A 232,555-nucleotide genomic window follows, 5' to 3' on the forward strand; every position below is an offset into this window, starting at 1 on the left:
TGTAAAGCAAAATTGATGGAGATAAAACAAGCTAGCCAAAAATCACTGAATATATGTGCAATTAAAAAAACAGAATGAACTTGATCTATTTAAGAAACAGAGGATATCAAACTTGACAATTTCAAGATACATATTATATTCAAGTACACTGGAGCATTTAAAAAAATTGACCATATATGTGCAGGTTCATAAACAAGTCTCAAAAATTTCATAAGATTAAATCATACAGAAAATATTTTTTAACCAAGACAAATTAAGATAGAAATAAATAACAAAAATTAACTGAAAAATCCCCATACGTTTGAAAATGAAGAAACATATTTTTACATAACTCACAGGTCAAAAAAACCCTAACAAAATGGAGACTAGAAACTATTTTTGACTTGAATAATGGTTTAAAATGACATAAAATGTCTGGGACACAGCTAATGGCATACTTAGAGGAAACTATATAGTCTACAAGGCATAGATCATTTAAAAGAAAGGCTATGCTTCCACCTCATGATTTTGGAAAAATAAACACCACATTAAGCTCAAAGAATGTAAAAGGAAGAAAATAATGTAAGAGGAAGTAAATAAGTGAAGACATTAGTGGAATAGAAAAGTATATACCTATATTTGAAAACAAAAATTCTAAGCCCCTAATAAGACTAATAAAGAAAAAATAAAGGAGCAAATACCTAATGTCAAGAATGAAAAAGGGCACATCGCTGCAATGCTACAGTAATTACAAATATATTAATATTCCAGTGAGAGTCTGAGCCACTTTTTTGTTGTTGCAAGCTTTAACCAAAAAGAAGTGCAAGGCATTTAGGGTAAATATGTTTTCCTTAATAACTACATTTCCCTAATTTGTCTTTTAAAGAATGCCACACACACCAAATAATTATCAACATTTTAATTCTCAAATATTTCAATAGCATTTTACTAAACAATTTACAAATGTTAACCCATTCCATTCTTGCACACATCCTAAAAGGTATATATGTTATCCTTATTTTCCTTATGATAAATGTAAGACACGTAGAATTTAAGTAATGGTCCAGTCTCACAGTTAGTAAGTGGAAAGACAGGATTTCAGCCTAAGCAGTCTGGTTCAAGAATCATGATCTTAAGATCATTATGATGGGCAGCCTTTCTTAAGAGAAGAGATTAAAAAAGTACTGCTTTTTTTTTTTTTTCTTTTACTCTTGGGTTTAACAAGGAACATGAGTTTCCAGAAGAGGATTTCTACAAACTAGTTACACATTGTGACAATTCTGTGAATTTTATGCTAGTATATCTTTATTTGTTTATAGTTCAGATAGTCCACACTCTACAGAGCACTTTCAAATTCAGCAAATAGATTTTTAGTCAAAGAAGCCAACATAACTGTACTTAGAAATCTCAGCATATTACATAGTAAAAGGAAAGGTGAAAAGCAAAATGCAATAAGAACAAAACAGGGAAAGAGAATAGGAACAAAGCACAAATGTGCTCAGGTCCCATAGTCAGCCTTCCACCTCTGTGGTTCTACATCTGCAGATACAACCAACCAACCAACCAACATAGTTTAGTATTGTATGTATTTACTGAAAAAAAATCTGTGTATAAGTGGACCCGTGCAGTTCAAACCTGTGTTGTTCACAGGAAAAGAAAACTACAGGACAATATTCTTGATTGAATATAGGTGCAGAAATCCTCAACAAAATACAAGCAAATCAAATTCAACAGCACATTAAAAATATTATAAACCATGACCAAGTGGGATTTATCCCAGGGATGCAAGGATGGTTTAATATATGAAATAAGCTAACATGATACACCACATTAAGAGAATGAAGAACAAAAATCGAATGATCAACTGAACTGATGCAGAAAAATAATCTGAGAAACTTCAACACGTATTTCATTATAAAAAGACACAGCAAATTAGGAATTTCAGGAAATTATCTCAACAAAATAAAGGCATTGGTGAAAAGCTCACTGATGACATTATAGTCAATGGTATAAAACTGAAAGTACTTCCTCTAAGATCAAGAGCAAGGCAAAGTTGCCCACACTTGCCCCTGCTATTCAGCATAGTACCAGAAGTCTAAGCCAGAGCAACTAGTTAAGAAAAAGATAAAAGGCATCCAAATAAGATATAAGGAAGCAAAATTATTTTTGCTCACAGATGACATGATCTTATACATAGAAAACCCTACAGATTACACACACACAAACACACACACACAAATCTGTCAGAAATAATAAATGAATTGACCAAAGTTTCACAATATGAAATCAATATACAAAAATCAGCTGAACTTCTATATATTCATAGAGAACAATCTAAAAAGGAAATTAAGAAAATAGTTTCATTTTTAATACAGCAAAGAGAATAAAATACATAGAAATGAACTTAACTAGGGAGGTGAAAGTCTTATACATTGAAAATTACAAACATTGCTGTAGAGATTTTTAAAAGACACTAATGGAAAGATGTCCTGTTTTCATGATTGGAAGACTTAATATTACTAAAATGTCTATAATACCCAAGCAATCTACAGATCCAGTGCAATCTCTACAAAAATTTCAATAGCAGTTTTTACAGAAACAGAAAAAAACCCAACCCTAACATTTGTATGCAACCACAAAGGAATAGCCAAGAATGTTCTTGAAAAAGAAAAACAATTCTGGAGGCCTCACATTTCCTGATTTCAAAACATATTACAAAGCTACAGTAATTAAAACAGTATGGTCCTGACATAAAGATAGACTTGTAGAGCAATAGAATGGAAGAAATAGCCTAGAAATAAATCCACACATATCACCTGATCTTGATAAGGATGCCAAAAATACAGAATGAGGAAAGGAAAACCTCTTCAACAAATGGTGTTTTGAAAACTGGATATCCACATGCAAAAGAATGAAATCCGGTGCTTATTTTACATTTTCTGTATCTATTCATCCACTGATGGACATTTAGTTTGTTTCTGCCTCTAGTTATTGTGAATAATGCTGCAAAGAACATGGGTGTGCATGTTCATGGGACACCCTGATTTCCATTCTTTTGGCTAAATGCGTGGAAGTGGGATTGCTAGATCATATAGTATTTTTTTAATTTTTTGAGCCACCTCCATACTATTTTCCATAGTAGTGGCTGCCCCATTTTACATTCCCACCAACAGTTTTCAAGCAGCTAATTAGCAGCTAATTCTCCAATGTTGAACCTCTAAAGACACAAGACATAGGTACAAACCTCTCCTGGCTGATCCACAAGTTTACAGACTGAATTAAACCCATTCCAGGCAATCTACAGTCACAGGAACTAGAAACGAAATATTGTTTCTGTGTTTTGTGTCTGTTTCGTGATATTATTGTAACAGCTCACTGATACATACACTATGACCCATCAAGTTAATTTCTTTGTACTTTCCCAAGAGAAATGCATGTAAATATCCAGCAAAAGGCATGAATTAGAATGTCTACAGTGTCACTAGTTTCCATAGGAAACTACCCAAAAGTCCATAAATAGATAAATGGACAAATAAATGTTGAGCAAAAGATGCCAGATACAAAATGATAGATACATCATCGTCACATTACAAATGTAGCAACATAAGAAAAACTAATATATAGTGATAGAAGTGAAATAATGCTTACTTCTGAGGATAATGAATAGAAGTGAGCATTATAGTGGGATTCTAGGGGTGATGGTAATGTTCTATTTCTTTCTCTGAGCTCTTTTTTACAGCTAAGCTTTGTGAATAAAAACTGATTGATAGTGATGTCAGCATAATGGCAGAGTGAGTCACTCATTTTTTCTCTCCCCTTTGATTTACAGCTAAGTAAACATCCATAACCAAACCTAAGTACCTCTGTACATTACACCAGGAGGCCAAGGAAGTGTCAACTCATCTGTGCATCTGAAAGAGGGAAGACAGGACTTCAGTGGTGGCTGCAGAACCAAGGGAGCTGGTGAGCCTGCCCCACCCCCACTTGCCACGATCAGAGGAAAAAGGAAACCTATAGAGAGCAAAACTGGGCAGATACCCACAGCCAACAGAGAATTTAGAGAATTTGTGGAGGTCCAGGTTGCCTGGACAGTGGGACCTGGCACACCATCAGAGTGGGATAGAAATGAGATTTTTTTTTTTTTTTTTTTTTTTTAACCGTACGCCGGCCTCTCGCTGTTGTGGCCTCTCCGGCTGCGGAGCACAGGCTTCCAGACGCGCAGGCTCAGCGGCCATGGCTCACGGGCCCAGCCGCTCCGCGGCATGTGGGATCTTCCCGGACCGGGGCACGAACCCGTGTCCCCTGAATCGGCAGGCGGACTCTCAACCACTGCACCACCAGAGAAGCCCTAGAAATGAATTTTGAGGCCGAAGAGGTGGAGGAGCCCTCCAAGTGTGTCCCTGCTCCAGAGTGCCACTGCAAGGAGTGGGTTTGGGGGAGCATCAGAGGTGACCACTCCTGACTGAGGAGTACGGTGAAAGTAGTGCTGCCCAGTAGTGTGAGTTGCAGCTGCAGGGGCCTGTTTCTCTCCAGCAGCACCCAGGTTTCTGATGAGGGGCCTCTGTGACTGGTGGGGGGGAGAAGAGAGAGGAGGGGGCACACAGGAATATCAATGGGCATTGATATTCCTGAACAGATTTCCTGCTGTCCACTTTGAGATTTCAGCAGGGGGCACACCCACAAATTGCCCCAATTGAAGTTCAAGCATCTGCAGAGCCTGAGGTGCTAGCCCAAACCTTCTCCCACTCTGATGACAGCTCCTTTTGCACAATCCCCAGTGCATCCCAAAGAGACAGCTCCTGTAGGAGAAACCACAAACTTGAGCTGTAGTGCCACCTCCTGGAATAAATAAATAGAGTTCTAATTGCCAGTTTGTTGAATCTTGAGAAGCAAAGTAAACATAAATTCTTAATTAAGGAAGGTGTCAGGCTACATCAAATGAGAAAGTACAAGCTCATATCACCACACGCTATGAAAAATGAAGGAAATACGGTGTTACAAAAACAAACTTAATTCTCCAGCAACTGAACTCAAAGACAACGGGCTACTGTGATCTAACTGATAAAGAATTGAAAATAGCCATCAAGAAGAAATTCAATGAGTTGCAAGAAAATTCAGAAAAACAACTTATTGAACTTAGGAATAAAATTAATGAAGAGAAGGAGTTATTTACTAAAAATTAAAATTATGAAAGAGGACCAAATGGAAATTCTCAAGCTGAAGAATTCAATAAATGACATGAAGAATGTAATAGAGAGCATAGGTAACAGGGCAGATGACATGGAAGACGGAATAAGTAACTGGAAGAATAGAAATATAGAAATAATTCAGTTAGAAGAGGGTAGAGAACTTAGATTTTTTAAAAAGTGAAGAAACCCTATGAGAGCTGTTGGATCCAGTCAGAAAGGCAGATATAAAAATAACTGGTGTACCAGAAGGAAAAAAAAGGGAGAAGGGGGCAAATAGTTTATTTAAAGAAAGAAGAGCTGAAAACTCCCCAAATTTGAAATAGGAATTAGACATACAAGTCCATGAAGCTAATAAACCACCCTACTATATCAATGCAAAAAGCCCTTCTCTAAGACTTATTGTATGAAACTGTCAAAAATCAATGATAAAGAATCATTAATGCAGAAAAAAGTAAGCAACTTACAAAGAAACCCCAGTCAGGCTGTAAGCAGATTTCTCAGCGGAAACTACAGACCAGGAGAGAGTGGAATGACATATTCAAAGGGTTGAAATATAAAAATTGCCAGTCAATGTATTCAGCAAATTTGTCCTTCAGATATGAAGAAGAAATAAAGGCTTTCCCAGACAAATAAAAGCTGAGAAAGTTCATCACCATTAGGCTGGCCTTGCAAGAAGTGCTACAAGTAGTTCAAGCTTAAATAAAAAGATGCTGCTCAGTGGGCTTCTCTGGTGGCGCAGTGGTTGGGAGTCCGCCTGCCGATGCAGGGGACGCAGGTTCGTGCCCCGGTCTAGGAAGATCCCACATGCCGCGGAGCGGCTGGGCCCGTGATCCATGGCTGCTGAGCCTGCGCGTCCGGAGCCTGTGCTCTGCAACAGGAGAGGCCACAGCAGTGAGAAGCCCGCGTACCGCAAAAAAAAAAAAAAAAAAAAAAAATGCTACTCAGTAACAAAATGCATGTGAAAGTACACAACACTCATTCATCTATTTTTCACCTTTTGAGACTCTAAATCTCAAAAATAAAGAGACTTAGAAAATGTAACTCTGTATTAAAATGGTGTGTCAACCACTTAACTATAGTATAAGGGTTAAAGGAAAAAAGTATTTAAAATAGGTATAGCTACTATAATTTGTTAAATAAAAAATAAATTGTGACATCAAAATATAAAAGGAAAGGAGTAAAAGGGTGGAGCCTTTATGGGTGAACAAAGATATGTTGCTATCAGCATAAAATGGACTGTCTTATCTATGAGGTGTTTTATGTAAGCCTCCTGGTAACCACAAAGCAAAAATCTAGAGTGGATTCACGGAACATTAAAAAAAAGGGGAGACTGATCATATCACCAGATGCAATACTTTCTCTGTTTCTTTGAAGACCTTATGGATAATTTCTTTCTCTCCTTTCTTCCTTCAGCTCTGCAGATTGTCTTTCTTTCACTTAAGCTTCTTTTTTGTCTTGGTCTCTTTTTGTCATAATCAATGCTTTCCTCAGATGTCTTGTCATTCCTAAATGTCTGCTTGTGATCAAAAATAAGTCATTACAAATCTGATTGGAAGCTCTGTTCACATAGTTGAAGCTTGCTAATTTGACACCTCACCATGGAGTAATTTTTCTGGATACTTTCACTGGATAACCTCAGAAGTCTCTGTCGTAACATCTTTTCTCTCGGACTGTAAGGTTAACAAAAGAACATTCTTTTCCTATCTCACTTGAAAAGTAGATCTGGATGTAGTGTAGGGGAATAAGACATTTTTAAACTTAATTTCTGTGTTTTCGATATGATACTCTAGTCTTCAAGGGTCCTTGAGTCCTAAGAATCCTCATTTTCCCTTCCCAGAGAATGGTTCTCCAAGTGTTCATTTAGACCAAACAAGGGGCGTGTGTGTGTGTGTGTGTGTGTGTGTGTGTGTGTGTTTGTGTGTGTGTTGGTTGGAGGAGAGGGTATAACTACTTTTAAAACAGGTTCTCAAACAATCTTCTATTTTTAGTTCCACGTTTACTTCTACTTCCAATGTAATAAATGTTATCAAATCCCTGAACATTTCATGGTTCTCCAAGTTGTTTGACTGCTTCTACAGGCTCCTGATGCAAATTTTTGTATTTACTAAATCATTCATCTAGTTTTCACCTTTCAAATTTTGCTGCTTTTGTCTTCATCTTGGTGTTTTGTCCTTGTGAGGTTTTTGCTTTTATATAAATACCTTTGTCATCAAGAACATGAAAACACATCTACAGAATGGCAGAAAAAAAATATATACATATACAGTATTTATATAGTATACAGAATATACAAAAAACTTGCAATTAACAACAAAAACTCTACTAAAAATGTGTAAAGGACTTGAATAGACAACTTTCCAAAGAAGATATAAAAATGCCTAAATATGCACATGAAAAGATGCTCAGCATCTTACTCATTAGGGAAATGCTACTCAGAACCATATGAGGTACCAATTCACATCCACCAGAACAGCTATAATAAAAGAATAAAAGAAGCACGTGTTGGCCAGATTGGAACCCTCATACATTGCCACTGAGGATGTAAAATGGTTTGGCCACTGTGGAAAAGAGTTTGGGTGTTCCTGAAAAAGGTAAACATGGAATTACCATATGACCCAGCAATTCCACTCCTAGGTATATACCCCAAAGAATTAAAAACAGGTCCTCAAACATATACATATAAACACATATTCATAGCAGCATTATTCTCAATAGCCAGAAGGTAGAAACAGTTCAAATGCCTTTCAACGGACAAATGGATCAACAAATTATGGCATATATATGTGGTATAAGTGGAGCATTAATCAGTCACAAAAAATAAATGAAATTCTGATACATGCTATAAAGTGGGTGAACCTCTAAAACATTATGCTAAGTGAAAGAAACCAGACACAAAAGGTATTCTTAATCCTATTTTTATTACTTATCTAGAATAATTTTCTTTATAGAAACAGAATGCAGATTAGTGGTTGCCAGGTGCTGGTGGGAGGATGAAATGGGATGAGATTGTTTAATGGACATGGGGTTTTGTTTCTGGAGTGATGGAAAGGTTTTGGAACTTCATAGAAGTAGTGCTTGCACAACATTGTGAATGTCCTAGATGCCACAGAATTGTTCACTTAGAAATGATTTTATGTTATGTGAATTCCACCTTCATAAATAAAAAACAACAATTGAGTGTACAATTAGCCTCACATCTGTCCAGCAGTCAGAACACTACTCTGAACTGGAACTGTAAGTAACAGATAGACCACACTTCATTGGTGTGATTTAATGATTGGTACATGTTTTCAAGTGTCTATTCCTTTTTATCAGTAGCTACATTATTCTTATGTTGCAACAGTATGACATCAACAATGAATCCTTTTAATCAGGAAAATTATAATTTGGAAATAAGTTGGTATAACTGTGTCACGGAAGTGTGCTGCATTTTGTCAAATGCTGTTTTTGCATCTCTGACAGGCTCATGTGGTTCTTTTCTTTCATTCTGTTAATGTGGTGTACTACACTGATTGCTTTTGTATGCTGAACTTCATGATGGAATTCATATTTGCTACAAACTCTATAGGAAACAAACCAATAGAATATTTCTTTTAGTATCTGTCGTGGTCCAAGCGCAGGTTGGAAGAAGAATTTCCGGACACGAAGTATTTTAGAAAAAAGTGAGTTTATTGAGTACAAAGAGCAGAGTTAGTGAGGGGCACACTAACGAGAGGTGAATGCAGCAGGCCCACTTCCTGATAGACCAGGGAGAGCTGACCCCCTTTGTGGGCTAGTAGCCAATTTTTATAGCCTCAAGACAAAGAAAATTCCTGCTGGCAGGATGGCATTAGGTGATTGGTCAGGATGCTTCAAGGTTACTGCATGGTGATTATTTTGCCTAATATGGAGTCGGGGGGCTGTCCGGTTTAGGTCAGGAGAGCCCATGGCAACAGTTGCTATGGGGGCTCCGTTAATTCCGGGATTTTTGTCCTGTGTCCTTGATGTAGGGTGTCCTTGATGTAGGGCTCCACATTCCCCCCTCTTTTTATTTATGGGCCAAATCTTTGTCCACTTAACACCCTGCTCATGACTATCTGCCTATCCCCATCTCGGGTCATAGGGACCCAGGTCACTGCGGAAAGGGGCGATGACCGTTCCTAGCTTCTTCCTGCTGGACGGGGCATCGTGGAGCCCTGGGTCCCTATGCCCGCTCTCTGTCAGGGTGTATTTACAGAGGGAGATGAGAGCCCGTGGAATGGTAAGGCAGCTTGTTCCAACGTAGTCCCTGTGCCAACTGGCTGGTATCCTTGTTGTAGCACCATCTGGAATTGAATCTTTTGAACCTGCCGGGAGACGAACTTAGATAATGTGTTAATAATGCAGGAGCCAAGCAACACAACAAAGGCTATCAGGATTAATGGTCCCAACAAGGGTGATAGCCACGTCCGTATCTGGATCCCCAGAGAGGCGAGGAGGCTGGAAAGCCAGCTGGGGCCCCGTCCTGCTCTCTCTTTTAAATCTTCTATTAATTTGATGTTTTTCTTTAGAATCTGAACGTCTTCTTCAATGTGGGCGGAGGTATTAATATAGAAGCAGCATGTCTCATTTAGTAGGGCACAGACACACCCCGCCTCAGCTGTTATAACATTAAGGGCCGTCCTATTTTGTAAAACCCCCTCGGCCAGAGAGCCTAGGGCTGACTGCTGTTCCTCGGTGGCTGCTACCGCTGCCTTCCAAGGTTCCTGGACCATGATGGTGAGATGGAGAACGCTCTTCTCTAAGGGGTATGCCTGCAAACCAAAAGAGCCTCTAAAGACACTGTGTATTATTTCGGGGCCGATCAAGAACTGGGTTATCGTAAGCATGTCCCCGCCAATCAGCAGTTCGTTTTTGTCTCTCCTGGACAGGTCTTAAGGCCTCCTCGAGGAAGGACCTAAGGTTGGGAATGCCTCCTGAGGAAGCTAAATCCTTTGTAGTCTTAATGGTAGCCTCTGGGGCCACAGCAATAATTGTGCAGGAGCCCCTCCAAACTGTGGGAAGATCCAGATAGACCCCGTTACCCCGCATAGAGATGAAAATCCGGTGCCCCTCAAGGATACCCCCGTGTGGGTCCCCAGATCCAGGCCCTGACCTTTTGGGAGTTTTCCTCTGGAAATAGACTGGGGTCCCATGACCTAGGATTATATTAGGAAGGCCGAGCTTCGAGGAAGTAATCATCTACACGTAAAGGGGAGAATCCGGGCTCTGACTGATGATGGGTGTGACGGGGGAATTGGCATAACAAATTTCTGAATATTAGTTGAATTATGTTGTATTTTGGAGGAGAGTCTTGTCGGAGGTTAAACTAAGTAAGTGTCCGGTGGTCACACCAATTCCCACATATTTAGTTCCCAGGGCCGAGCTGTTTATGGGGATGTGGTCCTCATTAACATATTTCTTAGTCGCAGCATTTTTCCTCGAATTTCCCCAACGCAAAGTGAAATTATCTTCATGTACATCATATTCACCTTCCTTTGACCAGGGACCCCACTCCAGGCTAGTCTGATTAAAATTGAGGGCATAGTTACAAAGAGAGTCATTTAGCCAGCCCAAAATGGATTCCCATCCATCCAGGTTGGAGACAGTCCTTTAAATTATGTCTTTTCCAGTATGCATAATCCCCATTGTAGGTCGTGGGTATCTGATCTTCATCTGAAAATAGATTACTGAGATTAGCTTTAGAAAAGAGTATCCTTTAATAATTGAATTCAACTTTTTAGCGACATAACATAACAGCAAGGAACTATCTGGGAAGTGAGTCTTGGTAACACAGACCTTAAATAACAAAACCAGAATTTAATATTCAGTGAAACGTAATTTTTTTTTTTTTCATTGTGAGGGCATTAACCCTGTAGCCAGGGAAGCCTTATCCCATCACATACAAAAAATGAGCTTTGTCAGGGAGCCAGAAAAAGCCAAGTGGCCGTCTTGGATTTCCCGTAGCCCCAACTCTTAGATTTACAGCTATTGTTTACCCATTTTTAATTCCCTGATTTAGGAGTAGACTGTTGTCATGTTTTAAGGACATCAGGATGGCAAAAGTCTGGCAATGAGGGGTTAATTTTTGTAAAAGCAGAATGAACTTATCTACATGCGCCACAATCTTCATAGATCATTGTGAAATACTACTTATTTACTCAACCAAAGTAACAAAAGGATTTTAAAAGCAAATATAAATCACTTAAATGCAAGGTAATTCACACAGTCTGTTATCCAAAGCAGCATTCCAAGAAAAGTTTGTTCTTTTACCAGAGAGACAAAACCAAATTCCCGTCTGGAACCAGCTTACTGTTAATAACAAAATTTATTTACCTAATTAATTATAATTCAATCTTAGAAATTCCTTTCTATAAATCTTGAAGAGGTAGTATTTTTGCAAAGGCAGTTCAACATCTTAAGAAAACCTGTACCATGTATAAAACTCTTTTCTCGGGGTCCATTTTCCACAAACCTTTTTTATCACTTTCTGTATCCATCACTTCATTTTCCCATTCAGAAACAGCCACATGTAGGTCAGTCCTACTTCCTTTTTCCTTAATAAAATGCAATTCCATTCCTCATACCTTTTTTACTAAAAACATGCATCCTACTTTCCTACTTAAGCAACCATGAACTGTCCTTTATATCAGCACTCTGTAGATTGGTAAACATACATCCAAATAATTTTTTAAGAAAGTGCTTTCTTATAGAAAATATCGCAGTGTGGCACCAAACACATTTTTTTAATAGTTCCAAACCTTTTGTTTCTCTGTAAAAGGAAGCCAATGTTCAGTAATTAATGTTTCAGTATCTTATTTTATTTGGAAATGGACTAGTTATTTAATAAACTGCCATCCTCTCACTTAATTTAGCACAACTCTAAATGTTTTAAGTTGTCGAATATCTGGAGAGATTATTCTTAAGTAGACATTCCTAAAACATAATTATTCCTAAAAAGTTCACCCAAAGCTCTTATCTCATTTGTATTTTCTTTTCTTAGAAGTTTCTTCACATTGAGTTATTTTTATTGCGGACAAATTTGACAAATATAAAAAGATCTTTTTTAGTTTATATGAAACCTAGGCACAATAAAAGTATTATACTTAATGCTGATGGCTCGAAAGACATGTCTATATTAATTAGATCAAGAAATGTAAACATTAACATAGGTATTAATTTAATATTGAATATTTCCCAGTTCACGTGAATCTGAAATTTATTTAGCTTAATTTTCCTTGTATTTAGAACTGTTTGATTTGTAAGCGCTTACTTTTCTGTTAAGCCCATTAAATAGAGCTCATTTACAAATTAAACTCAGCAGTATTATCCAAAGACAAAGACACATACTGAGACATAAACATATATCCAGGCCGTCAGAGACCTCATAGTTTCCACTTGAGATTTAAAATGTCTCTTTGCCTTTTTTTTCCCCTTGGCTTGAAGTTCTACTAATTAATCCAAGGCTGAAGTCTCAGGCAAAGGGGGCTGTGTTTGTAGCTCAAGGACATGGTTAAGAGTTAACTTCAAGCCTTCTCCTAGGCATATTTTTGTTCTCTCAGGGTCAGAATTCTGAAAAAGATATTTCAACAAGCTAGCTCTAATTGCATATGCAAAAAGAACCAGTTTTGCAATTTCAAAAAAATTTTTATCTTAACCAATTTTCTCTGGAGTCTAAAGAATATTGTGGCCATCCTGACTGAAGGAACCTAACTTGTTTTGAATTTGGGAAACATCAGACATGGGGAAGGGAACATGGACTCTAATAGTGCCCATGTTTCCATTTGCTACTTCCTGGCGTTGGGCAGTCCTCGATCTTGTGTGGGGAGGGGAGGGGGGCCTTTGCCCTGATAAGGGGGTACCTGTTGGGGAGCTGTGGGTTGAGGTGGGGTCGCGGGCTGAAGCAGGGGGTTCATGGGGTGGAGGACAGGAAAGGTCGAGTAGAGGGTCGCCTAGGAGATCTGATAGAGAGGGAGACAGAGCAGGTTTGGAGGATAAGGTGGCAACAGAAAGACACATGCGGCATGAGTCCCTCAGCTCCGGATTCTGACTAAGGGCCATAAAGGTCTGGACTTAAGGAACCTCTGAGTCCTTTCCTTGTTTCCGGCAAAAGAGATCAAGTTGGAGGATCGTGTTACAATTTAGTGTGCCTAAGAGGCCATTGTTCTCGGTTCCTCAGTTTATACTGGGGCCAAGCCGTGTTACAAAAGGAAATGAGCCTCTTCTTTTTGAGATTTTCAGGGTCAAATTTTCCCAGTTCCTGAGGATACAGCCGAGGGGTGAGTCCGAGGGAGGCTCCCGAGACGATCCAGAACCCATTCTTTGCCTGTACGCCGTAGAAAGGGCGCACTGAGAGTCACCGGCTGACAGAGAGGCGTCCCCTTTGTCCCAGTGATCTCTCATTGCGACTAAGGCACAAAATGGGCCGACTGTCCCAACAATCGCGTCTGACCGTGAGAGGTGACCCTGAGCGTGCGACTGAGGCACCGACCGTGCGACTGAGGCACCATGCGACTCGGGCAGGGGAAGCAAGAAAAGAGATTCCCGGGAACTACCGGGTGACTCACCGCTTGGCGATGCCCTGAAACGTGAAAGGCACTCCTGGGATGGCTCAGAGGCAACACTTAGGCTCCTGTAAGTCAATCCGGACGGAGAAAAAGGTGAAAGCAACAAAGACAGGCTGAGGAATCGGCCTCGTAGTCCTGCCGGGAAGGCGGCGGCCAAGGGGAGGGGGCTCAGTGTTCTGCATGAACCAGTGTGTGCCTCACGGTGCACGGAAGTTGCCTTGCTGGGGGCAGACGCTCTAACAGCCTGGTTCGTTCCGTGACCCCCTTATCCTTCACGGGAGTCTTCAAGCGGCAGGCGCCCTGATGGCTTTTAAATGCCTGACCCGTGCCCGCACGATACCAATCGGCCCAGTCTGCAGTCAGGAGGAAGACAGAGGGACCCTCACCCGTTCTGGGCGGCAGTTACTGGGGCAAAGAGAGCCATGGAGCCTTCGGAACACACCAGGGTATGTGTGTGTGTGGCCAGAGTCCTCTGTTGCTTCCCCGGCAGCTTGCCTGTTCACAGAGGGTCCCAAGAAATGAGGAGAGGAGGTCGGGGGAGGAGATCCCCCCGGAGATATTCCCCGTACGGGCCACCAAAATGTCGTGGTCTGAGCGCGGGTTGGAAGAAGAATTTCTGGACACGAAGTATTTTAGAAAAGAGTGAGTTTACTGAGAGCAAAGAGCAGAGTTAGTGAGGGGCGCTGCGAATCCAGCGGGCCCACTTCCTGATAGACCACGGAGAGCCGACCCCCTTTGTGGGCTAGTAGCCAACTTTTATAGTCTCAAGACAAAGAAAATTCCTGCTGGCAGGATGGCATTAGGTGATTGGTCAGGATGCTTCAAGGTTACTGCATGGTGATTATTTTGCCTAATATGGAGTCGGGGAGAAGGCTGTCCGGTATAGATTAGGAGAGCCCATGGCAACAGTTGCTATGGGGGCTCCGTTAATTCCGGGATTTTTGTCCTGTGTCCTTGATGTAGGGTGTCCTTGATGTAGGGCTCCACAGTATCCTTCCCTTCCTTTATCCTATTGTTTGAGAGTAAAAATGTAGAGTTTGCCTTCCACATTCTGCATATCACATAATGATACCACCGTATACCATTATTTGAGGCAGAAATCTGTTTCAACAACAAAATATACCTGTACCTTCTTGGTAAAAATGAAATGTAAAAAATATGTTCTTTGCATTATGGCTAAGCACTCTTTAAATTACCTCAAAGTCTCACAATATACTTATGAGCGAGGTATGGTTCTATTATACCCATTTTACAGTTAAGGAAACTGAAGAACTATTTTGGCACCGAGCTAGTGTGTGATGGAGACTTGGAAGCATCACCTCCCTCAACACCTTGCAGCTTTTTCATCATTATTCCACATACTAATCCATTTTTCAGCGCCCAGTTATCCTTTGTTAAACTTTCTAATTAATCCTGAGAATTTGTATGTAAAATTGTAACAGGGAAGAACCAATCTCACTCTGTATTAGGTCTGTTTCTTACTTTAGCCTGGTGCTCTGTTGCCTGTGCTTAGTTATGCTGGCTCTGTGCCTTTTGTAAAGAATGTTGCCTGCAGCCTGAAATATACAGGAGGGCCTATTTTCAAGGCTCTGACCTTTAAGAGTCTATTCATATGGAGATAAAAAGTTGCAGAACAGAGAATAGTATTTGTTCTGTTGGAGGGTTACAGGAGCATGTAACCTGACCTACGTGGACAGCTGCAGAGGTTTGTAACAACCAACCTCACCCCTCCTTCATCTTGCCTTTAAAAGTGCTTTGCTGAAACCCTTGGAGGAGTTCAGGGTTTTTGGGAGCAGGAGCCACCTGTCTCCCTACATGGCCCCGCAATAAACTTTTCTCTGCTCCAAACTCCTACGTTTTGGTTTGTTTGGCCTCACTGTGCGTTGGGCACAGGAACTTGTGTTCAGTAACAAAATGTCTCAAGCTTTCAATCTAAATAACAATACAATCTGCAAAAAAAAAAAAAAAAAAATTGCTGGTGTATATATTACCTTTCAAATCTTATTGAGTTTATATTTATTTTTAAATTATGTTACAAAATATAGTCAATCATCATTATTCAATTATTCCATATCTGCAAATTTGCCTATTTGCTCAGATTTATTTGTTAGCCCCTAAATCAATATTTGTAGCTCTTTTTGGATCATTTGAGTTTACGAACAAATGGCCAAAAATTCATTTGTAACAAGGCTCACACTCCCAGCTGAGGCTGAACAGCTGATATACTCTGCCTTCTTATTGCAGCTCTGCTGCAGAGATGACCAGAAGATGGAGTTGGCACTGTATTGAAGAAGCTTGGGTTCTGAGGACAGTTGCAGGGTGTTGGAATCTCAGCTATGGTACCTATTGCTGACATGGCCCCAGGCAAGTCACTTTTCACTTCTCCTTTGTAAATTAGGGAAAATAGAATCTTCCAGGATGAGATGTTTGCAGGATTTAAGATCGCAATCTCTATGAGATACATACGTATTTCCCCTTGAAATGTTGATTCCGCAATAGCTAATTCAGCGTTTGGGGCTTTATAGAACATAGTTATCACAAGAATTGAATGTATTAGTATGATCTCACTAATATAAGAATAAATATTAAAACTATTTTTTTAGAGATAAAAGGTCCAGTAGACTTTTTGTGAAATAGAAACTTGGTCAATTATTTTTTTTTCCTGAGTCTGTAATTTAAAAATATGTGTGTATGTATGTTTATGTACGTTACAATGTTTATGTATTGATTGTGACATAATGAAAAAAATAAAATATTAAAACATTTGCTCTTATTCAGACAAAATGGCTATTTAACAAAATAAATATAAACACAAAAATAACTTTACAAATGATATGTATGAACTGATTTGGGCCATGTAGTCCAGAAAGAACAAAATACCCATAAAACACAAAGAATAATTTCTTAATGACCGGAGTTTCTGAGACCTTTGTCCCAGTCACCTGTGGCACTGTAATTTGTATAAGTGATATTTCAGAATCTACAGTGAGCAAAACAGGTGTGACCGTTCCCCAGCGCACGGCAGCATCCTTATCCTTCTCTTACTTGTCCTCTCCTATCACATCACTCGTGGATCTTCCGAGCCCCAGCGGGCATGCGCGCGCACACATGCACGCACACACACACACGCGCACACACACACACACAATCATACTGCGCAGGGTTCCAGGAAGAGGTTCCTCTAGAAGCGGGAGTGTTACTACCCCACCACCGTCCACAGACCCTCGGGGCTGGTTGACCTCAGCCCTGGGTAGGTGAAGAAGGGCTGCTCCCAGGACCCCATCCAGGCTCCCTCCTCCCCCCACCTCCCTGGAAGACAGGCGCCCCCTCTTGCGGTGCAGGGTCCCGGAGTGAGGGACAACTATCTCAGTCCTGCTCAGAGCCCTCCGACCAGCGGGCCTGCCAAGACCCTGAAACTGGTTGGGCTCGGACCTGACGCCGGACTCTCCCCAGCCCGGCCTGGGCTTCTGCAGCAAGGAGGGCGACGCCCCCCGCGCCAAGGGACCCTGCGACGACGGGCCACCCTCCTATCCAGCAGGGTCCTCACTTACGATGGCCCGTGGAGGTCAGCAGGCCCAGCCCTGAGAGGAACAGCAAGAGAGACAGCATTGCGTGGCCAGCTGCCCTCGCCACCGGGGTTGACTGGAAACGGTGCAGGGAGCGCGTGGAGCCCGGCGCTCTAGGTCACGGCGGGGAGGCGCAGGGAGGGAGGGCAGAGCGGGCGGAGGGGCGGGGCAGGGAGGGGCTGGGGGGCTGGCCTGGGGACGGGGGTGGGGCGGGTGGGGAGAGGGTGAGTGGGGTGAGGGGTGGAAATGTGGCTACGGCTCCGTGGACCCAGACTCCACCTGTGGCCAGGTGTATGCCCAGAAGCATAGGGGAGACTTCCTCCTGCCCAAGTGCGCTTTATTTTAAAAAATTTGACATTTTAAACGTATTCAGTGGTATCATAGGGTTACAAAACACCTTCTCTTCTGCATGTAACCCACTTGATGATGAAGTTCTTGGCAACATTAATAGTCCACGTCATAACTCTCTGGTACAATGGCTGAATGACTAGTGAAAGAAAAAGAAAATAGAAATTCACAATATCTTTAGTAGCAGGCGGTTTCCTACTTTAACTGTATCTACTGCCAGATTTCTGTTTTAAGTCTCAGATCAAAACACTCACGCAAAGGAACACAGACAGTAAAAAATAAAAAATCAACTATAATAGATTAACTGAAATATTCATTATAGGTAAGTTTGTTTCTTAGAAAACTAAGCAGTCCAAATAAAAAGCTAAACATTAAATGTATGTATTCATATATGAATATGTATTTATATATGAATATGTATTTATATGTATAAATGTGTGCATTTTTTAGTTTTTTTTTACAGCAGGTTTTTATTAGTTATCTATTTTATACATAGTAGTGTATATATGTCAATCCCAATCTCCCAATTCATCCCTCCCTCCCCTGCCTTCCCCCATTAGTGTCCATACGTTTGTTCTCTACATCTGTGTCTCTATTTCTGCCCTGCAAACGGTTCTTCTGTACCATTTTTCTGAATTCCACATATATGCGTTAATATACAATATTTGTTTTTCTTTCTGACTTGCTTCACTCTATGACAGTCTCTAGGTCCATCCACTTCTCTACCAATGAACCAACTTCGTTCCTTTTTGTGGCTAAGTACTATTCCATTGTATATATGTACCACCTCTTGTTTATCCATTCTTCTGTTGATGGGCATTTAGGTTGCTTCCATGACTTGGCTATTGTAAATAGTGCTGTAATGAACACTGGGGTACATGTGTCTTTTTGAATTGTGGTTTTCTCTGGATATATGCCCAGTAGTGGGATTACTGGGTCATATGGTATTTTTAGTTTTTTAAGGAACCTCCATACTGTTTTCCATAGTGGCCATATCAATTTACAGCCGGCGGACTGTAACACTTGGGGGTGTGGGCCCGCCAAGGACGATGGGGCCCTCCCGAGCCACCTTCCCCCTGCTGTCCCACCAACGGTGCAACAGGGTTCCCTTTTCTCCACACCTTCTCCAGCATTTGTTGTTTGTAGATTTTCTGATGATGCCCATCCTAACTGGTGTGAGGTGATACCTCATTGTAGTTTTGATTTGCGTTTCCCTAATAATTAGTAATGTTGAGCAGCTTTTCATGTGCCTCTTGGCCATCTGTATGTCTTCTTTGCAGAAATGACTATTTAGGTCTTCTGCCCATTTTTTAATTGGGTTTTTGTTTTTTTTTTTAACATTGAGCTGCATGAGATGTTTATATATTTTGGAGATTAACCCTTTGTCTGTTGATTTGTTTGCAAATATTTTCTCCCATTCTGAGGTTGTCTTTCATGTTGTTTATAGTTTCCTTTGCTGTGCAAAAGCTTTTAAGTTACATTAGGTCCCATTTGTTTATTTTTGTTTTTATTTGCATTACTCTAGGAGGTGGGTCAAAAAGGATCTTGCTGTGATTTATGTCAAAGAGTGTTCTTCCTATGTTTTCCTCTAAGAGTTTTACAGTGTCCGGTCTTACATTTAGGTCTTTAATGCATTTTGAGTTTATTTTTGTGTATGGTGTTAGGGAGTGTTCTAATTTCATTCTTTTACATATAGCTGTCCAGTTTCCCCAGCACACTTATTGAAGAGACTGTCTTTTCTCTGTTGTATATCCTTGCCTCTTTTGTTATAGATTAATTTTTATTATGGTAAAACACACATAACATAAAATTTACCATCCTATTTTTTAGTGTACAGTTTATTGCTATTAAGTATATTCAGTGTTGTACAAACATCACCAGCTACCATCTCCAAAACTCTTCATTTTGAAAAACTGAAACTCTATACCCATTAAACAATAACTCCTCATTCCTTCCTATCCCAAACCCTGGCAACCACCATTTTATTTTCTCTCTCTAGGAATTTGACTACTCCGGGTACCTTATGTTAGTGAACTCATACAGTATTTGTCTTTTGTGACTAGGTTATTTCATGTAACATAATGTCCTCAAGGTTCATTCATCTGCCTTGTAGCATGTGTCAGAATTTCCTGCCTTTTAAAGGCTAGATCATAAATATTCCATTGCATGTTTAAACCACATTTTGCTTTATCCATTCATCTGTTGATGGACACTTGTGTCGCTTCCATCTTTAGCTATTGTGAACAAAGGTGCAATGAACATTGGTGTACAAGTAGCTCTTGGAGAAACTGCTTTTGATTATTTTGGCTATATACCAGGAATATTACAAATAAAAAGGCAACCAAAAAATGGGAGAATTTGCAAATCATATACCTGATAAGAGATGAATATACAGAATATGTAGAGAACTCCTAAAATTCAACAACAAAACCCCAAACAATCTGATTCAAAAATGGCCAAAGGCCTTGAATAGACATTTCTCCAAAGAAGATATACTAATGGAATATAAGCACATGAAAAGATGCTCATTAATCATTACGAAAATGCAAATAAAAACCATGATAAGCTACAACCTCATACCCATTAAGATGTCAGAAAGCATATATATATATATATATGCATAGTTATATATATGATATATATAGTTACATACATAAAACTTCTCTCTATAAATGAATATTTAGGTTATATATATATGTATGTATATCTAGGTATATATATTTGAAATATATTCCTTCTGGAAGCCGAAGTAATTTGTGTTGTATTCCTGGCTTCAACCCAAATGTGTATTCACCATAACTATGATATTTCCTCTTGGTCTTGCAGAAAGTGATTAAATGGAAGTTCTTAGGTGTGTGGTCTGTGAGTTTGTGTTATGGTCCACTCTAAGAAAAGTTAGTCTTCTACTAAGTCTCCCATGTCTAGCCCTCTGCTTGCACAATTTTTAGTGTGAGTTAAAAGCAACAACAGCAAAAAGTCTTTTTCAAACCTTGCCAAATATTAATACATTTTAATGCAGTTTAACTTCATTATGAAGGCAGAGAAAACCAATCTTCATGAAGCATTATTTTCTTTCCATTCTGCTTTCTAAGAAACAAACTTCAACGTAAAAGAGGATTTTAAAGGAATTTATACCTTTATTTATTTACTTAACCTGTGGCATGTGAAAAAGATAACTCACATCTTTCCTTTAGGCAAACTTATTTGCAAATATGAATTAAAGAGAAAATCACATTCTAATGTTTGAAACTTGGAAAAAGATACATTACAGAAAAAAAATCATTATCCTATAAATAAGCAGACTTGCACTGTAAAATTGACCATGAAAATAAAAAACATCTTATTTCCTTCATTCAAAATTAGACCTACATATATATTGGTCAGTTGGTTTTCAACAAAGGTGCAAAGGCATTTTGATGAAGATACAATAGTTCTTTCAACAAATGGTGCTGGACCATTTGGCATACATATGCAAAAATACAAACCTTATCACATACTTCACACCTTACTCTAAATTTACTTCAAATTTTACAAAAAATTATCTTAAAATGGATCATAGATCTAAATGTGAAATGCAAAGCTATAAATCTTCAAGAAGAAAGCACAGGAGAAAATCTGAGTGACCTTGGGTTTGGTGGTGAGTTTTTAAATATAACAACAAAAGCATAATCCAAGAAGGAAAATAATGATAAAATTAAAAACTTTTCTTCAGCAAAAGACACTGTGGTTAGAATGAAAATATGACACATATCTGAAGAAAACATTTGCAATTTTTATATCTGATAAAGGCCTTATCTGCAGGATATATAAAGACAGGTGTGTGTATGTATGTGTTGTACACATATATTGAATTTATATATCCATCTATTGTGAGGATCTAGACGCAATGAAATACAAGAAGCAAGGAGCACACCTAGCATCTAGATCTGTTTCTAATATTGTTCTCCAATAAAAGAAACCAAGAATCCTTGTAGAAATGCCTGCTTTCTAGGCCTGTGGCCAGGAATATACAAGATGATTCTGGAACATCTTATAGAACCCAAAAGTGAAGAGCTGCTCAAAAAACAAAAACATATGGGGTACGTTTAGTTGCTTCCTTTTATAGATTTTAGTATAAAAAGGGAGAAAAATAATCTTACAGGTGTTTTCATGTTTTCCGGAAATACCTGACAAACACTACTTCCTCCAGGTAATCAAGGTTGATATTAAGTTATCAGTTGGTAGTATTTGCCTTTGATATCGATGTGATGAGAATGACGTTCCACCTCTGTGATCTTCCTACCTAAACCCCATAGCCCCAGCCTAATGCATGATGGAAATAAACATATGGCTACAAGATGATTTTTTCCATCTGATGAAAATTATGTTTTCAGTGGCTCCAGTATATACACTTATAGAATAAACAAAGATGGAGGGCCGAATGGTACACATCCCAGGCCTGGTGGGAGAGTTTATAAAGGAACAGTCATTAACGCTGGGTGCAGCAGAAATTTTTGGATGTGAAGATGTATTGAGCATGTACTTTACTCACGTTCCCTCTACGATATTACCTGTCAGGACTTTCTTTGAATTCTCTTTTTCTCTTTTCCTCTGTAAAGGCTCGTGATAGGCCAATTAAGTCACTTCCTCTTTCAGGGAATATGATCCATCACTTCCCTGAACGATATGCATGTAATGTGTGTGCAATTGAGCGTGTCTTCATAAAATGGACTAGTAATGATAGCTTTCAAAGAAAATGTAACTTTCAAGCTGAAATCCTCATTCGTGATGTTACATTTCGGGATTAATATGAGGGTTTCTTACCTTCAATGAGTTAAATGTTAGGTCATCAGAAGAGAAGATGCACAAATGTAAGAAAATAGTCTGCACAGATGTGTAAGAAACAGTATCTGATTTCAAAGGAATTCTGTAGAGATTTTTTAACAGTATTTGAGACTACTAAAGAGATAGAAATATTATGAGGTTCTAGGGTTTATTAGTGACATGTTTAACACAAATTCTAAATTGGAAAAAAAAGGTTTCCCCAAAGGAAACAAAGACTCATAATTAATTTAGATCCAACTAGAAAGGAACTTAAAATGATACACCAAATATATTCTTCTCTGACATATTAAGTCCCTAGTACAGTGTGGAATATTCATCAGGAGAACAGTTTTGGAGCAGTCAAAATTTTGACTTGCCTTAATATACTAACAATGAACTACTGGGAAAACAAAATGGTTAAAATGCCATTTACCTTAGATTTAAAATAGCACATATTTAATAATAAATGTAACAAATGTTATGCAATTATGAATTTATGACACTGGTTAATGACCAGCACAATTTAAAATAATAAATTATTTGTAAAATCATATTTACCCCTCATATTCTGCACTCGCTTTGTTGCATGATTTTCTTATTTCATTTCGCTTCATGATCATAATGGTGAAAATTATGAAAAAGGGCAGAACAATGTAGAAACTCAAAATAAGCCAGTTCTGATGTGCATTGTAGCCTTTTTTAGTAAAAATTGTAACTAGAAATGAAACATAGAACATTTGAATAAATTTATATTTATTTCACTTTAATCATATGTGTACATATAAAATCATATACCTAATCGAAAGTTTAATACCTTGCAAACTCTTATAGGAGAAAACAAAAGGACATTTAAGCTCATAGCCAAAACTTCAATGGTACATTTTTCATAGATTTACTAGTCATCTTTTATGCATATTTGTTTAATTATTACGATACTGTATACATATTTTGAGGTCTGCTTATTACGTGCTGCTTATTTATGGCATCATATTTTAAAAGGTGATATATTAATAGGGCTTAAGTTAAAAATTTAGCAAAATACTGTGAAAAACCGCCATCCCCCTCCCTCGCCAAGTCACATAGCTTCTCTCCTTGGAGGAAACCATTTTGAAATGACTCATGTTTCTCCATCTAGTATTTATATTTTATACGTATGAATAAAATCCATATCTATACCTATCCTGGTATCTGTATCTACCTATACGTAAAGTGTGTGTTGTGTGTATTTTTCCCCTCTCGTTGACGTTCAACGACATATTTATGCCCTTTCGTTATTTCTTACACCTAAAAACTTGAAGTATTACGCAATTCAGAAAAGTACACAGTAAATAAATATGTTAACAAAGCATTAGAAAAATCATCCAGATCTCAAAACATACCCTGTTAGACTCCCCAAAGCATCCTCCGGACATTTTCTAATCATCGTTCCTCTCCAAAGGTTACATGTGTATTGATCTCTTCCATTATTATTTATTTAGTAAATTTTTTACTGAACTATAACATAATAACAGAAATGCATGCATGCCGAAATTTTACAGCTCAAAGATTTGACAACAAAATAGTGTGACTTTTGTCTTAGATGTCATTTAAATTTTGCTGTTTTAACAGCTTTACTGAGTTATTTTAGACACATAATACATGCACCTATTTGAGATGTACAATTTTACAGGTTTTATTATATGTATATATCTATAAAACCACCACATCAGTCAAAAGACAGTTGACCCTTAAACAATGCAGGGGTCAGGGGAATCCACTCTGAGCAGTCTAAATCCATGTTTAACTTTAGCGTTGGTCCTGCATATTCTAGGTCCCTTCTTAGCCCAGGTTCCACCATATTCGCAGTTGCCCTTCCGTGGATTCAATCAACCTCAGATGCTGTAGTACTGTAGTATTTATGGAAAACAATCTGTGTATGAGTGGATCCGTGCAGTTCAAATCCACGTACTCCCAGGCTCAACTGTCGTGAATATATCCATCATCCACAAAAGTTTCTACTTGCCTATATATGGTGCTGCCGTGATGCCACTCCCCCAAACAAGCAACCACTGATTTGATGTGCATTCTCTCCCTGTCAATTAGTCTGTGTGTTCTACAATTTAATACAGACTCAGGTAGTCTGGATTCATTTGAGTCTTGCTCCTTTCACACAGCGTAAATGTTGGCATCCATCCATGTTGGTACTTTTAACAATAGCTTGTTCCTTTTTACTGTTCAATATATGCTATTGTTTGGATATACCACACGTCCTTGATCCATCACCTGTTGATTTGTATTTGGGTTGTTTCCAACTTTTATCTATTACATCTAAAGCTGTTATGAACATTTGTATACAAAGTTTGGTATGGGAGAAGGCATTCTATTCTCTTGGGTAAATAAAATAGTAAAGTGACTAGATTACATGGTAGGTAAAAGTTTACCATTTTAAGAAGCTGAAACTGTACAATTTTACACTTCAACAGTAGTGTATGAGACACTATCCTCACATATTGGCAAAACTTCATGTGGTTAGTCCTTTAAATTTAAATGAAATTTAAAGGAATGTTATGGTGTCTAATTGTGACTTTAATTTGCATTTCCTTGATGAACAATGATGTTGGGCATCTTTACGTGTGCTTATTTGCCAATCCATATATCTTCTTTGGTAAAGCGTCTGTTTAAGTGTTTTGCCCATTTTTAGAAGGCTGTTGGTTTTTCATTATTAAGTTTCAAAGATTATATATTCTGAATATAAAATCTGTACATATTCTGAATATAAATACTTTATTAGGTATACACCTAACAGTGACTTTTGAAGAGCAAAAGCTTTTAATTTTGATGATGTCCAAGTTTTCACCTTTTCTCCTTGGATTGTGCTTTTGGTGTCATATGTAAAAAAAATCCTTATTTAATCCAAAGTCACTAAGGTTTTCTCATATATTTTCTTCTTGAAGTTTTATACATTTAGGCTTCACTTGTTTTTTTTTTTTTTTTGCGGTACGCGGGCCTCTCACTGTTGTGGCCTCTCCCATTGCGCAGCACAGCCTCTGAACGCGCAGGCTAAGCGGCCGTGGCTCACGGGCCCAGCCACTCCGCGGCATGTGGGATCTTCCCGGACCGGGGCACGAACCCGAGTCCCCTGAATCAGCAGGCGGACTCTCAACCACTGCACCTCCCAGGGAAGCTCTAGGCTTCACATTTTGATCTGTGATCCACTCTGAGTGAATTTTTGTATATGATTTCAGATCATGTACAAAATGTACAAAATTCCTTTTTTTTTTTTTTTTTACATGTGGGTATGTAATGGTTCCAGCACCTTTTGTTGAAAAGACTACCCTTTATTCACTGAGTTGCTTTGCACTTTTACGGAAAATCAGTTTTCCATGTATCTGTGGGTCTATTTCCAGTTCTTTATTCTGTTCCATCGATCTACACGTCTATGTTAATATCAGTGCTACACTGTGTTGATTATTGTAGCTTTATAGAAAGTTTTGAAATTGGGTGGTATACTTTCTTCAACATCACTCTTTTCAAAGTTATTTGGACAACTCTAGGTCCTTTGAAATTCTATATAAAGCTTATAGCCAGCTTGTCACTTTCTGCAAATGAACCAGCTGGATGATTTTTACAGGGATTTTCTTGAATGTATAGATAAATTTGCAGAGAACCGTCCATTTAACAATAGTCTTCCAATCTATGAACATCATTGTCTCTCCATTTATATAAATTTTCTATAATTTACATCAGCAATGGTTTGAAATTTTCAGTGTACAAATCATGTAATTTTTCACTAAATTTATTTCTAGGTATTTTACTTTTTATGCTGTGGTGAATAAAATTGGTTTCTTAATGTCATTGTTGGATTGTCTCCTCTTAGTTTATAGGAATACAATTGCTTTTTGTATATTGATCTCATATTCTTCAACCTTACTAAATTTTTTGTGGATTCCTTAGGATTTTCTGCATATAGGATCATATTATCTATACATAAAGACTGATTTTCTTTTCAATCTGTATGCTTTTTGAGCTTTTTTTTTTTTTGGTCTTTTTATACTGACTAGACTCTGATATAATACTGAGCGGAAATAACCTGCAACCCCAGGTGAATGCATAGGCAGCCAGCTTGCCCCCTCTCCTGCCAGTCACAGCTGTTTGTAGGCACAGTCAGGTCCTGCCTTCTGTCACTGGCCAAGACCACCATGGCTGCCTGTTTGTTGATAGCCCCTCCATCCGTGCACTGGCATGCTCCCAGCCTGATTCCTGTCACTGGCTTCTACTGCAGTGTGCATGCCAGTGAGGAGAGCGTCCAGCCACAGGAGAGCACACTGACATCCATGGACCCTGCAGCTGTTATCAGATCCAGATCAGGCTCAGCCTCTGTCATTGGCCGGTACCCATGCCCACCTGTAACTAGCCCCGCCCCCCAGCTATGCACCTGCACACCCCCAGCCAGACCCCCATCACTGACCTCCACAGCAGTGCACTCTTTCCACGGGCTAAGAGTACAGCCACAGGAGAGGAGCATACTGTAGCTGTTTGTTGGATCCAGATCAGGCTCTGCCTTCTGACACTGGTTGGCATCACTGTGCCTACCTGTAGTTAGCCCATCGGTGTGCACCCCGAGCCTGACCACCCCCATCACTGGTCTCCCTGCAGCATGCATACCCCAAGGTAGAGCTTGAAGCAGTAGGAAAGCACACTGACACTCCGGAACACTGCAGTGGCCAGTGAGCCTATAGTTGGTTCCAGCCCATCGCTTCAAGCACGTCTGCACCTGACCTCTGCCACCACATGGGCACCTGCAGTTGGGCCCCACGGCCAAGTGTGTGCATGCCACTATCTCCAGCCACCACTGCTGCCTGGCCTTGTCCTTAGCTACTGATCCTGGAGGTCCTGCTTCGAGCCCAACAGTCCTTGCAGCCACTATGGACCCACGAAATGCTCACAAGGACCACACAGTTGATAATATGGACCTCAGTGGCCTGAGCCGAAAAGACATTACATCCCTTTGGGCCTGGTACCACCAGGTGCTCCTGCATTTGGCGCCCTGCACCAGTTGTCCCAGGGTCACAGCACGATCAAGTATGCCTCCATCCACAGGTGAAAGGCTTCCCTTAGGAAATCGTTTACAAAGTCTGGAAGGGGTGACTGTATCTCCAAATGTATGGACATCTACGCAAGGCTGCAGGAATCATGAAAAATCAGGGAAAGAGGTCTCCACCAAAGGAATACAGGACATTTACCATGACTGGCCCCAAAGGAATGGAGATCTAGGTATTGCTCAACAAAGAATTCAACGTAATCGTTCTAGAGATGCTCAGAGAACTACAAGAGAGCCCAGATAAGCACTTTAACATTGCTCATTTTTAAACTGGGTTGTTAATTTTCATACTGTTGAGTTTCAAGAGTGCTTGGTATATTTTGAATACCAGTCCTATATCAGATATATGTTTTGCAAAGATGTTCTCCCAGTTTCTGGCTTGTTTTTTTCATTCTCTGACTCTCTGTACAGAACAGAACTTTTACGTTTTAATCAAGTGCAAATTACCAATTTTTTCTTTTATGGATCATCTTCATGCTGCTGTATCTGAAATGTCATTCTCTAAGGGCACTTAGATTTTCTTCTGTTATCTTCTAGGAGATGCATACTTTGTATTTTGTATTAGGACTGTGATCCTAATATTTGAAAGTTATGAGGTCTGTGCCTAGAATAATTCTTCTGCTTATGGATGTCCAGGTGTTCCAGCAAAATTATACAAACACAAAAATAATTTTATAAATGGACATGTATGAATTGATTTGGGCCATGTAGTCCAGTAAGAATAAAATACCCATAAAATACAACTTGCATTATCTTTTATTTGTTTTTTTGGTTTAATTGCCGTGACTACGACTTCCAATACTATGTTGAATAAAAGTGGTGGGCGTGGACATCCTTGTCTTGTTCCTGTTCTTAGAGGAAAAGCTTTCAGCTTTTAACCACTGAGTATGATGGTAGCTTTGGGTTTTCCATATATGGGTTCTACTATGTTGAGGTATAGCCCCTCTATACCCACTTTGTTGAGAGTTTTTATCATAAATGGATGTTGAATCAATGAACAGCCACTTGCTGTTCATGGAAAAAAGAGAAAGTATAAACCTGTACTTCATCACTCAAAATGTGATTTACTGTTATTTCCTAATAAATGTGTATACTTATATTTTGTCATATGTTTTTGTCTAAATTTCATTCAGAATAAACACTTTATCCTACAATTGTTTTTTAATAACCTACAAAGTTTTTAATAGCACGGGATGCAAACAATTTACATAGTGTTCATTCGTCCATATTTGAATTTGTTTTGCATTCATGCTATGACATTTATTGAAACTTAAGAGTAACGTATTCTATCTTAGTAACTGAGATGATCAAAACTGGGTTTCTCTGAGGAAACCACGTTACAAATATTATTTAACACTAATTTAATGAAAGCCACTATTCAAGGTAACTCTATTAATTACTCAGGAGATCATGAAAGATTTGACTCGGCAGTATATTTCTTTAATTATTTCAGAAAGCATTCTATTTTTTTTTAAAGTTTAATTTCTACTCACCAGATTTATGATCATTTCCATCATCAATACTTCCTCCCGGTGAACCAATTTGTAATTCACAATCTGGAGGCCTATACCCAGGAAAGCAATGACAATTGCCTAAATTATTACATATCTGAAACAGAAAAACATATAATCACTATAAATCATGGTAGTCTTTATATGTCATATAGAAATACATTCAAAAGAACAAAATCACTGTTTTTCTGAGTTTATTAAGACTACATAATGTGAGAAATAGGTTAGAAAAAGTAGTGAAAAATTTGGCAGTATACTAACAGTTAATGCCAGAATCACTACTCTGCCTGATAGTATGTTCCTGGCCTTTAATTTTCTTTTTTTTTTTTTTTTTTTTTTTTTTGCGGTACGCGGGCCTCTCACTGCTGTGGCCTCTCCCCTTGTGGAGCACAGGCTCCGGACGCGCAGGCCCAGCGGCCATGGCCCACGGGCACAGCCGCTCCGCGGCATGTGGGATCCTCCCGGACCAGGGCACGAACCCGTGTCCCCTGCATCGGCAGGTGGACTCCCAACCACTGCGCCACCAGGGAAGCCCCTGGCCTTTAATTTATACACAAAAATATCGTGATAGAATTGCCATCAATTGACTTGGCCACTTTAATTTATTATCCTAGCCCTTTCTTTCAAAACTTAATACTGTTGATCAACCATTTGTATTTCATTTTTATGTGAAAAATTTTCCAATATAAGAAAAAAAAACAGAGATGCCAAAAATAATTAAAAACGATAGAAAAAAAACTTTATGATAAGTTTGAATTGCTAGCAGTTTATATTCAGTGCAGTTTCCATGTTATGCTTTTACATTTCAATAGCTTAGTGTTAATTTTCATTTTTGAGTAAAATTTTGTAAAATTCAAACAATTAAAATGCACAGAACTAAATGTGTCTTCACCCACTAATTAAGTCCCTCTCCACTGCTAAGCATATTCTGTGTTATGTATATTCACAGATAAACATGTACATCCACACCCACAAACACACATTAACACTCATTCCCAGGTTTTTGCCAAACAAATATCACTAATGTTATGTTATGAACGTATTCCCATACCTGAAGGTATAAATATAGGACTGGCACATTTAAAAAATAGATGTAATATTCAAAGATATGGATATTTCCTATAATTGTGCTACAGATATTGTGTCCTGCTCATGTACACTGACAGCGCTAAATTGTTGTGTTTAACAATTATTGAAATTTTAAATCTCTTTTCCCTACATATCAAAAGGGATTTCAGTAAAATGAGTTTGAATTATAATCTTGAATTCCATAAAGTGTTCTTCTATTGTACATATCAATACCTCTGTTTTTTGATATTTAGTGCACAGGTGATAAATATTTTAATATAAAGTTTTGAAATTAGGACTACAGTATCGTTTATTTATTATCTCAAACCTAATCCAAAATTTTTCCCCTGTCCTGAATTAATTTACAATTATCTAAGCAACATAAAGCAACAGAGGTTACCATCATTGCATTTTGACTAACTTAATAAAAGAAAAAGATGGCCAGCTAGAGCAGAAGCAATAACCAAATAAATAATATTATTAAATTTTATATTATTAAATTTTATTAAATGAAGAATGACATGCTATTTCAGACTGGATGTGTAATTTGACTTCCTAGTAGAAAAAATGAAATGAAAAACACATACCATAGACACTTGTCAGCAATATTTCTAAGCTCAGAAAACAAAGAAAAGTAATCTCACAACATTCGGCACAAGGTAAAAGGAATTAAACTAGCATCACGTTTCTCTCTGGAAGGACTGAAAGCAATAGGACAGTCCAACAGAGCTTACAAAGTTTTGGGAGAATGGAATTAAAATTTAATAGCCCTGTGACAACAGAGGGATTTTTAATGTGGAAAGGCAACATTTTTCCATTGTTGATACATGGGACCTCCTCTAAATGAATACCTCCCACATACATTTTTCTTTACTTTTTGAAAAAAGTGGTATTCCAGTACCCTACTCCTCCCATTAAAGTAGATGGATAATGTAATGTTAGAAAGAACATTTATCTAGAATATCAAATCTAAATAGATTATAATTTCCCTGTAACATAAATTTTAACATAATGCATAGAATATCTCAGGAACATCAAAGTCAAAGTAGCTACATTTTGGATGTGTTTTTTTTTTTTTTTCTAAAACTTTGTATTGTAAAATAAGATGTACAAAAACCTGGTCTTACTGTCGTGCTCATTTCATAATGTATAAAAATATCAAATCACTGTGCTGTACTCCTGAAACTAATATACACCTGAAACTAATATAATATTGCATGTTAATTATTACTAAATAAAATGTATCAATAATCTATAACTTTGGTTTGAGATTTTATAAAAAATATTAAGGCTGAAGGCTTAAAAACAGATAATTGAACAAAGGAAACCAAAAGATCAGACCAATAATTATAAGTATAGAAAATAAAAGACAAAACATGAAAATGTAGCTATCCTTTTTGTTTACAGCTCATAGAAAGTTAAAGACAATGCAGCAGCACTTTATATCTTCTAAAACCAATCAATTAAAAATTATAAAATTGAATACTGATACATTTGGTTAATTTGGGATCATTCATATAATGTTGACTAAATCATGCACTAATTTTCTTTTAGGAAAATGGTAACACAAAGAGACCCAAATTATACATTTTAAGAAGTAAAAATTAAATATAAAAGTAACTACAAATCTGTATTACCAGATTAAAACAGATAAGCAATTGAGAAGAAATAAAATATTTTTTGCAGGAGGGTATATTTTCTATCAGAAACCTCTTCATAAGAACATCAGAAATTCTCTAATATGTTTTTTAAGTATACCTTCTGTAAAATATTATATAGCCATAAGTTTTAATTATGCAGAGTATGAGGGAGAACAAATATGTTCACAATATAAGTAAAATATGCATTTATTTGCATGAGAAAATAATAAGTGTTTTTTATTTGAACATGTTACTAATTCATAAGTTGTGAGTGCTTACAATAAATTCAGTACACACATAGTACAATTCACTTAATAGTGTTTGGATTGGTTAGAAATCAGCTGATTTTCTTTATATTAGTTAGCTATTCTTAGGCCAGGTCTGTTTAAAAGCAACCTAGGTTTTCAATTCTCCCAAACAGTATAGATTTTGACTTTGAAATACCCACAAAAATAACATGAAATTTAGAACTACAAAAACAAAAGTAACTTACCCCATTTCCTCTGCATTTTGTAGTGGCATTACAATTATACCCCATTAAAGGAACTTCTTTGCAGGTTTTATTTATACAATACTAAAACAGAACAAACAGTACTTCATAATTATTCACAAATTTGATGTGAAGAAAGAATTAACTATTTGCTATATACGTACAAAAGATGCTCTTGTTGAGACTTTTTATTATGTATTACTCTGATATTGGTACAAAGATTCTGGCATTCCAATACAAAAATAAACAATAATAACTTTAAGAAAACCCCCCTGAGAGTGCTTGCCTTAACATAGTTTATGTAATAATGTCATATAATTTTGGTTTTGATACTTACAATTAGGAATTGAATTGAGAATCACCATCAGGGGAGTTAATGTTCTGTTATGAATAATTGGTTAGATTAATATTAATGATTTGTCCCCTCAAAAACTGAAACTGGAACATAATTTATTAATTTAGTTTGGGTTTTAAATATAAATTAATATTTTGGATTATAAATTATCATGACTCCCTGTTATAATATTGATCTGAATAATCCAGCAAGAGAAATATTTTAACTTAATTTGGATCCACTGCAAAACCCTTCTTACGTCAAAGTGGGTAATCCGGTGGTAAATTACTCACTTTTTCCCTCATTTCCCTTTTTCTGTTTTTTAAACTAGGCTCCTAGCTTATGTTCTTTTGACTTCTTTAAAAATATCAGCATAGGGCTTCCCTGGTGGCGCAGTGGTTGGGAGTCCGCCTGCCGATGCAGGGGACACGGGTTCGTGCCCCGGTTTGGAAGGATCCCACATGCCGCGGAGCGGCTGGGCCCGTGAGCCATGGCCGCCGAGCCTGCGCGTCCGGAGCCTGTGCTCCGCAGCGGGAGAGGCCACAGCAGTGAGAGGCCCGCGTACCGCAAAAAAAATATATATATATATATCAGCATAACATACGATGAAATTATTGAAAAGAAGAATATATCAAATAAGAATGAAAATTAGCATTTTGCAATTATTTTCTGAAAATTTACACAGAGCCAATGAGTAAAATGACATTGCGTATGCCAGCCTACTTTTGCCCTTTCTCTTCAATATAATACTGGAAGTTCTAGCCAGAGCAATGAGGCAAGAAAAAAATGAAAGGCATACACATTGTAAAGGAAGAAGTAAAATTCTCTCTTTGCAGATGATGTGATCTTATATGTCAACTCTAAAAGCTCCACCTACACAAAATGCCTGTTAGAACTAATCAAGGTTTCACTAAAGCTGCAGGATAAAATATTAACATACAAAAAGCAAATACATTTCTTTAACAATGAACATTCTAAAAGGGAAATTAAGAAAACAATTCAGTATAGAATAGCATCCACTATTATTAGACAACTAAACTTAACCAAGGAGCATACACTGAAAACTAAAAAGAAACACTGAAAAAATTTTTAAAAAGAACAACAGAAAAATAGAAAGCTATCCTGTGTTCATGGACTGGAAGATGTAATATTGTTAAGATATCAATACTATCCAAAGCATCTATAAATTCAATGCAGTCTATCAAAATTCCAAAGACATATTTTTTTCATAAATAAAAAGCCCATCCTAAAATGCACATAGAATCCCAAGAGACTCTATATCAAGGGTCCCCAACCCCCGGCCTGTGGACTGGTACTGGTCCCTGGCCTGTTAGGAAACGGGCTGCACAGCAGGAGGTGAGCAGCAGGCGAGCTAATGAAGCTTCATCTGCTGCTCCCCATCGTTTGAACTACAGCCTGAACCATCGCTCACATTACCGCCTGAACCATCCCCCCCATCGCTCGCATTACCTCCTGAACCATCCCCCTACCGCACTCCCCCCATCTGTGGAAAAATTGTTTTCCATGAAACCAGTCCCTGGTGCCAAAAAGGTTGGGGACCACTGCTCTATATAACCAAAACAGTGTTATAAAACAACAACGTTGGAGGACTCACACTTCCTGATTTCAAAACTTACTACAAAGCTACACCAATGATAACCATGTGTTTCCGGCATAAATTCAGACAAATTGACTAATGGAATAGATTATTTATGGTCAAGTGAATGTACTTAATGCCACTGAATTGTAAACTTGAAAATGGTTAAAACTGTAAATTTTGTATAATGTATATTTTATCATATTTAAAAAGTTAAAAAAAAAAAACTTGCACAGAGGCGTCTGGCACTCTTAAATCTCCTAGATAGTCATGATCAAAGTCTCTGGCAATTTTGAAACATTTTCCAAAATTCTCCACCTAATTTTTTTTTTTTTTTTTTTTTTTGCGGTACATGGGCCTCTCACCGTTGTGGCCTCTCCCGTTGCGGAGCACAGGCCCCGGACGCGCAGGCTCAGCGGCCGTGGCTCACGGGCCCAGCCGCTCCGCGGCATGCGGGATCTTCCCGGACCGGGGCACGAACCCGTGTCCCCTGCATCGGCAGGCGGACTCTCAACCACCGCACCACCAGGGAAGCCCCTCCACCTAAATTTAATCATTTGTGCTTCCTCATTCCTATCAAGCTACACCAGCTCACACAGAATAAGGGGAAATGCTAGTTTTTCTTATGAATCTAGACTTCTCAAATACCATTAATGTATTTCCACATATTGTTCTTTAGATGATCTGGATGAAATAGAACTATATTCCCAAAAAAGAAAAATCACATGGTTTTATCAATTAACACAGAAGAAGTATTTGACAAAACTCAGCACCTATTTATAATGAAAAAAATCTGAGTGAACAAGGAGTAGAAGCGAACTTTCTCAACTTTCTTAAATGTCATATTTAAACCTACAGCTAATAAAACAGCTGATGGTAAATGACTGGAAGTTTTCCCCTAAGATCAGGAAGAAAGCAAGGGTGTCCACTCTCAAGACTCTTATTCAACATAGTACATGAAGCTCTAGCCATGCAATAAGCAAGGAAAAACATATATATGTGTAGACCATGAAAGAAGAAAACTGTCTTTATTTGAAAATGAAGTGATTGTCTACATACAAAATTCTAAGGACTCTACCCCCCAAAAAGTTCTAGAACTAATAAAATAATGCAGCAAGGTTTGGGGTACAAGTTCAACACATAAAGATTACATCTCTATAAACATGTGAAAGGTGAAATTAAAAACACAATATCGCTTCTACTTACTCCAAAGTGAATAAAGTGCTGAGATACAAGTCTAACAAAAGGTGCACAACACCTGTATCTTGAAAATTATAAAATGCTGATGAAAGAAATCAATGAGCACTTAAATAATTGAAGAGGCTTAGCATATTCATGGATTGGAAGATTAAATGTAGTAAAGATATTCGTCCTTCCCAAATTAGACTATAGCTTTAACACAATTCTTATTAAATTTCTGAAAAGTTTTTTGTTGTCTCATATAAGTTTATTTTATAATCTATATGGAAGAGTGCAGGGCTAAACTAGAATAGCTTAAACTATATTTTGAAAGAAAAATAAAATGAGAAGAATCACTCTGCTTGTTATTAAAGCTTACTGAATTGCTAAAGCAATCAAGAGAATATGATACTGGTGGATGGACAGACATGCAGATTAATTTAACAATCTAGGCAACCCAAAAACAGACCCACAAGAATATACCCAATTTATTTTTGACCAAAGTACAAAAAAAATGAACCTCAACCTAAACCTCACACATTATAAAATAAACTTAAAATTAAACAAAGACTTAAATGTAAAGCACAATATTATACATTTTTAGAAAAAAACTGGGAGAATATCTTCATGACCTATGTTTAGATGAAGGGTTTTTAGACTTGACACAAAAAGCATGCTCTATGAAAGGAAAAACTGATAAATTGACATCATGAAAATCAAAAGCTTTTGCTCTGTTAAAGTCTGTGAAGAGGGTACAAAAAAAGCTATAGGAGAAAATATTTGCTTTTCCATATGAGTTTCTCCATCACGTACCTTGCTTCAGCAAAGCAAGCAATCTGAGAAGGCAGGAGAAAGACAGAGAGAGAGAATGCAAAACAGAAGCCACTGTCTTTTTAAAATTAATCTTGTAAGTGACATTCCATAACCCTGCCATATTATCTTTCTCAGAAGCCAGTCACTGTATCCAGAGCACACACAAAGGAAGAGGATTACACTGAGGTGTGAATACCAGGAAGTGGGAGCACTGGAGCATTTTAGAAGCTGTCGACCACAAGAAGCAAGTTTCCAAGGGAATAAAATTGCTGAACTCAGATATAAGAACTAGCTAATTGAGTAACCATTTTAACGTTTTGTTTTATTTTTAATCCAGCAAGTAAGTACTAAATGCCATTTACATGAAACACACTGATTTATAACTGCTGCCTTATGTTTTCTGAAATGTGGGCACTCATACTTCCAGACTGACTCACTATGCCTCTGAACCATTTGTGTTCTCCCTTTATTTTTTGACCACATGAATAGTACTACATGTATGTATGAGCATAAGCTTGTACATCACTGTAACTGTGGTCTCCCAGTACAGACTTCTTGTTTGGTTCTCCCAAATTTCTCAACACTTATATTTTGACCATACACGTAAGCAGAAGAAATATGAAAGCTTGATTATGTTTCTTTGTGAAGCAGGAAAAATTAAAAACTCAAAATTAGAATTTTATGATTTAAAACCATCAGAATTCAAAGACCTAAAGAAAATCACCTGTCAGTTAGTGGAATCTTGTGCTTAAAAACACATCTTCTCACATTAGGACTGATGACAGATTAACCCAAAAATCAATGTGATTGGATAACTGAGGCTTAGTTTAATTATCTTTTCAATATCATTTGGGAAATAAGCGGCAGCACCAGGTTCAAATCCGTTTTGTATGATTGTGATAGTCATCATGGAATATAGTGTCTGATAATTACATAATTTAGCACAGATAAAGATAAGTGAACATGTTTGTTACCATTTGTGGACCACACACAGTGCCGTCAGCCACATAGGCATAATCTCTTCCACCTGATCTCACTGATGACCCAATAGTTATGCATACATGTCCTTGAGTAGATGAATAAACTGCAGATCGAACATCACTTTTGTAAGTAGTATTATGTGGCCAAACACAAGCCAATTTTCCACAAAGAACATCCCTGGAAAGGGAAAGCAAAAAATGTCTTATCGTGTTGTCTTTTAATGAAACAAAGTTTTAAATAAGTATTGTATTACATAAACTGTAATATGTTGTTTAATTGATAGTAAAAAACCAGAAAAATGCCACAATGACATTATTTTATGGTGCACAGCTAAATGTGAAACAATTAATTAGCACTGTAGCAGAATTGAAAACTACACACTGAACTCAAATGTTCAGACCTGCTTTCATTTCCTATTTTAGAACTCAGTTGGGAAAATTCATCACCTGCTCCCACTTCGCTAAAGCTTGACTAGTCTTCCTATTTCTTACCCAACATTTGTTGACAGTGGCTGACTTCACCTATTTACACTTTGCGTATCTTTTGAGCCCCTTCTGATTATGCTCATGGTACCTGCCATGATCTTTAGTCAGTAAATCTATTTAGTACACAGACACTCCGTTTCAATCCCAGGATTCTTCCAACCTGCTGATATTTCCAGTCATTCTGCACTCCTCTCTTGAGAATTCAGAAACTTTTAGATCCCATTTTTTGGCATAAGCATACCAAAGTTTATTCCATAGACAGTTTATTTAGCCATTTATAATCTATCATTGGGTAGAATGCTGGCTTGTCTAAGAGACTTCCAATAGTCCTAGTTTATGCCCTGGAAAATCAATCGATGTCACTTCTTGCTCTTGGAATCACTCAAATCTATCAATTCTTATCCTCAGTGGAAACAACGATTCTTAGTTATTGATATGTGTCTGTGGAGCATGTCATTATTATCTCTCCAAAAGTCTTCCCTTTAGAAATTTCATCCACTTGTCCTAAAAGACCATGGGGGGCTTTTTTCTTTTCTTTTCTTTTCTTTTTTTTTTGCCTTGTGGCTTGCAGGATTTTAGCTCCCTGAGCAGGGATTGAACCCACACCCTCTGCAGTGAAAGCACAGAGTCCTAACCACTGGACCGACAGGGAATTCTCCATGGGGTGGCTCTTTAAAATCACAGGGATTAGCTTAATAGCATCAAGAAGTGAAGATTGAAATGAGAGTGGGATTCAATACCCAAATCTCTTTCCAAGTTTTTCTCCCCTCCAGCTTAATTTTTCTAGGTTTTCAGATTGAAATAATTCTTTTTTATTTTTATTTTTTAATTTTATTTATTTATTTATTTTTTTTGCGGTACGCGGGCCTCTCACTGTTGTGGCCTCTCCCGTTGCAGAGCACAGGCTCCGGACGCGCAGGCTCAGCGGCCATGGCTCACGGGCCCAGCCGCTCCGCGGCATGTGGGATCTTCCCGGACCGGGGCACGAACCCGTGTCCCCTGCATCGGCAGGCGGACTCTCAACCACTGCGCCACCAGGGAAGCCCTGAAATAATTCTTTTGATGGTTGCTCTATTCTTTTTCTATGGAATATACCTTAAACCAATTTTGCATGGTAGGTCTTTTTCTAGTCTGGCTATTGAAATACAAACTCTTCCTCCAAAGTCTGTTCTCTCAAAATTTGCATTTATGGTTGAATTCTTGGAACTGGCGCAATCTGCTTAAAGCAGATGAATTGAGCTACTGAATTCCAGTCTCATCTAGTGATTTTATTTTGGGAAAATTCATGTACTATTATCATCTCAGATGAAGTCCAGATGAGTCATGCCTGCTAACTTTCACAGTTCCTTCCACCTCTCCTTTTCCTTCTTCCATGGTAGTCTTAGACCAAGGATGACACACGTGCCTCTGGCCATCAGAGAGAGATTAAGTGTGGCTGATTTACCACCATCTCCTGTCTCCGTTGGCATCCACTGTGGTGTAACTCAGTCTGCCTGATCACTGGTGCTCTCAGCTGGTATCTAACAAAGTGTGGCTGATTATACTTTGCCTTTTAGAGATAATCAGGGTCTCTTCATGGATCTCACTTCATTCATTCATTCATTCATTTTGTGATTCCAGAGCTCCTCTTTTAATCCATTAGTCCTCCTGTGTTGGGGCATGTGGGAAATTCCGCATTCTCTGCACATCATACTTAACCCATAGTAAACTCATGTGGAGGCAGGTGGTGGAGGACACTTAGTCCCATTGAACTCGACACCTTCTTCGGCCATTTATAATCTTCATAAAGGAACCAAGTTGTTTTTCAACCATGCTGAGTGTGGTGCTTACCTAAGGATTTTACAGTTTTTCTGACTATGTCCTGGAGGTTAAAGAAAGTCCTACTTCTCCCTGGATCGCCTGACTTTAACTGAGTCTTTTTATATTCTCTTCCCACTCTCTTAGTTCTTGAATTTGGCTCTGTTACTATTCTTTAAACCACTTCCAGGTATAATCACCAGCAAAAAACGGTACCTATGTGTAAAACTTGATGAGTTTGGGGATAAGTACACGCCCATGAAATTACTAGCATCATCAAGGAAATAAACATATCCATCACTTCCCAAAGTTTCCTCCTGTCCTTTGTATTATAATTATTATTATTTTGTGTGTGCTAAGAACAATTAACAAAAGATCTACCCTCTTGGAAAAGTTTAAGTATACAATGACATATTTTTAAAGCTATGGGAACTAAGCTATACAGTAGATCTCCAGAACTTATTTATCTGCTACTGTCATTTTCTAGCTTTATTGGGGTATAACTGAAAATAAAATTATGTTATTTAAAGTGTACAAAGTGATGATTTGATACATGTATACATTGTGAAATGATCCACCCCACTGAGTGAATTAGCACATTCTTCATTTCACATATTTATCCCATTTTTGTGTGTGAATATGTTTAAGTTCTACTCTCTTAGCAAATTTCATTTATACAGTAATTATATAATAATTGTATTGTATAATTATATAACAATTATATAGTGTTATCAACTATAGTCACCATGTTATACATTAGATCCTCAGGACTTATTCATCTTATAACTGAAAGTTTGTACCCTTTTACCAACTTCTCCCTAGTTTCCACTGGCAACAGATTTTCTACTCTGTGTTTCTACCAGTTCATTATATTTTATTTTGAATACACATATAGTTGATACTATTCAGTATTTGACTTTCTCTGTGTGTCTCATCTCACTTAACATACTGCCCCACAGATTCATCCATGTTGTCACAAATGTCAGGACTTCCACCTTTTTTAAAGCTGAATATTCCATTGCCTGTATTCCACATTTTTGATCCATCCATCCCTTGATGGACACTCATTGTTTCCATACTTTGGCTATTGCTGGATTATAAAGTAGTTGTATTTTTAATTTCCATACTGTTTTCCATAGTGGCTGTACCAACTTACATTCCCACAAACAGTGTACAAGTGTTCCCTTTTCTTCACATCCTTGCCAGTATTTGTTATCTCTCGTCTTTTGATGATAGCTGTCTCAACAGGTGTGAGGTGATATCTCATTGTGGTTTTGACTTGCATGGTCCTCATCATTAGTGACGTAAAGCACCTTTTCGTGTACTTCTTGGCCATTTGTATTTTTTTTGCGGGGGGGAATGTCTATTTGGGTCCTCTGCCCATTTTTAATAAAGATTATCATTATCATTTTTAAAATATTTTTTGCTATTGATATGTAAGTGTTCCTTGTATGTTTTGGATATTAACCCCTTATTAGATATGTGATTTGCAAATATTGTCTCCCATTCCCTTTCATTTTGTGGATGGTTTCCAGTGCTAAGCAGAAGCTTTTTAGTTTGATGTAGTCCTAGCTGTCTAATTTTTCTTTTGTTGCTTTTGCTTTTGGTGCCTATCCAAAAAATCATTGCCAAGACCAATGTCAAGAAGCTTATCTCCTATATTTTCTTCTAGGAGTTTTACAGGTCTTACATTCAAGTGTTTTTTATCTTCCACTTTGAGATGATTGTCGTATATGGTGTAAGACAGAGGTCCAGTTCAACTTTTTTTTTTCCTGTGGCAATACAGTTTTCCCTACACCATTTATTGGAAAGTCTATTCTTTCCCCATTTTATAGTCTTCACCCCTTTGTTGAAAATTAATTCACTGTGTATGTATGTGTTTGTTTCTAGGCTATTCTGTTTCATTGATATATCTCAGTTTTATGCCAGTATAATGCTCTTTTGATTATTACAGCTGTATTATATTACATAGCAGTGACAAGAGAAGGCATTATTGTCTTTTTCTTAATCTTAGGGGTAACACTCCCAGCTGTTACTCTTAAGTACACTATTAACTGTGGGTTTGCCATATATAACTTTCATTATGTCAAGGTACAGTCTTTCTACTCTAATATGTTGAGAGTTATTATAACGAAAGGATGTTGAAATTTTTCTAATGCTTTTTCTGTACCTACTGAGATGACCATATGATTTTTATCCTTCATTTTATTAATGTGGTGTATCACATTCATTGATGTGTAGATATTGAACCATCCTTGCAACCCTGGGATATTTCCCACTGGATCATGGTGTATGTTCCTTTCAAAGTACTGTTAAATTTTTTATTAAAAAAAAATTTTCTTTGCATCTATGTTCATCAGGGATATTATTTCTCTTCCTGTTATGTCCTTGTCTGTCTTTGGTATTAGGGTAATACTAGCCTTGTAAAATGAGTTTGGAAGTGTTCTCTTCTAGTTTTTAGAAGACTTTCACAAGAATTTGTTAATTCTTTTTTTAAATGTTCGGTAGAATTCCCCAGTGGACTTGTTTGTTGGGAGGTTTTCAATTGCCAGTTCAATCACCTTATTTGCTATTGGTCTGTTCAGATTGTCTGTATAGTACATATAGTATACTCCAGTATTTCTCCCTACAGGGAAAAACTGGGTAATGGGCATTTTCGCCTGCTTCTTATGTACCGGGCCTGGGGGTATAGCAGCAGAGTGTATGTGTAGGGGTGTTCCTGTGTCCATTAAGAAGTGCTTATTTGATTTCTACAATAAATGGGACTCATTAATGGAAGTGCCATTGATTAACAGTGCCAACCTGTCTGGAAGCCTGTTTCTTGGGTGTTAACTGCAAAAGCTGTGGTGCAGACATGTGTACAAGCTTCCAGCAGAAGATACTGGTGATTTGAATTAGGCTACAGGGAGATGCTGGAGGAGGAGGCTGCTGGCATTCCTGGTCCCTGGGCAGGATCAAAGGCAGGCCTTAGAAGCTTTTTAAATTAGAAGGCTGATTCTCAGTCAATACCTTTTAAAGCATGCACACAGACCCCTTTCCAGGTAAGACTGGAGATGGGCATTTTTGTCTGCTCCTTCTGTGCTGAACCCTGAGGGCATATTTATGAATGGAAGTCCCTTTGGCTATCAGATGGCTATCAGATGACTTGGGGATCTGACCCTCAGGCAGCAGTGCAAAAGCTGGGGTGTAGAAATGTGTACAAGTTCTTTATAGGGAGATAGTGGTGACTTGGAGTGGGCTACAAAGAGATTGCAGGGAAAGTGTCTATCAGTTTCTCGAGTCTCTGGGGAAGATTGCAGTCAGCTCCTAGATGTATGCTAACTTAGAAACCTAACCTTCAGGTAGCAACTTTCTTAGTATGCAGATGGAAGCCTTTCAGGGAAAGACTAGGAGATGGGTGATTTCATCTGTTCCCTCTGCACTGAGCCCACTTTCTACCTTCAGTAAGAAACATTAAATTTCTCTTAGTCTAGTCTCCTTACTAACACACTAGTAGGGAAAAAAATAAGAAAAAGGAGAACTGAGTTGCATAGAAGGAAAATGCACATAATGTTATTTGAAAATATTCTCCAGATATACGATTTACTGTCCATTACTATTTAGTGTCTCTTGACAAGAAATATATAATTTTTATAACTCAATGAAACAATCATTTTCTATATACATACTTCTGTTCACAAGGTAATGGTTGGGAGTTTTTAAAACCACAGTTTCCAAGACTATTACGCAGAGAATTAAATTCTTCAAAACAGGCAAATGGAGCACCTCGAGCACCTTAAAATGAAAATATGTCCTAAATTATTATTCTCGATGCCAGTAAAACATTTGTCGATAAAATACTAATGAAACTCATTGCATAAGCAAAAAAAATCATGGTCTTGATCATGCTTTTTTTTTTTTTTTTGTCCCTGTGTGTTCCCTGTCAATGCAAGTGGAAAGAAACAATTGTCTTATCTGACAGAAAATAGAAAATTATTATATCTATTGTAGTAAATTATGTTATGGTTAAAAATAATTTGCTGACCCCTCCCTGTGGGAATGCATCCTTCCTAGTCCAATGTACATCAGGCTTGACCTTGTAACTTGCTCTGCTTAATGAAATGAGAGATTTGAGATGTCAGTTGGGGCAAAACCGTCAGAACTAGTAGATTGAGTGCCATATTCTCTTTTTTTTCTCTGATGGGGGACAAGCAATGTTTCAAGTAGAGGCTCATCAGTCAGTCTGGGTGTCATAGTGAAGAGTAAGTGTATTAGATATGGAAATCGCAGAGGTTTGAGGTTCATTTCCATTTCAACAAACACAGGAATTGGTATGTAGATGTGTAATTCTACTGCAAAATATGCCTAAAATGTGGCATTGTAGTTGAAGCCTGGCAGCAGGGGGCAAGAAGGAGAGTAATGCACGCTGTGCAATGCGGAAACTTCTGGAGAATGTGTCTTGGTTACTCTTCGCTGAATGTGACCAGATGGTACAAATACTCAAGAGAGAGATAAGGGAAACTCAGATAAGAATCAGTTATTTCAGAAACGGTAATAAAAAGAAATAGAGAAAGTTCAGAAATGTGTCCCCCCTACAGGCATTGGGTTGGAGGATGACGGATGCTGGCTGCTGTAACCTGGCTAAGTCATTGTGTCGATGTGATTGTTCTGTGTCTAATCCATGGTGGGTGCTTCTCTGGTGGGTATTAACCTGGTGGATTAATACAAAGATCTTCACATTTTTTGTTCATGTCCATGTGTCTATCCACTTACTTCTATCCCAGAACTCTTGGCTCTAATCTTCCAATCTTCCAACATCCAGGCTTCCCACCGGCCTGCTTGGCCCTTTGTCACTGTCCACGGGTACCCCTCTAATCCAAACTCTGGCCATTACTCCTTCATGGGAAATGGATGACCACGTGGTCAAAATCTTTTAAGGCATCCTCCCAAGTGAGGCTGCAGTGTGGCTACTGTCTTTTTTCAACTTATAACCAGTACTGAGCCAACACACCTGTATAAACAAGGCTGGGCTTGTTCCTCCTGCGTCTGCTGCTCATAATGAGAGCCCATGTATCTGCTGGTCAGAGCCGAGGAAGAAGCAAAGGTGGAAGAGGGTAGAAAGACATACTGATCTAGATTTCCTGTTCATGAATTTGTCTTCTGCCCTCTCTTTTTCCTGAGCTTGAATCCAGACGAACGAATGACTTCTATCTATTGAACCATCTAACTCAGTGGATTTGACATAACTGAGCTTACGATGCATAGTTCTCAACAACTGGTCACTTGATGTCCGAAAACCAGGTTTTTTACCTCTACAGGGGCCAGTAGTGTGCCCAGAGTTGTTCTGTCAAATTGGTATAATTTTCCAGTTTAGACGGCACAGCTCTGCTCTAGAACCCCAGGGAACTGCATTGTTATTCTCCCGAGAGGCCTGGTAGAAGCCCCACACGGCATTTTTCTTTTTCTCATAACCCACACTTCTGGTATTGGATTTCTCTGTTTTATGATTAAAAATGCAGGGCTGTCTGCACTGCAGCTTGGATATGCTGCAGAGGCCTTTCCTGTTTTTACGTCCCTCGATTTTAGCAATGTTTCAGGCCAACTGGTAAATGGAATCAAGCGGCACTTCCCCATCTACTGCCTCTAGAACCCACAGAGGCCTACCAGGCACTGGACTTGTTTCTCTGTCATATGAGATGCAAGATACATACAGTCTGTCTTCTACTTTGTAGAGGGTGTCAGGTCATGCCTCTGATCACTGGACTCCTAAAATTTTACTGATGTGATGGGTTCCTAAATATTTCTTGAGTCTTATCTCCTGCCCCTCGTAGTACATGCATTTTACTTAGTCCTCCAACATTCTAGCTACACTTTGCTTATTTAGCCGGGTTAATACAAGAATCAATGATAAGGTGGATCAAAGTGACATTTTCTGGGATGTCCAAATCTCTTCAACTACATTATGACTGAAGGCAGGAGAGAGTAAACACAGCCCTAGAGCAAAACCCTAAATTAAAGACATGTGAATTCCATGTGAATGCAAACTGTTTCTAATTCTCTTTTCAGATAGGAATAGGAAAGAATATATCTGCCAAATCAATGGCTATGCTCCTACCACATAGTGGAGGTCACGCTGATCTGCTCCAGCACAGACACCACACCGGCAGCGTGGGTGCGTTACTTAATCTACTACTTGCCTGCATTTGCAATAGATTACTATTATCTTCCAGGGACCATCTGTTTTCTGCAGGGTCAACTTAATGACCCAACTGGGTCATTAAATGTAGATATTATATAGCCAACCACGTCTGCATCCTTTAGATCTTTAAGGGAAGCAATAACTCCTGGAAAGGCTATCTCCGTGGCCTTACCAAACAGACCAAGGAGCTAATGATGGCACTGCACAAACTACCATCATGTCAACCCCAATGATACACTCTAGGACTGAGAAAGGATTACCAAACGGATTTGTGGACCTGGTGGACCCACTATAAACTGAAACTTGGCACGGACTTTATTTGTTCTCGGACCCCTCAAAGTCCCTGCTCTCACGGAGAGACCATGATGAAACTGGGTTTCCAGGTACACATGCCAAATCGGACCTTGTCCACCAGTTTCCAAAATGCTTGGTTATTTCCCTTTCCCCAGTGAACAAACCCCTGATTAAACGGTTGCCGGTCCCATTTGGGGGTGCACTAGGAGAACTGTTCACATGTATATTTGCCAAAGTGTTGTGTGGTTTTCCTTCTGGGCCTTTTAGTGCCCATTCAGTCAATGGTTCTGAAAACTGGCAAAGACAAATAACATTTTCAAATACAAATGAGCATCGAAAAAGCAAAAAACAAGAAACAACCAAATAAAAAGTAACATCCTAAAAGCACAGCATACAGAAAATCGCACTGACCTGTCATTTATGAGAGGTCACAGCTCTGCAGCTCTGGCTGAAATTTGGTTAAGTCAGCTAATCCGAAACTTGTTACTAAAGACAAGTTTCAAATAATTAGAAAGACGATACGAATCACATACCATGTATTTGGTACAGACTATGAACCTTGTATTACAGCTGGGCAAATAACTGAAATTTGGTGTTATACTACCTTTACTCAATTAGCAAATGATTATATTTGAACGTCAGTAATTTTGATCTATTCAAATTTAATTTAATTCTTCTAAAAATACAAAATCATGTTGGAGATTATGAATAATGACTGTCTAAAAAGCAAGCATATATGCATGAGCTTTTGAGTCAGTCTCAGAAACTGTTTAAAAAGCAAAATATAAAAATGAATTTTGGTCCGTTGCCTAAGACTACTGTTATCCTAGCAGTTCTTCCGTGAGGAAATATGATTATATGTGAATGAAATTCACTCTGAACTTTTAAAGTTTCAGGCCATTAAAATTAGATTATGAATGTGTAAAATAAAAGGAAATGAAGTAAACTTTCAGAATCTACTGACTTGCCATTCCAATCTCTATATACATAAATACAGCTCCTAATTTGAGCTGTAAACATGGATTTTTGCCCAGGTAGCTAAAACCAAAAATCAAATCATGAGGAAAGGAATGTACAATATTACCTGGAAAATCTGAAACACTCCTACAAAAACTAACCTTTTTTCATTCCAAGTTAATCTTTATTGACCTTGTGATTCAGGTTTTTCCACTTCTAGAGTTGTGTGATATGTATTATTTCCTACAGAGGGATCCAAATTTAAGGCAAAAGAAATATGTAAGACAGGCCCCTCCAAGCCTCCGCCCAGGTGCCCTGGGACCTGGCACCTCCCATCAGGGGGCCAACGCCAGACCCAGGACCCCACAGGCCTTGCAGTCCACCCAGAGGGTACCCTTTGAGCATACAGCTCTGGAGAACAGAAGGGAGTGTGCTGCTGGGCCCCAGAGAAAGTGTGTGACAAAATGTAACAGCCCACCTAATACATAGAAATAAAAACAGAGAATCAGGCAAAATGAGGCAAAGAAGGAATATGTTCCCCCAGAAGAAGAACAAAACTAAGTGGAGATAAGCAGTCTTCTTGATAAAGAGTTCAAGGTAATGATCATATTAATACTAATATTAATTTTAATTTTAACACTTAACTTTGTGTTGGAAAACTGTCAAGTCACAGTGAAAGATAATGTTTCTAAAACTCAAATTTTTAGTTGAAAGTCTGAGTTTTACCCTTGGCAACAAATTCTGCCAGTTGTTTTCCTTGAAGTCACAGGCTCACCTCACTCATTTTTGATAAAGTGTCTGCCAAACACCCAACTCTTATAAACACAGTTTGTCTCAATTATTATTTTAAATAAAAATGGTGTTCCATGACACAAGTGGCTAGTTCAGCTCACAAATCAACCAGTTGCACAGGTGCTTTACCACATCCTCCCGTACGCAACAGACGCGCTTTATGTATCCTTCCTACCTATCATGCAGAATATTAAGATGATAAGATGTACTCAGAACTGAGGCCTAATAAAATTACTAATTTCTACTGCTTCATCAAAGACAAGAAAAAGAGAAATATATAAGAAAGAGCGATACCTTTTCCAAATATCTTGGCACACTGGTTATCGGTAGTTTGGCATCGTCCATTGTAACAGTATGCAGTTCCCAACCTGCACAACTGGCCGTTCATTGCATACGTGTCAGGAATGCAATCACTGGAAGTCCCATTGCAATACTCGGTGAAATCACACTCTTGATCGACGCTTTTTCTACAGGGAGTGCCTGCTGCTGATACCTAGGAGGAAAATGAAAATCATGTTCCGTGAATGGCTATTCTCAATTACTTACTAAGAGAAAATGAGATGTGTCTGATTATTGATACCTGAGGGAATAACAGAGACCGAAGGCTGAGTAGGAAAAGGCAGGTGCAGTATTCATGATGAAGCCTGAAGAAAAGTAACTGTCTCAAAGGACAAAAGGACCCCTCCAACAGAGCTCTGTGTTCTACATTGAGAGGCCGTCAGACTAACCAGCATTTGGAGGGAGACTACACAGATTAGTTTAAACATACTTGTTCCTCAAAATTGGAGCAACATTGCCTCTACCATTTTCTTCTTGGAGAGACCCAGGAGACAAACTAGCGGGTTTCATACACACTACTATATTTAAAATGGATAACCAACAAGGACCTACTGTATAGCACAGGGAACTCTGCTCAATGTTCTACACTAACCTAAATGGGAAAAGGATTTGAAAAATTTACTAGAACTGGAATTAAAATATTTTGCATTATGGAACTTGCTTTCTTATCCAAACATATGTCTTGAAGATCATATCATATATATGTATATATATATTTTTTTGCGGTACGCGGGCCTCTCATTGCTGTGGCCTCTCTCGTTGCGGAGCACAGGCTCCAGACACGCAGGCCCAGCGGCCATGGCTCACGAGCCCAGCCGCTCCGCGGCATGTGGGATCCTCCCGGACCGGGGCACAAACCCGTGTCCCCTGCATCGGCAGGTGGACTCTCAACCACTGCGTCACCAGGGAAGCCCCCGAAGATAATATCATATTATTGCATGCAATTTAGCCTGCATTTATTAACTCTTGTACAATATACAATAATTTATGTAAACATTCCAATACCAGTAAATATTAAGTTTGCCTTTATGGTTTGCTATTGCAAATAATCCTGAAATTAATATATTTTTCCTGAGCTTTCCACACATGGTCATGTTTCTAGGGTATATACATAAGAGAGAAACTCATGATGATGAATTAACTTGATAATTTATACTCTATTCAAAGATATGCAAAAATTGCTCAGGAAAGGGATTATAACAATTCAAAATTCCACAAACACTGTGCAGAAAAGAGCTCTATCCCCATTTCTTAGACAATATCTGGCATTGTTGTTTTTAAGATTGCCATTTGGATGACACTGCGTTATCATTTTTATTTATGTTTATCTTAATTACTGCAGACGATCAGTGAACACATTGAGCAATTCTACTTTTCATTGTTGTAAATTGCCTGGGCACTCCCTTTGCCTGTGTGTGTGTGTGTGTGTGTGTGAGTGTGGTGTGCGATTCGACTTTTACTTATTAATGTGTGAGGGTTCTTTGCATATTCTCTATGCTACACATTTTGTTGGCTATGCATGTTATATCTTTTTAGTTAGTCATTTACCATTTATTTTACTTTACAATTGCATGGAGAGTTGTTTTTTTTTTTTGTATAGCAGTGTATATGTTTATTCTACTCTTTATCTGATAAATTAGAAGATGGTAAACTGTGGTTTCAACATAATAGAATAATCAGTACTAATCCGAGATGCCTTCTCTATCTCATCGTAGGTATCCTTATATACCTGTGGTTGTTTATGCACTCTTTACTTTGTTCCCCTGAATTATTTCTAGAGTCCTTCTATCAATTCAATTAATATAGCCTTCTATTATCACAGTTCAATTTCCAACATAAATGTTGGAAACTTACCTCACATTTTGATGTACAGCATGATCCAGAACCACATTTTACTGAGCCTTTCAGTTTACATGTATTATAATCACAGCAGTCCTTAAACTGACAATCCTAAAATTTCATAAGAAGAAATGCTATTTTAGTTCAACCACTTAACAGTTCTTGTTTCTCAGCGTCTACTTAATACTCTCTTGTGTTCAACTTTTCAACTACACATATACTTATATTCAGTGAAGCTTTACTATTTTACTATTTCTAGAATACCCAAAGGCACATACAACTATAAGAACTAAATAAATAACATCTAAAATAGTAGTTGATTGAAAAAAAATTTTAAAAATAAAAAAATAAAAAATAAATAAAATAAAATAGTAGTTGATCATTTACATTTACTACGGAAAATATTTGGTAATTAATTCATAAATTGCCAACATGGAAATATATCATCTGAATTCCTAAGAGAAAACTAACCCCAATTGTCTTTTTAGTAATTTGTTTAGTAAAGTTTCTCTTTGTGAATAAATAAAGCTAAAGTAGAGTTAGGCAATATATATAATAAAAATGCATTTAATATAGTAATCATGTGCCATGTTTTACTACAATGGAAATTAAAAAAGGATATGTCTACATATGTATTTTTACAAGGTAAACGGCAGTTAGCTGTTACTCAAATTAGGTGATAATTTAAATAAAGTTAACAAACCAAATTTTTTTTTAAGATGTTGGGGATAGGAGTTTATTAATTAATTAATTTATTTTTGCTGTGTTGGGTCTTCGTTTCTGTGCGAGGGCTTTCTCTAGCTGTGTCAAGCGGGCGCCACTCTTCATCGCGGTGCACGGGCCTCTCACTATCGCGGCCTCTCTTGTTGCGGAGCCCAGGCTCCAGACGCGCAGGCTCAGTAGTTGTGGCTCACGGGCCTAGTTGTTCCACGGCGTGTGGGATCCTCCCAGACCAGGGCTCGAACCCGTGTCCCCTGCATTAGCAGGCAGACTCTCAACAACTGCGCCACCAGGGAAGCCCCAAACCAAATATTTCTTCATGTAAATACATTGCATTTATACAATTCTTTAATATTTTTATATTCTTAAAACTTTTTAAAATCAAATATTTTCCATTTTCTCAAAAATCTGTTTCAAAGATATTGTCCTTAATAGAAGGTAAGATTCTTCTTCATTTAAAATTTTCCAAATGTTTCCAATTTTTCACATGTTTATGTGAATAGCTATGTATTTATAAATAGTCCCATTATAGAAATAACATAGAATATATGGAGTAAAAGTTGAAGCTGTGGTTATGCCCCACAGATTCTCCAGGGGTAATCACTGTGTATATTTCAGTGTTTAATGTTCCAAAGTCCAATATCACTATATGAGTGGATGTGTGTGTATATATTCTTTCATGAAAAGTAAACCAGGATGCAAGCCCAAACACGTTTATCAAGACTTATTATGAGCAATGAGTTTAATTTATAACAAGGTAACTGGGAAATGGTGTCTCATTTTTTATTATTATTTCTCTGATTACTAGTGCGTTTGAACATGAATTTGCATTTTGTACAATTTTATTTATGAATTAAGTAATCACCGCACAATTTCCACCATTTTGCATAGGGATTTTTGTTTGTTTTCCTCTTTTCCCTTTAAATAGTAGGAGCAGCTTTCTTATAATCTCCAATTACCTTTTTTCTCTTCTATATGTTGATAACATTTCTTTGTAGTCTATTGTTGATCTTATTCGTGGTGTCTGTCATTTTCTGTAATTTGTAACATTCTTCTTCCTTTATGACTATGGGGCTTTATGTCTCATCACCAAGACCTCCATTATGCCAAGACTATAAAATATTATCAATACTTTTATTGCTTTTTAAAACTTATAGATTTTTTTTTGAAATGTATTCCTCTATATTTTGTGGAGTATTTACTCCAGTATTTATTACTAGTCACCTTATTTGTGAATACAGGAACAAATAAATGTACACACTTGCATGTGTGTGGGTCAGTGCAAAAACAGAGCTTCCACTTGTGTAAAATGGGGGATATTTATGAAGACATAGGTGTGAATGCCATTCTGCCAAAAACTACCTGGAACACATCTGAGTTGAAAAAGTTGCATTTATTACTAGTTTCCGGAAAGGAAAACACACACCATGGGGAACTGTATATACCTCAGTGAAAGGATCTAATTATAGAATTTGGGCTCCTTTTAGGTGATTTGGGGAGGGTTTAAGGAATCTAGACTTTGCTAGACTAGATACTGTCAGAAACCAGGGGTTCATCTATAGTTGGGTATTTTAATAATTCTTATCTAGACGAAGAAAGACTGTACTGATGCTAGGGTTGAAATTGGTAAAGGAATTACTCCTATTAGCCAGGAAAGGACAGTGTTTGGTCATTATTGTGACTTGGACAATTTTCAGGTTTTACCATCCTCAGACATAAAGTGAATGCCCTTGCTTAAAGAGTGGCCTTGCATTTTTTCCTTCATCCATTATCGTTACAGATGTTGACCTTGTATACAATTGTTTATTTTCAAAAGGAGAACATTGCAGCCTGTCTGTGAATGCCAGGCCAGCTCTTAGCAACACAGAGGCCCAGCTGATAATAGGTCAGATCCTACATGTCAAGGCTTATTTCTCCCTTACTCATACGGAATGCTTTGGATTTATAGATAAACCCTTATGACATTAACTATTTCCACCCTGGAAATAAAATGTCATATATCTATATAACTTTTTTTTTTTTTTTTTTTTTTGCGGTACGTGGGCCTCTCACTGTTGTGGCCTCTCCCATTGCGGAGCGCAAGCTCAGCGGCCATGGCTCACAGGCCCAGCCGCTCCGCGGCATATGGGATCTTCCCGAACCGGGGCACGAACCCGTGTCCCCTGCATCGGCAGGCGGACTCTCAACCACTGCGCCACCAGGGAAGCCCTCTATATAACTTTTACATATTTAGAGAGTTAAATCAATTGATAGATATAAATGTTGATATATAAATAGAGATGTATAGATGGCCCAGTACCACAGTGAATGAAATTAAACAGCCTTGCAGTATGTTCTGATATTTTGTAATGCAAAATTACCCCCAAGTCAATTCTTTTTCTAAAAAGTTCCTTTGTAGTTATCTACAAGAATCTAAAAGAAAACAAACAAATGTACATAAAACAGAAACATACTCACAGATACAGAGAACAAACTAGTGGTCACCAGCTGGGAAAAGGAAGGAGAGGAGGGGCAAGATAGGGGGATTAAGAGATACAAACCACTATGTATAAAATAAATAAGCAACAAGGATATATTGCATAGCATAAAGAAATATAGCCATTATTTTTTAATAACTTTAAATGGAGTACAGTTTATAAAAATACTGAAAAATCAGAAAGTCCTTTTGTATTCTTTCTTAGTTCTCTTTCAGAAAAACTTTTGAATAAACCTTCCAAGTAACTTTATTCCTAATGGGGTATTCTAAATATACCAGAGTCAATCTTCACCCACTCACACACATCCTATGTTATTATAAAGATAATTACATTATACATGCATTCATTCAATCAATAAGTATTTGTTGAGTGTGGAGTATATATCAGACACTATTCTATGTGCTGGTGATGCAGCAATAATCAAGCCATAGACTATCTATTCACTTTGTTATTTTGTTGTTCTTTTGCCAATAGCACCTGGTGTGTGTGTGTGTGTGTGTGTGTGTGTGTGTGTGTGTGTGTCTGTGTATTTAATTTGCTCTGGATGATTACTGTTCCAAATTATTAAAATATTCATGCACTTGGTTAATTTTTATTTCTAGATGAAATTTAGGATCTGCTTTTGCAGAAGAGTAGTTCAATTTGGGTTAAAAGGGGCATGTTGGTGGGGATTTAATAAAGAATGAATTGGATGTAGTTTGACTTTAAAAGAAGTAGCTATCTATTTATTCCAATTTCCATGTGTCTTTCAGTTTTGTTAAATCATTTATACCTTTGAAGTACTGGAAAGAACTTATTAACTTTATTCCTATTTGTTACATAGTTTTTATTTTCTTAAGAGTGTAGTAAACTTGCCTTTTTAATTTCATTCTCTATTTATTGACTTTTAAAAAATAAAGATTATTATTTTTGTCTTAGGTATTCCACTACTGTATTCCAAGTGCAACATTTTTCTTTATTGTCAAATATAATGGATCTACTTCTAATGATTCACTATTATGTATTAAATTTCTTATAAATTACTGGTAGAAAGTTTCTTCAAATTAATGATATTAAGTTTTATTCTGAAGCACTTTTTTTTTTTTTTTTTTTGTGGTACGCGGGCCTCTCACTGTTGTGGCCTCTCCCGTTGCAGAGCACAGGCTCCGGATGCGCAGGCTCAGCGGCCATGGCTCACAGGCCCAGCCGCTCCGCGGCATGTGGGATCTTCCCAGACCGGGGCACGAACCCGTGTCCCCTGCATCGGCAGGCGGACTCCCAACCACTGCGCCACCAGGGAAGTCCCTAGGTCAGGCCAATTCTTGAGTCAGAGGGGATTGGTAACCTCCGGGCATTTGCACTTGACTGTATCGTTCACATCTTCTGTACCCCCTTTTTTTTTTTTTTTTTGCGGTACGCGGGCCTCTCACTGTTGTGGCCTCTCCCGTTGCGGAGCACAGGCTCCGGACGCGCAGGCTCAGCGGCCATGGCTCACGGGCCTAGCCACTCTGCAGCATGTGGGATCTTCCCGGACTGGGGCACGAACCCGTGTCCCCTGCATCTGCAGGCGGACTCTCAACCACTGTGCCACCAGGGAAGCCCTAATTTGCTAAATTTTAACATTTGAATACTCACTTAATATTGTGACAAATGGAGAGCATGCATAAGCTCTTTTCATGCATAACCACAATATCTTCTCAATTACTACAGATTCTCAAGGAAAACACTGATGTGATTGTTTGAATTACAGACCGAATAGTCACATTTACCATAGAAAACAAGTTTTTATATGAAAGAACAACTTACTGACAAACCGTGGTTATTCAGGCTTGGGTATTTGGCAGACGTTTTCTTAAAAGTGAATGAGGTATGCCTGTTACTTCAAGGAAAACAACTGAATTTGAATCTTTCAAGTGAAAATTAGAATTTTGGAAAACTTTTACCCATCGACAGAGACTTTATTTTCCCATTACTTTTCTGACGATATTAGTGATGATATTAATGAATATAAGATTATGGTATATCATAATGAAATATGTCAACATTTAGAAACTGCATAATTCAGTGAACCAAATGACCAACACATGATGTTACAAAAATATACATGTGTAAAAGGTCCACTTGAATTGTAATATAGACCAATGGGCTTTAGTGTAATGGGGTATAAATAATCCACTAATTTTGGTTTCAGATTTAACAATACAACTAACCTTTTAGAAATTTTCACTTTTCAAGTTTGGTGTAGCAACAAAGTAGAATATGCACAGTTTTCTGAAAAGTTATTAAAATTCCCTTCCATTTTATAACTATATAATTGTCTGAGGATGGATTGGGACTGCATCTGGAGATGATGAATTTGGAGAGAAATCACAATCTCATCAATATCGATTCCTCCAATCTTAAAATATGGCATATTCTTGAATTTATTAAATACTTCCATGATTTCTCTTAGCAATACTTTGCAGTTTTCTATTTAGTGGTCTTGTACATATTTTATTAGATACATTCTTAAACATTTTATGTTTCTTGGTGCTATTGTAAATGGTGTTATTTTAAAATTTCCTTTTCTAATTTATTGCTGATATAAAGAAGTCTTTTGACTTTTGTGAATTATGTAACCAATGACCTTGGTAAATACACTTATATACGCAAATTATAATTTATTTCTAGATTATTTGGGTTTTCATTGTACCCGATCATATTATTAGGAATGACAGTTAAATTTCTTCACTTCCAATTGTTATACGTTTTCTTAATTAACGTTAGTCTTGATTTTTTTCTTTACTACTGTTAGTAGAGGCTTATCGATTTTATTTATTTAATTAATTAAATTTATTTATAACAAGAACTTGCATTTGGTTGTAGGATGTTTGGATACAGAATCTATACTGACCATGAAGGTGTTATGGGTGTTCTGATGTCAGCACTGTTAGCACAGCTAACCAATCATTCTCTAATGATCTTGGTTTTCATTACATTTCATTTTCATGTAGTTCAAATTACTGTCTACTTTCCCTACTGATTTCTTCATCCAGGTTATATTCTCCTTCCTGATTTCTACCCTGGTAGTTTCAGGCATTTATACTTGTCCTTTCCTGTTCTTGTAGCTTATACTCCACATATTGGGGAACCAATGTGAGGATCTGTCAGCTTCTAAGTGTGTCACCTCAGTGGGTCACTAAAGAACAGGCAACATGAACACAGGTTAGGATAATGAACCTATTGGATCTACTGTTAAGATGGATTTTTCAAAGATGCCAGGTATCACCTGGATTCTCTGTAGGCCTACGCTACGCATGATAGCAGTTTGAGTCCTCTTATGTGAGTCTGTTAAGTAAAGATTCTCTATTCAGTCATCCTACAGTGATCTGGGTATTCCCCATTCCCCAGTGAACAGCTACCGCAAATGGCTGGAGGTCACTTTGGAGGGGAATAATTGAGGAAGTTGCTACTTTATATCCTTACTTGGGCATTGTAGGATCTCACCCTCAACTTGAACAATGAGCTCTGGCTCTGAGACTAGCTTGGGTCCAGAAATTTAGCAAGGGATTGTGAATTTCCATTAGTAGTAATTGGCACCAGTCCTTTGCTCATCTCTTCCTAATTTTCAGTTACATACATCAAGGGATATCATAATTGACTACCCAGATCTCTTTTTTTAAATATAAATTTATTTTTTACTTATTTATTTTTGGCTGTGTTGGGTCTTCGTTGCTGCACACAGGCTTTCTCTAGCTGCGGCGAGTGGGGGCTGCTCTTCGTTGCAGTGTGTGGGCTTCTCATTGTGGTGGCTTCTCTTGTTGTGGAGCACAGGCTCTAAGTACACGGGCTTCAGCAGTTGTGGCACACGGGCTTCAGCAGTTGTGGCTCGTGGGCTCTAGAGCACAGGCTCAAGAGTGTGGCGCACAGGCTTAGTTGCTCTGTGCCATGTGGGATCTTCTGGGACCAGGGATCGAGCCCATGTCCCCTGCATTGGCAGGCGGATTCTTAACCACTGTGCCACCAGGGAAGTCCCTACCCAGATCTCTCTTAATCACAGCCACTTGACCTCTGCTATTCTGGAATTCAAGCATCCCTAGTGACACTGGGTGCCCAACTCCATGATGGTACTTCCAACCATCGACCCTAGTCTATAGAAGAAAGCTACCACTGAGATCTTCAACCACATCAGGATCTCCTCAGAAGTGCATTTCCTCATTGCTTTAGTGAAAGGAGTGTACTCTGGGTCATCCGGATAATTAGGTGCTAGATTTTGTAGTATCCTTATGTTCTATTAAAATATGGCCACAACTCTGAACTTTTGACCCCTTCTGTATTACTCCGTTAAGGTTGTCCTGGCATATCAACCTCATTTATTGTAGGCCAGATTGTTTCCCATCTTCAAGGTTCCATCCAGTGGCAAATCAAGGCTAGCCCCAGGTTACCTTGCCAAGGTATTAAACCCTGATTCACTAGACAGCATCCTCCTTTTCCAGGCTTATACTTTAATATCTTGGGGTCAACATCCTTAACATCCAACCCTGGCATGTTCTCCATGTTCTTGTCCACACATACTAGCAAATTCTACAATTTAAAAAAAATAACTTTATTCCAATAGCAGAGGGTATGTCTTCACTTGGGCTGCGTTTAGACTTGAGACTAATTAGTGGTCTAGTACCAACAAGGGAAGGCAGGGACAGATCTTGAGAAGAACAGGCATCGTCTTGTGAGACATCCGTCTCATCTAAGTCTCTCTGGTCCACAGGCAATGTGATGCTGCTCTGCCCCACCATGGGGAGAGCAGTAACTTCACAGCCCAGGGGGTTCTGAGGGATTTGGAGGTGTTAAGTTTCTCCAGTGCATCTATTCAAATGTGCCAAGCCCAGAAATGAGTACATGAGTACATATTACTATCTGGCCAGCATGAAATCCACCTTCAGAAACCTATCTTGAGTGTCTGCTTCCTAGGACAATTTCTGGTCCAGCTAATGTGGTTTGAGTTTCTCCAGAGACAGACTCTGAAACAGTGATGCATATGAGTAATTTATTTGAAAGGTGTATTAGTTCCCTGCTGATGCTGTGACAAATGACCACAAACATGGCGACTTAAAATAACCCAAGTTAATTTCCTCATACTTTCTGTAGCTCAGAACTTCAGACAGGCAAACTAGGTCAGGTCCTCTGCTGACAGTCTCACAAGGGTAAAACCAAGATGTGGGAAAAAGCTTCCCGTTTCTTTGGTGGCTGTCAGCCAAGGGCTTGTCTTTTCTCCAAGAAACTATCAGCGTTTCTTCTTGTGCTTCCCTGTGTCTTCATCCAGCAGCGGCGGCTTGAGTCCCTCTCACCTTCCAAGGCTACTTGAGCCCCCTTCTGCCACATCTCTCTGACTTCACCTGGAGAACATTCTCTGTTTCTAAGGGCTCATGTGATTAGCCAGGACCCACCCAGATAATCCAGGATAATGTCCCCTCTTTAATGTCCATACCCTTAATTAGTTCTGCACATCACCTTCTGCCATGTAATATGCATATCCACCAATTCCAGGGCTTCGAGTGAGGACGTATTTGAAGGTCCATTCTGCCAACCACCAAAGCGCTGGTATAGGATGTTAGGGAAGGGAAGCAAGACAGTACGAGTGGGTTTGTGAAATGTTTGCTGCTCCTGTAAGATAAAGCTAAATCCCACAAGTACCTCTGGGAAATGACACAGAATAGGGGACAGCAAACATTTTCTGTAAAGGATGAAATAGCACATAGTTTCAGTTTTGCTGAAATGCTGTGCCATATGGTCTCTGTTGCAACTATTCAACTCTGCTGTTGTAGCACAAAAAGAGTCATAAACAATATGTAAACATATGGGTGTGGCTGCATTCCAATTAAGTAACATTTACAAAAATAAGTGGCAGCTGAATTTGGCCCACTGGCTATGGTTTGTAGAACTTTGATGTAAAGCATGCCTCAGAAAATTTCCTCCTAAGGGGCAAGGAATCTGGGACATTTATTTACCATCATAATTATCTGAGGGCCGATCGATAGTCCTGAGTACATTAAGTCCTCCCTGATAACTGGCTGAGTATTCTACTCTGTTGAGGCCAGAGGAAGCACTGCAACAGAAAGTATCAGATACTTGAAGCAAAAACACTCTACAGGAACAGTCAATGCCAAGGAAATACTGGCAGAGCATTGACAGCATCTGCTGTAAGTGTTAATCGGCCTACAGCCTGCAGTTGTGGAAATTCACAATGTGTAGATTTAGCCCTAGATTATGTTGTTTCATTTTATCCTTCATTAAATATAACTAGAGTATTTGGCAAGTAATTGGCACATATTTAGGGGTAGGTGAATGCAAGATGAGCACAGTACTATGTATTTATCAAAAAAACTAAGATGACATTGGAAAATCTGAGATAGTTGGAAAACATGTATACATATATATAGAGACACACACACACATACATGTATGTATAAACTTTAGGAAATGGTAGATGATTAAGAGAATGTGTAGGGATTTAAAGTTATGTAAACAGGTAGTGGTTAGCTATTTTTGTAGCTGGATAAAAAATTCATATAACTACTGGGGGAGTAATCATGAAGAAATTTTTTTAATTTAAATAGGGGGAATTATTAAATATTACAAAATAATGATATAACATACTAAATATCTGGTCCTATCACTTGAAAATAGTGTGCATTGAACATTTGGTTGATGGAACTATAGTAGATTACACATTTATATTTAGAATGAGTAAACAGAACAAATTTTGATCATCCTGAAACTGAGAAATGCAGGAATGTTTGAGAATAATTAAGAAACATCCATTATAATGTTTAGACATCCTTGCAACCATAAGAAACAGAAAAAAGTTGGACCAAATTCAGAAGTTTGTAGAGAAAACAGAGACTGAGGTCATATGATTTGGCTAAAAGGGAATTCATTTAGTCCATATATTCAAAATCTCTCTACTGGTATAATTGTGAACGGTGTCTTCAAACCAAGGTTTCACGACTCATTTGTCTTCTCAGCTGAAGAGGTGTGGGGAAATGATTCATACGTCTTAATTTATCCTCATTTTCACATCTTAATTCTACTGAAGACTTAGTTGCATATATCATTCCATATATGCCATGACCACTTACTGGAAACATAAGAAATGGTGCTCAGATTTCAGTCTTAATTACTCACCTGTTCACTGTCACAGTCACATTCTTCCTGAGGTTCCAAAATCCCATTACCACACACCGACTGATTTTGATATAATGGTTTCAGTTTTGAAAAATTCTGAAGACACTGACCCTCAAATGTTGAAACAAAATATCTATAGTCACGCATGCTGCAGTTGCTAAACATCTTTATACCACTGGAAACCCTAAAAGGAAATAACAGTCCTCAGGTTAAGTAAACCTAGCTAATAAAACCACGTCTAAACAATGCTCCATGTATAATGATACGAATTGCAAGATGGCTCAAACGAAAAACTTGTACCTTGGTGGAGACAAAGTCAAACATGATTAATTTTTAATTTATCATTGCTTATCTTTAACATTAAAAAAAATAAGCATTGAAAATGTATCTTTACAGGAAAGCAATGAGGTATAATGGTTAAATCTATCTATCACCTATCTATCTACCTACCTATCATCACCTATCTTTCTCCTTACCTAATATGCTCTTCTCTTACATATTGAAAGCTTCCTTCCCTTATTTCCATTAAATATTTGCTCAAATGTCACCTTCTAGAGAGGTCTACCTTGACATTATCTGAAATTGTGTTCCCTCCCATATTCTCCTTCCAATTTCAATATTTATTATTCTACATAGTAGTTTCACATCATGTAAAAATAAGATTTTTTGTTTGTATCTTTTAATATATTTTCATATGACCTAAATTTTACACTAAAATATAAGTCCCTTGAAGTTTTATATTTTCATGTTCATTTCCAGTGGGCTGTCTAGTAGCTATGTCTAACAGATGTCCAATAGACATTTCAAATACGCGAGGTACAGTATTGAACTACTGTTCTTGCCCACCAAGTCTGCTCCATCCACTGCTCTCAGTTGCTGGCAATTCCATTCTTCTGGTAGCTCAGGTTGATAACATGGGTGTGACCCTGGACTTTCTGCACTAATACACACACACACACACACACACATGAATATAACACATCCAATTAACAATTTTTATATGGATTACATGCTGAAATGATAATATTTCAGATAGACTGGGTTAAATAAAATAATTTATTAAAATACATCACTAATTAATTTTATCTACTTAAACAAATTTTTAATGTAGCTAGTCTAAAATTTAAAGTTCTATATGAGGCTCACATTTCATTTCTATTGCACAGTGCCACTCTACGCAATCATGTCTGAAATAATCGTGCCTGAACAGCTATATCTGAGATGACAGAAGTCCTGGGTTGTCTCCTGAGCCTTCGAGGAAAGAAATATATAATTGCCAAGGTTTCTAGAGCACAGGCTCAGTAGTTGTGGCGCATGGGCTTAGCTGCTCTGTGGCATGTGGGATCTTCCCAGACCGGGGATCAAACCCGTGTACCCTGTGTTGGCAGGCAGATTCTCAATCACTGCGCCACCAGGGAAGTCCCAACTACATTGTTTTAATCGGCATCTGTGCCATTCTGCTTCTGTAGGCCACTCTCATGCAAAAAGCTACAAACTCTGAGCACTGACATCCTTTTACACAAAATTAGTTTAAAAATACGCAGGGACTCAGAGGTTATTTTCTACTTGGACCACATGTTTTCTGAGTGAAAATTAAGTTTTAGTTAGAACTTGGAACTTTTATTTAAGGTGGGTACAAAACAATTTAATTTTTAAAATCTTTGCTTAAAAGATGGCCATGGGGGGCTTCCCTGGTAGCGCAGTGGTTGGGAGTCCGCCTGCCGATGCAGGGGACGCAGGTTCGTGCCCCGGTCCGGGAGGATCCCACGTACCGCGGAGCAGCTGGGCCCGTGAGCCATGGCCGCTGAGCCTGCACGCCTGGAGCCTGTGCTCCGCAATGGGAGAGGCCACAACAGTGAGAGGCCCGCGTACCACACACACACAAAAAAGATGGCCATGGGAAGGAAGAAATGCAAGTGATATATATATACACACACACATACATATATAATAGACACAAGGCATTTGAAACAAATATTAAATAATTGGCTTTTTGTGGGGAAGACTACCTCTGGGTCTAAAGACAGCTATAAAATAAGTTGGGCTAAGGCAGCTGCCTTGAAATACTTTGATTTCTTATCCAAAGTTCCAATTGCGGGGTAGGAAAAAAATTGAAATAATTATTTCAGGAGAACGCAGCATCCTCTGCAGCCCTAACTGTTTCTGATTCCATGGGCATTAACTTGGCAAAATGTCAACTATCTGCTCTCTTTTACATAGGCACTTTGGTAGCTGTTTGAATGAATCTTAAATTTGTAATTACAAAATATGTCTTCAACAAGTCCAACAATCCTATCACTTTCCTAAGTCATTTCTAAGTTCCAGTCTCCAAGATAAGTGTTTCACATCTTCTATCAAAGCTTCCTATCAGAATAAACCAGATTCCCTACATCTTTACACCTCCATTAACCAGATTCCCTACGTCTCTATCTGTTTACTCTCCTAATGTTCTATCACAGTAACTGAATTTATCCTCTCCTCTCTAATTTCCTCCATGATTTTGCTCTTAACTCTTCATATGTCCAAAATTATCATCTTTTCTTCCTCTTCTCTTCATTTTGATCAATCTATAGATAATATGTCATGTCTCCCATCAATAAAATCCCTCCTTTGATTATAAATCCCACCTCATAATCCCCAAAAGGTTGCCTGTAACCTTCATCTCCATCCTATTGCCCCCCACAGAGTTTATCAGGTTCCTTAAAAAGAATCTAAAATATTGATTGGGATTGCACTGAATTTATAAACCTCTTCTGAAAAAATTAGACATTTTATAATAGGTCATCTATTTTCTTAGTGCTGGTATACACATACTTGTACACATAGTAATGGTTTTCAAGATTGATCACGCTGATGAATTTTTTGATGTTGTTCTGACTGAGTACTGATTCTGTGGCCTCTATGTAGGTAGTCAAGCATAATAACTGCAAAGAAGGACAATTATTTTCCTCTTCAAATCTTTTCTTCTTTTTTTTCCCCTCAAAATAATAGCCAAAGCTACTAGTACTACGTTATATTGTTAAGGGTGATTTTGCCTTGAGCAACAGATACAACAAGAACAAAAACAACAACAGTATCTATGTGAATTCAATATTTCATAGTCTTCATAAATCTTTAAAGTTTCCCTCTAATTCCCTTGAGTGAATATTTCATTATCATGGGGTTTACCGCTTTCTGGAGTCTTATATCATGTGAACAAATTCATTAGTGTGATATCTCTTCACGCACAACATTCCTTCCTAATTTTTGACGTGGGATTGAGTATAAAAAATAAATTCATCATGTCTTGTAAACAACCTCACAAATATATGTGTGAAATAAATTCAAAAGAAAAAACAAGGCTTACACTGCTTCATGATTCATTATGCACATAGCGCTTGGACAGATACATTTACGGATGTCATCATATGTTAATCCTATTTTAAGGCCAAGCAGTTGAGCTATAATAACGGAAAATCCCTCCAATGTTATTGCACCTGGATACTAAGATAAAGAAGGTTGAAGAGAAAACCATTATATAAGAAGAAAACAAAAGCAAGTAATACATCAAAACAGTTTTGTTCCTATAAAATTTTATATTTTAATACCTTTTCATGTTGACCATATTTTATATTTTATTTTGATAAAATAGTTAATTTATTAAGAAGCATGATATAAAGTAAAATGTAATTAAACTACCAATATCCTCTGGTGTAAAATTAGGCATGCCCAGATTCTATAGCCTTAAGCACACTTAGTGTTTCTGATGTAAACAATATAAAACACATTTATTTAACTTTCTTATTAAATCAATTCATTCAATTAACAATTATTAATTCAGTATACACATGTGTCAGGCACTATGATAAAAGATAAGAATATAGTGGCATGCATGAAAGAAAGGACTTTGTCCACACTTGCAGTTATATTACAAAAGTGGAGAAAGAAAACTAGTAGGAAATTAATAACGAACTCCCCAAATACAGAGAGATCATGAAAAGTGCTCTGAAGAAATGGAGTGCTCTAATAGAGAATTCTGAGGAGGGGTATAAGATACAGATAAGATACTTAGGAAAATCTGTGGAATTGATGTTTAGGCCAAGATAGAAAGTTTGGAAAATGACCCAGCCTCATTAATAGCGGTAGGGAGCTTGTATGGGAACCTGTTCAAATGCTGTAGTATAATGAGTGAAGTGAAGGAATGACAGAACGGAAGTTCGAGATATAGGCAAGGCCATGGTAAAGAAATTTGAAGTGAGATGTTACCAAAAAAAGATTGGTGGTAGTGCAGAGTGGCATTTCATATGATTTAACCTGGATAAATAAACTGTGATACTTTTCTCATATTTTTAATCATTACAAGAAAAATTCTTAGAACTTCTCTGATTTTTCTACATCAATAAAAATACATAGTGAGTAAAACTGAATTAATACCTAAAAGAAAAAATATTGTGTGTATGTATGTGCATGTGTGTGAATGAAAACATAGAATATTATCTAGCAACATGGAAAAATGACTCAGTAGGTACCCTCTCTTGAAAAAAAGGGAAAATCCCAGTGTCAGGATTTGAAAGGAGTCTAAAGACAAATCAGAACATGAGAGATGATATCTGGCTAACCACCAGGTTTTAGGGCAAGATATAGGAACCAGAAGCTGGACTTTTAATGCCAACACACAGAAAGGAGAAACAGTCTTATACTTTCATATTTATATAGTTGAAAACAAATCTCCTGTATAAAGCCATGCTACAGAATAAAATAAGCCCTTAATTATACTGTGCAGGAAGAGAAGGTAGATTACACACAAAAATTAATAACAGGAATAAAAAAGATGACATCAGTAAAGATCCTCAGATTAGAAAGAGCTATGATGTGCAAAAGAATGAAATTGGAAACTTGTCGTATACCACTTACAAAAATTTACTTGAAATGGATTAAAGACTTAAACATAAGACCTGAAACTGTAAAAGTTTTAGAAGAAAACATATGGCAAAAGCTGTTTGATATTGGTCTTGGAAATGATTTTATTGGATTTCACATCAAAAGCACAGGCAACAAAAGCAGAAATAAACAAGTGGGACAATATCAAAAGAAAATATGTCTACACAGCAAAGGAAACAATCAACAAAATGAAAAAGCAACCTATGGAAATGGAGAAAATACTTGCAAACCGTATACCTGATGAGGTGATTTTTAAAATATATAAGGAGCTCATAGAACTCAACAGCCAAAAAGCCCCAAATAACTCAATTAAAACATGGACAAAGGGCCTGAACAGACACTTTTTTCCCCCAAATAATACATATCAATGGCCATCAAGTATATGAAAAGATGTTCAACATCACTATTCGTCAGAGAGATACAAATCAAAACCACAGTGAGATACCACCTTCTACAAGATAGGATAGGTAATATCAAAAAGAGATAATGAATGAGGACACAGAGAAAAGGCAGCCCTGGTGCATTGTTGGTGGAAATGTAAGCTGATACAGTCATTGTGCAGAATAGTATGCAGTCCTCAAAAAATTGAAAACATATCATATGAGCCAGCAGAGCCACTTCTGGGCATATACGCAAAGAAAACGAGACCCCTTTCTGAACTCCCATGTTCACGGCAGCATTATTCTCAATAGCCCAGGCTTGGAAAGAACCTGCATGTTCACCAGTGAATGAATGGGTAACGAAAACGTGGTAGGTATACAGTGGAATGTTAGTCAGTTATAGAAAAGAAGGAAGTCCTGACATTTGTGACAACACAGATGACCTTGAGGGCATTATGCGGAGTGAACTAAGTCAGACAGAGAATGACAAACACCCCATGATTTCATATGTGGGATCTAAAACAAACGAACAGAAAACGAAACGGAAACAGACTCAGATACAGAGAACAAACTGGTGGTTAGCAGAGGTGGGGACTGCTGGTGAGATGGGTGAAATTCATGAAGGCGATTAAAAGGTGCTGACGGAGAAAGACAAATACTGTATGGGATCACTTACATGTGGAATCTAAAACAAAAAAAAAGACGAGAACCACTGACCTCACAAAAACAGAGAGAATGGTGGTCCCTAGGAGCTGCGGAATTAGGGAAATGGGAAGAAGTTGGCAAAAGGTTACAAACTCTCAGTTATAAGATGGATGAATGAGTCCTGAGGATCTAATGTACAGCATGGCAACTATAGTTACTAATACTGTATTATATCCTTGAAATTTGTTAAGAGAGTGGATCAAAAGCACTCTCATAAATAAAAAAGGTAAGCTATGTGAAGTGATGGATATATTAATTAATTTAATTTTGAGAATAATAAATAACTTACATCAAATTATCACACTGTACACTTTAATTATATTAGTATTTTATTTGTCAATTATACCTCAATAAAGCTGGGGGAGGGGGGCAGGAAGAGCTGTGGTGTGTTGTGCACGTGTGTGCGCACAAATACAGGAAAAACATAGAGAAGAAAAATGAATATTGGACAGTTTCAATAGAGACTTGGAATCTATAGTATAGAATCTAATAGATACTTCAGGTCATGAAGAAATTGGAGCCTGCCGGGCATTAACAGAAGCTTGCAGCATTGGTCAGGAGTCCATGCTCAAAGGAAACTAACTCTAGAAAGAGACAGTTTTTGTGACGTTTAGACTCAGGCCAGGTGTAATAGACATGGCATATGGGTTCACAGGGAACTCATGGAAAAAATGTTTACTATTTCTGGCCTGGAAAATATAAATTGTGAATACGAGGAGGATGATGACTGCGAAATACACAAGCAGAAAGCTTCAGAAAGAAGACCCTCCAAATTCTGACCCCCACATTTCTGGCTGAGTTTTGAGACACTCATACATGGAACAGCCTCAACACAACTGAAGATCTCAGCTGAGGCTAGAGCTGTTGTTCATGATGAAGAGCTGCTGTTCTAAATTTAACCAAGAGCACTGCATGACAAAACAAGCAAACACAAAATCAACCCTCATCAGAGAAAAGCAGCAGAATCCAGACTCCCTATGAACGTTACAATGTTCAAGGTAACAAAGGATATCATTGAAAAGGCCATGAAAACTGAATTGGGGTGTGAACAATGGCCCATAAAACTGATCCAGAATGTGTATTTTAGAAAATAAACTGTCTTCTGAAATGGAAGATTTAAAGAGAAACCAGTGTCTCCTGACATAATTCTCAGAAATATCCTGAATACAGTCCAAAATTACTCATCATACCAAGAACCAGGAATATCTCAACTGTAATCAGAAAAGACAATCAACAGAGAGCAAAACCAAGATGGTTCATACATTGCATTCTGCAACAAGGATTTTAAAGTAACTACCATAAAAATGCTCCAACAAGCTATTACAAAAACTGTTAAAAGAAATTAAAAAACAGAAAATCTCATCAAAGAAATAGATAATATAAAAAGAACCAAATGAAAGTTTCAGAACAGAAAAATACAATAATAAAAAAATAAATAAAACCTCAATAAATGAACTTAGTAACAAAATGGAGGTGTCAAAAGGGAGAATCAGTAAATTTAAAGATTGATTAGGGGCTTCCCTGGTGGTGCAGTGGTTGAGAATCCGCCTCCCAGTGCAGGGGACACAGGTTTGAGCCCTGGTCCAGGAAGATCCCACATGCCGTGGAGCAACTAAGCCCGTGCACCACCACTACTGAGCCTGTGCTCTAGAGCCCACAAGCCACAACTACTGAAGCCTGTGTGACACAACTACTGAAGCCTACACGCCTAGAGCCCATGCTCTGCAACAAGAAGCCTGCGCACCACAACAAAGAGTAGCCCCCGCTCGCCGCAACTAGAGAAAGCCTGCGTGCAGCAACGAAGACCCAAAGCAGCCAAAAATAAATAAATAAATAAATTTATATATAAAAAAAGATTGATTAGTATAAATTATCCAATCTGAAAACAGAGAGAAAATAGTTTTTTAAAAAAATTAACAGAAATACAGGAGCAGTGGGACAATAACAAAAAAATCTAACATTAACATTGTTAGCGGCCCAGAAGAGGAGAAAAAGTGCATAGCTGAAAAATACTTGAAGGAAAAAAGGCTGAAAATCTCCCAAATTTGGCAAAAGACACAAATCTACATATTTAATAGACTCACAAAACTTCTGACAATAAACTCAAAGTAGTCCATGCCCAGACAGATCATAATTACATGGCTAGAGAAAAATTTTAAATGCCTTGAAATCAGCCAAAGGAAAACAACATATTGCTTATTCAGGAACAATGATTACTATGACAGAGGATTTCTCATCAGAAATAATGTGGGACAGAGGATGTAGGACAATGTTTTCAAAGTGCTGAAAATGATTTTTATCCTGCAAAAATATCCTTGAAGAATAAAGAAGTGAACACATTCTAAAATGAAGGGAAATTCAGAGACTATGTTCCAATAGCCCTGCTTCAGAGCTGTAACATCTGTAGTGAAGAAAGAGGGACAGAAGGGATATTTATATGAGAAGATATAATAGACTATTCTTCTTCATTTGACTTTTTAAAAAAAATTATGTTTCAGGGTTAAAAACAAAAATTATAATTTAGTGTGATATACTTCTCAAGGTACTGAAAAGTAACATTTCAGCAAATTATATCATAAAATTCCCTGTTTTATGATTATATACATGATTTGGGACCTAAAATATGGTGTTAACATTTCTATATTCTACTTGAAATGGTATAATGCTGGTACACAAACTTGTGTGTATGTGATTGTGTGTGTAATCGTACTACAGAAAACATGAAAAATGCTTTACAAAGAGAAATATTGAAAAACACTAAAAATCAGAGATTGATCGTTTCTGTAAAGAGGACATATTTGTGTACTATATAGTGTCTGTCACAACTATAATTCTGATGTTGTATCAGGAAAGTAGTCATAGACAGTAGGTAAACGAATGGATATAGCTGTGTTCCTATAGAACTTTATTTACAATATATGTGGCAGGCCAGATTTGGCTGGTGGGTCACATTTGCTTATGTCTATGATGAATAAATCAAAATAGAATACTAAAAATTGTTCTAGTATCCCAAATAAAAACTGGAAATGCCAACGGAGGACCACAAAAAACAGAAAGATAAAACAGAAAACATATACTAAGTTGACAGACTGAAATACAAACATATCAACAATTAGATTCAATGCAAACTGTCTAAACATACCGATTAAAAGCCACAGATTTGCAAAATGTAGGAAAAACCACGTGTTCCAGCTATATGCTGTTTACAAGAAACTCACATAAGATATAAAGATGAAAGTAGTTAAGAAAAAAGATTTAGTGTGTGAACATTTATCACAAGAAAGTTGGAGAGGCTACATTAATAACAGGTGGAGTTAACTTCAGAGCAAAAATTATCATGGACAAAGGATATTATATAATAAAAGGTTTGATTTGCCAATAAAATATAATAATCTTAAATGTTTGGGTACCAAACATAAGAGCTGCAAAATATATGGAGCTAAAATGAATACAACTGAAAGAATAAATACACACATACATAATTTAGTTGGAGGCTTCAACAACTCTCACAACTGAGAGAAGCACTAGACAACTGGATATTGTTTAGAAGACATGAAAAACACTATCATACTACAATACCTATAAACGACTCAACTGCAGCATGATATACATCTTGTGAGTTTTGTAACATATGTAGCTTAAAGCAAGGTGTTTATGGACTTCAGTGATTGCAAGGTTTGTACCCATGACATGAAGTAGCACAATTTAACACTCTGGGAAAAGTTAAGTCAATCACTCAAGGCTGGGAAAAAAAGAACCCAAAGAGAGCAGATGAAATAATTCCTGGAAATCACACAGAACTGGGAATAATTGCTGGGCACACCAGTCAGAATAGAAACATTCATAATTCATGGGGCTTTGGATAGAGGGACTTAGAAGTCTACTGTCTCCTGATTAGTCTGGAACAAATTCACTCTGTATGAAATGCCTCCTGCTGCCACCTGAGAATATTTGAAAGAATGTCTGGACAGGATCAAACTCTTTCCAAGTAACTTGACTGTGTCCTAGGATAGGAAAAATAACACACACACACACACACGCACATGCACACACACACACACACACACACACACACATGCACATAAATATGCAGCAACCAGCAAGGTATAATTCAAAGTAGGCAACCAAATAAAATGTATAAAGCAGTAGATATCAGTGAAAAGGGCCAAGTAGGTAGCTCCAAGGACCTACCTGCTGCTCCACAAAAATACTGAAAATTTGAGAAAAAAATCATCAGCATCAAATTTGTCAGAACTCTAGAAAATAGTAAAAGATTTACAGCAATCAAGTGAATGCTGAAACTAGAAAAAGGCAACTTGAGAATTTATAACTTGTATTTTAAAACACTACTGGAATATTAGGTTAAAATATTTATTAAGTTTTTTTTATTGACAACTTAAAAATAGTAGGAAAGCACTGTGGCATTTTCACTTCCTCTAATCCTGCCCCAATCTCCAGCATGGATTTATTTCTGGGCTCTTCATTCTGTTCCATTTGTCTATATAGCTGTTTTTATACCAGTACTATACTGCTTTGATTACTGCAGCTTTGTAACATATTTTGAAATCAGAAAATGTGATGCCTCCAGCTTTGTTCTTCTTGCTCAAGATTTCTTTGGCTGTCCCAAGTCTTTTGTGATTACACATGAATTTTAGGACTGTTGTTTTCTATTTCTGTAGATAATGCCATTGAGGTTTTGATAAGGATTCACTGAATTTGCAGCTCACTTGGGATAATATGGACATTTTAACAGTATTAGTTCTTCCAATCAGTGGATATGGATGTCTTTTCATTTATCTGTGTCTTCTTTAACTTCTTTCATTTGTGTTTTAGAAATTTTCACCTCTCTGGTTAATGTTATTCCTAAGTATTTGATTGTTCTTGATGCTATTGTGAATGGGATTGGTTTATTAATTTCCTTTTTCAGATAGTTCATTGTGTATAAAAACATGACTCATTTTTTTTTTTTTTTTTTGTGGTACGCAGGCCTCTCACCGCTGTGGCCTCTCCCATTGCAGAGCACAGGCTCCGGACGCGCAGGCTCAGCGGCCATGGCTCACGGGCCCAGCCGCTCCGCGGCATGTGGGATCTTCCCAGACCGGAGCACGAACCTGTGTCCCCTGCATCGGCAGGCGGACTCTCAACCACTGCACCACCAGGGAAGCCCAACATGCCTCATTTTTGTATATTGATTTGTTTCTGCAAGTTTACTGAATTTGTTTGTTAGTTTTAAGAGTTTTGTTATTGTTGTTTAATATTTAGGACTTTCACACATATGACCATGTCATTTACAAACATAGATAATTTTACTTCTTTTCCAATTTGGATGTCTTTTCTTTCTTTTTTTTTCTTTCTTTCTTTCTCTCTCTCTGTTTTGTTTGTTTGTTGGGTTTTTTTTGTCTAATTGCTCTGGCTAGGACCTCCAGTACCATGTTGAATAGAAGTGGTGAGAGCTGGTATCCCTGCCTTGCACCAGATCTTAGATGGAAAGCTTTCAGTTTTTCCCCATTAATTATGGTGTTCCCTGTGGGCTCTTCATACATGTCCTTCATTGGATCGAAGTAATTTTCTTCTACTTTTGGAAATTTGTTGAGAGGTTTCATCATGAATGGATGTTAAAATCTGTCAAATGCTTTTTCTGATTCTATTGAGATGATCATGTGAATTTTCTCTATAATTTTGTTGTCATGGTGTATCACATTGAATGCTTTGCATATGTTGAACCTATGTTAAACATATGTTGCATCCCAGGAATAAAGCCCTCTTGGTCATAGTGTATAATACTTTTAATATGCTGAATTTGGTTGAATTTGGTTTGCTACTATTTTGTTGAGGATTTTTGCATTTATGTTTACCAGGGATATTGGTCGTAGTTTTTTTTTCCTGTGGCATCTTTGGCTTTGGTGTCACGGTGATGCCGGTCCCATAAAATGAGTTTGGAAGTGCTCCTTCATTTATTTTTGCAAGATTTTCAGAAGAATGATATAAATTCTTCCTTGAATTTTTGACAGAAATATCCAATGAAGCGATCTGGTCCTGGACTTTTCTTTATTAGGAGGTTTTGGATTACTATACTAATTCAACCCCTTATTTGTTATTGGACCGTTCAGTCTTTCTGTTTCTTCTTGATTCAGTGTTGTTAGGTTGTATGTCTCCAGGAATGTATCCATTTCTTCCAGGTCATCTGATTTGTAGGCATAAAATCATTCCTAATACTCCTTTATTATCCTTTTCATTTATCAGACATCCATTGTAATGCCTCCTCTTTCATTTCTGATTTCATCCATTTGAGTCTTTTTTGTTGCTTAGTTTAGATAAGGGCTTGTCAATTGTGTTTGTCTTTTAAAAAAATCAACTAGCTTTGTCAAAATTTTCTATTGTTTTTCTACCCTCTATTTAATTTATTTCTGCTCTAAGCAAAGTCTTCAGAAAAACAGAAATGGAGAAAATATAACTCATTTTATGTAGTCATTATTACCCTGATATCAAATCCAGAAATAGTCAATATCAGAAAAGATAACTAAAGTTCAATGTAACTCATCAACATAAAGGCAAATTTTCTTAAAACGTTACCAACTCAAAGGCAACAATAAATTAAAAAAAGACAATGCAGGAATGCAAAGCACGTTCAACAACTGAAAATCGGTCAATAATGTACTCACCATATTAACAGACTAAAGAATAAAAATCATATGTGTCTCAATAAATGTAGAAAAAGGCATTTGACAAAATTTAACATCAATTTCTGGAAGAACAAACAAATAAAAAACACTAAACACGTGGGAATCAAAAGGAGCTTCCATAACCTGATAAAGGACATCTACCAAAAATCCTATGACTAACGTTGTACAAAATGGTGAAAGACGATGCATTTCCTCAAAGATTGGGAAGAAAGCAAGGATTAGGACTCTCACCATTTCTACTCGACAACGTAATGGGGATTCTACCTGGTGGAATAAGTCAAGAAAAAGAAAAAGCATGCATATTGAAATGAAATAAATAAAATTATCTCTATTCTCAGATGAACTAATTATCTACACAGAGAATTCCAGTCTATCAAACAGCTCATATAACTAACTGTCTTTCCCAGCCTACAGAGGGTAGTCACCACAGGAAGCATAGATAAAAGTTGGGTGAGTTTGATGGACAGCATAAATATACTCCAATAGCTCCATGTTTATAAGACAATGAATTCCTTTCTTTTCATTACACCAAGTTCACAGCAAGTAGATGATCACTGATCACACATGTCAGTCAATCAATAAAATGATTAAAAACAATCCCAAATGTTTGAGTTGGTACCCCAAATCCAAAATCTCAAGTACTTTCACCTATATTAATAAATTTAGTATGAATCAAATATAATTCTGTTCTTCTTTGTTTAGAACCATTAATATCTATTCCTTCAATTGTTCCCCATTTCTTTGGTTTATAAACTGTTGCCTTCCAGGGAAGCCCTCCCAACTTTTATTTTTAATCAGTGAACATAAGGGCTGATGGGAATAGAGCAGGGGTCAGTAAACTATGGTCCAGAGACCAAGTCTGGCTTGTGACCTGTTTTGGTAAAGTCTGCAAGTAAGAATGTTTTTTAAGTCTTTTAAATAGTTGAAAAAAATCAAAAGAAAAACACTATTTTGTGGCAAATGAAAATTATATGAGACTCAAGTTTTAGTAGTGATACATTAAGCTTTAATGAAACATGGTCTTGCTCATTAATCTGTACCTGTCTACACTGACTCTTGCACAGATCACATGGCCTGCAAAGCTGAAAACATTTACTATCTGGCCCTTTACTTACAGTTTGCTAATCCTTAAGATAGAACTTGAAGTGAATGTATCATTATAAGGCATCCAACTCAAATAATGTCATTAGAGGATCTCTAAGCAAGAGAAGCTAGAAGGCTCACCTCACCAGGCAGATGAGGATCAGCTACTACAAAAAATCCTTAGACAGATTTGGGGTTTTAGAATTATCAGATTCGTCTTGCTTGGTTCATCCAATGTTACCATCCCAAATCTAGAGTCTCACTCCTTTCCAATTAATACCCTAATTATAAAATAACAGATCCGGTGCCACCTTGCATTTTTAATTCTGCAACGTGAACAATTAATCTGGGGTGTGATTCTCAGCTATATTTGCCTAGTAGTTACAAGAAAAAAGAGATTATTTTAAAGCCATCACAGGATCCAAGAAGAATTTAATAAAAGCAAATGAGTAACAGGTAACAAACAAATTATTGTTGAAGCAACAGAGGATGATGAGGCGACTCTGAGACTAGAAAAGCAGAATGTTGCTACCAACGCCAAGACTGGTTGGGTGTATGAATGAGGAACTGTCATTAGAATTCATAAACAAGTGCTGATAAGCAGGAGGAAAAAGCACAGAGGGAGGGGATGTTTCACACGACCAGGAAGCAATGGTTCTGAGGCACTGCTCCAGGCAGGGCCAGAATGTAAACACACTATGACACTTCCCTTCCTCTCTCCAATCATCCACATTTGCTGAACATACCCAAAAGCCAGAAGCCAAAGAAGCCCAGGGAATATATTGTTCTTATGATGTAATCAGAGCAGGTAATAAGCAGAAAATGGATCTGAGAGCACCTAGTGAGAGACTGATCCACAATATAAATATTAAGAAATATTAGAGGATGTAGAAATAAAAGAAAAAATTTAAATAAGAGAAAAAAAATAGATGATGAGTCAAAATGCTCTCATATATAATTAACCAAGTTCCAGAGAGGAAAGGGAAAGAAAAAGATTAGCAAATAAATAATATTGATATAATAAAATTTCTCAGGTCAGAAGTAAATTAGTATCCAGATTGAAAGGGCATCAATATAACAAGCATATTGGATGATAAAAGATACCTCGCAATGATAAAAAGATCTTAAATGTTTCTGCAGAGAAAACAAGCAGACCACATACAAATAAGTGAGACTAAGAATGGTGTTAAATTTCTAAAGAGAAAGTAAAAGGAGAGGACTTTTAAAATTCCAAGGTGCAATTATTTCAAAACCAAAATTAACCAATCTTTTAAAATAGCTACATTTTCTTTCTTTCTTTCTTTCTTTTTTGCTATATGCGGGCCTCTCACTACTGTGGCCTCTCCCGCCGCGGAGCACAGGCTCCGGACGCGCAGGCCCAGCGGCCATGGCTCACGCGCCCAGCCGCTCCGCGGCATGTGGGATCTTCCCAGACCGGGGCACGAACCCGCGTCCCCTGCATCGGCAGGCAGACTCTCAACCGCTGCGCCACCAGGGAAGCCCTAAAATAGCTACATTTTCAATGACGCAACTCCCAAACAAGTTACTACCCACCTACTTTTTCAGTAAATTATAGGAGTGTGTATTCTAACCAAAATGAGTAAGCAAGCCAGGAAAGAATACACATATTCCAAAGGAGACAAGACAGAAGATTCTTAAACAGCTATGCAAAAAGTCCAACGTAGATTGGTTTAAAAAAAAAAAATACATCTATAGAGTTAAAAAAAAAAAAAAGGAATTTCTGAATCATGTAGGAAAGTGGAGGCAATTTATAACTTAATTAAAGAATTTGGACAAAAACAGTAATGATGTAACTACAAATTTGGGAAGAACCAAAAGTTATGCAATAAAGGCGACAATCTCAGTTCATTATTTGCCTCATCAGAGAATTAAACACAATTCTAATAATCTGTATAATTATAGAGAGGAAGAATAGAAGAGGCAGAATGTAGAAATGATGAGCTATTAGGATGTTAAATTCTGACTTCAACATAGGAAGTCAATAGATAATGCCTAAATTTGAATACTCAAGAAATTTAATGGGCATATTATTTAGAAATATAGAGTAAAAGAATGAACAAACTATTCCTACACATACAAACATGAATAACTATCACAGACGTAATTTTGAGGAAATATATGGCAGACACACACAAGAACACACACTCTATTATATCATTTACAGAAAGCTCAAAGAAAGATCAAATTAACCAGTGATTAAGTGTCCGGATAGTGGTTTTCTTCGGTATGCGTAGAAAGTGAGAGGAAGCATGATTCTTCTGAAGTGTTGATAAGATTTTATTTCTTGATCTCTGGGATGTTTATACCTATGTATTGACTTGGCCAAAATTAATTGTGCTATACACTTATGACTTGTGCAATGTTCTCTATATATGATGTACTTCAATAAAACTTTTATTTGAAAGGAAACAGACATTAAGTTGTATGCCAGGAGGGAGAGGTTGACAAAAAAAGGGGAAAGAGGATTCAAGGAGTATAGATTATGCAAAGGACTGATTTAGTTGTTTTCAGTATGTCTTGTAAAACGATTTTTATTCATAATATGTGCGTTACTTGATAAAAATTTTGAAAGAAAAAATAATAGTAGTAGAGTTATATGCTTCAACATGTATATATCTTTTAACAAGCTATTCAAAATAGTTCTGAAATGATACATAAAGAAAAATGCTGAACAATAATATATAGTTAATGGATACATATATTTGTAACAATAGTATGAAGTATGCAAAAAATGGCAAGTATGAAATCATGACTTTTGTTATTTCTTGAATTTGAAATAACAGGAAGCTTTAACTTTTCTCTAAGGTTTTATGTCCTTAGAAAATCTGATGCAAAGTTAGTAGCCATTATACCTAGCTGGTGAAGGGGTATATTAACGTTTGTTCATATTATTTCCCTATGTTTGAAATTTATGATTAAAACAACTTTCTGAGATTAAAATAATGTTGTCCCAACAAAATAATGATAGAGATATAGAGAAAAAAAAAACAAGTTTACTTAACTATGTAAAATAATACTTTTAAAATACAATATAAAGTTAAAAAAAAACAGTAAAGAAGGATACAAGTTACATACCATAGCAATACCTGCATCACAGCTTTTATTGCATATTGTGCCAGGAAATATTGCTCCCACATATTTAGGCTGTTTCCTGTAACTACATCATTATAGTATGGCTTTTATATTAGCATGGTTACTCAGAACAATTTACTAGCTTACTTATTAAATTAAATCTCCCATAGAATTTAAAATAATTAGTCAAACATATAATTTTTTATCTGAATAATATCTAATATATTATACAAGGTGCTCAAATCATTGAAAACTGTAATTCACTTTAATGCCAGTTTTCTTTCTTAAACTAACTCTTTGACTTGATACAATTTTATTTATCTCAAATTCTCCTCAGGTTCCCTTATTCAGCATTCACTGTTTTGGTCACTAAAAGTTAAAACGAAAGGGATTTTTAATCTGTAGAAAAGAAATCTGGCCTGTTCTAAAGATAAGCATTTTTAAAAATTAAATGTAACCAAAACACTCAAATCTTTCTTTATCAAACAGTAGACATGAAATGTATTCACATAACAAGGTAATGTTAACTGAATAGTGTCAATTTTACATCATTAGTAAGCTGAGGCTTGTATGTATTCTATAGTATACTTGATATCATAAAAGTTCATGAAAGACAGACTTTTTTGCATAGATTATACTCCAAAATATTTTGTCATATAAGTGATTCAGGTTATTTTATTTTTATTATATTTCCAACCACACTATCACCTCAATGGCAACAGCTATGTTTTCTTTAATATTTTCCAAGGGGCCTACAGAAAGCTGAAGAACACAATAAAGGCATTAAATTATAAAATTAATGGAATTATTTATGTATATCTCTTTATTAATGTAGAACATTGTGCTTACATAAGTAAGAATGTTACGTCATGGGGCCGTAGGATAAGATAGTCCTGTTTCCATGTCAAAAATCTTTGTAATAAATCATCAGCATCCCCATTAGTAGAAATTTGGTTTTTATCTGACCACAATTCCAAGGAGGATAGTATCACAGTCAATTTGAACTGACTAAACATCTAAAAATAAGATTTACAGTATATTTATTCAAATAACATAAATCATTACATCAAAACAGTACAAAAAATAAAGAAAAAGTTTACTTGATTACTTTGGATATTAAACCAAATAAAGGGCTTTAAGTCATTAATTTGTCATGATATAATGGAAAGGTTTTCAATGACTTTTTATAAAATTGTAAATGTAAAGAAGTTAAAACTTACTGTGTTGACAAGGCCAATAAGCTGAATCATTTTCTGCATTACAGCCATCGTTTCTGATCCCATATAATCATGCTGAAAACGAAATTTTTGTGATTCTTTAAAAAATGTGAGTGACAGCAATTTTTTTTATATGGCAAATATATCTTGGTGATACCAGGCAAGAAAATCATAGGCTCTGTCAGACAATTTAAAGCATACTAACATAAAGATGATAATATTTACAATAAATGAAAACAAACAACAAAAAGAAAAAAATCATACTTGGGCATTCAACATAGATTCTCACTTGTTATATATTTTAAAGACATTGTCCAGCAGAAACAATTGAAATCCTCAAGAAGTACTAAAATAACTTCACAGATTCCTCTGTATTATAAAGGGATTTCTTGAGGTAGACATTTTCTATAACACAGAGGGAATCAACCACAGTATTTCCCATTGTATGCTTAGTAATTAAAGAAGAAGCAAATACATAAGCATTAAAAAAAATCAAAATGCTCAAATAAATCTTTAGGAAAAAAGACAGAAATTGTAATGATGTAAAGTGAAGATTATGTGGAATGAATGATTCAAAAAGGTTTGATAAAGAACAAGATGAAACAGGGTAAAGGAAAAAAGAAAGAATTTTTCCTCTGAAACTCATAAATACATTTTTTAAAACTAAAGTATAGTCGATTTACAATCTTATATTAGTTTCAGGTGTACAGTATAGTGCTTCAATATTTTCATAGATTATATCCCATTCAAAGTTATAAAACACTGCCCCTATTCACTGTGCTGCATTTCAGTCATCAAGTAAATGCTAATAAAAACCACAATATGATCTCAGTATTCATACACCAGAATGGCAGCAATTTAAAAAAGACTAACAATACCAATTACTTGTGAGAATATGGAAGAACAAATTGTTATAGTCGCTTTTGAAAACTATCAATATCCTCTAAAAGTAATATACACTAACCCGATGATATAACAATTTCACTCTTGGGTAGATACTCAAAAGATATTATGTCTACCAAATGGACATTCTTCCAAGGAAGACACACAAGTGGCCAACAGGTACACAAAAAGGTATTCAACATTACTAATCCTCAGGGAAATGCAAATCGAATTCACAGTGAGCTATCACCTCACACCTGTCAGAATGGCTATCATCAAAAAAAACAAGAGCTAACAAATGCTGGTGAGGATGTCGAGAAAGGGAACGCTTGTGCACTGTTGGTGGGAATGTAAATTGGTACAGCCACTATGGAAAACAGTATAACGGTTCCTTAAAAAATTAAAAAAGGAACTACCATATGACCTGACAATCCCAATCCTCAGTATACATCCTAAGGAAATGCAATCAGTATCTCATAGAGATATCTGCATTCCCATGTTTACTGAAACATTATTCACAATTGAAACATTATTCACAATAGCCTAGATACAAAAACAACCTAAGTGCCCATCAACAGATGAATGAACAAAGAAAAAGTGGTATATATGTGCAATGGAATATTACTCAGTCATTAAAAAGGACATTCTCCCATTTGCTACCGCATGAGAAACCTGGAAGGCATTATGCTAAGTGAAATAAGCCAGCCAGAGAAAGACAAAAACTGTATGGTATCATTTATATGTAGAATCTAAAAAAAAAAGTCCAATTTCATAGAAACAGAGAAGAGAATTTTGGTTTCCAGAGGCGGAAATGGAGAAATGTAGGTCAAAGGGTACAACCTTTCAGTTATAAGAATAAGTTCTGAGGGTCTAATGTGCAGCACGGTGCCTGGAGTTAAAAATATGGTATTGTATACTTGAAAGTTGAAAGCAGATCTTTAGTCTTCTCACCACATACACACACACACACACACACACGGAAAAAAGAGTTAACTATGTGAGGTGATGAATGTGTTAATTATCTTGATCTTGGTAATCAATATTAACTGAATTGGTCAGATGGTAAATATCTGATACGTTCAAAGAAAACACTGTGACCAGAGAGGCTACAGCTGGTTAAAGAGAGGGCAAGGCAGTTAGGAGGTGTGGCCAAAGACACCCTGGCCTAATCTGGGGATGAGGACGCAGGCAGACAACACTGGGCATCCTAGGCTAGTCTGGGGTTCTAATCGTATCTAAGTCACACTTAGAATTAAATATTTATATTTGAAAATAATTAGAAAATTCCATTATGTCTTTGAAGTTAAGGAAATTTTTAATTATGTTTAAAGAAAGAAAAGAGATAGACATCCTATATAACACAGGGAACTATATTCAATATCCTGTAATAAACCAGAATGGAAAACAATAAGAAAAAAAGAATGTCTATATGTGTATAACTGAGTGGCTTTGCTGTACAGCAGAGATTGGCCCAATATTGTAAATCAACTATACTTCAATAAAAAATAAATAACTAAATAAATAAAATAGAGCTTCCCTGGTGGCGCAGTGGTTAAGAATCCGCCTGCCAATGCAAGGGACACGGGTTCGAGCCCTGGTCCGGGAAGATCCCACATGCCATGGAGCAACTAAACCCGTGTGCCACAACTACTGAACCTGAGCTCTAGAGCCTCCGAGCCACAGCTACAGCGTGCCTAGAGTCCGTGCTCCGCAACAAGAGAAGCCACTGCAATGAGAAGCCCACGCACAGCAACGAAGACCCAACGCAGCCATAAATAAATAAATAAATTAATTAATTAATTTTAAAAAATAAAAAGGGAAATCTCTTTTTTAAAAAAAATTAAATAAATTAATTAAATAAAAATGTCTGGAGTCTCAAAGGTAAATTACCCCAAATTGGCAATTCCGTGTTTTAATTTTTCTATCAACCTTTAGCAAAAAGTGTAGCTACCTTTCCATGATCATTAGAAATATTAATTTAGAAACCGGTAAGACAGCTAACAATATTAAACATTTCCATAAATTGGTTTCATAAAGTTAATACTCAGGAAAGTTTTAACATTTCAGCTGATGTTCTCTAGGTGATAGTAATAAAACATTAAGCTTTAAGAAAGAAAGAAAAGAGAGAGTGAGGGAAGGAGGGGAGAGTTTGACTTACCAAAGCTTTATCCACTATAATGTGCATTTCTAGATACTGGGGTAATAGTTCTGAAAGAGTTTTTTCCTGAAAGGAGAATTTATCAAATGTTAACATGTTTTCAATTTGTTAAGCACAGAGAGTGACATGTAAAGAAAGCAAAAAGGATGTATATAAAACCCTCAAGAGGACTTAACAATATAAATTAATTGTAAATCAGAAAATTTACTTGAAAACAGATTCCAGGTTTAAGGGAATCCCAGGGAGCCTGATAGCGTAAGGTGGGAGTCTAGGTACTCACTATTAATACTGCGTAAGAGAAAGTGAACAGCTCTGTAGTTCCAGAGCATAGGCTGCATGCCCCACTTGATATGGGTAATAATCCTTGATTGTGCCAAGTCCGTCAGCTATGAATCAACAATTTACTACATCGTCATTTAGTACTCTAATGGTAATTTCTACATGAGCTATATTTCTAACACATTGAGATACCATTTCACACACAGATATTTTAAAGAAACCAAAATTTCTTCCTTGACCCAAGTGCATTGGTAACTAAATCGAAGAGTAAGGAGGATACAAAGATTGGGTCTGTCATAAAATATCTTAGCTTACTATAAATAAACAGGCAAACAAACAAACTGGACTTGACAGTAGAGCTTAGGTTTATATTTCCATAGGGAAGCAAATTACGCCTGCATCTTATATATGTATATACTGAGATGCTGACTTTTTTCCTTTGTGTTCAACATTAACTTTAAAGGTATTCTGTATTTTGGTTACCCTTACTGTGCCTGTATAAAAATATAAGTCAATGTTGACAACCATGTCTTCTGCATTGCAGCTTGATTGAGTATAATTATAAATTACGTGTGCACCATAACCAATTTCGAGCATGTTTCTGCACAGTAGGTTTCATATTTTAATAACAGCATTGTTTTTATCCTATTTGCCTTTCCAAATTTATATTCTTATTTTCAAAATAATAAGTAAAAAATGTAACTTTGATACCTATGTTTTAAAACAAACTTATAATACTATTCACCATAATATCAGGTGTCACTTTCAATAAAATGAACTTCAAAATTCATTTGTTTTTAATAGGTTATCTTTATTTCCTTTTGTAAAACTTTGTGTTCATTTAAAAAAGAAATAAGTATTGAATCATAGAATATTGCCAAAATAGCTCACTATATCTCATGTATCATTCACTCAGTTTCCCCCAGTGGTTACATGTTACAAAACTATAGTATGTTTTCAAAACCAGGATATTGACCTGGTACAGTGTGTATGTGTATATCTCTACATCATACTGTCATGTGTATGTTTACATAACCAGCACTGCAATCAAGATACAAAACTATTTTATCACCACAAAGATTTCCCTTGTTGTACCTGTTTAAAGTCAGATGAGATTATACAGTCAGAGGAAGAGAAAGAAAAAAGAATGGAGAAAAATGAAGAGAACCTCTTCTGTTCATTCTGTGTTTCAAGCACACCAACATGCATATAATGGGAGTAACAGAAAGTGAGGGGATAGATAAAAGGGCAGAAAGGATCTTCAAAGAACTAATGGCCTCTTCTGTTCATTCTGTGTTTCAAGCACACCAACATGCATATAATGGGAGTAACAGAAAGTGAGGGGATAGATAAAAGGGCAGAAAGGATCTTCAAAGAACTAATGGCCAAAAAGTTCCCAAATTTGATGAAAAAAACATTAATTTAAACATCCAAGAAGCTTAATGAACTCCAAGTAGGATAAACTCAAAGGGATCCCCTCAAAGGTACATCGTAAGAAAACTGTCATAAGGCAAACACAGAGGCTCTTGAAAGAATCAACAAAGAAGGGACTCATCATGTACAAGGAATCCTCAATAAGATGAATAATATTTGATTCTTCATCAGAGACCATGGAGTCCAAAAGACGGGGAACTGAAATATTCAAAGTGATGAAAGAAGGAATTCTATATTCAGCCTACAAGTAAATTAAGAGAGTTTAATAATATACAAATGATTAAGTATTCTAGAAAGATATGTCCCAGTAGTACGTAAAGCTATATGTCAAAATATTAAAAGTAATTTTACCAGGGTAGTGGTAACTATTCTTCCTATATTCCTAAATTTTATTCAATAATATGCATTTTTGTTGGAATAAAAATGGAAAACAAGAAATATTACATTATACATCATACAACAATAAGCTTGACACACATTATTGCATATTTCCATGTATTTTAGATGGAATATGGATGTTTCATTTACTGCTGTAGAAAAAAGATACCAAATTTTATATTACTACTCAACAGCTAAGTAGTCCCTTTTCATGATTTTTTTTTTTTTTCGGTACGCGGGCCTCTCACTGTTGTGGTCTCTCCCGTTGCGGAGCACAGGCTCCAGACGCACAGGCTCAGCGGCCATGGCTCACGGGCCCAGACGCTCCGCGGCACGTGGGATCTTCCCAGACCAGGGCACGAACCCGTGTCCCCTGCATCAGCAGGCGGACTCTCAACCACTGCACCACCAGGGAAGCCCCCTTTTCATGATTAACACAATTCTACAGAAGTAATTTTATAGTGTGTCATAACATCCAAATTGTCTCAGTTACCTGTGAGTTTAAATGGACTTTATAGGGCTGGTCTTTCTGCCAAATATTGCTGTAATTTTCTGCTAACATTGGCATATCTGGATTGTCATTTTTCACTTGATAAATTATGTGCTCGGACCTTGCTGAAGATTCCAATGGCTCAATTCCATAGCTGATATTTTCAAACTGAAGAAATCCCCTGAATATTTAGAAAGCAGTGATATAAAAATCCTGCCTATAATCCCATCAGACCTATAATCCAAAGTGTAAGAAATGAGAAACCATAGTGAGGTACATGTATTAAACCCACTCTCTTTCCCTGCCTTTTTTCAGCTACCATTAGTAACTGAGTAACCACATCTGAGTCAGTTTTTCTCACGTATTAAAAAACTAAATACACTGAAAAGTATTTTGAATTTTCTGTATAGTAGTCACATTCATTCAAGATGTATTAATTAAGGCCAAGTATTTGCTGGGAACCAAGACATTTGTTGAGAATTCCAAGAATAAAAAGTTCCTATTCTTACAGGGGTTAGAATAAGAGAAATGGATATATAGAGTGGAGATCTAAAAAGATTAATATGCAGGAAAACCACATTCAGAGAATGTCAGTTTTCTGAGTTGATATGAGCAAATTCTGGAAATCAGGCAACCAAAAGCGAAAGGAAGTTAGGAAGAGTTTTTTGCTCTGCTCTGGACCTGTCTTCATCTGATAAACTCACCACCTTCTTCCTGCCACTATCAATGACGAAAATCACTTATCCCTGCCCTTTTACCTCTGAGGTACCTTCTCAATTAGTCATTTTACATCTGATACCAAGTACACCTACACTGAGAGCATACAATATGTGCTTAGTTAAGCAACTAATTAATGTCATTTTCCATAACTGTTCCAGATAACTGATAGATAATACAACAATAACATCTAGGGAGACGTTCTAAAGGATTCGGGTGGGGTGGTGTTTGTTCTGTTTTACTGCATCTATCTCTTTCTGCTCAATATCTTGAAAATATCTCAAGTCAGGATTCCCTTGAATGATTTCATTTCAATTGGCATGACTAAGGTCCATTTATTAATGTTAATATTATTAATAAAAGTAAGGCCATCATGAAGAAAACGTTCAGATTTGAATTCTCCTTAAATATCCCAGATTTGTGTTTTGCGGCCACTAAGTTTCATTTTAAAGTATATCCTAAGTTTTCATGTATAAATAGCCTCTAAAATGCTATTACCTGAGTCCAGAACAGATGCTGAGTGTCACGACTGAATTTGGAAAATCTGCAACGTATCCTTGGTAATGGCAATGCATCTGAAAAACAGTACAGAGTGGCAAATAAATAAATCATTTATGCATAAAAGTGTATCGGCAAACATTATAAATATTCAAAACATTAAAACAGTTGAAAATAATAAGATTGTGTACCATACAGATTTACTAAAATTGATTTTCAAGGAAAATAAGTATTTGACAACTCTCTTTACTTTGTACCATCTAGGTGCCCATGACTGTTCTCTAGGTCTGGATTTCATCTCTATCATACATGGAATGTGGAATAAAATTGTATGAAACTGCCAACATGGAACAAACATATCCCAGTGGTAATAATATGTCCACTTCAATAAGGAAACGTGTGATAATAAATGTCTAAGACACCTGGGTCTTACCTTAAAATATGAAGACTCAGAATGCAAAGATCCAGTTTCATTATATGTATAAACCAAAAAGTTCTGGGATACGAATGAGCTAGGAAAAACAAAAATAAAAAACTGGTTGAATCATGAATTTATTATGAACATAAACATTAAAATAATAAAAAAGCAGTGAAATATATGATTCATATAATAATATTCCTTAACTAGAGTAATTTTAGCATGCCATAACAGTGTAAATTCATAGAACTATTGACTCAGAGAGTTTAGGATTTCTTAACACTGGAATAGACTTTGAATCCTCCATATCAGATATTCGTGTGTGTGCCTGCCTGTGTCTCCATTCAACAAGATTTACTGAGTGTCAATGATCTGACAGATCCTCTTCGAGGCACTGGGATACAACAGTAAACAAAAGAGAAAACCACGGGTCTTCACGGCAGTGAGAGACACATACGTTAGTACATTAGGTGATGATAAATAAGGCCCAGGGTGGCAGGAGGTTGGTTGCAAATGTAGACAGGATGGCATGGAAAGGCTCACTGAACTGATAAGTAAAGACCTGAAAACAAGCCACTTGGATTTGCACAGAAATGTTATTCCGGACAAAGCAAGGAGAAAATGCAAAGACCCTGAGGCAGAGATATGTTTTGTGTTTATAAAGAACGTCTGGGGGCAGTGCCTGTGGTGAAGCGTGGAGTGAAGACAAGAGCCCACAGTAAGAGATGGTGTCACCAAGATGAGAAGCCACTGGAAGAGTCTGAGCAGATTGAGGATGGGTCAGACCAGCATTTTAATAGAATCAGACTGAATGCTGTGTTGAGAACCATCTGTAGGACAAATAAGCAGAAACAGAGTGATCAGCTAGGTTATTACAGTCATCCAGGCAAGACATGACGGTGGCTTGAGCTAGGATTGCAGCAGCGGTGGAGGTCCCATTCTGGATGCATTTTGAAGGCAGATCACATGGGATTTAATAATCCATTGGATGTGGGGGGGAAACAAAAGAAAAAAAAGATGTCAGGAATGACCCTAACATTTTTGTTCTGAGAAACTGGAAGAGTAGAGGTGCAATTTACTGAGATAATTGTGGGAAAGACAAATTTTGGAAAAGGATCAGAAGTACATTTTAGACACATTAAATATGAGAATTCTCATAACCTCTTGGTTATCAAATAAGTAGTCAAATAAATGAATATGGAGAGGAAAAAAGTAGAGATACAAGTTTGGGAGTAATCAATACATAAATGGTATTAAATCCATAGGAGTAGATGAAATAACTGGGTGATTGAGTATAGCTAGGGGAAAAAAACAAACAAATAAGATTTAAGAATAGCACCATGGAATGGAGAACAGTATGGAGGTTCCTTAAAAAACTACAAATAGAACTACCATATGACCCAGCAATCCCACTACTGGGCATATACCCTGAGAAAACCAAAATTCAAAAAGAGTCATGTACCAAAATGTTCATTGCAGCTCTATTTACAATAGCCCGGAGATGGAAACAACCTAAGTGCCCATCATCGGATGAATGGATAAAGAAGATGTGGCACATATATACAATGGAATATTACTCAGCCATAAAAAGAAACGAAATTGAGCTGTTTGTAATGAGGTGGATAGACCTAGAGTCTGTCATACAGAGTGAAGTAAGTCAGAAAGAAAAAGACAAATACCGTATGCTAACACATATATATGGAATTTAAGAAAAAAAAAATGTCATGAAGAACCTAGGGGTAAGGCAGGAATAAAGACGCAGACCTACTAGAGAACGGACTTGAGGTTATGGGGAGGGGGAAGGGTGAGCTGTGACAGGGCGAGAGAGAGTCATGGACATATACACACTAACAAACGTAGTAAGGTAGATAGCTAGTGGGAAGCAGCCGCATGGCACAGGGATATTGGCTCGGTGCTTTGTGACAGCCTGGAGGGGTGGGACAGGGAGGGTGGGAGGGAGGGAGACGCAAGAGGGAAGACATATGGGAACATATGTATATGTATAACTGATTCACTTTGTTATAAAGCAGAAACTGACACACCATTGTAAAGCAATTATACCCCAATAAAGATGTTAAAAAAAAAAAAAAAGAATAGCACCATGGAGAACTCTAAGACTGAAGAGATGAGGAGGAATCTAGAAAACAAACAAACAAAACAAAATCTGAGAAAGAGTCAGCACAGTGTAAGAGTTAAACACGGGAGTCTGCGGTACCCTGGAAGCCAAATGAAGAAACTATTATATGGAGGAGACACTGCTCAGCTATACAAAATGCGGCCAATTGGTCAAGAAAAATGAAGAGTAAAAAATAACTGGCATTTAGAAACATGAGGATCTTGGATGATCTTATCAAAAAACACTTTTAATGGAATGGTAGCGACATTAAAGACCAACATGAGTTTAACGATCATGAATTACAAGAGAATAGTCATGAGTTAAGTGAGAACAATTTTCTCCAGGTTTGTTCAACTACAAAGATGCAGGCAGACAAAATGCAGTTGTGATAAATATATATTTTCAAAGATGAAGGCAGAGAAGAGGCTGTTTGAGTCCATTTATATAAAATGTTGAGAAAACACAAATTAAGAGACAGGAAATAGACTGCTTGTTGCCTGAAGTAGTGGCTGATGACAGGGATTAAATATGAAATGGTACAATGGGTCTTAGGTGGGGAATTAAATGTTCTAAAACTGATTTATGGTTGATAATTTTAATACTATATTAAAATCACTGAATTATACATTTCAGAGTTTTATGATTTTATATATATATATAATTTACCAAATAAAGTTGTTAAAAATAAATACATATATAATTAATACCTCCATACAAAGTATGCCGCTAGTTAAATTTTCCACCAATAACCACATGATATGTACACATGTTTGATTTCACATCGGATATACTTGATACACAGCTTGCAGTTCTTGGGTTCAATGGCTTTATACTCTTATTTATAAGTAACTTATTTCTTAATTTGAAAATAACAAGCTGGAATATACAAATGCAAAGCTCTCATAGACTTCATATTCAAGACGTAATGAATCCTAAACTGAAAAACTGACCAATTAAACAGTCTACATTTCACTGCATTCTTGAATTTAAATAGTGTACAAAAATATTTTTTAAAAAGTAAATCCTCAGCTTTAAGGGAAAAATCATATCTTACTGTTTCCTGAGATGCAGAGTGTATGGTTTTTTATCAATTGTAATGATATAAGTCACCTAAAATAAAGCAAATAAAGACGATTTAGTAAATCATAAATATATAAAGTAAAAGAGTATTTTTCACTCAAGTCCAAAAAGACTCACCCAATCCATTTTATAAAAGAATATATTCTTCAGAATTTATTGTTCTAAATAGTAAAAATTTAAAATTTTTCTAATAAATTCAGGATGAGGGTGATAAATTTATTGTAAGGATGGCTTTTGAAAAGAATAAATGAAAACTATATTTTGAAAAAAATATAATTTTACCATTTATTAATACTAGATTTTAATTGTTTATATTTAGAAAAAACATATTCACCCTTAGCCAAAATGAATGAGGAATGGCTGTAGGCTTACATTCTACAACGAATATAATGAAACAATAGCAAGTTTATAAATACATATATACATACTAACAAACACTAGAGCCACTTTGCAATGCTTCACATATAAACTGGGAGGAAAACACACCTGAGAGAATGAAGCTAGCGAGGAACGCTGCAGCTCCAGGACTACGAGCTCTGATACTACAGGGACTAAGTTATAATGGTCCTCATTACCTTGACATGATGGCATCCAGGAACAGGAAGTGTACACAGTAAAGCAGGTTGCTTTTATAAGATCATCAGGAGGGTGAGAAAGTGTCTAGCTAAATTGAATTTTATATAGTAGAACAACATAGGCTTGAAATCCACCCTTTGCCATTTAACACAATGTGATCAGCAGAGGTACGTCCATCCACTTGGCCATATCCTATTGGTTGGAAGGAAGTCACAGGTCTTTCCCCCACTCATAGTGAGACAGGCTGGGACCTGGGACCCTTTGCTGCAGTGCAAAGGATACACCTGGATATCCTGTATCCTGGATACACCTCTCCTGGAGCAACAAAATACAAAGAAACTGTATGGGACTAAAAATAACTGCATGCCAGACGTAGAGAATGGACTTCAGGACATGGGGAGGGGGAAGGGTAAGTTGGGACGAAGTGAGAGAGTGGCATGGACATATATACACTACCAAATGTCAAATAGAAAGCTAGTGGGAAGCAGCCGCATAGCACAGGGAGATCAGCTCGGTGCTCTGTGACCACCTAGAGGGGTGGGATAGGGAGAGTGGGAGGGAGATGCAAGAGGGAGGGGATATGGAGATATATGTATACGTATAGCTGATTCACTTTATTATACAGCAGAAACTAACACACCACTGTAAAGCAATTATACTCCAATGAAGATGTTAAAAAAAAAAACTGCGTGTATGCCTTAGTTGGGGCAAATTCCAGCTGCCACTTTTGAAGAGCCTGGAGCAAAAACAGGGTGTTGGGAGCAAAAGGGCGGTACTGAGCATGCACCCTGCACACACCACCACCTAAGGGGTGGGCAAAACACCTAAGCCCCCCCTCTGGCCTGACCCATGGACACACCCCTACCCTCGCCCCATATAAGGAACAAGCCTGCCCTACCTCCTGGAGTAAGCAAGAAAGGGGACCTGTTTGTTCTCCCTCCTCTGCTGCAGCAGGGGCCCCAGTAAAGCCTTGCCTGAATTTCTTGTCTGGCCTCTGATCAATTTCTATTGATTGGGGAAGGTCAAGAGCCCTGGTCGGTAACAATAGGTGGAGCTTATTCAACGGCATGAACACCAGATGGTAAGAATCACTTGGGTAAATTAGGGTCTGTCCAACACCATGGGCAAAGAACAACTGGGGAGCTGAGGAATAAAACCCACAGCTCACATAGTGCTGGGAGATACTCAAGGTCTGATCAACCAGAGGAGAAGAATGTCACTGAACACTCATGCCATCCACTAGAGATCACAGAAGGGTCAAATTTTAGTGTTAAGGAGAAACTAATCTTAGAGTAAGGGCCACTCTAAACATTCATCCTAAAGATATTACAAGGCAGCATGAAATTGTCTATCTGATTCATAAGTAACTTAATTGCCTGCCAAAACAAAGTATAGCACATTTCAAAGGAAAACCACAAAATCAAGCAATCAACCAAATAAAATTAGCAAGGTTAATCCAATCAAAAACAATTATACACAGGGATATGAAATCAGTCTGATGGCAGGATAAGAGCTTCCTGCCTTATCCTCCCACAGATACACCAAACATACGCCTCACATGGATTGATGCCCTGTGAGAGAAATCCAGAAAGTAGCACAGTGACTCCTCAACACTGGGTGACTGAGAAAGTATCCACTGTGAAAGTGGGTAGGAAAGGCTGATACACACACGCACCACAAAACCCACCCCTGGCAAAGTGCTTACAATCAGGAGGGAACCCCGAACTCTCAGTATGCCCCTCAGAACCAAAAGGTTTGGACCAGGCATCCAGCAGCACAACTTTTAAGGCTGCCACCCAAGGGACTGGCTTCCAAATAACTTAGTTCAGAGAGCCACTGGGACTTGACATCCCTAATTCCTCAGACCCCCATTAAACAAAGAGGCAGTTTTTAAATGTGTGCATGAGCACTTCCCATAGTTCCCCCCCCCACCCCGGGGTGCATCATAGAGGGAGCAGACAAAAAGCACCCAGCTCCTACTTTCTCCCTGGAAGGAGTTTGACTGCACACTTTTCCAGCTGCAGCTCGAGGGTCCAGCTTCTAATCAGACTACATGTGGGTGCTGATAGGGATCCTCCCAGGAGCCTGAAAGGGCCGATGGGCACTTCCCTTGACGACTCCCCCAGGCTCAATCCAACAATAAAACCAAGTCTCCAGTTTCTTCCTGATAGGACCTTGTCTACACATCTAGAATCTCAACCTTTTTTTAAAATTGAAGTATACTGATGTACAATATTATATGTTACAGGTACAATATAGTGATTCATAATTTTTAAAGGCTGTACTCCATTTCTACTTATTATAACATATTGGCTATAGAACCTCAACTTTTAACGCTGCCACCTGAAGGTTTGGATCCCATACCACCTAGCTCTGAGATCTGACGGGGCTCAGCATTCACAGACTCCCCAGATTCATCTTAAGAGAAGATTTTTATACAGAAGTGCAAGCACTTCCAAGGACCATCTCCCTGGGCTTAGGGCAGAGGGAACAGGAAAAAACACAAGGGTCCCAACTTCTCTGTGCAAAGGGCTTGAGTGCATACTTCCTCAGCTGCTGCTTGAGGGTTGAGCTTCTAAATAGCTTGCACCAGGGAGCTGACAGGGTACATAAACAGTAGTCATCTGGGGACTTGAACAGATGTGAGGGAATTCCCTGTGCTTTCTCTCTCTGACTCATCCCAACTATAAAGCTAATTCTCCAGCTTCTCCCTCAATGAAATTTGTCCACACATCTAGTGCCCCACCTTACACAGCTGCCACTAGAGGAACTGGCTACGAAGTCACCTAGTAATGGGAGCTCTCCTGGAGCAGAGAGAACAAAAGAGGTGAAAGAAGTAACATTATCTCTGCAGATGACATGATCTCATGTATAGAAAACCCTAAAGACTACATCAAAAAGCTATCAGAATTAATAAGTGAATTCAGTAAAGTTTTAAGACACAAGATCAAAATACAAAAATCAGTTGTTTCTACATATTGACAATGAACTAGCAGAAAGAAAATTAAGAAAACAATACCATTTACAATAACATCAAAAGACAAAACATTTAAGAACAAATTTAGCCAAGAAGGTGAAAAACGTATCCAGTAAAAACTAAAAAACAATCATGAATAAAATTAGAGAAGACACAGATAAATATATATTCCGTGTTTATGGATTGAAAGGATTAATATTGTAAAATTTTCCATACTACCCAAAGTGATCTACAGATTCAGTGCAATCCCTATCAAAATTCCAATGTCATTTTCCACAGAAATAGAGAAAACAATCCTAAAATGTATATGGAACCACAAAAGAACTTTAATAGCTTAAACAATCTTGAAAAAGAAGAGCAAAGCCAGAGACATCACACCTTGTGATTTCAAACAATTATTACAAGGCTGTAGTAATCAAACAGTATCTTACCAACATAAAAACAGACACGTAGATGAATGCACCATAACAACATAACTTTATACCTAAAGCAACTAGAAAAAGAAGAACAGAAACCCAAAGTCAGTAGAAGGAAATAAATCATAAAGATCAGAGCAGAAATAAATGAAATAGAGACCAAAAAAAACAATAGAAAGATCAATGAAACTAAAACTTGTTCTTTGAAAAGATAAGCAAAACTGATAAACATTTAGACAGACTCATCAAGAAAAAAGGGGAGAGGGCCCAAATCAATAAAATCAGAAGTGAAAAAGGAGTTGTAACTGACACTACAGAAATACAAAGGACCATGAGAGTATTACAAACAACTATAAGCCAACAAAATGGACAACCTAGAAGAAATGGACAAATTCTTTGAAAGGTACAATCTCCCAAGACTGAACCAGGAAGAAATAGAAAATATGAACAGACCATTTACCAGTAGTGAACTCTACAGAGATTTCAAAACACTTCATGTCCTGCATCATTGTGATAACTGAAGTAAACAACTTGAAGCTTAAAGTGATCGTGCAATGACAATATACATACAAACAGAAGTAAATCAGAAAAAAAAGAAAAGAAACTTTTATGCAAACAGTTTTTCAACAGAAAGTAGTTTATTTATAATGGAATCAGAGTCATAAATTAAAGTTTGGATTCCATGTCCTAAACTTATAACTTTGACTCCCTCAACTGAACATTTGTAATCCTCTTTCTCATATATATAAGAAAATATATGTAATATTTCAAAAGGTTAATGTGAGAATTAAATGAGACTAGTATATGAAAATACTTCACTAAAGGAAATTATTTTATTGTGATTTTCAAGTACAATTTCACATTTAATTTTTATTACAGTGATTCAGCAGAAGAGAATCATGATAGGTTCCAATACTGTATGTCAAAATAGAGTTAATGGAGTCTTAATTTTTTTACTTACTCTTATTTCAAAAATTGTTCCTTCAAACTGAAAAATTTTCCCAGGGTTTCTATATATTGACCACACCACTTTAACCACATGAAAATCTAAACCCCTGTATTGTGACTTCTAGTTTTTAATCTAAAACATTATAATTATGCCAATTTGAAGTATATTAATCAAGAAAATATTCAAGATGGAGTATCTTCAATTTAATCAGTTTTTAATAGCAGGTACGCATTTTTCAACTTTTTTTTCCAGTTAATATTTATTTACTGACAATGTTTTCATCATAATCAGGCAAATGTGACATTTTTATTTTTCCTTTTCTTTTTTTTCTTTGGCATTACTTCTAATAAGTCTGATGCTTGTGGGTCAAAACTTGCAGGTCTAAACCTTGCTCAAGACCATTTTCTCTGTCACTTTAACAGTGGCCATTAATAATTTTTTTCATAAATTTCATTGTCATGCTTATTTAATATTGATTTTTTTCTACGAGTATGATTCCTGAAAAGTGTTTACTATTTCTTGAAAATTGTGACCAAATAGGTCAGAAGAGCCTGAGAGATGAAGAGAAGGGCACAAGAGTTAGCAATGAAAATGTTGCTTTGCAAGTGAATACAAATCAGTAGGATCTGATTCAATTCAAAGGTAAAGAAAAATCGTCTTAAACTTTTAAATTATAAAACTAATATCCTTGATCATTCACCTGCTTCTCTGAATCTTCACTCTCATTCGACCTCATCTTCTGTGGAACTGTGACATACAGGAATATTCCCTCAGAATCTGTAGTAAGAAAATGGGATTTTTTGCAACAGTGCTCTCAGTCAAGCTTGGGTTCTTAAGTTTGAGTCCATGGTGGGGTCCACAATTGTAAGTCAATTTATCTACATGTGTTTACCCTCCTTCTTGGTCCACAGATTTCAATAGATTTTCAATGGCACACTGAAAATGGCTAAGATACAAACAAGTGAACAGAAATTAGCCATTGCAGTTCTATAGGACCATCCTGTTCGTTTCCATAACCGCATTGGGACCTGTTTCTCTCGGGTCTCTGAGGAATACATCCAGGGCAGTGCTGAACCTCGTATATCCTCTGGCCACAGAGTGGGTGACCCAGAAGGACCCTCAGCTGCTGAGACACTGGACTCTTGAGGCAGAGAGTGGACTCCTTGGCTAACATCTTCCTTCCCCTACCCTGGTCAGGGGTGGGTGGCGTAGGGGTGGGGTGTGGGAGGAAAGCACCGGCAGGGAATCCGGGAAAGGGGCGGTAGGGGTCCCAGAGCTACAGGAATTGCTCCCCAGGAAGAGCCCAGCCCTGCTCAGAAGCCAAAGGAGGGAGAAGGAAGTCGAGGCTCCGCGGTCTTACCCTGGAGGGCGTGTAGCCCTCCAAGCTCAGCAAGCAGGGCAACGAGGAGGAACATCGCTGGGCGGGGCGCTGGAAGCACGGCCAAGGTCAGAGACCGTTGGGCAGCCGTGAGGCTCGCGGGCAGCAGCAGTCAGGGGTTCAGCGCGCTAGGCCCCCGGGCCCTGGGGGTGAGGACCAGGGCGTCGCAGTCGCTTTCAGCTGTGCTGGCTCATCCTTGGGCATCCTGAGTGACTGGGCACTCGAGGCTGGGAGAAGAAACAGCAGACAAAAGCCTAAGGGTCTGCGCACAACTAGTTTGTGGTGACTAAGTGTACGTCTTTTTTTTTTTTTTTACATCTCTATTGGAGTATAATTGCTTTACAGTGGTGTGTTAGTTTCTGCTTTATAACAAAGTGAATCAGTTATACATATGATCCCATATTTTAAATGCTTCAGTAGGGATAAAGGGGCAAATAAGCATTATTTGCTTTTCTGGGGAAGTTTCTGGTAATTTCCTTTCTCCATGTTATAGTTTTCTGACAACGTTTATTTACTGTGGTGGAAGAGAAAGAGGAAAATAGGTATATTTACTATTTTTTACAAGAAATTTTCTAGTTAAATTGTGTTACTGCTGACTTAATACAATCTTTCCAAACAAAAATAAAGAATATTGAACTTGATCCTGGATAAGGAAATAAAAAGCACAATTCTTCAACTGTGTGCCTATTCTTACAATGTTAGATTATAATCTGTTGAGGAAAGGGAAAGAAAACTTTGAAATGTACCCTAAGTGTGTCTTGTTAACAGTTACTGTTAGAACCGTAAAAAGGAAGCATTAGAAATGGGGAGGCCAGCAAGACAAACTCAGAGGGGAAAAGTGACACCACTGCAGAAGACAGAACATGTAATTGTCTTTGAATTTTCTGACAAATATCTTAAGCTACTCACGCTCAAAACCTAACTCAACTTCTGCCTGCCACTCACCCACACCTTCCTTTATCCCAGTACACTCCACAGCAAGGATGTGTTACACCAATAGTTGCAAAAATAAACTCTGCTCAGGTCTAAAACTTGGACCTGCTAGGTGGTAGTACTCCTGGGAAACTGATCCTGAGAAATTATGATTAAATAAGGCAGGACAGTGATCATAATGGCCCCAAATAAGATAGTGGCAAAGGGGATGAGGGAAAGTTATGGTAGAATCATCCCGATGTGTATTATTTTTACCACAGAGTTCACCCACTTAAAGCACACAGGTGAATGATTGTAGGGTTTTTAGTGTATTCACAGATATGTGCAACCATTACCACAGTCAATTTCAGTTCCCTCATCTCAAAAACAAGTCCTCTACCCTTTAGTTATTACCATCACCCCAGCTATTCAATCCCCACCCCTATCTCCCCAACTCTCACAAGTAAACAACCACTAATCTTAGTCTCTCTAGATGTCCCTGTTCTGGATGTTTCATGCAAAGGCATAATACATGGTTTTTGTGACTGGCTTTAGTCACTTAGCATAACGGTTCCAAGGTTCATCCACGTTGTAGCAATATCAGTGCTTCCTTTTTGTGGCTGAATACTATCCCATTGTATGGACGGACCACATCTCGTGTATCCATTCATCATTTGCTCATTTGGAAAAGGAAACTCTTGGTCTTTGTGATGAGATGCTCCCACCCCTGACCCAGGAGCACCTTCATTTATATGGATGGAAATTCTGTGGGTCCTAATTGGACTCCAGATAGGCTGATGGATCTCTAATCCACAAATAATGCTTTGAGGTGTGCAGAAGTGCACCCATCTCAGGAAGAGGGAGATGAAGAGAGGGGGCACTGAAGCAAGAAACTGTCACCCAGAAAAGCTCAGCTTCAGTCAGGAAAGAGCAGCAAGTCTGGGTTCCTTCAAAGGACAAAGATACATTCTAGAGCTCAATTTCCACGAGGGCAGGGAAGTAACACTTGGAGACAGGACAGTTATCTATGACCAGGAACTCAGTGTGAGCAATTCCTTGAAGATAGAATGGATGCTAGTGACTCTCTGAGGGCTCTGGGGCTGACCTTGTGTAGCAACCCTTCCTCTCAATATCCCGAAGCTTGGAATTGGTAGGGGATGAGAATCATGAACTATTGCAGAGGTGCAGATTCTAGGTGTCCTCTCTTGAGATGGGAGTGATTAGCAGGGCCATGGGTATCTGAGGGCAGTCGGTGGCAGGAGTGCACAATGGCAAGTTTTCCGTTGGGATGCAACAGCCCCGCAGGTTCGAAAGAGGCCAACCTGCTTATTTCCTACCAGAGGATCATGGCGGTAGAAGGCTCCCTGTGGGTCCTCCTGGGCACAAAAGCCTTTCTGGGTCCCCAGCTTCCAGTTTGTCGGAAAAAAGGCTTTCAGCTTCCTAGACCTTCCCCGAGTTCCAAAGGGCACATTCAAACAGTTACTAATCAGGGAAGTGAGGGAAGGCAGGAAGAAACAACAGTGCAGCATGGGGCCTGGTGCCGTTCCTCTTCGGGCATGTGCAGAACCGTCTGACGCGTATGACTGAGCTCTTCAACAGGAACTAGGGCCCCCTCAAGCCAGATGCAGGAAGTCACTTGAGGCTGAGCACAAGCATGTGGACCCACACTGGCAGGAAAGGCTGATGACTGAGATTCCTGGAACAGCGCCCTGTTACCTCACCACCAACCAATCAGGGGAAGGTTCCATACCCTGCAGCCCTTGCCCCAAATTTTGCCTGTAGACACTCTTCCCCAAGAGCCATCAGGGAGTTGGCATTTTTGAGCATGAGCTGCCCGTTCTCCTTGGCTGGTCCTTGCAATAAACCTTTCTCTGCTCCAAACACTGACGTTTCCCTTTGTTTGGCCTCCGTGTGCATCGGGCACACAAACGGGCTCGAGAACAGAATGAATTGACACAACGCGACATACTTTCACTCACAGGATTTACTTTTGTTTTTGAAATTGAAAGCTTTAAGCCATCACAAAAGGAGAGAAAAGCAGATTTTTTATTCTTGAACCAGTCCAGTTAATGGTGTGTTTCTTGGCAATATCTTTTCTCCAAATTATGGCTGTTGATGGTATTGTTTAGTTACCATTCTAAAAGAAATACAGAAAAAAGAAATGCTACATTTTTAATGGTTAATAAAAGCTGTCTAATTTTAATATAGAACTACAGGTATATCAATTAATTAATATAAGACAGTTGATACTGTCACAGTCTATACCTGTGCTCTACAGAATCTGTAAACCCAAGTTCTTTTTGTTTCTTTGGTTTGATTTTTTCCAGAAACATTTGTGATAGCCACATTAAAAGGAAATGCTATAAACTGCTATTTATATATGTCTCATTTACACGGACTCTATGTTTCACATGGGTCAAAGAAAGTCATGAACAAGGAAACAGAGAGAAAAAGAGCAATACAATATGTGAAGAAGGAAATAATTGCTCTTTTCTCTATTTTTATCTACAGAGGAGGAGAACTCCCAACAGTCCTCTGTGCGTTTCCAACAGGTGTCCCCCACACATGTTCAGAACAAACTCCTTCTTTACTCCACTCTGCTTCATCGCTCCAAAACCAAGCTGCTTCTCAGCTGCTGTACAACATGCCATTAGTAAAAGCTGTCATTATCCACTGTGTCAGAAATGTTCGTCTTTGTAGTTCTCTTTTATTCTAACCCAAATACATCTATCCAGTCACCACTTCAACCAAGTCTACCCGTTAGGTCTCTGAAAACTGTGTTGTTCTTTCCGTCTTAACGAATCCTGCCCTCATCACACTTTTCTTGTGCATTCCATTTCACTAGTCTCCAGTTCTGACTGAATCTGACAGAATTTTCTCCTAATTTATCCCTGTGAATTTTGTAAAAAGCACACCATATCTTGCTAAATCCCTCCCTTACCACGTCAAAAATACTTCAACTACGTTCCATTCATCTATGAGGAAATGTAACCTTTTAATCGTGGCATATCAGACACTGGTCCTGGCTCAAAGTTACCTAGGCAGATTTTCTCCTTCAACATCCGTACATTTTAAAATAAAATTTTAAATATATTAAGAGCACAAATTTAGACACAGAGAGGTCTGGCTTTACATGGTAGCCTAGCTATCTTCCTGCTGTATAGAAATGAACAACATTTAAGTACTTCTTCTTACACTCTACAGCCAAACTCTCAATTCATTCTGTTGGTTCACCTTCAAAATTTATTCCTAAGACCATCTTTACTATCCCTGGTCTGAGGTAACATCCCTTCTCTCCTGGATTAGTCCTGACATTTTTTTTTCCATTGTATCATTCATGTGCTTGAAAAGCTCCTGCCCAGGTATATGCATGGGCTGCTCTACCAGCTCTATGCCTGTCTAAGACAGACTTGGTTTACAGCTGAACGGTAAACTTCTCTCTTTAGCTGTGGGAAAGCCTGAATATCTGGTTTCACTTTTTTCTGAGATAAGGGCAGTGGGATTTATGATGGGCTTTTTAAAATTTAAAATAAGGAACCTTGAGATCTTGTGCCTGAGGCGTCTCTCTGACCCACAGTGCTTGCCTGCACCCTCTCTTGCTGTACTGTATCCTTTGCATTTAGATAGAAGCCTTCTGTGAGCTGATGGTGATGTCAGGTGACTCCTTTCAGATATCTAAACTGGGTCATTATTTGCGCCTCCTCCAATTCCTTGCTGACATGTCACTTGCTCCCTAGGGCCTACTCAGTCAGCCACATTTAAAGTTGCCACCCAGTTCCTCCTTCAGTGTCAACTGCCCAGTTAGCCCCACTTCTCTCATCTTCCCCATAAAGAATCACCTTTCAGTACCAACTTATAAAATACGTTTATCGAACGAACGTGTCCAATTCTTGAGGCAAGACCTTAATATAACCATAAAGTACTGGTGGCAGGAGATGACTGTGAAAAATAGAAAAAAGTGTAAAAGAAAGCAAGATATTGCATTTACGAATTAAGACTTGGAGAAAGCTGGGGAGACACGTGCTCACTGTACCGCTCTAGGAGAAAATGACTGAAGTTGTGTGGAGGTGAGAAGTTCAGGTGAAGACACCAAGCATGATGAAGGAACTATGACAGAGGACATGAGAAGAAGACAGCCGAGGGCCAGAATCTTCACCTAAGATGCAGGGTTTTAGTAAAGTGATCAGAGAAGAGGGAGAGGGTGGTCTAGGCAGAAATAAGACTACTTTACATTGCGGACAGGAGTCATAAATGATTTGCTTAGTGGCTGATAAGGAAACAGAGACCCACTGACTTTTTTCTCCATCAAAGTCAGATGTGGCAGGTAAGTAAAGAGATGATCTCAGGATCTCACACTTAGATGAGTTTTTGATTGTTTTCCTTTACTTCCAGGGATAAGTCTAATATGTCAAATATCACGATTTCTTTACACATGAGTTAGAAATTTGAACGACATATACAGAAGCCTCCTTTATCCCAACTGACGGTAAAGAATTGTTCTTCTGCCTTGGAGGGTGAGTGCATTTAGCGTTTGCCTGGCATCCTCTAGGTCCTCAATAAGTGTAAATTCCATTCCCCATCACCAGTCTTGTATCAGAAAATATGTGGCAAAATTGTGGAGCTCTTAAGACTTCAACCCTGGCGTATGGTTGTCAAACTCAAAACTCACTAAAATTCTATACATGTGGGGAATTATTTACATTCTTTATGTCTGTTTCCTTATTTCTAAAATAAGGAGAACACAATGTTCTGTGGCAGCCTGGATGTGAACGGAGTTTGGGGGAGAATGGATACATGTATATGTATGGCTGAGTTGCTTTGTTGTGCACCTGAAACTATCACAACATTATTAGTCGACTATACTCCAATACAAAATAAAAAAGTTTAAAAGAAATAAAATAAGGAGAACAATAACCGGGGAGTTGGTGAGGAATAAATACAGGTGTTGGGAGAAAACTTGTATAAACCTCTCGTTTAGAATGTTAAATCTACCAATCAAATGCATGATTGCACATAAATATTTTAAGAAAATATTAAAAATCCCTTTGAAGTCATTTCTTTTTACAAAGATGTTGGTTAATAAATCTGTGGCTAATGTGAGTTAACGTTAAATATTTCTAGATAAGTATAAAATAAAATTAACATCAAATGCTTTGTTTTAGTCTTTGTTTTAGTATATGATAGCAACAAATAGAAATCAAAATGATGAAATATGGGAATAATATCTTCCTTATACTGAGGTACTGTTAAAAATATTGTTTTAAGTATTTAATGAATTATATAATTTTTTCAATAGTTTGATTCCTTTACTTCACCTTTAACTCTAAGACTGGTTGCTGTTACTCTTCCTACTGCTGTCTTTTGATAGAGATTTGTTTAAAAGAAACAACTATTTTTAAGGTTAGGAAACACTGTAATCTTAAAGTCAAGAAAAGTAATGAAGCTAGATTTGTCCTAATTACTCAATTAATATGTACCAATATCCACTTTGCTTTCTATATGCCACTCAGGGATAATATATTATAGTGTTTGTTTTTTTCCGAAGGTTAGACTAAATTTTAAATATGTTAAGCATTTTTAAAATTTCAAACTAAAACTCCATCTATTACTTTTCTCTATTTTGTCTACATGGAAGACCAGATGGAATATTAAATATCTATGATAATGCTTCTCCAATTTAAACAGATAATTTACATGTAAATTCTTAAATTATCATAACTTCAGTTATATGATTTCTGTCAAATACCTACGTGAATACTTATTATTTCACTTCTGTTAATGAGGTCCTTAATGAGGCCTCTCTATTAGCTATGCTTAGTTACACTTCGTGGTATTTATACAGCCTCCATTTATTCTTTGGCTCCTATACACAGCTCCTGTTGAAGAGGAATGTCATGGTGTAAAGGTTCCTACAAAATGGCTACAATTCTCTGGCCACAGATGATAAAATCAGGCTTGAACACCTAACTCAGGATTATAAATCCAGACAGAACACTGGCTGAAATGAGATACACTTGCACAGTTATTTCCTTCTGTCTCTTGAGAAAATGAACTAACAGGCACTGGTTTTGGCAGATTACTGGGATTTTTACTTGAAAATGAAACTAGAAAGAGTTGAGATAGGTACTCTGGGCCATGTGTAAGCAGAGCAGTCATCTTGGAGAGAATGGACATGGACAAGAAGAGACGATGTCAACCGTAAAGGCTTTGGGTGATGGAGACAATGGCCTGGCTCATAACCATCCAGTTCCTTACCACCCTTTTGTGTTTCAGCTCTACATCATTTCTTGCCCTTGCAGCCCTGAAACCATTTACTGCTGCTCTAAAATTTAGGCTGTCATGAGCAGACTTTGTTCTTTATGATCAGTGGTACCTTACTCTAGCATCTCTTCCCAAAGTCAGGTCGAGTTCTTGCAACTATTCAGATTTGTCCAAGATGTCTTAAGTAAGAGCACAGGAAGACATGCCAGGTATCATTCAATTAAGTCAGTTTATAACAGTTGAATGATTGATGAATCATGCAGAAGACTACCCTGAATTACCTGGTCGCTGCTATCTTGTTCATAAATAAGATTAACTAACTTGGGAAGTAGAGGTGTTGATTGAAATTTTATATCATTATTTTGTCTCTGGCTACACAAATGAGAAACAAAAATGACTTCCTTTACAATGAAGAAACGAGACCCACCTCTTTACCCTTGCTTCTGCATTCTCATTTTCCTAAATATTCACTAAGCAAATTGTGGCTTGTATGTTGTTACAGTAAAGAAAGAAGCAGTATGAAAGTGAAGTAAGTCAGACAGAGAAAGACAAAGTATGATCCCACTTATATGAGGAATCTACAAAAAAACACCCTCATAGATACAGAGAACAGATTGGTGGTTCCCAGAAAAATGGGATGAGGGGGCAGTGAGCAAAATGGATAAGAGGGTCAAAAGGTACAAACTTCCAGTTGTAAAAAAAACAAGTCATGGGGATATAATGTACAGCATGGCGACTATAGTTAAAATAAGGAATTACACTCTTGAAACTTGCTAAAAGAGTAGATCTTGAAAGTCCTCATCAGGAGAAAACCAAATTTTTGTTAACTATGTATGGTGACAAATATTAACTAGACTCATTGTGGTGATCATTTTGTAATATATACAAATATCAAAGCATTATGACATAAACATGAAACTACTATGTCATATGTTAATTATACCTCATTAAAAAAAAGACCTAATCAAACTCTGCTCTACAAAAAAAAAAAAAAAGGAAAAGCTGTGCAAGTGCCTTAATTCTAATTTTAGAAACACATGAGCGATATTAATTATGTGTAAAATGGGCAGTATCCTATGTGTGTCCTCTCCCTCATTCTTTCCCATCCTATATTTTCTCAAATTCCTCATATTCTATGCTGCCCTGTCTCCATTAATCTTCACCTTCCCCATATTCTATGCTGCTCTATCTCTATTAATCTTCTTGGCACAAGTGAATGTCAGTGCAAGGAAACGGGTTTGTTTGGGAAGTAAACAGACCTTCTAAATTAGTTACAGCCAACGTGGCTTTCTATTCGAAAGGTACTGAGGATTTACTGAGTAACTTCAGTTGCTCCTGGGCCTATATAAACATGAAACATACCCACCTGCCTGAAATCTGCAAAAAATTTGGTATGTTTCTAAATATTTGGTATATATATACAAATATATTCTATATATAGAAATATATAGAATTTGGGAAATTCAGGCTTTTTAGGGCAGGAGCCACCTGTCTCCTTACATGGCCCTGCAATAAACCTTTCTCTGCTCTAGACTCCGACGTTTCGGTATAGTTTGGCCTACTGTGTGTCGGGCACAGGTCTAGCTATATTTACATCAGACAGAATAGACATAAAGTCAAGGCAGTCACAGGAGTCAAAGATGGACACTTCATAATGATTAAAGTGCTAGTCCACCAGGGAAAGATAACCATTATAAATATATACACCCTCAGCATTAGAGAATCTAAATATACCCACAGCAAACACTGACAGAATCTGAGGAGAGATACAGACAGCAATACAATAAGAGAAGGGGACTTCAATACCACACTTTCAGTAATGGGTAGAGGAAGCAGACAGGAGATGAGTAAGAAATAAAAAAGAGGACTTAAATAACATTATAGCCAAAATCTACCGAGCAGCTACATACAGAACATTCCCCTCAAAAGCAGCAGAATATAGATTCTTCTCAAGTGGACACAAGCTTTCCCCGCAACAGATTATATGTTTGGTCACAAAGAAACTCTTAACAAATTTAAGAAGATTTAAATCATACAAGGTGTCCTTTCTGAACACGTTTTCGAATGAAACTAGAAAGGAATAGCAGAAGGATAAGTAAAAAATCCACAGCTATGTGGAAATTAACAACATACTTTTGATCAACAATTGAATCAAAGAAAAGAATCAAAAAGGAAATTTAAAATAGCTTGAGACAAATGAAACAGAAAACACAATATACCAAAATTTATCGCATCCAGTGAAAGCGGAGGAAAGAGGTAAATGTATAGCTACAAACAAAATACATCAAAAAGACCTCAAATTAATAAACTAACTTCACATCTCAAAGAACTAGAAGAAGAACAAAGAAAACTCAAAGTAGCAAAAAGAACATAACAAAGAATAGACCAGGAATAAAATGATAATAAGTGGAAAAACAATAGAAGATATCATAAAACTAAGAGTTGGTCTTTTGAAATGATAAATAAAATTGACAAACCTCTATCTAGATTAAGAAAAAAAGAGAAGTTTCAAAAATAAAATCAGAAAAATGAAAGCTCATGCCACAAAAATAAGAAGGTTCAAAAGAAAATAATATGAACATTATATGCCAACAACCAGATACCATAGAGGATGGATAAATGCTTAGCGACATGAAACCTAAGAAGAGTGACTCATGAAAAAATAGAAAATCCGAACCGACATATAACTAGTATGGAGACTGAATCGGTAATCACAAACCTCCTAATAGGGAGAAGCCCAATACCAGATGGCTTCCCTGGGGAATTCTATAGAACATTTAAGTAAGAACTAACACAAGCCTTCTCAAATGCTTCCATAAAGTAAAAGAGGGGGGAACACTTTCAAAGTCATTTTATGCAGCCAGCATTACTCTGATACAAAAGCCACATGGAAAGAACAGTACAAGCTAACATCCCTCATGAATACAGATGGAAAAGTGCTCAACAAACTAGTTGTAAACCATATCTAGTGTAATCTAGCAGCTTAAAATGGTCATACACCATGACCAAGCTAAATTATTCTTGCAATGCAAGAATGGTTCAACATTCAAAAATTAATGTGATAAAACACATTAAAAGGACAAAGAGTCAAAATCACACGATCATCTCAATATATGCAGAGAAAGAATTTGTCAAATTTCAGCATCTATCAAAAGAAAAACTCTCAGCAAACCAGGAATAGAATGAAATCAGCACAACCTAATAAAGGCCATATATGAGAAGCCCACAGCTAACAACATATTCAACAGTGAACCCTGAAAACTTTTCCTCTAAGATCAGGAACAAGGCAAGGACCCCCACCTCACCAATTCTGTTCAATCTAGGATGGGAAGTTATACCTAGAGCAAGTAGTCAAGGAAAGAGAAAAAAATAAAAAGGCATCCAAATTGGAAAGAAAGAAGTAAAAATATCTTTGTTTGCAGATGACATGATCTCATAGATAGCAAAACCTAAAGACTCCACAAAAACCCTCGAAGTTTTAGATCTAAAGACAAGCTCCATAATATTACAGAATATATAATCAACATTCAATAATGAGTCGCATTTCTCTACTTACAGAGAACTATTTGTAAGGAAAGGGAAATTAAGAAAACAAATCCATTTACAAGATCACACACACACAAATTTAACCAAGGAGGTGGGAACCTTGTACTCTGAAAACTACAACGTATTGATGAAAGAAATTAGATAAGACACAAACAAAGAAGACATCCAAGTGGCCAACAGGGAGATCACTAGTTACCAGAAAAATGCAAAGTAACACCAAAATGTTATTTTTGTGAGATATCACCTCACGACTGTTAGGATGGCTATTATCGTGTGAACAAAGGACAAAGAGTGCTGTTGAGGGTGTGGGAAGCTGGAACTGTTGTACTCTGTCACTGGGTAGAGCATATGAAACGGTTGCTATAGAATATAGTAAAAATGAAAAACAGAACTCCCTGTGATCCAGCAATGTCACTTCTGGGCAGTTACCCCAAAGAACTGACACAGGAGCTGCAGGAGATATTGGCACTGCTATGCTTACTGCAGCACTATCCACAATAGCCAAGATGTGAATAAACCCTAAGTGGCCACATCCACAGAAGAGTGGATAAGAACATGTGGTGTATATGTATTCTATGGAATGCTAGATAGCCTTAAAAAAGAAGTAAGTTATGCAATACGTGACAACATGATTCACCTTGTGGACATTATGGTAAGTGAAACAGACCCATCACAGAAAGAAAAATACCGCATGACTCCATTTCTATGAAGTATTTAAACGTCAAATGCATACCACCCACAAGTGGAATGGTGTTTGCCAGGGGCTTGGCCAGGGGGAAATGAGGAGGTACTATTTAATGGGCATAAAGTTTCAGTTAAGCAAGATGAATAATAAGCTCCAGGACCTTCTGTAAAACATACTGATGTCAACAGTGATGTAATTTATGCTTAAAATTTGTTAAGAGAGTAGAACTCATATTAAATATTTTTACCACCTTAAATTTAAAAAATTATATATATATATATACATAAATTCAGAAAACAGTCAACAGAAATCCTCACAAAATTGATGAACTCTACATCTGGCAAATTTATCCTTTAAAAATGAAGGAAAAAGAGACTTTCTCCGACAGAGGAAAACTAACAGATTCAGTCTACAGCACACATACTCTAAGATAATGGCAAAAAGAAACTCCAAGAAACAAAGGTAATACATCACAAAAAGGCTTAGGTAGTCTTAAGGAACTGGGACAAACAGAAGGGTTTAAAATACGGGTAAATATAATGAACTATCCCTTCCCTCACGCAGTCCAGTAAAAATAAAATACTCAAACGTTTTAAGTGGTTTCTTAATTACATGCGTTTCTGAAACACCGCCGTCATTGGTGTTTGTCCTAGTCTTCTGTGGCACTGTAATTTGTAGAAGTGATGCTTCAGTGTCTGCAGTAAGGAAAACAGGTGTGAGCGTTCCCCAGCGCACAGCAGCATCCTTATCCTTCTCTTATTTGTCCTCTCCTATCACATCACTCGTGGATCTTCCAAGCCCGAGCGCACGCACGCGCACACACACACACGCACAAAGACATACACACACACAATCACACTGCGCAGGGTTCCAGGAAGAGGTTCCTCTAGAAGTGGGAGTGTTACTACCCCACCACCGTCCAGAGACCCTCGGGGTTGGCTGACCTCAGCCCTGGGTAGGTGAAGAAGGGCTGCTCCCAGGACCCCATCCAGGCTCCCTCCTCCCCCAACCTCCCTGGAAGACAGGCGCCCCCTCCTGCGGCGCAGGGTCCCGGAGTGAGGGACAACTATCTCAGTCCTGCTCAGAGCCCTCCGACCAGCGGGCCCGCCAGGGGCCTGAAACTGGGCGGGCTCGGACCCGACCCCGGACTCTCCCCAGCCTGGCCTGGGCTTCTGCAGCAAGGAGGGCGACGTCCCCCGCGCCAAGGGACTCTGTGACGACTGGCCACCCTCCTATCCAGCAGGGTCCTCACTTACGATGGCCCGCGGAGGTCAGCCGGCACAGTTCTGAGAGGAGCAGCAAGAGAGACAGCATCGCGTGACCGGCCGGCCTCGCCACAGCGATGGCGGTTGACTGGAATCCGTGCAGCGAGCGCGCGGGGCCCTGCGCTCTAGGTCCCGTCGGGGAGAGGCGGGAGCGGAGGGGCGGGGAGGGAGGGCAGAGAGGGCGGAGGGGAGGGGCTGGGAGGGAGGGCAAAGCAGAGGGGCGGGGCGGGGCGGGAGCGGAGGGGCGGGGAGGGGTGGGGCGAGACTGGGGCGGGGAAGGATTGGAGTTGTCTGACCGGGCTGGAAGGCTGCGTACTATTCTATGTATAGTATGATGTCATTTGCAAAGTTATGTATTCAGTTCAAATTCTAGGGATCCAGACTTTTATTTCCAACAACCTGTTGAATACCTGATAGTCCACAAATGCCTGAAATTCAACATATCTTCAACCAAACTTATTATCTCCCAACTCCTGTACAAATCTGCTTCTTGTAAATGTGTTGCCACAATAATTTCAGTTGCCTAGTCATTAACAATTTCAGTAACCTTCATATAAAGTAGTCAACAAACCTGTCTTTTCTATATCTATTATAAGGGTAAACACAAATCTATAAAATAAAACATTAATTTTCTCTGGTACCAGAAATGAAAATGAAAAAGGACTCTTCTTTCTCTCTCTTTCTCTCTCTCAATCTCTCTCTCTCTCTTAATCTCTCTCTCTCTCTCTCAATCTCTCTCTCTCTCTCTCTCTCTCTCTCTCTCTCTCTCACACACACACACACACACACACACACAGACACAGGCACAGGCACACAGACACTCCCTTTTCTTAGACAACTTCCTTTAAAAACATGTAATTGTTAATCCTTTCTCTGTCTCTTGAAGGTGTAAATCTTTTTGAAAATTGAGTGCGACTCTTGCCAGCTTTACATTCCAGGGATGTTTTTCTTAAGTACTTTGTAGTCATCTGTTGCAGTCATAAGCATTATGGAAAATAACTCTCTGTATCCCTGGCACCTCGGGATTTAGTCTCCAGCCTAGCCCTTCAGCTCCCTCCCAGCCCCTCTGCTCCAGGCTTCCAGTCCCGCCCGCCCCGCCCCGCCCCTCAGCTCCGCCCTCTCTGCCTTCCCTCCCCGCCCCTCCGCTCCTGCCCCTCCCCGACGGGACCTAGAGCGCAGGGCCTCGCGCGCTAGCTGCAGTTTCCAGTCAACCGCCATCGCTGTGGCGAGGCCGGCCGGCCACGCAATGCTGTCTCTCTTGCTGCTCCTCTCAGAACTGTGCCGGCTGACCTCCACGGGCCATCGTAAGTGAGGACCCTGCTGGATAGGAGGGTGGCCCGTCGTCGCAGGGTCCCTTGGCGCGGGGGACGTCGCCCTCCTTGCTGCAGAAGCCCAGGCCAGGCTGGGGAGAGTCCGGGGTCGGGTCCGAGCCCGCCCAGTTTCAGGCCCCTGGCGGGCCCGCTGGTCGGAGGGCTCTGAGCAGGACTGAGATAGTTGTCCCTCACTCCGGGACCCTGCGCCGCAGGAGGGGGCGCCTGTCTTCCAGGGAGGTTGGGGGAGGAGGGAGCCTGGATGGGGTCCTGGGAGCAGCCCTTCTTCACCTACCCAGGGCTGAGGTCAACCAGCCCCGAGGGTCTCTGGATGGTGGTGGGGTAGTAACACTCCCGCTTCTAGAGGAACCTCTTCCTGGAACCCTGCGCAGTATGATTGTGTGTGTGTGCGCGTGCGTGCGCTCGGGCTTGGAAGATCCACGAGTGATGTTATAGGAGAGGACAAGTAAGAGAAGGATAAGGATGCTGCTGTGCGCTGGGGAACGCTCACACCTGTTTTCCTTACTGCAGACACTGAAGCATCACTTCTACAAATTACAGTGCCACAGAAGACTGGGACAAACACCAATGACGGCGGTGTTTCAGAAACGCATGTAATTAAGAAATCACTTAAAAGATATGAGTATTTTATTTTTACTGGACTGCAAGACCCAAATCAATTCATGCATACCCCTTCATGAAACTTTGTGTCCTAATGACAGTGTTCAAGAGACGTTTTGGTTTTGTCTGAGGGAGAGCAAGTGTTTTGTTTTCATTTCCCAAGTAATATATGAACGTTACGAAACAATTTTAAAACACAGACTCAGAGAAAAGAAATGCCCCGAATTCCTATCCCACAAAATGGCGTCTACAGTCCACTGTAGACTGTTTTCTAGAAAAGATGTACGTTTAAAAATACTTTCTAAAAAATAAATAAGTAAAAATAATTTCTACATTTAAAATACCTTCTATGTAAGTGAGGCCATACTAATCTTTAGCTTGTAGCATGGTTTTAAAATGGCAGTATGTAAAGCGTATCTTCATGCCTGTATTTACATACATAGGCATATATAAAGCTTTGTAAAAAGTAAAAGTAATGTTATTTCTGATCTGCTTAGAATAGTAAAGCGTGTACATTGTAAAATTAAATCTAGACAGTACAGAGACGTTAAGAAAGTGAATGGCTGCCTCACTTTCTAAAGGCAGTAAGTTTGAAGGGAATGAAGTTTTAGAGACATACATACACACATGCACATATACTTTTAATGATCATTTATGAGATTTGTAATTGGGTTTTTCATTTATGTGTAGAGTTAGGATTTATTTTTATGATAATAAATCCAGCCCTGTCATTATTTTTCCTAACTTCATGGTAACTCATGTGTAACATCATATAGTATTTCAAATTTTATACATGCAGGTAGTTTCATAAACCTTCCTGAATAGTCAATAGGATCAACAGGCAAACCACTATAAAAATTTTTGATAAGCATTGAAAAATGTCTACCGGAAAAGTTGCATTATATTTGACTCCCATTAACAGAAATAGTGACGCCTATCTTCCTGAGGCCTCTCCAGGTCTCTTCAGTCTTCTCATCTTTGCTCTTGTGTACATCCTAGTGAATGCTTCACTTTTAACAGGTATTTTTTGGTTAAACCTTAACAAAAGATGTCTTTCTGTATATTGACTATTTGAATCATTTTGTTGTCAGTTTCTTTCTGGTTTTGACTTCTTTTTTAATAAGAATTAGTAGCTTTGGATAGGACAGTTTGTTTTCAAGAAGGAAGAAGTGTTGATGTAAACACACACAGGGATGGGAGAGGAATCCATTGATTAGAACCTCAGTGGCAAGATCGGAGGGGAATGTCCTCAAATGCCAGCTGAAGAACTGTACTAGACACTGGGGCAGGTTTTATAGAGTGGTCTACTTCTGACTGGCTCACTCTGTGGTACCAAGAAACACCAGCGATTATGTATTTATAAAAGCTATCACACCCCCAAAATGAATATCTGGAGACGCTGAAATGTTTAGGAGAGTATAACGTACACTGGGAAGATGCTACCAAAAGAAAACATGAGGATCCATGATGATAGCAGGAAAAAGACAGTATTTGGTACACACACGTGTGCGCATGCATACACACACACACACCATTATGAGATAAGCATCGTTACATAATAATAATAAAATATTCAGTTCCTAGGTAACATATAAAAATTCTAAATTTGTATGAATTTAATAAAATGTCCTCAGCATATATAAAATGAAAACTGATAGCACGACAGGGAAACATTTTCAAATCCATTTCCATAGAGAGATCTTAAAATGTTTTTCTCAATTTTATGATTGACCATAAAATTCTTCATAAAGAGAAAAAATATTTGAACAACAAAAAGAAACATTTTATTGATGGATAAAGTGAACCCAATGAAGTTTGTGTATTGTTTTCCCCTTTCTGTTCTATGTTAAGACTTGCTAGAGTCTAGGGATATCACACGTGAGGCTTTTAGTAAATGATAAAACCTCTGGTGCAGCAAGACAAAGAGAATTCAGGCAAATGTCAGGAATCCAGGAAGCATCCGCAATGAGCTAGCTCTCCGCGAACCCAACCTCTGTGCTCCCGGAACACGCTGAGTCTCTGGCTTGAAATCACAAGATTTATGGGAGGAAGTTTGGCTTTGGGAGAGCTCCTTGCAAAGCTTTCAGTGACTTTTTAAGTAGTTAGGGAAACTAGTTAGGGAAACACAACGGAAGCTAACCTTGGCCAGGGGAGTTTTGAACCCTACACAGTGCATTATAAATCTTACTGCCCTCTTCAGGCGAGAGTCAGAAACACCCAGACTTGTCGGTATCCCCAGAAATAGATAAGAGCTTTTCTAATCAAGCTGCACTTAATGCTCTATCTCCGTTGTAAATAATGCTTCTCAAGACTAGTTCTCATACTTTTCAAGAACATATAGTGTCATTCAACAGAATTGACCACAGCAAGGAAAATAAATAAATAAACGCAAATATGGATAGTACAGAACTCATCATCTGGCAACAATACAATTAGGTTAAAACTTAACAGAATGACCAAAAAATGTATTTGGACATTTAAAAGTATACTTCTACAAAAAAAAAAAAAAAAAAAAGTATACTTCTACGTGATTCACGGGTTGAAGGAGAAATCATAAATCACAATGGATATTAAATAATAAACAATGAACAAGAATGAAGAAATTACAAAGAAAAATTTGAATTCCGCTCTGAAGATGGTATAGGAGCATAATTTATAACCACAAATAATTTAAAAAGCGACAAAAAATGGTCAGCAATTTAAAATTAGAAAAATAATTATAACCTTAAAATTCTTAAAGATGCTGCTTAAATTAAGAAGTAGAATTAATGAAAGACAAAAGTAAGCTGAAGTAGCCTGGATTCACAATGTCAAAAGTTGATTTCTGAGAAGAATATAAAACAGAACTTTTGGTGAGATAGACTAAGGAAAACGAAAAGGAGAAGGAAAAGATGTACTGTTAGAAATAAGACATACACAAATGTGGATTGGCCAATTGGATGTGAATTGCTAATATCATTCTTTAGGAATTGCCTTTTAACTTTCTTAATGGTGTCTTTAGGTGAACATCAGATTTTAGTTTAATTTTAGTTTCCTCTTAAAAGGGGACTTGCTTTGTATTGTTTAATTTTCCATTTATTTGCTCTAGAAATTGCAAAGTAGGAAAAGATAATAAAATTCAAGTTCCTTCAAAGGTTACTCAGCATTTCTAAATGTAACCATTTGAAGTTAAAAATTTGATTATGATAGTTAAATGCTAATGACTTATGCTCTTACTTTTGAAATAGATTTAGACTCCTAGATTTTATGTAAGTTTGATTATGATTAATTCTGTCACACATTCCAAGATTGAAGAAAGATAACTGTAACTATAATTATATATATATAATTTTGATACACTCATGATACAATACATGCTTATATGAAAGAGTACATATATTTTTAAAAATTAGGGCTTCTGACTTTTAAGGATTTGAAATATCTAATAATTACATTCTCTCTGACTACTTTGCTGTAGGTCACCTATGCCATCAAAATTGACAGGAAAACATACACTCTCCACCTTGAAAAACAGTAAGTGGCCATGCTTCTTTTCATACAGTTGTTTTTAGTTTCTTACATTTTTACAATGACTACCTTAAATTGAGCCTAAATTTAGAGCCTAAATATGCAAGAGCATAAATGTTATATTTATTTAATATGTTAAGTCTTCTTGGTGATTCATGTCAGACTAGAATTTCGAGTCTTTGTCTTTAGATTTTTAAATCTAATATTCAAACCCAACTGTAATTTAATGATATAAGTATTAAAGTATATCAGACACATGAAAATCATTTTATGTAACTCCTTAAAGTATAATTACAATTGCAGCTATCAAGGGAATAAGTTTATCTGTCCATGATTAATTTTGTTTCATGTCATTTTACATAATTATATGATTTTTAAGCATTTTATTTGATATTACACTCTAGTTTTGTCTCATTTTGCTATAGGATATATTTTTAATCTCTTCAGTTTTCTACTTCCACTCTGTGAGGAAACCAGTATCAATATCCTGTGTGTATCATTCTATGATTTTCTATTTTAAATTTCATCTTTACCTGAAATAAAACATATAGAAACCTACCAGAAAAGGGGTTTTTTGGTTTTGTTTTGTTTTCTTGCACAAATGGAAATAGTGTTCTGCGAGTGTCAGGTCTTATCTAATAATGGCACTTATTTTCTTGCTCTATGTATAAATTTTTACTCATTTTTAATGGATGAGATCCCATAGTATGTAATATTGATGGGTAATGAAGTTATTTCCAGGGAGATTTTGTTTCATAGTCTTGATATTAATAAGTGGGCTTCTGGATCAAGCAGGATGAGTGCTGATAATAGTAGTAATAGTAATAATAATAAATAATAATAATGAAAGCAACTGACATTTATTGAGCACGTGCCATATTCCAGGCGTATTTCTAAGCAATTTGCAGGTAGTAACTGATTAATTTTCACAACCACCTCTAAGGTAGGCCTTCTTTATTACTCACATTTTATAGCATGTAAAGATTTTGAGAGATATTGCCAGTTACTTTCTAAAACCCGTAGCAGTTTAGATTTACAAAAGCATGCGTGATGTACTAAAATGTTGTATCTCATCTTAATGTCAGGTTGTATTTCCCTAAATGATTTCTCTAAATAGTTATTGGCTAGTTCATTTTCCTGTATGGGGTTTGCCTATTCACGTAGTTTTCTCATTATTATTTCTTATCATTTTAATATACTTTATTTTTTAGAGCAGTTTTAGGTTCCCAACAAAAGTGAGTGGAAGGCGCAGAGATTTCCCGTATATCCTTACACCCCACACGTGCATAGCTTCCTCCGTTATCAACATTCCCCACCAGAGTGATGTATTTGCTGTAACTGATGATCCTGCATTGACACATCATTCATTATCACCCAAGGTCCATAGTTTATATTAGCATGCTATTTTTTATATTGTTTTTTCTATGAATGAATAAAAATAAAAAAGGAAAATTCTGAGATTAGTATAAACAATTAAGTTCTTACCATGAATGATGTACATATAAGCATTTTTCCTACATATTAAAAAAAAGGGTACATGGCTATAATAATGAAATCTATTATTCCCATACCCAGACCTCTTCAATCGTCTCACCCCCCAGTGCCGATTACCATTATGATATTGACACATATTCTTCTGCCATATTTTTAGGGTCTTTCATCCATATGTCTAAAGAGCAATAAAAATCATGTTTTGATGCGTCCTTCAAATAGACATGAATGGCACAAGAGTGTATATTCCATTATACAATTTGTTATGGTGGATCAGAAGGGTAGGTAAGGGTGGACCTTAACATGGTGAATCACAAAAGTGACCCCAATTCTTTACCTTTCCCTGTATTTTCACTCTTTGCCATATAACTTTGAGGTTCTCTCATCAAGAGGTGGAGTGTATACAACTCAACCACTACCTCACACTCATTCTTCATGGGTGTGAAGAGCCCAAGGTTAGAAGGGCTCTGTGCTTGGATTCATGCTCTTCTGATGCTATCCTGAGATTCTTAGAACTTTTGAATGAGAGGCCCCGCATTTTCATTTTACTTTGGGGACCTGGCAAATTACTAGCCCAGTTTGGGGCTATGTCACTTACTTTGGCCAGAGAGATGTTGGCTGCCTTGATTCCAACACAGGCTTGAAAAAGCTGTCACGCTTTTCTGCTTTCCATCTTGTTTGTCTGTCATCCCTGAGAATATGCTCGGGCTTAGCTTGCTGGACGATTAAAGACATGTGGATCACAGCCAGGGTGCTCTATTTATCCCTACAGCAGCCAACATTCAGCTGAATCCTGTACCACTGAGCAAGCCTGGCCACAATTAGCAGAGCTGCCATGGCTACCCACACATGACCCACAAGTGTGAGCAATAGGTACTTATTGTAAGGTCGGATCTTAACAAAGGGCACCGTGAAACAGAGGAAAGCTTCAAGTGAGCTTTATTAGGGAGCGCTCCCGGGCGAGGTTCACTGGTCCGAGAGAAAGGGGCCAGAGAAGTCGCACCCGGGCGAGGGTTGGGCAAGATTTTATAGGGGAAGAAGGGAAAGGGGTGTGGTGAATCTGGGAGGGCGCAGGGTATTCCTTATTTGGTGGTCTTTTCGGGTATCCTGGGGGACCGTTAGTCCCGCCCCTCGAAAGGCGGGAAGGCTGGGCTGGGTTCAAAGTCCCCAGGTCAGTTCCTGGAACTGGGTGGTCTGGAATGTCTCCAGGGCAGTTTCTGGAACTGGGTGGTCCGGAGAATTTCGGTCTGATGCAACCTGTGAATCTGATTGTGTTCCCCTGCCTCGGGCTAGTTGGCCTTACATCCCGACATCTTTGGTGTAATGGGGCAGCTTTCTGATCTCTGGCTACTTCATGCTGAGTGGGGGCGTCGAAAGGGGAGTCGGGCGACCAGAGGTCCGAGGCTTAGGGGAGACCAGTGAGGGGTTCTGTAGGAAGCAAGGTGTAAGGACCGAGGAGCATTTGGTTTGTGGCCACCCCAGAGACTTCCTCCATGCGCCTGCGAAGGAACCTAAGAAAACAGGGAGCAAGCATGAACAGATACAGATGAGAATTAAGGGGCCTAAGATTGGTGTTAGCCAGGGTGGATCGCCACCAGTCGGGAATTGCGGAGGCGGACTGTTGGTGTTTGCGTTGGAGTTCTTCTCTTAAGCGATGGAGGGCTTTTACGTTGTCTTACGTTGTCTTCGAATCCTGTTTCATTGATGTAATAGCAGCATTCCTCCTGTAGGAAGAGGCAGGTACCTCCTTTGTCGGCCGTCAGGAGATCCAGGGCTCGTCGATTTTGGAGGGCACCTCGGGCTACTGAGGTGATCTGGCGCTGGAGGGAGGTGATGGAGGCCGGCAGAAGCCTCGATGGCTAGCTGGAGTTTCTGTTCTAGGTCACGGGATGTTGAGACACTGTGTGTTAGGGCTCCTACCCCGATGCCCGCAGCAACGAGAGAGGAGGCTAGGGAAATGCCTGCGACCATAGGGAGAAAGATGGCCCTTTGGCCCTTAGAGAGGTCGAGGGCTCGCGTGAGTGCTATCAGTTAAGCCCTTTGAGAGGTTGTCCCTTCTGGGAGGCTGTTAGCCTTGATAATAGTTGAGATAGTTACCACCGCATAGGCTGCCTGTCGGCGTCCATCAGGACCGAGTATTGAGCTACCGTCCACAAAGAGAGTGCGGTCCGGATTTGAAAGAGGGGTGTCAAAGAGTCCCTCTCTTGGTGGTTTGAAGGGTTCTATGACATGAGGGCAGGAATGGGATGGAAAACCCCCAGTGCCAGAGCTAGGCAGGAGGGAAGCCGGGTTCAGGCGAGGGGAGAGATCAAGAGAAATAGCTGGGTTTTCAATGAATAGTAGGTGGAACTCCTGGATGTGGGAGGGGCCCAGGAGGGAGAGAGACTTGTGGCCTAGGAGGTCGACCAGCTGGTGGGAGGAAAGCACGCTTAGTGGGTGGGCCAGAGTCAGTTTGAGTGTTTGGTCAGTTCGGCTGCCGCTGCTAGGGCCCGAAGTCATGGTTGCCATCCCTGCATGGTTGGGTCTAGCTGTTTGGAGAGGTAAGCCACGGGGCGGTAGGAAGGCCCTACAGGCTGGGCAAGGAGTCCAGTGGCTATTCCGGCCCGTTCATCCACAAAAATGTGAAAAGGTCGGTTTGGGTTGGGCAGAGAAAGGGGAGGAGAAGATATCAGAGCGTTACGGAGGGTGAGAAAGGCCTGCTGAACGGCGGAAGGAGAGGAGAGGGGTCCTTGAGGGGTTTCTTTAGCGGCTAGATATAAGGGTTTAGCGAGGAGAGCAAAGTTAGGGATCCAGTGTCGGAAAAATCCTATAAGGCCCAAAAAGGAGAGAATTTGTTCCGCTGTTTCCAGAGGCTGGAGTTCACAGATAATCCGGGTACGATCGGCCGTTAGACCTTTTGTGGTAGGGGTAAGGTGGAGCCCCAGGTAGGTTACAGAAGATACAGATAACTGAGCCTTGGCTGGGGAGACCCGATAACCGCGAGGGCCAAGGTAATTGAGGAGATCTGCAGTATGTTGTCTTGAGAGGCTGAGAGATGGGCTACAAAGGAGGAGGTCATCTACATATTGAAGGAGTGTGCTGGGGGTAAGGGAGCAGGAAGTGAGGTCCCATGAGGGCGCCTGACCGAAGAGGTGAGGACTGTCGCGGAAGCCCTGGGGAAGAACTGTCCAGGTGAGCTGACTGGAAGTATGAGTATCCGGACCCGTCCAGGTAAAGGCGAAGAGGAAATAGGAGTCGGGATGTAGGGGGATAGTGGAAAAGGCATCTTTGAGATCCAGAACCGTAAAGTGGGTTGTGGATGGGGGGATATGGGAGAGCAAGGTGTATGGGTTTGGTACTACTGGGTGGAGAGGAATTATGGCCTCATTGATTATTCGGAGGTCCTGGACCAGGCGATAATCCCCAGAGGCCTTGCGGACAGGCAGGATGGGGGTGTTGCAGGGAGAGTCAGTGGGGATAAGGAGTCCCTGGTTTAGGAGTCTGGTGATAATAGGTTGTAGGCCCCTAAGGTGAGTCTCAGAGATGGGAAATTGGGGCCTTGATGGAAATTTGGAGGGGTCCTTTAGGCGGATGAGGACGGGGGAATGGTGTGTTGCTACTATGGGCTTAGAAGTTTCCCAGACTTGGGGATTGATTGGGTTCGGTGTGATTGGAAGAGGGGGATAGGAGGGGGAGGGTTCTAGAGACAGGCCGAGAAGAGGAAGCAGGAGTTGGGAGGAGGGGACCTTAGGGTCAAGTCTAACGAGCTGGAGGGAGGCCCCTAAGTGGAAAAGGACATCTCGGCCTAGCAAGGGAACTGGGCAGGATGGTATGACTAAGAAAGAATGAGTAAAAGGGAGTCCTTCGATATGACATGGGAGTGGACCGGTCTGGAGTGGGAAGGATGGTTTGCCATCAATACCCATGACCGAGATCTGGGAAGGAGAAACTGGCCCGGAATAAGTAGGCAGGACCGAATAGGTAGCCCCCGTGTCCACCAGAAATGAGATGGACTTACCCGCTACCTGTAGCGTTACCCTGGGCTCGGCGAGGGTGATGGGGGTCTTCGAGTCCGGGCGCCGTCAGTCGTCAGCCAATCCCAGCAGTTCGAGTGGTAATGCCGTTGGGTCGGCCTGCTCCCCCCCGCGTGGAGACGCTGAGTGAGGGCCAGTCGTAGGGCAGTCACTCTTCCAGTGGCCCGTTAGCCCACAGCTGGGACAGGGCTTAGAAGGAGGTTGGGGACTGGGACATTGGTGAGCCCAATGGCCTTCTTTTCCGCATTCAAAGCAGGCCCCCGGCGGGGTTGCCTTTTGCGGACCCCGTGGATGCTGTGATCCATGGGAGATGGCCGGCCTTAGGGCGGCTACAAGAGCTTGGGTTTGGAGGGCCACCTTCTGGTGCATCCGAGCCTGTCGGCTGGATTCTGCCAAATCCTCACGGCCATTATAGACTTTAAAGGCCATTCTTACCAGATCTCGAATAGGGGTTTGAGGGCCGTCTTCTGCCCGTTTTAATTTCTTTCGGATGTCCGGGGCTGATTGGGTGATAAAATGGGTGGTTAGGACCGCTGTGCCTGCCGGGGTGTCGGGATCCAGCCGGGTGTAGAGGCGATTGAGAAAGATAGCTGGATTTTCGTTAGGTTCTTGGGTTATTTCTTTTAGTTTTTCAAAATGGACTACCTTATGAGCGGCAGCCTGCATGCCAGCCAGGAGGCATTGGATCGTGAGGTCGCGTTTACAGCGGCCATCTTGGCCATCCTGATAAGTCCAGCCTGGATCGGTGCCAGGTACGGCAGTCGCTCCGACAGGCATGGAGTTGTCGGTAAGGTGAACCTGATCTGCATGGTTTCGGGCAGCAGTTTGAATTCTTTCCCTTTCGTCAGGGGTTAAGGTAGAGGACAGAACCACGAAGATATCGTGCCAGGTTAGATCATAAGCTTGAGATAAATAGCGAAATTCTTTGATGTAGCGGGAAGAGTCGGCAGAAAAGGAGCCTAATCGCTTTTCTATTTGAGAGAGATCTTGGACAGAAAAAGGGACATGGACTCTGACCAGTCCTTCGGCTCCTGCTACCTCCCTCAGAGGGCAGAGGAGATTTGGATCTTGGGAGTCTTGAGAGCGTGTAAGCAAGGGGCGTGGGAGGAGAAACCGTTGAGGGAGGCGGGGGACCGCTTCAGGGTAGGGTGAGGGTTGGAGAGGAGTTCTGAAGGGGGGAGTGGTAAGAGATTCAGGAGGGTCGGTTAGTGGGGAGGAATCCAAGGGGATTGAGGTTTTGGATGGAGGAGATGTTTGTTTGGCAAGGAGGATTTGAGAGGTAGAACAATTGACGCAAAGGGAGGGGCGGGAGCGCAAATACCAGAAGGCCTGAACATAGGGGACCTCGGACCATTTGCCCGTCCTGCGGCAGTAATTATCTAGATCACGGAGGATGTTAAAATCGAAAGTCCCTTCAGGAGGCCATTTGGATTGATTGTTTAGAGGATATTGTGGCCAGGCCACAGTGTAATAGAAAATAAGCCGTCGGCGACGGAGATCTTGGGAGAAGCCGAGGGCTGTAAAATTGGCTAGGAGACACCCCAGGGGCGTCTTAGGATCTGGTTTCGATTGCGAGGTTCCCATGACCCCCAGTCTGTCCCTGAGTGAATGGAGAGGGAGAGAGGCGTCCCTGGTCTCAGTCTCCAATTCACGGCAGGTCGGAGGGCGGTCAGGCGATTGGGACGTCTCCACAGTTGCCCGAGGCCCGGAGAGAGGACGGAGGAATCCCTGACGCGGCTGCGATTAAGGACAGGGAGTCCGGTGGGCAGGGACTCTGAGGGTCGGAGGGAACTAGGGAGGGGGACTTACCCCGTTTTCTGCCGGATCGGGTGGATGAGTAGAGGTTCCCTGGTTGTCTCCTGGCGGAGGGGAGGAGCGGCCCGCGCCGTAACCCGCGGGGCTTGGTACCCCTCCCGGGTTTCGGCACCAAATGTAAGGTCGGATCTTAACAAAGGGCACCGTGAAACAGAGGAAAGCTTCAAGTGAGCTTTATTAGGGAGCGCTCCCGGGCGAGGCTCACTGGTCCGAGAGATAGGGGCCAGAGAAGTCGCACCCGGGCGAGGGTTGGGCAAGATTTTATAGGGGAAGAAGGGAAAGGGGTGTGGTGAATCTGGGAGGGCGCAGGGTATTCCTTATTTGGTGGTCTTTTCGGGTATCCTGGAGGACGTTAGTCCCGCCCCTCGAAAGGCGGGAAGGCTGGGCTGGGTTCAAAGTCCCCAGGTCAGTTCCTGGAACTGGGTGGTCTGGAATGTCTCCAGGGCAGTTTCTGGAACTGGGTGGTCCGGAGAATTTCTGTCTGATGCAACCTGTGAATCTGATTGTGTTCCCCTCCCTCGGGCTAGTTGGCCTTACACTTATTAGTGTTCGTTGTGCAACATTTTGCATAATATTATTTGTTGAGATTTATTCATAATGATGTGTGCAAAACGGGTTTGTTTTTTAAAATGCATATGTAGCCATAAAATGAATATATCCCATTAATTATTTATCCTCCCATATTTACAGCAAGAACAGCTCTATCATGGACATCCTTGACCATGACTTCCTGGGCCCCAGTGAAATTGATGGATTATAAATAAGAAATTTCTCAAGTGCTATATAATGCCAGTTTTTTTCTTCAAAAGCCTTATAACCAATTTTTACTCATGCCAATAGCTTAAAAGTGTTTCTGTTCTCCACATTCTCGACAAAATGAATATCTTCACACACTTATTTTTGTTAATTAGTGGATGACAAATGCTGTTTTATTGTTGTTTTAATATGCACTTCACTGGTTATTAATAACACTTAGTGTCTTTTCCAGTGTTTACTGACCGTTCTCATTGACTTGCTTTTCCTGAGATTTTGGTGTTTTTTTGTTTTTGTTTTTGTTTTTTTTGCCGGGAGTGGGGCAGTCGTTATTTTTTATTCATTTGTTTTGAGTTATTTATTTTCAATCTATGGCTTTATCTTTCTGTTTTTCTGGTTTTTGTTCCATGATCTATCGTGGGAAGTTTTGTTTTCTGTAGATATTAACACTTTATCTCCTCTATATGTTGCAATTATGCCACCTACACTATTGATTGTCTTCTTCCTTTGTTTTTGGGATTTATTGCTATAAAAATGAAATTTTCATATAATCATTATATTCATATTTTCTATCCTAGGTTCTCAGATTCCTCTCTTGTGTCTGTTAGAAGTGATAGCATCACATTCGTATAGTATTTCTTAAAATTCTTTTTCCACTTAAGATGTAAATTCACAGCTTTCAGTTTCTTTAACAACAGTATTGCATTTTCCAACTTTCTTCAAAGCTTCTTTTTACTTTTTTTTTTATTGCAGCTTTATGCTGACTCAGGTATCGTTTAGTTAGAATAACTTCAGATTATTTTCTTCAGATGGAATCTGCAGGTGGCATGCTTCCCGAATCGGTGCATGTCTGCAGATGTCTTTCTTATTCTCATAACTGAATGACATTTGGCAATGTGTAGAATTTGTGAGTCATATTTCTTTTCTATAAATTTTTGCAATTTGATATAGTGTGTGTGAAGTGAGTTTTCCAGCAATTTCTGTGTGTAGGTGAGTGTGAGTTTGTGTGTGTGTGTATTACATTAATACTCCCTAATATATCCCAAGTCCCTAAATTTTTCATTTTAATTTTCAGTCCCTACGCATTTTTTTTTCTTCTATGGGAAATCATTGCTTTCATCCTGGGTCTTACTTGTCTGTGTTCCATATCATAGTTTTTTCTACAACTATTATGATCAAATCTTTATTTTTGACATGCATTTTACCAGCATTTGTTTTCTGTTGGCTAGACCTATAATTCTGTTCACAGTAAGCAAATTCTCTTCAATACATTTATTGAGTTATTTAATATTAACTGTCATGTGTTTTAGTTTCAGAGTATACTTTTTTCTCTTGGAATGATCTCCTTGGAATGCTTATTCATTTCTCTTGAAATTAAGATTATTTTGTTCATCAATGCTACTTCATTTGGAACTAACTTTTAAGCTTTGCATGCTTTTTATTGTCCATTTTCCTTTCATTGGACATTGTTTTTCTTTCAGTGCTCATTTGTATTTTTGTTATGTCACTGATTAAGGCAGACTATTTTGTTGTTTCATACAGAAGCCAAAAGTATGCCTTTGAAAAAGGGCCCAGGATGAATAAACTCGCAAACAAAATTTTTATCCTTTTAATAATGCTTGTCAAATATCTGTTAAGGTTTTTAATCTCTAATTTCTTTTTCCTGGGAAGTACTTCTGGATTCCCACTTCCACCACCTCCATTTAAATGCTTACAGTTATTAAAAGGTGGCTCTGCCCTTGTTTCAGAATTCACGTTCTAGATGCTTGCACCTAAACCAACCCAGTCCATGCAGTTTTTCCTTGAATATATGTGGAATATAAACTGACAGATAACCAGTTTTTCTCCGGGAACCTCTCTGGTTTTGTTATTTGAATTGAAGAAAAGGAAAAGTTTTCAAGAAGGAGAGGAAATAGATTGTTACAGGATATTGAATATAGTTCCCTGTACTATACAGCAGGTCCTTGTTGTTTATCTGTCTTGCATACAGTATTGTGTATCTGTTTAGTCCAAACTCCTAATTTATCCCTCCCCTCCTTTCCCCTTTGGTAACCATAAGTTTGTTTTCTATGTCTGTGAGTCTATTTCTGTTTTATAAAGGAGATCATTTGTATCATTTTTTTTAGATTCTACATATAAGTGATATCATAGGATATTTGTCCAACTTACTTTTCTTAGTATGATAAAAGAATCTGAAAAAGAATATATATATATGTATGTGTGTGTGCATATATATATATATATATGTATATATATATGACTGAATCACTTTGCTGTACACCTGAAACTAACACAACATTGCAAATCAACTATACTTCACTAAAAATTTTTTAAAAAGAATGAGAGGACATGAAGGAGATAAGAAAAGTAGTGGTGAAAAAAAAGTAGTGGTGAAAAAAGTACTCTGTTAATGCTCTAGTTTCTCTTCCATTCTGGCCTTCAGACCTTCTTGATGTTTGGAATCCATGAGAAATCCCAGTGTCACTGTTATGGACTAGGGTCCTTGGACTCTTTAATCAATAGAAATTGATAACTGGCCAGAGAAGGAATTCAGGCAAGGCTTTGTTGGGGCTCGTGCTGCAGCACGAGGGAGCGAAAACAAGTGACAGGTTCCCTGGCTCACTCTCCGAGGAAGGTGGGCTGGATCCTTAAATGGGGTGAGGTAGGGGCCGATTGGTGGTCTGCCCACTCGCCTGGTGGTGCTGTGTGCAGGGATCATGCGCAGTAAGTACCCTGCTTTTGCTCCTGGCACCTCCGGAGTGGCAGTCGGTTTGTGGCCTTTGTGTGTCTTATTGTTCATAATTACCCAGACTGCACATGCAGGCAGTTAGTTTTAGTCCCTTGGAGTCCCTCTGTCTTCTGTTGCTCGAGGAGACGTGTGTCCAGGCCAAGCGCTCCAGTAAAGGGTCCCGGGTCCCAGCCTGTCTCATCCCTACAGTAAATAACAATGTTAGATTGTTCCATGATAATCACCATCCTCCTTGTAAGAAGATTTTAGTTCCATACCCTGTTTATGTCACGTTTTTCTATAGAAATAACATATGAAATTTGAGCAAAAGACTAGAATCCCACTTCTAAACAAAGGCTTTAAGATCTATCATGTGCTTCTACAATTTTTCTCCTTCTGTTACAAGAAAAGCATGTTCCGTGGAGGGACCATGCCGTTTCCTAGGTTCCAGAATGAAGGCAATGTGGAGTTGAACCTGCAGTAACCTTGTGAAGAACATTCATTGTAATTTTAAGGCACTGGGAATTTGGAGGGTGCTTTGTAGCACAGCATAACTTCACAGAAACAAGCTAATGAAATAAGCATGTATTTTTTTGTTTGTTTTTTTATCAATCCATGGCTACTTATTAGCAAATTTTAACTAAGAGATTTACGCCATGAGATGTATTGATGGTTGAATCTATAAAAGAAAACTTTGTTGAGGGAATCTGGAAGTCCTGGATTTTACTAGGCAGCAATCTGTTTCATTCCAGTGCCCACACTGGTATCCGGTCATCCTGGTTCTTGCTTTCTCTTATATACATAATGTGCTATCAGAAAGAAAGCTAGATAACGGAGAGATGAGCCCATTTAATTTTTGCGTATTTGAGCTTATAAAATGAAATGTAAGTTTGTTTAGTTTCATGACTCTGGAAGTTACTTTTACTAATGCTGTTATTACAACGAAGTATTATTATTTTGGTTGAATTAGGTCATTTTTAGACTCTCATTTCCTGGTATATTCATACAACAAGTCAGGGATATTGTATCCAGATTCTTCATTTGTAAAGGTAAGTTTTACTTTATGTTGTGTAGATTTTTATTGTTATGTGGTGAACGTGCCATTGGTGGGAAGAAGAATGCTTTATACTCGGCTGAATTACTGGGCAAACAGATTGATCACAAACCCAAACGTAATGTGGCAGTTGCTCTGAAAGCATATAGAATAGAATGACTACCTTTAAAATTTGGAACTCAGGAATCACTTACCTGAAAATGTCATTTACACTCTCTGGAAGTAGGAGTAGGAGTTTGAGAGGGGAAAAAAAGTGGGGAAAGGAACTAAGAAGCCACTGAACACAGGGAGAAGTTTTGATGGAGGTACCATAGGACCTGAGCAGTGTAGGGAACAGTGGAAACCACTTTACAGAAAGAGCACAGGAAAGTGAAGTTGCAAAAGCAGTTTGGGTACAGAATCTGAATAGGTTTACATGAAAAACACAGGAATTTGAATTCTATCCCAAAATACAGGTAAGAGTCAAGAAATGCTTAAAAGTATGTGAGAAAGTTGGCTTTAGTCTAAGGTACGTATTTTGCCAGAATAGATGGTGGGGAAGAGGCAAATGCTAGTGATTGGTCAGATTCTGTTGCTGTGTTGCAATTGAGAGAGAATGAAATTTAAAATATGGTAACTCATACAACATTTGTCTTTCTCACCATCTACAAGTAGAAAGCAGGACAAAATCCATGAGACACTTGTTTTCAGACATTTGACAATTAAAAAAAAAATCAGGAAATGTCTTTCTGACAGAAGGAAAACATGGAAGGCGAATATCACACTGAACTTGGCCCTCAGACTGGAAATAACGTCTTAACTATAGCACAAGGGTAGAAGCAAACAGGACTCTTTAAGAATTTGGATTTTAAGAGTTTGGGCTGCTGAAGCAGCTGGAACTTGCAGGACCCAGGACCAGGGAAAAAAGGGACTCTGTGTTGATGTACAGTTTTTCAGAGAAGGGGAGTTGTCCTTTGTTCCCTGACGGAGGATTAGACAGCATGTGTGTTGGGTAAGACTCTACTGAAGGCTCGAGAGTGAAGTGGAGATAATACTAACCGACGGAACAGTGTTGGGAGATGTTGGATTTTCAGCGCAGGCAGTGTAAAGTGACCTTGCTAAAACCCCAGACGTTCAGCTGAGACAGAAAGGCTGAGTGTCTGAAGGAAGGATCAAGCTCTAGAGTAAGAGACACTCTTGGTCACCCCCATTCCCCACCTCAAAGCCTAAAACACAGTGCGGAGACGATTGTGGATGGTTACCATTAAATTAATTGCCTTCTGACACAAACTGTGATGCTCTGTAAGGGTTAAGCCATAGCCGAGGAAGGAAAGAATGCGATAAGTTCAGAAATCAATGAGAGAGAAAAAGGAGAAAGAATGGAATCATTAAAGCTCTGAATTTAGTTGTTTCAAAGGACTAATAAAATTAATAACCCCCAGTATGACTTATCTAGATCAGAAACAAATTCCACCAATATTAGGGGTGAAAGGAGATATCGCTAGTCATACAGAAGATAAAATGATATCTTGGAGAATTATGACAGCTTTATGCCAATAAATTTGATGATTTAGATGAAATGGACAGCTTCCTTGAAAAGTACAACTTATCAAGATTGAGAGAAGTAATAGAAAATCTCAGTCCCTTGAAATCTATTTTTAAAAGCTGAATTCCTCAACAGCTACTTTCCACAAAGAAACACCAGGTTTAGTTATTCTCATACTTCACCAACTGAGAGTTTGGCTCTTCCGATTTTAAGCGATTGAAAAGAATGCTTCTGTGAGCGTTCATGTACAATTGTGTAGGTGTGCAGTTTTATTTCTTTGGGATACATACCCAGGAATATCATTGCCAGATCATATGGTGAGTGTATATTCACTTTTTGACAGAAATTACCAGTCTTTTCTCCAGAGTGGCTGTACCATTTTAACTTTCTGCTGACAGTGAATGAGAGAGAAAAGAGTATCTGCATTCTTGCCATTTTGTTTGCTATTTAAATTTTACAATTTTATTTTAGCCATTGTGATAGATGTGTACTTTATCTCATGTAATTTTGACTGGCATTTCTCTGATGACTAGTGAAGTTGATTATAGTTTCATGAGCTTGTTTGTCACTTTTTGTGAAATATCTGTTAATGTCTTTTGCCCATTTTCTCATTGGACTTTTCTCATTGGTTGGTTTTTCACTACTGACCTTTGAGGAGTTTATATATTCTAATTATAGGTCCTTTACCAGATATGCAGTTTGCAGATGTTTGCTCCCAGTCTGTAATTTGTCCTTTCATCCTCATCATAAGGTCTCTGACCGAGCAGAATTTCTCCATTTTGATGAGAGTTAATTTATCAACTTTTCCTTTATGAATGGTAATTTGGCTCTCAAACCTAAGAAATCTGTGTTGCCCTAGAGTTCCTGAAGATTCTGTGTGTTTTTATTTTCTAAAAGTGTTATAGTTTTATTTACATTTAATGGTGTGTTCACCTGAGGTGATTTTGTATGAAGTGTGAGATTTGGATCAAGGTTCACTCACTTGACCAGGGATGTGGAATTGTTCCAACACTATTTCTAGAAAGGGTTGTTCTTCTGCATTGAGTTGCTTTTGCACCTTTGTCAAAAAGTCGGGGGCGGGGTCATACTGATGCAGATATATTCCTGGGTTCTTTATTCTGTGCAGATCTTCCATGTGACTCTCCTTCTGCCAGTATCCTGCTGTCTTCAGTTTGCCTGCATATTCAGCATTTATGTTGACTAGAGTGATTCCTCCCGCTTTATTCTTGTTCAAGATTTTTACACTATTCTAGATATTTTTCTTTTTCTTATAAATTTTAGACTAAACTATCCTCTGTGTGCAAACAACCTTGCTAGCATCGTGATAGACACTGTTAAACCTACAGATGAATTTGGGGAGCATAGGCATCTTTATTCTGTTGATTCTTCCAACCGTGAATACAGTAAGAATCTCCATTTGTTTAGTCTTTTTTTAAATGTCATTCATTAGCATTTTGTAATTTTAGCATTCAGATCCTGTAGATATGTTTTTAGGTTTATACCAAAGTATTTCATTTTCTTTGGAGCAATTGTAAATGGTACTCTATTTTAATTTCCGTTTACATATGTTTGTTGTTATCTAGAAATACTACTCTCGTTTGTTTGTGTCAATCCTATATCCTTACAACCTCGATGAAGTCACATATTAATTCTATGAGGGTTTGTTATTTTTTTTTTTTCTGATAGATTCCTCGAGAATTTTTCCATAGTCAGGTCTTTTACAAATATGGCCTTCTGTTTTCTTCTTTTTCCATCTGTATACTTTTTGTCTCTTTGCTTTACCTTACTGTGCTTGTTACAACTACCGGTACTCTGTCAGATAACCATACTGATGGCAGACATCCTCACAATTTTCCCAATTGTAGGGATAAAGTATTCAGTCATTCACCATAAGGATAACATTAGATGTAAGGGTTTTTTTTATATACTCTTTATAAAGTTGTGGAAATTCACTATTTTTAGATTGCTAAGAATTTGTTTGTTTTTCTGCCCCATGAGGGGAGGTGTGTATTTAATTGTATTGGTTGCCTTTTCTGCATCCGCTGATATGATCATATGATTTTTCTTTTTTAGTCTGTTGATATAGTGGGTTTCACTGACTGATTTTCAAATATTGAAACAATACCTAGAAAATACCTTTCAAACCTAAAAACCCCACAGCTTTGTCCTGGTGTATGATACTTTTATTCATGCCTGGCTTTGATGCGCTAATAATTTCTTGAGGATTTTTTTGGTCAAAGTTCCTGAGAAATATTGATCTATGATTTTTCTATTTTTGTACTGACTTTGTCTAATTTTTGGAGTAGTAATACTGGCCTCATTAAATACACTGAGAAAGATTACCTCTTCTTTTGTTTTTCTGGAAGATATTGTATAAAATACTTGTTAATGCTTAAGATGTGTGGTAAAATTCTCCAGTGAAATCACCGGACCTGGGGATTTTGTGTGTGTGTTTGAGTGTGTATGTGGGAGGTTTTAAATTGCCAATTCAATTATTTAATGGTTATAGAAATATTTTGTTTATCTGTTTCCTATGTATGGCTTTGGTGGTGTGTGTTTAAGTAATTGGTCTATTTCATCTCAGTGACATTTTGGCATGTATTTTCTTGCAGTCCTCATACCCTTTTCATGGCTACAGCAGCTGTAGTGATATGCTGGTTCACTTCCGACACTGATGAGGTATGTCGTCCCTTCTTTGTCAGTCTTGCTAGAGATTTTTCAGTTTATTGCACATATCAAAGAACCAGCTTTTTCTTGCTTTGATTTTCTTTACTGTTTTCTTATTTTCAACTTTGTAGTGTTTTGCTCTTATTCTTTTCTCCCTTATACCTTGCTTTGGGTTTATTTTGCTCTTCTTTTTCTAATTTGTTGAGGAAAAAACTTATATTATCAATACGTGACCATTCCTTTTTCTACTGTAAGCATTTTAGTACTAAAATTTCCCTCTCGACACTGCTTAGTTGTATCTCACAACAATATGGTGAGTTTTCATGTTCATTACAGATATATGTATTTTTAAATTTTCCTTTAAGGCTTCCTGTTTGTTTTTTTAAAGTCTGTTAGTTACTTTACAAGTGTTTGGAGGTTTTGGTTTGTTTATTTTTTCTGTTGTCTGTCTGTTGAATTTTAGTTTGATTTTGCTTAGGTCAGAGTGTATACCTTGTACAATTTCAATTTGTTTTTAATTTGTGAATGTTTGCGTCATGAGCCAGTATATTATGCTTGTAGGTGAATGTCCTTGGATACTTGAAAAAAAAAATGTGTATTCTGTTGTTCTTGGGCGGACTGGTCCATAAATGTCATGGAGATCAGGTTGATTGATGCTGCGGTTCAGTTCTATATTTTGCTGATTTTTGGTCTAGTACTAGCAATAACCGATTGGAGCGTGTTGAATTCCTCCTTTACTGTTGTGGTTTTTGTCTTTCTCTTTCAGCTGTACCAGGGTTTGCTTCACATATTTTGAAGTTCTGTTGTTTGATGCCTATACATTTAGGATTGCTCTGCTTCTTGATAAGTGGATACTTTTATGATCACGTAGTGACTCTCTTTCTCCCTTGTAGATTTCTTTGCAATTAAGTTCACTTTCTCCGATATGATTTTTATCAATATTTGCATGACATATTTTCCATTCTTTTTATTTCAATCTACCTAAAAATTTATGCCTGTAACTGAACCACTTTGCTGTACACCTGAAACTGACACCACCTTGTAAATCAACTATACCCCAATATAAAATAAAAATTAAGTAAAAAAATAAAATCATTGGAAGTGGAAAAAAATTTATGTTTGAAGTGAGTTTCTTGTAGAGACTATTTAGTTGGGTCATAAGGTGTGCTTTTGTTTGTTTGATTTTTTTGTCTCCTCCATCTGCCTTAGGACTCAGTATTTTATTTGGTGTTTTTAGACTATTTACATTTAAAGTAGTGATTGATATGTTAGGGCTTTTGTCTGCTATATTTTTTTTCCTTTATTTTTTTTTTCTGTGCTACTCATTTCTTTTTTCTTGTTTTCTTCTTCTCGATTACTTGAACATTTTAAAGATTACATCATGATTTATTTATAGTGTCAATAGATTTTTCCCTGTTATACTTTTCTTAGGTTTGCTTGAGGTATTACAATAAAGATATAGAACCTAGCCTACTGTTGTGGACTTTTTACTTCTTCAAGTGAAACCCTGAAACCCTACTTCCATTTAGGATCCTTTATCCTCTGTACTTTATAAATATAATTGCTCAAATATTCCTCTCCATACATTAAGCATAACATGATACTGTGTGATTGTTGTTTCAACTACCAAATATGATTTCAGAAACTCATGAAGGAAAGGATAGTTCATTATATTCACCCGTATTTTAAACCATTCTATTTGTCCCAGTTCCTTAAGACTACCCAAGCCTTTTTGTGATGTATTACCTTTGTTTCCTGGAGTTTCTTTTTGCCATTACCTTAGGGTATGTGTGCTGTAGATTAAATCTGTTAGTTTTCCTCTGTCGGAGAAAGTTTCTCTTTTTCCTTCATCCTTAAAGGATAAATTTGCCAGATACAGAATTCATGTTTGACAGTAATGTTCTTGTCAACATGTGAGAATTGCTTTTGTATTTCCTTTGAGACTTCATGACTTTCAGATGAGAAATGTACTGTCATTCAAACTGGTGTTCTTCTACAGGTTATATGACATTACTGTCTGGTTTCTTTGAAGATATTTTTATTGTTTTCAGTTTAGTCATGATATTTCTTGTTGCAAGTGACTTTGGACCCATTCTATTTTCGGTTTGATCAGTTTCCAGAATCTAAATGTTTATGTCCTTCATCAATTTTGTGAGGATTTCTGTTGACTGTTTTCTGAATTTATGTGTATATATATATATATATATATATATATATATATATATATATATATATAATTTTTTAAATTTAAGGTGGTAAAAATATTTAATATGAGTTCTACTCTCTTAACAAATTTTAATCATAAATTACATTACTGTTGACATCAGTATGTTTTACAGAAGGTCCTGGAGCTTATTATTCATCTTGCTTAACTGAAACTTTATGCCCATTAAATAGTACCTCCTCATTTCCCCCTGGCCAAGCCCCTGGCAAACACCATTCCACTTGTGGGTGGTATGCATTTGACGTTTAAATACTTCATAGAAATGGAGTCATGCGGTATTTTTCTTTCTGTGATGGGTCTGTTTCACTTATCATAATGTCCACAAGGTGAATCATGTTGTCACGTATTGCATAACTTACTTCTTTTTTAAGGCTATCTAGTATTCCATAGAATACATATACACCACATGTTCTTATCCACTCTTCTGTGGATGTGGCCACTTAGGGTTTATTCACATCTTGGCTATTGTGGATAGTGCTGCAGTAAGCATAGCAGGGCCAATATCTCCTGCAGCTCCTGTGTCAGTTCTTTGGGGTAACTGCCCAGAAGTGACATTGCTGGATCACAGGGAGTTCTGTTTTTCATTTTTACTATATTCTATAGCAACCGTTTCATATGCTCTACCCAGTGACAGAGTACAACAGTTCAGCTTCCCACACCCTCAACAGCACTCTTTGTCATTTGTTCACATGATAATAGCCATCCTAACAGTCGTGAGGTGATATCTCACAAAAATAACATTTTGGTGTTACTTTGCATTTTTCTGGTAACTAGTGATCTCCCTGTTGGCCACTTGGATGTCTTCTTTGTTTGTGTCTTATCTAATTTCTTTCATCAATACGTTGTAGTTTTCAGAGTACAGGGTTCCCACCTCCTTGGTTAAATTTGTTCGTAGGTATTTTGTGTGTGTGTGATCTTGTAAATGGATTTGTTTTCTTAATTTCCCTTTCCTTACAAATAGTTCTCTGTAAGTAGAGAAATGCGACTCATTATTGAATGTTGATTATATATTCTGTAATATTATGGAGCTTGTCGTTAGATCTAAAACTTCGAGGGTTTTTGTGGAGTCTTTAGGTTTTGCTATCTATGAGATCATGTCATCTGCAAACAAAGATATTTTTACTTCTTTCTTTCCAATTTGGATGCCTTTTTATTTTTTTCTCTTTCCTTGTCGACTTGCTCTAGGTATAACTTCCCATCCTAGATCGGATTGAATTGATGAGGTGGGCGTCCTTGCCTTGTTCCTGATCTTAGAGGAATAGTTTTCAGGTTTCACTGTTGAATATGTTGTTAGCTGTGGGCTTCTCATATATGGCCTTTATTAGGTTGTGCTGATTTCATTCTATTCCTAGTTTGCTGAGAGTTTTTCTTTTGATAGATGCTGAAATTTGACAAATTCTTTCTCTGCATATATTGAGATGATCGTGTGATTTTGACTCTTTGTCCTGTTAATGTGTTTTATCACATTGATTTTTGAATGTTGAACCATTCTTGTATTGCAAGAATAATTTAACTTGGTCATGGTGTATGACCATTTTAAGGTGCTAGATTACACTGGATTTGGTTTACTAGTATTTCGTTGAACACTTTTCCATCTGTATTCATGAGGGATGTTAGCTCGTACTGTTCTTTCCATGTGGCTTTTGTATCAGAGTAATGCTGGCTGCATAAAATGACTTTGAAAGTGTTCCCCCCTCTTTTACTTTATGGAAGCATTTGAGAAGGCTTGTGTTAGTTCTTACTTAAATGTTCTATAGAATTCCCCAGGGAAGCCATTTGGTATTGGGCTTCTCCCTATTAGGAGGTTTGTGATTACCGATTCAGTCTCCATACTAGTTATATGTCGGTTCGGATTTTCTATTTTTTCATGAGTCACTCTTCTTAGGTTTCATGTCGCTAAGCATTTATCCATCCTCTATGGTATCTGGTTGTTGGCATATAATGTTCATATTATTTTCTTTTGAACCTTCTTATTTTTGTGGCATGAGCTTTCATTTTTCTGATTTTATTTTTGAAACTTCTCTTTTTTTCCTAATCTAGATAGAGGTTTGTCAATTTTATTTATCATTTCAAAAGACCAACTCTTAGTTTTTTGATATTTTCTATTGTTTTTCCACTTATTATCATTTTATTCCTGGTCTATTCTTTGTTATGTTCTTTTTGCTACTTTGAGCTTTCTTTGTTCTTCTAGTTCTTTGAGATGTGAAGTTAGTTTATTAATTTGAGGTCTTTTTGATGTATTTTGTTTGTAGCTATACATTTACCTCTTTCCTCTGCTTTCACTGGATGCGATAAATTTTGGTATGTTGTGTTTTCTGTTTCATTTGTCTCAAGCTATTTTAAATTTCCTTTTTGATTCTTTTATTTGATTCATTGTTGATCAAAAGTATGTTGTTAATTTCCACATAGCTGTGGATTTTTTACTTATCCTTCTGCTATTCCTTTCTAGTTTCATTCCAAAATGTGTTCAGAAAGGACACCTTGTATGATTTAAATCTTCTTAAATTTGTTAAGAGTTTCTTTGTGACCAAACATATAATCTGTTGCGGGGAAAGCTTGTGTCCACTTGAGAAGAATGTATATTCTGCTGCTTTTGAGGGGAATGTTCTGTATGTAGCTGCTCGGTAGATTTTGGCTATAATGTTATTTAAGTCCTCTTTTTTATTTCTTACTCATCTCCTGTCTGCTTCCTCTACCCATTACTGAAAGTGTGGTATTGAAGTCCCCTTCTCTTATTGTATTGCTGTCTGTATCTCTCCTCAGATTCTGTCAGTGTTTGCTGTGGGTATATTTAGATTCTCTAATGCTGAGGGTGTATATATTTATAATGGTTATCTTTCCCTGGTGGACTAGCCCTTTAATCATTATAAAATGTCCATCTTTGACTCCTGTGACTGTCTTGACTCTATGTCTATTCTGTCTGATGTAAATATAGGTAGACCTGTGCCCGACACACAGTAGGCCAAACTATACCGAAACGTCGGGGTTTAGAGCAGAGAAAGGTTTATTGCAGGGCCGTGTAAGGAGACGGGTGGCTCCTGCCTTAAAAAGCCTGAATTTCCCAAAGGCTGTCAGCAAAGCACTTTTAAAGGCAAGCTGAGGGAGGGGTGTAGTTAGTTGCTGCAGACTTCTTGGTGTTGGATTCAATGTTCTTGCAGCGTCCATGTATGTCAGGTCACGATGTTCCTGTAAACCTCCAACAAGACAAATGTTATTCTCTGTTCAGGTCAGGTCACAGTCAGGCTGTTCTGTACATTTCAAGCCATAGGCAACATTCTTTTACAAAAGGTGCAGAGCCAGCATGACTAAGCCCAGGCAAAAGAACACAAAGGTTAAAGTAAAAGGAACAGATCTAATATGGAGTCAGACGTGTTCTTCCCAATTAAAACACCTGCTCTCTTTCTGTTGCCAGTTGTTTGGAATATTTTCCATCCCTTGAACTTCAGCCGCTATATGTCCTTCAATTTAAAGTGAAATTCCTGCAGACAGTATAGAGTTGAAACCTGCCCCCCTCTCCTTTCAGCCACTTGACATCTTTTGTTTGTGGAGTCTAAACATTTACATTTGAAGTGATTATTGATAGGGAAGTTATTTACTAATGCCTTTTTGTTACTTGTTTGATTGATTGATTGATTGTAGTTCTTTTGTCTGTCTTTTCCTCTCGCTGTCTTTTCTTGTGTTTCATTGATTTTTTTTTTTTTTGGTTCCATGTGTATTGATTTCTTTGTCTTTTTCTGTTATGTAACCTTTACTGATATTTTCATTTTGGTTACCATGGGGCTTACATGAAATATCATACAGCTATAACAGTGTACTTTAAGCTGGTAAAAACCTCAATAACATACAAAAAGTCAATTTTACTAATCCCCCTCATTACATTTTATGTTATCGGTATCACAGTTTACATTATTGCATATTGTGTAACTTTTAACATGATTTTAGTTACAGTTATTTTTATATACTATTGTCTCTTAACTTTTATTTTAGAATTAAAAGTGATTTAATCACTACCGATACAGTAATATAGTATTTGAAATTTCCTATACATTTACCTTTCCCAATGACTTTCATTCTTTCTTTTGCTCTCATGTTTCTCTTTTATTTCAAAGTGATGAATTCTCTTTTGTATTTCTTGTAATGCAGATATAGTGGTGAGAAATACTTCAGCTTTTGTCTGGAAAAGTCTTTATCTCTCCATTTCTTAAGATTTTTTTTTTGGGGGGGAGCAGTTTTAGGTTGCCAGCAAAATTAAGACAATGGTATAGAGTTTTCCAAATATCCTCTGGGGCCACCTACGCATAGCTCCTGTGTTTAATAAACTCCCCCAAGCACAGTGGTAGATTTGTTACAATTGAGGAACCTGTGTGGGCACACTATAATCACCCAAAGTGCATGGTTCACATTTCAGTTCACTTCTGGTTTTGTATATTCTGTGGGACGGCACAAACATATAATGACATGTATCCATCGCTGTAGTATCATAGAGAGTATTTTAAGTGCCCTAAAAATCCTCTGTGTTCAGCCTATTCATCGTTCATTGCCACTGTAACCCTGGGCAACGTTTAACTTTCTCCATAGTTTTGCCTTTTCCAAATTGTTATGTCGTTGGAATCATACAATATGCAGCCATTCAGGTTGGTTTCTTTCACTTAGTAATATGCATTCAATGTTCCTCCAAGTATTGGCGTGGCTTAGTAGCTAATTTCTTTTTCCCACTGAATAATAATCCATGGTTTGGATGCACTACAGTTTATGAATCCTTTCACCTACTTAAAGACATCTTGGTTGATTCCAATTTTTGACAGTGTTGAAAAAGTTGCTATAAAATGTACATTTGCAGGGTTTTTGTGTGGGTTTCAGTTTTCAGCTCCTTTGGGTAGATACCGAGGAGTGTGATTGCTGGCTGGATTGGATTGTAAGAGTATGTTTAGTTTTGTGAAATATCCCCAGGTTGTCTCGACTGGCTATCTCTACCATTTCGCATTCCCACCAGTAATGAATGAGTGTTCTGTTGCTCCACAAACATGCCAGCATCTGTTGTCAGTGCTCTAGATTTTGACCAAACCTATCTCATTGATGCTTCCATTCTTAAAATTTTTAATATTTCTTTTTTATTTTTCAGCTTTATTAGGTGACATTTACAGATAAGTTTTTATATATCTAAAATACAACATGATTAATTCACATTTTTATTCTCTGTAAAATGGTCACCACAATCAGGTTTATTAATACATACATCACCTCATATGGTGACTTTTATTGTGGTAAGAACACTTAAGGTTGTTAAGGGAATATTCAAGTGTATAACACAGTATGTAACTACGTTAACTATAGTCACCATGCTGTATATTAGATTGCCAGAGCTTTTTCATCTTGTAAGTGAAGGCTTGTACCCTTTGAGGGCATCTCCTTATCTCCCCAAACTTCCAGCCCCTGGTAACCATCATTCTCCTCTGTTTCAAGGAATTTACGTTTTTGTTGTAAGATTCCACAAGTAAGTGAGATCATGAAGTGTTTCTATTTCTCTGTCTGGCTATTTTCACTTAGTATAATGTTCTCCAGACTAATCCTTCTCACACATGGGTGAATAATATTCATTCATACGTGTGATGTATATCATATGTCATTGGTTGTCTCACATATAGGATACATATCTTACATTTTCTTTATCCACTCATTCACTCTTGGACACTTAGATTGTTTCTATATCTAGGGTATCGTAAGTGCTGTAAATATGCCTTTAGTAATGTGGTGGTGAGTGAGGTGTGGGGTGAGAGAAAGTGTTTTATAGTCCTGTGATTAAGTCTCAGTTTTTTAGTGAGCCTATGCATCAGGGCTATGAACAAAAGTGTTTCTTGGTGGTTTGTTTTTGTTTTTGTTTTTTCCGCAAGTGCGACAGAATGGCTAGAGTGGGCTGGATTTGGGTATTTCCTTTCCTGAGGTCCGTTAGGCTCTGATAATACCCCAGCCAGTTCATCTCTGTCTAGGTAGTTTCCCCTGAAGGCAGGCCCTGTGAAGAAGAACAGAGTGCACTGATGTATTTCAAATTGAGTCCCTTCCCCCTCCCCTTGCCGGAGGCACAAGGACTTTTTCTCTGATATTAGCTGTGACATCTTGGTGAAACTCTTGAAGGTAAATCTCACAGTATTTTGGGGGTCTGTTCATGGGTTCTCTGGCGTTTTTATTTCTCAGAATTGTCCGCACTGATCTTGAAGCCTTTCATCAATCACAGTCAGGTTTTCCTGCCCTGGCACTGGTTCCAGCAGCACTTTGCACTACTGATTCTCTGCTCCAGTGAGCTGTGCCTCCCTATGTGCCCTCTCTCATCCTGAGGGCTGCGCTTTGCACTGTGTCCTCCCTTCTTTTACACATCCAGGAAGAGCTGTTGAGTTTTAAGTCTGTTCTGCTGTCTCTTGTTGTCAGGATGGAATGGCAACGTCCAACCTTCTGACATGGAGAACCAGAAACCAGAAGTCTCTTTTTCATTTCTGTAGTTTTGCAGTGTATAAGATATTTAGTCAACTTTTTTCCCCCTCTCTCAACACTTTGAATATATCATCTCAGTCTCTTCTGGCTTGCAAGGCTTCTGCTAAAAAATCCACTGAAAGTCTTAAGGGTGTTTCATTACACATAAGTCACTTTTCTTCTGTTGCTTTCAAAATTCCCTGTCTACTTTTGACTTTTGACATTTCGATTGCAATATATCTCAGTGTGGATTTCTTTAGGGACATTTTATTTGGTGATTTTTTATCTTCTTGGCATAGATATCAATTTCCTTCTGTAAGTTTGGAAAGTTTTCAGCCAATATGTATTGAAAGTGCTTCCTGTTTTTTTAACTGAAATACAATCGACATATTACAGTGTATAGTTTTAAGGTGTACAATGTGTTGATTTGATCCATTTACATATTACAATATGATTACTGTCATCGTGTTAGCTAACATCTCTACTGCTTCACGTAATCATTCTTTCTTGCTCCCTCTTTTCCTTCTGGGCCCCCCCCCACTTTGTGTATTGTTCCTTTTGTTTGTGTTCCATAGGTCCCGTAAGATTTTATCACTTTTTCACTGTCTTCTTTTTGCTCCTTTGAACCGTCTTTGAGTTAGTTGAGTTAAGTCTTTCTCCTGCTTGATCTAATCTGCTGTTGAACCCTTCTGGTGAATTTTTTCAGTTCAGTTATTATTTGACAGTTCCACGATTTCTGTTTGGTACTTTTAATACTTTGTATCTCTTTTCTGAATTTCTCACTTGGTTCATGCATTGTTCTCCCAACTTCATTGAGCATCTTTATGGGAGTTATTTTAAATTTTTCATTAGGCAGGTTATTTAATGTCATTTCACTAGTGTCAGTTTTGGTCTATGTCTTGTTCCTTTGTTCAAAATGTCTTTTCCTTATGACTCATTTCACTCGACACTCTGTTTTGGTGTCTGCTCATTAGACAAAGCAGTCACATCACCCAGTCTTCATGACTGGCCATGTGCAGAAGGAAACGCCCACAGATCAGCCTGGCCAGTGATTTGCAATGACTTGGGGGTCCTCTACCAGCAGTTTCTCTCTCCAGGTAGAAGCAAGCCGCTGTGGTTTTTTCTGCTCTGTTTCTGCTGGGCAGTAGGGACGATCATTGTTGTCTGTCATCCCAGGCTGCCGCCCCTGTTCTCCCTCCGACAGCTAGACTGTGGGAGAGCCGTCAGTGCTCCAGGATTGGTGAGACAAGTGCTGGCTCTTGGGGCAGAACCGGCGAAGTGGGAACACTGCCTTCAGTCGATCCACTATTACCTCCCCAGGGGAAGCAGAGAGGTGGGATTTTTCATCCCCTCACTCTGTGTTGAGTTTGGGCAAGCTGGGGAGGGAATCAAGCCACCACCTCCACTGTGGTTTGGGTGGCTAGACTGCCCTGAACCAATCAGAGCCCTGGGTCTGGTAAAACTGTTCCTTGGGTGTTCGTTCCCCTCGAAAACGCCGGGGCACTGGATGCTTGAACAACACCCTTTCTTCTCCTGGGTGAATCTGGGAGCTATAGGGTCTCTTCGTGATCTTATGGCAGTACTCTGGGGGTAGAGTCTCTGGTGAAAGGGCACCCCAAATCTCCCTCCTGGCTTTGGTGCATCTGATTTTGCATCCTCTAAAGGTGTGCATGAGCCTGTCAATTAATTCCTGATTTCTCACAAAGGAAATTGGTCCATGAATTGCTACTCACTTGGTGTATTTGTTGGGAGATGGAAGGTCCAGGGTTTTCTAAACCAACTTCTTTCCAACCAGCGTTCAGCCTTTATTTCTTTGGATTTTTTTCTGCCCTACATTCTTTCTGCTCTCCTTATTGGATCCTGACATGTATTTTAAAACTTTGGGGAATGTTCCGCATGTCCTTGAGGCTCTATTCACTTTCTTAACTCATTTTTCTGGGTTTTATATATTGAGTGAATTCTACTGATCTTTCTCAAGTTGATTGATTCTATCCCTTGTCATCTCCACTCTACTTTTGAGCCTATCCAGTATGCATTGTTTTGTTGTTTATTATATTTTTCACTTCTAATATTTTTATTTGTTCTTTTTAATGGTTTCTATTTCTTTTCTGATATTTCCTGTTCTTTCAGTTGTTTCAGGGTAATTTTTGATTGTGCATTGAACGAGTATTATCACAGCTGCTTTAAAATCCATCCGATAGTTCCAGATACGTGTGACTCATCTCAATATTGGCATCACTGGGTTGTTTTCTCCCATTATGTTGTGATATTCTTGGTTCTTGGTATAGTGTGTAGTTTTCTATTGTATCTTTGACATTGAAATCTTCTATTGTTGAAGTCTGTCAGCCAGTTTAAGTTCAGATTTAGTGTGGTCTGTTGTTCCAGTGACAATTTAGCTTTCTTGGGGCTTTCAATATTATTCTGTTTTGTTTCATTCTTCTGGCTCTGCTGGAGCTCACTGGCTTTCTGCCGGTGCAACCCATAGCAGGACAAGGTTCTTTCCTGGGCCACCTTGTATTGCTAGGTGATGCTGGGTGATGAAGGACCCATAGAAGAGAGAGTATTTCCTCTGGCAGTTTCCCAGCCACTGGATATTGGTATGCTTCTCACTCTGCCTCTGCTAGTGCCCCTGAGTGGGGAATTTTTTTATCTCAGTCACTTTTTGCTGCTTAGAGTTGGGGGGGTTTGAGAATTATCTTGTGAGAATCATTTTCTCTTATCAGTACAAGGCCAGGAGCTACGGAAACTGAGATGCTCTCTTCTGCAGGTTAGGGTTGGGACCTGGTTTGCATTCTACATCTTCGTGAAGGCTTGTGGCATAGTTTGCTGGCACCAGTGAAGGCAGAAATGGCTACTGCTGCTGCCTGGTGTGGAGCAGGGTATTCTCTGCCACTGTCCATGGGTGGGAGATAGGAGGTAATCCTAGTATTGAGACGAGTGAATGGTTACTGATGGAGATGTAAGTCTGGGCGCTAATGACGTATAAACACTTTCATACAAGAGAATGTGATGATACTAATGTTTTCATAGCCCAGGATTAGCAGAGGAACAGGACTGATTCTAGATATCAACAGATTTCTTAGGGAAGAGAAGGGAATATTCACTGAAAGAAAACATCCGGGGAGAAGCTGGGAAGACTAATGTGAAAGTCCATTGAGAGGAGAGTTTGAACTAAGGATGATCAACATGGTGAGATATTAGAGAGAAAATAGTGAGGAAATGTCAGTTAAGATATTTGGGGCTAACTTAGAAAAAACAAACGAAATGTTCACAGTGGAAGTCAAAGTAATGCTGTTAATTACATTGAGGTAGCATTCATAGATTATATATTCAAGAAATGGGGCTGAGAAAGACAAGATGCAGATCAGAAAGTTGTTTATCAAAGATTTAGAATTATAGCAAAAATCATATGGGGGAGGATAGGAGTTGTGATTATAGGCAGAAGAGGGTCAAGTGGAAAAGATTGTAGGTAGATAAGAAGGAAGTGGAATATCTGGTGAATAACACTATGGAATGCCTAATTGTGAATGTTTGAAGATCTCCAGGAAGTAAGGATAAGACCAAACACTTTATGTTCTAATCATTACAAATGTATCTTTATATTACTCCTGTTTAGGGCCATTGCTTTTATCAAGGATATGCCACAGAGATTGCAGATTCGGTTGTGACACTTAGCACCTGCTCTGGACTCAGGTAATGGCATATTCTAGAGATGTACATAACTGAAATCTTGTGTACCCTTTTACTTTTAGAATCTTCTCGAAGGGTAGATGGAAGACACAGAAAATAGACACTTTCATTATGTGTCTTCTCATCTGCTATCTTGGCCTGCTTGTCTTATCATTTTCCCTATTTGCTTTGTCTCTCTCCAGGCTTGCAGTTATAAAATTTATTCAGAAAAAGCTGCCACTAGTATAAGAAATATCCACATTACTGAGGCACACTACAATTGCAATGACTCCTAAATGCTGTAATAGATAGAAGAAGGTAGAAAATTGGGTTTAAATGTTAATCCAAGGAAGATGGGATGATTCTTAGATATTAGACAACAAAGGCCACTATCAAATTTCTATATAATGTTTTCACTTAATATTGATTTATGTTTATCATTGAGAAATCTATGTTTTAAATTTCTTTTTATGTATTTAAATATTCAGGGGATTATTGCAGTTGGAGAATATCAGTTACGGAATTCAACCATTGGAATCTTCAGCTACATATGAACATATGCTTTATCAGATAAAGGATAATGAAATTGATTTTCCCCCCATAGCAGAAAATAATTCTACAACCCAATTGGCAGATCAGTCCTACAAAATTCTTGTGAAATCAGAAGTAAGTAACCCCTTTTATGGGATCTTCATTTGTGCAACTTTTGATAAACATATTCACGTTGAAATTTGTTACATTTGGAAAACAAATTTAAACTGATGTTGATGATAAATAAACCTTCTCTTGTAAGGTATTTATTTAAAGTATTTTCTGTTTAGTCATATAATATTTAAAAATGTAATAGATATAAACATATAATCCAAAAATCAATATTCTCCCATATACTTAATTGCAAGTATTCTTATGCATATATGCACAGTTGCACTGTTACTGAATTTGCAACCTAATAATACAATGATACTCAAATTTGCTGATTCTGACTCTGTCATCAGTTTTTCCAGTGCATTTTTTTTCTTTGTAAGAAAGTGTTATTTTGATAGAAAAGGTAAAAGTAGAAAAGAGGCAAGAAATCATCTGAAATGTCATTGTCTAGATATAGTGCTCTTAGAACTTTGGAGTATTTGTTCTAATTCTTTTACTGTATCTAGTTATAAAGGTTGATTTATAAAAGAAGATTTATTTAACAAAAAATTATCTAATCATATATGCTTCTTTGAAATTTCCCCTTAAAATTGCTGTTAAGAGGATAATGCACATTTTCTCTTATCATTAAATTATGTTACATTTATTATTATTTTAAATTAACATTAGTTAATGTTGATTTAAAATTAAATGTATACATAAGGAAAATAAGAAATGACCATAATACTGTTTTCTAGAGAAAATGTTGTGTGGAATTCAGGGCAATTATTTTAATTTGTACTCTTTCATGCTTTTTCATGAAATACATATATATATATAATATATATATATAATATATAATATATATATTTTCATGCTATACATATATATATATAAACTTAAAATATCTACTTTACAAAATTATGGCATATTCTGCATGTTTGTATTTTTACTTTAATCCAGAAATGAACAGCAGTAATGTATCAAATTTTTGAGCAGTCACACTTTCTTTTATAAATACCTGTATCTAAGAATAGGCATATTTCCAAAGTTTTTTAGATATATATACATACTAAATTCCTCCTTAAGAGTGATTGCACAACTTTACATTTTGCCATCAGTGGTTAAGGAAATGAATCTCTGTCCACATATTCTCATGAAAATTAGATATCCTGTTTAGAGAAGAAGAACAAAATCATAATGAATGAAACTTGAATTTAATTTTTGATGATCTCCATCTCACTGTTGCTTTAATATGCTTTTATTTATTTTGCCAAAGATGTTGGTACAAATACAGATTAGTAAAATTGCCCTTTCAGAAAGTCATAAAAATGATAAAATATAATCATATATAGAAATGAAAATTTCATTTTTAATGGAACTGAGATGTGACCCCTAACCCTATGCCATCTGCATATTGCAGTACAACACTGGACACAGTTGCAGACCATTTTCATAACTGAAACAGAGCAGTGTCACATGAAGTAAATTGGATAACTTTAAAGGATTCCATGAATACTCTTCTGTGGCAGTGGGCAAACCTGAAGGGATTGACATGCTTTGGGAAATACAAAGAGCACTGCACTGGAAGCCATCCCCCTCCAGTGAATCAGCAATAAGAGAGGGATGGGAAGAGACAGAGATAGCATACAGTTCCAGCTGCCTTAGCTTGAAGTTCAGGTCGGTCAGGCTGTAGCCACAAGAATTTGGCCGAGTACCATCATCCTAATGTGTTTAAATGTTCTCATCTGTAAAAATCCAATAATAAAAATAATCCCTAACTCACACAAATATTTTAAAGATTCCATAAATTTATAATTGAAAATGACTTAGCATATATGGGAAAAATAAGTGATCAATAAATATCGCTACTACTACTATTAACATTTGCTCTCTCTAGTTTCTAATGTAGTAAAGCAAGGTAACTGGGACTAATTATGGAAAGTTTGGATACAAAACAAAATGCAATAATGAAATAAAAGAGACTAAAAGTTCAGAACCTAGAGGAAGCCAGGGATATCACTGCAGGAATGAATGGAAAGAATGGGTACTGACATGTTTGTGAATTAAATGATTGCTTTTCACCCTGAATTTGATAGGCTTAAATCTGTAGCTTTAGAGAAGCATGTTTTCCCAAGCATGTTTTACAAGCACAAATAGACAAAGTGAGTATCTTCAATATAACAGATATTTTAAAGAGAGAGAGAAAAATAAAATCTTATATTTTAGGCATGTTTTGACATTTATGAGAGGAAACACAAATAAACTCATAATCAAGGTGAAGGCCTTCATGATAACCAGTGAAAAGTAGAACAAACAAAATACATAAAGGGCTTACCTGTTAAAGACATATTGGACACATGCATTTACCCTGCCCCTTCCTTAAACCCCACTAAAGCGAAAAGGAGTTTTTAACATGGCATTAACATACACACACAAACAGAACAGAAGAATAGTAATAACATTGGAAGTTGAATAGCAGATAGACAGCTGATTCAGCCACTAAAAAGCTGAATCCTTAACTGGCAATTGGGATAGGCTATAGGAAACTTGATACACACTACAGAACTACTCAAATATTTTTGGAACTGCAAGTCCGAATACCTTAGGAAATGATATTAAGGGTGGGCCTAGGAAGAGAAGTGGTTGAAAATAAGCTGTATAAATATGTATAAAACCTGATTTCCTCTCCTAATCGATTGTTTCTGTTGTAAATTAAACTTGGCACACTAGATATTGGGAAACAGGTTTACACAATCCAAGATGTTCATTAGAACCCAGGAGGGAATGAAACCACCCAAAAGAATCAAAACTAACCATGTTGACAGCAGGGTGTTCCCAGCAAACAACCCAGACAATTTACTCTCTGTGAAGACAGCAGGCCATAAGCTCCGTATGTGGTCATAGATGTTGGAATAAGCTGTCAGATGCTCGATGCCTGATATGAAGGGGCACTAGACATGTGATGAAACAATTGAATATGGTAGATAGAGACATGGAAAAATTCAAAGTGCTAAAGCCTGAGGTCCCAAGGAATAGAGAGAGTGAAGAAAACAAAATGACAATATCCTCAGAGAGGTAGGAGAAAATATTTCACCCCAAAATAAGAACAGAGTGCTATTGAAAAAATAACACTCAGCAGATAACAGTTCCTGGAAGGTAAAAGCATGCTGAACCTATGTAAAAGCTCAAAAGAAAGTTCACAAGATAAAATTCCAGAAATCACACAAAAACTAAAATATAAACAAAAACGACAGGGAAATTTGAGAGATAAGAAATTCAATTAAAATAACAATATGGGTGATGCAATCTGAGTTCTTGTACAAATAAACATAGAAAATTGTGTTGAATAAATCACAAAACAATCCAAGAAGAATTCTCAGAATGATTTAAGTGGAGGTTCTGGACCAATATTAAAAAAAATCTGGTTTCTTATATATAAAGAAGATGCAGAATGGCATGGTCTTACCTAGTAACAATATTGGAGGTTGAAAGGCGATACAACAGTTACTTAAAAGGAGGAAAAGTGATTTCCAGCCTATAATTCTATACCCAGTCAGAACTATAAAATTGAGATTTTTTTTTGGTTGAAGCCATTTCTTTCCTCCCTATTGTGAATTGTCCTTCCTAATGTGTGAAACGAACCACACTTTTTAAAAAAAGAGACTCTAATCTCATCCCAAATGAAAATAATAGCCAGCCACAATCACAACCAAATTCATAAGGGGTAGTTGCCAAATACAGTGAACTTTCAGTCAGATCAAAAGATGGAACAACTATGTACGCTTCCTCAAACTGTATTCTTCTTGAGAACCACTATTAGGTCAAATACCACTAGATTTTGAAGCAACCAATTCCCGACTGTCAGTGGCTTAACATCACATATGTGCTTTGCTCAGGCAAAGACCGAGGTGGATGAAACTGCTGGTTGTTTCCCTTTCTAGCTTCAACACGGGGCCCCAAACTGTCCCCCACTAGTTTTTGAATCTAGACAGGAGTTAAGGGAAAAGAGTGTCTATATCATCCCCTCCTTGATGCTGCTGGCCCTGGACAGCTATCTCTCACAGACTTCTCTCTTGGAGAAGGAGCAAACATCATTCTTGGATAATTGGCCATTTCTTATAAAGCAAGTATAGCAACTGCCGGGCCATTACTGGTCCATGGCCTTTTAGGAATGGAGCCACACAGCTGGCGGTGAGCAGCGAGTAAGCGAAGCTCCATCTGTATTTACAGCCGCTCCCCATCGCTCACATTTCTGCCTGAGCTCCTCCTCCTGTCATATTGGTGGTGACATCAGATTCTCATAGGAGTGCAAACCCTACTGTGAACTGCACATGCGAGGGAGGGATCTAGGTTGTGCGCTCCTTATGAGAATCTAATGCCTGATGATCTGAGGAGGAGCTGAGGTGGTGATGCTAGCGCTGGGGAGCAGCTGCAAATACAGATTATCACTAGCAGAGAGGTTTGACGGCACAGAGACCATCATAAATCAGTTGCTTGTAGACTCATATCAAAACCCGATCAGTGAGTGGCAAGTGAAAACAAGCTCAGGGCTCCCACTGATTCTGCATTCTAGTGAATTGTATGATTATTTCATTATATATTACAAAGGAATAATAACAGAAATAAAGTGCATAATAAATGCAATGTGCTTGAATCATCTGAAACCATCCCCACACCCCAGTCCATGGAAAGCTTGTCTTCCATGAAACCAGTCCCTGGTGCCAAAAAGGTTGGGGACTGCTGAATTATAGTATAAGTCACCTATCCCCACCATTTGTTCAATAAAAGTTTGACACAAAAGAAATGAATGTATTCTAAAAGAAGAAGACTCCAAAAGGAATAAACATGAGGCATAAGAATGAATAGAAATATAGCATATAAGACATATACAGGATCCAAAGTGAGTTAAAAAACCATATTGATGTTGTTATATATTCATGGTCTGCCTCACAGGTGCCACCTATTGTTCTAAGAGCTTTACAGTATACCCTGTCTTTCCAGTTCTTTCTACAGTTCTGAGAGTGAGGACCATTGTCCCTCTCTTCAGATAGGAAGCAGAGACCTAGAGAGTTTAAATCATTATCCTAGGAAATCCTCCAGTAAGTTACAGCTTTAAAATTCTAACCTAAATAATACAACCCCAGAGATAACGTTCTTTAGCACTCACATGTCTACCCTTACACAGTCTGTTTATTAAAGATCCTGGAGGTGCTCAAGAAATAAACGCAAGAGAAAAATAAAGCCATTTTTAAAATGAAAGACATTGACAATAGAACGAGTGAATAACAGAATAGACACTGTGCTAAAACCCCAAGGTGATGTTATAGTCAGGGTTAAAGAAATAGAGAAAGCAATGACATAAAAATGATGGCAGAGAAAACCAAAACTGTGTAATGGTTAATTTTATGTTTCAACTTCCCTGGGCCACAGTGCCCAGATGGTTAGTCATATTTTCTGGGTGTTTCTGTGAGGGTGTTTTTGATAAGATTAAGAACTATATCAGTGGAGTTTGTGTAAAGCAGATGGTCCTCCGGAATGTGGGTAGACCTCATCCAATAGGTTGAAGTCCTGAATATAAGAAAAGGATGTAACTTCCCCTGAGTAAGACAGGACTCTCTAGCCAACTGGAACTGGAGCATCAACTCTCTCCATGTCTCCATCCCGCTAACCAGCCAGCCTCCATAACCATATGACCCAATTACTTGTAATACATCTAATTATAATAAGTATATGAAATGTATAAATATACACACATATACTATTGGTTCTGTTTCTCTGGGGAACCCTGACTAATAGAGTGTGAAAGATTGCTAATGGAAACTCAGGATAATCAATATTGTCATTCATGAATAAAATCACAACCAAAGTATTCCAACTTATGAAGGAAGAAAACTCTGTTGAAATAAAGAGGTCCTGAACTTGAAAATTTTCAAATTACAAAAAATCCTTATGAAAACCAGTGACACCAAGATACAATGTATTTTGGACTTTATCAATAAATAATGAATAATGCTATAGGCATCTTGGCCTCAAAGAAAGTCACCGACAAAGGTAGAAAAACTCAGACTGGAATTAGCCTTTGCCAAAATGTAGTGCTTGTAAGATAGTCAGAATGTCTAACTAGGGAGTAGAGAAAATGGCTTCTCCAGGGAGGTACACAATATCCCAGCAATTTGTTATCCAGTCAAGTTGCCATTATACTCCAAAAACGTGTGCTTTTTCAAAGACTTTGAGACAATATTACATAAGTCAGTAAAGAAAACAGGAACTGAATGAATTTAACAGATTTTGGTAGAAAACCACAGAATCATGGCAATAGTTTCAGAAATACCATTTGGCAATATTCAGTACACATTCATGGTAAATAGGAGGAATAGAAAACTTCCTTGATCTCATAAAGAGCATCTATTAGCATCCACAGCTAACGTAAAGAATGTAAATAACTGAATGCTTTGCTCCTGTTATGGACTGCAGGCTTGTGTTCCCCCAAAATTCATGTTTTGAAACCTTAACTTTCAATAGGACGGTATTAGGAGTTGAAGCCTTTGGAAAGTAATTAGGGTTAGATTATGTATGAGGGTGGGGCCCTCATGGTGGGATTAATGCTCTTATACAAAAAGGAAGAGGCACGGGATCCCTCTCTCTGCTCTCCATCACATGAGTGTACAGGAGATCTGCAAAGTAGGAAGAGTGGTGTCACCAGCCATCACATCTCCTGGTGTGTTGATCTTGAAGTTTCCAGCCTCTAGAAATGTCAGAAATACATGTTTGTGGTTTAAGCCACCTAGTCTATGGTATAGTTGTTATAGCCCCAAATGGAAGAAAACCACCCTGAGATTAGGGATAATGCAAGGCTGTTTGCCTTCACTACTTCCAGTCAACATTTTACTAGAGTTCTTAGGTAGTGCAAAAGGACAAAGAATAATAATAAAGGGTATAAATTTTTGAAAGGAAAAATAACCCTATTTCTTTAGTGATCTAACTCTCTACATAGAAAGTCCTAAAGAACCTCCATTAAGGCAATCCGGACTAATTAAGAGAGTCTAGCAAAGTCACAGGGAAAAAGAAAGATAAGATATTCATTTTCCCCAAATTGATCTGTAGATTCAGTGTAATCCCAATCAAAATTCCAGAAGACATTTTGTAGAAATTGATTCTCAAATTCATAAGGAGATGCAAATACCTAGAAGAGTCAAAGAGTTTTGAAAATTGAAAAAAAGAACAAGGTGAAGGACTTACATTGCTTTTTCTTAAGCGGCCAGATAGTAAATATTTCAGGCTTGTGGGGCATATGTTCTGTCGCAGCTACTTCACTCACCGTTTGCAGCGTGAAATCAGCATAGACAAACTATAAACAAATGGGAGTGGCTGTGTTCCAATAAAATATTTTTTTACAGACAGGTGGTTATACCATGGGCCGTCTTTTGCTGACCCCTGCTGTGGAGAAACATATCGTGTTTTTGGTATAAGGGTAGGCGTATAGGACAGTGGAGCACAATAGATGAGAAGTAGACCCAAGTGCTCTTGCCAAAATTATTATCCACAAAGGTGCTAAGGCCTTTGAAAAGTAAAGAATGATCTCTTCATCAAATGATGCAAGAAGATTGGATTTCCACGTGGAATAAAATGGGAATTGACCCTTATTCCAAAAACATGAATTAGAGCATAGTCAAGGCTAAACATAAAATTTCTAGTAGGGGACTTGGAAAAACCACATTAATGAGCCATAAGCCTGTGAAGAAATGTTCAACATCATTAATCACCCAAGAACTGTGAATTAAAACCTCAGTGAGATCTTGGTACAGACTGACAAGAATGCATGCAATGCAAAAGATTGACAATACCAAATACAGGCAAGAATGTGGAGCAATTGACATTCTTATTAGTTCTTGGAGAAAAAGCAGAATGATCAAACTACTTTAGAAAGTAATCTGGAACTTTTGTACTACTTTACACATATACAAGTATCATGCGGATCAGGTTTTCCAATTCTAAGTAACCAAGAAAGAATGAAAGACTATAACTGCCCAAAGACCTGTACATGGATATTCATAGCCACTATATTTACAATAGCTAAGATGATTAAATAATCCAAAGGATCATCAATAGTTAAATGTATAAACAAACTGTTGTGTGTTTCTAAAATGGCACACTTCGTAGCAATAAAAACAAATGGATCACTAATAATCACAGCAACACAGATGTGTGCTGAGTGAAAGAAGCCAGATATAGAAGAAGACATGCAATATGACTCCATTTGTGTGAAATTCTAGGGTAAGTTATTGTAACCTATGGTGAGAGAAAGCAGATCACTGGTTGCCTTGAGACTTGTAGGCTATTAACTTGGAAGAGGGTGATGGAAACATTATTTATTTTAGTGATGGAAATGGTTGCATGGGTGTAAATATTGCTACCAGTTCATGTAACTTTATTCTTAAAATAGATGCATTTTATTGAGGGTAGGCCACAATAAAGTTAATATAAATAATTACAAGTACAAAAATGATGATAAAATAGAGGTAACGTTAGGGGGAAAGTTGATGGGAATTTGTTTAGCTTGAAGGTTGGGGTGAGGGACCAAGAGGAAGGTTTTCAGAGGAAGGAACAAGGATTCTCCCTCATTTCAGTCACTTTTTTGAGGATTCTAATTCTCAAGAATATAAGGTGAAAGCTTCTGATTTGTTCCTAAAATTTTCATACAGAATCTCACCAGCTTATTTACTCAGTGGGCATCAATCCTCTTATTTCTCTAATATCTATAGCTTTATGTATTTGTATATGTATCTACCACCTAACTATCTATCTACCTATATCTCTCTATCTTTCTGTCTGTGTATCTATCTATAACTCTGTATGTGTGTGTGTGTGTGTCTGTATGTATATAATTATATAATGTACATGAAAATTACAAACAATGTAAAAATTTTTAAATGTTTTATTTAATTCATGTTCTCTGTTTTGCAGAAAAATTCTGGTGTGCTGTTGAAAAGAGTTCTGAAAATACAAGTCATTATGGATAAAGCCTTGGTATGCATTATTGATATATTTCATTGTATCTTTTTTGTATTTAAATTGAAAGGGGATATGTAAAAGAATCTTTATTTGCAATGCAGATATACGTCACTCTGTTCAAAATCTGTATCTCAGTATAGCAGTACATAAAAAATGTTGTCAATTGCCTTTCCATTGGCATGGGGGAATCAATACCAATATTTAATAGAAAGAATGTAAAATTTCATATATAAGGGAGGATTGTATTGCACTGTAATCTATTGGATTATAACTAGTTGCATATACTTCTGGATCCACCCAAAATTGTGGTGAAACTCTTCCTTAAATCAATTTCCATTTTAAAATAAGCTATTTCATTTATTACTCAATTGAAGATCCTTTTATTAAATATTATATTTTATAAGATTATTTTATGCTGTGTAATTGCTTGGGTTCTCTGTTGGAAATTCCATTTTTAAAAAATAGGAAGAATAATTCATAGGAACATATTTGATTATGGAACTTTTTGTTTATACAATTAGTTTTAGCAAAAACTTATGGGCAGGCAGCAAGTTAATGAAAAAACTTGCTTTGTCCATTATCACTAGTAATTTTGTATAAGTCTCTCAATGAGTTTCATGATGTTCTAGGTTTTTTGCATAAAAGGAAATATTCAGATCTTTAAATAGTTTTTATAAAAGTATTAACAGGGAATAATGATATGACACTAGCTCTGGGACCCCTGGGCCCTGCAACCAGACTCCAGGACCCAGCTCTGCCTACCAGTAGAGTGGCAGGAACCCCAGGACTTGGCTTCACCCACCAGTGGGAGGGCTACAGCCCTGGAGTCTTCTGGACCTTGACTCCATACAGCAGTGAGCCAGCACTATCCCCAGAGCCCCCTGGAGTTTCACAGTCAGCTGCCTTATGACCTGGTCCTGACAACCAGCAGCTGGGAGCCTGTGCCTGAGGCAGCACTGGCAACCACCTGAACCAGGGGCCAAGCAAACCCACCAGACTTCCCACATAGTCAGCCTGCCACAACAGGAAGACCCACACAGCCCACATTGGGGAACCACCTGAGTCTATACCACAGGTGAAGAGAGTGGAGAATGCTGTTGGAACACGCAGGAGGTCTCCTGCAAAAGGCCACTCTCCAGCATTAGGAAACACAACCAACTTATCAGGTACATAAACATACAAATACTAACTTAGGCAAAATGAGGCTACAGAGGAACACGTTCCAGATGGAGGAACAAGATCAAAGCCCACAAGAAGATCTAAGTGAAGTGGAGACAGGCAACCTACCTGAGAAAGAGGTCATGGTAGTGCTCGTAAAGATGATCAAAGAACTTGGCAGAAGAATGGATGCACAGAGCAAGAGCAATGTTAGAAATTTTGAGCAAAGAGTTAGAAAATATAAAGAATGACCAAACATAGATGAAGCATACAATAGCTGAAATGAAAAATACACTAGAAGGAATCAATAGTAGACTAAATGATACAGAAGAATGGATCAATGAGCTGGAAGACAGAGTAATGGAAATTACAGATGTGGAACAGGAAAAAGAATGAAAGGAAATGAGGACTGTTTAAGAGACCTCCGGGACAACGTCAAGCACACTAATACTTGCATTTTAGGGGTCCCAGAAGGAGAAGAGAGAGAGAGAGAGAAAGGAACTGAAAACATATTTGAAGACATAATAGCTGAAAACTTTCCTCACATGGGAAATGAAACAGATATCCAGATCCAGGAAGCCCAGAAAGTCCATATAGGATTAACCCAAAGATGAACATACCAAAACATATAGTAATAAAAATGACAAAAATTAAAGATGAAAAGAGAATATTGGAAGCAGGAAAAGGAAAACAACAAATAACATAAAAAGGAATTCCCATAAGGCTATCGGCTGACTTTACAGCAGTAACTCTGCAGTCCAGAAGGGAGTGGCACAATATATTTAACGTGTTGAAAGTGAAAAACCTACAACCAAGAATACAGTATGCAGCAAGGCTCTCATTCAAATTTGATACAGGGATCCAAATCTATACAGACAAGCAAAACCTAAAAGAGTTCAGCAACACAAAACCAGTGTTACAAGAAATGTCAAAACAATTTTGCTTAAGAAAAAAGCCAGGTCCAAAAACTGGAAACATAAAAATTATGAAAGAAAAAAGCTCACTAGTAAAAGCAAACGTACAGTAAAAGTAGGATATCATCTCACATGCAAAGCTGGAAGGAAGGTTAAAAGACTTATGTCTTTTAACAAAATCACCTATATCCAGAATAAGGAATAAGGAGATACATAAAGCAATTAGATGTAAAATAAGATATTAAAAACAGTGATTGTGAGGGGAGGAGAGTATTCATGCATGGTTGTTAAAATGTGTTTGAAATTAAGAGATCAGCAACTTAAAACAGTCATTCATATCTATATATCTATATCTTTATAAAAACCTCGCAGTAACTGCAAACCAAAAACCTATACTAGATACACATACACAAAAGTAAAAGGAATCCAAACATAACACTAAAGATAGTCTTCAAATCATATGAAAAGGGAACAAAAGAAGAAGAAAGGAACAAAAAAGACTTACTAAAAACAAGTCCAAAACAATTAGCAAAATGGAAATGAGAACACACATATCAATAATTACTTTAAATGTAAATGGACTAAACGCTCCAATAAAAAAAGAAATAGAGTGGTTGAATGGATACAAAAACAAGACCCGTATGGCCTGCAAGACTGTCACTCCAGATCTAAAGACACACAGACTGAAAGGGAGGGGATGGAAAAAGGTATTCCGTGCAAAAACAAATCAAAAGAAAGACAGGTTAGACATACTTATATCTGACAAAATAGTTTTTAAAAAGAGACTGTTACAAGAGACAAAGAAGGACACTACATAATGATCAAGGCATCAATCCAAAAAGAAGATATATCGATTGTACATATACATGCACCCAGCATAGGAACACCTCAATCTGTAAAGCAAATATCAATGGACATAAAGGGAGAAATTGACAGTAACACAATAACAGTAGGCAATTTAGTGCCCCACTTGCATCAGTGAACAGATCATCCAGACAGAAAATCTGTAAGGAATAAAAGGCCGTAAGTGACACATTTGACCAAATGGATATATTGGTCATTCCATCCAAAAGCTGCAGGATGCACATTCTTTTCAACTGCACATGGCACATTGTACAGGATAGATCACATGCTAGACTATAAAACAAGCCTCGGTAAATCTGAGAAAATTGAATTCATATCAAGCATCTTTTCTGACCACAATGCTATGAGACTAGAAATGAACTACAAGAAAACTACTGCAAAAGACCCCCAGACACATGGAGGCTACACAATATGCTACTAAACAACCAATGGGTCACTGTAGAACCAAAGAGGAAATAAAAACTTCCTGGAGACAAATGAAAAGCAAAACACAGTGATCCAGAAATCTGAGACACAGCAAAAGCAATTCTGAGAGAGAGGTTTATAGAGACACTAGCTTGTCTCAGAAAACATGAAAAATCTCAAACAACCTAACCTTACAGCCAAGGGAATTAGTAAAAGAAGAACAAATAAAACTCAAAATTAGTAGAAGGAAAGAAAGCATAAGGAGAACAGAAGAGAAATAAATGAAATAGGTATAAAAGAACAATAGAAAAGACCAATGAAACTAAGAGCTGAATCTTTGAAAAGATAAACAAAATTGATAAAACTTTAGGCAGACTCATCAAGGAAAAGGAGAGAGGGCCCATATCAGTACAATCAGAAATGAAAGAGAAGTTACAACTGACACCACAGAAATACAAAAGATCATAAGAGACTACAGTGAACAACTGTATGCCAATAAAATGTACAACCTAGAAGACATGGACAAATTCTTAAAAATGTTCAATCTCCTAAGACTGAACCAGGAAGAAATAGAAAATAAGAACAGAACAATTGCCAGTAATGAATTTGAATCAGTAATTTTTAAACTCCCAGCAAACAAAAGTCCAGGACCAGATGGCTTCACAGGTGAATTCTGCCAAACAGTTAAGAGAAGAGTTAGCATCTGTCCTGCTCAAATGATTCCACAAAATTGGAGAGGAAAGAACCCTTCTGAACTTACTCTGCGAGAGTAAGCATCACCCTGGTATGAAAACCAGACAAAGATATCACAAAAAAGGAAAATTACAGGCCAATACCACTGATGGACATACATGCAAAAGTCCTCAACAAAATATTAGCAAACCAATTCCAACAAGGCATTAAAAGGGTCATACACCATGATTAAGTGGAATTTATCCCAGGGATGCAAGGATTTTTCAATATCCACCAAAAAATCAGTGTGTTACACCTACAGATAGCCAACAGCCACATAAAAAAACAGATGTTCATCTCAAAAGATGCAGAAAAAGCTTTTGACAAAATACAACCTCTATTTATGAGAAAAACTCTCCAGAAAGGGGGCATAGAGGGAACATACCTCAACATAATAGAGCTCATATTAGCACAAACCCACAGCTAACATCATACTTCATGGTGAAAAGCTGAAAGCACTTCCTCTAAGATCAGGAACAAGACGAACATGTCCTTGCTCACAACTTTTATTCCACATAGTATTAGAAGTCCTTGCCGCAGCAATCAGGCAAGAAAAAGAAATCAAATCAATCCAACTTGGATAGGAAGAAGTAAAATAGTCACTGTTTGCAGATGACATGATACTATGCATAGAAAATCCTAAAGACACCGCCAAAAACTAGGAGAGCTCATCAATGTATTTCATAAGGTTTCTGGATGCAAAATTAATATACAGAAATCAGTTGCATTTCTATAGACTAACAGTGAACTATCAGAAGGAAAAATTAAGAAAACTATCTCCTTTTACCACTACATGTAAAAGAATACTCCCTAGGAATAAATCTAACTGAGGAGGTGAAAGACCTGTACACAAACAGATGGAAACATACACTGTTTCCATAGATTGGAGGAATTACTATTGTTAAAATGACCATACTATCCAAGGCAATCTACAGATTCAATGTAATCCCTATCAAAATACCAATGGCATTTTTCACAAAACTAGAAAAAATAATTCTAAAGTTTGTATGGAAACAAAAAAGACTGCGAATAGCCAAAGCAGTGCTGAGGAAGAAGAACAGAGAGAGGCATCACACTTCCTGACTGTAGACTATACCACAAATCTGCAGTAATCAAAATAGTATGATACAGGAACAAAAACAGACACATAGATCACTGGAAGAGAATAAAGAGCCCAGAAATAAACTCATGCACTTATGGTCAATTAATCTACAACAAAAGAGGCAAGAATGTACAATGGAGAAAAAAACAGTCTTTTCAATAAGTGGTGCTGGGAAAACAGGACAGCTACATGTAAAAGACTGAAATTAGAACATTTTCTCACACAATATAGAAAAATAAACTCACAATGGATTAAAGACTTCATGTAAGGCAGGAGAGCATAATACTCCTAGAAGAAAATATAGGCAGAAAACTCTTTGTCGTAAATCATAGCAATGTTTTTTTGTTTTGTTTTGGTTTGGTTTTTTTCATCTGTCTCCTTGGGCAAAGAAAACAAAAGAAAAAAATAAACAAATGGTCCCTAATTAAAGTTAAAAGCTTTTGCCCACCAAAGGAAACCATAAACAAATGTAAAGTGAACCTACTGAATGGGAGAAAATAGTTGCAAATTATATGACTGATAAAGGATTAACATCCAAAATATATAAATAGCTCATACAACTCAATATCAAAAGACAACCCGATTAAAAAAAAAAATGGGTAAAAGAACTGGATAGACATTTTTTCCCAAGAAGACCTGCAGATGGCCAACAGGCACATGAAAAGATACTCAACATCACTGATTATCAGAGAAATGCGAATCAAAACCACAATGAGATGTCACCTCACACCTATCAGAATGGCTATCATCAAAAAGGCCACAAATAACAAATGTGGTTAAAAAGGAACCCTTGTACACCTGTTAGAGGGAATGTAAATTGATGTAACCACTGTAGAAAACAGTATGGCAGTTCCTCAAAAAATTTAAAATAGAACTAACATATGATGCAGCAATTATACTCCTGGTTATATATTTGAAAAAAATGAAAATATTAATTGGAAACATACATGCACCCCAGTGTTCATAGCAGCGTTATTTACAATAACGAAGGTATGGAATCTACCTAAATACCCATCAACATATGAATGGATAAAGATGTGATACACACACGCGCACACACACACACACACACACACACACACAATGGAATACTACTCAACCATAAAAAGTAATGAAATTTTGCCATTTGCAACAGGATGGATAAACTTGGAGGCTCTGTTATGCTAAGTGAAATAAGTCACGGGGAGAAAGACAAATATGTATGATACCATTTATATGTGGTATCTAAAAAATAAAGGAAACTAGGAATATAACAAAAATGTAACAGACTCACAGATATAGAGAATAAAGTAGTGGTTACCATTGGGAAAAGGGAATGGGGAGTGGCACAATAGAGGTAGGGATTCAGAGGTATCCACCATTATGTATAAAGCAAATAAGCTACAAGGATATATTGCACAACACAGGGAATATAGCCAATATTTTATAACAACTATAAGTGAAGTATAACCTTTAAAAATCGTGAGTCACTGTGATGTACATCTGTACCTTATATAATATTGTACATCAACTGTACTTCAATAATATATTTTTTTAAATGTAAACATGTTTCATCAGTAAAATCCTGTGTAACCCCTTATGATATTACTGTAGTCTGTCTTATTTCTTCTTGTGTAATCAACCACAAAATAAATTATTTTACATTAAATATCCAATTGTTTTTTAAAGAAATTAAGGAAAGGAAAAACATATTTCATATTTACTATTTCCAAACTCTACATTTCTTCTCCTTCTCACAGGTTGGTTTTTCTGATATTTCTGTTTAACCTGTAGTAATTCATTTGAATTCAGTTTTTGTTCATCTGAAAGTATCTTTATTTTATCTCTATTTTTAAATATTGTATTTGGAAACAGGAATAGGAATAATACAAAGAACAGCTATATTCTCTCTACTCAGATTTATTAATACTGTTTCCCTTTGTTACTTGTGCTGTCTCCATGTGAAAGTAAGTTGTAAATTGCATTTGTAGCTTTTTTTTCAGTGTGCATTTACATAGAATAAAATCATATATATCCACAATCAAGTTATCCATCTAAGTAAAAATAACATCATTGAAATACTTTTTATCAAGTTTACAATCAAGTTTACTTGATTGCATTGTGGTTGGATGATGTGAGCTAAGTGATACTGTGTTTTATATTCCGATGTTTTATGGCCTAATATGAGTCAATTTATATAAAACTTTCAGGTATACTTTAAAAATATCCCTCTCATTTTTTATATAAGCTTGTATATATGCATATTATATCAAAGCTTGCTTGAGTTTTTAAAACCTTTAATATTTTTGCTGTAAATTTGCTGCTTGTTGTAAATTTGTCAGCTTGAGCTATTAACGGTTATGAGAACTATGTAAAAATCCCTCACTATGATTGTAATTTTCTATATCTAAATTTGTTAAATTATATATGTGTGTGTGTGTATATATATATATATGTATATATATAGTTGCTCTACCATTAATTATAAGTAAGCTTAGAAATATGTGTGCACACAAAATTAGAAATGTTTCAGTGAAAAATGTTGTGATTTTTTTCCCTTGAATGAAGACATGTTCTTGAAATTGTTCACTATGTAGTGCTCAGAGCTCTGTGTTTAGAAAGTACATGTTTTTCTCCAGGATATACAGTCATGTTGTCTTATGGGAATGAAGACAAAAGATGGCAACACAGTTGAGCAGGCAAAAAAGACTTAGGAGTTTAGTTAGAGATTTGAGTCCTGGTTCTTACCCTTATTAGTTATGCAGTCTTGGAACCTTAACTTTTGATCCTAAATAACTACATGCATAAAGAAGAAGATACTCATCACCATCACATTTTAATATGTAATGTCCCTAGGCTTAAATCTAGAACTTACTAAGCATGTGATAAGTCTTAATTCTGCTTTTGTCCTTTCACTTGAGCACTGCATTATTTTAACATTTTTATACCCATTGAAATGTGGTAGTTTAGTCATTTTTATTAGTGATTAAAAAACAAAATTTGCCTTTCAGTATGATTATATGGGCTCTGAAGTGGCACTTGCATCTGAGAAAGTTGTCCATACCTTTAGTCTCATCAACACTGTGAGTATTTATGTTTCATATTTAAATAAGAAACATTCATATTAATACAGTAGCATTGTTTGAATAAATAGCATATGCACTTTTATAAACTATGTAGTCCTACCAACTAGTTTCTTCCACCGATGGATTTCATCTCTAAAAATTAGTAAATCGAATATATTAGCATTACATAGAGAAATATAGTGTTATATTTATGATTACCTAAAACCATATATCATGTATCTTCTGTTTTCAGATGTATTCTCAGCTTAAAGTGTTGGTTACATTAAGTTCTCTGGAGCTCTGGTCAGATCAAAATAAGATTTCAACTAATGGGGATGCTAATGAAGTTCTACAAAGATTTGTGTCATGGAGAGAAAAATTTTTACTTCAAAGGTCCCATGATATGCCATACTTATTAATGTAAGTGATTTATTTTCATTGGTATAAAGTTTATCAAATTACTTGTAAGTTAACCATGAAAATTATATACAAAATTTATTATTTATGATGACAAGACATCTCAAAAATAGATTATGTGGGTACTGTGTTGGCAAAATGCAAGCTGTAAAAATCTAATAAAATGTAAGACACGAAAGCATTGTAGGCCATTATCCTCAGAGTGGGCTGCTTACCTATGGAAATTTAAAGAACTGATAATATGTAAAGCCTCGGGAAAACATAGGGCCTCTATGGTTTTAAAGATTTTCTCAGAGGTAGATAATTGAAACCAGCATTTTAACATTAAATAAAGCATACATTAGTTAACAGAATGCAATAATTGCATGTAAAGCTGGTTACACTGGAAAACATAAGTATGGTAATGTGGTGACCTAATGGTATTTCTATCCTGATCTAAAGTGTAGCTGTTTAACTGCTTGTAACTGTCACGAGTAACTGTAACTGTCACGAGTCTTTATATAGATTTTTATTTTACTAGTTTGATTATTTTCGATGGAAAAAACAGAAACACGATTCTGAAGATCTTAAGCAATATGGAATACATTTATGAATCTCTGGGTGTCTCTGTGGAATTTAAGGTCAGGCTTGGGGATGGAGAGCAGCATTAACTAAGGACTGAAATGTGTGAGGACACAACACATCCCATCTCTCTTTTTCCTAGTGACTGTGCTGCATATTGTCTTTCTCATTCTGTCCTCCAATCCAACACTTTTCATGCAGTCTAAGGTTTTACAACCTGCGAATCATGGCAGTAATCTACCCTGACTTTTATGTCTTTGCATTATATCCATCCAGTGTTGACAACAGTGGTGATTAATTTCTGGAAGGATTAGGCACTGCTGGATTTTAAGCTGTGTATCATACGATGCTAAAGTTGCCTTTAGAACTTAATTTTGTAGGCACCATGGGAGATTACCCAAATACAAAATGATTGAAAGCATTAGACATGATACATAATATTCACGTCTAAAAGAAAGCAGCAGCATTATTGAGGAATCCAATTCTTAAAAGATCATTAAGTTTTTAAAAATTTAAAGTGCGTTTATCCACAAGAAAAATTTTATTATTTAGTTATAGGGACCATCCTAATTATGTAGGAGCAACATATCATGGAATGGCATGCGATCCAAAGTTTGCTGCAGGAATCGCTCTGGTAAGCATTTTATTCCCATCTCTCCAGTAACTATATCACAGTTTGAAATTTAATATCCACTTCAAGGAACAGAAGTACATATAGTGTATCTACCATTTTATTAAATTAATATTTTTTATAGTGCTTTATTTTTTTATTTTTAATTTTTTTGCGGTACACAGGTCTCTCACTGTTGTGGCCTCTCCCATTGCGGAGCACAGGCTCCAGACGCGCAGGCTCAGCGGCCATGGCTCACGGGCCCAGCCGCTCCGCGGCATGTGGGATCTTCCCGGACCGGGGCACGAACCCGTGTCCCCTGCATCGGCAGGCGGACTCTCAACCACTGCGCCACCAGGGAAGCCCTACAGTGCTTTATTTTTTACTTTAATCCTCAAGTGTTATCATTTTTAAACGGTTTTTTTATTGTGGTAAAATACATATCACATAAAATTGACCATCTTAACAATTATAAGTGCACTGTGCAGTAGTGTTGTCTATTTACATTGTTGTGAAACAGATGTTTAGAACTTTCACCTTGCTTAAATGAAAGTCTGTACCCTTTGACCAACGAGGCCCCATATTCCACACCTCTACCCTCTGGCAACCACCATTCTACTGCCTGCTTCTGTGAGTATGATATTTTTAGATCCCACATATAAGGTGGATCATAAAATATTTGTTTCTCTGTGTCTGGCTTATTTCTCTTAAAATAATACATCCAGGTTCATCCATATTTTTGAAATGGTGGGATTTCATTCTATGTATTGCTGAATAATATTTCATGATATTTATATACATATATATTTATATGAATTATATATATAAATCCTATCATAGTATACATTTATCCATATATAGAAACATTCTCTTTATGCATTCATATGTCAATGACCACTTAGTCTGGTTCCATATCTTGGCTATTATGAATAATGCTGCACTTTACATGGGAGATGGGAGTGCAGATATCCCTCGGAGATAGAGTTCAGTTACTTTGTACATTTACCCAGAAGTGGGTTTGCTGGGTCATATGGTATTTCAGTTTTAATATTATGAGGAATCATTATACTGATGTCCATAGTGGTTGCACCATTTTATAATCCCACCAGCATTTCACAGAATATATTTTATTCATTACAGCCTCACTAACAGTTGTTTTTTTTGTTGTTGTTAGCTATTGTAATAGGTATGAGGTGATATCACATTGTGGTTTTGACTGTATTTTTTTGTGTGTGTGTGGTATACGGGCCTCTCCCATTGCGGAGCACAGGCTCCGGACGCGCAGGCTCAGCGGCCATGGCTCATGGGCCCAGCCGCTCCGCGGCACGTGGGATCCTCCCGCACCAGGGCACAAACCCGTGTCCCCTGCATCGGCAGGCAGACTCCCAATCACTGCGCCACCAGGGAAGCCCCTTGACTGTATTTTTATGATCACTAGTGATATTGAGCATCTATTCATATGCTTTTTGGTGTTTTGTATATCATCTCTGGAGAAATATTTATTCAAGACCTTAGCCCATTTTTTAATTGGATTATTTGATTTTCTTGTTGTTGAGCTATAGGAGTTCCTTTTTTTTTTTGTAACTTTGCATTGCCTTCATCCAGTTCCCCCTCCTCTCAACCCCCGCTCCCAGTACCCACAAATCTAGTCTCTTTTGTATGAGTTTATTTGTTTGTTTTGAATTATAATTGACCTACAACACTATGTTAGTTTCTTTAACACAACGTAGTAATTCGATATTTCTATACACTTCAAAATGATCACCACAATAACTCTAGAAATGACATGTCAGCATACAAAGATATTACATAGTTATTGACTGTATTCCCCAAACTACATTTTGTGCCCGTGACTCATTTATTTTGCAGTTGGAAGTTGTATCTCTTAATCTATTTCACCTTTTTCTTTCCTTACCCAAACCCCTCCACTCTGGCTGCCACCTGTTTGTCCTCTGTATCTGTAACTCTGTTTCAGCAATTTTTTTAATAATAATTCGTTTCTTAAAAAATATTTACTTATTAGGTTGCACTGGGTCTTAGTTGCGGCAGGCAGGCTCCTTAGTTGTAGCCCCCGGGGTCCTTAGTTGCAGCTTGCCAGCTCCTTAGTTGCGGCACACAGGCTCCTTAGTTGCAGCATTCGAATTCTTAGTTGCAGCATGCATGTGATATCTAGTTCCCTGACCAGAGATTGAACCGGGCCCCTTGCATTGGGAGCCCAGGGTCTTATCCACTGTGCCACCAGGGAAGTCCCTGTTTCTGCTTTGTTATGCTTTTTCATTTGTTTTTAGATTCCACATATAAGTTAAATTGTACAGTATTTGTGTTTCTCTGTCTGACATGTTATACTTACTGTTATATGCTCTAGGTCCATCCATGTTGTCTCAAATGGCAAGATGTCCTTTATTATGGCTGTGTAGTATTCCAGTGTGTGTGTGTGTGTGTGTGTGTGTGTGTGTGTGTGTGTGTATACATATATTTATTCTTTATCCATTCTTTTATTGATGGACACTTAGGTTGCTTCCATACCTTGACTATCATAAATAATGCTGCAATGAACATAGGGGTGCATATATTTTTTCCTTTAGTGCTTTTGTTTTCTTATGGTGAATACCAAGGAGTGGAATTGTTGAATCATATGGTAATTTTATTTTTAATTTTTTGAGGAATCTCTGTACTGTTTTCCATAGTGGCAGCGTGAACTGACATTCCCACAAGGAGTGCACAAGAATTCCCTTTTCTCCACATCCTCAACAATAGTTGTGGGTTGTTTTTATTTGATAATGGCAGTTCTCTCACGTGTGAGATGATATCTCATTCCGGTTTTGATTTGCATTTCCCTGATGATTAGTGATGTTTAGGAATGTTTTCATGTGCCCGTTGGCCATATGTATGTCTTCTTTGGAAAAATGTCTATTCAGATCCTCTGCTCATATTTTAATTGGGTTGGCTTTTTCAGTGTTGAGTTGTGTGTGTTCTTTGTGTAATTTTAATATTAACCCCTAATCAGCTATATAATTTGCAATTATCTCCTCCCATTCAGTAGGTGTCCTGTTAGTTTGGTTAATAGTTTTCTTTACTCTGCAGAAGCTTTTTAAGTGTGATGTAGTCTAATTTGTTTATTTTTCCCTTTTGTTTTTCTTGTCAAAGGAGACAGATAAAAAAAGTTACTAAGATGTCAAAGAGCTTATTGCCTGTGTGTTCTTCCAGAAGTTTTATGTTTTCAGGTGTTACATTCAAGTCTTTAAACTGTTTTGAATTTATTTTTGTGCAGGATGTAAGAGAATAGTCCAGTTTGATTCGTTTGCATGTAGCTGTCCAGTTTTCCCAACATTATTTCTTGAAGATGCTGTCTTTTCCCTATTATATATTCTTGCCTCCTTTACCAGAGATTAATTGCCCATATAATTGTGGGTTCATTTCTGAGCTCTCTATTCTATTCTATGCCAGTGAACTATGGGTCTGTTTTTGTCCCAGTACCATACTGTTTTGATTACTTTAGCTTTGTAGTAAAGTTTAAAATCAGGCAGTGTGGTACCTCTAACTTTCTTCTTTCTTAAGATTGTTTTGGCTATTCAGGCTCTTGTGTTTCCATAATCATTTTGGAATTGTTTACTCTGGTTCTGTAAAAAATGCCGTTGGTATTTTGATAGGAATTGCAGTGAATCTGTACTGTCTTGTGCTATATGGTTATTTTAACAATATTCATTCTTCAAATCTTTAAATACAGTATATAATTTCATCTATTTGAGCTGTATTCGGTTTCTTTCATCAGTGTCACGGTTTTCCAAGGATAGGTCTTTTTTCTCCTTCGCTAGATTTATTCATAGATATTTTAATCTTTGTGATGTGATTGTAAATGGGATGTTTTTCTTAATTTCTCTTTCAGATAGTTTGTTGTTAGTTTATAGAAATGCAACATAGTTCTGTAAATTAATTTTTATCTGGCAACTTAAGCATGTTCATTGGTGACCTCTAGTAATTTTGGGGGTCTGTCTTCAGGATTCTGTCTATACAGTATCATGTCACCTGCAAACAGTGTGACCATTTTACTTCTTCCCTTCAAATATGGATTTTTAAATTTCTTTTTCTTGTCTGATTGCTGTGGCAAGGACTTTCAATACTATGTTGAGTAAACGTAGTAAGAGTGGGCATCCTTATCCCATTCCTGATCTTAAAGGAAATACTTCCAGATTTTCACAACTGAGCTGTGGGCATGTCATATATAGCCTTTATTATGTTGAGGTATGGCCCCTGTATACCCACTTTGTGGTGAGTTTTTATCATAAATGGATGTTGAATTTTGTCAAAGGCTTTTTCTGCCTCTGTTGAGAGGATTGTATCATTTTTCTTTTTGAAATTTTAAAGTGGTGTATCACATGGATTGATATGTGGATACTGAACCATCCTTTCACCCCTGGGATAAATCCTACTTGATCATGGTGTATGATTTTTTTAATGCATTGTTGAATTCAGTTTGCTAATCTTTGATAATATAGGAGTTCTTATACTTTGAATATTAACCCCTTATCAGATGAATGATTGGCAAATATTTTCTTCCCTTCTGTAGATTGCCTTTACATTCTGTTGATTGTGCCTTTTGAAGAACAAAGGTTTAAGTTTGGCTTAGTCCTGTTTGTCTATTTCTGCCCCTGAGGTCAGTGATTTTTGCGTCATATCCACAAAATCTTCGTCAAACCCAATATTGTGAAGTTTTTCCCCATGTTTTCCTCCAGGAGTTTCACAGTTTGCTGTCTTACATTTAGATCTTTATATCATTTTGAGTTAATTTTTGTATATGGTGTAATATAAGGGTCCTACTCTTTCTTTCGTATGTGGATACTTAATTTTCCCATCACCATTTCTTGAAGAGACAGTCTTTTCTCCATTGAGTATTCTTGTTGAAGAAACTGTCCTTTTCCCCATTTTGTGGTCTTGGCACCCTTGTCATAGGTCATTTGACCATATACATGATGTTTTATTTATAGGCTCTCTATTGTATTCAATTTATATATCTTTATGCCAATACCACACTCTTATGATTACTAGAGCTTTGTAATATGTTTTAAAATCAGGAAATCTGAGTCTTCCTACTTTGTTCTTCTTTTTCAAAAAATTTATGCATATTCATGTCCCTTGAGATTCCATACGAATTTTGAGATTATTTGTTTCTATTCTTGCCCCCCAAGTGCTATTGGGATTGTGGTAGGGATTTCATTGAATCTACAGATTGCTTTGGGTGGTAATGACATCTTAACAATGTTAAGCCTTTCAGTCCATGATTGTGGAATGTCTTTCCACTTATTTGTGTCTTCTGTACTTACTTTCAGCCATGTTTTGCAGTGTCTATGTGCAAGTATTTCATCTCATTAGATAGGTTCAATCCTAAGTGTTTTGCTCTTTTTAATGTTATTGTAACTGAAATCATTTTGTTATATTTTTTCAGATTGTTCATTATTAATGTATAGAAACAATCAATTGTGCTGATTTTGTATCCTGCAACTTTGCTGAATTCATTTATTAGTTCTCAGTTTCTTTTATGTGGAATATTTGTGGATTTCTACATATGGGACCATATCATCTGCAAATGGAAATAATTTTACTTTCTTCTTTCCAAGATAGAAGCCTTTCATTTATTTTATTGCTTAATTGCTCTGGTTTGATCTTCCTATACTATATTAAACAGATGTGGCAAGAGTGAGTACCCTACCTTGCTCATAATATTAGAAGAAAAACATTCAGGATTTCACCATTGAGTGTAATGTTAGTTATGTTCTTTTCTCCATGCTCTGTGTTATGTGGAAGTTGTTTTCTTTTTTTTTAATTAATTAATTTATTTATTTATTTTTGGCTGCATTGGGTCTTTGTTGCTGCACGCAGGCTTCTCTAGTTGCAGCGAGCAGGGGTTACACTTCATTGCAGTTTGCGGGCTTCTCGTTGCAGTGGCTTCTTTTGTTGTGGAGTACGGGCTCTAGGTGCATGGGCTTCAGCAGTTGTGACACACAGGCTCAGTAGTTGTGGCTCGTGGGCTCCAGAGCGCAGGCTCAGTAGTTGTGGCAAATGGACTTATTCCGTGGCATGTGGAATCTTCCCAGACCAGGGCTTGATTCTTAACCACTGTGCCACCAGGGAAGTCCCGAGGTTGTTTTCTTACATTCCTAGTTTGTTGAGGATTTTTAATCATAAAAAGGGTATTGACTTGTGTATGCTTTTTTGTTTTTTATTTTAGTCATGTGAGCCTTATCTCTTATTTTCTCAGTTAATCTAGCTAAGAGTTTGCCAATTATGCTGATGTTTTCAAAGAATTAACTTTTTGTTACATTAATTTTTTTTCTCTTCTCTAATTCTATTTATCCCTGCTTTGAACTTTATTATTTCTTTCTGTCTGAGTTTCTATCTTTCTGAGTTCAGTTTGTTCCTATTTTTCTAGTTCTCTGATGTGTAAACTCATGTTTTTTCATTTGAGATAGTTCTTCTTTTTTAATGTATTTGTTTACTGCCACAAACTTCCCTCTTAACAGAGCTTTTACTGGTCCCATAAGTTTGGATATATTGTATTTTCATTTTCTTTTTTCTCAGCATATTTTGTAACTTTGCCTTGTGATTTCTTCTTTGGAATCATTGGTGTTTAATGGTGTGTTGTTGGAGTCCCACAAATTTGCAGATTTTCAAGTTCTACTTTTCTTACTAATTTGTAGTTTCATTCCATCAGCATCAGAAAAATATACTTTGTATAAATTCAATATTTTAAAGTTGACAGACTTGTTCTGTAGCCTAACAAGTGGTCTACCTTAGAGACATTTCTGTGTGCACTTGAGAAGAACATGAGTTCTGCTGTTGTTGGATGGGATGTTCCACATGTCAGTTAAGACCAGTCAGTCTATCCTGTTGTCCATTATTTACATAATATCTTTTGTCAGATTGTTCTGTCCACTATTCAAAGTGAAGTATTAAAGTCTATTATGTTGCTGTCCATTTAGCCTTTCAATTTGGTCAAGAGGTGCTTCGTATATTTAGTGCTGTAATGTTTGGTGCATAAATATTAAATGATGTATCTTCTTGGTGAAGTGACCCTTTTATCATTATGAAATGTTCCTCCTGGTCTCTTTTAACAGTCTTGAATTTAAAGTATATTTTGTTTGATATTAGTATAGCCATGCCCAGCCCTCTTTTGGTTACTATTTGCATGGGATATCTTTTTCATCCATAACCTTTCAACCTGTGTGAGTCTTCAGATCTAAAGTGACATAGTTGAATCCTGTTTTTTAATCTATTTAGCCTATACATGTCTTTTAATTGAGGAGTTTAATTCATTTACATCTAAATTAATTACTAATAGGAAGAACTTTTGCCGTTTTGTTAATTTTTTTCTTTATATCCTGTAGCTTTTTGTCCCTTTCATCTTCTCTTTCTGCCTTACTTTGTGTTACATTGATTTTTTAAATTGTGAAATGCATTGGTTCCCTTGTCTTTTCCTTTTGTGTATATTGTAGATATTTTGGTTATGGTTAGTTATGCAATTACTAAGAATATCTCAATTTTATAATTTTAAACTGAAAAACTGATAACAACTTCACTTCAATTACATACATATACTCTATTCCTTTACAGTTCTATCTTTCTCTTTATGTTATTGCATAGATATTAGTTCTGCCATTTAAATTCTATATAGGAGTTAAAAGTGCATATGTGCACCAAAATTATGAAGATATAAGCTAGTATGTTTATCCATGTACTGACCTTCATGAGAGGATTTTATAATTTTCTTCTGGCCTTATGTTGCTATCGAGCATCCTTCCTTTTAACCTTGAAGACCACCCTTTCTCATTTCTTATACATTAGGTCAGTTGGTAATAAACCCCCACAGCTTTCCTGGAAAAGTCTTCATTATTTTTTGAAGGACAGTTTTACTGGATACAGTATTGTTGATTGACAGAGTCTTTCTTTAAGCACTTTGAATGTATTTTTCCCAATACCTCTGGGCTGTAATGTCAGCTAAGAAATCCGATAATAACCTTGAGACCTCCCTGATAACTGACAATTCATTTTCTCTTGTTGATTTCAAGATTTATCCCTTTGTCTTTGACTTATAGTGGTTTTATTACAATACATTTCTCCGTAGGTCTCTTGATTTTCCTAGTTAGGGGTCATTGAGTTTCTTGAATCTGCATGTCCTCAGATTTATAAAGTTTGTGTCAGTGATTTCCTCAAATAAGCCCCCTGTCCCTTTCTTTTCTCTCTTCTCTTTCTGAGGCACCCATAATGCATGTATTGCTCTATTTGTTAAGAGTCCATAAGCTCGTCTCTTTTTCTACATTTTGTTTTTGGTTTTTGCTCCCATGAAAAAGTGATTTCAAATGACCTGTCTTCATTTCTGATTTTTCTTCTGCCTGACCAAGTCTACTTTTGAAGACCTCCAGTAAATGTTTGTTTATTGATTTTACTTTACCACAGAACTTCTTTTTATAATATTTTATATCTCCCTATTGATATTTATATCTGGAATTTTTTCAGATATTTAGGGCTGGATAATCATGTAAAAATCAATTAATTTAATTGATCCTATCAATAAGCTAAAATGGAAAATATTTGATTATATCGATAGATGCAGAAAACACATTTGACAATTCCAACACAATTTATGATTAAACTCACCAAAGTGGCAATAGAAGCAACTTCCTCAACTTCAGAAAGACTGTCTACAAAAACAATACAGCTTACATCCAACTTAATGTTTAGAAATGAAACGCTTCCTACTAAGATTCGGAACAAGGCAAGAATGTAACCTACCATTCTTATTCAGCTTTGTACTTGCATGCAAAACTAATGATACCAAATATTGTGAGGATTTGGAGCAACAGGTAGTCGCATTCATGTTGATGGGAATACAAAATGGTACAGCCACTGTGATAGACAATTTGGCAATTTATTATAAACTTCAATATTGCCTTACCATATGATCCAGCAGCTGTCCTCTATACCATTTACAAAAATTAGTTGGAAACTTACATCCACAGAATCCTCAGACATGATTATGTATAGCGACTTTATTTATAATTGCCAAAAATTGAAATCACACAAGATGTCTGTTAATCGGTGAATGGACAGAGAAACTGGAGTTAATCCATAAAACGGAATATTATTCGGTATTTTAAAAATTAGCCATCATGCAATTAAAAGATGTGGAGGAGTTTTAAAAGTAAAGTGGTTAGTGAAAGAAGCCGATTTTAAAGGGCCACACACTGTATTATTCCAACTCTATGACATTCTGGAAAAGGCAAAACTATGGAGACAGTTAAAAACATCATTGATTACCAACCAGGGCTTTGTGTGTATCACTTATATCAGAAGTATCACTACTTCTGAAGTTTTAGTTTTTTAATACAAGTATTCTGCCTTTAGAAAAAAGATGTTCGATTTTCTCTCCTAAAACTATTTTTGACATCAAAACTGATTGTCAGTTAAACCCTTAAGAATCTGTGTATTTTTCAGTGTTAACATTAAAAGTGATATAGTTACTGAAACAATGATTAATCTTCTCGAAATATTTTTTTAAGTTTATTAGAATTAAACCAGTAATGTGTCATGAAAACATATGATTAATCTTATTTTGTTATTTGTCAATGCCATTTGGGTTGAAAGTACTATTACTCAAAAAGAATAACAAAATTTAACTTTGTAAAATGCTCTTAAGAAAATCTTAAGACCTTTGGTATACTAGTTTATTAAATTAGTATTTGCATTTAGGTAATATGGCCACAATTACATGAAAAGACCAAGGGTTGAAAAAATAACTTAAGCAACCATTCTGTTTTTCATTTCTATTTAGTATCCAAAGATGATAACCTTAGAGGCATTTTCAGTTGTTTTGGCACAGTTGCTTGGAATTAACCTGGGATTAACATATAATAATGACATCTACAGTTGTTACTGTCCAGGAACTACATGCATAATGAATCCTGAAGCAATGTAAGATGTTATTTTTATCAAATCTTTGTCTTCTTTTGGGAGGTGTTTCTTACATTTCTTGATGAATAATTTCTCTCAGTATAACTGGAATAAGAATATTTTTATTAAATACATACAAGTTATTTTAAAGCTTATTAAAGGGAATGAGTATTGGATATTGTAGAAAATGTGCTTCATAGTTCTATATTCAGTGCTATAGTATCGAGTCATTGATGATGACTTTGTGTGGAGTGCTAGAACCTTGAGGTGAAATTCATTCATTCTATCAAAAAAATTTTAAAGTATGTACTGTGTTACAAGTATTGTGTTTGTCATATAAATGATTAGCGAGATAGAAAAAAGCTATATACCTTATATTAGTCCATCAGGGCAGAAACTTAAACAGTTGAAATAAGAATAAACAAGATTTAAACAGCTTATGATAAGTGCCGGGAGGGAAATAAATACGGAATACATGGGGAGGAGAAACTTTCTGATAAAGTGGTCTAGGAAGTTTTCTATGAGGCAAAACTTATGTTAGGACCTGAAAGAGAAGAAATAAATCTAGTCATGTGAAGAACTTGTTGAAAACAAGTGAAGTGATACTTGGATAGCAAAAAATTTTAAGAGCTCAAAAGACTGGAAAAAAGGGCTTGGGAGAGGGATAAAACAAAGAAACAAAAGAAATGGCTGAAACTGTAAGGAGGAATGTTAAAGGCATAGACATTTAAAAAAACAAAAAAGGAAAGGAAAATACAAAGAGGCTAAGGAACCATGAGTCAGAGGAAGAAGTCCAGGAGGTAATAGGAAATGTAGGAAAGAGCCTGAGCAAGCAATCATGATGTGGAAATTGGGATTTTATGATAAATTTTAAAAAACACATTTTAATTGATTTATGCAGTATGGATAATATAATATATTTTGTAACATGAATGTTAAATATATCAGAAAGAACAGCAATATAGTAATATTGTTACTGAATTAAGTCCTATAGACCCTAGGCTCTCTGCCTGGGCAGGGGAGAGTGCTTTTTTTGTTTTATTCAAGAAACAGAGTAACGAACCGAAGCTGAGATCCATGGACACAGCACAAGCTCTCCTCAGTGGGCAAGGAATGGAGAAGCAGGAACTAAGTTCACAGATCAACTTCTCACCCTGTGCTGAGAGGGATTTACTTTTAAAGAGTAAGGACAAAGGCTGGAAGAGTGAGGCTGGTGATGCGGAGGCGTATGCATTAGTCCACAAGGGCAGAGGCAGGGCTGTTTGAGGGAGTGGGGAGCCCCATTTTATTAATCCTTTTTGTTCCTTAGTGGCCATTTATAGGCACTGGTAGGTGTGTCATTTAATAAACTAATATAGTAAAATCAGTGTGTAATGAGACTCAGGGTCTGTTGGAGGTCAGATTCCTCGCCATCTTGGTCCCAGCTGGTTCCATCTGTTTTGTTTGTTTGTAGCTTCCTTTCTTATCTCTGGACCCTTTGCCTTAAAGATTTATGTTAACTCCTGATAAATGTGCACGTTGGCAGGTTTTGAGCAGAGACCTGGAGCACTTTGGCAACAGTATTTGGTAAATAATGATTCTCATAATAATCTACAGCAGTTTCATAAGACTGAGAGGAAGAGAGATGTCAAGAATTATTTATAGAGGTTCTGGTTCAAGATGGTGAGTTAGGAAGAACTTGAACTTCTGTCCACCCTCAGACAAGCCAACTCTATGGCTACGCATGGAACAATTGCCTCAGAAAAAACCAGAAAGCATGCTCAAGACACCTACACGCACACACACACACACACACACACACACACACACACACACAAAAAGACACCTACACAGAGGGCAAACGAGAAGAAACCACATCGAAGAGGGTAGGAAAGGCTAAGAACCAATCTCACCATAATTCCTACCCCCAGCAAGGTGACCCACAATTGGGAGGGAACTCAAACCTAGAGATTCTCTCTGAGGGGTGAAGGATTTGAACGCTTATTGGACACCCTAACCGGTAAGACCTGCAACTGAGAGATGAACCCCCAAACATCTAGCTGTGAAAGACAATTGGACTTGCACATGTGAGCCAAATAAGGCTATAGTGAACCAAGAAAGAGATCTTAAAACTTTTGAACTCACTTGCCACCTCTGTGGCCTATTGAGAGGCACCCAGTCTTTATGCCAAAGAGGCTTATTTTCTCATATTAACGTGTTGGCTGGAAGGTCAGGGCTCTAACTGAACACACATCTAGAAGCCTGCTAGGGGATGGAGGCTGGTGGATGCCACCTTTGTGTTCTCCCTCTACCTCGCTACAGCCTGCTGGATTCTCCTGGAAAGGAGCTTGCACCGTCCCCTGGCACCCCAGTTTTTGCAGTTGCCACCCACAGGTTGCCACCTCTAGACCACTGGGCTCTGGCGGCCAGCTGGGTTTAAGCTCACAGGTCCCACAAAACTGTAAACAATGGAACAAGTTTTCTTAAACAGCTACGACCCCCAGGTCGCAGCGAGAGGCCACAGTCCTAGGAACCCAGTCTTTCTGTGAAAGAGGCCTATTAGCTTATCTTCATAGCTGTGGCCTAGGGGCAGGCTTCTAATGAAACCCATGTCTAAAGTCACACTGTAATCTTTTTCAGAGGCCTTGGAGGATGGGCGCTATCTTCAAGGCCTCCATCTGCCATGTTCCAGAGAACCAGTATCTCCAGGAGGGGAGTTTGTACAGGCTTCTGCTGCTTTAGTTTCTGTGGCTGCTGCCCAGGAGACACCCCCTGATGGCCCGGCTCTGGTGCCCAGAGGGACTTGCGTTCCTGGGTCCCCTGGGACTGTAACAGTAACGATTGGAGCGGTAGTTCATGGCGAGCTGTCACGCCAGGGCACTGCACGGGGAGCAGACTGAAACACACCCCAGATTTTCTGTGAAAGTGGCCCATTTACTTGTCCAGGAGCGTCTGCCTGAGGGGCATGCTGACTGTTTGGCTCGCATCTTGGGGCCAATGGTGATTCTCTCAACAAGCAGAGGCCAGTGGGCATAACTGTTCACCCTCCCCATTCCTTGCTCCAGCTCCTCGGCGCCTCTCAGAAAGGACCTTACAACCTTGTCTGGCGCCCTGAATTTTGTTGCTGCTGCCAGGGAACATATGTAGACCACCTGGCTCGGTGGCCAGCAGGACTTATGCTTGTGGGTACCACAGGACGGTAACCCACAGAGAAAGTGTTTCAGCTGGTTGCCACTTGCATGGCACAGCAAACAGACCCTAGAACCAGAATTGCAGTCTTTCTGTGAAAGAAGTCTTTTAGCTTACCTTCATAACTGCTGCATGAGAATCAGGTTTCTAGTTAAACACAAATCCAACAACTGACTGCTCCTTTCCAGAGACTGCAGAGGGCGAGTGCTATCACTGGACTCTTTATCTGCTGTACCCTAGAGTGCCAGTGTCTTCCATAGAGGAGCTTCTACAGGTGCCTGGTGCACTATTTTTTGTGGCTGCTGCCTTGGAGACACCTGTTGATCATGTAGCCCTAGTGGCAGGGGAGCTTGTGTTCCTGGGTTTCATGGAGCTATAACAAACGCAGTTCTTGATAGCAAAAGACCCTGAATAGCCATAGCAATCTTGAGAAAGAAGAACAAAGTTGGAGACATCATATACCTGATTCCAGGGCTACGACAGACAAAAGCAAACAAGCCTGGAACATTTGTGTCAGAGTATAAGGAGGCGTTCAAAGGATTATGGAGATTTGTCACAGGGACACAAAGCAGTTTGAAAGGGGCTCCCCATAGGCAAATCTGGGACAATTTGAAAGTCATTTGTAATGTTCGTAATGGATTATATAACCCACTGAGTGTAATAGGAAGATATGATTCCATATTCATGTAAATACATGAATGAATTGAAAATGTGATTAGAAATGAGATTTTACATAAAACTTCTCTTCAAATAATTATTAAGTGATAAGAAAGGAAAGGAATGTTAGAGTGAAGACTGGCAGACACACCTTAATCAACTGATCAAAGTGACTTTTACCAAAAATATAACAAGTTGAAATCATGTGCTGTCTGTTAGGATGCAATGGAGCAGAGTCAGCAACACTTCTGTGATGAGGTTGCCAAGATGCATAACCTCAGTCTAACTATGGGGAAACATTTCATAAACCCAAATTGAGGGACATTTTACCAAATAATCAGCCTGTAATTATAAAACGTTTCACTGTCATGAAATTCTACAAAAATTGTAATCAACTAAGCTAAGGAGACATGAGAACTAAATGCAGTGGTTGATTTTGAACGGGATCCTTTTGCTATAAAGTGCCAATACTGTGATGAAGGGGAAATTTGAATGTGATGTGAGGATTAGATTTTAGCACCGCATCATTATTTCCTGATATTGAAGGTGTGATTTCAGAGAATTCATTACTATGTAAGAGTTATACATTAAAATATTTAGAGTAATCAGGATCTCCCGTTGGCAACTTACTCAACCATTTCAGGAAACAAAATTTGGTTTTCGTACTTTTGTATCATTTCTCTAATCTCATAGAGACTGTTACAAATTTAAACAAAAGCCCATTAAATAGTGCACTTAGAAATATAAAAATATCAAAATAAAAAGAATCTAGGGTTTATACATTCTATATACTCAGTGTTGAGATATTTTAATTAATTAATTTTGTTACCAAAGTACAAATAATTCTGACTTTTAATTAACACAGTCCACCATTGTTTATTCCTTCATTTTTCCATATTATTCCTAGTATGTTTCATTTTCTTAAGTAGAGGATGTTAAGGTTACATGATTTAGAATATATTAAACAAAACAGTGCTTGGCACACAAAAAGCTCTGTTTAAGTATGTCTTACTATTTTCATTATTATTGACAACACCATCATAATTATAATTATTATATAATAATATATAACATAATAATATAATTCAATAATACCCAATATAATAATAATAATTATTATATTATTATTATTTATATTATTATTATTATTATGGTGTTGTCAATAATAATGAAAATAATACATAGTAAGACATACTTAAACAGAGCTTTTTGTGTGCCAAGCACTGTTTTGTTTAATATATTCTAAATCATGTAACCTTAACATCCTCTACTTATTAGATGTCTGTTATATTGAATTATAATAGAAACGAACTTATTCTTGCATTACTAATTGTATTAAAAATAAAGCAGTCTCCCGTTTTGGCTATTCTCTAAGTGAAGTAGTACAGAATTCATAGTACATTATTGAAGGAGTATTACTTTGATACTGATTTTATTCCTTTTAACTGAGGAATATAATTTAATTTCAGACGTTCCCGTGGTATAAAGTTTTTCAGCAGTTGCAGCATGGATGAATTCAAACATACAGCTTCACAGCCTGAATTTGAATGTCTTCAAATCGAACAGTTTCAAAAGTGGTTCCACAAGGAAGAGTTTCAGTTTGTGGCAATGGAGTTTTGGAACCGCCAGAGCAATGTGATTGTGGTGGGCCAGAGGTTGGTGAGAAACATTAATAGCTTATCTAAAGATTTGTTTCTGTGTTCATCATGTAGTCTTATAAATATAGTTGTGATATAAGTGGGAGAACTTTTTTTTTTAATGTTGCACCATTTTATCAAATAGCTAAGATGGGGAGATACAAGGCATGTGATAACTGGCTCATCCTGAATTTGAAACATTTGAAGAATTTAAGTTTGGGGTAAGTGCAGTGTGGTTAAAGAAGTAGATTTTCCTTGTTGTGTAAACATTACCCACCTTTCTGTATCATAAACACCAGTTCCAACAGTAGTATAATTATCACCTAAATCATCCCTGAATTCCTCCAAAGTGCCTGAATTGGATCACTGAGTTATTAAATGTATGCTGTTGTTCACTTCCTCGTCTCCTACTTCCAGTTCTTGCATGTATAGAGCCTCATTTATTTTAACTTCGTTTCGCAGAATTGGATTAATCACAATCCTTGTTTGTTGTTATATTTAGCTTTTTGCTATTTGTCTTCTTGTTTTTCATTTGTGCTTGGTAAGATAGCTAATCATTGCATTTTGTTGTTGTTGCCTTCATATACTCGTGCGGTGATTATTTTAATGTTTCATATTTGCTTGCTGAGATGTAAGCTCTAATTGTTAGGAGCTAAAATCTGTATAATCTGATTGCATTATAATTTTTAAGTGAATGACTCAAATCTTCTGTATATTTTTACTAATTTTGTTTGCCTGAACTCTCAGCACTCGAGAAATAATATTGATATCTCCAACTATACAGTTGGATTTGCCTAATTCTCATTATCATTTACTCAATTCATATTTTATATATTTTGTATTTCTTTTATATGGTGTAAATTTATTTACAATTGTTGTACCTTCCTAGAAATTTAATACTTTACCTTCAAATACTGAATCTCTTTATTTCTAATGTTGATTTCTGTTTTAACGTCTATTTGGTCTGGTATATATCTGTATATCTGTATACATATTTTATGTCTATATCTATTCACACACTAGCTTCCTTAAATTAGTATTTCCCTGATATTTCTCTATTCTCATTTAGGTTTTCTTTACTATTAAGTTCAGTATTTACCTTAGGTTGTAATTTATTATTCAATCTGTCCTTGATTTATAAGATTAACTCAAATATTATTGTATTAATATTTTTACATATTTTTAAATTAACTAAAGTCCATAGTTTATTCAGATTTCCTTTGTTTTTACCTAATGGCCTCTTTCTGTCCCAGGATCTTTTCCAGGATACCTCATTACATTTAATTTTCTTATGCTCCTCTAGATTGCATATTTTTATAATTTTAGTTGGTCTCAAAATTTTTATATTTTCTATATTCAATTTGCCACATTTTTTCTTAATTGAATTTTTGTTGAATCTGTTTATTTTGTTTTCCTTTCTTCCAGTATTTCTTTTAGTGATTTAGTCTATATGTACTGTTTATTTTCCTTTAGTGATTATCTTTGTATTTTTACCATAGATGTTTAATGGTAAACATCTATCTGGGCCACCTTCCTCCCAGATCACAGTGTTTACAACCCAATTAACTTTCCTGTAAAATACTCTTGTAAAATATTTCATTTCTTTACATTAGAAAGTACTATGAAGAATTTATTCAGAAAATAGTTGCTTTATTTTACCTTCCATTCCTTTTTATCAGTGTTTTTGTATGTCGAAGTTTCCTTCAGAAATAATCTCCCATTTAATTATAATTTTCTTTAAAATATATTTTAGTACAGCTCTCTAGTATAGTAAACTCTGCCCACTTTTGTTTAGCAGTAAATATTTATACCATTCCATTATTTCACTGTGATATATAATATATATGAAATATATACAGGAAATATGGATGAAGAGTGTAATACATAGATACTTAACAAGCACCTGAATACGTTGCACTAAGGTCAAAACAATCCTTACCTCTGCCAAAGAATTTCTTTGTGTGTCCACTCTCAATATGCCTCCTTTTTCCAATCATCATTTGTAATTTAAAGGTATCATTTCAGTACTTTCTTGTCATCACAGTTTTAGTTTTACCTCCTATTTTCCCATCTTTATACAATATAGTTTGATTAACTGTGTTCTACTATTATATAATTGGCAGTCATATGATTTGTGTCATTTGTAACTTGGTCTTTCACCCAGTATTGTACTTGGAACATCCATCAACTTCTGTTTTTGTTTTGTTTTGTTTTGTTTTTTTTAACAGTGGCTTCAAGTGGGTTTCTTTATTTGTTTTCTGGACTATATGTCTTTCAATGGTTGTTGATTAACTATTTTATTTTTTTTTATTTTTTTATTTTTTTACATCTTTATTGGAGTATAATTGCTTTACAATGGTATGTTAGTTTCAGTTTCACAACAAAATGAATCAGTTATATATATACATATGTTCCCATATCTCTTCCCGCTTGCATCTCCCTCCCTCCCACCCTCCCTATCCCGCCCCTCCAGGCGGTCACAAAGCACCGAGCTGATCTCCCTGTGCTATGCGGCTGCTTCCCACTAGCTAGCTACCTTACGTTTGGTAGTGTATATATGTCCATGCCTCTCTCTCGCTTTGTCACAGTTTACCCTTCCCCCTCCCCATAGCCTCAAGTCCATTCTCTAGTAAGTCTGTGTCTTTATTCCTGTTTCACCCCTAGGTTTTTCATGACATTTTTTTTCTTAAATTCCATATATATGTGTTAGCATACGGTATTTGTCTCTCTCTTTCTGACTTACTTCACTCTGTATGACAGACTCTAGGTCTATCAACCTCATTACAAATAGCTCAATTTCGTTTCTTTTTATGGCTGAGTAATATTCCATTGTATATATGTGCCACATCTTCTTTATCCATTCATCTGATGATGGACACTTAGGTTGTTTCCATCTCTAGGCTATTGTAAATAGAGCTGCAATGAACATTTTGGTACATGACTCTTTTTGAATTATGGTTTTCTCAGGGTATATGCCCAGTAGTGGGATTGCTGGGTCGTATGGTAGTTCTATTTGTAGTTTTTTAAGGAACCTCTATACTGTTCTCCACAGTGGCTGTATCAATTTACATTCCCACCAACAGTGTAAGAGGGTTCCCTTTTCTCCACACCCTCTCCAGCATTTATTGTTTCTAGATTTTTTGATGATGACCATTCTGACTGGTGTGAGATGATATCTCATTGTAGTTTTGATTTGCATTTCTCTAATGATTAGTGATGTTGAGCATCCTTTCATGTGTTTGTTGGCAGTCTGTATATCTTCTTTGGAGAAATGTCTATTTAGGTCTACTGCCCATTTCTGGTTTGGGTTGTTTGTTTTTTTGTTATTAAGCTGCATGAGCTGCTTATAAATTTTGGAGATTAATCCTTTGTCAGTTGCTTCATTTGCAAATATTTTCTCCCATTCTGAGGGTTATCTTTTGGTCTTGTTTATGGTTTCCTTTGCTGCGCAAAAGCTTTTAAGTTTCATTAGGTCCCATTTGTTTATTTTTGTTTTTATTTCATTTCTCTAGGAGGTGAGTCAAAAAGGACCTTGCTGTGATTTATGTCATAGAGTGTCCTGCCTATGTTTTCCTCTAAGAGTTTGATAGTTTCTGGACTTATATTTAGGTCTTTAATCCATTTTGAGCTTATTTTTGTTTATGGTGTTAGGGAGTGATCTAATCTCATACTTTTACACGTAGCTGTCCAGTTTTCCCAGCACCACTTATTAAAGAGGCTGTCCATTCTCCACTGTACATTCCTGCCTCCTTTATCAAAGATAAGGTGACCATATGTGCGTGGGTTTATCTCTGGGCTTTCTATCCTGTTCCATTGATCTATATTTCTGTTTTTGTGCCAGTACCATACTGTCTTGATTACTGTAGCTTTGTAGTATAGTCTGAAGTCAGGAAGCCTGATTCCTCCAGCTCCGTTTGTCGTTCTCAAGATTGCTTTGGCTATTCGGGGTCTTTTGTGTTTCCATACAAATTGTGAAATTTTTTGTTCTAGTTCTGTGAAAAATGCCAGTGGTAGTTTGATAGGGATTGCATTGAATTTGTAGATTGCTTTGGGTAGTAGAGTCATTTTCACAATGTTGATTTTTCCAATCCAAGAACATGGTATATCTCTCCATCTATTTGTATCATCTTTAATTTCTTTCATCAGTGTCTTATAATTTTCTGCATACAGGTCTTTTGTCTCCTTAGGTAGGTTTATTCCTAGATATTTTATTCTTTTTGTTGCAATGGTAAATGGGAGTGTTTTCTTGATTTCACTTTCAGATTTTTCATCCTTAGTGTATAGGAATGCCAGAGATTTCTGTGCATTAATTTTGTATCCTGCTACTTTACCAAATTCATTGATTAGCTCTAGTAGTTTTCTGGTAGCATCTTTAGGATTCTCTATGTATAGTATCATGTCATCTGCAAAGAGTGACAGCTTTACTTCTTCTTTTCCGATTTGGATTCCTTTTATTTCCTTTTCTTCTCTGATTGCTGTGGCTAAAACTTCCAAAACTATGTTGAATAAGAGTGGTGAGAGTGGGCAACCTTGTCTTGTTCCTGATCTTAGTGGAAATGCTTTCAGTTTTTCACCATTGAGGACGATGTTGGCTGTGGGTTTGTCATATATGGCCTTTATTATGTTGAGGTAGGTTCCCTCTATGCCTACTTTCTGCAGGGTTTTTATCATAAATGGGTGTTGAATTTTGTCAAAAGCTTTCTCTGCATCTATTGAGATGATCATATGGTTTTTCTCCTTCAATTTGTTAATATGGTGTATCACGTTGATTGATTTGCATATATTGAAGAATCCTTGCATTCCTGGAATAAACCCCACTTGATCATGGTGTATGATCCGTTTAATGTGCTGTTGGATTCTGTTTGCTAGTATTTTGTTGAGGATTTTTGCATCTATGTTCATCAGTGATATTGGCCTGTAGTTTTCTTTCTTTGTGACATCCTTGTCTGGTTTTGGTATCAGGGTGATGGTGGCCTCGTAGAATGAGTTGGGGAGTGTTCCTCCCTCTGCTATATTTTGGAAGAGTTTGAGAAGGATAGGTGATAGCTCTTCTCTAAATGTTTGATAGAATTCGCCTGTGAAGCCATCTGGTCCTGGGCTTTTCTTTGTTGGAAGATTTTTAATCACAGTTTCAATTTCAGTGCTTGTGATTGGTCTGTTCATATTTTCTATTTCTTCCTGATTCAGTCTTGGCAATTTGTGCCTTTCTAAGAATTTGTCGATTTCTTCCAGGTTGTCCATTTTATTGGCATAGAGTTGCTTGTAGTAATCTCTCATGATCTTTTGTATTTCTGCAGTGTCAGTTGTTACTTCTCGTTTTTCATTTCTAATTCTATTGATTTCAGTCTTCTCCCTTTTTTTCTTGATGAGTCTGGCTAATGGTTTATCAATTTTGTTTATCCTTTCAAAGAACCAGCTTTTAGTTTTATTGATCTTTGCTATCGTTTCCTTCATTTCTTTTTCATTTATTTCTGATCTGATTTTTATGATTTCTTTCCTTCTGCTAAGTTTGGGGGTTTTTTGTTCTTCTTTCTCTAATTGCTTTAGGTGTAAGGTTAGGTTGTTTATTCGAGATGTTTCCTGTTTCTTAAGGTAGGACTGTATTGCTATAAACTTTCCTCTTAGAACTGCTTTTGCTGCATCCCATAGATTTTGAGTCGTTGTGTCTCCATTGTCATTTGTTTCTAGGTATTTTTTGATTTCCTCTTTGATTTCTTCAGTGATCACTTCGTTATTAAGTAGTGTGTTGTTTAGTCTCCATGTGTTTGTATTTTTTACAGATTTTTTTCCTGTAGCTGATATCTAGTCTCATAGCATTGTGGTCAGAAAAGATACTTGATACAATTTCAATTTTCTTAAATTTACCAAGGCTTGATTTGTGACCCAAGATATGATCTATCCTGGAGAATGTTCCATAAGCACTTGAGAAAAATGTGTATTCTGTTGTTTTTGGATGGAATGTCCTATAAATATCAATTAAGTCCATCTTGTTTAATGTATCATTTAAAGCTTGTGTTTCCTTATTTATTTTCATTTTGGATGATCTGTCCATTGGCGAAAGTGGGGTGTTAAAGTCCCCTACTATGAATGTGTTACTGTCGATTTCCTCTTTTATGGCTGTTAGTATTTGCCTTATGTATTGAGGTGCTCCTATGTTGGGTGCATAAATATTTACAATTGTTATATCTTCTTCTTGGATCCCTTGATCATTATGTAGTGTCCTTCTTTGTCTCTTGTAATAGTCTTTATTTTAAAGTCTATTTTGTCTGATATGAGAATTGCTACTCCAGCTTTCTTTTGGTTTCCACTTACATGAAATACCTTTTTCCATCCCCTTACTTTCAGTCTGTATGTGTCTCTAGGTCTGAAGTGTGTCTCTTGTAGACAGCAAATATATGTGTCTTGTTTTTGTATCCATTCAGCCAATCTGTGTCTTTTGGTGGGAGCATTTAGTTCATTTACATTTAAGGTAATTATCGATATGTATGTTCCCATTCCCATTTTCTTAATTGTTTTGGGTTCGTTATTGTAGGTCTTTTCCTTCTTTTGTGTTTCTTGCCTAGAGAATTTCCTTTAGCAGTTGTTGTAGAGCTGGTTTGGTGGTGCTGAACTCTCTCAGGTTTTGCTTGTCTGTAAAGGTTTTAATTTCTCCATCAAATCTGAATGAGATCCTTGCTGGGTAGTGTAATCTTGGTTGCAGGTTTTTCTCCTTCATCACTTTCAATATGTCCTGCCACTCCCTTCTGGCTTGCAGAGTTTCTGCTGAAAGATCAGCTGTTAACCTTATGGGGATTCCCTTGTGTGTTATTTGTTGTTTTTCCCTTGCTGCTTTTAATATGATTTCTTTGTATTTAATTTTTGACAGTTTGATTAATATGTGTCTTGGCATATTTCTCCTTGGATTTATCCTGTATGGGACTCTCTGTGCTTCCTGGACTTGATTAACTATTTCCTTTCCCATATTAGGGAAGTTTTCAACTATAATCTCTTCAAATATTTTTCTAGTCCCTTTCTTTTTCTCTTCTTCTTCTGGAACCCCTATAATTCGAATGTTGGTGCGTTTAATGTTGTCCCAGAGGTCTCTGAGACTGTCCTCAGTTCTTTTCATTCTTTTTTCTTTATTCTGCTCTGCATTAGTTATTTCCACTATTTTATCTTCCAGGTCACTTATCCGTTCTTCTGCCTCAGTTATTCTGCTATTGATCCCATCTAGAGTATTTTTCATTTCATTTATTGTGTTGTTCATCATTGTTTGTTTCATCTTTAGTTCTTCTAGGTCCTTGTTAAATGTTTCTTGCATTTTGGCTATTCTATTTCCAAGATTTTGGATCATCTTTACTATCATTATTCTGAATTCTTTTTCAGGTAGACTGCCTATTTCCTCTTTATTTGTTAGGTCTGGTGGGTTTTTATCTTGCTCCTTCATCTGCTGTGTGTTTTTCTGTCTTTTCATTTTGCTTATCTTACTGTGTTTGGGGTCTCCTTTTTGCAGGCTGAAGGTTCGTAGTTCCTGTTGTTTTTAGTGTCTGTCCCCAGTGGCTAAGGTTGGTTCAGTGGGTTTTGTAGGCTTCCTGGTGGAGGGTACTAGTGCCTGTGTTCTGGTGGATGAGGCTGGATCTTGTCTTTTTGGTGGGCAGGTCCACGTCTGGTGGTGTGTTTTGGGGTGTCTGTAGACTTATTATGATTTTGGGCAGCCTCTCTGCTAATGGGTGGGGTTGTGTTCCTGTCTTGCTAGTTGTTTGGCATAGGATGTCCAGCACTGTAGCTTGCTGGTCATGGAGTGAAGCTGGGTGCTGGCGTTGAGATGGCGATCTCTGGGAGATTTTCGCCATTTGATATTATGTGCAGCTGGGAGGCCTCTTGTGGACCAGTGTCCTGAAGTTGGCTCTCTCACCTCAGAGGCACAGCACTAACTCCTGGCTGCAGCACCAAGAGCCTTTCATCCACACGACTCCTTAATTTGGGATGATTCGTTGTCTATTCATGTATTCCACAGATGCAGGGTTCATCAAGTTGATTGTGGAGCTTTAATCCGCTGCTTCTGAGGCAGCTGGGAGAGATTTCCCTTTCTCTTCATTGTTCTCACAGCTCCCAGGGGCTCAGCTTTGGATTTGGCCCCGCCTGTGCGTGTAGGTCGCCGGAGGGCGTCTATTTTTTGCTCAGACAGGACGGGGTTAAAGGAGCCGCTGATTCGGAGGCTCTGGCTCACTCATGCCGGGGGTCGGGGCGGGGGGGGGGGTGGGGGTGGGGGTGGGGGGTGGGTAGGGAGGGTCACGGAGTGCGGGGCGGGCCTGCGGCGGCAGAGGCCAGCATGACATTGCGCCAGCCTGAGGCGTGCCGTGCGTTCTCCCGGGTAATTTGTCCCTGGATCCCAGGACCCTGGCAGTGGTGGGCTGCATAGGCTCCCCAGAAGGGAGGTGTGGAGAGTGACCTGTGTTCGCACACAGGCTTCTTGGTGGTGGCAGCAGCGGCCTTAGCATCTCATGTCTGTCTCTGGGGTCCGCGCTTTTAGCCGCGGCTGGCGCCCGTCTCTGGAGCTCCTTTAAGCAGCGTTCTTAATCCCCTCTCCTCGAGCACCAGGAAATAAAGAGGGAAGAAAAAGTCTCTTGCCTCTTCGGCAGGTCCAGACTTTTCCCCGGACTCCCTCCCGGCCAGCCGCGGTGCACTAACGCCCTGCAGGCTGTGTTCACGTCGCCAACCCCAGCCCTCTCCCTGCACTCCGACTGAAGCCAGAGCCTCAGCTCCCAGCCCCACCCGCCCCAGCGGGTGAGCAGACAAGCCTCTCGGCTGGTGAGTGCCGGTCGGCCCTGATCCTCTGCGCTGGAATCTCCGCTTTGCCCTCCGCACCCCTGTTGCTGTGCTCTCCAACACGGCTTCGAAGCTCCCCCACTCCGCCACCCGCAGTCTCCGCCCGCGAAGGGGCTTCCTAGTGTGTGGAAACTTTTCCTCCTTCACAGCTCCCTCCCAGAGGTGCAGGTACCGTCCCTATTCTTTTGTCTCTGTTTATTTTTTTCTTTTGCCCTAACCAGGTACGTGGGGGGTTTCTTGCCTTTTGGGAGGTCTGAGGTCTTCTGCCAGCGTTCAGTAGGTGTTCTGTAGGAGTTGTTCCACGTGTAGATGTATTTCTGGTGTATCTGTGGGGAGGAAGGTGATCTCCGCGTCTTACTCTTCTGCCATCTTCCCGGAAGTCCCATCAACTTTTGAATGTAGCTATATTCCAATTGTTTTCATTGCTTTTAGTATTGAGTTTATGAAAATTTCAGTTTATTTATGCATTATTTGTGAAATGAAAACTTAAGTTTATCTCAATTTATGACTGTAAAGACTCATTTATTTATGAATTTTCTTGCACATGTTTCCTGCTGCACATGTGCCTGCGTTTCACTAGGGTGTATGTGTACCAACAAGTGAATGTGCTGTGTCATGAGGTATACATGTATATATAACTTTGAGGATATCTTACTTACTTTGGGTTTTCCTATGGTTGAATGGTCTTTTCATGTCTTTTACACATTTGTCTGTCATTTCATTCGCATTCACTTGTATGAATTATCAGGAATTTATCACCAATATGCTGGAAGGCTAGGATGTATGCTGATTCTTCAGTAAACTAAGTTTTTTCGGCATGAGACAAGTCTTACAGAGAGGACCTTCAGTGACCTAGTAGTTTAGGTAAAGGAGTAGGTGGGCTGTTTCTGTTTCTTATGGGTGTACAGCTTCCTGTTTGTGGACTTTACCAGTGTCAGAGGCCAATCTGTTTATAGTGGAACTTTCCCGGGAAAAGTTCTTCACTGAACCATGGGATAAAGTTCATTAGTTCCAAATTCCAGGAGCCAGTGGATATCAGGAAATTTAGGGCCATTGGATGAAATCAGCTGTGTAAGTGATCAGAGATGCCTGCGGTTGTAGGGGGTCCTAATCAGTTACAGTGCCCAGTGGCCAGGGTTTTTTTCCCTTTTATCCTGGACTGCTTTCAATGATTCTTCTGGCTGAGCTCCACCTACCCCCACTGAAATGTAACTGCTTGTTTAGTAAGTCAGTATAGATGGATTATTTGGATTGTAGAGTCTGTCTTTAGTCATATATGCTTAAATAGCATGGGATGCAAATTTTCTCAGTTGCAGACCATTCTAAAAGTGTTATGATTTTGACAGAATACCTATACATTCAATAATATTTCACACTGGTATAATAATATTTCAGATTTGGTATAATCCTGAGATGACATATTATTGTGGGGAGGAGAGTAAAGCGGTGCTCCAAGTCTTGCCTAATGAAATTGAAATGAACTTCGTCAGCTTCCCGAATGGAAGTTTTTACTGCTAGTGAAAAGTACTAGCAGTATCCAGTGCTATATGCTAAAGGCCAGTAGTGGCAAAAATTATTTTAATTATTGTTGATTTGTTAATCACTCTGGGAACAATGGTTTCCACTTCCGTTTAAACCTCAGTACTTTAATATAAGACTCTAATTACCTGTGACTTCCTCTAGCCAGACAGTACTTTTTTTTTTTCTCTCGTTTGCAACATTTTACAACCTTGAAACGCTTTAGGAGTATAGGCAGTTCTTAGTTTATCACCATCATACATCACGTCTGAGACCTGAGAACAAATTTATCCAATGATAAAGACTAACAAAAGAACAAAAATATATAAAAGGCATAAAACAAACTAATGGCCAGGGTAGTTCATTGTTTAGTAAGCTCAGACATACACATTTGCAGAAAATGTAACTGGCTCTAAAGTTACTTGTAGCTGCTTGGGCGTGATGTGGACCATAGAACGTCCCTGGCCTGCCCCAGCTAATTGCACAGTACTGAGTATCCTTGGCTTTCAAGGTGGCACCATTGTCTGACTAGATGTGTAAATATCATCCATTTAGGAGTACTTGATTAGTATGATTCATGTCTGCTGTGCAGAGGAATTGCTGTGTCATATCTGGAAAGGTGTCTATTGCAGTCAATGTCAAACAATACCCTCGAGAGGAGATTAGGGGCTAACATGCTGTATTTGTGAGGACTGGCCATGTCCATTGCCCTGGGCTGTGTGCCCTGGATTTCCTTTTCTCACTTGACTGTAACTGGTAGAAAAGACACATTTGCCTGTCTTCCTCGGTCCCAAGTGCTGGAAACACTAGGTCTTGTTTTGGAGCCCAGTCTTGGATTATAAGTGGATTCCAAGTGTCTCAGAACACATAGATGTGTTATAAATTGTTTTCAGTATCTAAACTTGCAAGCTGATTTTGATCTTTTGGGTCTAGTGAGATACTGAAGAAAGATTTTACTATAATTTCCACCACCACACACCAAGTGCCTTCGGTCTGTAACTGCATCATACCTGGAACTGCCATTGCTATTGGAGCCACTGCCATGTTTAGCTTATATAAGCCACCTTTTACTGGCCAGGCAGGGCTATTATAAGATGACAGATTTTCTTGAGTATCCCTGCATATGCTGTCTCCTTGATCAAGACAGTGATCTTCTGACCAGCTCCCTTTCCCCTTCCTATTCCTTTCTCCCCCTCTCCTTACCACTGTATCTTGTGCCGCTTCACAATAACAATCTAGATAGGCCAGGATAGCTATGTGGCTTCCAGTCATATACTCATCCCTACTTCCACTGTCTTAATCGTAGCATTTCCACATTGAGAGCGTCCCTTAAAATCAAGAGAACTGTTACATTTATGTAGAATATCTATCCCCATCATCTATTCAGCATAAATCTATTATTTATGACTGTTTGGGTGTGTGTTAGCCCTAAAGAACCCACCAGAAGTGTATGTGATTTGAGAGCATTTCCAAATCTAGTAAGAATATTCTTTCAATCTCACCCCTGGGGACTTCCTGGTACTATAATGGCCTGTGCTCAGGATAGATGAAAGGCTTGACAACTTGGTTACCATCACTTCTCCAATCCATCTTGACCAGTATATATGGCTTTCATTTCATGTGGATGAAACCCTTTATTCTTATCCTGTTTATTGTTGAAGGAGGTAAGATCTGTGTACAGAGTGGGTACCAAACATTTGGGGTGAATGCCAATCGAGTGGTATCACGTCAGACAGGATAGTCTGCCAATAGTAAATACATGGTGTCCAGGAATAATTCCTGCTCACAGCCCAAACCTTAGGGTACCATGGCTATTCTGTAGCCCGGTAGTGAGAGAGACTCTCTCCGAAGGGCAGACAAACAATTTCCGCATTAGATTCTCTCTGGCCTAATATCCATGTCTACATGAACATAGGACTCAGACTTGAACCATTGATTTTTCTGTCCCTTGGCCTGCAGGAAATTACGTTTAGCTTTTGCCAAGGTGTCCATTCTGGGTAGTTTATTGCCCAGTTCCTAAATAGTTTTTCAAAGATTATTCCTGTGATACAAGAGTACGTTCAGTTGTCTCTGATAGCCTGTTTGCACTGTGTGGATGAACTGATTAATCTGATTTGGGTCACTATTTCATCATCTGGGCACTCTCAAGTCTTCATTTAAAATCCAAGATGGAGTCACAGTGGACCTAAGGGAAGAGGTAGCTTGCCCCACTGGATTTCAAGGGTATGTATTGGAAAATGAGAATTCGTCTTGGATAGGCCACTGTTTTATTATAGCTGTAAAGACTGTTAAAAGAAACAGGGTCGTCCCTGGTGGCACAGCGGTTGAGAATCTGCCTGCCAATGCAGGGGACACGGGCTTAAGCCCTGGTCTGGGAAGATCCCACATGCCGCAGAGCAACTGGGCCCGTGAGCCACAACTACTGAGCCTGCGTGTCTGGAGCCTGTGCTCCAAAACAAGAGAGACCGCGACAGTGAGAGGCCCGCACACCGCGATGAAGAGTGGCCCCCACTTGCCGCAACTAGAGAAAGCCCTCGCACAGAAACGAAGACCCAACACAGCAAAAATAAATAAATTAATTAATGAATTAAAAACAAACAAAAACGAAAACAAGACACCAGGCCCCAAATGGAGTCCCTTATGCTAAACCTCACATCACCAAACTGAGAGATTTACCTTAACTACACTTTTGGCTCTTCCAGAAATGGAATCTTAAACCAGTCAATCAGGAATCATCTGGCCAGCAATAGTTAGGTAATCTGCCTGATAGACCCCTGCCATCCCCTAAAGGAAAGTAACTTTGCAATAATCAGCCCACCTTTTCGCCAGTATAACTTCCTTGTTCCCACTCCCTTCTGCCTATAAAAGTCTTCCATATTTTACAGCTCTTAAGCATTTCTTTCTTTCTTTTTTTTTTTTTTACTTTTTTTTTCTTTTCTGGCCATGCCGTGCGGCATGCAGGATCTTAGTCCCCTGACCAGGGATCAAACCCGTGCCCCCTGCAGTGGAAGTGCAGAGTCTTAACCACTGGACCACCAGGGAAGCCCCGTGGAGCTTCTTTCTAACTGTTAAATTGGATGCTGCCCATTTTGAATCAGTTTTTGCTCAAATAAACTCTTAAAAGTTTTAATATGCCTCAGGTTATCTTTTAACAAGACCTACTGCAGTAAGCCCCGATAGGTCTTTACATTCTCTTTCTCCACATCCATGTCATTAGACAGTGTGTTCATTGACCAGTGGTGCTTAGAGCATGAGGTTGGTTCTGAAAGTGGCTGTGTGACTTTGAAGCCTTCATATCCAGCAAAACTTCATCGATCCATAATATGCTATTTGGATGGGACTTTATGACTTCATCAGGCTTTTGCCTAAGCATATCTCTAATTTCTTTCTTTTCTTACTCATTGTAAGAACATATCTCAGTAAATTTTGGAGTGACTAAACTGGTCTTGATCACGAGGACTTTTATCACCAGGACTTTTCTATCTATAGTTATGGCCACCAGCAGAAGGGAAATAGTTTTTATTTTCTTGAAAGTATAGGTGGGTTAACAGCAAGCCCAATAAACTTTGTTTCGTGTCGCAAGACCATCACTTCCCACTGATGGAACCTTTCAGGAGTCTCAACAACAGTGGTCAAAAACCATTTGCCCTCACTGTCACTGAAGACTTTACTGAACAATCTGCTTCTGCATACCATACCTGGCCAGATGATCCATGCGACCTATCTGCCTTTATATCCACAAAGGCATTGTGACCTTGTCTTTTCTTGTCTGCACAGAGACTCATGATGTGTCTAGGTGGCCTTCATTATACTTATTTATATTTTCTTTCTGACTTGCTGAGTTTTTGAATTTGAGTGATGCTATACCTGATTAAATGTGGAAAATATGTAGAACGTTTACATTACCACAGACAGTTTTCCCTTACCTCATCCAAGCCAATCCCATAAATATCTAAACTTCTAATTTCTGTCACAACACATTCATTGTACTATTAAGTTTATAACAAAGTGTCAAAATGCTTTCCAAAATGGTTGTAATATTGTGCATTCCATCCAACTATGTATAACAGTGGCAGTTGTTCTGAATCCTCACCACTTTTGTTACTGCCAGTCTTTTTCATTTTAGTCATTTCAGTTTGTGCTGGTATCTCATTGCAGTTTTAGTTTGTATTTTCCTGATGACTAATTATATGGGACAGTATTTCATGTGATTATTGGGCATTCATATGTTTCCTTTTTAAAATGTCTGTTCAACTATTTTACAAAGTTTAATGGGGTTGTCTTTTTATTATATACTTACAGGAATTCTTAATATAAACTATACACAAGGCTTTGCCAGGTTTTCTCCCAGTATGTGGCTTAGCTTTGTGTTTTCTTAATGACATCTTTCAAAGAGTCAAAGTTTTTAATTTGATGAAGTCCAGTTTATAATTTTCTTCTTTGATATATTATGCTACTTGTAGCCTATCTATCCTAAATTTGTGAAGCTTCCTTGTAAATGTTCTTCTAGAAGTCTACAAATTTTAGTTTTTATGTGTATGATCCATTTTGAGTAATTTGTAGCACTTTGCAGGTTAAGGATCAAGGTATATTTTTCTCAAGGTATTCAATTGTTGAAGAGACTGTCCTTCTCCCATTGAATTACCTTGGTACATTTACTGAAAAACCATTCATGACATACATTGTGTTCCAATAATCTATGTATCTATCCAGTACCAGGTCTCCTTATCCTAATGCACAAAATCAGGTAAAATGTATCTTCATGTTTAGTTTCTTCTTTCTCAAGATAGATTTGGCTATTTTAGGTCTTTATATTTCTATGTAAACTTTTAAATCAACTTTTCCATTTCTACCCACCCCCTAAAAAAAAAAAAAAACTCTTGAAATTTTTAAAAAAATCTAAAGATGAATTTATGGAGAATTGAATAGTATACATAATGTGATTTTCAAACCATGAACAAGGTATATTGTTCCATTTATTTAGGTGTCTGTAATTACTTAAATTTAACCCTAAGTAGTTCATGTTTTTTAATATTATTGTAAATTGCATATTTTTTTAAAAAAAATTCAATTTCCAGTGCATTTTGCAAGTATATAGAAATAAAATTAAATAATGAAAGTTGTTGATTCCTCCTGTAGTCAGCTTAGCATTACTTTGAATGACTGGTTTATATTTTGGAAAATACCTGCAAAATGCCTAAGTCAAAATTATCAAATAACCAATAAATATCTGAAAAAGAGTATGTTTATGGTGTTTATTCCAGAAATAGAGAAATGTTTCAGTATTTTTCAACATATATCATTAAAGTAACAGAGAGATAAAAATTACAAGATATTAAATATTGAAGAAACATTTGATAAAATGTTTGGACAGCTAGGAGTAAAAGAATGTTCTTTGATTTCTCAAATTTCTCAATGATAAACCACAGTTACCTATGTTACAAAGTCCTCGCTTCCAGTCCCATGATAGAATTCCATTTTTAAACTACACGTCATAAAAGGCCAATTTCTAAGCCTGGTATTTAGTCTAGGTTTCCATTATACATTGAGTATTGTCCAGATATGTTTTGCACTGTAGTAGGCTTTCTCTTTGATTCTAGGTGTTAGAGATTTCCCTTTCACGTCATTGATTTTTGTTTTATTTTCCCCAATGTTAATGTTTACTATGTGTTTAATCTTCCATCTTCACTAAATTCTCTTGATAGTTTTCATTAAAATATTTATATTGTGAAGCATAACACATTCTTCTTAATGATGAAACATGAAAATTAAAAAAGAAAGAATATCATCTGATTCCTGTAAATATACAAGGTGTTATATAGTAATAGAATTTGGGATATACTTTAATAATATGCAGTTGATGTAATTGAAGACATTATATTTAATTTTATATAGGACATTATATGAGTATCCAGGTATAATAAAATATCAGGAATAAATCATTATTCTATAAACACAACTGATAATTTAATTTTGGGGGAAAAATACATTATTATAGTTACTTTTACAATATACTATTCAAAATATTTAATGTCAAATAAAAATACGTATACACACATATATGTATATATATAACAAAACTTTTACACACACACTGTACCTTCACATATTTACTGGGGTTAGGGTGGAGGAAAGTTTTATACATAAACTTTTAGAACAAATCCCAAAGAAAGTTGGCAGTTGTCAGATTTCACAATATCATAATAACAAAAAATTTTTTTAAAAAACTGCCAAAATAGAAATAAATTGTCATGACAAATTATAAAACACTGTAAAGTATATTAGTGGCTAGGAGTTAACATCATTAATATAGAAGTGCTTACAAATAAAGGAAATAAACAGAAGATTACTTCAACAAAAAGTATGCATAAAAGTATAAATCAGATTGTGCAGATATGTAAAATGTTCAGCACATTAATAATAAAACTAATAAAATTGAAACAGATATAAACACTTAGTAATTTGTGCCTATACACTTTACTTATTTTATTATTTTTTATTTTTTTAAATTTTTATTTCGATAGGCCAAGAAGAGTCTTTTTTTTTTTCTTTACATCTTTATTGGAGTATAATTGCTTTACAATGGTGTGTTAGTTTCTGCTTTATAACAAAGTGAATCAGTTATACATACACATATGTTCCCATATCTCTTCCCTCTTGTGTCTCCCTCCCTCCCACCCCTCTAGGTGGTCACAAAGCACCAAGCTGATCTCCCTGTGCTATGTGGCTGCTTCCCACTAGCTATCTATTTTACGTTTGGTAGTGTAGTAGTGTATATATGTCCATGCCACTCTCTCACTTTGTCACAGCTTTACTTATTTTAAAATATTATCAGTCTTGTTTAACATCACTCTTACACTGAATAGATAATTATATAGAAAGAAGGAAATAGTGTATATTATGAAGAGCCTTTAATATTTTTAAATTCTTTGACCTAATAACTTCTAGAATCAATCTTTCATATACAATCTTAGATCTAAAAAAATGACAAAAAATTTCTTTGAAATGTCATTTACAACATAATATGCTGTTGTAATTTAGAAACCTCTATTTTGTCACATCCAAAAATTATTGTATATTCACAGAATGATATCTTGAAGAGACTTGATAAGATGGGTAACTACTTATGATGTAGTAAGTGAAAAAAAATCTCAAAATTTACAATTCCTATATTTATGAACACAAAGATTGAAATAAATTGCATTACATTTTTAACAGTTCAAATTCTTGAGCATGGAATTGTGAATAATTTCATTGCCATCTTTTTTTCTATATCAAAATATATTATGTTCAGATATATATATTAAGTGGTGTTAAAAATAGATACAGAAGTAAAAATTATACTGTGATTGTAATTAACTTAGAGACATACTTTAGTATATTATGACAATAAATAAAATGATTTATTTGATTGAGAATTCCTTTTATTTAAATTGATTGCATTTGCTTTTTAGCAATGCTCTCATAAAAAATGCTGTGATGCTGTAACCTGTTCTCTGATTGGAGATGCAGAGTGTGGTACAGGACCATGCTGTGACAGAAAAAGTTGTCAGGTAAGTTTTCAAAATATTGCCTTATTTTCTTTCATGAAATTTTTGCGTTCTTGTGGGTGCATTTTGTAGCTTTTTTTCCCGCTTTTATTTTTACTCATGTTTCAGATTATATTACTTTATGTACTCGATTCATACACAGTTAATTTCAGAACTGAGAGAAGGTCCTTAGATCTTTTTCAACCTCTTTCGTAGTGCTGCCTCTTACTGTATTGTTTCAATTTCTGCTCAAGACCCATCCTCTTACTGCATTTAAGAACAATTCCAGATAATTTGGGTGCCGTGAGTTCCTCTTGGTCGTGCCTGAATGTAGCTCTTCATGATTGAACAACTTATGACAAAATTATGAATAAGCCACCCAACACACACTTGACATGCAATATTTGAATAAACAGACAATAATAATAAAAACGCCTCATTTTGAAAGTAGCAGAAAAGGAATCCATATAAAATAGTCAGCAATATGTAGCATATCTAATAGTGAAGATTAGCTTTGGCAAGACCCTGGAAGTGACTGACTGAACCCTTGACTTCCCTTGGGAAGTTTTCCGTTCAACTTTCCTTCATAGCCACACCTGATAGGAGGCAGGGTAAAATCTCTTTTCTAGGGATTGCTACATTTTAGCGACTCACCTTTTTTGTGTCACTTTCAGGGGTCTATGACAAACATAAAGACTGAGTAATGAGAGGTTTTGCTGCCATTTGTTTTTTCTTTGTCCATGAAATCTCTCCTGACATCATTTTGCTTTGCTCTATGCGCGTTCTTTTTCACCCGGTGGGCTAGTTTTTAAAGTCAATGGTCATTTGTTTCAAGGCACATGAATGTAGAGGCCAGCCTAGGGTTTCCACTTCTTAGCAATAAACCTTGCTGCCCTTTCCTTCACCAGAGCTCTCATCTTAGTCTTTGTCTCCAAATCACTGGAACTGAGCAGTCAGACTTTTCTAAACAGTCCATTGCCCTCTGCCTACATCTCAAAGGATAATTCTTTACAACAGAGGTAATTGCTACATTTGGTCGAATGAAAATTCATAGTATAAGTTACTAGGGAGGGCTTCAGGGTAACAGCTAAATGTCCTATGTTAGTTCACATTAATTTTATTATGTACTATAGCATAGAATTTGGCTTTTGCTGTCATTTAAAGGCTGACATGTGCCTTACACTCTGCTCTCTTACAGGTGGCCATAAGCTTAAACGGCTTTCTATTTTCTTCTCTGTCCACTTCCAGTTAGGCTAGTTTCCACTGACTTTTGTCTGCAATTTAGTGATCTGATCCAGTTTTTTTCTTATAAATTTTCATTTTAGACGGACACAAGTCCAAGTGCAAAGACATGGAAGACCAATAGTTTAGCCAGCTGTTTTTTGACACATAACAGTGATTAATATGTTTTTAGCCAGTACCCAGACATTCCTATAGGAAATTTAAGAAACTGTGATTGGTACTGCATAACACCAGTTATTATGGGTCAGTTGTATCTTGATCAACAGCCAAGCAAAGAATAAACACTTATGAAGCTTAAGTAAGGCTGAGTCTAGCTTTGTGCTCAGGTGAATCTTTGTTTGGAACAGGAGCAACAGGATTCTTATTCTACATCTGTTGGATATCCTTGCCTTTTTGTCGGCAGTTCTCAAACACGCTTTTCCTGTAGGCAGTACAGATAGCTCATTGAAGTTCCTGGCTTTTCTAGTCCATAGCGTGTGATGTTTCAGAAGAGCAGAGGGATCCTCTGTTTCCCAACATCCATCTCCAGCCCTGGTAGAGGCAGAAACCCTTACCCACCACTACGTTCTAAGTTAAATTCCCACCACTGTGTCTAGGGAGAAGGTTCCGATTATCATCCTGCGTCAGCAGCAGTTTCATGTCAGCTATAAACTCCTCATGGTGGAAGTGGAGTTAGTCCTGAAAGGAAAATTACTTGAAATGCAAAAAGGATAAAGATGTCCATTAAGAAACATTCTAGAAACATGGCAAAGACTGGCATCTGAGTTAGTTAAAACATCTCAGGAGTGCAACTAACTAGTCCCCAAGAATCAAAAGCTGGAAAACAAATACATGTAGTTTTATATCAAATATTTTCTATTTATCTTGAAGTAAATATTCAGGATAACCAGAGCATTTTAACTATGAGAACTTTCACCAGAGCCATTATTTTCAATTGAAGTGCAAATCACACAGTAAAGAATTAACCGTTTTCAAGTGAACAATTCAGTAGCATTTAGTGCGTTCACAATGTGGTGCAACCACCTCGACCTGGGTCCATAGCAGGTTCCTCATCCGAACAGGAGACCCCGACCCATTACGCACTTGCCTTCCTTTCTCCCTTCCCCTCAGTCCCTGGCGACCAGCCACCTGCATTCTGCCTCTATGGATTTACCTACTCTGGACATTTCATATAGGTAGAATCATACAATGTGTGACCTTTGGGTCTGGTTTTCTTCACTAAATACAGTGTTCTGAAGTTTCAGTCACCTTGTAGCATAAACCAGGACTCTATTCCTTTATGTGGCTGAACATATTCCATTGTCCATAGGACAATTTGTTTATCCATTGATGGACATTTGGCTTCTTTCTGATCTATTCCAGCAGAACTTTTAAGTAAATTCATAATTTAACTTTAAATACTTACAAATGTATTAATAATGGAAATGATAGTTACAAATACAATCCTCCTATTTAAATTTGTATATTTTGTTTTACTACTTTAAAAACAAATATTTGGTTTTCTTTGTCTCACAGATAGCTGAAAGAGGACAGGTATGTAGGAAAAGCACGGATATATGTGATTTTCCAGAATTTTGCAATGGGATAGCTGAGTTTTGTGTACCTGATATGAAATCTGCTGATTTAGAACTGTGCAATAATAAGACTGCCTTTTGCTATCAAGGAGTATGCCAAGATACAAATAAACAGTGTGCGGAGTTGTTTGGAAAATGTAATGGTTGTATTTTTTTCTGAGGTTTATATTTAAGCTATATTTGTTTCTTAAGTCAGTAATGCACCCTATAGCCATAATAATAATTATTGCTTAAATCTAAATTTGGAGATAAAACTGCAAAACAAAGCATCTTTGACCTATGTCAGGAGGTAAAGTAGATCTAGTGAGTACGAGACAAAAAGAATAGGATATTAGTCAAGTTTCAGGTGATTGGTGGAAATGGAGTAGACTACTAGAATTACAGATAAGTGAGCAAATGATTGTTTTACTTCTTAATCGTTTCTGGACGATAATAACAATTTTATTTTCGAGTAGGTAGTTTTTAGTTAAGTGTTTCTCCTTCATATGTAGCCAGTAGATGGCACCAAATATTTATAGTAGATGACACTGCCTGGGCTTCGTTGTCTCAATGCCTTTGTATAAATTTACCATGCTTTTAATTTTTTTTTTAAGATGGGTAATTGAAACTTTATTTATATTTTCAGTTTCGAAGGGGGCTTCTGCTCTATGTTCACAAGAAGTGAATATGCATACAGATGACTTCTGCTCTATGTTCACAAGAAGTGAATATGCATACAGATGACTTTGGAAACTGTTATGGTCGTTTTTGTAATTATCGGTGCGTATTTTGAAAAATATACATTTTCCAAATGCACTGGGTGTGTATGTGTGTGTACTGCAAAGAATCACTTAATACAAATGAGAGATGAATATAGTATATAAAGATAAATTTATATGGTGCACTTCGTAAGATGGTGTATGTTCTTTTTTTAAAATTTCTTTTAACATCTTTATTGGAGTATAATTGCTTTACAGTGGTGTGTAAGTTTCTGCTTTAAAACAAAATGAATCAGCTATACATATACATATATCCCCATATATCCTCCCTCTTGCGTCTCCCTCCCATCCTCCCTATCCCACCCCTTTAGGTGGTGACAAAGCAGCGAGTTGATCTCCCTGTGCTATGTGGCTGCTTCCCACTAGCTATCTATTTTACATTTGGTAGTGTATATATGTCCATGCCACTCGCTCACTTCGTCCCAGCTTACTCTTTCACCTCCCCGTGTCCTCAAGTCCATTCTCTACATCTGCATCTTTATTCCTGTCCTGCCCCTAGGGTCTTCAGAACCATTTTTTTTTTTTTAGATTCCATATATATGTGTTAGCATACGGTATTTGTTTTTCTCTTTCTGACTTACTTCACTCTGTATGACAGACTCTAGGTCCATCCACCTCACTACAAATAACTCAGTTTCATTTCTTTGTATGGCTGAGTAATATTCCATTGTATATATGTGCCACATCTTCTTTATCCATTCATCTTTCGATGGACACTTAGGTTGCTTCCATGTCCTGGCTATTGTAAATAGAGCTGCAGTGAACACTGTGGTACATGACTCTTTTGGAGTTATGGTTTTCTCAGGGTATATGCCCAGTAGTGGGATTCCTGGGTGGTATGGTAGTTCTATTTTTAGTTTTTTAAGGAACCTCCATACTGTTCTCCATAGTGGCTGTATCAATTTACATTCCCACCAACAGTGCAAGAGGGTTCCCTTTTCTCCACACCCTCTCCAGTATTTATTGTTTGTAGATTTTTTGCAGATGGCCACTTTGACTGGTGTGAGGTGATATTGTCACCTTATTTTTGATAAAGGAGGCAAGAATATACAATGGAGAAAAGACAGCCTCTTCAATAAGTGGTGCTGGAAAAACTGGACAGCTACATGTAAAAGAGTGAAATTAGAACACTCCCTAACATCATACACAAAAATAAACTCAAAATGGATTAAAGACCTAAATGTAAGGCCAGGCGCTATAAAATTCTTAGAGGAAATTATAGGCAGAACACTCTATGACATAAATCGCAGCAAGATCCTTTTTGACCCACCTCCTAGAGAAATGGAAATAAAAACAAAAATAAACAAATGGGACCTAATGAAACTTAAAAGCTTTTCCATAGCAAAGGAAAACATAAGACAAAAAGAGAACCCTCTGAATGGGAGGAAATATTTGCAAATGAAGCAACTGACAAAGGATTAATCTCCAAAATTTACAAGCAGCTCATGCAGCTCAATATCAAAAAAACAAATAACCCAATCCAAAAATGGGCAGAAGACCTAAATAGACATTTCTCCAAAGAAGATACACAGATTGCCAACAAACACATGAAAGGATGCTCAACATCACTAATCATTAGAGAAATGCAGATCGAAACTACAGTGAGGTATCACCTCACACCAGTAAGATGGTGTATGTTCTGAATAGCTTTGGTGTTATGCTCTGAATAACATTGTGAATTATCTCATGTTTTGAACTGTTATTTAAACAATATATTGTGTCGCTAAGTGACATATGGGTAATTTTTTCTGTGTTATATTACAGGGATATCTATTGTGGAAAGTTAGTTTGTCTCTGGACACGTACAGAAGTAGTGCCATTTAAAAATTTTGATACTCAATATACTTTCCTTGGAGGCATTGTGTGTCTAAGTGCACATCTAAGAAATTCGACACCAATAACCTTCCGAGATGATTATACCTATGTAAAGAGTGGCACTATGTGTGGTCCAAATAAGGTAAACACAAATTCTTCGTGATTCTATACGTGGTGTGTGAGCGTCTTAGTGTCTGTGTATGTGTGTTTGTGTATGAGAGAGAGAGAGAGAGAGCACTTAAGATTTTTAATTTGTAATTGTTACCAATTTTGGTTACTGCGTCATGATCTTAAGCCTTAAAGGTCAAAATTTCTATTGATCAAAGGAACACTTGCTTTACTTTTTGTCATTTTTCATTATGAATTTTACTGTAGATATTTAAAGTTGTGTACTCACACTTGAGTATCTTACTTAACCTCTTTGTTAGGCCAGCATCTGCTCTGCAATAATTTGTGTAAAACAAGGAAGAGAAAAGAATCAAATAATACACCCCAAAAGCAGGTCAGAAAATCCTGAATAATAAGAACAACAAAGGGAATTAATTTGATTGTAATAAAACTAAAATATTGATTTGCTCATTAGCCTACTTCCCTAATTCTTTTTCCAAAAGCACAATATACTTGTTAACAATTTGCCCTTTCTCAAGACACAAGAATAAAACAGAGTTTAAGCTTTGTTTGTTTTTCTTTTTGTTAAACATTTGAAGAAACATAATAGATGATTTTAAACTAGTACCATTGAAAATTTAGTTGACTAATGTAAAACAGTACACAATTATCTCACATTTAAATTTAAATAATTTAAATGGAGGTATAATATTTTAAGAAAAGAAAAAATAAGAGAAAAATGGAAGTGAATAGTAAACTTATCTCAGAATGGGAAGAGATATTCTCACATAAAAATAATGAAGTAATCACAAAGTAACATACTGGTGCTGACTACATTATAAAGTAATATGTCATCCCTTTGAAGATCATTTAAAATTAAGTGCCACAAAAACAGAAATATAGATCAATGGAACAAGATATAAAGCCCAGAGATAAACCCACTCACATATGGTCACCTTATTTTTGACAAAGGAGGCAAGAATATACAATGGAGAAAAGACAGCCTCTTCAATGAGTGGTGCTGGGAAAACTGGACAGCTACATGTAAAAGAATGAAATTAGAACACTCCCTAACACCATACACAAAAATAAGCTCAAAATGGATTAAAGACGTAAATGTAAGGCCAGACACTATAGAACTCTTAGAGGAAAACATAGAACACTCTATGACATAAATCACAGCAAGATCCTTTTTGACCCACCTCCTAGAGAAATGGAAATAAAATCAAAAATAAACAAATGGGATCTAATGAAACTTAAAAGCTTTTGCCCAGCAAAGGAGACCATAAACAAGATGAAAAGACAACCCTCCGAATGGGAGAAAATATTTGCAAATGAAGCAATTGACAAAGGATTAATCTCCAAAATATACAAGCAGCTCATGCAGCTCAATATCAAAAAAACAACCCAATCCAAAAATGGGCAGAAGACCTAAATAGACATTTCTCCAAAGAAGATATACAGATTGTCAACAAACACATGAGAGGATGCTCAACATCACTAATCATTAGAGAAATGCAAATCAAAGCTACAATGAGGTATCACCTCACACCAGTCAGAATGGCCATCATCAAAAAGTCTACAAACAGGGCTTCCCTGGTGGCGCAGTGGTTGAGAGTTCGCCTGCTGATGCAGGGGATGTGGGTTCGTGCCCCGGTCTGGGAGGATTCCATATTGCCGCGGAGCGGCTGGGCCCATGAGCCATGGCCACTGAGCCTGCGTGTCTGGAGCCTGTGCTCTGCAACGGGAGAGGCCACAGCAGTGAGAGGCCCGTGTACCGCAAAAAAAAAAAAAAAAAAAAATGTCTACAAACAATAAATGCTGGAGAGGGTGTGGAGAAAAGGGAACCCTCTTGCACTGTTGGTGGGAATGTAAATTGATACAGCCACTATGGAGAACAGTATGGAGGTTCCTTAAAAAACTAAAAATAGAACTATCATACGACCTAGCAATCCCACTACTGGGCATATACCCTGAGAAAACCATAATTCAAAAAGAGTCATGTACCACAATGTTCACTGCAGCTCTATTTGCAATAGCCAGGACATGGAAGCAACCTAAGTGCTCATCGACAGATGAATGGATAAAGAAGATGTGGCACATATATACAATGGAATATTACTCAGCCATACAAAGAAATGAAACTGAGTTATTTGTAGTGAGGTGGATGGACCTTGAGTTTGTCATACAGAGTGAAGTAACTCAGAAAGAGAAAAACGAATGCTGTATGCTAACACATATATATGGAATCTAAAAAAAAAAAAAAAAAAAGGTTCTGAGGACCCTAGGGGCAGGGCAGGAATAAAGACGCAGATGTAGAAAATGGACTTGAGGACACGGGGAGGGTAAGCTGGGACGAAGTGAGCGAGTGGCATGGACATATATACAGTACCAAATGTGAAATAGATAGGTAGTAGGAAGCAGCCGCATAGCACAGGAGATCATCTAGGTGCTTTGTGACCACCTAGAGACATGGGATAGGGAGCTTGGGAGGGAGATGCAAGAGGGAGGAGATATGGGGATATATGTATATGTATAGCTGATTCACTTTGTTATACAGCAGAAACTAACACACCATTGTAAAGCAATTATACTCCAGTAAAGATGTTAAAAACTGCCTATGTATACATGTTTTAGATCTAAATATGTAAAGGAAAGAAAGAAATGGAGTACCATATAATTTAGATAGTAATTATTTTTAGAAGGAGGGAAAAGACTGATTAAGGAGGAACTGGGAGGATGCCATCTTGGGTAATAGCAGAGGTCCTTTTGTTTTTTCAGTGAGGGTTGAGTAAATGAATTTTTGTTAAAACCATTGAGCTTTCCACTTTTAGCTTGCAATTTTTCTGTGTGAGTACCGTATTTCACAATGGAAATGGTTCAAAAATCTAAATTGCTAAACAATAACCAGTCATTTGTAAACAAATGGATTTAGCTCCATAAGCTTCTTTCATTGTATTTAATTTGTTTCAGATTTTCAAAATGTTTGTCTTTTAAAATTTTAATAGTAATGCAACATATATTCATGTAAATAAATCAAAAAACAAGTTAAAAAAAAAGGTACACTTGGAAAATAATAACACTGTAAAAAAAAACAAAGTGCCAAAATGTTTACTGAAGTATAGCAAAGTAAATAAATAAATTTATTAACTAATTTAATCATTCATTAATTAGAAAAAAAGCACTCTAATGGCTTCTATACGTGGCATAACACCAAAAAAATAATTTTGTCTTTGCCCCTGGTTTCTGGCACAAAGATCCTAAACCCCTTGGAATTCCTGATTGATAAGAATTTTTTTGTTGTTATTCATAGTGAGCCCCTTCTGATCAAACCGAATTTATGCTAATGGAGTAACAGGGTGGGGCATCTAGATGGCTTCAGGATCCTGCTGGTTACCAGAAAGACCAACTGATTAGAGGGATGGAACTTTTAGTTCTACTCACAACTTCCACTAAGGAGAGTTGCGTGGCTGGAGATTGAACTCTGGAGAAACTTGGAACACTGAGATCAGGGAGCTTCTAAGTTGGTGAAATAAAAATGAATATCCAACAGTTGTGTTCGTCCAGCCAGTTAGGAATTGAAAATAATAATTGATGGTGAGAAGCACAACTTATTATCATCCTAAACCAAGTATAAATTTGCACATACTTTCTGGAAAGTGATTTATAAATGTGTAAGAATTCAAATATATTATCACATCTTTTTGTCTATTTTTGAAATATTACTATTTGTTACTATATTTTTCTATATTATTGAAATATAACATTATACTAGCTTCACATGTACATCATAATGATTCATACTTGTATATATTTCAAAATGGCCACCCCAAGTCTAATTAATATCTGTCACCATATGTAGCTATAATTTTTTTCTTATGATGAGAAATTTAAGATTTACTGTCTTACCAAGTTTCAAATACAGAGAACAGTATTAGTAACTGTAATTACCATACTGCACCATACATCCCCATGACTTATTTATTTTTATAACTTGAAGTTTGTGCCTAACCTCCCAAATCCCACCCCTGGCAACCACTAATCTGTACTCTGTATCTGTGAGCTTGGGTTGTTTTGTTTTTATTCTTCTTAGGATTCCACATATAAGTCAGATTATACAGTATTTATATTTCTCTGTCTGACTTACTTCATTTAGCATAACGCCCTCACGGTCCATACATGCTGTCACAGCTAGCAAGATTTCATTTTTTTATGGCAGAAAAATATTCCATTGTGTATATATACTATATTTTTGTATATATACTATATTTTCTTTATTCATCCACTGGTGGACACTTTAGTTGCTTCTACATCTTGGCTATTGTAAGTAATGCTTAAATGAACATTAAGATGCAGATATATTTTTGAGTTAGTGTTTCCATTTTCTTCAGATAAATACCTACAAGTGGAATTGCTGGGTCATGTGGTAGTTCCATTTTTAACTTTTTGACAAACCTCTATACTGTTTTTCATAGTGGCTACACCAATTTACATTCCCACAAACAGGAACAAGTGTTCCCTTTACTGCAGTTCTAAGCCAACACTTATTATTCCTTGTCTTTATGATAATAGCCATTCTAATATCCTAGAAGAATAAGAGAAAGAACTTAAGGATGGAAAAGTATTTGAGGAAATAATGCCTGGAAGGTTTTCAGAAGGCATAAACCACAGATGCAAGAAGCTGAAAGTGCATGATATAGAATGAACTCAGTGAAATCCAGTAAGATACAGCATAATAAAATTCCTGAAAACTAACGACAAAGAAAACTAATCTTAGAATTAGTGAGAGTGAAGCAGCATCTTATAGACTGGATAAACACAATTACACTAACATTTGGAATACAACCATATGGGCACTAGACATACAAATACTAATAGAAAATTGCTACGCTAGGTAACTAGCCTTCTATCATCCCACATAACATTTAAATTCAGCAAATGTCCTGTTGAAAAATGAGTCATTTATTTAAAAGACCTCTGCTTTCTCACACCAGCCCTGTTTGACCACTAAAAGCATTACAGTTTATCCATTTCTCCTGCAAGATTCTCTGCCTGGGGAAGTCCAGTCATTAGCCCATGCCCAACTGGGCAATGTCCCCATGGAAGGAAAAGGAAAGAGAAAGGCGGGGGACGGGAAAGAAAGGGAAGGGAAGGAAAAACAAAGACTTTGACTTTTCCTGCTTGGTCTGGAGGAGCTTTAAGCTGGCAGTGACTTTTTGATCCCACACCATTTTTTTTTTTTTTTTGCGGTACGCGGGCCTCTCACTGTTGTGGCCTCTCCCGTTGCGGAGCACAGGCTCCGGACGCGCAGGCTCAGCGGCCATGGCTCACGGGCCCAGCCGCTCCGCGGCATGTGGGATCTTCCCAGACAGGGGCACGAACCCGTGTCCCCTGCATTGGCAGGCGGACTCTTAACCACTGCGCCACCAGGGAAGCCCTATCCCGCACCATTTTTAATAAAAATTCTAATTGGCAGCTCTCTCCATGCAATTGAAGTTTGTCACATTGTTACCAGGGAGTAGGTTCTTGTCTCATCACAGGAAGAATTCAGAGACAAGATAGGGAAGTCAAGAAAGCAAAGCAAGGATTTATGTAAGCAATAGTATGCGCTCAAGGGGAGAGCGGGCAGGCTCAGGTGAGTAGCTGCCCTGAGTTTTATGGCAAGTCAGTTATGTGGGGCGTAGAAATGAAGGGATGGAATATTCACTGGGGAGGGAGGGGTTTAGGGTCAAAGTTCCCCGATTTTTATCCCAGCTCCATCTTCCCGAAGGTAGGAGGGATTTTTGTCCTTATTTAACCTTGATTGGAAGTGTCATGGAGTCAGTGCATGATGGGAACTTCTTATCTGCAAGGTAATTTTACTGTAATGAGGGCCTAATGACAACAGGTTGCATTGAGATGCCAGAGATTCCTGCTTTTTCCCACCTTTCTTTGTCTGCTTCCAGGACATTTCTCACCCCCAAAATGTGTGGTTTCCTGTCTGTCTGGAGGTTTCTGCTTTTCTTTTGTCTGACTGTGGGCTCCCGCTGTTTACAAGATGTATGGTGTCCTGCCATTTGGCCTGTGTCCCCCCCACCCCGCTCTAATAATATGACAGTCTCTGTTTTGGAAGCTGGCTTTTAGGCCGTGGTACTTCCAGTCGTTTAACCGGATAGTGCCAATTCTGGAGGACAGACCACTGGACAAGCCCGAATTCTGTAGTCACCATTAATTCAATTGCTTTATGAAACAAAATACTCTTCTAAATTGTCTCCCTTGGGATAAAGTGTTGTGTTGACTGTGTTCTGTAACTGAGAGAAGTGGGGAGGTGAGTAGCGGATACTGAGAGCTAACTAGTTCTGTGGTTTTGGGCGCAGACTTCCATTGATAGTTCCACATTTTAGCCACCCTTTCCCATCTTGCCCTTTCAGCTCTTCTTCCTGTTTTTCCATAGGACTCTGAGGCTGCAGCTCCTCTAAAGCAGTGTAAGGCTGATCAACTAGGCTCTCCCCTTTGCCACTGTGTTCCCTGTGGTTGCTTTCTCACTTCATGTCACCCAACAGTGACCTTCATTTTATTTCAAAATCCCAGGAAGTCCTTTACTCTCTCCTCTTCTAATTGTCTCTTTCTGATTTTCCTTTACTCTCATTTATTGGGAAAAGGGGGGCTATTGTGAGTGTCAAGTCTGTGAATTTGAGGCTAATGTCTGTGAATTTGAATTGGAATCATTCTCTGGTTATTTTAAAAAGTCATCAAGGAAATACTTTATGTTCATTTGTTATTCTACAGTGTTCAGTTGTTTTCAGAGAGGTTAGATAGTAAAGGCTTCTTTACCACATTCTCATCAAATGTGGGTCCTTTGTAAAAATCAGTCTATCAATTGATAGATAAGAAAAGAGATTTTATTTCTTATCTATCAAAATAAAGAAGAGTATGTCTTCCTTGTCAATTATAATAAAAATTATAAATGTTATACTCCTAAATTTACTACTGTAATATATTAAGTGAATAATATATTACATGAAGATAGGCATTATTCCAGCAATGCAAGTTTGCTCAATATTGGTTGTGATAGAAGACGTCTTTGAATTGTTTATTTAGAAGACAGAACAGGAGTTTATCAAACTAATTGTAGCTCATATAAGTAGGTAAGGGGTATTAAGCATATCTTCTTAACATAATCATTTCAAACTTGAAGAAAATGTCTGGGGCATGTAATTGTCCAAAAAACAGTTAAGCTAATCAATGACTGAATAAATGAAATTAACTGTCTTTTCCTTACCCATTCTTACGCACAGAACTGTATGAAAACATGCTCACATAACCCAAGATTTTCTCCTCAGGAAATAATTTTTTAGTTATATCAAGGATTTTTTTTTGAACTGTGATGTGATTTCTTCTGGGACACTATTAGTGTTTCTTTTTTAAGGAGGGAAATCTTATGTGTTAGTTAATATTCAAAACACTGTCCCAACCACTGACCAAGGCTAAGTATTTTCATAGTATCTTTTGCTTTTCCTGTCATTACAAAAGAGCCAGCTACAAATCGATCTGTTTAGTTGAAAGAAATTATATCAGAAGCATGGTTCTTAACTTTTCCTGGCTTATTTTTCTCCTAAAAACAAGCCAGGGAAGTATGACTGGTATTACCTCAATGACAATGTTAAGAACACTAGAATGAAAATAGTTTTGTGGACAGGTAATTCTGGTTTGTCCAACATTTTGTTATCCTTGCTGGCTTTATCAGAGCACTTTCAGTTAGTGAACAAGCTGATATTTGTTCTTTCCTTAATTAGCAATGGTGATAGAAAATAATGATATTTTTAGACTATTCATCAGATGGGGGTATTCTACCAGATACTTAAGAAAATCTATCAGATAGTAGATTCTCCCAAAGATAGTCAAATTAAATTGAAATTTGGATAGACAAATATTAACATAGAGTCTACATAGAAATCAGGTTAAATAAATAAATAAATAAGATAATATCCTATATTTAGTGAGCATTTACTGTGTGCCAAACACCGCTTTTGTTCCTTTATCCGTAACAAGCTATTTCACCTTCATAACCTTGCAATAGTTATAATTATTATTCCAAATTCAAAGATGGATAAACTGAGGTAAAGAAGATTAAATAAATTTCTCAAGGTCACCTTTCCTAATGCAAAAGATAAGAGATATGGTCATTAAAGTTGGGGAAAAAATGTAAAAATGACAGGAACACCGGTATTGGGCTCTGTGAGTAAAGTAGTTCTTGTACTGAATATTGGCTCTGTCAGTCAGTGGTGGTGTGACCTTAAAAGTATACATTTAATTCTCATCAAATATAAGATGAGGATGAAAATATCTCCTTCACAGGGTCAATATGAGTATATATTATAAAAATATATAGGAAGTGCAAAGACAGATCCTAGCTCATTACCAACAGTCAATACAAGTTGGCTGTTTTTGTACTTATGCCAATTAATATCGATAAATGCACAGTTCTGCTCCCTCAAGGGAAAAAATGGTTTCTGATTCTCAAAATACGATATTTGACAAGGTAACAACACACCATTTGACTCCAAGTTCTTTTATTAGAATGAGCAGATCTGAAATCCAGATTCAACTGAGGTATATATACCTTGTGCATCTAATTTTCATACCAAGTACAGTTGTTCAATTCTTGACTTTAAATTTAAAATTTTTGTCGTTGGTGGTTGTTTTCACATTTTAGTTTTGTAACAGAGGATCTTGCACAGACGTCACCGTCAGCTCAGACGCAACTTGTATCTCCAAAATAAAGTGCAGTGGACATGGGGTATGTATAATGGTTATTCTGTTTCTAAGTATAGTTATTTTGATTCACGTCAATAACATTTTTCAGTATAATAATGCTTAAAATTATTTGGGGTGTAGAAATGTATTTGGAAAATTGAAATCGAATAAGAAAAGCAGACTGCATTATTCATACGTATGTATGTGATTTATGTGTTCAGTCAGAGCATATAGGCTTCACGAGCAAATAATTTGCTTTGAACGTTGTACTAAAATTCAATATGAAACAATCTATTATCATAATGTTAGATTAAGATTATGAAATTTTGGAAATGAGCTCATTAAGGAGTACACATATACATTTATACATACATAAAAATATTGCTTATAATTGAGTGTATGTGTACTGATAAATATTTAAACTCACACAATATATATTATACATATTACTTATAATCTCATGTTTTTATGGGAGCAGACTTTCTTGTTCATTATGATCTGCTTCATCCTTGAACATCTTCAATGTGTTTCCCTGCAGGTCTCTTCCTTACTATATTTGAAAAGTTATCCACTGATGGACTTTCAGATAATGTTAAATTTTTACTTAACTATTGTAACTAATGGTACAGTGGACACTGTTGTACCTTCACCTTTGCACATTTATCTGACTTCTTAAATTGTTAGCAGTGAAATCTGATGAGCCAAATATATGTACCGTTTAAATTTTCGTTAATATTATATTGTCTTCAAGAAATATTATACCAGTTTTCGGTCTCACCTGTCACGTATAAAAATGCATATTTCCGGGCTTCCCTGGTAGCGCAGTGGTTGAGAGTCCACCTGCCGATGCAGGGGACACGGGTTCGTGCCCCGGTCCGGGAGGATCCCACATGCCGCGGAGAGGCTGGGCCCGTGAGCCATGGCCGCTGAGCCTGCGCGTCCGGAGCCTGTGCTCCGCAACGGGAGAGGACACAACAGTGAGAGGCCCGCGTACCGCAAAAAAAAAAAAAAAAAAAAAAGCATATTTCCTTATATTCTGGTCAGACTAGTTTCTCTGTCTTTTGAATCTCTTCAAACATGCTAAATCCATTGTTAACTTGCATTTCTTCAGTAATTAATTATACAATCCTTAAGTATATATGGTCACATTTTCCATTTGTATTTCTATTTGTCCATCCATTGTGAAATTATCTACCAGGTTATAGAAATTTTGTAAACTTTGTAAGTTTTTCCAAGCATGTCTTTGGCTTTAACTGTGTGGCTAGTGTCTCCTGCCATACTGATGCTTCCTATTTTATATAGTAATCCAGGAGAAAAGTGACCTGTGTGTCTTTTAAAAATTTTTTCTCTCCCATATCACTTACATGTCCTATTATTTACAGTTTCTTTTCTGTTTCTTTCCTCTCTTATTTAATTTTAATTAATTTCTTGTTAAGTTTTTCACGAACCTATTTCTAGATTCTCTATAATGTTTCTGGCCCTTCTTTCAGTTCACCCACCAGATCACATTTATAGATATTTTCTAGCCTTCCTATTTCTGGCCAAATAAATTTTGCTATCTATGTCTGATTAAGAATACTTCTCCCTTTTGTTTTTCCCCTTTTTTTTTTTTTTTTTGGTAAAAATTGGCTCTTATCATGGCTAATTTTTTTGAACTAGCACAATTCATAGTATATTTAAACTTCCACTATTTTATAATTTCTAGCTTCATAATTCCTATGCCTTTCTAGAATAAGACATTTCAGTTGTATCAGAATATCATATACTTTTATTTAAAAGTACAAGAGATAAATAAGAGACAATCTATGGGACATTTGAAAAGATATTGCATGAACATATTATATTAATTTTTAATTTAAGAATTGCTTTCCACATTAATATAAAAAACTACCTATAATATACTAAATTATAGTACTTTAATAATTTACATTGACTAAAAATAGCAAATAATGTGTTTAATTTCTATCTTATACATCAAACGCACTTTTAAAATTTGGTTTTGGCTTTAGGTTTGCACTACTCTCCATAACTGTCACTGTGATGCTGGATATGCCCCTCCACAATGTGAACCAATGCCTTCATCACCAGGAGGAAGTATCAATGACGGGTTTTGGCTTACGTCAGGTTAGTATCCAGATCACGGTACTCCAACATAGCCGTCTGCACTTAGAGGAATAGTATACACCTCCACGGTCTGTGTGGCTGTTGAGCACCTAGCATGTGGGTAGTGCAACCAAGGAACTAAAGTTTCCATCTTATTTCACTTTATTTAATATAAATTTAAATAGTCACTTGTGATTAGTAGCTACTAAATTAGGCAGTGCAGCTCTAGATCATATTGTCAATCAAAATTTTGTATACGGTTTAAATTCAAATCTAGACATGAACACTTTAACAGATCTTCTCTTAATTTTAACAATGGTTTCCAGAACTTTTCTATTTGTACAACAGAGTTTTCTAGATAGGTATAGTTAAATGATAGAATAGGTGATAGTTTTATTATGTAGTCTGTATATTCCAAGGATGTTAACTGTTGTGATGTGCTAGTTCATAGCAGAGTTGCCTCTTTCAAGTTTTAACTCTACTACTGAAAGGTAAAGATAATAAAGTCTTCCACATCCAAAGTATATGGATAGTAGATGGCACAAAACTTTTTTTAATTTATTTGGTGAACATTCGTGAACAACTGTAGCATGTTCGATTTTTCTAAACTTCACAATGTGAAACTCTCAGAACACTGTAATTCCATTAAGGTCTTTCCATCATTTGTGCTTCTGTTTTGTGCCTCTGTTTTTATTTATTTTATTTATGTATATGTTGTAAACCTGACAATAGAGCATTGTATTTGCCTTAAAATAGCCAATGAAATGTTAAAGAATTTTAATGTAAATATTTACATTTATCCCAACCTATTTACCATTTTCTAGGGCTTTTCAGTTCCTCCAGCACACTCAAATTTCTGTGTGGGTTCATTTCCTTTCAACCTGTAAAACTCTCTTTTGTATTTCTTTTTGTGTGTACCTTGTAGTGATCAATTGTCTCAGCTTTTGTCTGTAAAATGTTTTCATAATGTCTTAATTTGTGAACGGTGTTTTCACTAGAAGTAGAATTGCTTCTTTCAGCAATTTAAAGATGTAATCCCATTGTATCCTGGCTTCCATTTTGTGATGAGAATGCAGCTGTCATTCTTATTATTCATCCCAATAATATAATGCTTCCTTCATTCCTTGTCTGAGTTGCGGACTTACTTTATATCTTTGATTTTCCGTAGTGGTTTACCAAGATGTGTATTTCTTTGAATTTATCTTGCTTGGTTTGGCGAGATTCTTGAATATATAGGTTCGTGTATTTCTGGAAATTTTGAAAAAATTATTAGTCATTGTCTCTTTTTTAATATTTATTTTTTATTAAGAATATTTTGCTTTTTAAAAAATGTTCACACAGTAGCCTTCACTCTGTGGTATATAGTTCTGTGAGTATTGAAAAATGTATGTATTCCGTTCCAACCGCCACAGTCATGATGCACAACAGGTCCATCGCCTCAGATCCTCCCTCTGGCTGCTGCCCTTTGTATTCATCTCCCACTGCCAGTTCCTTGCAACCAGTGACCTGGTCTCTGTCACTATAGATTTGCCTTTTCCAGAATGTTCTGAACAGCATACATGCATTTGAGATTCATTCTCATTGGCATATGTTTTAATAGTTCATTCTTTATTACTGTTAAGTAGCTTCCTATTGAAAAGATGAACTATATAGTTTGTTTATCCATTCACACATTGTAGGGTATTTGGGTCGTTTCTAGATTTTGGCAGTTTTGAATGACGCTGCTGTAAACGTGCACATAGGCTTTCGTCTGTATTTAAGTTCTCACTTTTTGATGAGTAAATACCTAGGCACTTTTGTCTATATATAAGTTCTCACTATAATACCTATAAGTGAGATAGCTGGATCGTTTACTCAGTGTATTTTTTTTAATGAGTGTATTTTTAATTTTTTAAGAAACAGCCAAACTATTTTCCAAAGTGGCTTTACCATTTTCCTTCCCTCCATTCATCTGTGAGAGTCCCAGTTACTCTGCACAGATGATCCACACTTCACAAGCATTTGGTATTGTCGTTTTTGTTGGTTTTGTTTGATTTTTTTTTTTTTGCCAGCTTTAGATGTGTAATGATATCCCACTGTTATTTTTAGTTAGCTTATTATGTTGAAATAATTATACACTCATAAAGGGTTGCAAAAAAATTTAGAGGGCAGTCTTACGAATACTTTACTCAGCTTCAGTCAATGTTAACATGTTTCAGTACTACAGTAGAATAGCAAAACCAGGAAATGGACATTGATGAAATACACAGACCTTATTCACATTTCACCAGTATACATACACTTATCTGTGTATACGTGTGTGTATGCATTCACATGTGCATATATTTAGTTCTATGCAGTTTCACCACATGTTCAAGTTTGGGTACCCACCATCACAATCAAGATATAGAACTGCATCATCACTACATGGCCCCTGATATTGTTACTCCTTTATATAGCTACACTCATTCCCTGATATTGTTACTCCTTTATATAGCTACACTCATTCCCTGATATTGTTACTCCTTTATATAGCTACACTCATTCCCTCTTTCCCCTTTCCGAACTTTTGGCAACCACTAAACTGCTCTTCATCTTTCTAATTATGTTATTTCATGAATGTCATATAAATGGAACCATGTAGTTTGTATCTTTTTGAGGGTGTCTTTTCCTCTCACTTCATTCCTTTGTATTGATGACTAGTATTCCTTTGTATGTCTGTAGCATATTTTGTTTAATTATTCACCCATTGAAGGACATTGTGTGGATGGCAAGTTTTAGTTATTATGAATAGATCTGCAATGAATATTTGTGTGGAAGATTCTGCATGAAGATAAATGTTTAATTCTCTGGGAAGCATGGCCGAGAGTGAAACTGCTGTGTCTATGGTAAGCCATTTATAATTTTTAAAGCAACTGCCAAGCTTTTTGCAGAGTGGCTATATACTGTTTGACATCCCCACCAGTGATAAATGAATGGGTTTTTTGCAGCCTTGCCAACATTTGAAGATACCACTATTTTTTTTTTTTGCCATTCTATTGGTGTGTTTTAATATCTCATTGTGCTTTTAATTTGTACTTCCCTAATGGATAATGATAATTGAATATCTTTAATGTGTTTATTTGGCACCTGCATATCCACTTCAGTGAAAAGTCTGTTCATATCTTTTTCCCATTTGTTAATTGTATTGTTTATTAAATGTTGAGTTTTCACACAGACATCTATTTTGTGGGATTTGTGATTTGAACATATTCTCTCCAAGTGTTTTTTTCTCAGACCAAAAGGTTTTTTTTTCCAATTCTTATTTTGATAAGCTCTTCTTTTTTTCCTTTTTGGATCTATGCTTTTGGTGTCAAGTATGTGAATTCTTTGTCAGTCTTAAGTCTTGAAATTTTTTGCTATGATATCTGTAAAAGGTATAGTTTTATGTTTTATATTTAAGTCCATGATCCATTTTGATTACTTTTTATAAAGGGTAGGAGATTAATTTTCCGATTTATGGGTGTCAAATTGTTCTAGCACAATTCTTTGAAAAAGCTGTCTGTTGTCCACTGTGTTGATTTTGCATCTTTGTTAAAAATTAATTGGACAGGGCTTCCCTGCTGGCACAGTGGTTGAGAGTCCGCCTGCCGATGCAGGGGACACAGGTTCGTGCCTCAGTCTGGGAAGATCCCACATTCTGCGGAGTGGCTGGGCCCGTGAACCATGGCCGCTGAGCCTGCGCGCCCGCGTACCGAAAAAAAAAAAATTAATTGGACATTTTTGTGTTGATGTATTTCTCAGATCTCTATTCTGTTCCACTGATCTATGTGTCATTCCCTCCACCAATACTACACTGTTTTGACTATTGTAGTTATAGGGTAATCTTGAACAGCAGGAACAGTGAGTCTTCCCATTTCATTCTTCTTTTTCAAAATGGTTTTGGCTATTTTAAGGTTTCTCTTTTCCATATACATTAAGCTTGTCTATGTTTACAAAAAAATTTTGCCGTGATTTTGATGCAAATTGTGTTAAACGTATGGATCAATTTAGGAAGTTTCACATTTTTATTATTTACTATTGAATCTTCCAGTGTATGAACACAGTATTTCTTTCCACTTATATGTCTTCTTTAATTTCCTTCATCATAATTTGGTAATTTTCACCAGATACTGTACATTTTATTATTTCATATTTGTTATTTCACTTTCTTTAGAGCTACTGTAAATAATGTTGTACTATAATAGAACATATTTTAATTTTATATTTATAAACACCAATTAAAATGATTAATCAATGTTTATCACTCCTACATCATCTAACTCCTTTCAATCAACTTTGCATGTATATTTGTCCACTTGTGAATCATATCAAGTAAATGTTCATGCCCAAATGTAATAAAAGGTGGAAAGATACTATCCTAGATCTTCTTTACAATACAGAATGTTCTAGGTATTTGTGACAAAATATTACATGCTGAAGTATGATTAACTGGATGAGAATATCATATTTCCTTTCTGTTACTAGAAATATTCTGTTCATTCATTGATTCTTCAGTTGGAGGAAAATTATGATAGCATCGTCCACTCTGATGACTTGTAGTATGAGATTTCATCTGGATGATCAATATCAACACCACCATTATAAAGTTTAAAAACAAGAGCCCTGGAGGGGCTCTTTTGTACCTTCCTGAAAGTTGATATATTACTTGGGCAACAAAATTAGAAAACTGAAATTTGCCAATGGAAAAAATAGGGAGTCCAGAAATAAACTCTCACATATGCAGTCTAATGATTTTCAGTTAGGATGCCATGACCACTCAAGGGGAGAAAGGATGGTCTTTTCAACAAATAATTTTGGGGTAACTGGATATCAATATGCAAAAGAATGAAGTTGGACCCTTACTTACACCTTAAAAAAAAATTAACTCCAAATGAATCAAGGATTTAAATGTCAAGAGCTAAAACTATAAAATCCTTAGAAGAAAACAAAAGGGGCAATATTCATAACATTAGATTTAGAAATGATTTATTGAATATGACACTGAAAGCACAGGCAACAGAAGAAAAAAGTAGATAAATTAGAATTTTATAATTAAAAACTGTTGTGCATCAAAGGACACTATTGATAAAGGAAAAAGCTAACCCACAGAATAAGAGAAAATGTTCACAAATCATATATCTGATGAAAATTAATATGTAGAATATGTAAAATATTCCTACAACTCAGCTACAAAGAAACATAAAATCCCATTAAAAATGGCAAAAGACCTGAATAGACATTTCTTCAAAAAAGATACATAGATGGACAATAAGCACATGCGAAGTTGCTCAACGTCACTAATTGTGAGGGAATTGCAGGTCGAAACTCCAACTAGACACTAATCCAAACCTATTGGGATGGCTATTATTTAAAAATTTCAGAAGATATCAAGTTCTGATGAGAATGTGGAGAAATTGGAACTCCTGTGCATTGCTGGTGGAAATGTAGAAGTGCTGCAGCCCGTGTGGAAAATGGTATGGTGGTTCCTCATAAAATTAAACATAGAATTACCATATTATCCTGAATTTACACATCTAGGTATATACCCCAAAGCACTGAAAGCATGGACTCACAGATATTTGGACACCCATGTTCTTAGCAGCGTTATTCACAATAGCCGAAAGGTGAAAACACTCAAACGTCCATCAACAGTATACCCATATGGTGGTATATACATACAATGGAAAATTATTTAGCTTTAAAAAGGAATGAAATTCTGACACATGGTACAATATGGATGGAACTTGACAACCTTATGCTAACTAAAATGAGCCAGTCACAAGAGGACAAGTATTGGATGATTGTGCTTTTATGAGGTACCTACAGTAGTCAATTCATAGGGACAAAGTAGAAAGGTAGTTGCCTGGGGCTGGAGGAAGGGGGACTGGTAAATCGATGTTTAAAGGATTGAGTTTCAGTTTGGGAGGATGAAAACGTTCTAGAGTTTGATGGTAATAATAGACGCACAAAGATGTGAATGTACTTAATGCCATTGACTGTACACTCAAAAATATTTAAAGTAATAAATTTCATGTGTTGAGTGTTTTACCACAGTAAAGCAAAATTGTCAGGCAAAAATTCCATTTTATTTTTTGACATCACCAAAAATTCCATTTTATTTTATGACATCACCAAAAATAATACAAAGTTTAGATATAATTTTATGGAAAGAAGTGTAATATATACACTGAAAGCTAAAACTACATTATTGAAAGAATGATCTACATCATTGTAGATCAATGTAAAGACATCTCCTGTTAATGTACTGGAAGACTCAATATTGTTATTACTCCAGATACTCTCAAAATTGATCTACAAATTCAACACAATCCTTAACAAACCCAAGCTGTCTCTTTTGCAGAAACTGAAAAGTTGATCTTAAAGTCTTACAGAAATTCAAGCAACACAGAATAGTAAAAACAATCTTGAAAACATAGTTTTCAAGAAAACTTGAAACTGAAAACACAATTCCAAAGCATATTACAAAGCTAAATGATCAAGACAGTGTAGTACTGTCCCAAGAATAAGGATGGATATTTAGTTCAATAGAAGAGAGAGTCCAGAAATAAAGCTTCATGCTAACAGTCATGGATTTTTGACAAAGATGTCAAAACAATTCAAAGGACAAAGGATGGTCTTCTAAAACAATGGTGTTGGGACAAGTAGATATCCACATGCAAACCAAGTTAGATTACTGCATCACAAGGTTCACAAAAATTAACTGAAATTGGATCATAGATCTAAATGTAAGAGCTAAGGTTATAAAACACTCAGAACACATATTAGTAAATCTTTGTGACCTTGGCATAGGCTGTGTTATCGAAGACACCAAAGCACAAGTGAAGAAAGAAACAATAGACTGATTGAATTTCATCAAAATTGATAACTTTTGTGCTGCAAATGATAACAACCAAGACAGTGAAGGACAAACTACAGAGTGGGAGAATATATTTGTAAATGTTATATCTCATAGGGGACTTGTATCCAGAATATATAAAGAACACTTACAAGTCCATAATAAAAAGACAAATAACCCAATTAAAAATGGGAAGGGATTTAGGGACTTCACTGGTGGTGCAGTGCTTAAGAATCTGCCTGCCAGTGCAGGGGACATAGGTTTGAGCCCTGGTCCGGGAAGATCCCACATGCCGTGGAGCAACTAAGCCCGTGCGCCACAACTACTGAGCCTTCACTCTAGAGCCCCTGAGCCACAACTACTGAAGCCCGCGCGCCTAGAGCCTGTGCTCCACAACAAGAGAAGCAACTGCAATGAGAAGCCCACGCACCACAACGAAGAGTAGCCCCCACTCGCCGCAACTAGAGAAAGCCCGCGTGCAGCAATGAAGACCCAACGCAGCCTAAATAAATAAATAAATAAATAAAGGGAAGGGATTTAAATAAACACACCTCCATAGAAGATATACCAATGGCCAAAAAGCCCATGAAAAGATGTTCAACATCTTAGGAAAATGCAAGCCAAAACCACGAGATACTACTTCACACTCATTAGGATAGCTATTATAATAAAAAACACAGGCAACAAGTACCAGTGAGGATGTGGAGAAATTGGGATCTTCTTGGTGCTCTTTTTACCACTACTGCTCAAACTCTGGTATCTCTTTTCCACTCTCACCCCAGTAAGAGCTGCTGTCTAATTAGTTTCAGATTGTCTCATACTATGTATGTATATATACACATATATATTCCTTATCCTTCTGCCAAGGACACCTGCAAGGATCCCCTTAACAGTTCTGGAATCCTTAATTTCAGAGCAACTTTCTGTTCAATGCTGCACCCTTCAGGTTCCCACCATTTCTTCTGCTGTGAGCTCTGTCTTCTGCTCCATGGGAATGATGTACTTTGCTTAGGACTCCAATTCTCTGTTCTGAGATCAGCAAATTATCCATAGGTAGAATTGTATTTCCATAAAATCAACATCATGTTTTCTTTTCTTCAGATATTTTAGTTCTGTGTTTCCTGTTGACTTCCAGAAACCATTTCCTTCATGTCTTATCCTGTTTCATATTTTTATTATTTGACACATTTAATGGAAAAATTTCATCATGCCCACAAGTAGAAGCTCCCCATCTTTCTTCCTTAGAGTAATGGATATCTCCCAGGTAATCTAATAGTGATCTCTTTAATCAGTCTTTGGAGTAATTAACCACATGAGAAGGAAGCTCCACTTGCAACATGATAATTTTAGTAAAGATGGATTAAAGGAGAATGGACCTTTTCTGATGGGTGAGGCCAGGAAAGGAGAGCTATAAAGTGTTGAGTTCTACCATAGCATGAGACTGCTGCATGTTTGATTAGTTTCAGTATTTTTGCATATATTTGCTAATTTATTTCTTATAATACATAAAACTTCCTAAATCACTTTAAGGTAAATTACTTCTAATCAACATATAATTGGACTGTGTGTGTGTTTCAACATCACGGATCCTTTTGTCTTTTTGAGGGGGCATTAAATTCATTTACACTTAATATCCCCAATAGTTGCTTTGGTGGTAATTCTGATTGCTTGATATAGTTTTTTGTATTTTAATTGTCTGGTTTATTTCTTTTGCTTAACTGGGCCAAGTTTCCATAGATTTAGTTTTCTAGTTTTATGTAATGTCTTTATAATGCCAAGAGGAATATCTATTTTTCTAATTAGTACAGTCAAAATTAAAACAATATCACTTTATACATCTATTATGTAAATTAACCTAGTCTACTATTGTTTTTTTAATTAGCCTCAGTTATATCAATAATTTTCCATAAATAATTTTTAAAATAGTTCTTTTCTTTTTTTGCTCTATATTTAAAATGGAAGAACCTATTAGATGAATATATCAATCTAATGTGTTCTAAGTAGCAGTTCATAGACGGGAATATGATAGAATAAAATACATTAGAAAGTAGCACATAAATAAATATTAAATATACATACAAAGGTTAAAAATAAATTATATATATATATATTTGACAGAAATATATAATGCACTTTGGGGCATAGTCACAGAATATTGGAAAACACATTTAAATTTAAGTTTATTAACTCTATGATTATATTATTTGAATTCCAAAGTTTTATAATTCAAATTATTAATATGCTTTGAATACCATTTCTGAAAAAGTTAAAAGGTACTCTTATGTTTTCAGGTAAAAGTACAGACATGTTGGTAAAACGACGTGGTGCTTCTCGAAAAAACGGCCTTGTGATCAGTTTCTACGTTTTCCTGCCTTTCCTCATTTTAATTCCCATCATTGCTCTTAAATGGAATAAAATGAAGATATTTTGGGACAGAGAGGGCACAGTAAGTGAAGGGTGAGTAAACTCATTATCTTTAATATTTAAAATGATTTAGGAGAAAATTCAAATATTATTCAGAATATTATAAGTAGGGACTCTTGGATGGATTGGGTAAATGTTCAGAAACATACCAAATTTTTTTCAGATTTCAGGCAGGTGGGTAAGTTTCGTGTTTATATAGGCCCAGGAACAACTGAAGTAACTCAGTAAATCCTCAGTACCTTTCGAATAGCAAGCCATGTTGGCTGTAACTGCTTTAGAAGGTCTGTCTACTTCCCAAGCAACCCTGTTTCCTTGCACTGACATTCACTTGTGCCAAGAAGATTAATAGAGAGAACAGCATAGAATAAAGAAGGTGAAGATTAATAGAGATAGGGAAGCATAGAATATGAGGAATGTGAAGATTAATAGAGAGAGGGCAGCATAGAATGAGGAAGGTGAAGATTAATAGAGACAGGGAAGTATAGAATACGGGGAAACTGAGAAAATATAAGATGGCAAAGAATGAGGGAGAGAACACACATAGGATACTGCCCATTTTACACATAATCAATATCACTCATGTGTTTCTAAAATTAGAATTAAGGCACTTGAGCAGCTTTTCCGTTTTTTTTTTTGTTTGTTTTTCTTGTTTTTTTTTTGTAGAGCAGAGCTTGATTAGGTCTTTTTTTAAATGAGGTATAATTAACATATGACATATTAGTTTCATGTTTATGTCATAATGCTTTGATATTTGTATATATTACAAAATGGTCACCAAAATGAGTCTAGTTAATATTTGTCACCATGCATAGTTAACAAAAATTTGGTTTTCTCCTGATGAGGACTTTCAAGATCTACTCTTTTAGCAAGTTTCAAGAGTGTAATTCCTTATTTTAACTATAGTCGCCATGCTGTACATTATATCCCCATGACTTGTTTTTTTTACAACTGGAAGTTTGTACCTTTTGACCCTCTCATCCATTTTGCTCACCGCCCCCTCATCCCATTTTTCTGGCAACCACCAATCTGTTCTCTGTATCTGTAAGGGTGGTTTTTTTGGTAGATTCCTCATATAAGTGGGATCACACTTTGTCTTTCTCTGTCTGACTTACTTCACTTTCATACTGCTTTTTTCTTTACTGTAACAACAATACAAGCCACAATTTTCTTAGTGAATATTTAGGAAAATGAGAATGCAGAAGCAAGGGTAAGGAGGTGGGTCTCATTTCTTCATTTTAAAGGAAATCATTTTTGTTTCTCATTTGTGTAGCCAGAGACAAAATAATTATATAAAATTTCAGTCAACACCTCTACTTCCCAAGTTAGTTAATCTTATTTATGAACAAGATAGCAGCGACCAGGTAATTCAGGGTAGTCTTCTGCATGATTCATCAATCATTCAACTGTTATAAACTGACTTAATTGAATGATACCTGGCATGTCTTCCTGTGCTCTTACTTAAGACATCTTGGACAAATCTGAATAGTTGCAAGAACTCGACCTGACTTTGGGAAGAGATGCTAGAGTAAGGTACCACTGATCATAAAGAACAAAGTCTGCTCGTGACAGCCTAAATTTTAGAGCAGCAGTAGATGGTTTCAGGGCTGCAAGGGCAAGAAATGATGTAGAGCTGAAACACAAAAGGGTGGTAAGGAACTGGATGGTTATGAGCCAGGCCATTGTCTCCATCACCCAAAGCCTTTACAGTTGACATCGTCTCTTCTTGTCCATGTCCATTCTCTCCAAGATGACTGCTCTGCTTACACATGGCCCAGAGTACCTATCTCAACTCTTTCTAGTTTCATTTTCAAGTAAAAATCCCAGTAATCTGCCAAAACCAGTGCCTGTTAGTTCATTTTCTCAAGAGACAGAAGGAAATAACTGTGCAGGTGTATCTCATTTCAGCCAGTGTTCTGTCTGGATTTATAATCCTGAGTTAGGTGTTCAAACCTGATTTTATCATCTGTGAACAAAGAATTGTAGCCATTTAGTAGGAACCTTTACACCATGACATTCCTCTTTAACAGGAGCTGTGTATAGGAGCCAAAGAATAAATGGAGGCTGTATAAATACCACAAAGTATAACTAAGCATAGCTAATAGAGAGGCCTCATTAAGGACCTCATTAACAGAAGTGAAATAATAACTATTCACGTAGGTATTTGACAGAAATCATATAACTGAAGTTATGATAATTTAAGAATTTACATGTAAATTATCTGTTTAAATTGGAGAAGCATTATCATAGATATTTTAATATTTCATCCAGTCTTCCATGTAGACAAAATAGAGAAAAGTAATAGATGGATTTTTAGTTTGAAATTTTAAAAATGCTTAACATATTTAAAAGTTAGGCTAACCTTAGAAAAAAAAACAAGCACTACAATATATTATCCCTGAGTGGCATATAGAAAGCAAAGTGGATATTGGTACATATTAATTGAGTAATTAGGACAAATCTAGCTTTATTACTTTTCTTGACTTTAAGATTACAGTGTTTCCTAACCTTAAAAATAATTCTGTTTCTTTAAACAGGTCTCTATCAGAAGACAGCAGTAGGAACAGTAACAGCAACCAGTCTTAGAGTTAAAGGTGAAGTAAAAGAATCAAACTATTGACAAAATGATATAATTCATTAAATACTTAAAACAATATTTTTAACAGTACCTCAGTATAAGGAAGATATTATTCCCGTATTTCATCATTTTGATTTCTATTTGTTGCTATCATATACTAAAACAAAGACTAAAACAAACCATTTGATGTTAATTTTATTTTATACTTATCTAGAAACATTTAATGTTAACTCACATTAGCCACAGATTTATTAACCAATATCTTTGTAAAAAGAAATGACTTCAAAGGGATTTTTAATATTTTCTTAAAATATTTATGTGCAATCATGCATTTGATTGGTAGATTTAACATTCTAAATGAGAGGTTTACACAAGTTTTCTCCCAACACCTGTATTTATTCCTCACTAACTCCCCGTTTATTGTTCTCCTTATTTTATTTCTTTTAAACTTTTTTATTTTGTATTGGAGTATAGCTGACGAACAATGTTGTGATAGTTTCAGGTGCACAACAAAGCAACTCAGCCATACATGTACATGTATCCATTCTCCCCCAAGCTCTCCTCCCATCCAGGCTGCCACAGAACATTGTGTTCTCCTTATTTTAGAAATAAGGAAACAGACATAAAGAATGTAAATAATTCCGCACATGTGTAGAATTTTAGTGAGTTTTTTGAGTTTGAGTTTGACAACCAGACACTAAGGTTGAAGCTCTTAAGACCTCTGCAATTTTGCCACATATTTTCTGATACAAGACTGGCGATAGGGAATGGAATTTACACTTATTGAGGACCTAGAGGATGCCAGGCAAATGCTAAATGCACTCACCCTCCAAGGCAGAAGAACAATTCTTTACTGTCAGTTAGGATAAAGGAGGCTTCTGTATATGTCGTTCAAATTTCTAACTCATGCGTAAAGAAATCGTGATATTTGACATATTAGACTTATCCCTGGAAGTAAAGGAAAACAATCAAAAACTCATCTAAGTGTGAGATCCCGAGATCATCTCTTTACTTACCTGCCACATCTGACTTTGATGGAGAAAAAAGTCAGTGGGTCTCTGTTTCCTTATCGGCCACCAAGCAAATCATTTATGACTCCTGTCCTCAATGTAAAGTAGTCTTATTTCTGCCTAGACCACCCTCTCCCTCTTCTCTGATCTCTTTACTAAAGGCCCGCATCTTAGGTGAAGATTCTGGCCCTCGGCTGTCTTCTTCTCATGTCCTCCGTCATAGTTCCTTCATCATGCTGGGTGTCTTCACCTGAACTTCTCACCTCCATACAACTTCAGTCATTTTCTCCTAGAGCGGTACAGTGAGCACGTGTCTCCCCAGCTTTCTCCAAGTCTTAATTCGTAAATGCAATATCTTGCTTTCTTTTACACTTTTTTCTATTTTTCACAGTCATCTCCTGCCACCAGTACTTTATGGTTATATTAAGGTCTTGCCTCAAGAATTGGACACATTCGTCCGATAAACATATTTTATAAGTTGGTACTGAAAGGTGATTCTTTATGGGGAAGATGAGAGAAGTGAGGCTAACTGGGCAGTTGACACTGAAGGAGGAACTGGGTGGCAACTTTAAATGTGGCTGACTGAGTAGGCCCTAGGGAGCAAGTGATGTGTCAGCAAGGAATTGGAGGAGGCACAAATAATGACCTAGTTTAGATATCTGAAAGGAGTCACCTGACATCACCGTCAGCTCACAGAAGGCTTCTATCTAAATGCAAAGGATACAGTACAGCAAGAGAGGGTGCAGGCAAGCACTGTGGGTCAGAGAGACGCCTCAGGCACAAGATCTCAAGGTTCCTTATTTTAAATTTTAAAAAGCCCATCATAAATCCCACTGCCCTTATCTCAGCAAAAAGTGAAACCAGATATTCAGGCTTTCCCACAGGTAAAGAGAGAGCTTTACCGTTCCAGCTGTAAACCCAGTCTGTCTTAGACAGGCATAGAGCTGGCAGAGCAGCCCATGCATATACCTGGGCAGGAGCTTTTCAAGCACATGAATGATACAATGAAAAAAAAAATGTCAGGACTAATCCAGGAGAGAAGGGATGTTACCTCAGACCAGGGATAGTAAAGATGGTCTTAGGAATAAATTTTGAAGGTGAACCAACAGAATGAATTGAGAGTTTGGCTGTAGAGTGTAAGAAGAAGTGCTTAAATGATGTTCATTGCTATACAGCAGGAAGATAGCTAGGCTACCATGTAAAGCCAGACCTCTCTGTGTCTAAATTTGTGCTCTTAATATATTTAAAATTTTATTTTAAAATGTACGGATGTTGAAGGAGAAAATCTGCCTAGGTAACTTTGAGCCAGGACCAGTGTCTGATATGCCACGATTAAAAGGTTACATTTCCTCATAGATGAATGGAACGTAGTTGAAGTATTTTTGACGTGGTAAGGGAGGGATTTAGCAAGTTATGGTGTGCTTTTTACAAAATTCACAGGGATAAATTAGGAGAAAATTCAGTCAGATTCAGTCAGAACTGGAGACTAGTGAAATGGAATGCACAGGAAAAGTGTGATGAGGGCAGGATTCGTTAAGACGGAAAGAACAACACAGTTTTCAGAGACCTAATGGGTAGACTTGGTTGAAGTGGTGACTGGATAGATGTATTTGGGTTAGAATAAAAGAGAACTACGAAGACGAACATTTCTGACACAGTGGATAATGACAGCTTTTACTAATGGCGTGTTGTACAGCAGCTGAGAAGCAGCTTGGTTTTGGAGCGATGAAGCGGAGGGGAGTAAAGAAGGAGTTTGTTCTGAACATGTGTGGGGGACACCTGTTGGAAACGCACAGAGGACTGTTGGGAGTTCTCCTCCTCTGTAGATAAAAATAGAGAAAAGAGCAATTATTTCCTTCTTCACATATTGTATTGCTCTTTTTCTCTCTGTTTCCTTGTTCATGACTTTCTTTGACCCATGTGAAACATAGAGTCCGTGTAAATGAGACATATATAAATAGCAGTTTATAGCATTTCCTTTTAATGTGGCTATCACAAATGTTTCTGGAAAAAATCAAACCAAAGAAACAAAAAAAACTTGGGTTTACAGATTCTGTAGAGCACAGGTATAGATTGTGACAGTATCAACTGTCTTATATTAATTAATTGATATACTTATAGCTTTGTAGTAAAATTAGACAGCTTTTATTAACCATTAAAAATGTAGCATTTCTTTTTTCTGTATTTCTTTTAGAATGGTAACTAAACGGTACTGTCAAAAGCCATAATTTGGAGAAAAGATATTGCCAAGAAACACACCATTAACTGGGCTGGTTCAAGAATAAAAAAATCTGCTTTTCTCTCCTTTTGTGGTGGCTTAAAGCTTTCAATTTCAAAAACAAAAGTAAATCCTGTGAGTGAAAGTATGTCGCCTTGTGTCGATTCATTCTGTTCTCAAGCCCGAGTTTGTGTGCCCGATGCACACCGAGGCCAAACAAAGGGAAACGTCAGTGTTTGGAGCAGATTAAGGTTTATTGCAAGGACCAGCCAAGGAGAACGGACAGCTCATGCTGAAAAATGCCAACTCCCTGATGGCTCTTGGGGAAGAGTGTTTACAGGCAAAATTTGGGGCAAGGGCTGCAGGGTATGGAACCTTCCCCTGATTGGTTGGTGGTGAGGTAACAGGGCGCTGTTCCAGGAATCTCAGTCATCAGCCTTTCCTGCCAGTGTGGGTCCACATGCTTGTGCTCAGCCTCAAGTGACTTCCTGCATCTGGCTTGAGGGGGCCCTAGTTCCTGTTGAAGAGCTCAGTCGTACGCGTCAGACGGTTCTGCACATCCCCGAGGAGGAACGGCACCAGGCCCCATGCTGCACTGTCGTTTCTTCCTGCCTTCCCTCACTTCCCTGATTAGTAACTGTTTCAATGTGCCCTTTGGAGCTCAGGGAAGGTCTAGGAAGCTGAAAGCCTTTTTTCCGACAAACTGGAAGCTGGGGACACGGAAAGCCTTTTGTGCCCAGGAGGGCCCACAGGATCCTGCTCAGTTTCAGTCCTTGTACTATGGTCCTCTGGTAGGAAATAGGCAAGTTGGCCTCTTTTGAACCTGCAAGGCTGTTGCATCCCAACGGAAAACTTTCCATTGTGCACTCCTGCCACTGACTGCCCTCAGATACACATGGCCCTGCTAATCGCTCCCATCTCAAGAGAGGACACCTAGAATCTGCACCTCTGCAATAGTTCATGATTCTCATCCCCTACCCATTCCAAGCTTCAGAATATTGAGAGGAAGGGTTGCTACACAAGGTCAGCCCCAGAGCCCTCAGAGAGTCACTAGCATCCATTCTATCTTCAAGGAGTTGCTCACACTGAGTTCCTGGTCATAGATAACTGTTCTGTCTCCAGGTGATACTTCCCTGCCCTCATGGAAATTGAGCTCTAGAATATATCTTTCTTTGTCCTTTGAAGGAACCCAGACTTGCTGCTCTTTCCTGACTGAAGCTGAGCTTTTCTGGGTGACAGTTTCTTGCTTCAGTGCCCCCTCTCTTCATCTCCCTCTTCCTGAGATGGGTGCACTTCTGCACACCTCAAAGCATTATTTGTGGGTTAGAGATCCATCAGCCTACCTGGAGTCTAATTAGGACCTACAGAATTTCCATCCATATAAATGAAGGTGCTCCTGGGTCAGAGGTGGGAGCATCTCATCACAAAGACCAAGAGTTTCTTTCTCCAAATGAGCAAATGATGAATGGATACACGAGATGTGGTCCATCCATACAATGGGATAGTATTCAGCCACAAAAAGAAGGAAGCACTGATATTGCTACAACGTGGATGAACCTTGGAACCGTTATGCTAAGTGACTAAAGCCAGTCACAAAAACCATGTATTATGCCTTTGCATGAAACATCCAGAACAGGGACATCTAGAGAGACTAAGATTAGTGGTTGTTTACTGCTGAAAGTGGGGGTGGGGATTGAAAAGCTGGGGTGGGTGATGGTAATAACTAAAGGGTAGAGGACTTGTTTTTGAGATGAGGGAACTGAAATTGACTGTGGTAATGGTTGCACATATCTGTGAATACACTAAAAACCCTACAATCATTCACCTGTGTGCTTTAAGTGGGTGAACTCTGTGGTAAAAATAATACACATCGGGATGATTCTACCATAACTTTCCCTCATCCCCTTTGCCACTATCTTATTTGGGGCCATTATGATCACTGTCCTGCCTTATTTAATCATAATTTCTCAGGATCAGTTTCCCAGGAGTACTACCACCTAGCAGGTCCAAGTTTTAGACCTGAGCAGAGTTTATTTTTGCAACTATTGTTATAACACATCCTTGCTGTGGAGTGTACTGGGATAAAGGAAGGTGTGGGTGAGTGGCAGGCAGAAGTTGAGTTAGGTTTTGAGCGTGAGTAGCTTAAGATATTTGTCAGAAAATTCAAAGACAATTACATGTTCTGTCTTCTGCAGTGGTGTCACTTTTCCCCTCTGAGTTTGTCTTGCTGGCCTCCCCATTTCTAAATCTTCCTTTTTACGGTTCTAACAGTAACTGTGAACAAGATACACTAAGGTTCCATTTCAACGTTTTCTTCCCTTTCCTCAACAGATTATAATCTAACATTGTAAGAATAGGCACACAGTTGAAGAATTGTGCTTTTTATTGTCTCATGCAGAATTGAGTCCAATATCCTTTTTTTTATAATTGAGGTAACATTGGTTTTTAACATTGTATAAGTTGCATGTGTACCACATTTTTCAACTTCTTTCAGTGTGCCCACCACCAAATTTTTAGTTTCCATCCCCCACCCTTCTTCCCTTCTGCTTACCATTACTCTGTTCTCTCCTATGTGTTTGTTCTGCTTTGGTTTGGTTTCTTAATTTATTTTTTTCTGCATATGAGTGAAATCATACAGTATTTGTCTTTCTCCACCTGACTTATTTCATTTAGCATGATACCATCAAGGTGCAACCATATTGTCACAAATGGCAAGATTTCATCTTTTTTACGACTCCTATTCCATTGTGTATACATACCGCATCTTCATCCATTCATCTGTCAGTGGTCACTTAGGTTGTTTCCTTATCTGGGCTATTATAGATAATTCTGTAATGAACATAGGGGTGCATATATCTTTTTGAATTAATGTTTTCAGTTTCTTTGGGTTAATACCCAGAAGCAGAACAGCTGGATCACATGGTAGTTCCATTCTTAATTTTTTGAGGAATCTCTATACTAGTTTTCATAGTGGCTACAAGTTAAATTCCTCCAAATAGTGTATGAGGGCTCCCTTTTCTCCACACCCTCTACAACACTTGTTACTTCTTGCCTTTTTGATAATAGCCATTCTAAAAGGCATAAGGTGGGCTTCCCTGGTGGTGCAGTGGTTGAGAGTCCGCCTGCCGATGCAGGGGACACGGGTGCGTGCCCCGGTCCGGGAAGATCCCACATGCCGCAGAGCGGCTGGGCCCGTGAGCCATGGCCACTGAGCCTGCGCGTCCGGAGCCTGTGCTCCGCAACGGGAGAGGCCACAACAGTGAGAGGCCCGCGTACCGCAAGAAAAACAAAAAAAATGAAAGGCATAAGGTGATTTGATTCCTCATTCCAGTTTTGATTTACATCATTTCCCTAACAATTAGTGAGGTTGAACATCTGTTTATGTGCCTGTTGGACATCTGTGTATCTTCTTTGGAAAAACAACAATTTATATCCTCTTCCTACTTATTAATCGGTTGTTTTGTGAATTTTGAATTGTATGAGCTGTTTGTATATTTTTGATATTAAGCCATTGTTGGTCTCATTGTTTGCAAATATTTTCTCCCAGACCACATGTTGTCTTTTTGTTTTGTTGATGGTTTCCTTTGCTGTACAAAACCTTTTAAGTTTAATTAGATGCCACTTGTTTACTTTTGGTTTTATTTATTTTGCCTTAGGAGACTGATCCCCCCCCCCCACAAAAAAAATTGGTACAATTTATGTCAAAGAGTTTTCTGCCTATGTTCCCTTGTAGGACTTTTATGGCTTCAATTCTTACATTTAGGTCTTCTATCTTCTCTTCCTTCACAGTATAACTAAGGACTTGTTTTATTCGGTAGCATGTCTTTATCCAGGGGATTTATTTTCAACTCTATAAATATGAAAGTAGAAGACTATTTTTCCTTTCTCTGAGCGAGCACTAGAAGTTCAGCTTCTGGTTCCTACATCTTGCCTTAAAACCTGGTTAGGGCTTCCCTGGTAGCACAGTGGTTGAGAGTCCGCCGGCCGATGCAGGGGACGCAGGTTCGTGCCCCGGTCCGGGAAGATCCCGCATGCCGCGGAGCGGCTGGGCCCGTGAGCCATGGCCGCTGAGCCTGCGCGTCCGGAGCCTGTGCTCCGCAACGGCAGAGGCCACGACAGTGAGAGGCCCGCATACCGCAAAAAAACAAAAAAAAACAAAAAACCTGGTGGTTAGCCAGATATCATCTCTCATGTTCTGATTTGTCTTTAACCTTCTTTCAAATTCTGATACTGGGATTTTCCCTTTTTTTCAAGCTTAGCTCTTATAGGATAACAGGAGAGGGTAACTACTAACCCATTTTTCCATGGTGCTAGATAATATTCCATGTTTTCATTCACACACATGCACACACATACACACAATATTTTTCTTTTAGGTATAAATTAAATTTTACTCACTATAAATTTTTATTGAGATAGAAAAATTAGAGAAGTTTTAAGAGTTCTAAGAATTTAGCTTGTAATGATTAGAAAGATGAGAAAAGTATCATTTTATTTATCAAGGTTAAATCATATGAAATGCCACTCTATACTACCCCCAATTTTTTTTTTTTTTTGGTAATATCTCACTCTAAATTTCTTTACCATGGCCTTGCCTATATTTAGAACTTCCATCTTGTCATTCCTTCACTTCACTCATTACACTACAGGCTTTGAACAGGTTCCCATACAAGTTCCCTACTGCTATTCAAAATGCTAGATCATTTCCCAAACTTTCTATCTCAGCCAAAACATCAATTCCACAAATAGGTTTTTCTAACTATCTTATCTATATGGTCACACCCCTCCTCAAAATTCTCTATTCGAGCACTCCATTTCTTCAGAGCACTTTTCACGACCTCTTTATATTGGGGAAGTTTGTCATTAATTTCGTATTAATTTTCTTTCTCCTCTTCTGTAATATAAGCTCCAAGTGTGGACACAGTCCCTTTCTTTCACATGTGCCACTATATTGTTTTCTTTTTTTTTTTTTTTTTGCTGCACCATGCAGCATGTGGGGTCTTAGTTCCCCAAGAGGGATTGAACCCGTGCCCCCTGCAGTGGAAGCATTGAATCTTAACCACTGGACCACCAGGGAAGTCCCCAGTATGCCACTATATTCTTATTTTCTATTGTAGTGCCTGACACGTATGTATATTGAATTAGTTTTGCAAATTGAATGATTTGATTTAATAAGAAAGTTAAATAAATGTGTTTTATATTGATTGCATCAGAAATACTAAGTGTGTTTAAGGCTATGGAATTTGGGCATGCCAAATTTTTCACCAGAGAACATTGGTAGTTTAATTACTTTTTTCCATTGTTTCATGCTTCTTAATCAATTAACTAGTATGGATATTTGTATCAAAGATTTATCAAAATAAAGTGTAATATGTGCTCAACATAAAGTACTAAAGTATAAAATTTTATAGGATCAAAACTGTTTTAATTCATTACTTGCTTTTGTTTTCTTCTTACATAATGGTGTTCTCTTCAATCTTCTTTATTTTAGTATCCAGGTGCAATAACATTGGAGGGATTTTTAGTTATTATAGCTCAATTATTTGGCCTTAAGTTAAGATTAACATATGATGACATCCACAAGTGTTCCTGTCCAAGAGCTACATGCATAATGAATCATGAAGCAGTATAAGCCTTGTTTTTCATTTGAATTAATTTCACACATACGTTTGTGAGGTTGTTTACAAGACATGGTGAATTTCTTATTCTTTATACTCAGTTCCACATCAAAAGTTGGAAAGGTATGTTGTGCCTGAAGAGATATCACAGATTTGTCCAAATGATACAAGACTCCAGAAGGTGGTAAATCTCATGATAATGAAATATTTACTCAAGGGAATTAGAGGGAAAATTTAAATATTTATGAAGACTATGAAATATTTTATAAAATATAATACTACTTCTGTTTTTGTTGTTGTAGTGTCTATTGCCAAGGCAAAGATGTCTAAAATCTTGCTTAAAAATATAACAAAGAACTGGCAGCTTTGACTATTATTTTGATGGAAATAAAAAGGAGGAAAGATTTGAAGAGGAAAAAGAATTGCCCTCATTTGCAGAAATTATGATTAACTACCTACTTAAATCAACAGAATCAGTTTACAATTAGAACAACAACATCAAAAAATTCATCAGGATGATCAGTCTTGGAAAACACTAAGAAAATGGATGCCTATTATAAAATTTCTAATTTTTCCAGAAGAGATCTATAAGTTCAGTAAAATCCCAATCTATATTTTAGATTATTTTTTCAGGAACTTGATAAACTCTATGGGAAGTGATAAAATGAAGATGGTAAACATAGACAACCTTTTGGGGATTATGAGGTGCAATTTATGATCAAAGAAGGGATTTTATTTTGGGGAGACACTACATATTGTCTACCGACTTTTAGAAATAAAGAAATGGGGGAAAGATGATGATGTTGGATATAATGAAGACTTAAGAGCAAAATCATGGAATAAACTAGAGAGGAGAGGATCTGGTACGTAAAAAAAGGGACTGGCTTTTATCAGAGCTGGGCATATTCAATTATTGTGATACAGTGTTTGGAGGGTAAATAGATAGATATGAAGGTAGTTGAATAGCTGTGAGACAGGCTGGGACCTGGGGCCCTTTGCTGCAGTGCTTCCACTTGGACAAATCTCTCTTCGAGCAACAAAATACAAAGAAGCTGTATGGGACTGAAAATAACTGCATGCATGCTGAGTTGGGACAAATTCTGGACAAAAGATACAAAAAGACCCCAAAAAAGAAACACCCAACTGCCGCTTTTGAAGAGCCTGGAGCAAAAGCAGGGTACTGTGCATGACCCCTGCACACAACACCACCTAAGGGGTGAGCAAACCACCTAAGCCACCATTCTGGCCTGACCCCTGGACACACCCCTACCCTCACCCCATATAAGGAACAAGCTTGCCCCCCCACCCCCAC

At 37.5% G+C, this 232,555-nt stretch overlaps 2 protein-coding genes across 2 annotated transcripts; one reads left to right on the forward strand and one right to left on the reverse strand.

Annotated features, from left to right (window-relative positions):
• Positions 1–17,634: 17,634 nt before the first annotated feature.
• On the reverse strand, positions 17,635–95,295 carry ADAM18 (ADAM metallopeptidase domain 18). Its single transcript, XM_049704218.1, has 20 exons — positions 94,970–95,295; positions 94,310–94,386; positions 88,666–88,721; positions 85,511–85,589; positions 85,078–85,154; positions 83,866–84,043; positions 81,282–81,347; positions 78,245–78,316; positions 77,874–78,040; positions 77,028–77,109; positions 63,507–63,643; positions 60,161–60,344; positions 49,839–49,934; positions 47,940–48,138; positions 43,093–43,198; positions 37,136–37,319; positions 32,242–32,322; positions 29,023–29,137; positions 23,008–23,164; positions 17,635–17,785 (listed from the first exon to the last, which is right to left on the reverse strand). The coding sequence occupies exons 1-20, from the start codon at positions 95,022–95,024 to the stop codon at positions 17,743–17,745; spliced, it is 2,211 nt and encodes a 736-aa protein (XP_049560175.1). The 5' UTR covers positions 95,025–95,295; the 3' UTR covers positions 17,635–17,742.
• Positions 95,296–108,816: 13,521 nt separating this feature from the next.
• On the forward strand, positions 108,817–231,660 carry LOC101287456 (A disintegrin and metallopeptidase domain 3-like). Its single transcript, XM_049704191.1, is given in 22 exon segments — positions 108,817–108,960; positions 109,498–109,580; positions 113,045–113,100; positions 141,987–142,164; positions 151,090–151,152; positions 159,303–159,374; positions 159,610–159,776; positions 160,887–160,968; positions 170,771–170,910; positions 176,184–176,266; positions 176,269–176,369; positions 194,132–194,230; positions 196,964–197,159; positions 197,648–197,659; positions 197,703–197,781; positions 199,545–199,737; positions 208,399–208,482; positions 210,449–210,563; positions 218,500–218,662; positions 219,690–219,855; positions 222,357–222,413; positions 231,546–231,660. Coding segments are annotated over 19 exon segments (2,010 nt in total). The 5' UTR covers positions 108,817–108,902; the 3' UTR covers positions 218,649–218,662; positions 219,690–219,855; positions 222,357–222,413; positions 231,546–231,660.
• Positions 231,661–232,555: the final 895 nt, after the last annotated feature.

The sequence above is a fragment of the Orcinus orca genome, chromosome 21, assembly GCF_937001465.1.
Source record: "Orcinus orca chromosome 21, mOrcOrc1.1, whole genome shotgun sequence".
Taxonomy (NCBI): Eukaryota; Metazoa; Chordata; class Mammalia; order Artiodactyla; family Delphinidae; genus Orcinus; species Orcinus orca.

Coding starts and splice junctions, on each gene's coding strand:
- ADAM18 (XM_049704218.1), bottom strand. CDS start 95,024: ATGTTCCTCCTCGTTGCCCTGCTTGCTGAGCTTGGAGGGCTACACGCC. Junction 94,387..94,969: donor AGGGCTACACGCCCTCCAGG/GTAAGACCGCGG, acceptor TTCTTACTACAG/ATTCTGAGGGAATATTCCTG. Junction 63,644..77,027: donor GTGATGCAGGTATTGCTATG/GTATGTAACTTG, acceptor TCTTTATCTTAG/TATCCAGGTGCAATAACATT.